The 270890-nt window shown below is 41.1% G+C and overlaps 6 protein-coding genes and 1 long non-coding RNA gene across 23 annotated transcripts; 3 read left to right on the top strand and 4 right to left on the bottom strand.

Moving 5' to 3' along the window:
- The first annotated feature begins 11363 nt into the window (after positions 1-11363).
- Positions 11364-35296, top strand: SLC25A51 (solute carrier family 25 member 51). 9 transcript variants are annotated; one of them, XR_009738077.1, is made up of 5 exons: positions 11364-11453; positions 15220-15344; positions 26636-30108; positions 32070-32202; positions 32381-35296. XR_009738077.1 is itself a non-coding variant. In XM_061425709.1 (3 exons), exon 3 carries the CDS (start codon positions 26677-26679, stop codon positions 27568-27570), a length of 894 nt encoding a protein of 297 aa, XP_061281693.1. In that variant the 5' UTR covers positions 11526-11614; positions 15220-15344; positions 26636-26676; the 3' UTR covers positions 27571-29925. The 9 variants fall into 9 exon arrangements, 7 of the variants coding, with proteins under 7 accessions (XP_061281695.1, XP_061281693.1, XP_061281696.1 ...); XR_009738076.1 differs by having other exon boundaries at positions 32070-35296; XM_061425709.1 differs by lacking the exons at positions 11364-11453; positions 32070-32202; positions 32381-35296 and adding an exon at positions 11526-11614 and having other exon boundaries at positions 26636-29925.
- An 8569-nt stretch (positions 35297-43865) lies between these two features.
- Positions 43866-97972, bottom strand: DCAF10 (DDB1 and CUL4 associated factor 10). Of its 2 annotated transcripts, XM_061425706.1 has the most exons (7): positions 97299-97968; positions 81753-81866; positions 59589-59786; positions 50990-51192; positions 49424-49537; positions 45641-45786; positions 43866-44621 (listed from the first exon to the last, which is right to left on the bottom strand). In XM_061425706.1, exons 1-7 carry the CDS (start codon positions 97847-97849, stop codon positions 44253-44255), a joined length of 1695 nt encoding a protein of 564 aa, XP_061281690.1. In that variant the 5' UTR covers positions 97850-97968; the 3' UTR covers positions 43866-44252. The 2 variants fall into 2 exon arrangements, with proteins under 2 accessions (XP_061281690.1, XP_061281691.1); XM_061425707.1 differs by lacking the exon at positions 59589-59786 and having other exon boundaries at positions 97299-97972.
- On the top strand, positions 70245-80367 carry LOC133252786 (uncharacterized). The gene is made up of 2 exons (XR_009738078.1): positions 70245-75378; positions 76726-80367. It is a non-coding gene; the product is annotated as an uncharacterized LOC133252786 (long non-coding RNA).
- A 1289-nt stretch (positions 97973-99261) lies between the features above and the next one.
- Positions 99262-118988, bottom strand: LOC133252785 (uncharacterized). Its single transcript, XM_061425715.1, has 5 exons — positions 118628-118988; positions 107520-107702; positions 104782-104881; positions 102905-103035; positions 99262-100629 (listed from the first exon to the last, which is right to left on the bottom strand). Exons 1-5 carry the CDS (start codon positions 118664-118666, stop codon positions 100336-100338), a joined length of 747 nt encoding a protein of 248 aa, XP_061281699.1. The 5' UTR covers positions 118667-118988; the 3' UTR covers positions 99262-100335.
- Positions 118989-119953: 965 nt separating this feature from the next.
- Positions 119954-125346, top strand: EXOSC3 (exosome component 3). Of its 2 annotated transcripts, none has more exons than XM_061425705.1 (4): positions 119954-121007; positions 121733-121882; positions 123648-123799; positions 124893-125346. In XM_061425705.1, the coding sequence occupies exons 1-4, from the start codon at positions 120684-120686 to the stop codon at positions 125092-125094; spliced, it is 828 nt and encodes a 275-aa protein (XP_061281689.1). In that variant the 5' UTR covers positions 119954-120683; the 3' UTR covers positions 125095-125346. The 2 variants fall into 2 exon arrangements, with proteins under 2 accessions (XP_061281689.1, XP_061281688.1); XM_061425704.1 differs by having other exon boundaries at positions 119954-121097.
- Positions 125347-127012: 1666 nt separating this feature from the next.
- On the bottom strand, positions 127013-139802 carry TRMT10B (tRNA methyltransferase 10B). 4 transcript variants are annotated; one of them, XM_061425700.1, is made up of 9 exons: positions 139731-139802; positions 137463-137660; positions 136897-137005; positions 136147-136271; positions 133655-133807; positions 132428-132506; positions 131737-131804; positions 127967-128090; positions 127013-127364 (listed from the first exon to the last, which is right to left on the bottom strand). In XM_061425700.1, the coding sequence occupies exons 2-9, from the start codon at positions 137646-137648 to the stop codon at positions 127258-127260; spliced, it is 951 nt and encodes a 316-aa protein (XP_061281684.1). In that variant the 5' UTR covers positions 137649-137660; positions 139731-139802; the 3' UTR covers positions 127013-127257. The 4 variants fall into 4 exon arrangements, with proteins under 4 accessions (XP_061281684.1, XP_061281685.1, XP_061281686.1 ...); XM_061425701.1 differs by having other exon boundaries at positions 137463-137665; positions 139731-139788; XM_061425702.1 differs by having other exon boundaries at positions 137463-137716; positions 139731-139756.
- Positions 139803-143649: 3847 nt separating this feature from the next.
- Positions 143650-252545, bottom strand: FRMPD1 (FERM and PDZ domain containing 1). 4 transcript variants are annotated; one of them, XM_061425696.1, is made up of 16 exons: positions 252319-252545; positions 193361-193465; positions 179378-179535; positions 178419-178521; positions 175086-175131; positions 171510-171617; positions 164566-164661; positions 157869-157994; positions 156650-156769; positions 156102-156238; positions 154956-155082; positions 154710-154805; positions 152795-152977; positions 151817-151964; positions 148878-149684; positions 143650-146165 (listed from the first exon to the last, which is right to left on the bottom strand). In XM_061425696.1, exons 2-16 carry the CDS (start codon positions 193459-193461, stop codon positions 143782-143784), a joined length of 4740 nt encoding a protein of 1579 aa, XP_061281680.1. In that variant the 5' UTR covers positions 193462-193465; positions 252319-252545; the 3' UTR covers positions 143650-143781. The 4 variants fall into 4 exon arrangements, with proteins under 4 accessions (XP_061281680.1, XP_061281682.1, XP_061281681.1 ...); XM_061425698.1 differs by lacking the exon at positions 252319-252545 and adding an exon at positions 231215-231621; XM_061425697.1 differs by lacking the exon at positions 252319-252545 and having other exon boundaries at positions 193361-193923.
- Between the last annotated feature and the right edge of the window lie 18345 nt (positions 252546-270890).

Here is a 270890-nt window from a genome sequence, read left to right as displayed (position 1 = left end):
GCCTGGGAACAACAGGTGGAGCCCTTGGTGGATGCTCTGCTTCTGCAGTCACAGGCCCCGGAGATTGCCTTTTTAAGATTCAGAACACCGAGCTCTGATCAGCTCTCCAATACACGCTCAGGGCAGCAGTTGATGTCACTTGATCAAGGGCCCAGCAGGGACAGACAGCCAGGCTTCCCATGTGCTCTCACAGACCCCAAGGACAGTGCCTGCAGAAACGGGCAGAGAGGGCAGGCTGGCGATTAGAGCGGCCCATCGATGCCCGTGAAGGGTCCTGGCGGGATCAGATGATCATCCGGCAAGCTGCCATGTCTTTTACCTTCCACCAGCGATTACTGACAGAGACAAATGGGGCAAGTTGTCCAATGGAACGAGCACAACCCAGAGCCCAGATGCAGGAGAACCTTCCAGAACCCCACAGAGACACACTCAGGCACCCCCTGGGCATGGACAGCCCCCAGTCTCTCCCCTTCTCCTCGGGGCTGTTGTGTCACTGCCAGGAGCCTTGTGACCACCCCCTCCTGCTGAAAGTGTCCTGTAAAGATCTAATTCTGTGTGATGAACTGTATGATAATGTATATTTAATGTGAAGCTTTTAATATACACGTGTTTTGTTTAAACTGTACCTCACTGAGCCTGCATGTTTTCTTTCTTTCAAATGCAAACGTGTGCCAGGGGTCTAGTTTGATTGCCTTCTTCTTGCCGAAGTTGAAGTTCTGCCATTATTCCCCAAAGATGGATCGTTATGGAAAAAAAGGAAACTTCCTGCTTCGTAATTAGGAGGAAGCTAGAGCCCTAATGAGCTCGTTAAGTGAAAACAAATTAATTTGTTCAGCAAACATTTGTTGAGTCCTTGAGCCTAGTGGCTACAGAGGAGAACAGAGCCCAAGCCCTGCCCTCAGGAAGTTTCCAGTGTGGAGGAAAACAGGCAACTCCACGTGATGCAATAGAGGCGGGCCAGGGGTGGGGGCAGATGAGGGGGGATTGAGTCTGTTTGCAGCGGTCAGGAAAGTTGTGCCTTGGAGGATGAGTCGGGAGCCTGAAAGCCTGGTACTCCCAGCAGAGGTAACAGGTGGGGGGGTCACAGTGTAGCACAGCCTGCATAGTAGGAGATGGCGAGGTCTCTGGGCCTCTGAGGGCTTCATCCTGTGGAGGCAAGGAGAGGGGCGTTCATCGCTTGTGGCAGGAAGCCATTCTTGGTTTTCCTGAAGACTGGGAGGTGCTGGCCCATTGAGGCCTTACCTGGTGACTTGGGCAGTAAAGAATCTGCCTGCAATGCAAGAGACCTGGGTTTGATCCCTGGATTAGGAAGATCACCTGGAGAAGGGAGTAGCAACCCTCTCCAGTATTCTTAGAGAATTTCATGGATAGAGGAGCCTGGCGGGCTACAATCCATGGGGTCACAGAGTCGGACACAACTGAGCAACTAACACTTGCACTTTCTGCGTTCCGGGGAGAGGCAGGTAGGATACGACTGGCATACAGTCTGCCATTGTTTGTTCCCCTGTCATGATCATGATGATGTCCTTACGCAGCCTGAGACACGGAGGCCCAGGAGGGTCTGCAGCCCGAGCTCCTTCCTCCCTCACAGGTCAGCACCTGAGGAGGCACAGGGACCTCCCCACCCCATACCCCCGACCCCAGCTCGCCTGGAAGCCTGCTCTGGAGTGGAGCCCCACCCCGACCTGGCCCCGGGGAACTCCCTGCCTCTCCCTCCCTCCCGAGGGTGTGGCCCTCTGTCCCCCATCAGGCTGCTTCCTCCACCACTGCTCCCCCAGGTCTCAGGCCTTGATTCCACATTCCAATCCTCAGGTCCAACTCCTGAGCCTATCAGAGCACACCCCTCCCCACCACACACACACACACACACACACACACACACACACACGGCTTGCTGTAGGAGGCCCATGTTCAAGGGAGGGCAAAGCCCTGGCATGTTCCCGGGCCCAACACTGGCAAACACCAGTGCTCTGAAACCAGGGATATTTCCAGAAGAGAGGAGAAAATGTCTCTGGTGGTCACTTCTAAATGCCCATTTCATGTTTGGGGGAGTTTTTAAATTTCTGTTTTGGTTCAGTTTAACAAACATTGAGAATAAAACAGGGCCTGGGAAGAGCTGGTGAGCAGGAGCAAGGTGAGTCCAGGTAACATGTTCCTTAACTAGTCGACAGGAAATGGTGGGCGACCTGGCGCCTGCCCCCCTGCATTTCTGCACAGGGACCAGCATCGAGGGCCAGAGACTGAGGTTCAGAGAGGGATAGGAGGCCGCTCAGAGCACACAGTGAGTCCATCGCCCCATGCCATGGGTGTTTGAGGGTGGCCAGCGCAGAGCGTTACCTTGGCTGGTGCAGCAGCTCTGGGAAGACTGGGGTAGGGGTGGGGGTTTTTCTAGGACAGTGTGTGAGCCGGTTCCTTGTCTCTTGGTCCCTCCTGAGTGGGAGCGTCCCAGCCTGCCGTTACTAGTATAATCTCTGGCTTTGGAGGACAATTTTGAAGGGACCATGCTGACTGGGAGGCAGGATGTCACCAGTGTGGTTTTGGCGCCCTCATGTGGTTCTCTTCAACATTGCAGCCAGTCTCGGCGGGAAGGGAAGGCAGCTCCAAGTCAATTGGCCTGTTACACAGACAGAAACAAGCCCAGGCTCTTGTGCTTTCCAGCTGTGCGACCTGAGCAAGGTGTAAGAAGCTTCCATTTTCTCCATGGTAAAGTGGCATGAGAAGTGACCTCACGGGGTTACTGCAAAGATTACACGCAGTGTTGGATAAACACCGTTCACATGTCTTAGCTTTCGTCAACCTACAGACAGCATCAGCTAGGATGAGAACAAGGTGTGCTTTCAGCAAAGGCAGCGTTCAATACAGCCACAGAATTCAAAGGAAAGAGGGTCTGGGGTTCTAGAAAGGCTTCCTGTAGGAGGTGACAGAGGAGCCCACTTTACAAATGAAAAGTGCCCCAGCACCACTGAACATCATGAAGGATCAGTGCTCAAGATCATTTTCCTGTCCGGATTGAAGTCCAAAATTGCTCTCTTCATTCCCTACCTCTGCATCTTCTGCTGTCCCATCTTTATGTATTTGAATTAATGCTAACATACTATATTATTTAAATAATAAGCAGCTGTTGTGTTTACCATTTAACTAATTATCATATCACATTTATTGTCTTTACTGTTTAAGCATCAAATCCATGCAGTGTGTTGACTGTTTATTAAACACATATCATGTTCATTATTTATCTGTCTCCACCCACTAGAATGTGGACTCCACACAAGCAGAGGTCTAGGAGAGCTCCTGACACATAGTAGGTGCTTAATAAGTATTTGTTAAATGACATAACAATGATAACAGTTCCCATATACAGGGGCTTACTGTGTGTGCCCTACACGTTGTGCACACCTGGTCTGTAGGTGTGTAGGTCTAGGACTCAGACCTGGGTCTGCTGATCTTGCAACATGCCACATCTACTTCAGTGGGTCCCACCTTTGCCTCATATAGTTCACTCAGGCCTCTTGTAAATTACAAATTCCTAAGCCCTTCTTTTCTAAGTACTTGGATGCAATCTCAAAAACGACAGAATGATCTCTGTTCGTTTCCAAGGCAAACCATTCAATATCACAGTAATCCAAGTCTATGCCCCAACCAGTAATGCTGAAGAAGCTGAAGTTGAACGGTTCTATGAAGACCTACAAGACCTTTTAGAACTAACACCCAAAAAAGATGTCCTTTTCATTAGAGGGGCTGCTGCTGCTGCTACTAAGTCGCTTCAGTCGTGTCCGACTCTGTGCGACCCCATAGACGGCAGCCCACCAGGCTCCCCCGTCCTTGGGATTCTCCAGGCAAGAACACTGGAGTGGGTTGCCATTTCCTTCTCCAATGCATGAAAGTGAAAAGTGAAAGTGAAGTTGCTCAGTCGTGTCCGACTCTTAGCGACCCCATGGACTGCAGCCTACCAGGCTCTTCCGTCCATGGGATTTTCCAGGCAAGAGTACTGGAGTGGGGTGCCATTCATTAGAGGGGACTGGAATGCAAAAGTAGGAAGTCAAGAAACACCTGGCTGCTGCTGAGTCACGTCAGTCGTGTCCAACTCTGTGCGACCCCACAGACAGCAGCCCACCAGGCTCCCCCATCCCTGGGATTCTCCAGGCAAGAACACTGGAGTGGGTTGCCATTTCCTTCTCCAATGCATGAAAGTGAAAAGTGAAAGTGAAGTCGCTCAGTTGTGTCCGACCCTCAGCGACCCCATGGACTGCAGCCTTCCAGGCTCCTCCATCCATGGGATTTTCCAGGCAAGAGTACTGGAGTGGGGTGCCATTGCCTTCTCCAAAGAAACACCTGGAGTAACAGGCAAATTTGGCCTTGGAATATGGAATGAAGCAGGGCAAAGGCTAATAGAGTTTTGCCAAGAGAACGCACTGGTCATAACAAACACCCTCTTCCAACAACACAAGAGAAGACTCTACACATGGACATCACCAGATGGTCAACACCAAAATCAGATTGATTATATTCTTTGCAGCCAAAGAAGGAGAAGCACTATATAGTCAGCAAAAATAAGACCAGGAGCTGACTGTGGTTCAGACCATGAACTCCTTATTGCCAAATTCAGACTTAAATTGAAGAAAGTAGGGAAAACCACTAGACCATTCAGGTATTACCTAAATCAAAGCCTTTACGATTATACAGTGGAAGTGAGAAATAGATTTAAGGGACTAGATCTGATAGAGTGCCTGATGAACTATGAACTGAGGTTCGTGACATTGTACAGGAGACAGGGATCAAGACCATCCCTATGGAAAAGAAATGCAAAAAAGCAAAATGGCTGTCTAGGGAGGCCTTACAAATAGCTGTGAAAAGAAGAGAAGCGAAAAGCAAAGGAGAAAAGGAAAGATAAGCATCTGAATGCAGAGTTCCAAAGAATAGCAAGGAGAGATAAGAAAGCCTTCCTCAGCGATCAATGCAAAGAAATAGAGGAAAACAACAGAATGGGAAAGACTAGAGATCTCTTCAAGAAAATTAGAGATACCAAAGGAACATTTCATGCAAAGATGGCCTCGATAAAGGACAGAAATGGTATGGACCTAACAGAAGCATTAGATATTAAGAAGAGGTGGCAAGAATACACAGAAGAACTGTACAAAAAAGATCTTCAGGACCAAGATAATCACGATGGTGTGATCACTCACCTAGAGCCAGACATCCTGGAATGTGAAGTCAAGTGGGCCTTAGAAAGCATCACTGCGGACAAAGCTAGTGGAGGTGATGGCATTCCAGTTGAGCTATTTCAAATCCTGAAAGATGATGCTGTGAAAGTGCTGCCCTCAATATGCCAGCAAATCTGGAAAACTCTGCAGTGGCCACAGGACTGGAAAAGGTCAGTTTTCATTCCAATCCCAAAGAGAGGCAATGCCAAAGAATGCTCAAACTACCGCACAATTGCATTCATCTCACACGCTAGTAAAGTAATGCTCAAAATTCTCCAAGCCAGGCTTCAGCAATACGCAAACCGTGAACTTCCAGATGTTCAAGCTGGTTTTAGAAAAGGCAGAGGAACCAGAGATCAAATTGCCAACATCTGCTGGATCATCGAAAAAGCAAGAGAGTTCCAGAAAAACATCTGCTTTATTGACTATGCCAAAGCCTTTGACTGTGTGGATCACAATAAACGGTGGAAAATTCTGAAAGAGATGGGAATACCAGAACACCTGACCTGCCTCTTGAGAAACCTATATGCAGGTCAGGAAGCAACAGTTAGAACTGGACACGGAACAACAGCCTGGTTCCAAATAGGAAAAGGTGTACGTCAAGGCTGTATACTGTCACCCTGCTTATTTAACTTCTATGCAGAGAACATCATGAGAAATGCTGGGCTGGAAGAAGCACAAGCTGGAATCAAGATTGCTGGGAGGAATATCAATAACCTCAGATATGCAGATGACACCACCCTTATGGCAGAAAGTGAAAAGGAACTAAAAAGCCTCTTGATGAAAGTGAAAGTGGAGAGTGAAAAAGTTGGCTTAAAGCTCAACATTCAGAAAACAGAGATCATGGCATCCCATCCCATCACTTCATGGGAAATAGATGGGGAAACAGTGGAAACAGTGGCTGACTTTATTTTGGGGGGCTCCAAAATCAGTGCAGATGGTGAATGCAGCCATGAAATTAAAAGACGCTTACTCCTTGGAAGGAAAGTTATGACCAACCTAGATAGCATATTCAAAAGCAAAGACATTACTTTGCCAACAAAGGTCTGTCTAGTCAAGGCTATGGTTTTTCCAGTGGTCATGTATGGATGTGAGAGTTGGACTGTGAAGAAAGCTGAGCGCCGAAGAATTGATGCTTTTGAACTGTGATGCTGGTGAAGATTCTTGAGAGACCCTTGGACTGCAAGGAGATCCAGCCAGTCCATTCTAAAGGAGATCAGCCCTGGGATTTCTTTGGAAGGAATGATGCTAAAGCTGAAACTCCAGTACTTTGGCCACCTCATGCGAAGAGTTGACTCATTGGAAAAGACTGATGCTGGGAGCGATTGGGGGCAGAAGGAAAAGGGGACGACAGAAGATGAGATGGCTGGATGGCATCACTGACTCGATGGACGTGAGTCTGAGTGAACTCCGGGAGTTGGTGATGAACAGGGAGGCCTGGAGTGCTGCGATTCATGGGGTTGCAAAGAGTTGGACACAACTGAGCAACTGAACTGAACTGAACCGAACTGAACTGAAGCCCTTCTTTTGAGAGAGTTTGAGCCAGTAGGTCTTGACAGGCACCAGGAGCCTGTGTTGGTAACAAGCTACTCAGGTGCCTTATGATTAGAGCATCCTGGGTGAAGGGCCAGTCTGCTCGCTGCTCTGCAGCTCACCATCCATAGATTCTTCCCCAAGTGCCAGGCACCAGCTACTCAACAGTGCTTCTGTTCTCAAAGATAGTGGGAGGTGGTGCTGCCCAGCCTCACCTCTTGATACCTATTAAACTTAAGCAGGTCACGGGACTTCCCTGCGCACACAAATTACATGAAAACCAGAGGGAATAGCTATCGCGTCACTGCTTGGAAAACTCAAAGACTGTTGTGCAAATGTTTGATGTTGTTTTATTGACTCGGCCCTTGCCAGATAGAAATGTGTTTGTATTTCACAAGTATGTGTCACTTGGATACAAAGTAAGGTGTCCCAGGATTCCACCCCAAGGTCAACAATGTTCTGAGCCCTGAGGGCTACCAGGGGCCATAGGCTCTGCTCAGAGATGTGACTGGGAGAAAAGCAAAGCTGGGGGACAGGGATGAGGTCAAGGAAAACGAGAAGCCTGCTGTCTCCTTCCTTACACACTCCTTCCTGTCCTGTGCTTTTTCTGGAGCCCACCTTGTTTTAAGTCCTAGTTATGTTTTATGGGTCACCTCTTCCAGGTAGCCTTCCCTGATTGCAGCTAGGGCATTTTCATTCTTCTATGGGCTTTCACAGTGCTTGGTATATGTCTGTTTCAAGCCCTGCTCATTTCTTGTTAAAACTAAACCCCAATTTCCTCTCTGGGCCACATTCCTAAGCCCTGCCATCGGGGAATTCAAACTTTAGGTTAGTAAAATTTTCAAACTTTAGGTTACTATTATGGATCAGGATATCGGTTTAGAGCTGTTGTTTCCCTAAGGTGTCTAAAAAGAACTACCTGAGGCTTGTGTTTGAGCTAGAGAGGCCAACAAGCCTCTCCCCTGGAAATTCTGATTTCATAGTGCATCTGCTAGGATCTAACTTTTTGATCTGTAAAATGTATACAAGTCACAAAGGACAGCCCTGTGAGGGAGCTCTGTGTCAGGTAGTGAGGTCAGAAAGAGCAGCAAGAAGCCTCTGCCTAAGCTGAGCAGTGAGGGGTGAATACAACTCTGTCATGAAGCAGGCAGAGTCTTTGAGGCACAAAGGACAAAATGTACATGGTTCTAGGACAAGTCAAAGAATGCAGGGAAGTGAAAGCTCAGGGAAGGGACCCAGAAGTGGCTGGCCTGTGGCTGGAGCCTGGGGATGTGTAGGGGAGTGGCCAGAAAGGGAAAGAAAAGTCACCTACCCCTTGCTAGGGACAGAGCCGGTGACCTTATCTGGGCAGAGAGCCTCTCAAGGTAGCCAAGGCTCCACTGACGACAGCTTGCGTAAAGCTGTTTTTGTGGATATAAGGGCCCATAAGTGCACTAGACAAGTTTCTAGAAAGCATTTTAATGGGAGGTTGAAGGGGGAGTAGAGGGTGCTTAAGCAAAGATTGATCGGCAACACTCCCATGGCCCTTTTTCCAAGAACCCAGACCCTCTCCACCAGCATTTCATTTGGGGAAACACCCTTTATGCCAAGCACTGAGTTAGAGGGTCAGAAACGTCAGACAGCTCTGCCCTAGTAGAAAAGGGAGACACCTTCACAAGTGATTGTAACATAAACAGATATTAGAAGTGCCCCAAACTGTGTGTGATGGGCAGGGCAAGGGCAACCATGTCTGCCCAGGTTAATAAGACATGCTTTTCCAGGGAGAAGGCAGAGGGCCTTAAATGGTTAACATGTTTGACTACTGAGAGTCAATGATGAAAGAGGGAGGGAGGAAGGTTTAAGAAACAAGGGTTTGCAACACACTGAGAGACTGCGCAACGCTGAAGCACAGAATGAAGCTAGAGATGGGGTGGACAGATAGTAAAGGGGCAGGACACCGAGAACCCATGAGCCAAGTGAAGGAGTTTGGATTTGTTGCGGAAACAAAACCCTTAGAAGTTTTTAAGCTGAGGAGTGAGATAATAAAACTGAGATAATAAAAACTGGGTTAGACACAGGGGGCCTAGCCTGACACCCTGTGACGACCTAGAGGGGTGGAAGAGGATGGGGGAAGAGGCTCAAGAGGGAGGCTATAAATATATGTGTTTATATACATATTTATAGCTGATTTGCATTGTTATATGGTATCCTCCAATTTAAAAAAAAATTTAAGTGAAAAAAATATGAAAAAGAGATGACTTCTCCATCAGATGGGCAGTATTCTAGGGCTTCCCTTGTGGCTCAGCTGGTAAAGAATCCACCTGCTATGTGGGAGACCTGAATTTGATCCCTGGTTTGGGAAGATCCCCTGGAGAAGGGAAAGGCTACCCACTCCAGTATTCTGGCCTGGAAATTTCCATGGACTGTATTGTCCATGGGGTTGCAAAGAGTTGGACATGACTGAGTGATTTTTACTTTCTCCATCAGACAAAATAACATAAAATACCATCCAAATAAATAAAAGAAAACCATTAAATGCTTAGTATTTGCAACTTGGAAAAAAAAAAAAAACTCGGTTAGAGGATGTTATCTGACAGATGCTGTGGAAGCTGGAGGTATAGAGAATACTTTAAGAGACTAAAGAAAGAATACAACAATGGGTGGATGAGAATAGAGAAATGAAAGGATAACTTTATGATGAATCCTGAATCAGATAATAGAGGTTTTTGACCTTCAACATTCATATGTCCAAGAATAGCCAATTAAGGACCTGGGAGGTTTCTGACAAGGAACTAAGAGCTGGTGGGGGAGAGGCCAGCGCTGTGACCCGCTGCATAAAAGAAACAGCTGGCTTAGCTCCAGACCTGAGTGTTCCTGTCCACACTGCCCTCTTTTGAGGGGATTCCCCCCTCTTTTGAGTCTGTTGTGACCCAGCTGTGTGTTTAGTTTCCATTTTTGCCTCCTCTTCAGGCTCTACCACAGGAGAATAACCTCTCCATTCTAATCAGAAATGAATTATTTATGCTATGAACACGCTGGGTGCCTGCCTAATTTATTTATTTTTCAAATAATACATCTGAATAGGAATTCACAAAAGACAGGGCAAACATAATTCTGGCATAAATGCCAACTGTTGCCTGATTTTAATGATTCGAAGGTACAGAATGGCCTTGTCATTATCCGTGGAGCCCGAAATCTATCTCTGCACACTGGTTAGATGCCAGGTGCCTGCATCTGACGGTCAAGGTTTGCAATATCAGACCCCACCACCTGACCTTTACAATTTTACCTCCTACTCACTAGTCCAAATTCCCACTCATTCATCCCCCAAGGCCTAGGTGACTTCCTCCTCTGTGACGCCATCCCTGGTTCCCTCTTAAGGGGAAAGGCCCCTCATGCTTCTGAATTTTCAGAGTTTTTGCTTTTACAGCCTTCACTGCACTCTAAGCTCCCCCAAGAGAACACAGTGGCACACAGTAGGTACCTCAGCAGAGCATTGGCTGAAATTAGGTAGCACGGCCTCCCACATCACAAGAAGCAGTTAATCAGACCAGCTCAAGCAGTCAGTATCTACAAAGTGCTCTCAGGGGAAGTACACAGGGAGACCCACCCACCTGGTTTCACTCCAGGAAGTTGCTTATTGGACAAACCCCAAGTAAAGAGCATGTTGTTGTTGTTTAGCTGTAAGTTGTGTCTGACTCTTTTTTGCGACCCTATGGACTGTAGCCAGCCAGGCTCCTCTGTCCATGGAATTTTCCAGGCAAGAATACTGCAGTGTGCTTTCATTTCCTACTCCAGGGGATCTTCCTCACCCAGGGATGGAACCAGTGTCTCTTGCACCTCCTACATTGGCAGGCAGATTCTTTAGCAATGAGCCACCTGGTAAGCCATCACATATTTGATGATCCTCAAGAGGACCTCGCTCCCAGGCTGACCTTTCCAATTCCTTCGGTCCCTCACATCTGTGTGCCTTCCAGTTGATAAAAAGAGTCAGATCATTATTCCCAGTGATTCTTACAAAGGCCAAGGGATGCATGCAAGGCAGGTATTACTTTTCAGAGATCTGGGGCTCAAGGATCGCTATGACTTGACCTAGGCCTCCTAACTCCGACTGCAGTAGAGTCCAAGACGTGCAAGTTGTCTGAAATTGAAGGAAACAGGGCTTTTAAATAATCTGTATATCTTAGAGCACACATATTTGTATATTCTAAAGGTGTTCTGTGAACTGCAGTATCAGTACCTGACAAAAGGCAACTCCAAGCGTTTGATGAAATCTAACCAATGATACAAAGGGTAGTGAGGTGGGGACTTGGAAGGCCTAGGCCCACGTGCAAGCTTGCCATCCACAACTGTCGATTCCCAGTGGTCCTCCCACAGGCTGTGCACTAGCAAAAGCGTTGGCTATTTGTGGCACGGCAAGGCCACCATACACCAAGGGTACGCTATTCCAGCAAGCGGAATCCCAAAGCCTGACGACAGGTGTGATGGGTGACCCTACACCTGCCCTGCGGCGGCGAACCGCTGCCAGGAGTTAGCCGGCATCACCTGACCCTCCGCGGGATTACTAAGAAGTGGTGCGGCCGCGTCTCCCTCACGTGACCGGGCTCGGCGGCGTCGACCGCGTCACGCCCCGCCCAGAGTTCTGGGTCGGTCAAGGTCTGCGCCTGCGCCGGCTCGCGGGCTCACCAACCTGCCGGCGGGCCGCTACCGGGCGTGGAAGCCGGGCGCCCGCGGCGATGGGTGAGTCGGGAGGCAGGCGAAAGGAAAACACGGGGTTCCCCCGGCCTTCGCGTGGAGTGAGTGGAAGCACGAAAGAGGCTCTGAGGAGGCCGTCTGCCCGGCCCTCTGGTTCGGTTGCTCGGCGCCCACCCCCGTCCGCGCGCGCGCACTGCCTCCCCTCGGTGCGTCCCGCTGTTCCCGCGCGCGCCATCCCGGGTGGGGTCCGCAGTCGCCGGGGCCAGCTCTACGCTCCCTGCTCTGCCGCCCGCCACCGGGCTTTTCCGGGCTGAGGGCGCCGTCTGGCTGCTGGGAAGAGCCTTTTCGGCAGAGGAGGCTGTGCTTTCATTTGGGCGCGCCCCGGGCGGGGAGGTGCCTCCCGGCGAGCCCTGAGAGCGGGGCGGGGAGGGGCCGGGCTTTGCCTGAGTCCCGGGAGAGCGACGCTGGGACCGCTGAAGGGCCCTTGCTATCTCGGGGCCTGGGATTCCAGGACCTCTGGTTCCGTTGAATGTCAGGGACTGGAGAGGCCTGGACGATCCCGTCCACTCCCCTCCCCTCCCCCTTAACCACAGACCGGGGAAATGGACGCCAGGGAAGCGGTAAGTAAGTTCAGCTACCCGGCCAAACAATGCTTGTTCTGCGACACCATGTTGCTTCGCGTTGCGAGAAACTCCGTTGTACTAGGCTGGTTTTTTTCCGTGATGGTGGGGAAGTGGGGGTGGGCATTGTTGTTAATTGAAAATCTCTGTACCAATTACTAAGCTTAGTAGCTTATCTAGGTGGAGCGTGTCGATGCCTCAGCTGCATTTACGCTTTTCTTTTTTGCCCCTTTCAGCTGTACACATCTGGTCTTAATCCCCACCTGCAAGCAGTGAAACAGAAGCCCTTAAAGTAACTCTGTAGTGCCCTTGTTTTGAAAGAATTCCATAAAATCAAAAGGTGTCAGGACTGGTTGGGCCCGTTAGTGGTTCCAGAGCACAGGTTAGGCACTTTGGATCTGGAGTCACCTCGAGTGCATCCCAGGGAAAGATCACAAGCTGTTACCTTTAAGAGGGAGTGGATTTATCTGGTCTCTCCTTTGGTAGATTAAAGTTAGCCCAGAGAAGTGGAATTTTAAAATTATAGACATTGCTTTGTATTTATAGTAGCAAGATAGTGTCCTAACTAGAACTAGAATCCAGATTAATCTTGTTCTGAATGCTGACTCAGACGTGCTGACTTGTGGGAGTCAACATCCTTTGAGAATAACAGTTGCTTTCTCCCCAGTTTTTGCACAAAGACCTTTGTGCTGGCTCATTTCTCGGTCTTATCCCGTGGACTGTAAATTACAGTGAGCATTTAGACTTTACACTGTTTTCTTCTGCCGCAGAAGTTTAATTGACACTTGGAGTTTAATGAAAGTCAGCTTAATTAACTTTGTTTCCTAATGTTGACATAGGTTGAGTGTTTTAGGTAGCAAACGTAAAATTATGGCAAATAAGTTCTGCAATAAATTGCAAAGAATTATTATCCATGTTAAAGAATTTAAATATATAGATCAGTTTAGCAAAGAAATTTAGTCATGTTCACACTCTAGATAAACACGCAAAATTTTAAATTTTGCTACAGAAGACTATCCTGCACACTAGCCTGCCTTCTGTTGCTAAATTGAGAACCTGTTCACACTATCCTGGTGTATAGGATGAAATGAGGGAGAAAGCTGTAAATCTGTGAAGTCTGGAAAGATTTCATTATGTTCCTTTTTCCTAAGTCCAGGCTTATTTTTTAAAAATCTGAAACCATAAATGTACACATGTTCTTCAGATTTCCTAAAATAATTCAGTATAGTAGTCAAGAAATGACTGGCTTCTATTAGCCACAGATTTCTGTTTGTTTAATAACAGACCCAAAGAGTCATGACAAAACTAATTGAAGTACTTTAATTTGCAAAATTTTGAAAAGTAATGCAAGTACCATTCCAGTCATTAAGGGTGAACGTGAACAAAATTGTGTTGTTCAGGTGTACAAGTATCTTGGTTTGTGTTATCAAGGATGTATATTGTTAAATAGCTTGTAGCTTGTGACTTTATAATTGAGATTGTTATGTGTTTTGTATGTAAAAATGAAATTTTTTTACATTTACAAATTGTCATTGTGTTAATGGCAAATAACATACATGAATCTGGATGTTTTTGTTGATTTTAACATTGGTTATTCCTGAAACTGAAGAAGAGCGAAGCATTACATGGATATAAAGTATTTCTATGCTAAGTTGTTTTTAAAATGTTGGTTAATCTTAGATTGACAAGTGTAGTACTAGTAAGAGTTTGAACTCATGTCTGGCAGCTGAAATGATAAGAAGAAAGGATATAAAAGACTGATCGATTAATAATTATCAAACTCTAGGCCCTGGCAAACTTCTCAAGCATCTATAGGACAAATTTTCTTTAACTAAAAATGCTGTTGACGCCTTTAATTCGTTAAGAGCACAAAAGGTAACCGAAGATCTGTTTTAAACAAATTAAAAAACTGTTGTTGTTTTTTCCAGTTCTCCCAAAGTCAGATTTATGCATACCTGCAAAAGTTGTGTGTGAAGGACAGCTGTCATACATGCAGATCATATCCTGAATTAAGGGAGACAGCTGTTGAAAGGGGAGTTAGCACAGTCAGAAACAGGTTAACAAGTTTAAAAATTGAGTCTTCAAATACTACACGGCACAATGCCAATACTATATAAATTACTTTTGGTATAAAGGAGGAAATCTGTACAGCTTTTATCAAAAGTGCTTTTCCAGAAAAAGAGTCGAAATAGTGCAATCAGCAGGTCAAGGAGGCCCCAGCTAGATACCAGATGGCAGCTTCTCATATCTGTGCTGGAAAATCCTGTTTATCCTGGATGGACTAAAAGTTCAGAACAGACATTTTAACATTTCTGGCTTCATTTTAAGATCTCAGTTTCTTTCCTCCTCACTTTGTATTTCAGCATGATCCGGCAGAAAGATGGTCACTTTGAAAAGTCTGTGTTTTATTTTCTTTCTGTGGCGAGACTATTATGGAGCCTGGCTACTTCAGGCTTGTGTACATCCATGACCAGTGTCCCACTGTGATCAAAAAACTTAGCAGTGGACTTGGTGAACTTGGCTGCTTGCTGCTGCTTTGTTCTCCCACTGATGAAGGTCAGCCTCAAGGTGTTTTTGTCATTGAACCTTTTCAGACTGGAGGGTAGTTGTCAGATATCAAGGTTCATCCCTGTAGGATCTTTCCTACACAAGAAAGATTCTCATCTCCTGAGCATAAATTAAAGATATGCTGTGATGCACAAACCCTAAATAGGCCTGGACTCTGGAAAGGGTGCATGTCATCCCAAATCAAAGCCACTGTGGTGAAGAACAGGAGATGATACAGATGGTAAGGTAACCACCAATTAGACCAAAATTCTCCATGGAATGGCTTAAAAAGTAATAGTAAAGGTTTTGCTTAAAGCAAAATACATAGCCTTGAACACTCAAATTATGAAACAAAGAATACATAAAAGTAAGAAAATTCCCTTTAAGAAATTAGAAGAAAATAAACCCAGAGCAGGAGAAATAAGATGATAAAGAAGAAAAACAAAATTTTTGAAAACTGAAACATAGTAAAATTGGTAAATTTAAGAACTGGTTCTTTGCTGTGATGAGAGAAATGTAAATTAGGTAAACTGGCTACCCTGCTCAAGAAAAAGGGAATGTAGACACACAAGAGTAAAAGTGTTCTTTTAAATAACAAGTGCCTTATAAAACTAAATAAATCAGACTTTCTCTGTTCTGTCTAGGGAAATCCAGTTATCACAGTTGACTCTGGAAAGTGAACCTAACAGGCCAGTAACAATGGAAGAAATCGAGAAGGTCTTTGTAAAGCTGCCCTCCCCCAAAACACCGGGCCCAGATGGCGTTTCAGGTGACTTCTCTTAACTTTCAAGAAAAAGATAATTATGATAAGATTTAAATTGTTCGCCAGCTTAAAGAAGGAAAAATGACAGAATTCTTTTACAAAGGGAATGGAACGTTGACATCTCAACTTTACATGAAGGTAGTACTGAAATCGGAAGCTCAGTATGTTACGAATAATGATGTGAAATTTTAAAATATTAGCAAACTGTAGTGGTACATTAAAGGAATATTTCACTGTGGCCAAGTAGGATTGCAAGGGTGACAAATTGTCAAGCAACGCACTAACGTATACACCAAACAAATACATCAGAAAAGAACAATAGTACTTTATCCTTGTCAAGCCATCTGTTGTGCTGTAGATTACTTTCCTGGGTGCTTCCTATGTATTTATTCAATTAATTGGCTGGCCTGTGAGGTAGATAGCATTCTTATTTTGTAAACAAGGAAACTAAGCCATAGGGACATGAAGTAACTTGCTGAAAGTCACACAGTATATACATAGTTCAACCGGGATTTGAACCCAGGCAATTATCTGTACCTGTTAAATGTTACACTGGCTCTGTCTCCAGGGTCCATAGGATCCTCTCAGTAGCTTCCTGGAAGCAACTGACCAGAGTTCAAGATAGATTCCTAGGGTAGTGGTGGTGGGAAAGGGTGGAGGTGATCATAAAACAGGAATAAATGTGTATTCCCTTCTCATGTTTGAAAAAACTAAGAGGCCCTTATGGATTATTAGTGGCCAAAGCAAAAACAACACCCAGTTGTGGATATAATGGGTAATAGAAGTGAAGTCTGATGCTGTAAAGAGAAATATTACATAGGAACCTGGAATGTAAGGTCCATGAATCAAGGCAGATTGAAAGTGGCAAGAGTGAACAGGAGATGGCAAGAGTGAACATCAACATTTTAGGAATCAGTGAACTAAAATGGACTGGAATGGGTGATCTTAACTCAGATGACCATTATATCTAATACTGTGGAAAAAAATCCCTTAGAAGAAATGGAGTAGCCATCATCGTCAACAAAAAGAGTCCAAAATGCAGTACTTGGATGCAGTCTCAAAAACGACAGAATGATCTCTGTTCGTTTCCAAGGTAAACCATTCAATATCACAGTAATCCAAGTCTATGCCCCAACCAGTAACGCTGAAGAGGCTGAAGCTGAAAGGTTCTATGAAGACCTACAAGACCTTCTAGAACTAACACCCAAAAAAGATGTCCGTTTCTTTATAGGGGACTGGAATGCAAAAGTAGGACGTCAAGAGCTACCTGGAGTAACAGGCAAATTTGCGCTTGGAATACAAAATTAAGCAGGTCAAAGGCAAACAGAGTTTTGCCAAGAGAACACACTGGTCATAGTAAATACCCTCTTCCAACAACACAAGAGAAGACTCTAAGCATTGACATCACCAGATAGTCAATATCGAAATCAGATTGATTATATTCTTTGCAGCCAAAGATGGAGAAGCTCTATACAGTCAGCAAAAACAAGACTAGGGGCTGACTGTGGCTCAGATCATGAATTCCTTATTGCCAAATTCAGACTTAAATCGAAGAAAGTAGGGAAAACTGCCGGGGTCCAGCCCCGGCTGATCCAGAGTATTCGAAGGGGAGACGGTGTCGGCGACTATTTATTTGTTTATTCATCAAAGATATAAAGAGTAATAGAATGAGGATAGCTCAGTAGGAAAATTCAGTGGAGAAAAGAAGCTGAGTAGCTTGTTTTACACGGAAAATCAATATAACCCGTGACACCAGGTTAGCTCTGACCATGGAGGCCGCAGGCGCCCTCTTGAATAGCGGAAGGTGCCCCACCTTAGACACCTTCTCGAGTGGGTCTTAGAAGCCCAGGCAAATAAATGGTCGCAGAGGATATCCGCGCTCCAGATGGAGACTCAGCTGGAAATTGAGGGGAAGAATGACATGGGGAGACCAAGCTTTGGTGAGCAAGGCCCGTAGCTTTATTTTCAACAGGGGCTTTTATACCCTAAGTTACACATAGAGGATAATAGGGGATGCAAAGTCAGCAGTTTTTGATCCTTATCAAAAACCAGGGTTTCTTTCCTGCAAATTTATCATATACAAATGGTTTAGGTGATTTACATCATCTTCTGGCCAGAAGGCTTATTAACATTTTATGACTCTTGACAAAGACTTATCAACAAAGACTTATTTTCTCTAAGAGTAATTATTTTAAGGTTTGGCGTCATCTTCCGAAGATAAAATTGCATTCCTATAGGGCGGATGTGTAATGGGTTTACAACAAAGCAAAGAATTTATTACCTTAAGAATCTAAAGTTACTAACACCAAGGCCACTACTTATTTTTTCTACATACCAACTATATTAATTAATACACATTCAAGGATACAATTCAGGGGATGTGGAAAGTTGGCAGCAAGCATTGGCTCATCAATGAAATCTTTTACTCGTTTTATTCTGACAGTTTCTAACTCTCTGAGAGGCTCTAAGCTATTTGAATATCTTAAGCTTCCCGTGCCTCTCGAGGCTGGGAGACTGTAAACAATCGTATGCATAGCTGTAGGAGTCCAAGTAAACTTGTCAGGCGAGTTAGAGAGCCATCTGAGGGGTTTGGATTTAAACACTCCTAGTTGCCCAGGAACTTTATTAATTGGAGCTGTAAGTTAACTCTTTGACAGAGAGAGCGAGATGGTGGTGGGGGACAGCCCCCAGTAAAGTCAGAGGTGGAGCACAAAGCAATAAAGTAGGCAGACTCTGGTTTTTTTGGGGGGTAGATGCTCGAGAATATCCAGGGGGACTCCTGAGGCTCGATCCCGCCTTTGCGTATGCCAAGCCTCCTTCCTCATGACCTTTGTCATGAGTGGAATGCCTCACCGGCTCCCGGCAGAAAACCACTAGACCATTCAGGTGTGACCTGAATCAGATCCTTTACGATTATACAGTGGAAGTGACAAATACATTGAAGGGATTGATTAGACCTGATAGAGTACCTGAAGAACTATGAACAGAGGGTCGTGACATTGTACAGGAGGCAGTGATCAAGACTGTCCCCAAGAAAAAGAAATGCAAAAGGCAAGATGGTTGTCTGAGGAGGCCTTACAAATAGCTGAGAAAAGGAGAGAAGCAAAAGGCCAAGGAGAAAAGGAAAGATATACCCATTTAAATGCAGAGTTCAAAAGAATAGCAAGGGAGATAAGAAAGCCTTCCTCAGTGATAAGTGCAAAGAAATAGAGGAAAACAATAGAATGGGAAAAACTAGAGATCTCTTCAAGAAAATTAGAGATACCAAGGGAACATTTCATGCAAAGATGAATACAATAAAGGACAGAAATGGTATGGACCTAACAGAAGCAGAAAATATTAAGAAGGGGTGGCCAGAATACACAGAAGAACTATACAAAAAATATCTTCATGATCCAGATAACCACTGTGGTAGAGCCAAACATCCTGGAATGTGAAGTCAAGTGGGCCTTAGGAAGCATCACTACGAACAAAGCCGGTGGAGCGGATGGAATTCTAGTTGAGTTATTTCAAATCCTAAAAGATGATGCTGTGAAAGTATTGCGCTCAATATGCCAGCAAATCTGGAAAACTCAGCAGTGGCCACAGGACTGGAAAAGGTCAATTTTCATTCCAATCCTGAAGAAAGGCAATGCCAAGAATGTTCCGACTACTGCACAAGTGCTCTCATCTCACACACTAGCAAGGTAATGCTCAAAATTCTCCAAGCCAGGCTTCAACAGTACATGAACTGTGAACTTCCAGATGTTCAAGCTGGATTTAGAAAAGGCAGAGGAACCAGAGATCAAATCACCAACATCCGCTGGATCATCAAAACAGAAGAGAGTTCCAGAAAAACATCTCCTTTTGCTTTATTGACTACATCAAAGCCTTTGACTGTGTGGATCACTACAAACTGTGGAAAATTCTTCCAGAAATGTGAATACCAGACCACCTGACCTGCCTCTTGAGAAATCTGTATACAGGTCAAGAAGCAACAGAACTAGATATGGAACAACAGACCTGGTCCAAGTCAGGAAAGGAGTACGTGATGGCTGTATAATGTCACACTCCTTATTTAACCTATATGCATAGTACATCATGCGAAATGCTGGGCCAGATGAAGCATAGGCTGGAATCAAGATTGCTGGGAGAAATATCAGTAACCTCAGATAGGCAGATGACACCATCCTTATGGCAGAAAGCAAAGAAGGACTAAAGAGCCTTTTGATAAAAGTGGAAGAGGAGAGTAGAAAAGTTGGCTTAAAACTCAGCATTCAGAAAACTAAGATCGTAGCATCCAGTCCCATCATTTCATGACAAATAGATGGGGAAACAATAGAAACAGTGACAGATTTTATTTTTTTGGGCTCCAAAATCACTGCAGATGGTGACTGCAGCCATGAAATTAAAAGATGCTTGCTCCTTGAAAGAAAAGCTATGACCAACCTAGACAGCATATTAAAAAGCAGAGATATTACTTTAGCAACAGAGGTCTGTCTAGTTGAAGCTATGGTTTTTCCAGTAGTCATGTATGGATGTGAGAGTTGGACTATAAAGGAAGCTGAGCACCAAAGAATTGATGCTTTTGAACTGTGGTGTTGGAGAAGATTCTTGAGAGTCCTTTGGACTGCAGGGAGATCCAACCAGTCCATCCTAAAGGAAATCAGTCCTGAATATTCATTGGAAGGACTGATGCTGAAGCTGAAACTGCAATACATTGGCCACCTGATGCGAAGAACCGACTGATCAGAAAGGAACCTGATGCTGGGACAGACTGAAGGCTGGAGGAGAAGGGTTCAGCGGAGGATGAGATGGTTGGATGGCATCACTGACATGAGTTTGAGTAGGCTCCGGGAGTTGGTGCTGGACAGGGAGGCCTGGCATGCTGTAGTCCATGGAGTCGCAAGGAGTAACATGACTGAGCGACTGAACAGAGTGCTAGAAAAATGGAATCCATTTTTAATGGAAAACAAATTTCCTAGTAAATGGCAGGGGGCAGGGGCTTAAATTATCATTGTAGATGTACTAATTCTTAGAATGAATGCGGAATGAAGTGTTGGGGGTTACAGTGTAATTTGTCAGATGAAATTGCGTAATAGCTCTGGGAAGACATTCTCCAGTTCATGTTTGCAGCCCAGTCCTGAAGATGGGCAGCGAGAGATGGTAAACAGATTACTTGAGTGGGAACAAATTTTACATGGTCTAGTTGATCAGTGAACATTTTTGTATCATGATGACTTGTTTCCCCACATAAACTTGAAACTGCTAGGACTTGGTTATAAACAGTCAGATGATAAGAACTTCATGTTCCTGAAACCACAAACCAGCGTCATGCTTCACATACTGGAGTCCCCACAAATGTCAGAGTGTAGGGATGTTTACTATTACCATAGTTCAGTTTTGTTCAGCAAGTACATGCCAATCCCATAAGAAAGATGCATACTATAAAGAGAAGGCAAAGTTGTTTGATATTTTATGTAGTGGAAACGAGCAGATCCGCCAAAAAAAACTGAGAAATAGAGGCTGTTGGCCGCCTTTAACCTTAATACACAGGAACTGGTAACTGTTTCATACGCAAAGAGCAGAAAATTAATTGGAAGAAAATAACTCTTTGATAATAGGTACTAAAAAGGTAAGATACCTGGTCATGAGAAATTTCAAGATCTGTGAACAAAATTTTAAATGCTGCTAAGGTTTCTAAAAAGGAAATAGGAAGAAAGCACATCCTTGTACAGTTTTTTGTTGTTTTTTTTTTTAAAGGTTCAATTTAAGAGAAAGTGACAGTTTTTTAAATTTATAAAGTCAACTTCTATGAAATTCCAAGATTTTGAGTGAGGAATATGACAAAAATACATTCTAGTTTACCTGGGAACTTAAATGAAAGTGGTAAATGAAAACCACAGAAGTTGTAGAAGGAAGTGTGGATTACTTATAATCCATGTTTATACTTCAAGAATAGTGAAGGTCTTCTGTGGAGCACACAAAACCTAGAAGCCAGAATCGGTAGATGTCATATCAATATTAGGAACTTCAGTATCACAAAAATGATACAAACTGGAGAAAGTATTTGCCACAACTTGGCTAATGTAACTAGGATTGATTTTCCTTAGATAGGAAGAAATCTTACAAATTAACAAAATGCCTTCAGAAAAATGGATAATGTGAAATTTTACAGTAAAAGAAATTCAGATGGTCAATAAAGCATGACCTTCAGATGAAAAATGCTCAATTTTGATCAAAAAATTTCAGTGACAAGTTTTTTTTCACCCATCAGATGGGCAGAAATTACTGTTTAATACGTGGTATTGGAAATGGTAGGGAAACTGGGAACTCGAATACACTTGGTGGAAATGTAAATCACAGTAAGGTTTCTGGGGGCAATTTGGCATAGCTTTCAAATTAAAATGTACTGCAGTCCATTCTAAAGATTTTACCCTACAGATAAACTTGTGAGAGTTCACCACATGTAGTTACAGAGTTGCCCATTGCAGCATTATTTAAAAGGAAAAAAAATCATAAACAGTGACCATGAATAGGAGATAGAATAAATTACATATATCCATTTGATAAACTACTATATGACCATTCAAAACACTGGGGTGTCTGCTGCTGTTAGCGGATTTTTAAATGATGGAGAGGTTGGTGGGGATGAGATGGAATGTGTGATTAGAGTCAGGCTGACTAGTAAAGAGGGTTTGTCAGTGGTCAGGCAGGAGATGAAGAGGACCTGGGCTAGGGCAGTGAGCCTGGAGGAGAGGACATATGTGTATTTCATTAATTACACTTTTATTTTTCTCTTAAGAAATATCTTTTTTAAATTGTGTTTTTAGTTTATTTTATTGAAGCATGGTTGATTTACAATGTTATTTTCTACAGCAAAGTAATTCCATTATCTATATATGTATATATACATTCTCTTTCGTATTTATTACCATTGTGGCTTATCACAGGATATTGAACATAATTTCCTATGTATATGGTAGGATCTTGTTTATCCATTCTCTATATAATAGCTTGCATCTGCTAATCCTAAACTGCTGCTCCATCCCTCTCCCAGCCCCCTCAGCAACCACAGTTTTTACCGTCCCTTAATTCCCCATCGTGATAGTACTAAGCAGCATTTAGAGATGAGTCCCAGTCCTCCAGCCTCTGCCAGAGGTGACGTTTGTTCAGGTGAACACAGTGTTTGGTGTCCAGGGGTAGTGTGGCTGCTCTGGTGATGGGAGCGAACAGTGAGAAGTTAGGGCCCTGGCGCTGTCTCCTTTTACAGGTGTGACCAGCTGACAGCAGGGAGAAGAGCTGACTCCTTTTATTACCTTCTTAAGGCAGGCTTTCCTTGGAGAAGGAAATGGCAGCCTATGCCAGTATTCTTGCCTGGAGAATTCCATGGACAGAGGGGCCTGGCAGGCTACAGTCCATTGGGCCTTCAGTGGTTTCCAGGCATAATTTTTCTCAACTGAGGGCATGTTTATCTTTTCTAATAGAAATGTGATAGCAAGCCAGCTCCAACTGCAAACAGCCATTGGGCTAGAGCATATAGATGTCACATTTTCTTCTTAATGTAGTCTGTCTTCTGGGAGAAGGGCACACAGATCTTGGTATAACATGCCTAAGGAAAATAGTCTTATTTCTATTGGCTTCACATGAGAAAGGGAAAAACAAACCATAATAGCATCAGAGGGTCTTGGTATCATCATGAGGGTTTCTGGTAACGCAGGGCCTAGCCAGCTTTTGTGTTACTGACTGCCACTCATGCATCTCCCTCCACAGTAAGCTCCAGCCAGACATACTCCTAAGGAATGTGATCCTGCTGCTCCTTTGATACGGGGCTTCCATTTTAGCCTGTGCTGCCTTTGGCCAAAATGTGCTTCACCCTTACGTACAACCAGAGTCCTATTCAGCTTGCAGAGCCCTGCCCAGAAGTCATAGCCCACCCTGTCTTTCCCTCCGGACAGCTAATTAATGGCCCCTTCCTCTATGGGACCATATACCTTGTACACGTCCCTGTGGTTGCATTTATCACACTGTGATCCAGTCATTTTCATGTTGTATCTCCCCTGAGGCCAAGGTCGTTTTTTATCCCTAACCTCTGAACGTTACAGGAGTTGAATAAATTGATTGAATTAAAATAAAATCGCTTAATAGACTGAGGAGACCAGTGTAAAAGCAGGCAAAGAAGAAAGAATTCCTAACAGAAGTAAATGAAAATAACATCTTGATAATGTTATCATGCGAGTCTGAATAAAGCAAACAGAAGAACACAGTTCAGAACTCGCTGTGTCCCCAGCATACTACTGGGACCTGGCTGCTGTACTCTGCAGCTGACTTCTGCCCAGAGCGCGGGTGGGCAGCCATGGCTGGTTACACGTGTGGAAGCAGCCTCAAGGAGGCACAGCAATTTGCCTTTGGTCACTTGAGAACTTATCACGTCCCCCTGTCGGCCTTTTGTCCTCCTTGTTAGACCTTTAGATTTATCACTGTCTCCAGCTAATTCAACCTGAAAAATATAGAATAGGAAAATATAGCATTATTATTAAATCAGAAAATATAAAACTAATTTTGGCTTTCTATTTCTTATCTAAATATATTAATGAAAACGTGATTGTGCCATGTCAATAAAAGTATTCTCCCTTATTTTTTATTTTTTCTGTGATACTTTATTGATCAAAAGAAGGACTCGCTGCTATCCAACACTTAACACCATTAAAAATTCAAATTAATATACTGAGCCTTAAGTGTAAATACTCCTTCATTTTTAGTACCTGTATGACATCCTGTCAGTTGGCTACGTCTTCATCTATGCAGTGCGTGCCTTTCTGTTCCACATTTTAATTTTGACTCTGTATTTCTGTTAAGAGCACTGTCGTACTTGTCCTGTAGATGAGTCTTTGTGTACCTCTTCTATTAACAACTGTTTCCCTAGGCTGTATTTCTAGAAGGAAAATTAGAATCGTGTAGGTGTGTTCTGTATTTTCTGTCACATGTCTGTGGCTTCTGCACGTGTGAACTGAACATACGCTTTCTGATTGTGCGCCTCACTCTGCACTCTGCTCTACCTTCACGTGATGACATTTCTCTTTAACACCTTTTGTCCTGAATGGTTAGCAGTTCACAGCAGCATGTGTGTGGTATGGGGAGGAAAGAACAATAAATTTGTTTGGGAAGGGGGGTGGTTTTATTTTGGTCATATGTCAAAGACCTAGATGGTTTATTATGTGGCCTGTTTTATTCTTGTAATTACTTATAATTGAAACCCTTATATGTATTCTTTTCTAGGTATGTGGTTAAAAAAAGAAAAAATGTATCCTAAGATTTACCATCTTAACCAATTTTAAGTATAAATTCAATTACATTAAGTGTATTTACATTGTTATAAAACAGATCTCCAGAAGTTTTCATCTAGCAGAACTGAAACTGTACACATTACTGAACAGTATAACTCTGTTCCCACCTCCCCCAGCCTCTGGTAACCATCATTCTTTCCACTTTTCGTCTCTATGAATTTGACTACTTTAGGTACTTGTGTAAGTGGAATTACGTGGTTATTTGTCCTTTTATAACTGGCTTATTTCCCCTTATCCTTACAGTTGATTCATGTTGTAGCATATAACAGGATTTCCTTCCTTTTTAAGGCTACATAATATTCTCTTGTGCGAATATACCACGTTTTGTTTATGCATCCAGACACTGGGGTTGCTTTCACCTCTTGGCTCTGTGAATAGTTCTGTGAACTTGAATGTGCAGACATCTCTTGGAAACCTTGTGATGAATTCTTTTGGATGTGTGCCCAGAAGTGGGATTGGTGATGGTATCATATGGTAGTTCTGTTTTTAATTATTTGAAGAACTGCCATACTGTTTTCCATAGTGGTTGCACCATTTTACATCCCCACTAAACAGTTGTTCTTTTCTTTTCTAATAGCAGTTGTCCTAATGAGTATGAGGTCTTCATTTGCATTTCTCTGACAATAAGTGATATTGAGCATCTTCTTGTATGTCTGTTGGTCATTTTGTATATCTTTGGAGAAATGTCTGTTCAAGCCCTTTGCTTGTTTTTAATTAGGTTGTAGATGACGGGCAAGGAGTAATCTGGCTCTTTTTAGAAAGCGTATTTATTCCAGGGGTAGGACCTTGCCTTCATTCCATTCAGTGGGCTAAGCCTATGTATTTAGGCTTCAGATCTTTTTCAGCATGGTCTGGTACAGCCAGTCTGTCCCAGGACAGCCTACCAAAGTCACTGCCATCTGTGGTGTGACAACAGGAACATAAACTCTGGAGGCAGACTTCAAGATGCCAGCTCCACCAGTTACTAACTGTATCTTGGATGAAGGGGATATTGGTTTTTCATTTGTAAAACTGGGAATGTAATGTTTATGGAGTTGTTTTTGAGAATTAAATATGTGAAGAGTGTATAGTATATACCTGCAGGCTGTCTTTGACCCTGTTCTCCCAGCCTCCACTTCACAAAGTATATACTTGCTGTCCCTTACCTGTGTTCCCACAGTAGATGTTTATCATAGAAGGTAGTACACTGAAGTGATTGTCTACCTTGGCAGTCCTCTGTTAGATTGCAAGTTCCTTGTCTTTGAATCTGTAGCACTTAGCAGAGGACCTAGTTTACAGTAGATACTAAGTAAGTGTTAGCAAACAGAATGATTGAATGTGTGTCTTGTTATTTTATTACTTACAAGAGCCCTTTGAATCTGTTTCAGAAGGATAATCGCATGTACCATTATGTAGTTTAGGCATTACATATGATCTAGTCCAGTGGTTCTCAAATTTTTTGGTCCCTTTACAAACTTAAAAAAATTTTGTGGTACCCGCCCCCCCACCCCCAGCCAAAGAGCCTTTATTTGTATGGATTAATATTCATGGTCTTAGAAATAAAAACAAAATTTTAAAATATTTATTAATTCACTTTAGAATAACAGCAATAAACCCATTACATGTTAACATAAGCAACATGTTTTCATGAAAAATAATTATTTTCCCTCCCCCAGAATTAATGAGAAATATGTTTTACAGTTTTGTAAGTCTCTTTAATGTCCGGCTTAAAAGGTCAGTGGCATCTCATATCTACCTCTGCATTTGATCTGTTGTGGTAAATTGATTTAGTTGAAGTATATGCAGAAAATCCAGCTTTACGCAGATATGTAGCTGGAAAAAGGAGGACCCCGTGGACTGCTGAAAGGGCCTCAGGCCGCCCCCCTCCCCAAATGTAATAGAGTCAAAAAATTGGAGGAAGGATTAGGGGAATTTTTCATATGTTTAGTACTGTATATAAAGGTTTACCTATTATCATTTTGTTGTTTGTAGGTTAGAAAAGTCCTTTGTGACGGAGAAAGATCTTAAGCAACATGATGGATTCAGAAGCTCATGAAAAGAGGCCCCCAATCCTAACATCTTCAAAGCAAGATATAGCACCTCATATTGCAACTGTTAGTGAAATGAAGCATTACCTGTGTGGCTGCTGTGCAGCATTCAACAACATAGCAATCACATTTCCCATTCAGAAGGTTCTCTTTCGGCAACAGCTGTATGGAATCAAAACCCGGGATGCGATACTTCAGTTGAGGAGGGACGGATTTCGAAACTTGTATCGCGGAATCCTCCCCCCATTAATGCAGAAGACAACCACACTGGCACTTATGTTTGGTCTATATGAGGATTTATCTTGCCTTCTCCGTAAGCATGTCAGTACCCCAGAGTTTGCAACCCGCAGCATGGCCGCAGTCCTTGCAGGGACAACAGAAGCAATTTTCACTCCACTGGAAAGAGTCCAAACATTGCTTCAGGACCACAGGCATCATGACAAATTTACAAACACTTACCAGGCTTTCAAGGCACTGAAATGCCATGGAATTCGAGAGTATTATCGAGGCTTGGTGCCCGTTCTCTTCCGTAACGGATTCAGCAATGTCCTTTTTTTTGGCCTTCGAGGTCCCATAAAGGAGCACCTGCCTACAGCAACGACTCACAGTGCTCATTTGGTCAATGATTTTATCTGTGGAGGCCTGTTGGGTGCCATGTTGGGAATCTTGTTTTTTCCAGTTAATGTTGTAAAAACTCGCATGCAGTCTCAAATCGGTGGGGAATTTCAGTCTTTCCCCAAGGTTTTCCAAAAAATCTGGCTAGAACGGGACAGGAAACTGACAAACCTTTTCCGAGGTGCCCATCTGAATTACCATCGGTCCCTCATCTCTTGGGGCATAATTAATGCAACTTATGAGTTCTTGTTAAAGATTATATGAAAGAAATTGGTTCAGTGCCATTTGTCGACTGAATAGACCTAAGATGGATGCAATTCGGCCTTGTTTCTAATGGGCCAAATACAAATTGGTGTCCATATCCAGGGCACAGTGAATTCTGGGCAAAGCTATTTTCCTTAAGCCCCAGCAAGTTCAGAATAAATGGTTTCAGTAGGAAAATTTAAAGGTTTTTTTTTTTTTTTGAGCGGGGTGGGATTTTTTAAATCATTATCTGAGACCTTTAGGCTAGTTGCCTTATTACTAGCTGCTCTCATAGCTTTTGACAAGGAAACAAACAGCCAAGGTATGATTCTCTTTTCCAGAAGTCTTCTGTACTGAAACATAAGTGGCCATGACCAGCCAGAGAAAAGGCTCTTAGGGTCCCATGAATTCTCAAACTTACTTCTGTTACTCCATTTCTTGCTTCTCTGCTCTTAGGAGGAATTGCAAAGGGTAGTTTTTGTGAACTTAAGCATGTACATGGTAGAAGAATGGAGCAGAACAGAGAAGAAAAATAGTTTATTATGTGTAGGCTTTTCATGATAAATTGCTTGTATTCATTTTGAAACTAAGCACCTCTTGTGATGTTCATTATCTGAGTTATTTGTCTAGACATGGTAGACTCAAGCATCTAAGGTTTGCTTTCTAGGGTTGAAAGTTTTCTCTGTAGTTCTGAACGTGACTTTAAACCTTTCCAAAATATTTTTATATTTCACTTATTTCATTGCCAAAAGATCTGGAGACTTAAAGTTTGTTAATTTTGTTTCATCCCATTAAGTTTCATATTGCAGGTATCCCCCACTTTTCCAGAGTTTCTTTTATGCCACTTTGCTTTTACATAAGACCTACATTAGTACCTATTTTCACTAACCAAAAGTTGATTTTTGCTTTTACAAAAAGTAATTGCTTCTTCACTTTATACCATTTCGACTTACAAAAGGTTTCATGGGAATGCAGGGGAAACCTATAATTGTATTTCAGATCTAGCTCTGTTAAGCTCAACTTCTTTGAATTGTTTTTGCCAACTTAGTGAAGAACTTCGAAGTTTTTTTTCATTTTTCCTTTGAGTATTAGTTTGTCATTTTCAAGTATCCTATTCTCTTGAAACTCTCTTTAAAAAAACAACAAGAGTGCTTCCATTGTATTTTGGAAGTCTATTAATCGGACCTCAGATTTTTTTTTTTTCTGGTTTCTAAGTGTTCCAGAGAAGGAGGAGAAAAAACTCAGGATAACTTTCACCCACAGTGTTAAGCTGTCTTTTTTATTTTACTCTTGGAAATAGAAACTTCTGTTAGGATCTTTACATTTTGGGAACTCAGTTTTACCATTTTATCATTTAAATAGTAAGACAGTTTAAGAGGATAAGGCTTAAATAAAGATATTTGAAATATTTTAAATTCAAGAAGTTGGTGATCGCTGGGTAGCATAGTTATCCCTTACCTAACAGACAAAAATTTGCTTGTCAGAGGAATCAGATTTTAAAATATTTTCTTCCAGATAAAAAAGCAAAGTGGTTCTTTCAGTTGGTATTGAATAACTAGTAAAACATACCAGATACCCTAGAAAAATGGTTAATCAGTTTTTAAAAAATCCACATCTGTAAGTATTATGTAGTTAAGGTTGCTTTCTAGCATTTGACATGGGCAGAGCACCTAGCTGTTATCACCAGTTTTTCATCTTTCTGGATAATTGCATGTGAATATGTGCACATGCTGACCAAAATAAATCCAGGGCCTCAAATGATAGTTTACTCAGTTTCTGGACAGATAGTCCAATAAAGATGTTTACCTCTCAGTGCAGGATGGCTGGTCAGGTGACAGGACCATCGTCCTTCCGGCTGTGAAGGGTTGGGGGCGGCGTCAGGTGTTTGCCAGGTGGTAATGAAGCTCGCCAGCTTTACAGAGGCTCTTTGGGAATGTTGTGCTGGAAATGGCAGTTTATTCTAGAAACGAGGTGCAGGTGCAAGGATTTGAGAAAATAAGAATTTAACGCCAAATGAGAGTAGCATCTTTTGGCCTATGGAACAGTCAGGATTTAAAACAGATTGAATTTCAGAGATGGGTGGCAAAGGCATTGTGGTGCCTGAACCTCTCGTTCTCTTGTGTGTCCCATGCTCGGGGGCATATCTGGGTGCTCAGCGTGTGGTGGGCGAGTCAGCCTGGGGTCACGCCCTGGCCCTGACTCTCCTGGCGTTCAGTTCTACAGGGCTTCCTTTTGCCTATACACTCCATGTAGGTGATAGAAATCTAAATTCTAAAGCACTTTTGTGAAATAGAAGTGAAGTGAGAATTGGAAGGCTGCTTTGGTTTCTGCTATCTCAAACGTGGCATTTAAAAACAATAAATATTTTTTAATGAATTTAACTCACTTTATTGATTTCTTTGTCACTTTTTACAGCTTTTGAAGACCAAACTGCAAATACATTACCAGGGATGGTTTTGTGTTGTCCTGTAGTTTCTTAAATTTGACAGAAAACTCAACAGAACTTTTGGTAGCCAACAGCTTTGTCTGAAATTTAAAAGAAGTCAAAATGTGTTATTAGTAAGTAAGAGATTCTAACTATTGTTTTTACCTTCAGTGTGAACTAGTATGGTAATAATTTTGAAAAGGCAAATAATGATCGAATGACTTTATCTGAAAAGCTTTAAAAGTGGCCTTTCTGTTACATATGTGGTGCAGACGGCTCAGAGCACAGGGCAGTTCGGGTCTTGCCTCCTATACTTCATTCTGATGCCACCAGAAATATGTTATAGAGTCTATACTAAACACCCTTAGAGTGGTATGAGCCCTCAGGACTGCACTACAGAGTAAACACAACCTCTATATGGTGGCAAGTGTGTCTTCATTTCTTTAGTGGTCAGAGATAGTTGGTGCTTTTGTCTCAACAGTTAATATTACATATAATTACCTGCTATATATTGTGAACTGTGCAATGAAACAGAACTGTGTGTATATAATCAGCTTTGGAGACCTGAAATTCCCTAGCTTGATAACATGGTGAGACTCAGTTATCAGGCAGTACAGACCTTAAGATGACGACGACGGTGGTCCTGGAGGCCTTCACGGTAAGCCAGTCATACTGACCAAGACTATTCAGTGTAGGTGAAGTACTGTCGTGTGAGGGGTATGCAGTCAAAATGAAGGTGCAGTGGCGATCACATTTAAAGACAGGGTAAGCACTCAGACTTGACTCTTTGAAAATAATCTGTTTTCTCATGTGCTTATAAATGAGTATCAAAGACTTGAATAGGCATTCTCCTTAAATTTGAGGATTTTTAGTTTTTAATGCTGCCTTTTTGCCTAATACTGAATATATGCTTGCCTAAATGGCTCCCAAATTGTGGGGGAGTCTCTGTATGTTTCCTTTTTTAAAGTTTCATTATTAAAAGTGGTTAAGCACACAAAGCTGGTTTTGTTTGATATTTTCAGTTTTGTGACTATATCAGTTTAAATGAAATTCTGTTAAATGTTTCAGAGGTAATGTGCTTCTTTTGGTATTTCTGTTTGGAATAAAGTTTTGTTTTTTTTTTTTAAGTCCTTTCTATTTGGTCTTCTCTTGTGGTTGGGTTATGGTTACTAGCACTTTCCTTTCTGTAGTAGGTTAGTCTCTTAGTCTTTTTCTTGGTAGAACATTTAGCATGCTACCTTGACTCTTAGTGACTCCACCTCATAACTTTGTAGGTAAAACAGTTCTTCATTGATCCATTTTGTTTGGTCAAGAAAAGTTAGTTAGTTTTGGTCAAGAAAAATAAGTTTCTTTTCAAAATAGGTTGACTGCAAAGCATTTTTTTTCTTTTTAAGGATTTTTCCAAATAAACTTTTCCCTTACTGAGTATAAACTGTCTTGGTAAATTCAGCTTATTAATACTTTGTATTATAATAATGTATCTTCAGGTCATGCTTATTCCCAAGCTAAATGGTCTGGATATGGGTGCTTTCTGAGCTTTTTATATCTGCTTTTCATTTTGCTTGTTTCTGTTAAGAGACTGTGAAATCATATGAGCTACACTGTTGGTTTACACATTACATTGTAAGGCGCTCCCTGACCCTTACAAAGGGATAGTTGAGCTTCCCTGATGAGGGACCACCAGATGAGGAAGCAGTTGCCATACATTAATAATTACTCTAAAACATTCCAGTTTTAGAATTTTTAAAGACATTTATCATAAAAGTGAATATCCTGAACTCTAGAATTGATGAAAGGGGTGTTCAGCACATCTTCTGATAAAATGTCATTGTAAACTGCCTGCAGAGTAAGGGGAGTAGAGAGCATTTCTCACAGTGTGACGTGGGGTGGGGGGCCTGGGGAGGTCTGTAGCTGCAGCACTTCCCAGTCTCCAAAGGCTGATCCCAGCTTACTTCCTTCAGAATCTAGTTTCCAGTAGGGAGCTTTTTCTGCAGATAACTGTATCTGATTCTGAAGTAGAAATGGATAAAATAGGATTTATCAGGGTTCTCCTCTCCCTTCAGTCCATTCTTTATTATTTCTGTATTTTTTTTAGATCAAGTGATCCAGGCCCTGTCTCCCTTGTTGTCATCTGCAGCTAAAACTGCCCTGCCCAGCCAATGGGGACTTCTGTACTCTCTGGTCTCCCAGCCTTGTTCATGCAGAGTCCCACTGTACTGGTTCACTCAGTAAGTCCTGCTGATTGCCTTCAGATCTCAGTTCAGATTTCACTTTCTCGGGGTTGTCAGCTTACACTTAAGGACCAGTTCGGATCTCCCTCTTACATACTCTTGTGGTACCATATTCCTCTGCTGTTTTCATAGCACTTACCTATTTTATTTATATTGTCATTATTTGATGCCTTAGCCTGGTGGCTCAGACGGTAAAGCATCTGCCTGCAATGCTGGAGAACCCGGGTTTGATCCCTGGGTCGGGAAGATCCCCTGGAAAAGGAAAGGGCAACCCACTCCTACAGTACTCTTGCCTGGAAAATCCTGTGGACAGAGGAGCCTGGTAGGCTACAGTTCATGGGGTCGCAAAGAGTTGGACATAACTGAGCGACTTTACTTACTTAGCTTTTCAAATGTCGGCTCCACAGGGCAGAGACTCTGATCTAATCAGTTTCCACAGTTGCAAGCACCTGGCACAGTGCTTTACACCTAGTAGATACCTGATAAATACTTCTTTTAAGAATCAAGAGAGTGAAGGGACATATGAATATTCAGCATCACAGCAATCTGGAATGTCCTGTCTGACTTTCATTCCTTGATGGGTCATAGAAGTTGTTGGAAACATTTTAACACTACTCGGGCTGCTATAATAACATAGACCGAATGGCTTAAGGGGTTTCCCTGGTGGCTCAGTGGTAAAGAATCCTCTTGCCAATGCAGATGTGCCTTTGATCCCTGGGTTGGGAAGATCCCCTGGAGAATGAAGTCGCAATCTACTCCAGTATTTTTGCATGGAGAATCCCATGGACAGAGGAGCCTGGCAGGCTACAAGTTCATGAGCTCTCAAAAGAGGTGGACACGACTGGGCAACTAAACAACAACAAATAGCTTAAACAACAGACATTTCTCAGTTCTAGACATTGAAAAGTTCAAAATCAAGGTGCTGGCAGATTTGGCTCTTAGTGTACAGACTTCTGTGTCATCACATGGCAGAGAGAGAACCTCTTGACCTCATGTAAATGTAATCCTCCCCGCAGGCTGCCCTCTAAATACCATCACATCGGGGGGTCAAGAGTGCCACATACAAGGTGGGGCACACAAACCTTCAGGCTATAACATACATGTGCTAAACTGAGATTTTTTTCCTCTCCTCCTTTACCTTTAATGCTTAGTTATCTTTTTTTTTTTTTTTTTAATATATGAATATAGTCGATTTACAGCATTGTGTTAGTTTCAGGTGTATAGGAAAATGATTCGGTTATACATTCTGCTATCCTTTATCCAGCCAATGAAACAAGTCTGCTTGAGTCAGGATTCCAATGTACAGGCACTTCATTTTTCTGTTCTTGCAGCTGTTTGTGAATTGTGGAACTCAGCTGAGTCAAGCTGACTGAGAAGGGCAAGAAGAAAGTATTCCTTAAAATTAGTTTGTCATTGATAGCTGCTTTGTTACTATAGAAGTGCCATGACTTGTTTAAAGCAGACCACCTCAGTAGTTGCTCTTCCTTTTACCATCAACGTTCAGTTTAAGTTCTTTTCAGTCATTAGTCAGCAGTGACTTGCTCCTGACAGAGTACACCAAAAAAGGGGAATGCGTTTAGTTAGACTGAGATGCTAGCTAACTTTTTGTTTCAAATGATAGGAAAAAGAAACTAATTTCTTTCAAGGGTCATCATATCTGTAGCAATAGGTGGCTCCTGGTGTATAGCTTTCTCCTTTCTCTTTGGATAAAAGAAGTTTGCAAACTTTGCTTATCCCTGTCATACTTTGCTGGAAGAAGAGTGATTAATCAAATTTCAATACCATCACATTTTCTTGGGCTCCCCTCATATTTCCCCACTAGAAAACAGCCATAGGACAAAGTTGGTATATAAGGGATCCAAGTACCTTTCATTTGTAATTTGTGTGTAAAATTTGAAGGTAATGAGTGAAAATGAGTTAGGAAGTGAGGGCCTAAACTTGGAGATATAATGGGTGTGATAAGCCTTGAGAAAGCTAAGGCAAAGTCCAGGAAGATGTAAAGCTTTGCTGTTGCTGTTTGGAGCCCTTCAAAACTTCTGCCACTTGTGGTCCGGGACCAGAAAAGCATGGTGCTTTTACATTTGGAAGCAATGCTGAATACAGCACCTGAGTTTGTATCAGTTCAAACTAGAGACAACAGTAAGCCCAATTTCAGTTTGTAACTTTTATAGTTTCTTTGGCAGAACGCCTGACATCTCAGTACTGTAAAACTGCCCTTTTAAGGACAAATCATTTTGAGTTACAAGATTCTAGAATTGCAGATAATACAGAGTATTGGCTGCCTGAGACAAGTTCCTAGGTACAACGTTAAATTTCCCTTGATTCCCTTCTGGTTCCCAGACTGTATTAGGTCTCCTTCTGTGGCACGTGATGACTGTTTCAACTCCAGGACTCTGACCAGGATGTATCCCCGCAAGACAGTGTGAACTCCTTGAGGGCAGAGATTGTCTGATCTCTTTATCTACAGAGTAGAGGTTCTCATAATACCTGCTCAGTGAATGCATCAGAATCTGATCCCAGATGTTGTCTTTATCACTATTCTCCCTGTTTCAGAGACACTTTGAATTTCATAGGAATTTGTCTTTTAAAAATTATCATGGGGAATACATAATGTCTGAGTCCATTTATGTGAAGTTGTAGAACAGGGAAATCTGGTAGGGAAAAAAAGTGGTTGTCTCTGGGAAGGGACACGAGGGAACTTTCTGGGGTGATGGTAAATAAGAATATTTTGAATAGGGGTGTGGGTTATATAGGTGTATGCATTTGCCTAAACTTATTTAGCACAAGTACCATTAATATTTGTGCACTTCATTGTATGGACATTTTACAACAAAAGAATACTGAACTTTAGTTAATAATATGTATTGCTGAGGAGTTTTAGAAGGATGGGTGTTAATAACTGCAATTCATTCATGAAAATACATCAAAAATAAAGATGGATTGATAGGTGGATAGACTATTGGATAATTGATATAACAAGCTTAGTAAAGTGTTGACAGTTGAGTCTTGGTAAACATATATTCCCTGTAAAATTCTTCCAACCTTCCTGTATGTTTTGAACATCTCATAATAAAATGTTAAGAAAAATCATTAGGATGTTGTCACAGTATTTGATGTCAGCACATATTGAGAGACTCGATTCAGTTCTTTTAGTATACTACTAATTCTTAGATTGCCATGAAATCAGGACACCACATAGAAACACCTGCTGGAGGGGAACACAAACCTATGGCATATTACTAACTTAACCGTCCCACTAGTCCTACTAATGATGTGGTGGCCACCAGCTCCCTCTCCTCAAGCCCAGAAGACATGCCAGATTGGGATAGGACTGGTAATAAGCTGACGCTAATAAGCTGATGTTTTCCTTAAGACTACCCCAAAAGTGAGTGGTTTACTCACACCTGAAGTGACCAAGGTAGGTGGGCATCATGATTTTCCTGCCAGTACTCTGCAACTTTTAATAAAGGCCAGGAAGTTGTTCTTTTATACAAATGTTTATTGTATACACACACAAAATCTCTAAGGTAATAGCTCCCTAAGAATAATGTGTTCAGAACAGATCAGACACTTTGTATTTAAGAAAGTATTCTTTTTAGAACAAAATTTGGATTCATTTTACCCAAAAACTAATCTTTTATAGGGATGGGCTTTTCCAAGTTAATGTAAACAGAGCAGGCTCATGTACCCATAATTTAAATAGCTTTCAAAAGAGACAGCCATCCATCCCCCACCTGCCAAAAAGGGTTTAAAAGCTGTTCTGAGTGGTCTGTACTCTGGTTAGAGCTGCTACCCCTGTTCTCAACTGTTATCCTGTCCGCAGCTGCTGTAAGCTGTTTGGAGCTCCCTGTGTTTCTGTAGTGCCTCCTCTCATGTAGTTAGAAGATAAGCCACACAGCACCAAGTCTGTTCCTGAGAAGATAAGATGATCTTAGCATAATTAACTGCTCGGTAACGTAAATACCATTTGAAAATAGGGACGTCTTAGCTCTAGCACTTGGTGAGAGGACCAAGTATAGCTGTAGCTGACGGGAAGCATGGTTATCCCTCTCTCAACCTCCAAAGTTAAGATATTCTCCAAACTGGCTTTATCTTCACAGAGATTCATGGAACTGTCATCCATGAAAAAACTAAACCTGAACTACATTTTCTATATCCCTGGTTCTCAAACTGTGGTCCCCAGATCTTCAGCATCAACGGGGAACTGGCTAGAAACACAAAATAGGGGCTCCCACCCCAGAACTGTGAAGTCAACATCCCTGGGTGTCAGCCTAGCAATCTTTTAACAAGCCCTCCTGGTGATACTAATGCCTGCACCACTTTTCATGTTCTCTGCCGGAAGGGAAGGGCCTAGAAGGAAATTTCTTAACCATTAAGTTTTTGGAAATTTGTTATATCAGTAATAGGAAATGAATATAAATAGTTCTTTAGTATTAGTGAATGCCAAATCTCTTCTATTTAAATAAACTATAAGTAATCTATGTCAGTCATATTTCAGGAATAATTGAAATAGTGATCATTAATGCTATGGTTAAATTATCTAAAGAATGATTAATTTCTCCAAATAATCTGAACTGAAAGAGATTCACTCTATTTTCCTTTTCAATGACTTACCAAAAGTTAGCATCCCATGTAGGGGTAAATTAAATTTAGCATGTAAATTTAAAATAGCATGGCAAAATGAACGGTCACTCACACTATTAAATAATACAAGATGTCATTCTAGGGAGCAGTGTGAAAAACATGTTCTAAATTTGTATGAGAACTGATCACTGTATACAGCTTGACAAAAAATTATCAACTATGCTTCCTATTGGTATGAATAATTTTCACTGAATAAATCATTTATGAAATGACACACATTCATATCGGAGAAGGCAATGGCACCCCAACTCCAGTACTCTTGCTTGGAAAATCCCATGGACGGAGGAGCCTGTTAGGCTGCAATCCATGGGGTCGCTAAGAGTCAGACACGACTGAGCGACTTCACTTTCACTTTTCACTTTCATGCATTGGAGAAGGAAATGGCAGCCCACTCCAGTGTTCTTGCCTGGAGAATCCCAGGGACGGGGAGCCTGGTGGGCTGCCGTCTATGGGGTCGCACAGAGTCGGACACGACTGAAGTGACTTAGCATAGCATATACACATTCATATTGAATAAACTTGTAAATGGCCAGAACTTTAGTGAACAGATGTGAATGGTTCAGATCTTAATAAATGTGTTTTCAGTGTAAAATGCCAGTTCTGTGTTTTACAATAGCAGCCTTCACAAAGTGCAGCGTGCACACAGCAGTGGAAAGACAAGGTGAACATAAACGTGCAGGAGGTAATGTAGAACTTTGATTTTTTTGAAGCTGAAACTCCAGTACTTTGGCCACCTCACGCGAAGAGTTGACTCATTGGAAAAGATCCTAATGCTGGGAAGGATTGGGGGCAGGAGGAGAAGGGGACGACAGAGGAGGAGATGGCCAGATGGCATCACCAACTCAATGGACATGGGTTTGGGTGGACTCCAGTAGTTGGTGATGGATAGGGAGGCCTGGCGTGCTGCGGTTCATGGGGTCACAGAGAGTCGGACACGACTGAGCAACTGAACTGAACTGATCCTTCTAAAGTTTCCTTTATACATGTTTTATGATGTATATAATAGATGAGTATAATATGTGTATAATTTATAAATAACCAAAATTTAAAGTGTTTTCTCTCAACTTTTTCTGTTAGGAGTTACATGATCAAAAAAGTTTAGAATACCACTAACAAGAAACACCACTGCCTCTGTCATAGCCTTATGGTTGATTCTGGTCTAAAAATGAACAAAATGTAAACAAAAGTTTTCAAACTAATACTAAATCCATGTTTGCTATCTTTTAAATAGGTTAAAAGACACCCAAAAGGTGTGTCAGATGTTTCAAAGTAGCATTATTTTTTTAAAGCACATTATGAGGTAGACTTAAACTACTCAATGCATATATTAATAAAACATTAAAAACCTTAAAATTGTATGTAGGTATGTAGATAAGTTCACCTGTAATTCTACCATCCATTTGAAAACTCAGAAAAGGTAAAAACCTATTAATAACGTGGGAAGAAGGAAGTTTTGTTTCAATTTTAGATTTGAGAAGTTACTAAATTATTTTATGGCTAGTTTTCAATGAATGTGAATATCTTTACTAGAAGGTAGATAAAAGGTACTCTAATGCTTATTGTTTTCACTAGGTCAAAATGATACTATCCAAGCAGGACCAGCTACATAATTTGTGAGCCCAGTGCAAAATAAAAATGCAGGCCCCGTGTTCAAAAAATTAAGAATGTCAAGATTGCTTCAGCAGAGCAATAAACTAAGCCTGAGGCTTTTCTTAGTAAAGGGCCCTTGTGACTGCATAGGTCACACACCCATGAAGCCAGTCCTGGGTCTAAGTCTGTGTCACCTGCAGCTATGGAATACCAAAACTTGAGTTATCTTTGTCCCTTGAGCTCTAGTACTAGACTAGGCATCTAGTAGGGAGCCACATGTTTGTTGAATGAAAAACTGAATCTTGCAATTTTCGAGAACAATGAGAAATGCTTGGTTTTTCTGTCCTACTGTCAGGAAAAAACCTTACTCCAATGAATAGTCTGTTCATTATAATAAATGATGGACTTCTGTAGTACTGAATAATTTACACATCAAAATTCTGGCCTCATGGGAACTTGAGACCACATACGGTGAATTTGATTCATCCAACATTCAATTTATTTGATTGATCCTGCTGGGCACTGGGAATAAAAGTCCCTGCCCTCAAGGAGCTTACAGTTTGGTGTAAGAATCTAGTGAGAAAACTTTCTGGTGTTTGGCATATTATCTGGGACAATCTAAATTTCCTGAAAGTCAGAAAGCACAGTCAAGAAATAGAAGATGCAGTGAAATTTAAAAGAAAATTCAAATATTCAACCTTTAATGTAAAAACTGAAATCTATGTAAGGGAAAAAACTCAGGAAAGCTGAAAATTCTTTTTTAAGTATTTTGGACCAGATTTAAACTTTAAAAGGTATTTTATTATCTCTGGCATTTTCATCTATAGTGACATTTATATACACATACATAGAGGAGGGTATGTGCATGGGAGATATATTCCTTGGAACTTTGGATAAAATCCATTAATAAAATCCATTTTTCCATCACTAATTTCATTTACAACTAAAGCAGCACACAAGTAAATTTAAGACTTTGCTTTTGATAATAATTTCGTATCATTTGAATGTGAGAAATTCTTCAGAATTGTGTTTAGGTTATAAATTTCATACAATCTCATTTTGCACTGAGATTAAACTATCTGTACAATGTGATAACCATATATTTTAATAGTTATCGACAAAATTTAATGGCATCAAGAATACTCTTAAGTCTACCTGGATTTTTATTTTTTCACTCTGCACTCTTCTTTTTTCTTCAAAGCATGAAAGACCCCTGTGCAAATACAGAGCCTTTGTTTTTCCTTCCCTGTACTTTGGTACATTGCTTTCCTTAATATAGCAGCATCCTTAGCTTTTGTAGTATTTTACTTAGTGGCAACTGAAGAAAATCACTAGCCTGGGCTTTCACTGGGAACTTAGAAGGTTGTTGTGAAACTGTCAGGAAGGTGGTGAGCAACCAAAAAAACTCTCGTAGATTGTGCACCCAGAGCGCATCCAGCTCTTTAAACACTAAGCAGACTTGGTTATCTCACCTCCCAGCTCATAACAGATGAACACAGCATATTAGAAGGAAGTGGGGAGCCTGTTAGAAGCAGGTGTATTGATAAGTGTAGTAAGAAACCACTATATAAGCAAAACAGACTGCTTAGCAGACATAAAATTTTTTAAATTAAGAAAAAAAAACACACCAGCAATCTGAGGCAAATGATTATATATACCTTGGGGCTAAGGGAATCACTTTATAATAATATCAATTTGTTATAGCTCTTTACAATTTATGAAGTATTTTACATACATCAGAGCTCTTTAGATATTTGTAATAACACATGAATATCACTTACTTTTCATCATGAAAATGAATTATACTGAGCATGCTGTTTAAGAAGAAGGCAGGTAAGGTATACTGACATATCTGAAAGACTTGCATCAAAAATAATTACAGGTTTTAAATTTTGGCACTTAAAGAGATATGCATTATTTATCCCCAAATTAATATATATGCTTTCTTCATAACCCACATGGTGTTACTGAGTGAGTTTTCATAGCTCTCAGTGACTGCTGGTCATTAAATGGGGATGATTGTCATCAGTAAGTTATCAAACTATTTATCCTGTTAAACACAAGCTTAACAGATCCTTATGGATGCCAACACCATATATTCTAATATGGGAAACACTAGGCTCCCAAAAGATTCTCTGAGTGTTTTTCCTATATTGCACTTTCTAGAAAACAGCTTTAACAATAATGTGATGTGATCCTGGTTCTAGATATAGAAGTGGGAAACAGATGATTAACCTTTTCCATGCTTGTTTTCCTAAAGTTTTTGGTATAGCCTCTCTTCAGGGATGTAACAAGGAGAAACAACAAAATACACATGCTTTTTGGGCTTCTGAGAAAAAAAGACCACAGACATTTTCAAAAGATTAAAATACAGGTCTCTTCTGCATCAGCCATTTCATTTTCACAATTGAAAATAAAGAACTACTGTGGAGTTGATGTTCTTAAAGTCATTCAACATAGCTTTGCCATAAATATACTACTCTGCAGAAAGCTTTTAAAAACAAGTATAATTTATACTATACTTACCAACAATTATACTTATCAATTATAATACAATTTACCAGTTATGAATAAAAATGACTAAAAATTTTGAGTTAAAAACACCAGATTAGACTTTATACTGTAAGTGAAATGGGACCTCAAAATTTTAAGTGTAATATCCCCCAATATTAATAGTATAGCATTCCTGATGCCTTTTAATTTCTTAATATTACCTGATGACTTTTTGATCATGATCATACCTCAGAGGGGGCTTCCCTGGTGGCTCAGAAGGTAAAGCATCTGCCTGCAATGTGGAAGATCCGGGTTTGATTCCTGGGTCAGGAAGATCCCCTGGAGAAGGAAGTGGCAACCCACTCTAGTACTCTTGCCTGGAAAACCCCATGGATGGAGGAACCTGGTAGGCTATAGTCCATGGGGTTGCAAAGAGTCGGACACGGCTGAGTGACTTCACTTCCTTCTATACCTCAGAGAAGACAAAAATTTTACTGAGTTTGCTGGCTATTAATTTTTCATTCTTATCTGTGTGACTCTGTACAAGGCTATTAATCCTCCATTTTTCTTTATAGTTATTTATCCTACTTGAGGGTTTTTAGTTAGGTATGGACTGTATGTACACCCTGCAGTTTATGGCACTAATTCTAATGGAAACTGTCAATCTTGTAAATGTTCTTTTGCATAGTAAAGAAAATAAGCCAGCTCTGTTAATAAGAGTTCCAGAGGGTGTTAAATAGGTAAATTAACAGGCCAGTTTACCATCCTTTACAAACTAAAGGGTAAAATGGTTGGGTAGTAAGCACAGGCTAGGAACTAAGACACTGGGTTTGAAATTCAGTACATGTCAGCTCTGTGCTCAGGGCACATCACCTAACCTGAGTCTCCCATTTTCTCCACAGTAAATTGGTGCTCACATCACCTACCTTGCAGTTTTTGTGAAGGTTAGCAGTAAAGTATGTACATTATTTGACATATGATAGAGTGGTTTAAGAATCATATACTGAAATTTAGAGTTGGGCAACATTTGGGCCCAGCATCTAACATGGAGTGCTCTCCAAAGGAGATGCAATATATAGAAATTTCTTATAACCATTGTACTTAGTAGCTTATTTTTACTATCAGCATTAGGTATTTTTGTCTTCAAAACTTTCTTTTAAACATGTATTTTTTAAAAAGTTTATGGCAAACTTGTTTTTCAGTGTGTACTTTTTATGATGACTAAAAAAATTTACAATTTTTATTTTAACAACCATGGTAAAAAAAAAGATGTAATTTTTAAAATTTGTCCTAGAGCCAACATTATCTAAGTGAGATGTAACCTCTATGTGTGTAAATGGCTGTCTGGTAGCTTCTACAAAAAATGTTATTTTTATTCATGCATTTGGGTTGCGTAAATATTTCTATAAGATTTAAAACAGTTTCTCCTTATCGCTGGAATTCTCAGCATCAATATTCTCATACCTTTCTTTTTCAATCTATTGGCCAGTTTAAGGGTATCCATAGTAATACAACTTAAAGACAAAAAAAAAAAGTGTTTATAAATCTTTAACAGCCAGCATAATACAGTAGAAATTGCCCTGAGCAAGGAATGGAGAGACCTGAATTCAAGTCCTGGCTCTGCCACTAATTTTGCAGGATGACCTTAGCTAAGTCACTTAACTTCTACATTCATCAAATAATGAGATTGCATCCATTTTAAGACCTCTAAAATTGCTTTCATTTGCTTATTTTTTAAACTATCAAAACACCTTCTGGGAGTTGTGGTAAGCACCGGATGGGTACAGAAATATTTACTGATGTTTAAGGTAGTAATGTTTCAAGCTGTGATCTAGGAACCATCTGAATATAAATTATTTGGGGTTACTGTTAAAAATACAGATTCCTGTCCTCTCCCAGGCTGAATGAGAACCTCCTAAGGTGAGGGTCAGATTTCTCTATTTTTCACAAGCTCCTCAATGATTATTGGAGAAGGGAAAGGCTACCCACTCCAGTATTCTGGCCTGGAGAATTCCATGAAGTAGTCCATTGGGGTCACAAAGAGTTGGACACGACTGAGCGACTTTCACATCAATGATTATAATGCACCCTAAATGTTTGAGAACCACTGGCCTAAGAGAATATGTTCTAAGAGGGAAAAAACTAGCATGTGGCTCAAATTACTCTAACCTCTGGCAAAATCTCCTCTAAAGATAATCCCATTCAAAGCAGAGAAGACTAGAAAAAAGCTGCCTGCATCAGCAGAGTAGTCAGCCTTATGCCTGGCCCCTGCATGATGCTTTTTACTTGCTATGTTCCATAACAAGACACAACAAAAGGTCTTGACAACCAAGTCACTGACTGCCACAGTCATGACAACAGCTTGAAAACAAATGGAAGTTCTCTCTTCATTAACAGTAAGAGTTGAACTCAAGGAAAATGAGAAAAACACAACTCTATTTACTCTCAATTTTCCCTCCACCTGTCACTCTGTGATTCAAATAATGTGGTGGAGGAAACAGAAAATCTAAGCTACATTGTTCTCATCACTCTGTGGCCAGACAGACAGTATACTAATTTAATAAATAAATCCTCTTCATACAATAGAAATGACCCAAGCCCATTCCTTCCTCTCTTTTCCTTTCTAATGCTGTTGACAGGAACAAAATATCAACTAAGGACATATGCTGTAGACTTAAAAATTCATACAAATACAGTAAATTACAAAGAGAGGTGATAATGTTTTTTCTAGAATTTCACAACAAAATTACTCTCACGGTGAAAAACATAATTTTGACAGGAAACCTAAAAGACATTTTGCTGCAAGACTGTAACAGTTGTAAGGATAATGCCATCATCTGTGCTCATTATAGAGAAACTAACAGCAACTTTAAAAGGCCAAGAATACTGATAAGTGAAGATGAAATTTCTTTTCAGCAACCAGTATGCCAACATCAGACTTCTGGGTTTTATTCAATACTAGCATCACGAGTTTCTCCTAATCCAACCAAAACTCCTGCCAAATGTCCACAAAATTCACACCAAAATCAAAAACAGAAAGAGAATTAAAAGAAAGAGACCTGACAAAGCTACCAGCAGAGCTGGAGTGTAGTGGCACGGGTCAGCAGGAGTGGAGGAATGCTGCAAAAGGAGTCTAACTTGGCGATGCCTCGTGATGCTGGATGATCAAGTACTCAGGTCACAGGTATGTTTGTGGACCCATAAGAACCAGGATCTTGACCCAAACTTTTAAGATCTTCTAAAAAGAAAATACTTCACCTAAATTGAAGTATATAGAAGTCGAACACCAGTAGAGTTCCTTATTTGACGTGAAATTGTGCCTAAAACTTTGGCTGATACAAAGAAACCCGTCCACTAAGGCACCCAGAGGCGATCTGACAATGTGTTGGAGAGAACTTTGTCGTCAGTACCACATCATTGTGAGAGTACAGAGAACGGATCACCCGCAGGGGACTGGCTTCTTTGGGCAAACAGTCAATAAGTTCACTGCACTGTTTGTCAAACCCCAACAAGCGAATCCCATATCCATGTGGGGACGAAATCATTCGCCCATCAGGGCTGAAGCAAAGTTCTTTGATATAACCCCTGCCTACATTGGCTTCTTCAATGTAATGAGTCAGGCGTAGAGAACAGCGAGGTGCGACTGGTCTCACGGGTGCTCCTTCTTGGAATTCATAGACACAAGTCCACTAGAGGGAGAGAAGAGAGCGAAGTCAAAGTTACAGAGCCTCATAAATGGTGTATCATCTTTAAAAATTGTGAATAACTGTAGTCAGCTGTAACTTATAAAATGCAGTACAGCAACTACACTTCAACTAAAATTAATTCAAAAACAAAGTTATAGAGCCCCGAACAGTGCTACAGATAATCTTTCTTTCCCCCAAAGGCTCAACAGAATGCCACAGCTACATCCCTGCTGCAAGAAAACATCCAGATGAATGCTACCCCTCTCCCAATTAACAAAATCTGTAGGCCCCACACTGTCTTATCTACATTCATATCAAGGTTATTGCTGTACTGTGACACTTTGAAGCATTTTATTCCCCAAGGTTACTGTGACTTCTAAAGTAATAATTCCCCTGACAGTAACAACAATCTTGATATTTTAGGGTTAAGATATCTAAGCCCTACACTACCTCTCCTACACACTTCGAAGACTCTTCTCTCCTGTTAGCTGTGGCTTCTGAAGCTAGTGAGATTCTTGGAAGACACTAGCTTTCCAGAGTAAGGAGGATCCTAAGGTCATACAACCCCTTTCCCCCTAGTTATCAGTTCAATCCCTTCCTTTCCCAAAGCTTTGTTTTTTTTGTTTGTATTTTGTCTGTGCTGGGTCTCAGTTACAGTATGCAGGATATTAGTTGTGGCATGTAGGGTCTAGTTCCCTGACCAGGGATTAAACCCTGGCCCCCTGCATTGTAAAAAGAGAAACTCGTAATACTCCATTGACTTAGCAAAACCTCCCATTTAGTCAGCTTAGCTCAGTCCTGGGTTTACTATGTAAGAGGTTTTTTACAATGAGATGAAGGAGGCAAGAATTAAACTGGGCTTAATCTGAGCTGATGACTGGTTTAAAGTATCTCCCACTTGCCAAACCCAGGCCAGAGAGGAGGAAGAAGGATTTTGAAGGGATTAAGACACCATGAGCACACATGGCAATGGCAGTTTGTTCAGTCAGCCCCGCTGAAGGTGCAGTGGTGCTGCCCCGTACCTCCTGATCATCAGTGTTGCTTGAGCACCGAAGAAGAGTGGCCCAGCCTTTTGGGTGCAGCTGTAAGGAAGTGATGCAGTTTCCACGGTCTCTCTCACCAGGAACTTCAGGGGTTAAGACTTCAAGACTATTTCGTGGTGAAATTCCTGAGATATAAGAATATTAGGATGTGGAATTCGTATTATTAAAAGACTAAGGCAGCTCATCAAAGCTTTGATTTCTGGCAGCCACCCCATCGGGGCTTCCTTATTTCTTCATCTGCCCTTTATGCTACCACATGTAAATACACTGAGGTGCCCTTCAGTGTATGGGCTATGTTTCTGGAGGTGGGTGTAGGGGAAAGGGTATGACAGTAACTAAAGAATCCAAGTTCCTGCAGCAGGAATCAACAGTAATCTATGGCTAAGGCAGTAATGGAGAAGGAAATGGCAACCCACTCCAGTATTCTTGCCTGAAGAATCCCACGGACAAAGGAGCCTGGTGGGCTACAGTCCATGGGGTTGCAAAGAGTCGGACATGACTGAGAGACTAACACACACACACACACACACACACACACACACACACGGCAGTAAAGCTGACTAGGAGTCCTTTTGATTTAAATCTGCATCTCAGAAAGCTATATAAGAATCAAAAGTTATGTGGTATGAAAGGAGTCTGGAAAAGTAAAAGATAACAATTCTCATCTCAGAAGACCTGGTGCTCTCTAGTCCAGAGAAATACTTGGAAGCCATGACGACTGCCTTAATGTAGATTAAAGATGTATGTAAGGAGCAGGACTTACAGCCCCTAGGATAGTACCATAAACAATAAGTTGACCTATAATTTTGGAGGTAAGAGAGGACAACTCACACAGAGACATGTCAAGACAAGGGGTGGGAGATACTGCCAACTGTACATATTCCTGGTACTCTGCTATGGCCATCATTTCTTTCTACCTAGCCACTGATGAAAGTGACTGCTGTAGTGAGCCATTGTTACAAATGGGAGTATGTCATGTCCCTGAGTATGTGGAAAATCACTTTCATAAACATTGTAAGGAAGCAACTTCAAAATTTAATACCAAGAGAAATATTTCAAAAATTCTGTGCCTATGCTGCTGCTAAGTCGCTTCAGTTGTGTCCAACTCTGTGCAACCCTGTAGACGGCAGCCCACCAGGCTCCCCCATCCCTGGGATTCTCCAGGCAAGAACACTGGAGTGGGTTGCCATTTCCTTCTCCAATGTATGAAAGTGAAAGATAAAAGTGAAGTCGCTCAGTCGTGTCTGACTCTTAGCGACCCCATGGACTGCAGCCTACCAGGTTCCTCCGTCCATGGGATTTTCCAGGCAAGAGTACTGGAGTGGGGTGCCATTGCCTTCTCCGAGGAGTTAATTTAAAAATAATGAACTGCCTCTGTCAGACCCTTTGTGAATTATTTCTCACTTTGATGTGTTCTCTTCTTTTAAAAGCTTCCCTTTAGATTACTGCACTGACAAAAACCTGTTATGTTCTAAACTGCAGTTACAACCAAATTATATATAAGTAATTTCCCATGTGATTAAACTTTAACAACAATTTTAGGGGAAAAAATCCTATTTCAAGAATTAATTTTGAAAATCTATAACCAAAGCAGAAAAGAAACTCATTCTGAATAAGTAAGCAGTGGTTTTTGAGTCTCTGCTCCTTGGAGGTTGCTTAAGAGCTGGCTAAAGGGAGGAACCATACAGGGTCAGAGTGCAGATGGGGCAGCAAGACTGGAGGGTCAAGGGCCTCTCTAATTACACTTGGATCAGTTACTCTACTTTTATTTGTGCTACATCCCTAAAAATCCACAGGAGAAATATTACATATCCAGGCATAAATCTCTAAGAGGAGAATATTTAACCTTAAAATGAGACAGCATAGTCTTTAATATCCAGAGGACCGGATGATGGATAGTCAATAGGTTAGGTTAGGAAAGACTCTCAAACCATTCTTGGAAGTAGCCATAAAAAGTAATCAAGTAATTAAATAGGCATTTACCAGGTAAGGCCACCCAGGAAAAACCTTAATTAGAAGTCTAATGTAAGGTCTCTCCTCTAAATTTCTAGGTACAAGATATCTCCAAAAGGTGACCCAAAACTACCAAAACAAAAACAAAACCTGTATCTAGCCATCAGACTACCAAGAGGAGAACAAATAAAAAGTGTTGAAAGACCTCAAATGTGGGTTAGTATGGAGAGGGATGGTAAGTGAAATTTGCTAGATAGAAAGCATTTCAATTGAGGGGTAGATAGGCTAGATTAACCAGACAGTTCTACCAGACTGGCTGGGAAAAAACTGGCAAAAGCTAAGTGGGGCCACATTGTATCTTACTTTATCCCACAACCCCTGTGAGGCTGCCAGGCATTGTGAGGTAAGGAAACAGCAGAGCAAAAAGCCTACCGGGCTGGAACCAGGCGACTTTCACAAGCACCTGATAAATCATCCCTTTATATTATATATTATATAGCACTATCAGATCCATTGTTGTTACTCAGTTGCTAAGTCGTGTCCAACTCTTTGCAACCCCAGGGACTGCAGTGGACCAGGCTTCCCTGTCCTTTACTCTCTCCCAGAGTTTGTTCAAACTCATGTCCATGGAGTCAATGATGCTGTCCATCCATCTAATCCTCTTTCACCCCCTTGTCCTCCTGCCCTCAATCTTGCCCAGCATCAGGGTATTTTCCAGTGAGTCGGCTTGTCCCATCAGGTGGCCAAAGTACTGGAGCTTCATCTTCAGGCATCAGTCCTTCCAGTGACTATTTGGGCTTGATTTCCTTTAAGATTGACTGGTTTCATCTCCTTGCTGTCCAAGGGACTCGAGTCTTCTCGAGCACCACAGTTCAAAAGCATATTCTTTGGTGCTCAATCTTCTTTATGGTCCTACTCACATCACTGTAGATCTGTACATCACTACTGGAAAAACCATAGCTTTGACTATATGGACCTTTATTGGAAAAGTAATGTCTCTGCTTTTTAATATGCTATCTAGGTTTGTCAGCTTTTATTCTAAGGAGCAAGCGTCTTCCAATTTCGTGGCTGCAGTCACCATCTGCAGTGATTTTGGAGCCCAAGAAAATAAAATCTGCCACTGTTTCCATTTTTTCCCATCTATTTGCTGTAAAGTGATGAGATCAAATGCCATGATCTTCGTTTTCTGAATGTTGAGTTTTAAGCCAGTTTTTTCACTCTCCTCTTTCACCTTCCTCAAGAGGCTCTTTAGTTCCTCTTCAATTTCTGCCATCAGGGTGGTATCATCTGCATTATCTGAAGCTGTTGATATTTCTCCCAGCAATCTTGATTCCAGCTTGTGATTCATCCAGCCCAGCATTTTTCATGATGCACTCTCTCATTTAATTTCTGTTACAATCTTAACTGGAGTCTGTATTTCCCAACTATTCTCTCTCCAAACAGGACCAAACTTAAATCCAGGAAGTAAAACCAAAATTCAAATTCCAACAAAAATTTAAGCCCATGATATTCAACCTAGAGACTCTGGTTAGCTTTGTGGGGTTTTGTTTGTTTTTTGGCCACAATGAGGGACATATGGGATCTTAGTTCCTTGACGAGGGATGAAACCTGTGCCCCCTGCAGTGGAAGTGCAGAGTCTTAACCATTGAACCACCAGGGAATTCCCTGGTTAGCTTTTTGAAAATGATTATTGAGGGGCAAGGAAAAACCTCATCTCTATTGGCTTTTATTTTTAAAGATTAAAATCAAACCAAAGAAAGCTATTTTAGCATCTATATACAAGATTATTAAATCCAACTTCTAACCTACCTTCTCTTTGTGAGGTGCGTGACATGTGTTTCTCAGAAGATGAATTAGAATCACTGTGATGACAAGGTGAACCAGAAACTCTAGGACCAGACGAACTCGACAAAGTGGTAAGATCTTGAAAATACAAAACATTCCAACAGTGAATTCTGGTAGTGTCTCAACTTTTAAATAATCTACTTGAATCATATTTTTAAAGTTCATCTGAAGCATGGCAACTACATACCCACCTAAAAGTGGTCTATAAATAACTAAGATTGAGGTGGGCAAGATGTATCTTTGGAATGTCCTATCCATTCCAAGGCTTAGTCGCTTTCTAAAATTCTTTACACCAATGACTTAAGTGAAATAAAAATGAAAAACCAAATAAACACAGGAACATCTTGAAAAGTGAAAGTGAAGTCGCTCAGTCATGTCTGACTTTTCGCGACCCCATGGACTATAGCCTACCAGGCTCCTCCATCCATGGGATTTTCCAGGCAAGAATACTGGAGTGGGTTGCCATTTCCTTCTCCAACATCTTAGGTTCCCCATTATTTCTGTAGTGAAATGGAATAAGAAAATTCAGCATGAATGAAAACTGAGCTGCTCAGTCTGTTGTTTTATGTTAGAATAGCATCCAAACAACAGGCCCATTACTGAGAACACGAACAGATCTTCCTTAAAGCATAGCAACAACTTCTATCATGCTTATTGAAATTATGTGAATACTATCTTTGAAATGCAATACAAACATAATATTGAAATCTGAGAAAATAAAATGAATATCAGATAGGGGAGTCTGATGTACTACTCCAAACAGCAGTCTCTATGTCACACTTTTCTTGTAGCCCCACACATCTGTGGGGACTTCTTATAAATCTAATTTCTTTTGATGGTATTAAGTATCAGAATTACCTTTAAAAGACAGAAAACCTTCTTGGTTTTTAAGCAAAACATGCCAACTAGATCTCCTAAATCACTACTTCTCACTAAGCTTAAGTTGATTATTAATGTTTAACCTAACAAATTCTGAAATTAAAAGGACTGCACTTACATGTTAATGAATCTCTTGCTTGCAAATAAGCTGGTAAAACTTAAATTTCTACTTTCAGCAATGAAATTAGGCAACTGCAATACAATGAGGCCTATGCATTCCCAAAGATCCTCAAAAGTGGCCACATGCACAGAGAAAGATTCCAACCATTTGAAGCTGATTTTAAATGCCAATTTATCAGAAAGACTTAAAAAGATTGACAGTACTTTGGGCTATCACTAGTATTTGAGATAATGATGATTTACAAACACTGATGAAAATTTTCTGGCTAGCAGAGGGCTAAAATATTTTTTTTTAGAGTTTGAAGTTATTCTTCCTAGATAATTTGTGAGGTACAAACTAATACTACATCAAAGATACATGTAGATCATTATACTTCTTTGGGAAAAAAGCTCTCACTGAACTTTCCAAAGAATGTCTTTTAATTTTCTTCCCTTCTTCCTGTTATCATTCTCAAAATAGAAACATATACCATCTCCACATCTGAGATTATTTAGAAAACTCTTTCTTTTAATCAAAAAAGGAAAGCTTACCTGAACTTGATGTTGTTCTTCTTGCCCTCAAAATGGGATAGCTGCCTACTTCTAAAGACTTGGTTAAGTCAAGATCATGCAAAATCAAGAGATATCCAGAGGACGTTGAGATCAACATTTTGGAACAATCTGGTGTTAATCTCATCCGCATAAGAAAACGTGTGTGAAAGAATTTCTTATGTGGACATCCATCTTCTGTACACCTACAGAAGAAATCAAACCAACAAAACCTAGTTATCATAAACATTCAGTGATAGTCCTATTTTTGCCCTTCCAACTAGAATTTACACTCAATGTATACTCAGACTTATACAGATGAAAAATTTTTGCTCCCCATTTCTTCTTCCATCTCTTTAACTTTTTTAAAAAAGATTATTCTTTCTTTCTCATGTATATTAAGTAAAACTTGGTTGAGGAAAACTCTTTTTATTGCTCTGAAAAATCTTTATTTCACTCTTTTTGATTAAAGGTTCAGCTGAGCCTATAAGGGTTGATAGTTATTTCTTTCTAAACAGGATAATATTTCATTGAGTTCTGGCTTCCATTGTTGTTATTTTAAAGTCTGTTATCAGTTGAATTGTTACTTTGGATATTTTTTTTTTCCTTTGACTAATCTTCCCTTGTCTTTGGAGTACTGCAGTTTCACTCTGACGTTTGGAAATGTTGATTTCTTATTATTGATCTTCACTGAGATTCGTTTGACTTTCTAAATCTTAAGATTCAAATTGTTCATATATTCTGGAGGATTTTCTGTCATTATTCCAATGTTGCCTCTCACCTATTTCTAAATTCTTTTGGAGTTCTAAATAGATACTTGAAACATTCCCATGAGACTCTTGTCTTATAACTGCTCTTTCATGTTTGCTATCTCATCTCCATATATTGCCTTCTGGGTAATTTTTCAGTATCTATATTAATCTGTTGTATAAACTGTTTCTGCTACTTGTTTTTATAAATTTCAACAGTACTTTTTTTTTTTTTTTTTACTTCTTTAAGTTCTATTTGGCTTTATTTCAAATCTGCATGATCTTTTGGATACATTTTTATTCCTTGCCTAATATTTTTTATTCCCCATTTTATTTCCTTTTTATTTTTAAAACTGTGAAATGTATCATCCTTACAGAAAAGTACATAAAGTACTTGTAGAGTTTAGAGAAAAGTGAACATCTGTAACTCACCACCCATGTTAAGAAGTATCAATACCAATACTTTAAGTCTCCTGTTTCTCTCCCCTTGTTGCATCCTTCAGTCAGCATGCAGCACTTCAAGCATGCAATGTCTTTTCTTATCTGAGAGTTTTTCTAAAATTTAAGTCGTCTTCTCCTTATGTAGTCTCTACTTTTTCCAAAATATCTCCCCGTTTGTTTAGGTCTTTCTATTAAGACACGTCTGTCAAATGTCTGATTATCTTTTGACTATCTGCTCATAGTTAAGAGTGGGGAACTAAAAAAGTGACTGGGAACTCTAAGTGCAAGGGCAGGCTTCAAAAAAGGAAGCCATTTTTTGAGGAACTTCTGATGTCAGTATCTTTAGTTCAATAGCTGAAAGAACTCTCAGGATATCTGAATTCAGTATTCAGTGTGCATATGGTCATTTAGTCCCCCTGATTTTGGTCAGGTACTCAAAGCCTTCAACTGTGTCTGGCATCCTTTAATATAGAGAGATTTCTATTTTACCCTCTTTAGAGAATAAGATTTAAGATTTCTGCTGACATAGAGGAGGTAAATCATCCAGCAGTATGGATTAAGGGAAGAGATATAAATCCTTAAATATCTTTCATTTAAATCCTTATTTTAGCTACCCTTTCTACTACACAGTACCCAGAGTTGCCAGTTCTTGTGATTTTTGAGGATTTTGTATAAACTGTCTTAAGTTCTTAATGTTTTCCACTGCTAGTTTAGGATTCAACTTTCTTGTACTTATTATTAAGTAAGTTGCTAAGATGGTTGCCACTCATCCTCCTGCTTTCCAGATTTTAAAATTTTATTGTCATTGCTTTCTTTCCTGTTTCCCCATCTTACGAGTTTATACCCTTCATTTAAAATTTGTTTGTATTTTAGAGGAATCTTCTCATTCACAGACTCTATTCAGGTCTTATAATAACTTAAATAAAATTTTAGTTTTCTCCATAATGGTTATATAAATCTTCTGCGGTAATTTATTCCTGTGTACCAACTAAAATTTTTAAGAGTATTTTATTTATTTAATTTGGCCATACTACATGGCATACAGGATCTTAGTTCCCCGACCAGGGATTGAACCTACTATGCCCCTTACACTGGAAGCACGGAGTCTTAACCACTGGACCATCAGGGAAGTCCCCAGCTAATATTTTTAATTATTAAAATTATGTACTTAAAAATTTTTAATTATTTAAAGTTATGTATAGGAACACTATTGATTTTTATATTTTGACCTTATATCAACTATTGTAGTTAACTCTGATTCTAATAATTTGTCAGTAGAATTTCCAGGGTTTTCTATCTAGTCCACGTGTCTAAAAACTGAGGCCTATGGGCAAAATCTGGATTACTGTTTTTATTAATTTATTATATTTTATTAGGGGTCTTCACTGCTGCACATGGGCTTTCTCTAGCTGCAGTGAGCAGGGGCTTCTCATTGTGGTGGCTTTTATTGTTGCAGAGCACAGGCAGTAGGCGCATGGGCTTCAGTAGTTCTGGCACTTGGGCTCAGTAGTGTGGTGCATAGGCTTAGTTGCTCTGTGGCATGTGGAATCTTCCTGGACCAGGGGTTGAACTCATGTCCCCTACAATGGCAGGCAGATTGTTATCCACTGTACCACCAGGGAAGTTCTCATTGCCTGTTTCTATATACAAAGTTTGTTGGAACATAGCCATACTCATTCATGTATTATCTATGACTGCTCAGAGACAACAGAACGTGTGTGCATGCTAAGTCACTTCACTTGTCTGACTCTTTGTGACCTCATGGGCTGTAGTCCACCAGGCTGCTCTGTCCATGGGATTCTCCAGGCAAGAATACTGCAGTGGGTTGCCATTTCCTCCTCCAGGGGATCTTCCCAACCCAGGGGTCGAACCTGCATCTCTTAAGTCTTCTGCATTGGCAGGCAGGTTCTTTACCACCAGCGCCACCTGGGAAGCCCCAGTAGAACACACAAAATCTAAAATATTTATTCCACAGTCCTTTATAGAAAGTTTGCCAGCCCCTGATATAGACAATCATATCATCTGTGAATGCTGTTTCATTTTTTTCTTTTCCAATCCTTATATATTACAATCCTTATTTATTTTACTGCACCAACTAGGACCCTGCCTCCCTCCACACTAAAACAATAGTGAACAGTAATAGTAATAGCAAGTATGTTTTCCTTCCTGATTTTAGAGAGAAAACTTCTAAAATTTGACCATTTCAAAATGTGCTATAGGTTTTTAGTGCATACTTTTAATGGGTTTCCTTCTATGTCTAGTTAATTAACAGACTGTTTTAAACAGTTTTATCATGGTATAATTTCATACCATAAAACTCATTTTAAGTGTACAATTAAATGATTTATTTTTTAGTAAATTTACCGAATTGTGTAATCAATATAACCCAATTTTAGAACATTTTCATCACTTTAAAAATCCCTCTTCCCCATTAGCAGTTACTCCCTTTCCGACTCCCAGCCACAGGCAACCAGTACTATTTCCTATCTCTACAGATCTGCCTGTTGTTGACACTGTATATAAATAGAATCATACAGTAAATTGTCTTCTGGTTTAGCTTTTTCACTTAACTTTTCTGGGGTTCTTTGACATTGTAGCACCTAACAGTACTTTGTTCATTATCACATAGTATTCTACTGTATAAATATATCATCACATGTTGTTCATCATTTTACCAGTTTATAAGTATTTGAACTGGTTCTATTTTCTTCTGCTATTATGAATAATACTATTATAAGCATTCTTTGTGCAAACATATGTATTCATTTCTCTTGGGTAGATACCTAGAAGTGGAATTGCTAGATCATATGGCAACTCTTGTGTTTAACATTTTAAGAAGCTGCCAAACTGTTTTCTAAAATGGCTGTATCATTTTATTTTCCTACAAGCAATATGTGAGATTCTGGTTTCTTCATATTCTTGCCAGTATTTGTTGCTGTCTTTTTTGTTAAAGCTATCTTATTGAATATGAAGTGGTATCTTATTTCGGTTTTAATTTGCATTTCCTTTAAGACTAATGACGTCATACATCTATTCAGGTGCTTATTAATCATTTGTATATTGCCCTTGGTGAAATGTCTATGTAAATATCTCACCTATTTTTAAAGTGGGTTATTTGTAATATATATAAGTGAGCTGGAAGTGTTCTTTATACATTCTGGATACAAATCCTTTAGTAAATGTGATCTACAAATATGCTATCCCATTCTGTAATATTTCTTTTCACTTTCTTAGTGTCATTTGATGTACAAAGCTTTTTAACTTTAATGAAGTCCATTTTATCAATTTTTAAAATCAGTTTGGTGTTATATGAAAATTCACTCACATGTTTTCTTCTAAGAGTTATATAGTTTCAGCTCTTATGTTCAGGTTGAAATCCATTTTGAATTCATTTCTGTGATGTGAGATAATGGTCTAAATTCATCTCTTTGCATGTGGGTATCTGGTTGCTCATATCATTTGTTGAACAGACTATCTTTTCCTGAACCACTGAATTACCTTAGCACCTTTGCTGAAAATCAGCTGATCATAAATATAAGGATTGATTTCTGGACTCTCAATTTTGTTCCCTTATGTTAGATTTCTATCCTATGCCAGTACCACCTTGCCTTGATTACTATGGCTCCGTAGAAATTTCTGAAATCAGAAAGTGTGAATTTTCCAAATTCATTCTTCCTTTTGAAGATTGTTTTGGTTATTCTGGGTTATTTCTATTTCCATAAAAATTTTAGAATTGGTTTGACAATTTGTCCAAAAAAAAAAAAGGCAGCTAGAGTTGATAGGGATTGCACTGAATCTATATACTAATTTGAGAGAATTGCCATCTTAATGATATTGAGATCCATGAGCATGAAATGGTCTCTCCATTCATTTATATCTTATATTTTATTCTTTTTGATGCTATTATGAGTGAAATTTTTCTTTTTATTCTTTTTTGGACTGTTCATTGCTCATGAACAGAAATATAGTTTTATATATGAATCCTATTTTATGACCTTGCTGAACTTATTAGTTCTAGTAGTTTTGTGAATTCAAGACTTTTTAATATATAAGATCATATCTTATATATAGATAATTTTACTTTTCTTTCCAATCTAAATGCCTGTTATTTTTGTCTGAATGTACTCAGTGCATATCCAGTAAGATGTTGTATAAAAGTGGTGAGAGTAGGCATCCTTGCCTTGTTCCCAGTCTTAGTGGGGGTGTTTTTAGTCTTTCAACACCGAGTATGATTTGAGCTATAGGCTTTTTATAGCTGTCCTTTATCAAGTTGAGAAAGTTCCTTCTTACTCCTAGTTTTATCACAGATGGGTATTGGATTTTGTCTTGTGTTTTTTCTGCCTTTGGATGATCATATATATGGACTTTGACCTTTATTAATACATTACACAAATTGATTTTTAGATGTTTAACCAACCCTATCTATATCCTGGAATAAATTCCACTGGTTGTGACATATAAACCCTTATATATGTTGCTAGGTTAGATTTGCTAATATTTTGTTGAGAATTTTTATCAAACTATCAGGAGAAGGATATTGGTCTGTAGTTTTCTATTCTTACGATGTTTGTCTGGGTTTGTATCAGAGTAATACTAGCCTCATAAAATGAGTTGGTAAGTGCTCTCCCTTCCTCTCTCTTTTCTTTAAGACTGTGAAAGATTGATATCATTTATTCTGTAAATGTCTGGTAAAATTCACCAAACTTCATGAGTGAAGACTTACAAGTCTGGGCTTTTCATTGTGGGAAGATTTTTAAATTGCCAATACAATTTCTTTACTTGCTATACAGGTCAATAGGTCTAGAGATTTTGTTTGCTCTGAGTTAAATAATTTGTGATTCTGCAGGTATTTGTTTATCAAAGTTGTCTAATTTGTTGCCATAAAGTTGTTCATTGTGTTCTTTTGTGGGGCTTCCCTGATGGCTAAGTGGGTGAAGAATCCACCTACAGTGCAGGACACACAGGAGTCATGCGTTCAGTCCCTGGGTTGGGAAGATCCCCTGGAGGAGGAAATGGCAATGCACTCTAGTATTCTTGCTGGGAAAATCCCATGGACAGAAGAGCCTGGTGGGCTACAATCCAAAGGGTCACAAAGAGTAGGATACAACTGAGTGAGTAAGCACATATTCCTTTTTAATCCTTTTAATTTCTGTAAGGTTGGTAATGATGTCTCTTTTAATTATGAATGATTGTTGAATTTTATTCTTCAGCTGATACAGTCATAAGGATTTATCTATTTAATTTGTTAATGGGATAAATTATACTAACAGAATTTCTACTGATAAATCATCTTTTCATTTCTAGAATAAACCCAAAGTGGTCATGATTATTTTGATTAATTTGTTACAGAATCATTTTTTTTTTTAGAATATTCACATCTACATTCATATTACAGACTGAACTTTCATTCTGAATTCAAGTATCAAGGTCATACCAGCTTCATACCTAAGGTAAGGAGAATTCCATTTTTCTGCAATCTGGACAGTTTAATAAAATTGGAATGTTCTGTTTCTTGTAATATTTGGTAGAAGTCACCTGTAAAACTGACATGCTGCTGTTTAATTAGTAGCTATGTTTTAATTGACTTTTTTTCTTTCATTTCTCTAATGGTTAAAGCAGAGGTTATGCTCAGAATATTTAAATAACCAGCCCTACATGAAAACTAGCCAGAGTTGATGCTGGAATTGGATCCTGAGTTTCAGAGTTTCAGTGCTGGAACTGAATCCTGTAATTAGTTTACTATGTAAGAGTGACTTCAGCTACTGGATCATAAAGAGAGATCTTGAGGGAGGTATCTCTAGAGAGGTTTGTGGGTACCCAGAGGTGCTAGGATATGACACCTGAGGATGATTCATGACAGTAACTATCTATTAGTTAGTTTGGAAGAAATTCAATCTTTTAACAACCTTTTCAGCTGAACCAGTGCATAATGGTTAAATATCTGTCCTGGTAATGTCTATTTTTTTCTATTTCTTTCTTGATCACTTTTGCAAAGGTGTATTTTTTGGGGTAATCTGTCAGTTTCATCAAAGTTTTCAAGTATATTGGCATAAAAGTGACCTTATTATTTTACTTTATATTGTATTTTTTATTGTCTCTCATTGTTAAGATTGTGTCATCTCTCTTTTTTCCTTAATGTATCTTACCAGAGAACAAGCTTTTAAAAAAATCTTTATTGTACTTTCATTTTGTTTCATTAATTTCTGCTTTTATCTTAATCATTTCTATATATCTACTTTCATCAGATTTATTATCTTTTTTGAGTAAGATGCTTAGTTCATTAATTTTTAGTCTATCTTTTGACTTCACTATGATTTTTTTCTTTGACCCATCAATTATTTAGGACGTAAGTTTATAAGTCTCCAAACTTTGGAATTTTAATTTACCTGTAGTTATTTAAACTATACTGAGATCAGAGAAAAGATTTGTGTGATAACAATTCTTTGTTACTGGTTGAGACGTACTTTGTAGTCCAGAACACACTCAATTTTTGTACATGTTCAAACTCTGCTTCAGAGGATGTATTCACTATTTGGCAGCAGAATTCTACATCTGCCAACTAAGTCAAGGTTATTAATAACATTAAAATCTTCTAAATTAAAAAATAATTAGTTCTAAGTTTAAATAGGATGCTTGTCTTAAAGATAATCAGTAGCTCTATGCTTGGCTCAAACACTATGCATAACTAGAAATCTTTAAGAATATTCCCCTAGTTTTACATATGAGCTCTAAAAAGAATATTTCAGAAACTTATAATTATTTCCGAAACTTCAACTCTTTCAGTTCTCTATCAGGAGATATTCTATTGAAGTGTTTTAGTGACAACTTAGATGGGATGACTAGCCCACTGTGAAAACTACCCCACGCACCACAGGATGTTTACAAACTCTGATCTCTGCTGACTAAATGTGAATGGAAATCCTCTTCTCTTCTCCTGTAGTGACAACTAAAACTGCACCACACATTATGTCTAAACATTCCCCTAACATCAGTACCACTCTGAGAAACTACTCTTTTAATGCATGAAAACAAACTTCAAAATTTACAAAATAGATTTAGAATTGAAGGATCAAAGGAAAACATTTCAGTTCCACAAAGGAAATAACAAAATATTTTTCCTTAAATTCAGGAAACTCATCTTATAAACCAGTTTTCATCATTAACTTGGTTTTAGTTAAGTATTTGGTACTTGGTTTTTTTTTCCATATAATTTTCTCCAAGTTTTTTAGTCACGATATATGACTAACTGCAAGGAACTAAAGATAGAATCATGTTCTGACTGTTTTTCCCAAAGCCAGTTTCTTTCTTCTAAAGAAACATGAGAGCTAAGACAGAACACCAAGTTTTTTTTTACCATTTTAAAATCATTTTTTTGTTGTTCATAATCCTAACATAGTCTCCTGTTCACAAACCTGTTGGTGTCCCAAATAATGACATTTCCATCAAATCCTGACGTTACTAAGAGTCTTGTATTAGTATCATATTCGATGTTCTTCACCCAGCTAGTGTGACCATGTAAAGTGCATACTTTCGTGTTCAGTTTTCTCAGATCCCATAGGGCTATTGTAGTGTCATCAGAACAGGTGGCAAACAGCCGGTTATCAAGAAATCTACAAAGCAGAAAAGAAAAACTGGTTTATTTAATCTCTTATTAAAGAAAACTGCTGTTACCTAATCAAGAAAACAAACCAAAAAAGGACTACAAACTTACTGTACAAACCCAGTGATTCTAATATATAACAGTAGTAAGTATACTTTATATAACCACAGGATACAAGGAGTTAATGAGGACCATGTTGTAATTTTATCTACTTGTGTTAAATTATTTTATTGAAAACCAGGAATAGAGGTGGGTGTTTAGAGAACAATGCTAGAGAAAATGAATTTTAGAATCTATATAGGAAACACAAATGGTAAGAGACAATAGGAGACAAGGAGATTTTGAATACTTAATTGCAGGTGAAACATGTTAAGCATAAAGTGTTCAAAATTATGACAAATATTTACTTTGTTACAAATAACATCGCTTTCTATTTAGTGTACATTTCTCTTTAAAATATATTTACATATACAAAATCAATTCAAAGTGAAAGTGAAAGTGTTTAGTCACTCAGTTGTGTCCTACTCTTTGTGACCCCATGGACTATAGCCCACAGGGTCCTCTGTCCATGAAATTCTCCAGGCAAGAATACTGGAGAGAGTTGTCATTCCCTTCTCCAGGGGATCTTCCTGACCCAGGGATCTAATCTGGGTCTCCTGCATTGCAGGCAGATTCTTTACCAATTGAGCCACCAGGAAAGCCCAATTAATTCAAAGGCATTCCCCAAATAACTCACTTCTAGGACAACGAAGAAGAAATGGAAAAATTCTTTAAAAGGTACAGTCTTGAACCAAGATTAAACCAGGAAGAAATAGAAAATACCAACAGATCAATTATCAGTAATAAAATTCAATCAGTAATTTAAAAAGTCCTCACAGGGAATTCCCTAATGACCCAGTAGTTAGAACTCTGCTTTCACTGCTGAGGGCCAGGTTCCATCCCTGGATGGGGAACTAAGATCCTGAAAGCCACATGGCACAGCCAAGTAAATAAATTAATAAATATTTTAAAACTTAAAAATAAAAATAAAAACTCCCCACAAACCGAAGTCCAGGACCAAATGGCTTCCCAGGTGAATTCTACCAAACATTTAGGGAAGAGTTAAAATCTATCCTTCTCAAACTATTCTAAAAAATTGCAGAGGAAGGAACACTCTCCAACTCATTCTATGAGTTCCCTGATACCAAAACCAGTCAAAGATATCACATGCACATAGTAATTACAGGCCAGTATCACTGATAAACACAGATGCAAAAAGCCTCAACAAAATATTAGCAAACTAAATCCAACAATATGAAGAGGATCATACAACATGATCAAGTCAGATTTTATCCCAGGGATGCAAAGATTTTTCAATATCCACAAATCAATGAGTATGATAAACCACCTTAAGAAATTGAAGAATAAACACCATATGATCATCTCAACATATGCAAACAAATCTTTTGATAAAGTTCAGCATCCATTTATGATTAAAAACTCTCCAGAAAGCAGGTATAGAGGGAATCTGGCTTAATATAAGGCAATATATGACAAAGCCACAACATCATACTCAATGGTGAAAAGCTGAGGGCATTTCCTTTTACCACATTATTGATCAGAGACGTATCAATATGTCTTCTGTTATCCCAAAATTATTTATCAGAGACATTTCAATATTCATTTACATAACAAATTGCCAGCCACAGGCATTAGTTTCTGCAAAAATCCCCCAGTCAATAATGCGTTAAGACCAGAAACAAAACAAGGATGTCCATTCTGAAGTCCTATCCATGGCAATTAGAGATGAAAAAGAAATAAAAGGACTCCAAATAAGAAAGGAAAAAGTAAAACTCACTGCTTGCAGATGACATGATACTACATAACAGAAAATCCTAAAGATACCACAGAAAACTATTAGAGCACATCAGCAAATTTGGTAAAGTTGCAGGATACAAAATATACAGAAATCTGTTGCAGTTCTATATGCTAACAATGAACTATCAGAAAGAGAAATTAAGGAAACAATTCCATTTACCATCATGTCAAAGAGCATAAAATACGTAGGAATAAACCTACCTAAGGAGATAAAAGACCTATACTTAGAAAACTATAATACACTGATGCAAGAAACCGAAAATGGGAAGACGACATAGAAAGATATGTGTCCTTGGGATAGAAGACCTACTATTATTGTTAAAATGACCATACTGCCCAAGGCAGTCTACAGATTCAATGCAACCCGTATCAAGATACCAATGGCATTTTTCACAGAACTAGAACAAATAATTTTAAAATTTGTATGGAAACACAAAGACTCCAAATAGCAAAGAACAGAGGTGGAAGAATCATGCTTTCTGACTATACTGTGCTGTGCTTAGTCACTCCTCGTGTCTGATTCTTTGTGACCTCATGGACTGTAGCTTGCCAGGCTCCTCTGTCCATGGGGATTCTCAATGCAAGAATACCAGTGGGTTGCTATGCCCTCCTCCAGGGGATCTTCCCAACCCAGGGATTGAACTTAGGTCGCCTGCATTGCAGGCAGATTCTTCACCATCTGAGCCACCAAGGCAGCCCTCAGACTATACTACCAAGCTACGATAATCAGAGCACTATAGTACTGGCACAAAAACACACACAGACCAATGGAACAGGATGGAGAGCCCAGAAATAAACCCACATACCTATGATCAATTAATCTATGAGAAAGAGGCAAGAATACACAATGGAGGAAAGACAGTTTCTTCAATAAGTAGTGCTGGAAAACTAGACATGTAAGAGAATGAAATTTGAACATTTCTCTAACACCATATACAAAAATAAATTCAAAATGGATTAATGACCTAAATCTAAGACCAGATACTATATAACTCCTAGAGGAAAACATAAGGCAGAACACTGTTTGAAATAAAACACAGCATTTTTTTTTCTGATCTGTCTCCTAAAGCAAAGGAAACAAAAATAAATAGGATCTAAGTAAACTTAAAAGCTTTTGCACAACAAAGGCGACCATAAACCAAATGAAAAGACAACCCACAAAATCAGAGAAAATATTTGCCAATGATTTGACCAACAAGGGATTAATCCCCAAAATATACGAACAGCTCACACAGCTCAAAATCAAAACAACAACCCAATCAAAAAAATGAGCAGAAAATCTAGACATTTCTCCAAAGAGGGCATACCAATGGCCAGAAAGCACAAGAAAAGATGCTAATATTTTGAAAAACATGCTGCTGCTGCTGCTGCTAAGTTGCTTCAGTTGTGTCCAACTCTGTGTGACATGCTGGACACTGCTAATTATTAGAGAAATGCAAATCAAAGCTACAATGAGGTACCAATCAGAATGGCCGTCAACAAAAAGTCTACAAACAATAAATGCTAGAGTGGGTGTGGGAAAAAGGGAACCCTCCTACACTATTGCTGTGAATGTAAACTGGTACAGTCACTATGGGGTACATTATGGAGGTTCCTTAAAAGTCTAAAAACATAACTGCTATATGATCCAGCAGTCCCATGCCTAGGCATATATCTAGGAAAAAACCATACTTTGAAAATATTTGGGACATGCACCCCAATGTTCACTGTAGCACTATTTACAACAGCTAAGACATGGAAGCAACCTAAATGTCCAGTGACTGATGAATGGATAAAGAAGATATATATATATATACATATATATATACAGGGTTGGCCAAAAAGTTCATTTGGCCAATCTAATATAATGGAATACTACTCAGCCATAAAAAGAAAAGAAATGATGCCATTAGCAGGCACCATGAAAGCAACCAGACGTTATTTCACTAAGTGAAGTGTCAAAAAGAGAAATAACACATGATATCACTTACATGTGGAATCTAAAATATGGCATAAATGAACCTATCTACAGAATAGAAACAGACTCACAGACACAGAGTGATTGCCAAGACTTGTGATTGCCAAGGGCTGGGGGTGTTGGGCAGAAGAACGATGGACTGGGAGTTTGGGGTTACTGGATGCAAATCAATATATTTAGAATGGATAAACAACAAGGTCCTACCTGTATACCTTGTATATCACAAGGAACTATATCTAATCTGGTGGGATAAAACATAATGGAAAAGAACATAAAAAAAGAATGTATATATGTATATAAGTGAGTCACCTATACAGCAGAAATTAGTACAACATTGTATAAATCAATTATACTTCAAATTAAAAAAAAAGACGTGGTACATATATACAATGGAATCTTACTCAGCTATAAAAAAGAATGAAATACTCTAGAATTCAGTATTAAAAATAGATGCATAGAAATAATACAAATATTAAGAAACATAAATAGAAAAAAAAAGAATGAAATAATACCACTTGGAGCAACATGAATGGTCCTAGACAGTATCGTGCATGTGTGCTCAGTTGTATCCGACTCTTTGCAATCCCATGGATTGTAGCCCACCAGGCTCCTCTATACATGGAATTTTCTAGGCAAGAATACTGGAGTGGGTTGCCATTTCCCACTTCAGGGGATCTTCCTGACCCAAGGATTGAACCTGTGTATCTTGCGTCTCCCGCAATGGCAGGCAGATTCTTTACCACTGTGCCACCTGAGAAGCCCTAGAGATTATCATACTAAGTGAAATAAATCAGTCAGAAAAAGACAAATACCATATAATGTCACTTATATGTGTGGAATTTTAGAAAAATGATATAAAGGAACTTATTTACAAAACAGAAATAGACTCATAGCCTTAGAAAACAAGCTTATGGTTACCAAAGGGGAAAGAGGGTAGGAGTTTGGGATTAACATATACACACTTCTACATATAACAGATAATCAACAAGGACCTATATATACATACATACATATACACACACACACACACACATACATATATATACACACATACATACACTTAACTATGTATATATAAAAACCAAAACTACTCTGCTGTACACCTGAAACTAATACAATATTGTAAATCAACTATAGTCTAATATAAAATAAAAATTGTTTTTTAAATGAAAAAAGGACTTAGGGTTGGAAGATGTTCCTTAGTGATTATATATATTTCAAAATAATTTTATGGCTATGTATAATTTGTGAACCACATTAATAAATTAATAAAAAAAATTTTTTAACTTAAAGACTTTTGTACAGTAAAGGAAATTACTGACAAAATAGTTTGAAAAGACAACCTACTGAATGGGAGAAGTTACTGCAAATGATATGACTGTTAAAGGGTTAATATCCAAAATATATAAACAGCCTACACAACTCAACATCAAAAAAACAAACAACCCAGTTAAAATATGGGCAGAGGAAACAGACGTTTTTCCAAAGCTGAAACGCAGATGGCCAACAGGCACATGAAAAGATGCTCAATATCAATAATAATCAGAGAAACATAAATTTAAAAATCTTAAAAGCTTCTGCACATCAAAGGAAACTATTAGCAAGGTTAAAAGACAGCCTTCAGAATGGGAGAAAATAATAGCAAATGAAGCAACTGACAAACAACTAATCTCAAAAATATACAAGCAACTCCTACAGCTCAACTCCAGAAAAATAAATGACCCAATCAAAAAATGGGCCAAAGAACTAAATAGACATTTCTCCAAAGAAGACATACAGATGGCTAACAAACACATGAAAAGATGCTCAACATCACTCATTATCAGAGAAATGCAAATCAAAACCACTATGAGGTACCATTTCACACCAGTCAGAATGGCTGCGATCCAAAAGTCTACAAATAATAAATGCTGGAGAGGGTGTGGAGAAAAGGGAACCCTCTTACACTGTTGGTGGGAATGCAAACTAGTACAGCCACTATGGAGAACAGTGTGGAGATTCCTTAAAAAACTGGAAATAGAACTGCCTTATGATCCAGCAATCCCATTGCTGGGCATACACACTGAGGAAACCAGAAGGGAAAGAGACACATGTACCCCAATGTTCATCGCAGCACTGTTTATAATAGCCAGGACATGGAAGCAACCTAGATGTCCATCAGCAGATGAATGGATAAGAAAGCTGTGGTACATATACACAATGGAGTATTACTCAGCCATTAAAAAGAATACATTTGAATCAGTTCTAATGAGGTGGATGAAACTGGAGCCTATTATACAGAGTGAAGTAAGCCAGAAGGAAAAACATAAATACAGTATACTAACACATATATATGGAATTTAGAAAGATGGTAACAATAACCTGGTGTACGAGACAGCAAAAGAGACACTGATGTATAGAACAGTCTTATGGACTCTGTGGGAGAGGGAGAGGGTGGGAAGATTTGGGAGAGTGACATTGAAACATGTAGAATATCATGTAAGAAACGAGTTGCCAGTCCAGGTTCGATGCACGATACTGGATGCTTGGGGCTGGTGCACTGGGACGACCCAGAGGGATGGTGTGGGGAGGGAGGAGGGGGGATGGAGGAGGGAGGAGGGTTCAGGATGGGGAACACATGTATGCCTGTGGTGGATTCATTTTGATATTTGGCAAAACTAATACAATTATGTAAAGTTTAAAAATAAAATAAAATTTTTTTAAAAAAATTAAAAGAAAAAAAAAATCACCATGAGGTATCACCTCATACCTGTCAGAATGGCTCTCATCAAAAAGAACAGAGATATCAAATGTTGGTATATATGTGGAGAAAAAGGAACCCTCATACACTGCTCATGGGAATGTATGGATACAGGCACTGTGGAAAACAGAGGTTTCTCAAAAAACTAAATTAGACCCATGTGACCCAGAAATTCTACTCTTGGACATATATCTGAAAAAAAAATTCAAAAATATATATGCACTCCAATGTCCACAGCAGCATTATTTACAACTGCTGTGATATGAAAATAACCCATGTGTCTATCAACAGATGAATGGATAAAGATGTGGTGTATATATATGGAATACTACTCAGACATAAAAAGGAATGAAATTTTGCCTACAGCAAAATGGATGGACTTGGAGGGCATTATGCTAAGGGAAATAAGTCAGACAGAGAAAGACAAATACTATATGATATCATTTGTAAGTGGAATCTAAAAAATACAACAAAGTAGTGAATAAAACAAAGAAGAAGCAGATGAACAGATACAGAGAATAAACTAGTGGTTACCAGCACTGCGAAGAAGGAAGCAAGGAGGGGCAGAAGAGGGATAGGAAGGGGAAAGGGGAGGGTTTATTATGGGATTATATGAAATCATCTATGTGAAACTTTTTAAAATTGTAAAGTAAAAGTGAAAGTTGCTCAGTCGAGTCTGACTCTTTGTGACCCCATGGACTATACAGGCCATGGGATTCTCCAGGCCAGAACACTGGAGTGGGTACCTGTTCCCTTCTCCAGGCATCTTCCCAACCCAGGGACCGAACCCAGGTCTCCCACATTGCAGGCGGATTCTTTACCAGCTGAGCCACCAGGGAAGCCATTAAAATTGTAAAGCACTACAGAATTTTTAAAATCTTTCGTTCACCAAAAAAGAGGGAAAACATGCCATCATTTTTAATCTATTAAACTGGAGTGGGTAGCCATTCCCTTCTCCAGGGTATCTTCCCAACCCAGGGATCAAACCCAGGTCTCCTGCACTGCAAGCAGATTCTTTACCATCTGAGCCATCAGGGAAGCCCATTATTTCAAATGCATTCCCCAAATAATCTCACTTAGCGACATTTTATTAGGATCAGTCAAGATTACAAAATAATTAACAGTTTTCCAAGGCCAAAGAAATGAAAGACAAAATAGATAAATGGCACTTATGCAAACTTATAAGCTTTTGCATAGCAAAGAAAACCATAAACCAAACAAAAAGACAACCTACGGACTGGGAGAAAGTACTTGCAAATGTGACCTCCAAGGGCTTAATTTCCAAAATTTACAAAAGCTTGTACAACTTAATAATAAAAAACCCAATAAAAAAAATGGGCAGAAGACCTACAGACATTTCTCCAAAGAAAACATCTAGATAGCCAATAGGCACATGAAAAGATGTTCAACAATGCTAATTAACAGAGAAATGCAATTCAAAACTACAATGTGGTATCCCCTTACACCAGTCAGAATGGCCATCATTAAAAAGTGTACAAATAATTAATGCTGGAGAATATGTAAAGAAAAGGGAATCCGTCTACATTCTTGGTGGGAATGTAAACTGGTATAAGCACTATGGAAAACAGTATGGAGGTTCCTTAAAAAACTAAAAACAGAATTGCCATATGATCCAGCAATCCCATTCCTGGGCATATACCAGAAAAAATCTAATTCAAAAAATTATATGTACCCCAATGTTCATAGCAGCATTATTACAATAGCCAAGACACAGAAGCAACTTAGATGTCCATGGACAGATGAATGAATAAAGAGGATGTGATAATATATACATATATAGAGGAATACTACTCAGCCATAAAAAAGAATGAAATAACACCATTTGCAAACATGGATGGACTTAGAGATTATCATACTAAATGAAGATAACATATGATATCACTCAAATGGGGAATCTAAAAGATGATATACAAATAAACTTATTCACAAAACAGAAACAGACTCACAGCCCAAGAAAACAAACTTATGGTTACAAAAGGGGAAAGTGGGGTGGATAAATTAGGAGTTTGGGATTAGCAGATACAAACTATTATTTATAACACAGATAAACAACAAGATCCTACTGTATAGCACAGGGAACTATATTAAATATGTTGTAATAAACCATTATGGAGAATATGAAAAGAATATATATAACTGAATCATTTGCTGTACCCCAGAAAATACTGTAAATCAATTATACTTCAGTAAAAACAAAAACACAATTAAAATACTCTATAATTCAGATTTTAATTATTTTACACTAATTTCTCAGTGGGAATATATTTACAAATATTTAAAAATTATAACCTATCACATTTTAATTTCTGCTTAATTCAATATTAGGATGCTTTCTCTAACATATACTATTGTATGTAACTACCTTCTCTCAAAGAAAAGAACTCCTCCAAGATAAAATTATATAGAATTATTTTCTATCAGAAATCAATATCCACAAGCACCATAATGGCCTTCCTGAAACAACAATTTAAAAAATTTCAGGCTTTTGTACAGGCTGTTTCTGCTACCTGAAACCACATTCTACCGATCTCTTGACCTGGATAACACTTATTTCCTTTTTAATACTCAACAATTAGCCCTTCTAGGAAGACTTCTCTCTATATCCAGTCTGGGCCAGATTTACTGATCGTCTAATTTCCCAAAGCACTCTATACTTCTATCACAATACTTAATATTACAGTGTAAGGGAATAACTTTAAAAGGCTATAAACTCCTTGAAGGCAGGCAAAACCTGTGTGCATAACTCACGGTTAGATCTTGTAGTACCCAACACACACAGTCCTACTCACAAATTCACAAATATTTATTAAATGAATGAACACTTCACTGCCTAGTGGAGGAGGTATTATAAATATATAGCTATACAAAATAAATATGTTGAGTAAGCAAAGAAAAGAGGACAGTTAGGAAATGTTTCATGGTGGTGTCATTTGAACTTCTTTTTTTAAAAAATGAGCAGGAACTCCCTAAGGGCAAGGGGTAAGCAAAGGTATAAAGGTATGTACAGGGATGTTGTACTGTGAGGCAACAGCAGTTAGATGTGCTGTGTGTGGAAAACGAGAGACAAGTAGAGCATAAATCATGGAATCATTCTATAGTGATTCCCAATAACTATTTCTTAATTATAAATACATATCCATTGAAAGTATTTTTTAAATGGAAAAAATCCACTACCAAAAATAACCACTGAAATTGATATTTAGCTTAATTCATGTATCTCATGCTTAATATTATTTTATAAATATTTTACATGTCATTATTGACAAAATAATTTTTAATGGCTGAATAGCATTCACTATGAATGAATCATAATCTTTTCTCTTTTTTAAACTAACTTGCAAATTGCTGGATATTTAGATTGCTGCCAATTTACTATTCAAAACACTATGATGAACATCCTAACAGTCAAACATTAACCACATTCCTAGTTGTTTTTCTAAATACATTTGCAGGAAAATGTATTGCTAAGTAAAAAGGGACTTTTTAAATATAAGGCTTTTGAATATAAATAGCCAAATTGTCCTCAAAAAAACATACTAATAATAGCCAGTTCTATGAGCAGTTAGAATAGTGTCTGTTTCTCCAAACCCTTCCCAAACAAGTTATTTATATATTAATTCTATTAAGTGCAAGGAAAAAAATATCATCTTGTTTTAAGCGGATATGTTTATTCTTGGTAAAGTTAAACTTTTTTCATATTAATTGGAATATTATATTTCTTCTGGGAATTTCTATTCCATATTCCTTACTGATTTCCCTCTTGCAAAATGAGTTATAAAATCTGTTTATAATAAGGATAATATACTTCAGTTTTTCAAATACAGCATGCTGAATGTTTTACATATGTTTCTATCTTTAAATGTTATTTATAGTTTTTACTATATGAAAATTTTAATTATATTGTCAAATCCATTTTTCCCCTTATACTTTTAAATTTACTGATGAGGCTTTTAATAGTATTTCAAAGACTTTCACACTTGACAGGAATTATATGATTTTTAAAAATACAAAATGACAAAGGCTAATGAAAAGTCAAACTTTTTAAACTGATTATCATCATAAAAGCATTTTCATACATTTGAAAAGTTTAGGGGAAAAAACCTAAGATATTTTATTTAGTATAGAAAGAACATAATGTACATATGGATTTAAAACCCCAGTGGGATTATATTGCTGTAGACCATACCAGTCCACCCTGAAGGGTTTTAAGCAAGAAAGTAACATGATTGGTTAAGACGTTCAGAAGAATCTCTGAGCTGACCAGGTTCCAAAAGTGTACTCATAAAAAATAAAATAAAGTGAGGGATCAGTTTAAAAATTTTGTCAATAAGGTCACTGAAAAAAATTACCATTGTTGCATAAAAGGATATTTTAATACTGCAGAAAATATAATCTTGGAAAAAAGTTAGTAATTTTGAACTGAATAAGTTTAATGAAAAATTCAATACTTAGACTTTAGTTTTCTCATTTTTTGCCTCAAAATATATGTTCAGTTATTCAGTCATGTCCGACTCTTTGCAACCCTATAGACCTATAGACTGCAGCACGCCAAGCTTCCCTGTCCTTCACAATCTGATGGAGTTGGCTCAAACTCATGTTCACTTAATCAGCGATGCCATCCGACCATCTCATCCTCTGTTGTCCCCTTCTCGTCTTTGCCTTCAGTCTTTCCCAGCATCAGGGTCTTTTCCAGTGAGTCGGCTCTTTGCGTCAGGTGGCCAAAGTACTGGAGCTTCAGCTTCAGCATCAGTCCTTCCAATGAATATTTAGTGTGGATTTCCTTCAGGATTGACTGGTTTGATCTCCTTGTGCTATACAGTGTTGAAAAAAATAAAGACTTGTGTGTCTTACAGGTGTAAGAAAGGAAGGAAGGTGACTGATGATAAGAACTCCTAAAAGTACTGGAGCTTCAGTTTCAACAACAGTCCTTCCAATGAATATTCAGGGCTGATTTCCTTAAGGATTGACTGGTTTGATCTCCATGCAGTCCAAAGGATTCTCAAGTTCTCCAGCACCACAATTTGAAAGTTATCAACTCTTCAGCACTCAGTCTTCTTTATGGACCAACTCCCTCACATCCACACATGACTCCTGGAAAAACCACAGCTTTAATATATTGACCTTTGTCGGCAAAGCACACGAGCTCAGTCAAGTCCAACTCTTGGTAACCCCATGAACTGTAGCCCACTAGGCTCCCATGTCCATGGAATTTTTCAGGCAAGATCACTGGAGTAGGTTGCCATTTCTTCATCAGGGGATCTTTCCGACCCAGGGATTGAACCCATGTCTCCCGTGTCTCCTGCATTGGCAGGCAGATTTGTTATCACTGCACCACCTGGAAAACCCTAAAGTTATGTCCCTGCCTTGGTTTGTCACAGCTTTCCTTCTAAGGAGCAAGTGTCTTAATTTTATGGCTGCAGTCACCATCTACAGTGATTTTGAAGCCCAAGAAAAAAAAATCTGCCACTGTTTCCATTCTTTCCCCATCTATCTGCCATTAAGTGAAGGGACCGGATGCCATGATCACAGCTTTTTGAATGCTGAGTTTTAAGCCAGCTTATTCACTCTCAAGAGGTTCCTTAGTTCCTCTTTAGAGTGGTATCATCTGCATATCTGAGGTTGTTGATATTTCTCCCAGCAATCTTGATTCCAGCTTGTGATTTATCCAGCCCAGCATTTCTGCATATGAGTTAAATAAGCAGGGTGACAATATATAGCCTTGTCATACTCCTTTCCCAATTTTGAACTAGTTAGTTAACTGTTCCCATGTCCAGTTCTAACTGTTGCTTCTTTACCAGCATACAGGTTTCTCAGGAGACAGGTAAGATGGTCTGTACTCCTATCTCTTTAAGAATTTTCCAGTTTGTTGTGTTCCACACAGTCAAAGGCTTTAGCATAGTCAATGAAGCAAAAGTAGATGTTTTTCTGGAATTCCCTTGTCTTCTCCATGATCCAACAAATGTTGGCAATTTGATCTCTGGTTTCTCTGCCTCTTCAAAACCCAGTTTGTACATCTGGAAGTTCTCAGTTCATGCTCTGCTGAAGCCTAGCTTGAACGATTTTGAGCAAAACCTTGCTAGCATGTGAAATGAGTGCAACTGTATGGTAGTTTGAACATTCTTTGGCATTGCCCTTCTTTAAGGATTGGAATGAAAAGTGACCTTTTCCAGTCCTGTGGCCACTGCTGAGTTTTCCAAATTTGCTGGCATAATGACTGCTGCAGTTTAGCTGCATCATCTTTTAGGATTTTAAATAGCTCAGCTTGAATTCCATCACCTCCACTTGCTTTGTTCATAATAATGCTTCCTAAGGCCCACTTGACTTCACACCCCAGGATGTCTGGCTCTAGGACATAATATATGCTCAGGTGACAAGTGTTGCCATATCCCTCTCCAGGGGGATCTCTCTGACTAAGGAATTGAACCTGCGTCCCCTGTACTGACAGGCAGATTCTCTACCTCTGAGCCACCAAGGAAGCCTAGGACATAATAGAACCCCATTTAACTCTAATACATGACTAAGGAGCTCTGGATAAATTGAGGTTTTCATTTTCAGAGGATAACAGCAACTGAAATTGAATTTTCTTAAAACAGGTACCAACATTTCATTGTACAAGGGAAATGTATCTTAAAACCAAAATCATATAATAAGCCTTTTTACATTTAATTATATGTAAATTCTTAGAAAGAGAATAAGTTAAATGTATGGGTTTTTACATAACATTTCCAATGAAATTATGATGCAGAATATGACATCCTTACTTTTGAATTTTGTACTATAATAAAAAGAGGGCCATTTCTGTATAATATTCAAGATCTTCATCAATTTTCCCAAATGCCTTTCCCTTAGTCCTATGAGATATTCACTTAATTCTCTGAAGTTTCTATCACGTCATCAATTCTGTCATTCTCTTTTTTGTAACTGATAACTGGTCTAACTCTATCATATCCTCATTTGCCAATGATTTTGACCAGTTCATTAATATCACTTCCCAGGGTCTTGCAAAATTGTACATCCTTTACAAGATCAGAAATTTCATGTTCCCCATGATAAGGACTGTACCCATATTATATTGTCTGAAATATAACAATCAGAAAAAGACCAACAAAGACAGTAGGAAGGAAAAGAAGATCCTAGAATATTTAAATGGGCACTGATTTTTTTAACTGCCATGTTGCTAAGTAAATATTATGATAACTTCACTTCCTCTTGCAACCTCATAACTAGGGAACCTTGATTATTATATGGACTCAAATCCTCATACAGAGTCCTCATGAATGAGAAAGAAGGCTGTAAAATGGGCTTAAGAATTTAAATTACATATTTTCCCCCTGACTTTCACATGAAGCAACAGAAAATACTCTACAAATATCAGTATTTTAACTTTACAAGATAAGCAAACCTCAAAACTAAGAAACGAACTACAAAACAGCACTAAGTATGTGGAAAATTACTATCTAGAACCAAACTGAGAAATGCACGCCTATATTTCTGAACAGTACACTGAGGTGGTCTAACGGAACTAAGTATGAATTCCAGTTCTATCACTTACTATATATAAGAGCACAGGCAAATCTCTTTATCTGAGTTGCAGTTTCTTCATTCCTTACAAATGGGTACAATATCTGTCTCACATCAGGATACTGTGAGGATTAAACAATATAGTGTATTAAAAGTGCTTCACAAAAGGTTTGGCACATGGTAAGCACTCAAAAAATAGAAGTTAGTATTATTAATAAGTAATGCACACTTAAGCTCATGCCAGAGGATCTTTCTGATGTTTATTCAAAACACTTATGAGATACGTACTTCTAAATGGCTTCATAATCTGTTTTTCTAACAGATAAGAGGCAATTTCAAATTTGTGTCAGGTACTAGAGCAAGCACACTGACAGCAGCAGATGAGAACTGATATTGAAAAACAGCACAGATTCTAACAGCAAATTAGTCAGAGGTCATTTTGCATAGTGGCAAAGAACCTGACATGTCTTTTCTGAGATGAGAAATTTTTAAATTGTAAAAATATTAGAAACATAAAGAAAATAATGAAGAATATAATACACACCTGTGATACCCACCACCCAGCTTTATCACATTTGAACATTTGGTTATCTTTTAGATTTTTTTTTTGAACATTACAAACAATCAAAGAACCCTGTATATCCCTCCCCAATCCCATTCCCCTCCCTCCCTTTCCAGAGGGAACCACTATCCAAAATTTGTTACTCCCCTTGCAAGTTTTTAATACTATGAATTTACAACTGTATATCCATCCATAAGCAATTTAGTTTTGTTTTGCATTCAACTTATTTTGTCAGTATTTAATGAGCCCCCACATGTGGCACAGTTCCAGGTGCTGGGGATAAAGCAGAGAACAAATACATGCCCTCATCAAGTTTATGTTTATTTATTTTTAAACTTTATATAAATGGTATCACACTGTGTACAGCTCATTCTACAATTTGTTTTTCTGGCTCAATCCTGAATTTCTGAGATACATCTCAGATGCTGATGTTTCTACTTCATTTAACCGATGTATAGTATTCCATTGTATGAGTATACAATTTATTTATAGTCCTCTTGATGGAGATTTGTTTCCAACTTCTATTACTGACAATGCTATAATGAAACTTCTTTGCACATTGCTTTATTCATATGTGGTTTCTTTTAAACAACTGATATTCAGTTTTAACCAGATATTGCTAAATTGCTCAAAATAATTTTACCAATTTATACTCCATCAATAATGTCTAAGTGTCTATTTTTCAGCATCTTTGCCAATACTTGTTCTTTACTGCTATTTTATTTGCATTTCCATGATAACTAGTAAGCTTGAAAATCTTTCCATATTTATTGCTCATTTTATTGATATTTTCTCTTAGTGAGTCTCTGCCTATTTTGCTCTAAGGTAATTTATTCATATATTCTGGATACTAATCCTTTTCTTGGCTATGTGCATAGAAAATATCTTCTCCCACCAGCTTATCGCGCATCTTCTCACACTGTTATGTCTTTAGTTACAACGAAGTTTTAAATTTTTTTTAATTTTTTTTTATTCAATTTTAATTAAAAAAAATTATACATGTGTTCCCCATCCTGAACCCTCCTCCCTCCTCCCTCCCCATACCATCCCTCTGGGTCGTCCCAGTGCACCAGCCCCAAGCATCCAGCATCGTGCATTGAACCTGGACTGGCATCTCGTTTCATATATGACATTTCACATGTTTCAATGCCATTCTCCCAAATCTTCCCACCCTCTCCCTCTCCCACAGAGTCCATAAGCCTGTTCTATACATCAGTGTCTCTTTTGTTGTCTCGTATACAGGGTTATCGTTACCATCTTTCTAAATTCCATATGTATGCGTTAGTATACTGTATTGGTGTTTGTCCTTCTGGCTTACTTCACTCTGTATAATAGGCTCCAGATTCATCCACCTCATTAGAACTGATTCAAATGTATTCTTTTTAATGGCTGAGTAATACTCCATTGTGTATATGTACCACAGCTTTCTTATCCATTCATCTGATGATGGACATCTAGGTTGTTTCCATGTCCTGGCTATTATAAACAGTGCTGCGATGAACATTGGGGTACACGTGTCTCTTTCCCTTCTGGTTTCCTCAGTGTGTATGCCCAGCAGTGGGATTGCTGGATCATAAGGCAGTTCTATTTCCAGTTTTTGAAGGAATCTCCACACTGTTCTCCATAGTGGCTGCACTAGTTTGCATTCCCACCAACAGTGTAAGAGGGTTCCCTTTTCTCCACACCCTCTCCAGCATTTATTATTTGTAGACTTTTGGATCGCAGCCATTCTGACTGGTGTGAAATGGTATCTCATAGTGGTTTTGATTTGCATTTCTCTGATAATGAGTGATGTTGAGCATCTTTTCATGTGTTCGTTAGCCATCTGTATGTTTTCTTTGGAGAAATGTCTATTTAGATCTTTGGCCCATTTTTTGATTGGGTCATTTATTTTTCTAGAGTTGAGCTGTAGGAGTTGCTTGTATATTTTTGAGATTAGTTGTTTGTCGGTTGCTTCATTTGCTATTATTTTCTCCCATTCTGAAGGCTGTCTTTTCACCCTGCTAATAGTTTCCTTTGATGTGCAGAAGCTTTTAAGTTTAATTAGGTCCCATTTGTTTATTTTTGCTTTTATTTCCTTAACTCTGGGAGGTGGGTCATAGAGGATCCTGCTGTGATGTATGTCAGAGAGTGTTTTGCCTATGTTCTCCTCTAGGAGTTTTATAGTTTCTGGTCTTACGTTGAGATCTTTAATCCATTTTGAGTTTATTTTTGTATATGGTGTTAGAAAGTGTTCTAGTTTCATTCTTTTACAAGTGGTTGACCAGATTTCCCAGCACCACTTGTTAAAGAGATTAAATTTTAATATAGGTGACTTTATCAATCCTTAATGGTTTATACTTTTTTGGTGTGTCTTAAAAAGAATCCTTTATTGTACTTAGAATATATTCTATATTTCTTCTAAAAACAAAGAAACAGGCAGTTATTTTTAGTTATGATATGAGGTAGAAATCTAATTTCATTTTCATCTTTTATATATATCAGGTCAGATCAGATCAGTCGCTCAGTCGTGTCCGACTCTTTGCAACCCCATGAATCGCAGCACGCCAGGCCTCCCTGTCCATCACCAACTCCAGGAGTTCACCCAGACTCACGTCCATCGAGTCACACACAAAACCAATCTCTTTTCCATTTCCCCCCACTGGTTTGTAAATAACCTGCTGTCATAAATCAAATTTACATGTAGGCATGTGTCTGTTTCTGGAAGTTCTATTTCATTTCATTGGTCACTGAATTTATCCCTGTCCTAAGATAAGGTCTGATATCTAAAGGGGTGGGTACTCTTATCATCTCAGTCTTCCTCAAAGTTTTCTCAGACATTCTTGGTGCTTTATCATTAAGTATGAACTTTTATATCAAGTTTTAAAAAAAAACAACCCTTTAAAAAAAAATAAAAATAAAAAATCCTGTTGGGATTTTTTATTAAAATTGCACTAAATTCATAGACTACTTTAGGGGAAGAACTGACTTCTTTATAATACTGAGTTTTCTCCTCCAGAGAGTTGCATTTCTTCTCACAGCACTACTAAGCTGGAACCAATTTAAAATTGCTGGCTGGAGGGGTTTGGACCATATGGCTGTGTGAAGGCTGCATGAAGGCTAGCTTGTCATTAGTAACTCACAGAGATTTTTGACATGCCTCTACCCAGTGCCACAGTCTAGATGAACAAGGTGGTTTATTTCTAGAAAACCTTTATGCTGAAACTGTAGCCCTTTGCAGAATTTGTAGCCCCAGTCTTATGCATAGTTTTGTACTAGACTCCTCACCTTGAACTGGATGTAGAATTAACTCTCCTGTCCTTTGTACTTCTCATACCTGTCAAAACAGAAACTCAAAGAGTCACAGGCATTTAGCAGATGCCTCCAGGGTAAAAGCCAGCTGAATACATGTTTACTTCTTTGCATTCTTGCTTCCACTTCATATTTGGCCCTAGGAGTCCTTACTTTCTTATCAGCTCAACTCTACATTAAAACAATATTAAAAAAAAAAAATTATCCAACATTTCTGTTTTTAGCAGAAAGGTTATTCAAAGTATTTAAAATCTTTTACAACTTAATTTTTATTTGCTTGATTTACCAGTTTTTGTACAGAACTGTATTAAAACCTCTTACTATGATTATAGACATGTATTAGTAATTCCTTATTATTCTGTTTTTGCTTTCTTAATTTCAAGTTTTATACAAGTTCATGATTATTATATATGCTTGGTGGATTTTTCTTTTAATATGTAGTTACACTTTATCCTTATCAAAGAAAGCCTCTGGTCTTCCATCTGTTCCACAGGGATAACCTACATCAATTTTCTTTTCCCATTTCTGGGTAGTTTTATTTTTGCTATCTTCATAAAGAGTATATGTGTGATCTTATTTTTTATTCAAATTTCTATCTGTCTGTTAATAAAGAAGATCAATTCATTTATATGTAAATGTAGACTATTAATATTTTGGACCTATTTCTACTTCTTGTTTTCTATTTATCTTTCCTTTCCTTTGCTTTTTTATTTTCACTTTTTTAAGTTTCCCTTCTGTTTACTGACCAAGTTTTTAATAGTCTCTGCCACCCCCTACCCCACTCTGCTGGTTTGAAAGCTATAAATGAAATTTTTATTAATTTTTTATCATACACATTTAATCATAAATTGTTCTGAAAGAGTCAGAAATTACTTAGTATTTCTATCCTCTTCCTAAACATGATGTGAATCTTAAATGTTATACCTTCCCACTGAACAAAACTCCTTCACCCATACAACCTATTTGTTGTCACCATCCAGAGCTACAGTGTGCAATTTGGTAGCCATTAGACACATGTTGCTTTTGAGTCCTTAATATGTGGCCAGTCTGACTCAAGATGTGCTCTAAGTTTAAAATATACACTGGATTTTGAAGATTTAGCATGAAAAAAAAAATGGAAGTAAAATATCTCAGTATTTTTAATACTGATAGCATGTTGAAATAATAACATTTTAGGCATACTGGAGCAAATAAATTATTAAAAATTAGTGTCTTTATGTGACTATCAGACAATTTTTAAGATAGTGCTGATCTAGAGCTTTCATTGTAACTTTGTTTTAAATGCACCTTCTTCCCCCTAAAATCCTAACCTACCTTCTAGTAATAATAACATTTATAATTATCATATATAATTGAAATTATTTATCCTAGAATAAGAATTTATCTGGATATGAAATGGTATCAAACATTACTTTGTCTTGCTGCTGCTGCTGCTAAGTCGCTTCAGTCGTGTCCGACTCTGTGCGACCCCATAGATGGCAACCCAGCAGGCTCCCCCGTCCCTGGGATTCTCCAGGCAAGAACACTGGAGTGAGTTGCCATTTCCTTCTCCAATGCATGAAAGTGAAAAGTGGAAGTGAAGTCACTCAGTCGTATCCTACTCCCAGCGACCCCATGGACTGTACTGATATTTAAGATATTACTCCTTTTTCTTCTAGCATCAACTATTAGTGATAAGAAATCAGGTAGTTTAATTATCATAGCTCCATAGATAATCTGGCTTCTAACTTTGGTGGTAAGATTTTCTTTATTTTTGATATCCTAGAGTTTCATCACAACCTGTCCAGATGTGAATTTATCTTTGTTTAACCCACTAAACACTACAGTTTACTTTTAATTCAAGAATTCAGGACTTTTTTCAATGCAAAAAATTCTCAGCCTTTGTGTCTTCAAAATTTAGTTCTCCTCCAATCTCTGCAACTTCTTTTTTTCTGTATTTGATATATTACATATCTCAATTAATCTCTAGGTAAAATTCTTAGTAATATTTTCCAACCCATTAATTCTCTCATCAGTGGTGTATAGGGTAATACTTATCCCATCTATTAAGTTTTTTAATATACCAACTATATTTTTAATTTATAAAAGTTCTAGTTACTTCTTTTCCATATTAACCTATTCTTGTTTCATCTCTTTTGTTTCATAATTTTGAGCTCTCTATTAATGGAAAGTATCTGGGTTTTTTTTTTTTTTCTGTTAACTTATTTGAGCATCCTAAAAATGTTTTAAAGTGTCATCCAATCAATGGAATACTATGCAGCCGTTAAAAAGAATAAAATCATCCCATGGGTACAAATATGGAATGATCTCTAAATATGTCATTAAGTGAAAAAACCAAGGTATGTATTAGTATGTGTAGAATGCTACCATTTATATAAAAGTGTATACATATATATGTGTGTGCGTGTGTGCATGTATGAGTGTATGTGTATATATGTTTGTACATGCATAAACTATTTCAGAAAAGATACCAAGAAACTGGTAATAGTGGTTGCCTCTGGGGAGAGGAACTGGGTGGCTAGGGGACAGAGGTGGGAGACAGACTTACTTTTCACTGTTTACCCTTTTGTACCTTTGAATTTTGTACCACTTGCATGTATTACCTAGTCAAAAAAAATAAATAATTCATTTTTAAAAATAAAGTCTTTGTTGGACTACTCCATTAAAGTAATTTCATCTGGAGAAAATGCCTGTTCCAGTTGCTGATTTTGTTATATTAATATTAGATTACCTTAATGAGTTTTAGAATTTTGGTTGTAGACTCCTTTTGAGTAAGAAAGATGAAAAAACAATTTCTTTCTCTCTTCCTATTTAATGATTTTATAGTTGTCCTATTTGGATTTCTGGACCCAAATCCAATACTCGGTCTCACTGAGATCAAAGCTTCCAGTTTCATGATGATATCGGAACCATCACTTATATACCTTCAATCACCGACTCAGCAATGGCTTCATTCAATTCATGGTCATGAGGCTATACAAATCTTTATCAGCTAAAAGCTATAGCCCCAGGTAATTAACAGCTTTCCCCTTTTTACAGCCTTTCACAAATATAGGACAGACATTCCAACTAAACCCCTGGCTTCATGTAATAATTCTGGTTCTGGTTCCTGCCTCACATGAAATACTTTAGCATTTTTGATTCCTGACAGGAGTTAAACTACTACATGTCAGTGCCAGCCTGAAAACCCAGTGGGCTTGTGTCTTCAGTTCTTTAACAGTTTTTTCTGTATGTTCCAGTCTGGCCATATGGCCACAAAGATGTTTATGTTGTTTCAGAGCCTAGCTGTATCTTTTGTGCTATTTAACCTACTGTTCTATATGTTTGGAGCATTTCTTCTTTTTTGATAATTAAAAGTAATCATTACAAAAGTCATATAATCTCATTATATAGTTTTGAAAACAGAAAACTACTCATAATCCATTCATTCTAATATATCTACTGTAAGCATTTTAAAATACTTCCTCTAATCTTTTTCTTCTGCATGTCCTATTTATACAGTTTTTATGATTTTAACCTGTACTATTTCAAGCATTTGTCCATGTTGATATGCAGCATCTGTAATCATCATTTTAATGACTGTGTATTAGTCCACCAAACTATACAACTGCTATTTCCCACATTATTGAGAATTTAAGGAGCTTCAAACAATAAAGAAGTTCTCTGTGCCTATCTGTTTTTTTCCCCTCAACAGTTTGAATCTGGGGGCTGGTGGTGTGAGAGGCTAAGCAATGGCACTGCCCCAAAGTATTACAGGACTAACAAAATACATGGCTGAGGTTCATAATGATGGCCCTAAAACACAAAGAGAAAAGGTAAAATTATATGGAAGTGAAAAGGCATTTCAGAAAGATTCCAATCCAAATTGGTTAACAGTAACTTTTCTAATTAAAAGGAAAAGTTGCACAATTTACAAATGTGTACCATCTAGTACTGCTGGTCAAGGCATTATAAATTTTCACTAACTTCCAAAACAGAATATTTTGGGTCACATTAATAAAGTTTACTTTCTCACAGTAATACTAACCTTATATTATTTACACAGTCTTCATGAGCTTCAGAAAGTGTTTTTATGTGCTTTGAAGATATAGGATCAAAAAGTAGAACTTCAGTCTGTTCACAAGCAACTGTCAGCACTGACCTGGAAGGAAATGACACATTTCTTTTAGTTTATTTAGCATTCTCATTTTATTGATATTCATCTATTTATGACTATATAAGATATAGATGAATAACTTCTGTCCACATTAGTAGCAAATATTTAAAAGATTGAGACTATTCACTGTTCCAAGTAGTAGTAGGAAATACTACTCTCATACATTATGGTGAAGTATAAGCTGGATGCAGCTTGTATGGAGAGTACCAGTATCTAACAAAATTTTAAACGTGTATATCTTTTATCTCAACATTTTTTTTTCTGAGAATCCAATCTAGAGAAATAATAATTTCCAAATACAAAGAAGCACATATAAAGATATGCTTCATTGTAGGGAGAAACTGGAAGTAACCTAAGTGTACATGAAAGAAAGATCAATTATATAAGCCATAGTATATAATACTTTGAAAAATGGTACAACACTTAAAAAGGGATAACTTTATATGCATATGAAGAGCCTAAAAAACATATTTTTACATGAGAAAAGCTGGCTTCAGAAAAACATGCTTAAATGAGGCAACTTAAGAAAAGATCATATAAATTAGGCAGTTCTTCATCAGCATCTATTAAAATGCACTCAAAGGTCTAGCATACATCTTACCAAACCAGTTTTAGTCAAACTAAACCTTTTCTTTTATGGATTCTAGTACTGTTTCTTGTTTCAGCCCTTTCCTATTACAAAATTACATTTTTATAAACCTTTTACAAACACCATTTTTTAAACTTTTTTATTGAAGGATAATTGCTTTACAGATTTTTGTTGTTTTCTGTCAAACCTCAATATGAATCAGCCATCAGTTCAGTTGCTCAGTTGTGTCCAACTCTTTGCGACCCCATGAATTGCAGCACGCCAGGCCTCCCTGTCCATCACCAACTCCCGCAGTTCATCCAAACCCACGTCCATCAAATCCATGATGCCATCCAGCCATCTCATCCCGTCGTCCCCTTCTCCTCCTGCCCCCAATCCCTCCCAGCATCACAGTCTTTTCCAATGAGTCAACTCTTCGCATGAGGTGGCCAAAGTACTGGAGTTTCAGCTTTAGCATCATTCCTTCCAAAGAACACCCAGAACTGATCTCCTTTAGAATGAACTGGTTGGATCTCCTTGCAATCCAAGGGACTCTCAAGAGTCTTCTTCAACACCACAGTTCAAAAGCATCAATTCTTCAGTGCTCAGCTTTCTTTCCAACTCTCACATCCATACGTGACCACTGGAAAAACCACAGCCTTGATTAGACTGATCTTTGTTGGCAAAGTAATGTCTCTGCTTTTGAACATGCTATCTAGGTTGGTCATAACTTTCCTTCCAAGGAGTACAATCACCATCTGCAGTGATTTTGGATCCCAAAAAAATAAAGCTTGACACTGTTTACACTGTTTCCCCATCTATTTCCCAGGAAGTGATGGAACCAGATGCCATGATCTTCGTTTTCTGAATGTTGAGCTTTAAGCCAACATTTTCACTCTCCACTTTCACTTTCATCAAGAGGCTTTTGAGTTCCTCTTCACTTTCTGCCATAAGGGTGGTGTCATCTGCATATCTGAGGTTATTGATATTTCTCCCAGCAATCTTGCTTCTAACTTGTGCTTCTTCCAGCCCAGCATTTCTCATGATGTATTCTGCATATAAGTTAAATAAGCAGGGTGGAATTAGCCATAAGCATACCTATATCTGCTCCCTTTTGAAACTCCCTCCCATCTCCCTCCCCATCCCACCACTCTAGGTTGATACAGAGCCCATGTTTGAGTTTACTGAGCCATACAGCAAATTCCCGTTGGCTATTTTGTATATGGTAATGTAAGTTTCCATGTTACTCTTCCCATACATCTCACCCTCTCCCCATGTCCATAAGTCTATTCTCTACATCTGTTTCTCCATTGCTGCCCTATAAATAAATTCTTCAGTACCATTTTTCTATATTCCATATATGTGTTAGAATAAGATATTTATCTTTCTCTGACTCACTTTACTCTATACAATAGGTTCTAGGTTAATCCACCTCATCAGAACTGACTCAAATGCATTCCTGCTGAGTAATACTCTATTGTGTATATGTACCACAACTTCTTTATCCATTCATCTGTCGATGGACATCTAGGTTGCTTCCATGTTCTAGATATTGTATAGTGCTGCAATAAACAATGGGATACATGAGTCTTTTTCAACCCTGGTTTCCTCAGTGTATATGCCTAGGAGTGGGATTGCTGGGTCATATGGTGGTTTTATTCCTAGTTTTTTAAGGAATCTCCATACCATCTTCCTTAGTGACTATATCAATTTACACTCCCACCAATAGTACAAGAGTGTTCCCTTTTCTCCACACCTTCTCCAGCATTTATTGTTTGTAGACTTTTTGGTAATGGCCCTTCTGACCGGTATGAGGTGATATCTCATTGTGGTTTTGATTTGCACTTCTCTAATAATGAGTGATGTTGAGCATTATCTTTCTACATGGTTGTTAGCCATGTGTATGTCTTCTTTGGAGAAATGTCTGTTTAGGTCTTTTTCCCACTTTTTGAATTGTTTGTTTTTCCACCACTGAGTTGTATGAGCTGTTTGTATATTTTAGAAATTAATCCTTTGTCAGTTGTTTCATATGCTATTACTTTCTCCCATTCTGAGGGTTGTCTTATCACCTTGCTTATAGTTTCCTCTGCTGTGCAAAAGTTTTTAAGTTTAATCTGGTCCCACTTGCTTACTTTTGTTTTTATTTCCATCACTCTAGGAGGTGGGTCATGAAATTAAAAGACGCTTACTCCTTGGAAGGAAAGTTATGACCAACCTAGACAGCATATTCAAAAGCAGAGACATTACTTTGCCAACAAAGGTCCGCCTAGTCAAGGCTATGGTTTTTCCAGTGGTCATGTATGGATTTGAGAGTTAGACTGAGAAGAAAGCTGTGTGCCAAAGAACTGATGCTTTTGAACTGTGGTGTTGGAGAAGACTCTTGAGAGAGTCCCATGGACTGTAAGGAGATCCAACCAGTCCATTCTGAAAGAGATCAATCCTGGGTGTTCTTTGGAAGGAATGATGTTAAAGCTGAAACTCCAGTACTTTGGCCACCTCATGCAAAGAGCTGACTCACTGGAAAAGACTCATGCTGGGAGGGATTGGGGGCAGGAGGAAAAGGGGACGACAGAGGATGAGATGGCTGGATGGCATCACGGATTTGATGGACGTGGGTTTGGATGAACTGCGGGAGTTGGTGATGGACAAGGAGGCCTGGCGTGCTGCAATTCATGGGGTTGCAAAGAGTCGGACACAACTGAGTGACTGAACTGAACTGAGGAGGTGGGTAATAGAGGATCTTGCTTTGATTTATGTCATCGAGGGTTCTGCCTATGTTTTCCTCTAAGAGTTTTATAGTTTCTAGTCTTACATTTAGGTATTTAATCCATTTTGAGTTTATCTTTGTGTATGCTGTTAGGAAGTGTTCTAAATTCATACTTTTAAATGTAGCTGTCCAGTTTTCCCAGCACCATTTATTGAAGAGGCTGTCTTTGCCCCATTGTATATTCTTGCCTCCTTTGTCAAAATAAGGGCCCCATAGGTGCATGGGTTTATTTCTGGGCTTTCGGTCTTGTTCTACTGGTCTATATTTCTGTTTTTGTGTCACTACCATACTGTTCTGATGACTGTAGCTTTGTTGTATAATCTGAAGTCAGGGAAGTTGATTCCTCCAGCTCCACTCTTCTTTCTCAAGACTGCTTTGGCTATTCAGGGTCTTTTGTGTTTCCATATGAATTGTGAAATTTTTTGTTCTAGTTCTGTGAAAAATGTCATTGGTAATTTGATAGGGATTGCACTGAATCTGTAGATTGCATTTGGTGGTATAATCATTTTCACAATATTGATTCTTCCTACCCAGGAACATGGAATATCTCTCCATCTTTTTATGTCATCTTTGATTTCTTCCATCAGTGTCTTAAAATTTTCTGTGTACAGTTCTTTTGTCTCCTTAAGTTTATTCCAAGGTACTTAATTATTTTTGTTGCAATGGTGAATGAGATTGAATCCTTAATTTCTCTGATTTTTCATTGTTAGTATATAGAAATGCAAGTGATGTTTATGTATTGATTTTGTTTTTTTTTAAGTATACATGTATATTTATTTATGCATATAAGCACACATACATGTATATAAGCTAATATTATATATATACATATACACACACACAATTATCTACTGTTTAATATATATGTACATAAACGTATATATGTCACAACCTTCAGGGAAACATTTAAGTAACAGTCCAAAAATATACTGAATACATGATATAAGAATATTCAAAGCATTATAAATTTAATAAAAGATCAAAACAATAAAATTATGAGAATTAGTTTTGACAACTGAATTACCAGCCTGAAATGAAGTTGTATATAATTTATTCTGGAAAATTCAGTAACAAATAATAACAAAACTATTTTCCCTTACCAAAATTCATACCTAGGCAAGTTTTTTAGCTCTCAAAATACAAAAGATAGGCAGAATATCATCAACTTAAGTATTTTAGAATTAGTTACCAACCGAGTACCTTTGCAATGCATATTTTTTTTTCAAATTCGAAATAAAATTTCTCTATGTGTTTCATAGCAGAACACATATACACACACTTATACATGCACACACAGCTGAATGGTTGTCAAGACTTGGTTTTTGGCTAAAAGAAACAATGCACTGTATTAAATCTTGCCAAATATTTTGTTTTATTCTTACTCTGTTTGATTCATATCCGGCAAGTATTTTACCATCTTTCCAAATACAGACAGACTTTGGAGATGAAGTTTCAGTTCCAGACCACCACAACAAAACCAATATCACAATAAAGCAAGTTACACAAAGTTCTTGCTTCCCTTATGCATACAAAAGTTATGTTCACTATTCTGTAGTCTATTAAGTGTGCAACAGTAGTGTATCTTAAAAAGAAACATATATATCTTAATTTAAAAATTCTTGATTGATAAAAAATGCTAACCAGCATCTGTCTGTGCTGTGTATGCTTAATCGCTCAGTCGTGTCCTGTTCTCTGTGACCCCATGGACTGCAGCCCACCAGGCTCCTCTGTCTACGGGATTTGCCAGGCAAGAATACTGGAGTGGGTTGCCATTTCCTTCTCCATGTGTATTGATTTTGTATCCTACAACCTTGCTAAATTCACTGATTAGCTCTAGTAATTTTCTGATACTATCTTTAGGGTTTTCTATGTACAGTATCATGTCATCTGCAAACAGTGAGAGCTTTACTTCCTCTTTTCCAATCTGGATTCCTTTTATTTCTTTTTCTTCTTTGACTACTGTAGCTAGGACTTTCAGAACTATGTTGAATAGCGGTGAAAGTGGACACCCTTTTCTTGTTCCTGATCTTCGGGGGAATGCTTTCAGTTTTTCACCATTGAGAATAATGTTTGCTGTAGGCTTATCATATATGGCCTTTACTATATTGAGGCAGGTTCCTTCTATGCCTATTTTTTGAAGAGTTTTAATCATAAATGGGTGCTGAATTTTGTCAAAGGTCTTTTCTGCATCTATTGAGATTATCTTATGGCTTTTATCTTTCAATTTGTTAACAGGGTGTATCCCATTGATTGATTTGCATATATTGAAGAATCCTTGCATTCCTGGAATAAACCCAACTTGATCATGGTGTATGAGAGTTTTGATGTGTTGCTGAATTCTGTTTGCTAAAATTTTGTTGAGGATTTTTGCATCTGTGTTCATCAGTGATATTGGCCTATAGTTTTGTGTTGTCTTTGGTTTTGGTATCAGGGTGACGGTGGCCTCAAAGAATGAGTTTGGAAATGTTTCTTCCTCTGCAATTTGTTGAAAGTTTTAGAAGGACAGGCATTAGCTCTTCTCTAAATGTTTGACAGAATTCTATAAAGCCATCTGGTCCTGGGCTTTTGTTTTTTGGGAGATTTTTGATCACAGCTTCAATTTCAGTGCTTGTAATTGGGTTGGTCATAATTTCTATTTCTTCCTGGTTCAGTCTTGGAAGATTGAACTTTTCTAAGAATTTGTCCATTTCTTTTAGGTTATCCATTTTATTGCCATATAGTTGTTCATAGTAGTCTCTTATAATCCTTTTATTTCTGCATTGTTTGTTGTAACCTCTACTTTGTCATTTCTAATTTGGTGATTTGATTCTTTTTTTCTTGATGAGTCTGGCTAAAGGTTTGTCACTTTTATCTTCTCAAAGAACCAGCTTTTAGTTTTATTAATCTTTACTACTGTTTCTTTCATTTCTTTTTATTTCTGCTCAGATCTTTATGATTTCTTTCCCTCTACTAACTTTGGGGGTTTTTTTGTTCTTCTTTTTCCAGTTGTTTTAGGTGTAAAGTCAGGTTGTCTATTTGATGTTTTTCTTGTTTCTTGAGGTATGATTGTATTGCTATTAACTTCCCTCTTAAGACTGCTTTTGCTACATCCCATAGGTTTTGAGTTGTCGTGTTTTCATTGTCACTTGTTTCTAGAAATTTTTTGATTTCCCTTCTGATTTCTTCAGTAACCTATTGGTTATTTAGAAACATGTTGTTTAACCTCCATGTGTTTGTGTTTCTTACATTTTTCTTGTAATTGATATTGAGTCTCATAGCATTGTAGTCAGAGAAGATGCGTGATATGATTTCAATTTTCTTAAATTTACTGAGGTTTGTTTTGTGACCCAAGATGTGGTCTATCCTGGAGAATGTTCCAAGTGCACTTGAGAAGGTGTATTCTTCTGCCTTTGGATGGAATGTCCTGAAGATAACAATGAGATCCATCTCATCTAATGTATCATGTAAGACTTGTGGTTCCTTATTAATTTTCTGTTTTGATGATCTGTCCATCAAAACTGGGGGTGTTTAAAGTCTCCTACTATTATTGTGTTACTGTCAATTTCTTTTATGTCTGATAGTCAAACACCATTTTGATTTCTGAAAATCTATTGTCTTTTATTGATTTTGTCTTAGTTTTCTGTAAATACTGATATTTTAGACTCAGACCTAGCAAACGAAATCTTGATTTCAATTCAAGATTGAAATGCATTGATTTTACTTTCAAATGAAATTCTGAAAGTGCAATCTTTTCAATTTATAATTCCAAAAGCACATGGGATTTTTACACTTTAAGATGAAAGTGCATAAGATAGAATTCTAAATGGCCAAACTTTAAAATTCAGAACAAATGATTAACAAGGTAAGGGGAAACATCTACTAAATTCAAAGTTTTTCCATATTTAGAAATCATGAAATTATCCTTTAAAGGATGTTCGTCTAAATCCTTTTGTGAGGTATCTGAATTTAAAAAATTTAATAATATCTGAAGGATTTTTGTTTTAGTTGACTACCATGAGTAAAAATGTTCAAATATATGTAGTTTTAGAAGATGCATAAATATTTCTTTTTGTTAGAAGAATCATGAAATGAACTTGTCTTCTTTTCATGCATAAAAGTAATGAATCAATGATTTTTGGAAAGTCTTAATATTAAGCATTATAAACAAGAGAGCTATTGAAAGATCAATAAGACTGATGGTTATTTTTTCATTTTAATATAATCTATTTTTGTACATGGCATAATTTGTAACTTTTAAAACTAGATGTCATTTGTCCCAACATCAAACTCTATACCTTTGTAAATTCCATCTCTGTCATATATAGATTTTCTTTTAGGACTCTATATTCTATTTCATGCAATTTCTAAAAGGTCTGGCAAGTAGCAAAGCAAGACCCCCTCACTGCCCCAATAAACATTTTTAGGGGAGGCTAATATCATACTCTCTTTTCCAAATGAATTTTAGATATAGTATGTCAGGTCCTACTAAAAAATTTTGTTGGTATTTTTATTAGGATGCAGTGACTTTACAAATTAATCTGGTACAATTTATATCATACAGCATTGGATCATCTCATCAGTAATATGCACAGTTTTCCATATATTTAAGACATTCTTAGCAAGAGAACTATAACAATTCTTTGTACATCCTTATACATTTAGAACTGACATAGGAAGTTATACATACAGATACATATCCACCTGTGGATTTTGAGGTTGTAATAAATCTATAGAAAAGTTTGCATAGAGTTGATAGTTTTACAATACAGAGACTTCCAATCCTTGAACATGACATATCTCCATTTGCAATGGAGATTTTCTCCATGTAGATCATGCCTATCTTTCATTAGATCTATTCTTGGGTACTTGAGATATTTTTTGATGCTCTTGTAAATGTTCTTTTTAAAATTTTGTTTCATTTGCTGCTGGTGTACAGAAGGCCAACTGATTTTTTAAATGTTATTTATTCATCAATCTTATTTTAATATTTATCACGTTATTTTAGGTTTTCTTTGTCAATTATCATTAATCATCTACAAACAACTGCTTTCTTATTTTTAATACTTTTTTTCCTTGCTGCACCAGCTAGGACCTTCAGTGCAATGTTGAACAGAAATGTTTATATAGCAATCACTCTTGTCTTATTCCTGATCTTTAAGAATACATTCACCATTTCATCATTAAGCACAATGTTTGCTATAGGGTTTGTTTGTTTGTTTTGGTAGATTCCTACTATTGGATTAAGGAAATTCTCTTCTACCTCAAATCTGTTACATTTTTTTTCATTAATATACATTAAAGTATATGAAATATTTTTTAACATTTACTGAAATTATCCTATAGTTTTAAAATGTTAATGTAGTGATTTACAATTAATATATTTTCTAATGTCAAATCAATCTTTCATTTCTACCATATTGCTACATTCAGTTGGCTAAAAAGGTGGATTCACATCTCTGGCTACCCTCCTTTTGCAGAGCTTGGCCCTGAAATTTCCTCACTGCCTCAGTTCTCTACTCCCTTCAAACATAACTGTTTATATCTTATATTAGATATTGATGTTTTTCTGTAGATTTTCTAATTATTCTCAGTTGGAGGGTTGGTCCAAACCACCTATTCTGCTACTTCTGGAAAGCTACAATCTCTGCTTCTTGCATCTAAAATTATATCCCCCTTTTCATTCTAAATATTGTTTATCTGGGTATTCTATTGATCAATTTAATGAGCATGTTTCATTATTCTTTGTCTTTTCAAAGACAAATCTTTCTGTTGCGTATTTCTATTGATTTTTAGAATTTCAATAATTTTTTGCTATATTTCTGTATTTCCTTCCTTTGGCTTTCTTCAGATTTACTTTGTTATAACTTCACTATTCTGTTATTGTTTCTTGAGATAGATACTCTAATTAATTTTCCTTGTCTTCCTTTCTAGTTTATTAAAAACCATAATTTTCATACTAAGTACAGATTTATTTATATCCCACAACTTTTGAGATGTGGTATTTTCATCTAGTTCTAAATATTTCTAATTTCCATTATCATTTCTACTTTGACTTATGAGCTATTTATAAATTTTTACTTATAAATATTTAACTTGAAAATACATGCTATTGATTTCTAGCAATCACATTATCCTGAGAAACTATTTAATGACAATCTTTTGAAATATGTGGCCTTATAAGAGAGGAATTTTTAACTCATCTTTGTGTGTGGGGGGTGGGGGGAAGCCATGAGGCAGCTGTTACATAAGTGTGATATTAAAAAATACTAAATATTCAATAGTAATATAAATTAACATGAATAAAAATTTTAAATTTAAAAAATTAAAAAATAGGCTAACCTATAGGTTATAAAAACGCTTGCCAAGTGATATCAATTCTAACTCAAATTGTTCATCAAATTATTCTAGTAACTCCCAAACATTTATTAATTTTAGAAATTGTAGCCATAATTATCTCTTTGACCCAGATGCCTTTGTTTGGAGCATGAACTGCCATAGGAAACTGCATAAAGACCCTCCAAGAATTTCCACATTAAACAGGTAGTCATCATATAAAACAAACATGGTTACAAAAGAGGAAGGAAGGAATGATAAACTAGGAGTGCTGCTGCTGCTAAGTCACGTCAGTCGTGTCCAACTCTGTGCGACCCCATAGACGGCAGCCCACCAGGCTCCCCCGTCCCTGGGAGTCTCCAGGCAAGAACACTGGAGTGGGTTGCCATTTCCTTCTCCATTGCGTGAAAGTGAAAAGTGAAAGTGAAGTCCCTCAGTCGCGTCCGACTCCTAGCGACCCCATGGACTGCAGCCTACCAGGCTCCTCCATCCGTGGGATTTACCAGGCAAAAGTACTGGAGTGGCTTGCCATTGTAGGAGATTTTTTTTTTTCATTGTAGGAGATTAACAGATACAAACCACTACAGATAAAATAGATAAGCAACAAGGATTTACTATACAGCACAAAGTATAGTCAATATCTTATAACATCTATAATGGAAAAAAATCTGAAAAAATATACATATATCTAAGTCACTTTTCTGTATACCTGAAACTAACACAATATTGTAAAGCAACTATATTTGTTTAAAAATTCCTTATAAATAAGTAGTTATTAAGTAACTTGTGGTCTTGATAAGTAAAAAAAAAAAAAAATCACTCTTAATAGCAATAAAATAGTTCATGGAGCTGAATCCTCTTTTTATCTTTTGCTGCAGTTAACAGTAAGTATACTGGAAAAAATTTAGCCCTTATAATGCTTGTCGTTAATTTTTACATTCAATTATATTAATAACTAAGTCACAAAATAATTGATACATCATATTTGATATCAAACCTAATCCTTCAGCCCAGATGAGACATAATGTAATACAGTAGTTAAGAGCATAAACCAGAGTACAAATCCTTTGTGTTTAACATCCTTTCTGCATCTCAGTTCTCTCAACTAAATGTTTCTGATATAGAGAACACTTACTTTGGCAGTCATGTTCATTAATAAAGTGAGTGTTACTAATGCCTATGCTGGGTATGTATTCAGTGGCTTTTGGGAAAATTATACCACTAAATAAAGGTGAAATTCAGTCAGAATGGTAAGATTAGGGATCTGTATCCATATGGTATTCATCCACAAACCACCCCACTGACCTCATTTACCTGCCACGGGTTCTATCCTGCAGTGGGTGTTCACACTTTGTCAAGAGAGTTAACGTTTGGATGGTGCCTCCAGTAGTGCCATTACTCTCATCTGACTGCTCCTTTTATCTCTGGATCTCCCAAGAGTCTAGTTACCACAAATGGGTTACTCTAGGAGATCCTATGGAAGGTGCTTAAGTACTAGGAGGACACTCAGTGGACTTGGGGCAGTAACTAACTATTCAACCACCATGGATATATATTAATATTTTAACAACTGGTACAGCTGAACCAATGTGTACTAGCTGAACATCAGGCCTGAATGCGGTACTCTATACTCTTTAGAAGTAGTACTGTTTCTATGTCTGCCTGATTTAACTGAGGTATGCTATAATGTACATTAATATCAACTCTATGATAATAAGTTTTCTCTTTTCTCCTTGAAATTATCAATTTTGGATGTATATAAGTTAAAAAACTCAATTTCAGAATTTTTTTATTTTTCAGGTGAATTGATCTGAATATAAAGTAACCTGTCTAGTAATTTTTTTGCCTTAAAGCCCATTTTGTTGATATTGAATATAGCTCACCAGCTTTCTTTTGCTTAGGTGTTTGATATATCCTCTTTATCTTATGTACAAGAAGTACATTTAGTACTTCTATATTATAATTAGTAATATTTGTATTTATTTTCAGTGATTCTTTGTGTTTTATTATACCTTTTCTACTTTTCTTCCCTTTCCCTTTCTTGTCTTCTAGAATATGTTTTCCTCATTCTAAAATTTTTTTCTTCTAGTCCTGAAATAATACACTTGTCTTTTGGTGGTTACCTTGTACATTTCAGTATGTACACATTAAAGCCTAAAGTGAATATATCACAATTCTCCCTCAAAAAAATAAGGAACTTCGAACATCCGTTCATAATTTATATGCTATTGTTGTCTTCTATTTTAGCTACATCTTTGTTAATCCCAAAAAACAAAATCAGATTGTTTTACATACAAATTTCCCACCTTCTTTGATCTTCATTCCTTCTAATATCTCAAGACCTTACAGCTGAAAACACTTTCTTCTCTCTGAACTTAGAATTCCATTACTGAAGGTCTGGTGGCAAATTTACAGAGCTTTGATTGGATGCTTATGTATTTATCTCATCTTTGTTCTCGACAAGAACAAAGAACCCATATTTGCTGGGTATAGACATTCAGGTTGGCAGTTTTTCCCAGCATACTGAATTGTAATCACCACTATCCTCTAATTTACACTATTACTGATGACTGATTGGCTTTCACTTGCATAGTTACTCCTTTGAAGGCCTTTTTCCCTCTGGCTTTTACTATTTTATATCTGTTGTCCTGCAGTTTCCTATATGGCAAGGGAGAATTCCTGCTAGGTGTGTGTCAGGTTTCTTAAATCATTTGATACCTTTCTTCAATTCTGGAAAGTTCTCAGCTATTGCTGCTTCAAGTTTGTTTTATCCTATTATTGCATTTTCGTTAGGAACTAACCAAATACACAGTACGCATTTTTTTCTTTGTGCTTTGTGTCACCAATCCTCCTTCATATTTTCAGTCTCTTTGCCTCTCTTGTCTGCAATCTGGTTAAGTTCTTCACTTCTATTTTCCACTATACTAATTCTCTCTACATCAGTGCCTAATGTATTCTTATAGAGGATAGCGTAAGAAAGTCCATATTATTGCAAATATCAAATTTCCTTTTTCAAAATGCCATTTTAGGAGGTGACACACTTATCTTGACAATGCTGCTATTGCTTAAAACATTTTACAGTTCTTTACAAATTACCTTCTGGTCCACGTAGCCTTCATTTTTCTTTCTTAGTGCCAAATTGTTTCTAGTCTGGTCTCTATCAAATACTTAATTTTAATTCTTACCTTCTGTATCACCTCTTCTTTTTGTACTGAGAAGTCCTTGTCAGTGGTTACAGTATCCAGTAAGCTGATTTAACTTATATGTAACTGAAGGATATGTGAAATCATCTCATTTAACAAGATATGTCAATTTATATAAAACCATTTTAAGTCCTATAAAAATTGGGGCATATTAGATGTAGTCAGAAGACTAAAAAATTAAAACACTGAACTATTTTCACCTATTACCTTGACAGAAATGAAAAAGAATGGCAATGTGCAACACTGGCAAGGGTACAGGAAGACAAGCACTTTCATTGGGACTGATAAGAATAAGGATTGGTACAGTCTTCACAAAGGACAATTTAATAATAGGAATCCAAAATCTTCATAACCTTTTACTCATTCTAAGGACTTACCATAAGGACATAAATTTAAAATATCAGTTTAGAGGTTTTATTTTAACCAATGAAAAATTTTAAACAATGCTGTAGAAGTATATTCATTAACATAGATAATTTATAATGTATGAAAAAAAGCAGGCTATAAAACAGTAGGTTCTATTTTTATGTTAAACATACAAAGGGAGTTCCATGTAGTGCAATGGTTAGGACTCGGCACTCTCACTGCCATGGCCCATGTTCAATCCCTGGTCAGGGAACTAAGACCCACAAGCTGCACATGGTGCAGTGAAGAAGAAAATTTTTTTTTAACAAATAAAAAAGATATATACAAAGAAAAAGATTCCTTAGATATCCATTTACTCTCTGGGATCATAATGGATATTCAGCTTCTTTTAGTTTCATTTACTGTCTAGGTTTTCTACAGTAAGTAATTAGTAATTGTACAGTTGCATGTTATTGCATGAAATATCAGAGTACCTAAATAAAAGTACCACCCTTTACAAAAATGTTACTATAGGAAAACATAGCCCATATTCAAACAAGAACTATCAGTAATATACTCCTCATTCTTACAGTACTGGTAATGAGAATTCCTTCTTCATAACTCATTCTATCCCTCTCACCCTCTACCTAAAATTCCACCTTCAAAGAGTAGAAACAACTATTTCTGAAGGCCTGAGAAAACAGGTAGGAGGCTGGAAGGAAAGGAGCTGAGATATGCTGAAGAGAGGAACTGAAGGGTTATGAAGAACAAACTGCTGATATTTTGGAAGAAACTTTAGGAATAGCACTTGGTTGGAGGAAGGAGTGAGGAGAGGAGGTTCCACAGATAAACTTCAGCAGAATAGTTTCTCCTCTCACCAATCTTCCCTGTATTCCGGTGCACAGTCACTGTTTCAAGTCAACTACTATATTAAGAAAAAGCATTTGCAAGTGAAATGAAATAGGGTGTACCTGCTCCGTGACCCCAGATTCTAATACTTTGCTCCTTCGTTAGCATATTTTATGTCTTTATTCAGCACAATTTTTCCTTTGTTAAGCTATCGTCTTTCAGTTTGAACCATAGGTCGTTTGACATACCAGTTCCTTCATCTGAAATATTTCTATCCCCTCCTCAATACTGTCTTGACTAATTTATCTCCTACTCATCTTTCCATCTTGGTTAAGTGTCACTTTCTCAGGGAAACCTTGAACACCCTAGTCCACAACAGGTTCTTTCCAGCCTTTATCTCAACTTGTAAATATACATTATGAAATTATCTAGTATGCTTATTAATGTCTAGTTGAACCAATAGGCCCCAAGACTAAGGAACGGGATGCCATTTGTTGTTTTGCTCACGACTGCCACCTCTGCCTCTGGAGCGTAACAAGTGCTCAACAAATACATGCTGAATGAGGGACTGAGTGAATGAACAACTAAGCAAATGACTAGGAATCCAGAGGCCCTGATTTGGTAAGAGTTGTATTATTTATGTCCCCTCATGGTGGAACCCTGTATAAAGTTTTTCCTTTGACTGCTGTTGAACTTGTTCCTGTACTCAAATAACAAAGTTTAAAAAATAGATATCACTTTGAAAATTCTCCATAGCTCAAAGTAAACCGAGGCCAAACATGGTATTTTAATTAGCCAAGAAAAAGGCTAGATACCGTTAACAGAACATCTAATCTAGCCTGGAAACTTCACAGATGCCCACATCACAAGATATCTCTCTGCAGGATCTTAGTATCTTACTGGAGAAAAGGAACGAAGGAATCCATATTTGTACCCTCAGCGCAGGTCGGGTACAAGGAACAGGGATTCTGCAGGCTCCATACCCTTGACAAAGCTTAGGTGGGAAAAACATGCCTAGGGTGCCAGGGGGAAATGGGAATTTATTCAAAGTGAACTTATTGAGCATCTACGGTGTACCAGAAAACCTTAACTCTGGACTGGCTCTGACAAACCCGCCGGGATTGCTTTAGTCACTTCGGAGAGCTCTGGTCCAGAAGAGGAGCAAACCAGCCCCGGGTTCGCCTACCTCCAAGTGCCGGACGGGGCCTCCAACAGCGACAGAGCGCTTCACAGAGTCAGGGGCACGAAAGCCGGCCGCCCCACAGGGACTCCCAAACCCCAGGCCTGGCTGGGCGAGCAGGCCCCGGGCAGCCGCCCACCGGCAGCCTCGCCAGGAGGAGGCGGGTCCCCGCCCTCCGAGGGGCCGCGCTTACCCGTCGGGCGAGTACTCGAGGTTGAAGACTGCCCCGTGGGTGCGGGTGCTGAGGTACACCGAATCCGCGGGATGGATGGAACCATAGAGGTTAGTCATGGTGCGGAAATTGTCCCGCGCCGGGTCCACGAACAGCCCGCGGCCCAGGCTGCGCTCTCTCAGCCACCCGAAGAGCCGTGCGCCAGGGCCGCCCAGGCGGGCTTTGAGGCAGGGTTGGCCACGGCTCCCGGCCCTGCAGTCAGGCCCGGGTGGCCGGCGTGGCGGGGAAGGCGGTGAAGGATCTCCTTGAGCGGAAGCGGCTGAGGACTCTGGAGCTCCGGGGAGCCCGAACTCCCGCGCGCGCCCGCCGGGGGGCTCCGAGGGGGCGCAAGGACTGCGAGGGCTCCCTCCGGGCAACGGGGGAGGGGCTGCGTCAGCCCTGGGCTGTAGTGGCGAGGGCGGGGAAGGGAGCGGCCCGGCAGCAGCCGCCTCTCTCCTATAGGATGCCGGCTCCTCAGCCCCAGCTCCAGCCGCCCTGTTCCCTCCGGGGCAACGGAGCCCGAGGGGAAACATGGCCAACGCCCCCGCCCCCGGCTCCCGGCCGCAGCACAGCCGGCCAACACCTCAGTACTCCCGCTCCAGCCGCCACTTCCGGCGTGCCGCCGCCTAACCTCGCCGGCTGGGAAACCCGCGCCGCCTCTCGGTATCATCCGCCGGGGACCAAGAAAGCGGAGACACCATTCGACTGGGGGTGCCACAGTCGAGAGGGTTGGACGTCTAGAGCTACTGTGTGTGTGCGACAGTGAGGCTGCCCAGGGCCTAGGCTGCATGGGGTAGCGCTAGCACCCGGGAACTGCGTGCCTTATTGTCAGTATGTGGTTATCAATGACCAGACTGTGTCTTTGGGGATGACAGGGTCTGATTGGTCAGTCCAAGAGGCTGAGTATGATTGGGTACTGTTTACATAATCATCTCTACTTTACACTGAGACCAACGAAGGTAAGAAATGACCATATTATGTGCTGCTCACACAGTAAGCAGCATGGTGTACTGCCTACTCGGCCTGGGAATCTAGGGACTCAGGTTTAACTTCTGCACTGAAAAGCCCTGGATGGCACAGCGCCTGGGGCTTACTGCTGCCCTGGAGCTCTGCCCAGTTACCAGCAACTTTACCTACTAGGTCAAGCCTTTACCAAAGCCTTCCTCTCTGCAAGGAGCATATACCCAGCCAGGAGTCACTGAGAGGAGCCGAAATCTTAATTCAACCTTACAAGCGACAGAGCCCAGGGTCAATCCTGCTTACATCTGCCAAGCAGGGCATAGAGGGCATAACAGATGCTGTTAGTGCTGCTGAAGCTAAATACATAGAATTCATTTGCAGAAAAAGCTTATCTGGAACTGGGGTGTTTCTTGAGGAGAGAAGGAAAGTCTTCAAGGAAGGGAACCTTGAGGTATAAGAAGAGGTAGGTGTAAGAAATGACAACCCTTCCGGGCCTTGGAGCTTCCCTGGTGGCTCAGCTGGTAAAGAATCTGTCTGCAATGCAGGAGACCTGGGTTCGATCCCTGGGTTGGGAAGATTCCCCTGGAGAAGGAAAAGGCTACCCACTCCAGTATTGTGACCTGGAGAATTCCATGGATTGTATAGTCCATGGGGTCACCAAGAGTCAGACACGACTGAGAGACTTTCACTTTCCAGGCCTTGAGCAAGAACTGAGTTACAGAAAGCTGTGATTTGGTGATGGTTTAGGATAGTCTGAAAGATGCCAGGAGGAAAGGAATGATATTTAGACAGGGCTGAACATTCAGCAGGTCCTCCCACCAGCAAAGTTAGTAGTTACTCAATAAGCTGACTGAAACATGGGCAAGAAGCAAGTGTCTGGTGTTCAGAGAAGATCAAGGGAGGCATTCTTCTGGAGATATTCCTTGTGTAAGGGTTAGAGGTCTGTTTTATGATTAACAAATAATGTCCCTTAGTGACCCACAACTTCTGACTGCAACAAATATTTATTAAAGGTCCTCTGCTTGATTCCAAGTTATGGCCAATGGCTAAAATTTCTTTGGTCTACAAAACTTTGACCATGATATTCACCAACATTATTAACTTTCTCAGTAAGTAAAATAAAACTCAACTTTCTTTCCTTTGTCTGCCTCCTTCCCTCAAAACTCAATGTTAAAAGGTTACATATTACAAAGTATTTAAGATATAATTCCAACAGAGCTCTGCAACAAGAGTTGTGCTGTCTCAAGATAATCAGGTTTCACAGTTCAGGCAATTCAAAATTAACTCACTATTGCTCCCAAACTGATTAAGAACTGTTCACTGGCAACTTCGAGAATCTAAAGAAATCCAATGGAAACAAAAGCATTTTGTAGGTTTGCATGTACGTGTAAAAGTTAGATAGCGAAAATGATTTCTGAAAAGTTAAGATACCCACAAATCTAAAGTAGTGGTTGTGGTAACCATTTAGCAATATTAGGTTTGGGGTTTTTTTCTTACACTTCTACTTAAAATGTTTCACCATTATTTTAAAACCTCTCAGTCAAAAAAATAAAAATCACTAGAGGTTACCAGAGAAGGCATTAAAGACAGAACAACTCTATGCATGCTTCTATTTACCTGCCTTTCAGAGCCCTTAAATACCACTGTGTTAACAAGAAATCTATTTCAAACTGCAGTCTATAGACTAATTTCTATGCAATGCTATTTTTTAAAAAACTAAAATATGTTCAACTTCAACTGCTGAAATTCACAGATATCAATTCAATAGAAATGCCTGAAGCATCTTCTGAAATCCTTTGCCCCAATACTCTTTTCTAATCCCGATGTGCCTTTCCAATCACAACAAAAGTAAAAAAAAAAAAAAAAAAAGCAAGCAAAAGCACATGTGATATCCATCACATGTCCTTTTAGCATCAATCTCATTAAGGAGGCAGAGAACAAATTTGTTTACTTTCTTCCCTATCCGTTGACTAAACATTTTTTTAAAAATTATTTCCCAACTGGTGTCTTATAATGAAATGTGCTAGAAATGTAAACACTGGCCTTTCTGTTCAGGCTTTTATATTTCAGGAGCAGCAGGTTCACTCCTGATGTCTTTGACATCATTGGTTCTGCCCATCAAATAGAATTCTTTGTTGGGAACAAGATTGACAAAATGAGCAAGGCGGTTGGACATGGCATAAAAAGCTGAAATTGCAGCTATATCCCAGGCATCTTCCTGGTTGAAGCCATGCACCTCGAGCTTTTTGAAATGGTCATCTGTTATGTCATCAGCTTGGGAAATAGCAAGTGCAAATTCCAGCATTGCCTTTTCCCGGGCAGGGAGGTCAGACTTTCTCCAGTTGATACAGACCTGTAAGAAAACACACAGAGGCAGAATCTCTGTCCATCACAACATAGCCAATAAAACACATGGCCTAACAAAAGAAGCATTAATGAAAAAAACCTAAGTCAAAGTAAAGAGGTGAAGTGAGGCCAAAATAAACTTTACAGACAGGAAGTATCTTGGTCAAGTTCAATATAATGCAAACCTGGAACTCTAGCTCTGCCAGGAAATCTTTGCTCACTCCAACTGCAAGTACTTTTTTCTCCCCTAAACACCCATAGCATCAAAAACCTCGGAACCAAGATTCAGAGACTCCTAATACATAAGGGCCTGCAAATATCAACCTTTTTGTATGAGAAAAGTGAAGCTCAGATAATTATCCCTTTATCCCCACTTAAGTATCAGCTATTAATTTGCAAAATTAATAGCTGATACTTAAGCAATGACTATGTGCTAAGAATGTGCTCAATGCTTCATATTCATTATCTCATTTAATTCTTATAAAAATCCTAGGAAGTAATGTTTTTTATTAGTCACTCCCAATTTTACTGGCAAAGAAACTGAAGCTCAAAGAGTTCACACACTTTCCCAAGGTCACACAGCTAGAGTGGCAGAGCTGGGATATGAATCCAAGTATATTTGATTCCAGTGACTATACTGATAATCATTACCCTTACTAAAGCAAAATACTGGAAACCATTAATGACCTGGGGTTTCCCTGGTGGCTCAGACAGTAAAGAATCTGCCTGCAATGCAGGAGACCTGAGTTTCAATCCCTGGGTCAGGAGAAGAGAATGGCAGCCCACTCCAGTTTTCTTGCCTGGAAAATTCCATGAACAGAGGAGTCTGGTGAGCTACAGCCCATGGGATCACAAAGAGTCGGACACAACTGAGTGACTAACACACACACACACATACACACACAAACTACCTAAAAATCGGAAGAACAGTTGAGCAAATGGTGTGATAGTACATCCTATGATCATTAGGGAGACTATGTTTGAGACTGGTCCTGGATGAGCACAGTTCTGGTGAATAAGCAGGTGGCTCTGAGAAGGGCAAAGGTGATGATATACCTGTCTTGTTTAGCTTTTGGCTGGCAACAGAGGCCCTTGGAACAATTTTCAAGGTCTCCACTCAGGTGGGGTCAGGAAGGAAGGTTGGAGGATTAGAAAAGACTGATGACTCTCCCTCAGGAATAAATGCATAGAACAGAAACATCTGTTTCTGAAGAAACATCTGGCTCAGAAGATCAGGAATTTCACTGTAGGGATGAGCAGGGTTTTGTAAGCTTGGTGACAAACCCATGTTTACTGTGTCTTTATCCTCGGTTCATTTCTCTGGGAAGAATTAGCACGACCTCTGACATTCAAACAGCCTGACTCTGGATGAAACAAGAGTAAGCTGCTGGCTGGGGGGTTGAGACCCATTTTACAACCAGTCTTGGTGGGAAAGAGCAAGTAGGGGCAGTTCCAGAATGGGACACTGACAAGCCCAAGCTTGGGGCCAGCTGTACGAAGTAAAAGAAATCTTAAATCACCAGTCCAGGTTCAATGCATGAGACAGGGTGTTCAGGGCCAGTGTACCAGGATGATCTTGAAGGATGGGATGGAGAGGGAGATGGGAGGGGGGGTTCAGGATGGGGAACACATGTACACCCATGGCTGATTCATGTCAATGTATGGCAAAAACCACTACAATACTGTAAAGTAATTAGCCTCCAATTAAAATAAATTAATTAAAAAAAAAACTGTTTAGAGCCCATTAGGAATAACTAGTGGATAGACTAAACTCACAAGGGCTTCCCTGGTGGCTCAGACAGTAAATAATCTGCCTGTAATGCAGGAGATGCAGGTTCAATCCCTGGTCGCGAAGATCCCCTGGAGGAGGGCATGGCATCCCATTCCAGTAGTCTTGCCTGGAGAATTCCGTGGACTGAGGAGCGTGCTGGGCTACAGTCCACAGAGTCACAAAAAGTCAGACATGACTGAAGCAACTGGACATGCACGCATAGACTAAATTCATACTGGAAAATGCATACTATACAATGTAGCAGAGAGAGTGTAAACTTTGAAAGTGGACTCTGCCATTCTAGTTGTGCACCCCACATTAATTCCAGGTCTGAACCTCAAAGGTAAAAGGGTTATAATAAGGTTCAACTTAGGGAGTTGTGTGCATTTAAGAGAATGTCAGGTCTGGCACAAGGCTAGAGCTTAGCTATCCCTTCGTCCCAAACATCACGTGCACACAGAAGCAGGTGGGCACAGGAATGGGAAACTGTCATGGGGAGGTGGGCACTCACCTGGTCAGAGAGCACTGGGTTCTTCGAAAAGACCCTGTACAGGGCACTGTGGACAACCACGCTATATGAGCACCTGTTGGCCAGGCTGGTCACCAAAATGATGAGTTCCTTGTCAGCTCTGCTGAGCTGGCCTGGGGAGGGAGAAGACAGAAGAGCTGCCGTAAGCCTGGAGAGCAGCTCAGAGGAACCTAAACAGGCTCAGCCATATTTTAGCAAGTTGCCCACCTATCTGCTCACTTATTCATTCCCAGTCCTGTGCTATGAGCTAACCTTTTTTATTTTCTTCACAATACTTAACACTTTCTGAAGTCAACTTGTTCTTTTAAGTTGTTCACTGTTTTCTCCTCTCTGGAATATACTTGAAAATCTATGCATTTTTCTGATTCGTTCACCACTGTATACCCAGAGGAATGCCTAACAGATAATAGTTGCTCAGAAAATACGTGAATGAATTACTAATTCAAGAAGTATTTTCTTAAAAAAAAAAAAAAGTATTTTCTGAGGCCCATCAGGTACTAGACACTTTTTGAAAAGGAGGTTAAAAAAAAAAAAAAAAGACATTTTCCAACCTCAGGGGCCATGCTACCTCTAGGTAGAGAAAGGCAGAGAAGGGGAGAGTCCACTTTGGTACCTGGTACCATCTGGGAACTTTAGATAATCTTCACAACAGCTCTGTAGAGGAGGTATTAATACCATTTTACTAGTTAGAAAACCAAAGCACTGAGACATTTAAGTACTCTGTTGAAGCTCACATCATGATTTATGGCAGAATCAGATCTGAACACAGGACCTATCTCTTCCCTCTAGGATGGAGAGGCTGAGGCAGTTGTGGAAGATACAGCAGACAGCACTCTGCATGCCACTGGAAAAGGACAAATGAGGGAGGCTGTGGGAGGTCAGAGGAGAAAGAGTCCCTCATAAGTGAAGGCAGATGAGATGGACTTTGATGGAAAGTTCAGATTCACAAAGCATGGATAGGAGACAAGGCAGCCCAGAGGCAGAGTAAAGTGTGATCCAAGTTAAAAAGGAGAGATATCATGAGACTGGAGTGCTTTGGAGAGTAAAGCATAATTCACAGTTCACTTTGACTTGAATGGACAGAACATGAAGAGAGGCTGAAGGAAATGAGGCTGGGAGGCAGGCTGGTGTCAAGCCATAGAGAGTCATGGTGACAGGCTGCCTCCCATCTCTGCTGCTCACTCTTCCTTTAATAATAAAATCCCTTAGTTTTATCTGGGCACATGGCCAGAGAGCCTCCCTTGCAGCTAGATGTGAGGCAAGTCTAGCCAATGGGAGGTAAATGGAACTGATGGGTGTGGCTTCCATGTCATGACCATAAAGGAAGGGATATGTGTCTACACATACCCTTCTTTCTTTTTCTGCAGGTAGTAGTGGTAAATCCACATAAGCATGTAAGCAAGGGCAATTCCAGATAGCAAACAACACTACACTGCCCCTCAGAAGCTCATGTGAGACTACAGGAGAGACAGAGAGAAAAATACCTTGTTTAAATCAATGTGTCTTTGGTCTGAGCAACAGCAGCCTAACCTGAATCCTAAGCAAGAAATCCATGATTACTGGTCTAAAGTCCTTGAACTTTATCCAGGGTGTTGTAGGGAGCCAGAGAGGGCCTTTGAGCACAAAGAAAGTCGAGCCAGAGTTATTATCTAACTTATTTCCGTTCTATACCTATAACCATCTAGTAACATTCAGACCTCAGTGTCAGAATCCAGACAATGTCTCTGCCAGCTCCAGTCCTTCTGAGCTTCTCCCTAGCTCCAGAGTAATCTGGGACTATGTGGGAATGAACTCTAGCAAGCAGGCACCTGGATCTTATCTAAAAATGACTTAGCACTTCCCCCGTGCCCCCCACTTACCTGTTTTCTTGTTACAGATCACATTGTAATAAGCAAAGAAGGCTCTGAATTCCAATGGCCGGTGAGACAACACTTTAAATACATTTGGTAAAAATCCTGTCTGCAGGGAAGGAGAGAAACAGGGAAATGTAAAATGACAACTAAGAACAGGATTGGCAAATAGTAACTGGTAGTTCCCATACTGTCTGCTGAATGCCAGATGCAGTCTTAAGAAGGCCACAGCCTTGTGTCAAAGCACAACCCACACATCCTTTCACGTTTTAGGGGATTATAAGGGTTACTTCTAAAGGCATATGTAATTTCTTTTTAGTAAGGCATTTTATAAAATTTAGAGAGTTGTATGTAAACTAAATGATATTTCTTAGAATTTAGGCTATACTTATTACCTCCCTTTTCACAGAGGGGCTGATGGTGCTCATTTATTTCTAAGAATTAAATCAGTAACAAGCCTTGATATTAGTAAAGTTCTGTAAAGTTCTTTCATACATCCAATCTCATTTTTTCTTCTCTACAACTCTCTAAGGTAGGTAAGGCAAGGATCATTATCCCAGTTTACAGATAAGGAAACTAAGGCCCAGAGAGGTTGACTGACTTGCACAAGCCAAACCAAATCTAAGAGGCATGTTTGCGATTTTGACATTGGGTTTTCTTTTCTTTTTTAAAAAAAGATATTTATTTACTTATTTATTTGGTTGCTCTGGGTCTTTGTGGCACATGAAATCTCTGATCTTGGCTGTGGCTCAATGGCTTAGTTGCAGCACACAGGATCTTTAGTTGTGGCACGTGAACTCTTAGTTGTAGCATGTGGGCTCTAGTTCCCTGACCAGGGATGGAACCCAGGCCCTGTGCGTTGGGAGTACAGTCTTAGCCACTGGACCACCAGGGAAGTCCCTCAGTATGTTTTCCAATGGGGTGCTATGGCAGAAAACTATTGACTGCTTCCCAGTAGCCATTTCTTTCCTCTTCCCTTGACAGTGGATACTGGACATTGTTCAGATATCAGATTGCCATGGGCTCCAGGGAAGGTTAAACCCTTCCCCAACCTCACTGGGTGAATCCTGATTGATCTAAACCAATTATAGTGATTCTATTCTACTTGTCAGTGATTGGCCTAGGAATGGGCATGTGACACCATTATGCCAAATGAGAAATGAAGGGAAATCAGCTGGGAGACTTCTCTCCCCAAAAGGAATATGAGAAAAGGGTGTGACCTCCACATCCATTCTAGGAGCTATGCAAGGACGTAATGTTTGCTGCTGTTATACCCAGGAACCAGGAGGTCACAAGTCTGAGCACACAGTTCTCATATCAAGGAAGTCAGAGCTAAAAGAGGCAAAGAACTTGATCCTTGATATCACTGAGCAACTGGATTAACAATCCAGAAATCACCCTGTGTCTGGACCTACTGTTAATACAAGACACTGAATTGTCCTTGCTGTTATATCAACTGAATTGGATTTTCTGTTATCTATAGCTGAAAGCACTCTAACTGATAATAGAAGCTAAAGTTCATTACTGATCTAGAAGACATGGTAAAAGAACCATTTATGTCTGCTGAGGCAGGAGCTAGGGAACAGGTGATGATGTGAGGAGGTACAGACAGGTACTGAGAGAGAGGCTGGGGGCTCCAAACCTTTCCCGCCAGAGCAGCTGGGTTTCTATATACTTATAAATGGATTTACATACAAGATTCTGTCTGGAAAAAAAATCCACAAAGTTTCAGCACCAAGTTTCAAAAACAAAGTTTAGAGTAAATGTCTGCATTCAGACAAGGGTTTTATAATTTGACAATATAAACCATCAACTTTAAAGAGTACCCTTGGACTTCCCTGGTGGTCCAGTGGTTAAGAATCTGTCTGCCAATGCAGGGGACACAGGTTCGATCCCTGGTCATAAAAGATCCCACAGGCCTCAGGGCAACTAAGCCTGTGTACAACTACTGAAGCCTGCACACCTAGAGCCCCTGTTCCACAACAAGAGAAGCCACTGCAATGAGAAGGCTGCATACTTAGCTCCTGCTCACCCCAACTAGAGAAAGTCCACATGCAGCAACACAAAACCCAGCACAGCCAAAAGCAAATAAATAACAAATTTTAAATAATAAAAAGTATCCTCAAGAAATAATTCTGGGATGTTCAAAAAGATATCTGTATAAACATGTTACAAGTCACAAATATCCAAGATTGGGAGATTGCTGAAATAAATAAAACATCTCTATTATACAGTGCTATATCATGCAGCCATTAAACATGATGTTTTAACCCAGTAAAGTGTTCATGTTAACATGATCTCATTAAAAGAGTTACATGTATATTTATTTTAAAAAAATAGGGAAGAAGTGCTACAAGTGACTGACTTTGGTGGAATTTTTATTTTTGAAATTTTTGCTTATTTTTCTAATTTTTCAATACATAATTGCAGGAAGGATCAAGGTACCTCTCACATTTACTGAAGTATCTGGCACGTATCTCATGGTTCTATCTCCACACGATATTATGGCGCTAAAGGGAGCTACAGGTCACAGTGGGCAGAGAACTGAGTGACAGAGTTCCAGAACTTAAAATGGTGTGCCTAAGACAAGAGGAAAAAGTGCATGTTCTTCTGACTGGGAACCCCAAAGGAAGGGCTCGTGCACAGTGGGAACTTGGGCAGACCTCGGCAACCAGTTCCAGGGATTACACTCCAGCAAACAAAGGTCTGCACTGGCTGTGGCTCTCTGCATGAGGCAAGTGTCTCACCTTCTTTTCTATCTCCTCCATGAGCTCTAAAATGTCAAAAGGCAGGTCCTTTTTGTAGGGAATGGGGTAACGGCTGATGGGTTTGGACTTCTCTTCCTGCTGCTGAGACTCATAAAGGCGCAAGTTCAGGGTCACCAGAGGCAACTTCTTCCAAAATTTATTGGTCACAAGGCGAAGAAGAGACTGAAAGGAAACAAAGACAAGATTGGAATGGGCTACTAAAGGAATGGCTTGGATAGCTTGTTTGTATATCTGGACTTAAAGAAAAAATGGTACCTCCGGGGTCAATTCCCATTAACTACAACCAATTCTTGAGCAATCATGAAATGGATTCTGAGCTCAACAAGAAATAATGCTGTAATCCATTGATAATGTCTGACATGAGAAGAGGATATTGAGGGCATGATAGTCCAAATAACATATCTACAATGCTTGCCTTAAAGCCCAGCTCAGATACCACCTAATAACAATAAAACCTCCTGGGGTTCTTCAACACCATGAAGACTTTCTGAAGCCTTTTAAGGCTACCAAATGATGGCCAGGATTTATATATATCATCTGCTGCCAATAGCAATGACAATAACTGTCATATAATGAGCACCTAGTATGTGTCAGGTTTTCTGCATACACTCCCCCAAACTCCCAGCAATCCTGTACTTTACAGATATGAAATCTAAGGATCAGATGGATTACGTCACACAGAGATAAAATTCAGGTCTATCTGACTCCAAAGTCTTCATTATTCTCACTTTACAATCCTGTCTCTTAAAAAAGAATCTAACTAAAAAATATAGAAAACTAAAAACTTTACATTTATTCTAAATGAAAACTGAGAAAAAGCAACATAAACCTAAAAGGGCAACCTCTTTATTTTTTTTACATTAAAAAAATTATAGTTGATTTACAATGTTGGGATAATTACAGCTGAACAGCAAAGTGATTCAGTAATACACACATACATGTATACATACATATATATATATATGTACACACTTTTTAATATTCTTTTCCATTATGGTATATGATAACATACTGAATATAGTTCCCTGTACTATACAGTAGGACCTTGTTGTTTATCCTTTCTATATATAAAAGTTTGCATCTACTAACTGCAGCTTCCCACTGCATCCCTCCCTCAACCCCCTTCCCCATGGCACCCACCAGTCTGTTCTCATGTCCATGATTCTGTTTCTAGATGGGTTCATTTGTGTCATATTTTAGATTCCCATATAAGTGATATCATACGGTATTTGTCTTCTCTTTCTGACTTTCTTCACTTAGAATGATAATCTCTAGTTGCTGCCAATGGCATTATTCTTTATAACAACTGAGTAGTATTCCATTGTATATATGTACATCTTCTTTATCCATTCACCTCTCAATGGACATTCCCACATCTTGGCTACTGTGAAGAGTGCTACTATAAACATAAGGATGCATGTATTTTTTTGAATTACACTTTTATCTGGATATCCCAGATAATCCCAGGAGTGGGATTGCTCAAACATATGGTAATTCTATATTTAGTTTTCTAAGGATCTCCATACTATTTTCCACAGTGACTGCCCCAACTTACATTCCCACCAACAGTGTAGGAGGGTTCCCTTTTCTCCTCATCCTCTCTAGCATTTGCTATTTGTAGACTTTTTAATGATGGCCAATCTGACTGGTGTGAGATGGTACCTCACTAGAGTTTTGATTTGCATTTCTCTAATAATTAGAGATTTTGAGCATCTTCTCATATGCCTATTGACCATCTGTATGTCTTCTTTGGAGAAATGTCTATTTAGCTCTTCTGTTAATGGGCAGCCTCTTCATGCATTTTACCATACAAGGTTCTAAAATGGGTGCAAGAAAACAAGATTATGCTTTCCTAGAAAACTCAGTCTGGTCAGTAATCCAACTGTGAAAGATAGTATAATATAGGGCTGTCTGAAGCCTAACTGCCTGGGTCCAAATCTTGACTCTGCTACTTATGTGCTATGTAACCAGAGGCACACTACTTCTCTGTCCCTCCATTTCTTCATCTATAAAGTATGAATTATAATAATACCAACTCATAGAGCTGTTATGAGGATTTAATGAGTTAATACACACAAAGCTCTTAAAACAGAGCCTTGCACTTAGTAAATATTGTGTATTAAATAAAGTGTTACAGGTTTAAAATAAAGGTGTGATTAAAGTATATTGGGTACATTATGGATCTATCAATTGACATTTGCCTATATATTCAGTATGAGACCCACAGAAAAGATCTGGACAGCTCCCTTCACAGAACCCACCTGCCAATACAGGAGACTTAAGGTCTGATCCCTAGGTCAGGAAGATTCCCTGGAAAAGAAAATGGCAACCCACTCCAGTATTCTTGCCTGGAGAATCCCATAGACAGAGGAGCCTGGCACGCTACAGTCCATGGTGTTGCACAGAGTCAGACACAACGGAAGCAACTTAGCAACTTCACATCCTCTGGGGACCCCTGATGGGTTCTATCTACTGTATGTAGCAGCCTACCTGCCTGCCTTTCACATCTGACACCTCACCTATGTGCCAGCATATACATCCTACTAAAGGGGAAGGCCTAGGCTGTGAAACTCTGTAGCTTTTCTACCTTAGTTTTCCCTACCCATTAGCTAGGGTGGAGCAAGTATCTGAGTATCCAGGCCACAGACTGGCCACTGCTCCATGAGGCTACTAGGACAAAAAGCTCTGCCCACATAGATTCATACTCTTTGGGATCTGAACTGGGAAATCAGGAGTGAGCTAGCTGGCAATGAGAGCCAGAGCTGAAAAGTCATGAGGTAAAGCCAGGCCACTGAGGTCATGCTGGTCAGTTATGCACCAAAGGAGCAAGAGAAAAATCAGGAGTAAACGGCAGCTATGAGAGGGAGAAAAGACTCAGGATAGAGGGTCAGGAAGAACACTGGTGGTAGGAGGAGATGCAGACAGACAAAAAGAGGTAGGACTGAGAGCAACTGAGACTTGTTCATGACACAGTTCCCAGGGTCTGGCTGCAGAGGTCCTCTGAGGTACCCAATGACCTCTCTGTTTCAGTTCACACGTAACACGATGCCTACTTTTACAATACTTGAGACAGGACTTATGCATTGCCAAGAAAAATCAGAATGACAAGAAAGAGAAAGCAAACATGTCTTCTCAATCGATGAACCTTCTCTAACCCAAAGAAAACAAGGGAATCAGAAGTAAAGAGCTCCTATCACATAAGCTTATTTCAAAAATAAACAAAAAGTAAACACTCATAAAATGCTTAATACATGCCTAATATTCTGGCTGCTTTATCTATATATTATTTCAAGATATGTCGGCACTGTTCTTGTTCTCATTTTAGAAATGAGAAAACATTTCTCATTCTCTGTGCCATCTCAAAATAGGCACAGGAAGGATAAGTCACAAGAGCCTACAAGTCACAGAGCAGGATTCAACCCCAGGCAGCCTACCTCCCATGTCCACGCTTATAATCTTCGTGCTGTGTTGTATATACAAGCTCATTGCCAAGGACAACTACTACTTTTTTTTTTTAGTCCCTAAATCCAAACTAATCTATAAATGTCAGGTCTTGTCCTCCTATTCCCTTGAATGAATGAATGTGAATGTGCAGTCACTCAGTAGTGTTCGACTCTTTGTGACCCCATGGACTGTAAGGGACCTATTCCCTTAAACACTTTCAAAATTTTCATTCTGAACCTTGGATAACCAGAATACTATTTTAAAAGAACAACTTCCATTAGTACTTCACCAGGCTTATTGGCAGGAGCTTTACAGGTATTGTCCTCTGAACTTTAAATGTCACCACTGTATATTCCTCCACTGGGGCACACCAGACCTCAGCTACCATGAATGAGTTCAGGATCAGCACTGTCACAACTTTTTCAAGAGAAGCTGGAAGTTGAAGTTCAAAATAAGACCTGCTGTCTGCTTGATGATGCAGCAAGAAATAGGACACAGGACTATGCACCTAGCATACCTAGCACAGCAAGGAAGCACCTCCTGTGATTGCGGGTAAAATCAGAAAACACAGCCACCTCCATCTTCCAGTTTCTCAGGGCACTAAGCCCCAGATGCTGGACTTTTCACCTGGAACAGTCACCTCTGAACTGTGCACACTTCTCTGTGGAAGTGGGGAGGGGGCAGCTATGTCCTTGATTCTGTGATTCTATGTCCTTGACTCTTTGCCCTGCTTGTTTGCCAGCTTGATACTACACTGAAATAAAAACAACGTAAAGGTGATATTATTCTTTCCAATCTTTGAACTCATACTGGGTGTTCTGGATTGGCTCATCAGAAATTTTCAAGTAAAATTGCCTGATTATTAACTGTTGACTCAATTGTTTTTCCCATGAGTACAGATGTGGCAGGACTGGTGGCCACTGGGGTTCTATTTTGGCTACATGGAAGTTCACTATAGTAGTCTGCCAACTTTTATGTTTGGAATCTTCCATAATAAAACAAATTTAAAACGATAATTATTTTTTAAAAACCTGTAGGACAAACACATATTTTTTAAAAGTCTGTAAAACGTTAGCTTACATTTTCTAATGTAAAAAGCCAACTGATGAAACCATCTGAGGTATGTACACAGGCACAGTACTTGACATTAGATGAGTGTAAAATGACAGCTGTTATTGGTGAACTATAGGTTAAAACTTTAATTCTGTAAAAATATCAGATACTTCATGATTCTAAAATATAGAGACTGGGTTCCATTTTGTTGTTGCTGGTCAGTCGCTAAGTTGTTTCTTGACTTTTTGTGACCCCATGGACTGCAGCACGCCAGGCTCCCCGTCCTTCGCTATCTCCTGGATTTTGCTCAAATTCACATCCATTGAGTTGACGATGCTAACCATTTCATCCTCTGCCACAGCCTTATTCTTCTGCCTTCAACCTTTCCCAGCATCAGGATTCCACTACCAGTGTAGTTCAGTTCAGTTCACTCAGTCGTGTCTGACTCTTTGCAACCCCATGGACAGCAGCATGCCAGGCCTCCCTGTCCATCACCAACTCCCAGAGCCTACTCAAACTCATGTCCATTGCATCAGTGATGCCATCCAGCCATCTCATCCTCTGTTGTCCCCTTCTCCTCCTGCCTTCAATCTTTCCCAGCATCAGGGTCTTTTCCAGTGAGTTGGTTCTTTACATCAGGTGGCCAAAGTATTGGAGTTTCAGCTTCAGCATCAGTCCTTACAATGAATATTCAGGACTGATATCCTTTAGGATGGACTGATTTGATCTCTCTGCAGTCCAAATACTCTCAAGAGTCTTTTCCAAAACACAGTTCAAAACCATCAATTCTTCAGCACTCAGCTTTCTTTACAGTCCAACTCTCACATCCATACATGACTACTGGAAAAACCATAGCTTTGACTAGACAGACCTTTGCTGGTAAAGTAATGTCTCTGCTTTTTAATATGCTATCTAGGTTGGTCATAGCTTTTCTTCCAAGGAGCAAGCATCTTTTCATTTCATGGCTGCAGTCACCATCTGCAGTGATTTTGGAGCCCCCGAAAATTAAGTCTCTCACTGTTTCCATTGTTTCCCCATCTATTTGCCATGAAGTGATGGGACCAGATGCCATGATCTTAGTTTTCTGAATGTTGAGTTTTAAGCCAACTTTTTCACTCTCCTCTTTCACTTTCATCAAGAGGTTCTTTAGTTCTTCTTTGCTTTCTGCCATAAGGGTGGTGTCCTCTGCATATCTGAGGTTATTGATATTTCTCCCGGCAATCTTGATTCCAGCTTGTGCTTCATCCACCCTGGCATTTCACATGATGTACTCTGCATGTAAGTTAAATAAGCAGGGTGACAATATACAGCCTTGACATACTCCTTTCCCGATTTTGAACCAGTACAGCACAATCCAAAAAGAAAAAATCGGTACACTGGATACCATCAAAATTTAAAACATGCTTCAAAAGACACCATTACAAAGATGAAAAGACAATCCACAGACCAGTAAAAAATATTTGCAAATTATATACTTGATAAGGGATCTGTACCCAAAATATATTTTTAAATATTTTATAATTCAATAAGAAAGCAAATAACACATTTTAATAGTGGGTAAAAGATGTGAATAGACATTTCACCAGATTAGTCATACAAATGGTCATTTAGTACATGAAAAGGTGCTCAACATTATTACTTATTTGGAAAATTAAAAATAAAACCACAATGAATTAGTACTTCATACCCACTTTAATAAAAAAGACAATAACAAGTATTAGTGAGGATGTGGAGAAACTAGGACCTTTATATACTGGTGGGAGAAATGTAAAATGCTACAGCATCATTAGAAAAGTTTGGCAGTTTCTTAAAAAGTTAAACATAAGTTTATCACAAGCCCAGCAATTCCTATCATAAGTACTCTATCCTAGAGAAATGAACTTATACATCTACAAAGACTTGTATGCAAATGCTAACAGTATTATTCATTAGAGTCAAAAAGTGAAAACAACCCCAATGGCCTTCAACTTGTAAACAGATAAACAAAATGTAGTGTATCCATGAAATACTGGGTTGGCAAAGAAGTTTATTTGGATTTTTCCATAAGATATTACAGAAAAACCTGAACAATCTTTTTGACAAACCCAGTAGAATACTATTCAGAAATAAAAAGCAATGAACTACTAATACATTCTACAAATACAGATGAACCTAAATAACATCATGCTAAGTGAAAAAAACCCAGACACAAAGAAACTACATGCTGTATGATTCCATCTATGTAAAGTGTCCAGAAAAGGCTAGAGAGACAGAAAGTGGGTTAGTGGCTGTGTGGAACTGGGGTAGGACAGATGTTGATCACAAATGGACATGAGGGATCTTTTTAGGGTGACTGAAGAGAAGGCAATGGCACCCCACTCCAGTACTCTTGCCTGGAAAATCCCATGGATGGAGGAGCCTGGTAGGCTGCAGTCCATGGGGTCGCTGAGAGTCGGACATGACTGAGCGACTTCACTTTCACTTTTCATTTTCATGCATTAGAGAAGGAAATGGCAACCCACTCCAGTGTTCTTGCCTGGAGACTCCCAGGGACGGGGGAGCCTGGTGGGCTGCTGTCTATGGGGTCACACAGAATCGGACACAACTGAAGTGACTTAGCAGCATCAGAGGTGATCTAAACCTGGATTTTGGTGATGGTTGCACTACTAATACATTTACTAAAACTAACTTAATTGTATATTTGAAGTGCATGAAATTTATAGTCTGTATAGCAGTTTTAAAATCCTGCATGTATGGGGGGTATAAAATATCATGTTTAGTTTTAGAGTGAGATTTGGAAAAGGTTTTGCCAGAATGGAAGAAGAGCAAACTTCTGTACCCTGCCATAGTTTTGTTTTTGCCATAGTTGTTTTAAGACTCCGATAACGAAGTAATGCCTGGAGTCTGACCTAAGTGTACAGAAGAAGAGGTGGTTGCCTCTTGGGATAGGGACTAGAGGAACTTTTCTCATCTTCCCATACTGAAACTCTTTAACTCCCCTTCCCCCTACCCCTGGCAACCACCACTGTTTTCTTCCTTTGAAAACCATTTAGACTTTTAAAACTCATCACCTACATTATTTAAAGGAAAATTAGAAGTGAGACACACATTTTCAAGGGTGGGAACCATGTTTTTCCTCAAATATATTGTTTTTAGCCTAGAGCAAAAGTAAACTAAGTAGTTCCTGCAGGCATATGTGACATAAAATATTAATTAAGCTAGAGAATTATCCGACAAGAGTAAGGCAATGGGGCTCTTTCTGGTATAAAACTCCTTCACAGGTATAGAAACTCCTTCATGTGACGACTTTAATATACCAGTTTCTGCATCCCAGGGGTGTGCATAAATTTGGTAGTTTCAGTAGAGACAGATGCAGCATCTTTCTTTTGCCTGTAGATATCCAGTTGTTCCAACACTACTTGGGACAATAGTACTGGAAGATTTTTCTTCCCCCAAAGAATCGTCTTGGCACCCTTGTCAAAAACCAATTGACCACAATTGTGAGGGTTTACTTCTGTATTCTCAATTGTATTCTGCTGATCTACATCTATGCTTATGCCTCTGGCTATCTTAATTACTGTAAGCTTTGTAGTAAATCTTGAAAACAGAAGTATAAATCCTCCAAATTCATTCTTTTTCAGTTTTTTGGGGGGAGGGTGTGGTGCTTCTCTAGGTCCCTTGCATTTCTATCTAAGTTTGAGGATCCATTTATCAAATTTTGCAATGAAGACAGTAGAGATTTTGACAGGGACTGCTTTAAATCTGTTTATCACTAATTCATCTGATCCATGAACATGAGGGTACCTTTCCATTTATTTAGATCTTTAATTTCTTTCAACAGTGTTTTGTAGTTCCCAAGGTTTTAAGGTTATTTCTTTCATTAAATTTATTCCCAAATGTTTAATTCTCTTTCCTATTGTAAAACAGATTCCTTAGAATTTTATATATACCAGATTATAGCACCTGCAAGTTTTACTTCTTTCTTTCCAATCTAGATACCTTTAATTTTTCTTGCCAAACTGCCCAGGATAGAATCTTGAATACAACGTTGAATAGAAGTGAAGAGAGCAGACTTCCTGGTCTTGTTCTTGACCCTTGTTCTTGAAAGAAAGCTTTCATTCTTTCACCATTAATTATGATGTTAGCTGTGGGTTTTTCCATAAATGTTCTTTATTAGGTTTAAATGGTTCCTTTCTAATTCCAGTTTATTGTTTTTTATCATAACAGGATGTTGGACTTTTCCATATGCTTTTCATCCATGTACTGAGATGATAATGTGGATTTTATTTTATTGATATGGTGTATTATATTGATTGATTTCAGATGTTAAAAGAGCAGGTATTCCTGGGATAAATACCATTTAGTCATGGTATGTAACCTTTTTTGTAGGTTACTGTATTCAGTTTGCTAGTATTTTTGTGTTTATATTGATAAGGAATACTGATCTATGATTTTCTTTTCTTGTGATACCTTTCACTTTGATATTAGGGTAATATTGGCTTCATAAAATGAATTAGGCTATGTTTCCTCCTCTTCTACTTTTGGGGTAGAGTTTGTATTAATGGCTATTAATTCTTTAAATATTTGGCAGAACTCATCAGTGAAGCCATCTGGGCCCAGGCAGACTCTATCTTACTGCTATTACTGATGAATTTATTCATCTTAAAACCTCTCATGAGACTCCAGGCCAGTTATCAATGTATTGCCACTCAGCTCTAAAATCACCCTTCACTGCCTGCTCTGAGAAAATGGATCTGGGCCTTTAAAACATTTTTCCTTTGCTATCTATCATGAAGACAACCTTTGTAGGCAGAATACCCTGCAGAAGCACTGCAGAAGGAATGAGATTTGGTTGGTAGTTCCACTGTGCTCTCTGGCATATTCCTGCAGTACCACAGCTTCTGCAGCATCAGCTCCTGTTTGGTTTGGTGGGTGCAATCACCCAGCAGTCAGCAGTTTCCCCTAGCATGCAATTAGGCAGTTTTATAACAGATGCTTCCAAGAAACACCTCCCCAGGAGTAGCTTTCCCTCGCATCCTAGAAATGCCAGCAAGTTCTGAAGGGTTGATTTCCAGCAAGTTCCACTGGCACAGATTTATTTCTTTATTGGCTGTGGTGGGTCTTCATTGCTGCATGTGAGCTTTCTCTAGTCGTGGAGAGTTCAGGCTTCTGATTGTGGTGGCTTCTCTTGTGGAGTATGGGCTCCACATGGCATGTGGGCTCTGTAGTTGCAGCTCATGGGGCTCTAGAGCACTGGCTCAGCAGTTGTGGTGCATGGGCTTAGTTGCTCCGCAGCATGTGGGACATTCCAGGACCAGGGATTTAACTAGGTGTCCCTTGCATTGCAAGGTGGATTCTTAATCACTGAATCACCAGGGAAGTCTGGCACAGATTTCTAATGACTTCCTGCCATTTAACAAGCCATAACAATGTCCTATACAACAAGGTCTCAATCAGGCCAGGCCAGTGAAGAGAGTTTGCTTAGGTGAGCTAAGTACTAGGAGTAATGGCTGTTCCTTATACCTGCTATTCTTAAACCCTTTAAAGCTCTCTTTAGTTTTCACAAGCCATGATCATTTGTGATTAAAAATGTTTATACCAAACAGATTCTCACTTGTGTAGTGATAATTGTGAGCATTTCATTTAAATTCTTCACTTGAATAAAAATATTAACACTTCCATGGATTCTTTTCCTATTAATTTTTGTATATAAATTAGCATGCAGTTCATTCATCATTTTTAGAAACCTGTGAACTAAACTAATTTAAAGATTCATTCAAATTCTACTTCTTTATGTACATCTATTCTGACTCCCACCTTCCTCCGACATAGAGGTAATCATTTCATCTTTTGTACTCTCGGGGCTGACACACAAATCAGGTTGTTATAGTCAGTTTACACTTGGTATTTCCGTGTGGTGACAGTCATCTCCCCCAGGGCAGGGACCAGATTCAGCTGGTTTCCGGGCTCACTGCCCAGCTCAATTCCTGGTCCAGAGCACAAGCTCAACTAGTCTTGACTGAAAGTGCCAAAAACGCCCAACTTCACCAGTCAACAAAGAAAAGCAACCATGAGATAGCACTTTTCCAGCTTCTCAAGTAGCAAAAATTTCTAAACAGGAAGTTCTGGGAAAGAGTTCAGAAGGCCACGGTCTGGACCAACTTTTCCGAAGGGCAATGTGGTTATTTTCTCGAAGGAAACGCTAAGGAATGCGGGGGTATGTCCCAAAGGCAATCGAGGGCGGTACCACTCCTGCTGCACAGGCTCCAGGCCCGCAAGTCCGGCAAACAAGCAGCCGGCCTAATTCACCCTGGTAAATAAGCCCGGAAGACCCCAAGGGCGCGCCATCGACCGCACGGGCCCCCGCCTCCTCTTCATTCCCCAATGGCAGCGGCCACTTTCATACCCAAAAAAGGCCGCATGCGCCATTCTAAAAGCGAACTTCTCAACGAGCCCCCACACCACCCGCGCCCCCTTAGTCCGGGTGCGCAGCTCTGAGCCGGGCTCCGCACACTTGGCTGCGGTCTCGGTTTCCACCCTCTCACGCGGGTGGACCTCAGCACCCCTGGGCCTGCCAGCCGCGCCGGCCACGGCCACGTGCGCTTACTCACCGCCGGCTGCACGACGCCGAGACGGCAGAGAACCGACATGGCGGCACGCGGCGCACGGACCAGGATGCGTCTAGCGTGCTCCGCCCTCTGGGCGTGTCGCGCAGGGCACCGCCCTCCAGGGGCCTTCGACCCGCCCTCCAAACCTGAGCTTCCGGTCTCAGGTGACTGTTCTTTTCCACACCTATGCTTGCCACTGTGGACTTGGCAATGTACCAGACCAACACCCACGTGCGGACACACCTGCCCGAACTGCCCTTGGTAGACCTCCTCAGCCAGATTTGGGCCACGTTTCTGACAGAGGCTCCTCTATTGACGTGAAGGTGCGTGAGAGACAATCCAAGGATCATTTCCTGACCTCTCTGTCTGGCCTCTCTCTCTCTCTGTCAATGACCTGAGGTCATTGAGTACCGTACAGCATGGCCTTACGCCAGCTGCGATAGAGGTAGTCTTGGTCACTGAACACCTGCTCCATGCAGGCCCTCTGGAACTGGGTTGGAGTGGGGAGGAGAGAAAAACTTATTTACGCCATCCCTTCTGCAAAGGTAGCCAAACAAGAACAGCTCTTGAAATAATCTGTCGCAAAACCAGTTACATTTCAGTTGGCCTCTATTATTGTATTTGGGGCTTCCCTTGTGGCTCAGCTGGTAAAGAATTCACCTGCAATGCAGGAGATCTGGGTTCGATCCCTGGGTCGGGAAGATCTGCTGGAGATGGGAAAGATTACCCACTCAAGTATTCTGGCCTGGAGAATTCTATGGACTGTATAGTCCGTGGGGCCCAAAGAGTCTGATACGACTGAGCGACTTTCACTTTCACTTCATTGTATTTAGTTGATTCACCACCGTCTTATAAAATTGTGAAGATGTTAGAGATGGTCTAAAATCCTAAAAATCTAAAGACTCAGGTTGGAAGCAGATACCTCAAAGAGTTGAGCAGTAGAAATAGAAGACAGCTAAAAGCCATTGGTCAGGGCCACGCCCTCCCAAGTCCCCAGGAGTTCCGACTCCTACTGGATAATCTGACCAATGCTAATTGAAGGTACCAGTTGACAGAGAAAACTGATTTCAAGTGAGAGCCTTGGAAGTCAGAAGGGCAGACCCCATGTGCTATTGATTTGCAATTCAGCTGCTCTTCATCTGGACAACTAAAGCGTGCTCCAAGGAAAACAGTAGCAAAGATTTAACTGCAGTTACTGATTTTCCCAGGCCGTGGAGGGGAAACTCAGTTATACGGAAATATGCATGTGATATGTAAATATTTTCAGGGGGAGGGGGAAGGAAACGCACACCAAAATGTCAACATTCATTTTCATTCATTCATTCACCAGGTATTATTTATTTCGTGCCAGGACCTGCGCTAGAAAAAAAAAAGGGAGAACTAGCTGACAGCCTGGCAGAAAGACAAACAGGGAGCAAAACTAATGCTTTTCATTTTCTTTCTATTCTTCTCTGGTCTTCCACAACGTCAATAGATAAAAGTTTCCTATGAAAAAGAAAATACTGACCAGTATTCTTGCCTGGAAAAGTCCATGGACAGAGGAGCCTGGCAGGCTGCAGTCCATGGGGTTACATGACTGAGCATGTGTGCATGAGGGTGGAGGGTCACGGGTTGGTAGCAATAAACTGGTAGAACTAAAAAAAAAAGAAAAGAAAAAATACTGAATACTCTATCTGGTAAAAGATTAGTGGTCCCTCTGAAGGTAGAGTCAGAAGAGAGAGCCAACTCCCGAAGGCCTGCTCAGTTCCCAAGGTTTCCACGAAACGAAAGGTGGCGAGGTCTCATATCCCACTGTGCATCTCAGACGCCGGGATAGGAGGCTCCGCGACTGACTCAAGCTACGCGTTTCTCCTGCGGACCTGCGAACAGACTGCTGGATGCACGGCCAGCTAATGACACAATCATAGCCATCATGAAGGAACCCGCCGACCCAGCGCGATCGGACTTTGGAAAACAGGTTCAAGTCCCACAAGTCTGTGCTGCCGGAAACGTAAAGTCTTGAGAGGGCTGGCGATTGGTCGCGGAGCCGGAAGCCGGAAGCTGTATAGTGACGCCCGTGATGGCCGAAGCAGCGGGTGTTCCAGCGGAGTCCCTGGCTGGCTGCAGGGCGCGGGCAGCGCGGACGGTGCTAGATCAAGTGGTGCTGCCGGGCGAGGAGCTGCTACTGCCAGATCAGGAGGACGGAGACGGCCCAGGAGGTGCAGGGGAGCGACCGCTGCGCCTAAACGCCGCAGCGCGCTCCCGGGGACGCGTGGTGTGCGGCCCAGGCTTGCGGCGCTGCGGCGACCGACTGCTGGTCACCAAGTGCGGCCGGCTCCGTCACAAGGAACCCGGCAGTGGCAGCGGCGGTGGCGTTTACTGGGTGGACTCGCAGCAGAAACGGGTAAGCTGGGACTCCGGAGGGGTTGTCCGGCCGGGAGAAGGCCGAGGATACTCTTCGGAAGCACGGAAGGGGCCCTGGAGCCTTCCTCTGGTAAGGCTAGCCAAGAGCCACTAGAGTCTTGTGCTTACTTCTACAATTCCTTTAGAGGGGCCGTGAACAGCTGGAACGTGGCCCTAGATGGGCGACCAGTAAAGAAACGAGCCTGGGAATATAAGGGCGCATAAGGGGATAAAGACTGTGAGACGTGGTCATTGTCTTCAAAACCCCATAGGTCAGGGAGCAACAGACTTGCCTTTCGGGGTTCCAAAGAATCAAGTTCAATGAGTGGATGTCACAGGGAGTTCAGTTTCTCTTAGAATAAGTAAGAAATTTCACATAGGAAGAAACTAACAACAGAATGGCCTTGCTTGGTTGAGGACCCCTGTATCACTGGACTCTCGCAAACAAAAGCTAGGGAGTTTCTGATAAGAATTCAGAAGAAATAAGATGATACAGACTTAAATGAACACTGTTAGAAGCTGGAAATCTGAGAGTTTTATCATGTGATTGGTTTTCTTTTAGGGAGAGTGACATGATTAGGTTTGTTGTAAGGTTTGTATTGATTTGTAAACATGGGTTTTAAAATATTTTCTAAATATTTAACTGATAAACATAACCGCTGAGGACTTGTTGAAGATGTCTTAAAAATGATTGTCATTTATGGTTGTTCTCTCTTTTTTTTGTAGTATGTCCCGGTGAAAGGAGACCATGTGATTGGCATAGTGACAGCTAAGTCTGGAGACATATTCAAAGTTGATGTTGGAGGGAGTGAGCCAGCTTCCCTGTCTTACTTGGCATTTGAAGGTGCAACTAAAAGAAACAGACCTAATGTGCAGGTAACAACAGGACCTTTGGTTTCAAAAGTAGCAAATATCCATTTCCTAAACAGTCATATATCCAGAAGGCTACCGGAACTGTCTGACTTTCCTAGTGCTATTGGATGATCTTAGAGCATCTTTGTAATCACTCCAGGCTTCAAGAGTTCTTTCAGATGCTCCACCTCTGGGACCAAAGCCACATACTTAGTTTACATTTGCTATGTTGGGGGATGTTTTCATCTCTGCTGAATTGAAAGGTTGTATCTGTTGTTTGTTACATCCATATACACTGGACAAAGAAGTAAGCCAGAGGCTTAGGGAGGAAGGAAGGAACAGTGGTGGAAATTGCCACATCACTCATCCGTCTTTCCTGGATGTGGGTCCTGGGACTTGTATCTCACCGTTTCAGTTACATCACTGTTTCCCAACAATCCCATTTTGCAGCTGACAAGAGAAGCAGTCTTGCTACTTCAAGTTTCAACTTGGGCTTTTCAGGTAGCATGGCCACACTCTTCCTGTCCATCCAAGCCAGAAATTTGGAGGTTTCTTTGCCTTTTCTCACTCATCCCTCGTGTCAAGTCTCTCTGATTTGCCACATGTCCACCCCTTTATGTCCACTTTGCAAGTTCAGGCCTTGGCTGTCTCTTGACTGGACTTAAGTCAGTGACCTCCTTAGTAACATCCTACCTGTACACTTCTGCCCCTTCATCCAGGCTTTTAAGAGCTGACAGCCTCTCATACCCCTTTCTGCAAAAGAAAAAGTTCTTCAAAGCCTACATATTTCCAGAGGTCTTCCCTCATCCATAATTATATCTCCATGTGGCCCTGCCTGAATTACACCGAACTATTTAAGAGCACCACTCAATTCATAATCTCCTGCTCCTGTAATGCTGTTCCCTCTGTCTGGACTGCTTTATCCTCTTCTCAACCTGTGGAACACATTCTGGTCTTTCAAGACCCAGGCTGAGCACCACTACCCCTCTGTAAAAACATCCCTAATTCTCAGTCATTTTTCTTACTTACTGGATTCAGCTGTGAATGAAGTTTGTTTACATATATATCCCCACTGCCCTCTGAAACTAAATGCTTCTAAAAGGCAGAGCATGTTCTCTCTAGTTCCTTGAGTAACCAGCAGTTGTTGGTACTTAATGAAACAAGTACCATAGTTTTTCTTCATTTCCATAGTTTTTGTCATTTTGAAGTTTAACTCTTGAGGCTTTTAAAGTAATTATTGTATGGAGAACAGTCAATGAATTGCCAGTGTTCTGTTTGCTTTGAACAATTTGCATGCCAGGGTTGTTGCTTGTGTAGTTCCCTAAAGCAGTGCTGTGCAATAAAACTCTGTGGTGATGCTAGTGTTTTACATATACACTGAGTATTATGGGAGCCACTAAGTCACACATGGCTATTGAGCATTTGAAATGTGGCTAATGCAACTGAAAAACTGCATTTTAAGTACATCGTTTTAATTAAATGTAAGTTTAAATAATTACATGTGAGTAGTGGCTACTGTAGTTGACAGTGTAACCCCAGTGGGCACTCTGGCTTTGCTGAGGCTCCCAGTCTGGGGATTTTCTGGGAAGGGAAGGGTGAGGGTACATGCTTTAATTTGCCTTCTTTTAGGACACAACTCCAGCAGGACTGTGAGAATCCTGGAGTGTAGTCTGTTATTTAACCACAGAATTGCAGATGACTGGCATTGACGCCTATTGAAAACAGCCAATAGCAGCACCTGTAGCATAGTTTGCTGAGAAGAAATGATGTTTTTTAATTATCATTGTAGGTCGGAGATCTCATCTATGGCCAATTTGTGGTTGCTAATAAAGACATGGAACCAGAGATGGTCTGTATTGACAGCTGTGGACGAGCCAATGGAATGGGTGTGATTGGACAGGATGGTCTGCTTTTTAAAGTCACTTTGGGCTTAATTAGAAAGTAAGTCTGATGCTTTCCAGCTTGCCTGTTGTCTTTTATATTATACCTTCTTAGAAAGCTGACTAATCTTTGGCTATAACAATGGCTGTTATCTCTTCAAAGTTAAAAATCAGTATCCATTTTAGCACAGTTGTAAACTCTTGCATTTGCATTTAGCCCCATCCTCTCAATGTGAATAGATAAAATTCAGACATATTTGTCATTATAGTTTCTGTATTGATATGGAATCTGGACTTCTCTGCTGGTAGGCCAGTTGTTCCTTATATATACTCAGACCAAATGTGAAAACTGGCGTTCCCCCTTCTAAGTTACTTGAATACAGATGCAATTTATTATCTGTATTTTATTAATACAAAATCATATTTCTCTTATAATGGGAGCCAAATTAAGCTAGAGTGATGTGACCCTCAGACTTATGCAGACATTTACAAAAGGCTCCTGCTTTACTGTTCTTTTAATAGTTCCCAGAGGCAGATTCTCTTTGTTAGGTTTAGATCTTCACCTACCCAAAGCTATGCCCTGTTAAAGGGCTTTACTCCTAAAGCTGAGGTTCGCAGCTATCTTCCATATCTCTCTTTGCTATTTATTTTGCAGATTTGCAGAATTAGTTCAGGACATTTAAAGAAGCATGTTATTAACCAAGCAACATTTTGTGGTTTGAAAGAGTCAACACTCTCCTCCAAGTATTGAATTTAATACCTAAGAATAATTTACATGGTCAGGAAAACAAGGTTAAAGTGTTCTTTTAGCACCAGAGACAATAAAAAAGCTACAGTTCTTAAGTCTAGAATTAAGGTGCTCTGACAATGTGAAGGAAGAACTTTATATGTTTTTTTGTGAAGTTGGTGGCATAGGGAGATTGGTTTCTTTAGAGGATAGCCCACCATTGTGACCTCTGGTATACCTGTAAGTTATAAAGCTTCTTGGAAGAAAAAGGGGAGTAGATGTTTTCATGTGCCTTGTTGTTTTGCAGTGATGTTGGTGGAGCTCTGAGTGACTGGGGAGAACTGCCCAGAAAAGGAGTCCCCTGAAGTAAAGTCAAGGCACACCCTGTCACTTAATAAAGTTTTGTTTTCTTTCCCTTCCTCACCAGGCTGTTAGCTCCAGACTGCGAAATCCTACAAGAAGTGGGAAAACTCTACCCCCTGGAGATAGTATTTGGAATGAATGGAAGAATATGGGTTAAGGCAAAAACCATTCAGCAGACTCTGATTTTGGCAAACATTTTAGAAGCTTGTGAACACATGACAGCAGATCAAAGAAAACAAATCTTCTCCAGATTGGCAGAGAGCTGAAGACCTACGTGGGCTTTTTTATGGGTCAGCTGAACCAAGAGACTGGGTTTCCTGGGGAAAAGGTTTCTCAGGTGAATTCCACATTAAATCTTCAGGAGACAAGATGTGAATGTACATATTGTCTATTATAGTGCTAAATAAAATATTTTTATAAAAAAGTTACTGGTTGCCACCCAGATTCTTATGGGTGAGAAAAATCATGAAGCCATGATGTAGTTTTTTGTTTTTTACAATAAAGTTTACTAACAGTTACTGTTACGGTTTATTTGATGTTAACTATTACTTTGCTAGAGTGTAGCTTCTGTAAGTGGAAGTGAGCATTAAGATAAAACTATTTTCTGATAGTAAAATATGTTCACCAAAGAAAATGCAGAATACATAAAAAAATATAAAGCAAACAAAAACCACCTGTAATCCCACTATTTAGTGGGTGAGTATGTAGCAGCTAACAATTATTGGTTCCAAGTATTTTGCATGGATTAATTCACTTAGTAACTGCAAAGACATTTAACTTTCTAGTTGAAGAAACTGAGGCATGGATTAACTTGGCCTACATTCTCAACTACTGTATGTGAATGTATGGTTTTCAAATTGGAACTACAGGATTATACTCTATATACCACTCCATTGTATACTTTGTCCACATTAAACAACATGTAATATATTTTGTGACTGCTATTAAAAATTCAATAGTTGTATAATATTTCATTTTCATGTTATAGGATATTTTAGATATGTGTAGTTTTTTATTGTTCTATAGATAACACTATAATGAAGGTCTCTGATTCCAAGTCTAGCCAGATCTTACTTTGTTAAAATCATTTCTGGGAAGCCAAACAAAAAACTACTTGTGGGTTTTGAAAAAAAAACGAGGTTTGTGAGGGAGTCAGAGAGGAAATTTGCATTTTAAGCAAAGCCTTTAAAGGTGAAAATGAAGCCTGACAGATGATCCAGGTCAGTGGTTCTGTTAAGAGACCTAGTTACAGACCCCTGAAGCCTATCCATAGGTTCTTTCCGATGACAGATTATAGAACACATTCAGTAAGTTGATAAAGACCAAGGATTATAGAACACATTCAGTAAGCTGATAAAGACCAAGGATTATAGAACACATTCAGTAAGCTGATAAAGACCAAGGAGCATTATGTATTCCTAAACATGTTTCCTGAAGACTGGGCCATTTGTAAGTAGTAAAAAGACACTGATAAAATATATCAAGTGATCACAGCTCTTGAGGAACTTAAATTGTGAAGGAGAGGGGACAGAGCAGAAAAGTAACCTTTTGATTCTTCTAAGATATAGAATACATTTTCTGAACTTGCTAGCAGCTAAATTAACAAGTTTACTAACCCAAACTAGCTAGAGTAACTGAAGCAACTCTACCTGACTACGACATGAAAAAAACGGATCACTGAGATTTAGGTTACCTAACATACTTGTGACAGATGCAATGTATTTTCTGTCTCTTCAAGTTAGACTTACAATACTGTGTGCTTTTCAATTTGACCTGTTAATCACAAGTATATATGAAGAATCTAGTTGGTACAAAGCTCATAAGGATACAAAGATACTGCCACAAATTGTTACAAGGCTACTATTAGGAAGAAAGAAACACTGCCCATCCTCAGAATAGGGGAGACAAAGTAGGAGCCACACAGATGGAACAAAATGCTATGGGGGCTTAAAGCAGGGCTGTTAGGACAGGCTGACCCTGCAAAGTCTGTATAGCATATTACTGAGCTGGGGAAAATCAGCATGTTTGAGATGGCTGGACAAAGTCATGCAACTTTATGATGCCTGTGCAATGAAAATTCAACTCATGATAGAATAATTCCTACTTGATTATTTAAGCTACTCTTAGGAGTAGCTATTTCACAAATAGATGTACCGAAGATGAATTAACACATCCAAAGCCATGTAGTCTTAGGGCTAATTCATTGTTATGTAAACTTTCTAGTTAGTCAACATGTATCTGGGCACTTCCTGTGAGACAGGCACTATGGGAGATACAAAAGAGCATAAAATGTGGTCCCTCTTCATCCCAGTGAACAGCCAAGATGTCAAGTAAAGGCCAATGAGTACTACCACCATCTTCTGCTCTGCTCTTTGGTCAAGACAACTCCAGCAACTTCACCTCCTGCAGCTGCCTCCTTAGGCTCTCCATCATTCCACTGAGTTCTGAAGAACATAGCCTTTTCTGGAAGAAACTCCTTTCTTCAACGCTTCAGGCCAGTTTTGAGTCTCAAAGTAAGTAGACAGGATATCAAACACTGTTAGAAGGGTAAACAGAAAACAAAGGGACCACACAGAGGAAAAAAGAGAATTAGTATATGACTAACAAGGAAAAAAGTGTTCTGGAATATTTCAATCAACAGATCTACTCCACCACATATGGTACCACCTATGTCTCCTGGGGAGACAGGCAAAGACAAAGGCCCTGCTTACCTACAAGGATCTCAACCTACATTGAGAGATACAGGCCTGTGAATGGACAATGCTGCAGCAGAGAGGGACACAGTACAATGGAACACAACAGAGGGGCCTGACATGGCCTGAAGGGGAAGGGAGCAGCCAAGATGCCTGTGAATGGAATCATGAAGGACAAACAGGAATTCACTGTTCGGTGACAGGCTGAAGGCATGGCATACTAGGACAAAGAAACAATTTCAACCATCTGTAACACAGTTGGGAATAGGAAGAAAATGCAAAATGCCTCTGAGAGGCCAGGATACCTGTCACAAAGTGCATACAATAAAGTCCAAGCACATTAGTCACATGGGAGGCTGCTTCAAGGACCATTTATACTTAAATACAATGTAAAGAAGCAGTAGCATAACTAACATATATTAAGCATGGGCCATGTGAGCAGTACCTTGATTGATGGTCAGTATCTCTGAATGATAGTTCTTCCCATTCTGGCATTTGACCATATATTCCTGGATTGGTAAGCGGGCAGTCTTAACAGAGTGTTCTTGGGCCTTCTGAAATGTCACCTTCTGTAAATCACAAACATTTTTCTTATAAAAATAATACATGAAGTTATTCTCAATGTAATATGCAGCAGAGCAAATTGTGAGAATTCTCATTTACCATTTACATCTGTAATCATAATTAAATGATGTGTATTAAAAAAATAGAAAGGAAGAAACTGCAGATAATGAGTATTTCTGGCAAGTAAGAAATGGCTTATGCAGCAATAACCCACTTATTTGGAAGCCATTTATCTGCTAGCTTCTACTTGCGGCTACTTATCAATACAACCAAGAAGGAAGGAAGTAAAAAGAGGCATATCTGCAGTCACAATCTGCATCCAAAAATCCAAGCAGTCTAATCAACCAGAGAACATTACTGGCCCGAATTCAGTAAGATCCAATTCTGGATATCTGGAGTTGTCAGCCACCGCCAACTGGTAGCAGCAAATTAGAAATGAGGAGACGGGATTCAAGTTAATTACACCACTAGCAACAAGACAGCATTAAGGTATAAGAACATACAGCCCGATACAGCCCAATGAAAAGGCAAGGTTCTGAAAACTACAAAAAGGAGACAGAACTCAAAAAAATCCAACAATCCGAGGTCATTTAGCTTCAGAGTACTGAGGCCATTAAGCATTACAGTACAGTTATTAATGTCCCTTAAAGATGTCCCTGAGTCATGGACTGAGTTTAAATTATACTCACTACCTTTTAAGAAGATCCAGGAAAGTCATCTACATATTTGGAATCTCAGGATTAAAGTTTTAGATTACTGAGAAAATTAGCATACTCAGGTTTGAAAGGGACCTTGATAGTCAACTATTCCACTTCAACCACCCATTCAATGTTTGTCTATTCTCTATGACCTCGTTCCCAGGTGGCCTCTGGCTTTAAATGGACAACTCTTGTGATAGGGAGTTCATGCGTCCTGGGGTAACCCATTCCAATTCTGATAGTAGCAGTTAATAGGAAATCTTGATATTGAGGCACATTTTCTATTTCCTCTGAGACTTCTGGTCATTTGTTCTAGTTCTTTTCCTCCAGAGCCATACCAGGCAAGTCAAATGGCCCTTCCACAGGACAGCCATTCAGATACTCAAAGGCAGGGATCGTGCCCTATGAATCCTCTCATCTCCAGGCTGACAGTCTCAGTTCTGTCAACTTTTCCTTGACCATGATTTAGTTTTGAGTCCCTTCATTATTCAGGTCAACCTCTTCTGAACTTGTTCTAGCTTGTCAATGTCTTTTCATTTATCATCCCATATTGACTGACCACTGTGGGTGTGGTCTAAAGAACTGGAACAGCATAGAGCAGGCCTAGCACCTTCCTTCTTCTGACACTGGACTACTAGCCTCTCAGATTCACATGAAACACGGTTCCAAGAAAGACCTTCCAAAAATGTTTTAAGTGATGCAATTTGGATGAAATAAAGGTACAGCTACTCAAAGGACTTCTTTGAAAGTTAACAACCTCTTGCATATATGAGCTGTGATTATTAAAGTCTACTCCATTATTTTATAATTACTTTGAACTAGAGTACATAGGAGGAGACTTGGATGCTGCCCTGAAGGAGTTTACAGTCTAGTTTCTGTTCTCTGAACACTTAAAGATAAAATGATTCCCCTTGAGTAAATGCTGTTCTTAGTATATTTCTGTGATGGAGGAAATGGCAACCCACCCCAGTATTCTTGCATAAAGAATCCTGTGGACGGAGGAGCCTGGTGGGCGCTGTCCATAGGGTTGCAGAGTCGGACACGACTGAAGCGACTTAGCATGCATGCATGCATTGGAAAAGTAATGGCAACCCACTCCAGTGTTCTTGCCTGGAGAATCCAAGGGACAGAGGAGCCTGGTGGGCTGCCATCTATGGCGTCACACAGAGTCAGACACAACTGAAGCAACTTAGCAGCAGCAGCAGTGAAGGAGCCAAACTCTTAAGTAGCAACCAGAAAGTTCTATACCTTTGACAAATCTTCGTACCAGTTATTTTTCAGTTTAAATGTTGGTGGAAAATAAAGAGGACAGTGTGTTACATTTGTGCATCTATATATTACACACTGCTCACTGGCCCTCTAGAACTGTATGCTTCAAAAAAGGGGCTGTCACTCTGCTGCAGGAGATGCACTTTGCTGTTCTGTCTTTTTAATCTTTTTAACCTAAAATAGCCCCCATAGCCATATCAGGTTTCATTACACTGACTTCTTTGAAAGTCTGGTCCAGTTGTCTTATAGAATGTCTCACATCCTAGGTCTGTTGATGATTAAATTCAGTTTAAACATTTTCTAGTAAGAATACATCACAGGTGAGATTCCATCATAAGGAGGTACTTGCCACCACTGGGGATTCTGTTTGATCATTTGTTAAGACGGTGAACTCCAGATCACTCCATTTTAAGGGTACACTTTTGCCTTTCTAATCCGTGGGCTGGTACTTTGAGACCACATGAATAGTTAGTTCCCTCACAACCTTTCTTTCAGTCAGGTCCCTGAATCAATGATTACACTGGGAGTGACAAAATGGCGACTTTTCAATTCTATTATTCGTTTCTCATTTATTAGCTGACATTCTTTACAGCGCTCCCCTACCCCTACCTCCTGTCCATATTTTAAGACTATCATTATGGAGTCGTGGAACACTGACTTTTTTTAGAATAAATGCAGTACAGTTAAATATCATTTGTGTTAAATGTGTATGTATCTCACATACATATGAAAAAATACACTCTTATACATGAAAAAATATATTAATTTAACATGCCCATAAACCCATAAATACATACTTGTGTGGTCACAGAATATATCAAGAGATACACAAGAAAACCATGGCTGCCTCACACTGCAGACGCTGGGCGACAAAGATGAGAGATAGACTTATTTTTCGCTGTGCTCCTTTTTATACATTTAAACCATTATATCATTATTTACATCTACAGAATATCCTAATTATTAAGCATAAAAAATTATCTCAACAAATATTTGTATAATAGAAGTGTGTTTCAAAACTCCAATTATTCTCATAAAATTCAAATTCAACAAAAGAAACCTGGACAATTCTACTGCGGTTGAGATTATGGGTAAGACGTCTGTCAACAGGGAAGATGATCCAAGAAGGAACAAACTACTCTTTCAACAAAGAACAAATAATTGGTAAGAATGTTGAAAGCTTCCCTGGTAGGAACTTCCCTGGCAGTCCAGTGGTTAAGCCTCCTGGCTCCCAATGCAGGGGGCCTGGGTGTGAGCCCTGGTCAGGGCACTAGATCTCACGTGCCACAACTAAAGATCTCATGTGCCACAATTAAGATCTGGTACAGCCAACCATTTTTTTTTTTTTAAAACAAATTCCTTGGTCAAGATCAGAGTAATCCCTACAGAACTGAAGACAAGAAAATAAGAAAGGAATTCAATAATGGCTATTTATGTAATTACCAAATACTCCCCACTCTAGTCCCTGACTGGATTCTGTCAGGTATCAGGATTGTTAACATTGGTGATAAGAAGAGAGGGAACTTGGCAAGTAGGAGGGTCAACCTAGATAGAGTAGGCTCTTTATTCCTACTCCTTCTGGATTCTCACGTCTTTTGGGTGAGATTACGACAGGGCAGGTGCCTCTAAAAGAAAGCTTCATTTTTCAAAATGCAGTTTTAAAATGCCTAAAATGTACACTTACCTTCTGAATGCTTTCATCCACAAGTCCACCAAGGATGTAAACTTTGTTTAGATCAACATTTTCAAGAGCTAATGAAAAAATAAAGGCCATTAAGATTAATCTGTTTTATAATTTCTAAATCCAAAGATTGTAAAAGGAAAGAATTTATTAACGATAAAAAGTAGAAATTCAATGAAATAGGAAATGAAAAGAGAGTAGATTTGCTAATCCCCTGGAAAGTTCAATTAAATAGATAAACCACTGGCATATCTAATCAGATAGGCAGACTCAGATCACCATCAGGATTCAGAAAGGAGGTAAAATTTCAGAGAAATATAAAATAATTAGACAACTACTGAGATCAACTTAATACAAGTGAAAATTATGTGAAATAGATAATTTTCAGGGAAAAAAAAATTTATCTGACATTGATCCAAAAAGAGTCAATGCAAGGAGGTGACCAGGAAAACTCAGGAGGATTACCAAGTAGCTCACAAGGTCCAACTGAGGATGGAGACCCTAAATCTGTGCAGCTTTGTACACATGGCAGGACAAATACAATGTATCCAGTGAGGTCTCTATCCATAAGAGGTGTGCAATTAACGTTCATTCCTTTTTTACCTTGGATACACCATGGGTGGCTTTAACAAATTCTGACACCAGGAATAATGAAATAAAGGGCTAAGAAGCAATGAATGCATAAAGAACATACCATGGTCTGAGTCCGGAGTCAGGTACACAAGGGTTTCCAGAGGAAATAAACTAAAGCAGTCTTCTTCTGTTCTGTCTAGCTGAAAAATGTAAACAATCCAATGTAGTGTTAACTAGATTAAGACACAGCCCACACTGCAGCACCCAGTCACTTACAGAGCACGCAGTGGTTTCTATCAGGCCTGGCTCCAGGTGCACCAAGGGGATACATGTCTGACAACCTGTTCTCAGAAAGGGCTCAGTTGGGGAGCAGAAGTAGAAAGGCACAGACATTCAACCTTACAAAATGAGACAGAAAGTGGTAATGAGGCCCTGACACACAGGGAGCACGCCCTGGGACTACAGAGAGAGAATGACAGCACCAGCAACGACCTTGTAGTGAAGGGAATGCTGGAACTGGGTTTCTGAAAAGAGGTGAGACTGACACAGACAAAAGGAAAAGGTATTCAAACTGGAGAGAATCATCTAAGAAAAGCACGAAGACAGGAAAGCAAGAGGGCTGAACTACACGGGCCTTAGAATGGATCTGTTTGGCTCATATGCAGGAATCACAAAACATGTACAGAGAAATAAAGCTGGGAATGGCGCATTACAGGAGGGATATGAAGGTAACAGCACCATGACTAATTGGGCAGCAATGCAAACGGCACTTTTCACACCTGGGGCCTCCGAGGACCTCCCTGGGAAAGGTCACACTACTCAGTCTCAGCTACACGATGCAAACACACAAGGGCACTTTTAGAGTCACTTCTTAGGCACTGATCTAGATTCCTACCTGTATACCAATGTCTACATTTAAGAGATCCTAAGGAAAGTACTGAAAATAACTTAATACTCCCTAAAACTCATCTTAAATCCATATTACTTCCATAAGGATTCTCTCTTCCCCTCAAAACTCATGTTTCCAAATTCTGCACTTTAAGAACAAGGAGTCATGGCATTTCCCTAAAACATTCCTGGAATGCAGTCTAGTATAAAATACACCAGATACAAAATACAGCCCTAGATACTGGTAATACTAGTTTTCCAATGCAGTGGGAAGGATGAAAATTTTTAAATATAAGAACCGATGAGAGGTTCTAAATTTTTTAAGACTGTAATAGTGAAAATATATAAATTATATAAAATTTTTTTACATCAAAATATGAAAAAGTTAAAAAACTTACTATTATCTCCTCCAACCTACTTTTCAAATGACAATTCAAATAATATGCAAAATAAGGCTTACCAGATAACTGGAAAATCCATCATTCATCCTCAAACACTCTTCATACAGGGGGCTGTCTGTGGTGAACCCAGTGAGGTAGATCCAAAATGGCCTGTCAGCTTTCTTATTGGAACCATACAACCTTCGGATCTGTCCAGCCAGTCTACTTAATTCCTTCAAAGTAAGGATAACTTAGGGTAGTAACATGCCCACTCTTTCTAAATTCATTATCAACAAATGGTTACTGAGTAAGTTCACTGAATACAACTCTGGGAAAGCTCATGAAATACAATGGCCCCTTTTACTCCACAAGTGCGTACACGTATGTATGCACTTGTGTTACATCCCATGGCATCATACCTTACAGATGAAAGTCAAGGTAATGATACCAGCCCAGAAATAGTCAGTTAATGAAAAAACTAAGACCTCTCCCTCCTTCTAGACTGGCTAATACATACATATATATACATGTGTATATATATTTATTTTAGCTTTTTAAAAAACTTCTATTGAAGTATAGCTGACGTCCAATATTGTATTAAGTTTCAGGTGTACAGCAAAGTGAATCATTTATACCTAAACCCACTCTTTTCTAGACTCTTTTCCCATATAGGCCATTACAAGATATTGAGTAGAGTTCCCTATGCTATACAGTAGGTCCTTGCTGATGCTACTGCTGCTAAGTCGCTTCAGTAGTGTCCAACTCTGTGCGACCCCATAGATGGCAGCCCAGCAGGCTCCCCCGTCCCTGGGATTCTCCAGGCAAGAACACTGGAGTGGGTTGCCATTTCCTTCTCCAACTCATGAAAGTGAAAAGTGAAAGTGAAGTCACTCAGTCGTGTCTGATTCTTAGCAACCCCATGGACTGTAGCCTACCAGGCTCCTCCATCCATGGGATTTTCCAGGCAAGAGTACTGGAGTGGGGTGCCATTGCCTTCTCTGACAGTAGGTCCTTATTAGTTACCTATTTTATACATAGTAGTGTGTATATGTCAATCCCAAACTCCCAATTTATCCTTGCCCCTCCCTTTACCCCATGGTAACTGTAAGTTTGTTTTCTATATTTGTAACTCTATTTCTCTTTTAGCTTTTATCAAAAAGCTTACCATGTGATATTTACTATTTATTAAAAAGAGGTTAGATTACTGTATAGGCATTTTTATACTCCCTCAGGTAAACTTGGCACATTCTCCCTAACTCCAGGAAATGTCATAGGTTTGGAATTTTTAACTTTCCATCCTGATTCAGAGACATAACCCTTATAGAAAGGTTATTTCACAATCTGGCCTGACTTGGTTCAGTACAGGAAAAAATAAAAACACACACAAGAAACCTTAGGCTTTGATTTAATCTGATATCTCAATGAATACAAACAGTAGAAAATTCTTGGTTGACCTTTTCAGTGGGCTATAGTTAGAGGTTTCCCGGAAGAATCTCAGATACTAATTTCTCTGAAAAACATGGAGACACTAGCACGTACAACAGGGACGATGGGAAACAAAGATGCGTTTTAAGGTATAAGGCCCAAAAGCAAGGTCCAATACTGTGTGCCACTTTGTTATCTGGTGAAAATGAGAGGGCTGTGAAGGGCTGAGCTGCAAGTTCCTCTCCAAATTCTGCTGCCACTGATAAGGTGCACAAGCTAAACAATTCTTTTTTATCAAAGGGATTCCTCTGATAAAGGGTTCCTGTTTATCCCTGAATGCGTGCATGTGTGCTAAGTCCCTTCTGTCATGTCTGACTAGCTGCGACCCCATGGACTGTGTCGCAGGCTCCACTGTCCATGGGATTCTCCAGGCAAGAATACTGGAGTAGGTTGCCATGCCCTCCTCCAGGGCATCTTAATGGGTTTCAATGCTCCTGCCAACCCACAGCATTATTCCAACAAATCAATCAATCTTCCTGCAGAAACCTATAAAGTATGACCCCTGGCTATTTATTCTGTTCCCGAACGCAATCCCATGTGGCCCAAATGTTGTGCAGTATCATGCTCCTTTCCGGATGAGTACATGTGACTGTTATCAATCTTATCTGTCTGGTGTGGAGTGTTGTGTGTTCAGCCACCCACAGAATCCTAGGGTGAAAAGCCATCCTTCACCAACAGGGCTTTACAAAACACCTACAGTGTAGCAAGACCTCCCACCAGGTAATCTCCCCACAACATGCAACCAGGCAAACATTCCTCTCCCTAGCAGAAAGCCAAAGATTTCCCTGGACAATTACACCTGAAAGGCTCCTTCTAGACTTGGGACACCATGAACACAGTGGCAAATGCGTTGGGTTTAAAACAGAATATAAGGCAAAAAATCTTAAACTAAACCAAAGGATGTCTATTCTCTTCCTATTTACAATAGCCCTCTTGGAACTGAGTAGCCATGTGTAGAAAACTAAGCACATTTCCTGGATTTCTAGAGAATCCTAGAGACTTGAGCTGGTCATGCTCTTTGTAAAAGCTGCTCCCACCTGAACCTCTCTCGTGTGAGCAGCCATTCAGAGTTCAGTGGATGCTTTACCTTCTTAGACATGTGGTTAGTCATACTCAAATCGATACAGAGTCTTGGGCCTGAGTGCTTGGCTTCCAAAAGTCTTTCCTTGATTAGGGATCTCAGAAAATGTTTGCTGTGCTGCGGGTAGATGCCTAGGGTAAGAAATACCAGAAAGGAATAAAAGTGGAAAAGCAGAAAAATATTATTCAGTAAGAACTAAATCTCCTCAGCCAGGTGAGTACTTTTTGCATAAGAAGAGAAACTGGAAGCTCATACAAGGTATTCATTCATTAGGCAGTGTAGGTATCGCAGAACAGTGAAATCAGTGCTCTGAACACACTGCTGGATCTAAGGCAGAGTTCAGTTTGTTCATTTATTACCTATATGATCTTGGGCATGTTATTTAACTGCTTTGAGCCTCAATCTCTTTGCTGAGAAAATGAGGATAATAAAAGTCCCCTTATGGTAAACGAGGTAAAATTCTTAGCAATGAACCTAGTACATAGTCCTGAATAAACATTAGCTGTTGTTAGTATCATTCCTTCTACTTCTGAGCTTATAAACACATATATGCACTAGACTGCCTATATGTGAAAGGCAGTCTTAAATTTTGCTTTCTTTGATACTCTGATTCCCGACAAAATAGAACAATAGGTCATATCTCCCAGATGTTTTTACTTAAAAACAATATCCCCACTCTTCCAGGAACAAGCAGATACCAGTTTGCTAACAAATAAATATACTAATAATTACACGAACAATCTAATTTACCGTTACCTGAATTTTCTACACGGTTGGCTTTTCGTCTTTCTTTTTCTTGTTTTCTTTTACTCTTCTTTGCCGCAACTATCTTTTCCCAGTGCCTCTGCTTTCTTTGGACATTTTTCTTATGTTATCCAGAAAACAAAATTGTTTGAGAACTTCATAAGCATCAAAAAGGAAAATGAATATTAGAAATAGTTACTTATTTTTCAAATTTAGATATAGGATTAGGAGAGAAAAGCGGTGTTAGTCTTAAAAACAAAAATGGCCTAGATTGTGTTTAGAGAAAGCAGAACCCCAGAAAAGAGAAGTGGCATGCCCAAGGTCACAGTAAATTTGTTAGGAACAGGGTTGAGATTTCCTGACCTTTCTGAGGTATACAAAGATTCCTCTTGAACTTAATTTACTTTTTCTATGATCCAAATGAAATTAAACCTTAAACCAGGTAACATGAAACTCATCCCTTGGAATACACCTAACTCATTCCCAATCTTCTCGTTACCAGGATCTATCCTTGAAATACGGCCTCTGGGACATTCCATCATCTCAAAGCCTGTGACCTGGCAACTCGTTCCACTCACCGAGCACCACGCTGCACTGCCTGTGGGCAGGGTCTCTTGCTCCCAATGCTCACATCCCACATCAATCTGTAGAAGCTGGAAGCTCTCAGAGACACCATCTTCACCTGGGTCGTCTAGGGTGATTTCGTGCTCCTGCAGCACCCGTGACTCTGTTTTCTGAGCACTCCCTTCCAATTTCCAGTCCATGAGTTTAGTCCTCTGTCCTTGTCACCCAGATTAGAAAAAGGAACTATTATACTTGCAGAAGTATTTCCCTATATCCAAGTGACAAATAGTGTTAAAGTGTGTAAAATACTAACGCAGAGAAAAGCATGTGTGTCTTCTAGAGAAATATGTAAGCGCAGAAACCTTTCAGTAGTAAGGAAGCCAAATTTCCTCTTTAGAAGACAGGCATGACCCCTGACACCTCCAAGCAATAATTATTCACTGCTGCAGTGACATCAGTTCATTTTCTTTGGAATGCGTGTATGAGTTGAGGGTGAGACAGAGATGGTAAAACCTACCTATCCCATTACGTTTCCATTTTTAAAAACCATTCTTTTAGCAAATATTTACTAAGCACCTATGCTATGCAAAGTCCTATACTAGAAACACCCTGGAAGGTTTAGAGCTGGCCAAAAATTATGGTAAAGAGCAGCCCAAATCCCACCAAGGATTCTAAGGTGCTGGTGATGTATCAGAATTCACTTTTCAAATCTACATATTCCCTCCTCTGACTTACATATTACTGCAGCAGAAAGCCATAGTCATAGAGAAAATGGGTAATATCCATCAGAAGAGCTGAGGTAGAAAAATACGAAGAATTATTGTTACAGCACACTTAACTAGTGTAATAATTTCAAAGTGGTGTTCAAAATCCCTGAGGAAGATATGTAAAAGAAGTGCTCTAGTCTAGAGGCAAGTGGCAGATTAAGAATGCTATAACCATTGCTCATGGCTACTCCTCTGAGTCCAGTGTGCTACCAACATAATAGGAAACGTGTATCTTTGAAAAAGTAAATCTCTGTAATGATCCATTGAAATTAAAATGGAGTAAGAGTTCAGGCAGACAAAAATGGAATTGGGTGGCCACTGAAGATCTGGTCTCAGACAAGTCTCTGCACCACTGAGAACTTGAACTTTCTTTGAACTGTACCAGACCCCCAAGGACACTATCAGTCATATTCAGAATAACACCAGCCAGCTGCAACCCTACAGTCTCAAGATCTCCTTTCATAACTATGCAACCATTTCAGACCTTAACCAATCCTTACTAATAAGCACCCTTATTTCTTGCCAGCTCCAATTATAATTCATGACAAGTAACTCATGTAACTAACTGTAACCTTGCAGTTTTTACCTTTATAAGGTTCTCCCATTTTGTTGTCTGGTGGAACACACTTCAGGTGCTTCCTGATTTTATGTCTCCCATGCTACACTCCTCAATTTGGCTAGAATAAAACTCTCTTCTATTCCTATTATAGATTGCTTATTGATTATTTTCCTGAACACTTACAATGGCCTACACTGATTGTTATTGATGATCTATTGTTGTCTGAACTATCTGGTCTACTTGCTGTTGACCAATACTTGCTATATTTATGTTTCTTAAATATACTAAGGATATAGCACCTTAGGGTCTTTGCACTTGCTGTTTTTTCTACCTCAATCCTCTTCCCCTGGATAATTATATGACTACTACCTTTCTCATTACATTCCAATTTTCCCTTTCCAACATGGCACACATCTTACTTATTTTTTGGTCTGAACGTCCCCACTCCTATAAGTGTTATGTTTGTATTGTTCACTATATCCTCTATGCCTGGAAACAGGCTTCGTACATAACAGACGCTCAGTAAAGACTTGCTGAATTAATAAATCCTCCACTCCACCCCCATCTTTGAGTTGACGGAGGCCTCAGAACTTTTCTAACCCATGTTGCACCTGATGAATATATCCCTGGGCGCTAAGTGATGGACCAGCCTCTGAACTCTTCTCTTAGTTTTTCATTCTAGGTTTTAGCTACCAAAGTCGGCTCTCCTCCTCTGGCACCTTCAGCACTAGAACACCCTGACCCCAAGCTCTAAGAGTACCCCGACGTAGGCCCCGTATGGCCCACAGGCTGCGAAAGCGACGGGAAGCAGAAAGGACCATCATCAAGAGTTTGGCGCCACACAACTGCAGGGCGAGCGCCTGCTTCCCAGGCTTCTGCCACACGGTCAAAGGAGGCGGCTATCAGAGGCCCGACCCTCATGCCCGATTCCTCCCACAAACAAATGCCCTACGTACCTGAACCAGTCTCCTCCCGCGGCGGAAGCGGCACTCACCAAGTCCCGCCTCCGACTCCACTTCCGGTTCCGGCCCCACGCCGACTAGCATTCTGGGAGTTGTCGTTTTCAGCCTGGCTGGTCGGTGTGCGGCGAAGGCTCGGGCTTAGGATGCCAAGCGCACGGTGGCACTAAGGAGCTGCGTCCCGCTACAAGGTTCCTGCGCCTCGCTGAGCCTCGATTTCCTTGCCTGTTCGCTGGGGATACAATCCCAGCCGCTTGCCGACCGCACAGCGCTGCTGCAGATGACCAGGCGCTTTGATGGCTGTTAGGGTCTGAACTGTGGTGTTGGAGAAGACTCTTGAGAGTCCCTTGGATTGCAAGGAGATCCAACCAGTGCATTCTAAAGGAGATCGGTCCTGAGTGTTCTTTGGAAGGAATGATGCTAAAGCTGAAACTCCAGTACTTTGGTCACCTCATGTGAAGAGTTGACTCATTGGAGAAGACTCTGATGCTGGGAGGGATTGGGGGCAGGAGGAGAAGGGGACGACAGAGGATGAGATGGCTGGATGGCATCACCGACTCGATGGACGTGAGTCTGAGTGAACTCTGGGAGTTGGTGATGGACAGGGAGGCCTGGCCTGCTGCAATTCATGGGGTCGCAAAGAGTCGGACACGACTGAGCGACTGAACTGAACTGAAGGTCTGAACACAGCGAAACTGGACTGAAACCAGACGTGAACCACCCCTCATCTGGCATCCTGGGGCCTTGCCTTCCCCATAACCAGCAGAGCCCTTGGGATGACACAGTTCCCCTCACCACAATCTGGTCATCCAGGATAACAGATATCCTAGCTTGGGCAGATCACAAATGAATCTAGCCTCTGGCCACTCTCCCTCCTTCATCTCATCTCACAAATCCACAGGGAAACTGACTCTCAGAAACCTAAAGTGTCTTGTCCAAGCCTTGGCCTGATAAAAACTATCAGCCACTCTTTATTTTTGCAGTCTTAGATGTCTCATCCTTTTGAGAGACCCTACCCTGAATGAGCCTGAAATATCTACTGTCCAAGAAACCACAGCCTTGTTGGATCTGTCCTTGGCCCCACAGTTTTCCTCTTTTCTTTCCACAACTTCTCCAGCACCTCCCACTCCCAGTCCAAGCCTTAATCCATCCTTTATCTGCCAGTGGAACAACTTGTAAAATACTGAAACCAAACATGATTTCCTCCCTCAGAAGGCTTTTTTCTGAAACCCAGCTCTAAAGTCTCTTCTTTGCTCAGAAGTTGGCCTTGGCTTTGTACTCAGCAGGACTTGAAAATTGGCTAAAATGGTCTTCAGTGGCTCCCACACCTACCAATCCATGCACCTTGAACTCAGCTGTACTGAACACCTTTCCTGTGAGCTCATGGCCACTTCCCCACAGAAAAGAGCACCTGGCTGGTGTAATTGCCCACCCTGCTCCGCCCCCATCCATTTACCAGATGACTATGTGTGTCCCGTACTCCCTCTCAGTGGTTTCCCTTTGTACTTGAAGGTAAAATTGAATCTTCCTAAGACCTTGCACAGTCTGGTTCCTGGATGTCCCTCCAACTTTATCTTTCACTCTTCTTCCAGCCTGCTGTGTTCCAGTCACATCCATCTTGAAATGATTAAAACACACAAAATGTTTCAATGATTTAAACAGTACTTTGCAAGTACTGTTCCCTTTTCTCTCACTTTTTAAATGCCTGGCTCCTTCTTACCCTTTCGGTTTCAGCTTAATCCTTCCCTCCTCAGAGAGACCTTTACTGATCCCTGCTAGGGAAGATAGGCTCATCCCAGCCGCATCTTGACACTCTTCATTTTGTTTATTTCACCTTCACCTATCATAAATCTTTTTTCTATCTTCCCTGATAATACATCTATCATGTAAATGATTATATTCCCAGTGGCACTGCACAGTGAATATTCGTCAACAGGATAAACAAATGAGTGATTTTTCACCTTTCCTGAGAATAACTTACCTTTCTATCTACTAAACCCAGGACCTGACACAGAGTAGCTGCTCAACAAATACTTCTTGACATACTGGTTCTATAATTAATGCTGCCGCCTACAGGAAGCGTTCCCTGATCACCAGGATTCAAGACCTGATTGCATTGAAGTCCTGAGCTCCTTCCCTAAGCTTGTGAATACATGGATTGTGTTCACATAAATTGGTCATGTAGCTCTTCATAGATGTCTGCTTGTGAAAGTATTCAAGTCCTGTTTAACATTATAACAATTTTTATTATTTCGATGTCCTGTTGTTCCTCCCTTTCATGGTCATGAAACCACTTCAAATCTGTTCTCAAGAGCCTTATTTAAATTTTGTTCAAAGTATTCTGTGAAAAGAAACAGGCCTCTAAGAAAATAAATCTTGTCCTGGCACAAGTACTGATTAACTGGTTACTAGTTAACAAGTAACTGATAACAGGTGATGGGAAGATTCTCCTCCCTTCTCCCCCAATACTGCTTTCCTTCTGATTGGCAAGAGCTTGGGTATGTCACTTAACACCCCCACCTTTGCTCTGCTTTTGCTGTGTGAAGGAGAGGAATTAGGAAGCCTCAGAGGAGAGGGCGCACTGAGCTCAAAACTAATCAGGAGCCCCACAGGGGTTTGAATAAACTCTGATAGCCCAAAGTCAGTGTCTAAATTATCTTTGGCCTGGACAGAGAAGTCGAGGGGAAAGGCATCCTAAGGGTATCTAGAAATCAGTTTTCCTGGAAACAAAATGCAGGAAAGGATTTCAGATGGGGAGAAGCATCCATAAACTTTGGGGATGATTACTAACTTTTATTGACCATTTACTAGTTTTTACCACGCAAAGTAGGCACTATTAATATCTCCGATATTCAGAATAGAAAACCAAAGCGCTGATAAGTTAGGTAGCCATGTCAAATCAAGGTCCCACCAAGATTAACAGGGATTAACTGGCTCAACTGGAATTAGTGAGAAAGGTACGGGATATATTTCTTTTGCTGTAATATTAGTCTTTAAAAGGCAAATCTAGATTCAGGATTTTAATATTTGCCTTTTTAGCTATTTAAAATGAATAGAAGTGACCTAAGTGAAGTGAAAGTCGCTCAGTCGTGTCTGACTCTTTGCAACCCTATGGACCATACAGTCTATGGAATTCTCCAGGCCATAATGGAGTAGACAGCCTTTTCCTTCTCCAGGGGATCTTCCCAACCCAGGGATCAAATCCAGGTCTCCTGCATTGCAGGCAGATTCTTTACCAGCTGCGCCACAAGGGAAACCCAAGAATACTGGAGTGGGTAGCCTGTCCCTTTTCCAGCAGATCTTCCTGATCCAGGCATTGCAGGCTGATTCTTTACCAACTGAGCTATCCGGGAAGCCCTAAATCGGATAGAGGGTACAGTCAATTTCAGGTCAAGCACAGAGCACTCCTGGCTGTGGGGGCCATGTAACCAAGGTGCTTACTGCCACCTAGTGGCAACCTATGCTCATTGCAGTGAGGCCACCAAGAATACCGGCCTCCAGGTAGAGGTGCTGCCAACCCTAACTTGTGAAGGTAGAATCTATCAGATATCACAGGTATTCACTCCTATTTGCAGAGGTTACTGCCAAATAAGTGTGCTGGGAGAGGTTAAAATGATTTTTCAGCGACTCCACCTTCCTCCCCTATCCCTGCCTTCTTGGGACAGAATGTGACTTCTTGCTTCCACACTCACAGAGTATGCTCCTCCTAGGGTACACACATTACTGATGGCAATCTGCTTCTCTGTACCCACCCAGAGGGGCTATGAGCATCCTGGCCAGGGGCAGGGACTTGTCTTACTCATCTTTATGAATAAGATCCTAGTACATGCCCTGACTAGAGGAGGTATCCAGTGAATGTTTGTTGAATGAATAACAGTGAATGCTTTTGACCCAAACTTGTCATCACTTTGTAGAATTCAGGCAAAGATTAAGCAGTAGTTTATTTGAATACTTTAAATAGTAAACATTTGAGAGGGGTGGGTAGAAGAATGGTAGACACCACTCGGGGAAGTCAGGGCAGAGCAGGGGGCCGGGGCGACTGGCCTGCTCACAGGGCAGTGGAGGCCCGGAACTTCTGGGTCAAACAGAACACGGAGGCCGTGAGGGCCGTGCACTGACGGGCCAAGAGTTTCACGCTCAGGTCATGGTAGCCTCTCTCACAGGTCAGCTTAGCAGCCTCCACAAACTGATGGTAGGTGTACACCACATCCCTCAGGTTCCCCGCTGCCTCCCTGTGGCGGGTGGAGCAGCGGCTGCAGTCTGTGAACTGGAAGCACAGGCCGGCCAGCTGGACCAGGTGCTGGAAGGTGTCCCGCACAGCACTCTGCATCTCCTCCGGGGTCTGGTCCATTCTGATCACGTGCTGACAGCTCGACAGGAGCTTTTGGGAGCCCATGCAGAGGCGGCTCCGGCTTTCAGAAAAGTGCCAGGTGCACTTCTCGGGGGGGTGTTTATTCCCATTCCCCCAGGAAGCTTCTAAAATGTCCTGTAATTCCAGCAAGCTCTCCATGAGTTGGATGAAGCCCTCAGGGATGCTGGCAGGGGCAGCTTTCAGCTGTGTTAGAGCCCTGGAGCAGTACTCCGGCCAGATGTGGCTGTTCCTCGATGGGAGCTCAGCACTGCAGCTGTGGGCCCGGGCAGGCCTCCAGGGCAGAGCCAGCCAACTTCCTGAAGAGGGCGGTGAGGTGAGGGGGGCTGTAGGACATGCTTCCAAGTCTCTGTCTTCCTCCTCTGTCTCTGGCTGCAGGCCAGGGAAGCACGTGGCATAGGAGAACTGGCAGCTGCACTGCTCCATGCCCATCCTGGGGGCCACGGTCTCATTCACACCTGCAAACCCCAAAGATGGGGCTGTCCTGAGACTGTCAGAACCTTTAGGATAGCTCTCTGGGGCAAAGCACAGAAGAGACTTCTCAGCAGGAAGGCAGATGCTAGGCCTTTTGCCTTCACTTTCTGGCACCGGAAAATGGTTTGAACCTTCTAAGTGGGGCTCCTCTTGGGGACATGGTAGTGGCTCCGGCAGAGCAGGCCCTGGATTCAAAGAGACGTGCTGGGGAATGTCCCTAGGGGTGGTGTCTTCCCCTGTCACATGATTAGATGGCTCTGCCTTGACCTCCTCTAGAGAGAAGGCTGATGAAATGGTCTGGTCCCTAAGCAAGAAATCTGAATTAAAATCCAACTCTGCCGATAGTTTTTGTTCTTGGGCCTGGCAGGCTTGACCTGGGATTTCTCTGCTTTGTCCTTGGGGTTCTGTAGGGGAACTTGGTGGGGTCTGCTCAGTCCCTGTAACAGGAGTCTCCAAGAAGAGGGAGGCTACCATGCCACCAGCTGGAGCACTGACACCAGTAGTCTGTGGAAGAACATCCAACCCATCAACTTTGGGGTCACCTGGATCCTTCCCAGACTCATCATGAAATAAGCTGGTGTCATTTTTGTTTGTAACTTCTCTACCATGTTCCAGAGATAGTTGTCCTTGTTGCTCCTCCTTTGCAGGGAAAGAAGCCATCGTCTCTTCCGAATTTATTCCACAGTCATCACTTTTAGGTCTGTCTTGAGAAGACAACAAAGGCTCTGTGTCCTGGGGGGCAGTTTCTGGCATAGGATTTATAAACAGAGATCCCAATCCTGTTTCCAACTGAACTCCTCCCAGCTCCAGTGTGTCTCCTTGAGCAATAGTATGTGGCCCTGGGCTGACGGTCAGGCAGACTCTGTCTGGGTTCACATCAGCACTGGAAAGGGACAAGGTGCTGTTCCCAAGCTCCATGGTGAGTTCTTGGGGGGCACTGCCATTCAAGTCTTGAAATGGAGATAAGGTCTGGGGAGGCCCTGCCTGAGCAGTATCTGGGCCAGATGAGCCTGGGTTGAGACCGTGAGGGGTGTTTGCTGGGGAACTGGTGACATTGGAGGTCAGAGGGGCAATCCCAGAATTCTCTTTATGGTTAGGGTCAATCCGGAGGCGAATGGCAGAAATAGATGACACTCGAGAGTCAATGACAGATTTGGTTTCCATGGTCTCTGGCTCCATCTCCATGGCCCGGGAGGCTGGGTTTTTGCTCTTGGTCTCCCTCAGGGGAGTCAGCAGCCCCAGGGCCTTGGTCTCCAGGACGCCAGGCTCACCCTGCACGTCTTGCAGCGAGGACACGGTTGGGGAGGGCGCACCGAGGGCCAGGTAGGGCTCCCGGTTGTAGTAGCACACGTCGTCCACACTCTCCAGGGAAGCTGATGCCACCAGGGGGAAGGAGACCTGACAGGTGTGGTCAGTCTGCAGGAAAGACCTTCTTTTCCTCAGGGTCTTGGCATACTTCTTCACCCCTCCCCTTCTGTTTGGCTCTCTTCCATCTGGCCCAGGATTCAGGCTGACCTCAGGGCTGCAGGGGCTGGCCTCATTCTGTGATCCCATGGCACTGGTTTCTACAGCAGAAGCAGCTCTGAGCCCTGAGAAACAAGAAAGGAAAAAGAAGATGAAAAGCAGAATAACAAAGAGATGTGTATATCTTGGGCTCAGGATGCAGGATGGCCTGGGTTTGAATCCTGCCTGGGCCGTGTAACCTGGGGCATGTTAAACCTTGAGCTCCTCAGTTTCCTCTTCTGAAAGACAGGGATGGGCACTGTGGTAGATGTGTTTTGATTCCGGGTTGCCCAACATCCATTGCCTTGTCTTTTGGTCAACTTCCTTTCAGGAGATGACATCTCTCCAACAATTATAGGCTGCTGAAACTATTAATGAAAGAGCCCTATCCATATCAGCCAAGTGGTCAGAGGTATGAGCTAGAAAGTCAGTCACAAAATTTCCTAAAATTTCAAACTCAAACACATTGATAGAAAAAAAAAAAAAAAAACCAGTACAACCCATTCTTTGCAGCCACGGAATCCTAACAGTACAATGAGGAATCCTGCTGCCTAGCCTCCTGGTCTGGTATCTCTGCCTATGTCAGAATCAGGGCTTCACCTCTGCTGGCAATTCTCTAAGCTATCTGACATCCTTCCAACACTATTTCACTTTCTCTCATTAACCCAAGTCAGGCAGTACCAGTACACTGCCATGCTGGATAGATGACTTAGTACATATCAGGCTCCTAGCACAAGCCTATGCCTAGTGGGTGGTCACTAAAGGAAGCCTGTGCCATTACTGTTACAATCATCACCACAGGGTGAGCGTTCTGAAGGAGCTTTCTTTTGACAAAAAGTGACTGCAACTCTCAGTCGCGGGCAGGAGGGATCTTGTGCATACCGAGAAGGATCATTCTGAAAGGAGAAACACTTCTATGAAGAAGTCCTGGGAATCAGCCAGAAGGAATTAGGATCACAGGCTAATGCCTGAGAATCAGAGGGCTCTTATACTCGGACCGTTTTTTTTCCAACCTGGCTGAACCTTATTAAAAGCCTCATCAAATCCTATGCTGCTCCTCACACCTCCTAAAGCAGAATCTTTGAGTCTGGGTCTAGGAATTTATAGTATTTGACTCAGGCCCCTTGGGTGATTTTGATGCCCAGACACCTTTTGAAGTTGCTGCTCTGCTCTAGGCCCCTTCAGCCACTGGCCAAGGGTGTTTCTGAAGCTTAAAAAAGGGAGAGGCTCTCACAGTGAGTCAGCGGCCCAAGCAGACCCTGGGCCCCTGAGTCCCAGGTCTGGGCTGCCTCCCCAGCACCTCACTGGCTCTCCATGAAAGAGGAAGTGTCCAATGCGGACCTTATCTCCCTGACTGGACTCCCACAAAGGAAGGCCTTGAGTGATGGTCTGTTTCACCTCCATCATGTCTCCAGCACAATGGCTGGCCCAGCGGGACAAGACTGGAGGCATGGATGGCAGCTGACTGTGTTCTCTGGGGAGCAGTGTGCAACCCGGCCATGGGTTTCTACTAATCAGTTCATGAAATCAGGGTAGGTGGTGGAAAGGGCATTCATTCATCCATCTAGCAGCAACTGCCAGGAATTCTGTGGCAGGGCACAGAGGTGAGTGTCAAATGCACCGTTCCCACATCACAGAAGCTTTTGCTTTAGTGAAGGAGAGAAATATCCATACAAAAAATCACACAAATAAATATGCAGCTACAGGCAGGAAGCACCCAAGGTGTGTGATGGGGGTGGGGAGACCTCATCCTGGCAGTCTGGTTAATATTCCCAGAGGAAGCGAATGTCCAGGTGGGGCCTGAGAGATAGAAGGGCAGCAGCAGCCAAAGGTGAGGGTAAGGAGTGTTTCAGGTAGACGGAGCGGCATGTGCAAAGGCTGGAGGCAGGAAAGAACCGGGCACTTTTAAAAATGCCAAGGAGGTCTGTGTGGCAGGAATGCAGGAAGAGGGCTCAGGGGGAAGGAGAGAGACACCGAGGCCATGTCACAGAGGGCCTCGAGAAACCTCACAGGGGCTGCTAAGGAGTTGGCCTTTCTCCCACAAGCAATGGGAACCCACTGGAGGACAGGGAGCAACAGGAAAGGGCTGGGACACAGAAGAGGGCTCACAGCTGCCTCCGCTCTTAGTAGGTCACTCTTAATGTCTGGGTGCCATTTTCCAATTTTTTTTTTCCTTCAGAGTGCAGTGAGAGAGAGGGAGAGAGAGTGTATGTTTGAGTGTGAGTGTGAGTGTGTGTGTGTGTATGTAAATGTTCTGCAAGGACCTCAGGTCAGCTTAGGAAGTCATTCTATGAGTAAAGACACCCCACACTCTTTGTGGAGGAAAGAATGAGGAATCTGATCTTCCCACCTATGTCTGAGTCCCTTAAGGACCACCAGTGGCCTGCCAGTTAGGTTCTTTTTGTTTTAAGGCCTCATTTAAAGCTTCCAGGTCAACAATAGCACAGCTGCTTCCCTCTACTGGGTGCTCATATCAGACCTTTTCTTTCTCTGTGAATTTTGTCCATCTCACAAGGCCTGGCCCATTTGCTGCCTCTTCTGGGAAGCTTTCCCTGATTCCCACTGTAGAATTAATGCCACCCATCTCTGCCTGTCCACAGTTCTCTGAACCTCCCCTGTAGCCCTTACTTGAAGTTGGGATGCCCACAACGTGGTCCACTGAGCCCAGGGAGCCCACCTCAAAAGAGAATGAGCACCCATGCTTCACCCAAATGTTTTCCCCTCAGGCTTGCACACTGCCCTCCCTGGGGACTGAGGAGCTGCCTGCACGATCCACAGACCTGCCAGGGAGGGCTCACCTGAGAGGGCCTCTGGGGGTGTGAGCTTGTCAGCTGCATCATAGTATTCCTCGTCGGAACTGCCATCCTCCAAGGCCAGTGGCAGGCCTGGGGCCAGGGCTTGCAGCACGGAGCTGGACGGGGCCTCAGACCCTCCCCGCTGGCCCAGGGCTGCCGTGCCCCCACCCTGCCGGGTAGCTGTGCTATCAGAGCTGTTGCTCAGGTGGCTGGCGGGGGAGACGTTGGCGCACAAGCTGTAGTAGTCAATCCGGCTGCCCTCATACAGCCTGGGGTCCAGCCTGAGTGCATTCAGTTCCGGCCCCCAACTGAAGGCCTCAGGAGCAGGACTCTCAGAAAACTCTGTCTTCTGGCTCTGAGGGTTGGCTCTCTGGGCCAGGTCCAGGAGACAGAGGAAGCCACCGGTTTCAACCCTGCTTCTCTCCTCCTGGCTGTCTGAATCAAGACTCTCCGGGAAGCCAGGCAAGCCCAGGTGGAAGAAGCCGGACCTGCTGGAAGAGCAGGCATCCAGGTCATCCTCCTCCAGAGCGTCCATGGACTCACTGGAGCCGCTGGTCCTGCAGCCTCGGCTCTCGGTGTTGGCCGAGTCAGATGCCTCAGATTCGGCACTGTCTGTTGTGCTGCTGGCCCCGCAAGTGCTTGGGCCTTTCCCAGCCACTGCAGGCGTGGAGCTGTCCCCAGGAGGCTGCTCTTCTTCTGTAAGTGGTCTGCAGGGGCCCAGCTTCGGCAGGCATCTGTCAGAGAAGGGCTCCGGCACGCAGTCCACTTCGGATGACTCCTCGGAGTCACTGCAGGCCCTGGACTCGTAGCCTGACACAAGAGTTATGTGACAGGATTAGGGGACTGGCAGCTGCTCACATGTCCACCCGCCCCCACTTTGCCTGCCCTCTTACTTTGCAGATGAGAGAACAGAGGTCCAGCAGGATGACAGGCCTGGACCATGCTACACTGACTGACACGGGATCCACAGGACTCCAAATTTCCACGTTCTCCACACAACTGTCAAGTCTCCTTCCCCACATCTATAAGCCACCTAAAGGAGACAGGATTACCTCCACCTCCAAGGAGATCTATCTGTTTATGGAAACAGCCGGGTATTTAGGTGGTTTGCTACAGCTCTCCTAAAAATCTCAGCTCTGTCCTGACTGGGTATCAAAATCAGACAGGGAATCATATTTAAAAAACAACAATAACATATCCTTGGACCTCATCCTGATGTATTGAGTCTAAAAGCTAGGGAGTGGAGCCTGAGAATCTGTATTTTTACTAACTTTATGGGGGTCCTGAGGCTGCTAGGCTGGCATCATTCTGAAGCCTGGCCTAGCGACCCACTGGTGCTACAGAGCTTTTAGAAAAGTGAAAAGTGACCCACTGCTGGTACTTGGAAGGATTCATGGTGAGAGGGTTGGGGGGCATTGAGCCAGGTCTCAAACTGCGCATGCACCATAAACCTCCAGGTGCCATCTGTTTTCAACTTCTCTCTGGGGACTTCCCTGGTGGTCCAGTGGTTAGTGCTCCATGCTTCCACTGCAGGGGGGAAGGGTTTGACCCCTAGTCAGGGAACTAAGATACTGTATGCCATACACCACAGACAAAAAAAAAAAACAACCAAACAAACAAACCCACTTCTCTCTGATCACATCACATTGTATTTAAACCTCTGATGGTTTCTCTTGCCTAAAGGGAAGAACCTAAGCTCTCCTACTGAGGTTGGGGGCTCTCACAGGGTGACCCTCAGCAGCCTGGTCCCCCTCTCACAGTGCAGGTCCCACCCTTCCTCAGCAGCCTGCTCGCTCACTGCAGCCTTCCCCAGGCTCTAGCTACTACAGAGAGCTTTTCAGCCTTCATGCCTCCATTGTGTCCCTCTGCTTCAAAGGATCACTCTTCCCCTCTTTGCCTGGGTAACTTCATCATGTTCGTCATAACCTATTACAAACAGGCTGAAGTAGGCCTCCTGTGACCACCTCACCAGGCCTCCACAACAGCATGGCTCCATGGGGTGCCGTCTCAGAGGCATCATCCCTTGTTAATAAGCTGTGTTAAAGACAGAGGGAACAAGTACAGGAAATGCTTCACTTCTGAATTCTTAGTTTCCTATTAGCCAATCTCTGAGATTACTTATGCTTGTCTTATCCACATGGAGGAAATGCCATACGATGGTGTGCTACTGAGCACCTCTCCCCACCTCCATGTCCAGTGACAGCATGTCAGGGGCTTGAAATTTTATCTTTGACAGTAAAACAAGATGTCACTTATTTGTTTAGAAAGTATAGCTGACACGGTGGGAGTGTTTATGCCACTGCCAATGTTTAGGCAATTGCTTCAAATCAGGGTTCTGTTTCATTTTGTTTCTTCCCCTGCAGAGACAGTTGTTAAACATTTATCAGCAAACCGCTGGGAAGAATGCTGCGTCAATAGTGCGGAGGCAAAAGCCTGGTGGAAACTGGGAAAATGTTCACCTAATGTGGCCTCCCCTACTTCATTCCTTATGTCATATGATTTTTAACTTCTATCTCCATGTACCCTGTTCTTATAAACATGTAAGGCAGAGAATTTTTATTATAATTCAAGAGAAGCAAAAGAGGCATGAGATGAGAAGCTAGGTCAGCTATACTTTCTAAACAAATAAGTGACATCTTGTTTTACTGTCAAAGATAAAATACTGTGGATCTTGGAGATGATTTTAGGTAATACTACAGGGAATCAGAGACCTTCCACAGCCTTGCTTGGCTTTATGGGACTCTCAGGTACAAAGAAATCCTCTCTATTTAGGATTTTGGAAAGATCAGCTGTTTACCCAGAAATGAATGGAGAAACAGCTCTCACCCTCTTGAGTGGAAGCCTCCGCTCCACTCAATGCACCATCCCCTTTTAGGCTACCTTGACCCTACAAGGCAGTGAAGTGGGCCTGTCCTTCCTGGGTCCAAGCCTCAGCACCTCACCTTCTTCAGCAGACACCCGGTGCACCTGCTGTTTGTTTCCAGGCCAGAGGAAAATGGAGGTCACTGGGTCGACAAACAGCCTGTAGTACCCAGCAATCAGGCAGGCTAGGTCTTTCGCACTGTTGGATTCCAGCAGCAAAGTCAGAACCTTTGAAGGTAAAGAGGCTCTTAAGCGTATAAAGGGCTAAGGCTGGCAACAAGGGACACAACGTCTGAAGGCTGGCAGCAAGCAATAGAAAGGGCAATCAGGCCATGTGGGGCCCATGAGAGATTTCAGGTAAATCCAACCACGGTCCATAGACAGGCCCCCTGGTGTCCTGACAATATACCTGTCCTCACCTACAAGATTTGAAATGAGTATGCACACACACAGCCACACAAGCACTCACACATGCGGTGGGTTCCTCCCAACCAGTCTCCACAGTGACTATCCTTCTATCCCAACCACCCCACCCTGCTCATTCATGCTATGGGACCTCTTCAAGACCTGACCTAGAGAAGAAAAAGGAGCAGGATCGAGTAGAGAAGGAAGGAGAGGGGGATAAGAAGAATGAAGCACCAGTCCTGTGCATGTTGGGATTAAGTCAAAGGAAGCAGGATAAATGTAGGACCTTCCAGAGAGGTACAGGAAGTACCCTATACCACTGATCTATTTTAATTGCCATCACCCAAAATCTTGGGCAGCCATTCTGGTCTAATGTATGTGATAATACCCTCTGGTGCTCCCATCTAGGTTGCTGAACCTGTCAGGAAAGTACACGGTCAAGCTCAGTTTACAGAAAAAAAAACCTTTTAGGACTTGCCTGGGAAAATGTACCCTGTTCATTACTTTCCCTTTGATGGGACAGGATGGACAATTCCATCTCTTAAGAAAATGTTGAACATGAGACTCTGTTAATATCCAAACTCACATAAACTACACTCAAGTAATTTAGCCCCAGATTCCAGAAGCTGGATTAAAAATTTCTTCCCCTTTACCTTGACATCCTGAAGATACACTTTGACCATGCTCACTTTCTCAGACTCTTCTGTCAGCTCTACATGGCTGATGTTGGCAAACTCTGCCAACGTGGACATGATGTTGAGTTTGCTATTGATAATTTGGCTAATGCCATACTTGGCTCCAACCAGAAGGGCAATGTAGGATTCTCTGTCCTGTAACTGCAGAGGGCAGGAAGGGGAATTAGTTTCCATTCACAAGCTAGGGAAAATACATTATACACGTAGGACATGATACCTCTTTCTGCAAACCCCTAACCACCACTCCTCTAGATGACCAAGTTAGGTGACAGCCTAACCTGGGCCCCATCTACAGATAAACTCAGTATTAATTTATCTCCCATAATACTCTTCACAGTAGAGGATCAAACCACGGGACTTTTACCTGTTCCATAAACACAACCATATACTTGCACACCTATATGCCTAAATTCACATTGTGCCTTCCACTTGGGATCCCTTGTTATCATTACCTATCGAAAACCCACCCTTTTTTAGAACCTTCCATCAAAACCTACTGCCCATTGAAAACGCCACCTGATTTGCTCCTCAAACCATAACAGTCCTTTTCTATGTTGATTCCACACCACGTCCTCTGTCCTTCTTGGACAGCACGGGACTGTCTAGGACTAGGATTTCTAGGACTTCTAAGCTCAGACTTCTTACTGTTATTATTTGTATTTGAGTTGCATATTCCATTAAGGTCCCTGACAACAGAGTCTGTGTATGCCTACATCTGTACCTCCAGTGACCAGCAAGCACCCTGAGCCAGTTCAGTGTAGTTGGTTTCTTCTCCCACTCCCAGGTCTTTCCTTAGACAAGAAAGGTAAAGCGGAGTTGGAGACAGGAACCGGACAGCTGGCAGAGGGCAGGATTAGCCCTAGAGAAAAGTGGGTAGTTTTTCTTGTACCTTCAAGTTTCCTTTCTGTGATCTAGTGTCTTCTCCACCATTTAGTCCACTACTTGTACAAAGACTCGACCAATTTTTCTCTTCCCCAAACAATCAGATGCTCTTCCTTTCTTTCAAAACATCAATTCTCTTTTTCCATCTACACTGTTAGGTCAGCAGCCTAATTAAATTAACCCATCACTGTAAATGACTAAGAAGCACACTAAATCCACTGAAAGGAGCTTTGCTATTATTATTTTTTTTTAATCTCTAATTGGTAAATTGTCTGGCTTTGTGCTTGAGAGTTCTGGGACTGACTTGTGGGGGCAGAATTCCCTTAAGCCACATCCCACATCACTGACTGCAGCAGAGCACAGAGCTCCAGGCCTAGGCTCCAAAAAGCAGACCAAGGGAGGAATGGATAACACAGCAGAGGACTCTTCTTCTTGTTTTCCCTTCTCAGGTCCACTCCTCACTTCTTCCCTTCTGAATAATCAGGGCCCCAGCCTCCAGTCTAACATTCTTATCTTTTCTTCACGATTTCCCTTTTATCCCTCTTCACCTTCATATATCCAAAGCTCCAGGGTAAACTGATCACAGTATCGTGCCCTCAGAATGCCTTTCCTCTGAAATCTGGCCAAATGCAATCTTCTTGCCTTTCCTAATGCCTTCTCCTTCCCCATTCAACCTGAAGCTGGCAGTGGTGGTCTCTGTCTTTGACTTTCCAGAATGGTCCTGTGCCTCTCATGGCTTTGCTGTGCCCTGTTTGGGGCCTCGTTGCATCATTTGAGGATGGGAACCGTGTCTCATTCAGCTCTGCCTCCCCCAGCATCCGTCAGAGGGCTGGTGTCAAGCAATGGCATGACAGACGCTCCCTGACATCATAATGTTCACTTTCCCAAACAAACTCTAGTCCATAACAGTCCTCAGGAATTTTAGACTAAAAGATACACTGATGTTCAGAGGCTCTCTTGCATCCCTTATAAGAAGTTCTTTAATACATACCATTAAAGTAGCATTAAAGATTTTCCCACCATACGTCTTGAGTTCCCCAAGGATCTGTAGGTAATTTAAACGTAGCTGGGCAGCAGAAATAAGTTGCTTAAATAAGGGTGAAAAAAAAAGAAAACAAAAAAAGACTGTTGAAGTCAGAGCTATTCATTTGTCTAAAATGCAGGCAATGTTGAAAATTCTCCCGCTGAGGTTTCACAACAGTCAGCGTGTGGTTGGCAGGGGCTGTGGCTAAATTACCTTCTGTCTGGGTTCCAGCAAGTTCTGGTTCCTCTTCATGTGGAAGCTGATGGCTTTCTTGATGTCTTTTCCTTTCATGTTTCGTAGTAAAGTTGGAGATATAAAGTTCTCGATTCCCCAATCCTTCCTGCCATGAGACATTGGAGACAAGGAGGCTCATGTCTACAGCAAACTTGACTCTAATGAAGAACGTAATTATATTTGATTCAGTAGTTATTGTTCCAAGAATACTGTAATTATGAGCTTCTTTCTCAGCAGAAGATATCTGGCTGGTCTTGTGGAGTATATGTAAATATATATATATACATGAATACTGTATATGTGTGATATCTATCTACCTATTTATTTATACAAACACATACCCAGTCCACAAAAATGAGCCATTCTGGAATTAAACCCCATGATCATTCAAGGAGCCCATTACTCCTTACACATGTTCAGCACAGTCTCATAGGGCAACACACAGAACACGTGAATCCCTGAGGCCATGCTTGAGGATGATGCCAGCCTAATCCCCCACCATCCCACCCAACAAACTAGTTAAAAATACAGATTCTCAGGTCCCACTCTCTAGAGATTTAACCTAGGATATCCGGGGGAAGGCCAAGGATTTTTAAAAAAATTTTAAATATAATTCATCAGCAGACAAGACAGAGCTGAGATTTGGTGAAGAGATGAGTAAATCTGGGTGATAACACCCAGAGCAAAGTGACATTTTAAGCTAAGAATCTGGAGATGTCAGAGCCTCAGGACTTGAAACTGCTCTAATAGAAATGTAATACAATAGGATTTTGTTCACCACAAATGAATTTCCAGGGAATTCTTGCTCTCAGAAGAGCTTGATGCTGAAGTTGTCAGGATTTCCTGAGATATCCTCCCAGGAACTGGGAATTTACAAAGGGATCCTGTGTCATTCCATCTGGAGCTGGCTTGGGCCCCAGAGGGAGCATCCGGGTTCTGACCTGGGGGAAGCCAGGCTGTGTTGGAGAGGGTGCAGAGGGAAATGAAGGGAAGACAATGGACAGATGTGGGGGGTGGGTGAGTGTCAGCTTCGTGTGGATTCTGGCCATCCTGGCCCAGGGCCAGCCAAGTGATAAATGCAACACAGCTGCTGTTGGCGGGACATCGAAGTCCCCTGCCACTCACTCTATGTACTTCAAAGAGATCTTCTGTGGCTGCGCACATGCGTAGATCCGCTCCTGGATGTGCAGGGCTGCCAGGCGGAGCGCCGAGCTGCACTTCATTTCAACCGCAAAGCGCTCCTGGAGCACATCGCTGCAGCTCTAGGAGAGATGAGATCAGAGACACTGGGAAAGAAGAACACATGGATTGGGTTCCTAGTGCTCTCGGGTGAAAGGCAACTTGGAGATCTAGCTCTGCCAATTCTTGCCTGTGTGACCCTGGTTGCCCCTTTTGGCAATAAAAACTTAACTCTAAAGATCCTAAATGGTGTTAGAAAATGTAAATCTACATGGAGGACTAAGCTCTAAGTTCATTAATATATTGCAAATCGCCTAACATAGCAACTCAGTGACAAAACGGAATTCTAAGGGATAATCAGGCCTACTCTCCCTCAGACCAAGATAATCCCTACCAGTGAGTTGCTTAATTGCCTCGAGCTCATGTTGAAAATAACCCAATGTGCCATCTTTGAGAAAAACCACTGTTATTTTAGGAAGGGCAGACCAGGTCACCTGCAGATAGAGGTATTCAAAGGCCACAGGGTCTTCTTTCAGGAGGTCCAGGGGGTCCCTGGGGACAAAACAAACCCTGAAGAGGCAGCGGTAGTCATGTGACTCCTCCCTTTCCACTACCTGCAATGCATAAGAGAGACACAGTTCATCTTCTGTTTTTGTTCTCAGTTATTCCACAAACAACTTAAATAAAAAAAGACAATGAAAGACAGTCCCTAGAGATTTCAGTTTTAGTTCTTCCCAAGTCAGCACAGACCTGTGCCCTTGACTGACTTTCCCATGGGTATAAGATGTAAAAAGCTCAAAAGAACAGTTTCCCACTCATCCCATCAACCTGTTCCCATTTCCAGAAGAAATCTCTGCATCTGGTTTCTTATATACCCTTCCAGAGACTGTCTATGGGTATTTATGCTCCTATAAATTAACATTCCTTTATTTCCCATAAATAGTAGTATACAATACATTATGTGGGTATATATAATAAATATGCCCTGTACCTTACTTTTTTTTTCACTTCAGCTATTTCAGTGGTTTAATTTGATTTCTTTTTCCAATGCTAATGGAACAGAAGTGATTTTTTTAAAGTTTGTAAGCAGCAATGTTAGGAAATGAGTGACCACGGCAGGAATTCGTCTGCAATGAGGAACACTCAGAGCGGCTTCCATGAGCTCATGCCTTGTTCACGCTGCTCCACTTCTTAAAAAAAGCCCCTTTTCCTTTTCCAATTACTGAAATCCTACTTATCTTTATAGTAGTACACACTCAATAAGAATTTATGGAACTGACCTGTGTTTGGCTCTTGAAAGCTGGTATAACAAATCACTGCATGGCTTAAAGACTGAGAGATACAGATGGACAGTGTTAGCCCTGTCCTGCTCAGGACAAGCCTCACAGAAAGGGCTGAGACCCAGCAACAGATGCTTTCCTGACATCTCAAAGGTGGGAGGTTCAGAGAAAGGTTATCAGAGCTGGGAGCAAAAGATGGGGTCTAGTGGTTGCATTACCTTGCTCACCTATCTAAGCCTCTTTCTCCTTGTCTGCAAAATGGAGGCCTGCCTAACTTTGTTTGCAAACCAGGCTGAGTGAGCTCTGTGTTGTCTGGGCACAAGAAAGCACATCAAACCTGCAGATGCACTGCACCCTGTACCCAAAGACTGTGGCCAAGGCAGGCAGCTCACCCTGCCCAGATCTCCCCACTGGGAGCAGAGGCAGGTGCTACCTGCTGGATGAGCTCCTCCTCATGCAGCAGGTGCAGCCGGGAGACATTGTACTGCTCCTCCAGGACCAGCGCGAAGTACTCTGTGCTTCGGATCGACAGCTTCTCCTTCACCGTGAGGATGATGTCCTGTGGGCACAGAGGCACAAGGGTCACCAAGGAGCGGGCTGGTCCTCACATTCAGGCACAGAGCGGGGAGGACTCCCCTGACTCCCCTCCGCTCCTCCGTGCTGCCAGGGAAAGAAAGGCCCGTGCTGGCTGGGTCCACTGCCAACACAGGAGGCTAATCTTGATGGGCCCCACGTGGGACTTCTCATCACCCCTTCAGGGCCCTGTGCCCGCTGCTCCCTTCCCCTCAGGGCTCCAGTGCCCCCCGCATGGCCGCCCTCTCCGGCTTTACTTGGGAGGCTGAAGCTATCCCTTGGGGCCTTACGCCCCTCTTCAAGGTCTCCAGATCCATCCTATCTCTGGAGTCTGCACTGTCAATTGCTTACCAGACATAATCCCACCACCTGCCCTCTCTGCCACTGACGGAAATCAATCTGATGCCTCTGAACCTGTTTCTTCTTGTGAAATAGAGGATAACGATGCCCACTTAGAGGGGCTGATGGGGTGAGTCTAGCATCTAGCAGGTAAATACTGGGCCACCAGAACTGCCATGCCACACTCCCCTCGTTCACTACAGGGCCCCCTGGGCATCACAAGGTCTTTGCTGCCTCGGGGCATTCAAAGTGCTGTTTCCTCTGCCTGGCACACTCTTCCTGCACGCTTCCCAAGGCTACCTCTGGTCTCTGTATCTAAATGTGACTGTCCCTGTTATTCTGTGCCAGGGTCCTTCATCACTATGAGATCTTCTTCGATGACAGCACCGTTCTTCAGTAATAGACAGTACAGTGAAGTGAATGGGCTCTAGACCTAGACTTCTAATCACTAGCTTTGTTTCCCTGGATAACGTGCTTACTCTCTCCATGCCTCAGTGGTTTCATCTCTAAAATGGTCATAATAGTGACATCTCTCTCGGGGGTTGTTGTGTGCATTAAATGGCTATCCCCATACGTGGCCTTTAGAATAGCACCTGGCAGATGACAGGTGTTCACTGCCTGGTAGCTGCTGACATCTGTTTTTCTGCTTATTGTCATTTACCTGCTAGATGCTAGACTCCCCCAGAATGTGAACCTTGCTTGTCTTGTACTCCATTATATCTGCAAAGCTTGGCATTCAGTGATGCTCAGTAGACTTCCATTCAATGAATAAACAGTCATCATGGACTCATCATACACATCCTGCTAGAATTTTAGATTTAGTAAGTGCCAAACCATCGGGCACTACCTGCTCCTCATGGCTCCCCATTCTGAATCCTCTTCCTGCTTTCTCCATCGCCCCCCATAACTAACTGGTGACTAGGTCCTAAAGTTCACTCACCTCGAAACTCAACAACATTAGTTAATTGCCTACTGTGTGCTGGCCATGATAGAGAGCCCCTCTCATGGCTCTGTCCACTCTCTCCATTCTCCATTTGGCTTCAGCACACACATTTGTCCTGGCTTTGTTGATTCATGTCCTAAGGAACACCCTGCTACCCTATCTGACCTCCACCCTACATCTAGAGCAGAGGTTGGAAACCAAATCCAGCCCATTGCTTGTTTTTGTAATTACAGTCATATGTGAACACAGCTACACCCATTCTCTACACTGGCAGAGGTGAGTAACCATGACAGAAGCCCCCGGCCCATAAAACCTACCGCATTCATTATCTGGCTCTTTACAGAAAGAGTTTGCTGACCCTTGACCTAGAGGAACTTGTCTAAGCCTTGTATTGCTCATGCTCTCCCTGGCTCAAGAATTTTCAGTGCCTCCTCCATCATGGCCCACTAGCCCAAATCCAGATTCCTCAATTAACATTAAAGGTTCTCAAGTATCAGGTGCCAACCCATTTATTCCACTTTATCCTTTGCTGCTGCTTCTGTTGCACTTTGCTTGCAAGCCCCATGTACTTGCTAAACTTTCCCATCACTGGGTTTTTGTTGGTGTCACTCCCCATGACTGGAAATCTGTCTTCACATACCACTCCTGACCCATTCCTGTCCATCTTTCCAAGTTGATCTCATAGGCCACCACATCCTGGGAGCCGTTCCTTGCTACCTAGCTGGAAGCTCTCACTCCTGGGAGCCCACAGCACCCCATTTTCACATCCTACTTTCCTGCTTCTGAACACACTGCATTTGCCATAGTTTCTTCATGAATTAACCTGAGGTCCCATCTCCTCACCCCAGCCCCACCCCAACACTCTGGGCTCCCTAAGAGAGTGACCCTAGGGAGTTTATTTCTGTATCATTAACAGCTTTGCTAGCACTCAAAAGTATCACTAAGTGACATATTATTTTCCTTGACTTAGAGAAAGAGTGGAGAAGGCAATGGCACCCCACTCCAGTACTCTTGCCTGGAAAATCCCATGGACGGAGGAGCCTGGTGGGCTGCAGTCCATGGGGTCGCAAAGAGTTGGACATGACTGAGTGACTTCACTTTCACTTTTCACTTTCATGCATTGGAGAAGGAAATGGCAACCCACCCCTGTGTTCTTGCCTGGAGAATCCCAGGGACGGTGGAGCCTGGTGGGCTTCCGTCTATGGGGTCGCACAGAGTCAGACACGACTGAAGTGACTTAGCAGCAGCAGCAGAGAAAGAGGGTTTTCTAATGTAAGAAAACTCTTGCTTCTCTTGGTAAGGGAGTGAGGAAGAGAAGTCGCTGATGACTTGACAGTGTTTTTTTCTCTTTTTCACCCATACAATTTGCTTATATCCCCCTCTCTTTTTCTGTCACAAAGAGCTAAAAGATTTGCTCTGTAAAAATTGGGCTATTACAGATAAGTGAGATTAACCAGTACTATACTAGCTAAGTCCTTGCCCATTTCCCCAACTCCATGTGTCATCTTGGCTTTAATTCCCCTGTGGTATGTGTTTTATTGTAAATCATCTCAAAGTCTTTTTGGCCACAGAAGGAGGACTCCCTCCCCTTCCAGTGCACCCCACCCCCCATTCCAGTGCACTCTGCTCAAAGGTGACAGAAGTAGAAACCATGTCTAATGCATTTGCATAGCTTCTATGCTGAATGGCAACATGGTCAGCTCCAGTGCAGGGTTCAGAGACAACAGACCAAGTTGGAAGAACTGATTTTGATGAGTTTCGGATATCTCAGTGTTCTCATCTGAAAAGTGAGACATCTGTCACCTTACAAGGTTACTGGGGACACTAAGTGAGATAGCAAATAAGGAAGTGCCCAGGGAATGCCAGACATTGAATGACACTGAACAAATCCATTCCTCTCCTATTCCTCCTCTGGGCTTGAACTTCCCAGGGCCAGACAGGCTTTCTCTAGCTTCTCTTCAGTTATGCTGAAGTAAGAATGAAATAGGGCATTTGGGGCAGCCCTAGGAACTGCCATTAAGGTATGACCTAAATCAAATCCCTTACGATTATACAGTGGAAGTGAAAGATTCAAGGGATTAGATCTGATACAGTGCCTGAAGAACTATAGATGGAGGTTCATGACATTGTACAGAAGGTGGTAACCAAAACCATCCACAAGAAAAAGAAATACAAACAAGACAAAATGGCTCTCTGAGGAGGCCTTCCAAATAGCTGAGAAAAGAAGAGAAGTGAAAGGCAAAGGAGAAAAGGAAAGATATACCCAACTGAAGGCAGAGTTCCAAAGAATAGCAAGGAGAGATAAAAAAAAAGAAAGCCTTCCTAAGTGATCAATGCAAAGAAACAGAGGAAAACAATAAAATGGGAAAGACTAGAGATATTTTCAAGAAAATTAGAGATACCGAGAGAATATTTCATGCAAATATATGCACAATAAAGGACAGAAATGGTATGGATCTAACAGAAGCAGAAGATATTAAGAGGTGGCAACAATACACAGAAGAACTATACAAAAAAGATCTTAATGACCCAGATAACCACGATGGTGTGATCACTCACCTAGAGCCAGACATCCTGGAGTCTGAAGTCAAATGGCCTTAGGAAGCATCAGTACAAACAAAACTAGTGGAGGTGATGGACTTCCAGCTGAGCTACTTCAAATCCTAAAAGATGATTCTGTTAAAGTATGCACTCAAAATGCGAGCAAATATGGAAACCTCAACAGTGGGCATAGGACTGGAAAAGATTAGTTTTCATTCCAATCCCAAAGAAAGGCAATGCCAAAGAATGTTCAAACTACCACACAATTGCACTCATCTCATATACTACAAAAGTAACACTCAAAATTCTCCAAGCCATGTTTCAACAGTACATGAACCGTGAACTTCCAGTTCAAGCTGGATTTAGAAAAAGCAAAGGAACCACAGATCGAATTGCCAACATCCGCTGGATCACCAAAAAAGCAAGAGAATTTCAGAAAAACATTTACTTCTGTTTCATTGACTACACTAAAGCCTTTGACTGTGTGGATCTCGACAAACTGTGGAAAATTCTCCAAGAAATGGAAATATCATACCACCTTACCTGACTCCTGTGAAACCTGTATGCAGGTCAAGAAGCAACAGTTAGAACTGCACATGGAACAATGGACTGGTTCAAAACTGGGAAAGAAATATGACAAGACTGTATGTTGTCACCTTGCTTATTTAACTTATAAGCAGAGTACAGCATGAGAAATGCCGGGCTGGACGAAGCATAAGCTAGAATCAAGATTGCTGGGAGAAATATCAACAACCTCAGATATGCAGATGATACCACCCTTATGGCAGAAATTTGAAGAGGAACTAAAGAGCCTCTTGGTGAAAGTGAAAGAGGAGAGTGAAAAAGCTCACTTAAAACTCACCATTCAAAAAACAAAGATCATGGCATCCAGTCCCATCACTTCATGGCAAATAGATAGGGAAACAATGCAAACAGTGACAGATTTTATTTCCTTGGGTTCCAAAATCACTGCAAATGGTGACTGCAGCCATGAAATTAAAAGACACTTGCTCCTTGGAAGAAAAGCTATCACAAACCTAGACAGCATATTAAAAAGCAGACATTACTTTGCTGACAAAGGCCCATATAATCAAAGCTATGTTATCATGTATGTGTGTGAGAGTTGGACCATAAAGAAAGCTGAGTGCCAAAGAACTGATGCTTTTGAACTGTGGTGTTGGAAAAGACTCTTGAGAGTCCCTTGGACTGCAAGGAGATCCAACCAGTCCATCCTAAAGGAAATCAGTCCTGAATATTCATTGGAAGGACTGATGCTGAAGCTGAAACTCCAATACTTTGGCCACCTGATGCGAAGAGTTGACTCATTTGAAAAGACCCTGATGCTAGGAAAGATTGAAGGCAGGAGGAAAAAGGAACAATAGAGAATGAGATGGTTGGACAGCATCACTGACGCAATGGGAACATGAGTTTGAGCAAGCTCCAGGAGTTGGTGATGGACAGGGAAGCCTGACATACTGCAGTCCATGGGGTCGCAAAGTGTCAGACACAACTGAGCAACTGAACAACAATAGGAATTGCCAAAGGAAGGTGCCAGGGAACACTGGTGGTATGCGTGCATTATGTTGGCATGTGTGCACACAAGTGTGTGTGCAATATGTGTGTGTGTGTATCTTGTCCAGTACCTAGAGGTGTACCTACCCACCTGAACCTGCTCTTCTTCTAATAAGAGGAACTGGGCTCAGTGTTGACTCTTACATGGTTTCTAATGTTTGAGCAAGTCCTTTGTTTCTTCCCTGGAGCCTGCCTCTAACACCATTTGCTCCCTTATTGAAAAACTATAGTGCTATCCCCTATCGTCTATGGATAAAATCCCAATTCCACTGCCTGCCATGCAAGGCCATCCCTGCAGCCAGTGTGCACCCTCTCCCACTCCCCCTACAAGGAAACGGTCTCTGTTCCAGTCCCATGAGATGGTTTACTACCTCCCGGGCGATGCCTGTCTTACTGGCTCTCTGCCTTGTTCATGGGACTTCTTCAGCCTGATGTACATCCTCTGACCCCTCTACAGCTGTGCCCCCACCTACCCTTGATGAATCCTTAGTCACCCTTCAAAGCCTAGCTCAGGTCCAGCTTCTCGGCAAAGCCTTCTCTGACATTCTGATGGGATGAGACAGAGGGCTCCTTCTCTTGTATGCTAAGCACGCCCCTTGGCCCTCTCTTTACAGCCCTTCTTTCATCCTGCCCTGGACTGTTGGGAGCTCCTTGGATGTCCATTTTCCCTCAACTAGACTGCAAGCTAGGGGGACAGAGACCACTTTCTACCTCTCTCTGTATCACCCGCCTCAGAGTGTCTCCTTTGTGGGAACGTAATTAAATCTAATTCAAACTGACTTCCATCCAGAACAGAATTCCCAGGGGCCTGGACCTGCCCTGATACCTTGCTTGGGTTTTTTAGTGACTCTGGCCTTTTGGGAAGCAGGTGGAGTCCCATACAAGAGGCAGGAAATCCCAGTGGTTAATGGGGAAGGCTAATGAGTTGTATTGGGTACTTCATCTCTCTGAACCCTGATTCCCTCCCCTGCAAGAGGGTGACTAATATATCAGCTTGCTGGGTGTTTGTGCAATGAACTGAGATGACACAGTCCTTGGCTAACAGCAGGTGCTCAGACCATGGGATTGTGAGATCGCTGAGGCAGCTGCTAGCAAGATGCCTGGGGGTCCTGGGAGCCAGCAAATTCTCACCAGAAAGAGAGTCAAGTTTACTCCAAATTACCTTCACAGTCGTGTGTGCCTCAAACTTGAAAGCTTTGGTCTGTCCATTCTCCAGGTACAACTTGAGCACGTTGGGCATACACAGCAGAGAATTACCCTGGAAGACACAAGAGCAGTGTCAAAACTGTCCCTCCCTGTTCCTGGATGTGACAGAGCCTGTTTCCCTGGCCCTGCCTTGGTGTGGAGAGCAGGATTCTCCCCAACTTCCTCACCACATTGTAGGCTGACTCTTGACATTAAGAGATTTCTGCAAGGGAGGAGGCCTACGCCACACAGATACAGGCTTTGTTCCAGGGCCAGTCACAAGAACTGTTCGACAGGAGGGAGGAGGGTGAAGAGTGAGCCCTGCCACAGGCATGCTGATGGCATTGCGCAGGCATGTATGATACCATCCACTGACACGTCACTGCTTGTTGCCATCTACAGCAAATCAAGTGACAAGCAAGCCCACTGCCCCAAATGGGCCTGAGATTCTCGCACTGTGCCTTGTAGGCTTGGGTGAAATGGGGGGCAGGAAGCTCCCTGAGAGTCTCCTCAACATTTCACTGCTGCATTCTCTGTAGTAAAGCATCACCAAAGGGCAGAGGGCTGCTTTCCACCTCTTGTTGTTGCTGAGTTGTTCAGCCGTGTCTGACTCTTTGCGACCCCATGGACTGCAGAATACCAGGCTCCCCTGTCCTTCACCATCTCCCAGAATTTGCTCAAACTCATGTCCATTGAATTGGTGATGCCAACCAACATCTCATCCCCTGTCACCTTCTCCTCCTCCTGCCCTCAATCTTTCCCAGCATCAGGGTATTTTCCAGTGAGTCAGCTCTTTACACCAAGTAGCCTCTACTCACCCCAACTATCACTCTGGATTCATGGGACCCCTTGAGGGGTTCTGCCATTCTTGGAGGGCTTTTAGGGAGGGAAGCACAGGACTGGTCTGTGTTTAGTGACCCCAGGCCAGCCAAAATTCCTGAGGCAGAGCAGGGCAAGGGAATCATTCCCTTCGGGTTTGGAGAAACCCTTAGGGCTGGCTCTCTTAAAAAGTGACTTCTGAGTGTTGAGCTGTAGACAAAGAAGTGGCTGGTGCCCTTCAGAACCTATAAGAGATTCTAGAGTCTCCAGGATTTGAGCTACAACTGCCCCCCAGCTCTCATCTCTGGAAGCCCACCTAGGTTAGAAGCTTATCACCTTTTTTCAGAAAACTGACAGTCTTTTTCAGTTAAGAATTTTGTATCTTCTAAATATAAGGGCGTTTGTATCTTTTAAGCAAGACACATTCATCACTCTATATAACTTTCTTTTTTGAAAGCCAGAGTACTTTTATGGAAGAAAAGGCATATGTTCATACCCCAGGGCCCGTTCACACTCAACCAGGGATGAGGGATTTTAAACCCTTCACTCTGCTGTCATCTCCTGACTCTGGTTTTAGGTATTTAGAAATCTTAATCTTTGGATTTTCCAAGTATGACTGCTTTCCTTGATCCTTGTGATTTACAAAAAAATACATTCATAACATCACCACATAACTAACACTATTTACTTTTCTCTAAGGCTTCTTCCAATTTTTATCTATACCTGTAAATAGCTTTCAGAGAACTGCACTAATAGATTATACACAATTCTATGTGTATTTTCACTCAACTCATATATACTTATTCATGTGAGTTTAATGTTTATAATTTTAATGGACTTATAAATATTCTATTGAGTTGAAACATCAGAATTTCTGTAACCATTTCTCTGCCTAAGCATTTAACATTTTCTCAAAAATTTTTGTGAGATATACATATATATATATCTTTAAATACATGGATTTTTGCATTTATTTTATAGAAATAAATTAATAAGAATGTGATCCTTGGGCCATTTTTATGGCATTCATTAACTTTTTTTCTATTCCCAAAGATTAAATCAATTTACAAAGCCGCCAATTAGTACATGAATGCAGCTACTGTCTCAGTATCCGGGCTTATATTTTCCTTTTTTGTGCTAATTTATTAATTATAAAGTGGCAGTTCTTAATATTTTCCTTTGCATTTCTTTAATGGCTAGCAAATTTAAGAATATTTGAAATGTTGGTTTCCTTAAGTCAGGCAGAGAAAAATAATACTGCATGATGCCGGCTGCGACGGGCGCGCCATAGCGCGGCCGAGAGGAGCCACCCCACGTCCGAGGTCAGGGGCAGAAGCCAGGAGGACCCCATGCCCGAAGGGCGGCGGCCAAGAGGAGTTACCCCACGTCCCAGGTCAGGGGCAGCGGCTGAGAGTACCAGACTGCGACGGCGCAGGAACGGCCGAGAGGAGCTACCCGGCGTCCGAGGTCAGGGGGCGCGGCCGAGAAGAGATACCCACGCCGGAGGCCAGGGGCAGCGACGAGAGGAGTTACCCTGCGTCCGAGGTCAGGGGCAGCGGCAGGGAGGAGCTACTCAATGCCCCTAAGCCTGAAGCCAAGGGCGGCAGAGGGGAGGAGCAACCGCGGGACCGAGGCCAGGGGCGGTGGCCGGGAGGACCAACCCCACGTCCAAGGAGCCGTGGCTGCGCGGGCGCAGGAGGGCCTAGAAGAGCTATCCCACATTGAAGGTCAGGAAGGGCGGCGGTGAGGAGGTACCCCTCATCCAAGGTAAGGAGCAATGGCTGCGCTTTGCCGGAGCAGCCGTGAAGAGATACCCCACGCCCAAGGTAAGAGAAACCCAAGTAAGATGGTAAGTGTTGCAAGAGGGCATCAGAGGGCAAACACCCTGAAACCATACTCACAGAAAACTAGTCAATCTAATCACACTAGGACCACAGCCTTGTCTAACTCAAAGAAACTAAGCCATGCCCCTGGGGCAACCCAAGACGGGCGTGTCATGGTGGAGAGATCTGACAGAAGGTGGTCCACTGGAGAAGGGAATGGCAATCCGCTTCAGTATTCTTGCCTTGAGAACCCCATGAACAGTATGAAAAGGCAAAATGATAGGATACTGAAAGAGAAACTCCCCAGGTCAGTAGGTGCCCAATATGCTACTGGAGATCAGTGGAGAAATAACTCCAGAAAGAATGAAGGGATGGAGCCAAAGCAAAAACAATACCCAGTTGCGGATGTGACTGGTGACAGAAGCAAGGTCTGATGCTGTAAAGAGCAATATTGCATAGGAACCTGGAATGTCAGGTCCATGAATCAAGGCAAATTGGAAGTGGTCAAACAAGAGATGGCAAGAGTGAATGTTGACATTCTAGGAATCGGCGAACTAAAATGGACTGGAATGGGTGAATTTAACTCGATTAACCATTATATCTACTACTGAGGGAAGGAATCCCTCAGAAGAAATGGAGTGGCCATCATGGTCAACAAAAGAGTCCGAAATGCAGTACTTGGATGCAATCTCAAAAATGACAGAATGATCTCTGTTCGTTTCCAAGGCAAACCATTCAATATCACAGTAATCCAAGTCTATGCCCCAACCAGTAATGCTGAAGAAGCTGAAGTTGAATGGTTCTATGAAGACCTACAAGACCTTTTAGAACTAACACCCCAAAAAGATGTCCTTTTCATTATAGGGGACTGGAATGCAAAAGTAGGAAGTCAAGAAACACCTGGAGTAACAGGCAAATTTGGCCTTGGAATACGGAATGAAGCAGGGCAAAGACTAATAGAGTTTTGCCAAGAAAATGCACTGGTCATAACAAACACCCTCTTCCAACAACACAAGAGAAGACACTATACATGGACATCACCAGATGGTCAACACCGAAATCAGATTGATTATATTCTTTGCAGCCAAAGATGGAGAAGCTCTATACAGTCAGCAAAAACAAGACCAGGAGCTGACTGTGGCTCAGACCATGAACTCCTTATTGCCAAATTCAGACTTAAATTGAAGAAAGTAGGGAAAACCACTAGACCATTCAGGTATGACCTAAATCAAATCCCTTATGATTATACAGTGGAAGTGAGAAATAGATTTAAGGGCCTAGATCTGATAGATAGAGTGCCTGATGAACTATGGAATGAGGTTCGTGACATTGTACAGGAGACAGGGAGCAAGACCATCCCCATGGAAAAGAAATGCAAAAAAGCAAAATGGCTGTCTGGGGAGGCCTTACAAATAGCTGTGAAAAGAAGAGAAGCGAAAAGCAAAGAAGAAAAGGAAAGATATAAATATCTGAATGCAGAGTTCCAGAGAATAGCAAGAAGAGATAAAGCCTTCTTCAGCGATCAATGCAAAGAAATAGAGGAAAACAACAGAATGGGAAAGACTAGGGATCTCTTCAAGAAAATCAGAGATACCAAGGGAACATTTCAATCAAAGATGGGCTCGATAAAGGACAGAAATGGTATGGACCTAACAGAAGCAGAAGATATTAAGAAGAGATGGCAAGAATACACAGAAGAACTGTACAAAAAAGATCTTCACGACCCAGATAACCACGATGGTGTGATCACTGACCTAGAGCCAGACATCCTGGAATGTGAAGGCAAGTGGGCCTTAGAAAGCATCACTACGAACAAAGCTAGTGGAAGTGATGGAATTCCAGTTGAGCTATTCCAAATCCTGAAAGATGATGCTGTGAAAGTGCTGCACTCAATATGCCAGCAAATTTGGAAAACTCAGCAGTGGCCACAGGACTGGAAAACGTCAGTTTTCATTCCGATCCCAAAGAAAGGCAATGCCAAAGAATGCTCAAACTACTGCACAATTGAACTCATCACACACGCTAGTAAAGTAATGCTCAAAATTCTCCAAGCCAGGCTTCAGCAATGTGTGAACCGTGAACTTCCTGATGTTCAAGCTGGTTTTAGAAAAGGCAGAGGAACCAGAGATCAAATTGCCAACATCCACTGGATCATAGAAAAAGCAAGAGAGTTCCAAAAAAAACATCTATTTCTGCATTATTGACTATGCCAAAGCCTTGGACTGTGTGGATCACAATAAACTGTGGAAAATTCTGAAAGTGATGGGAATACCAGACCACCTGATCTGCCTCTTGAGAAACCTGTATGCAGGTCAGGAAGCAACAGTTAGAACTGGACATGGAACAACAGACTGGTTCCAAATAGGAAAAGGAGTTCGTCAAGGCTGTATATTGTCACCTTGTTTATTTAACTTATATGCAGAGTACATCATGAGAAACGCTGGACTGGAAGAAACACAAACTGGAATCAAGATTGCTGGGAGAAATATCAATAACCTCAGATATGCAGATGACACCAGCCTTATGGCAGAAAGTGAAGAGGAACTCAAAAGCCTCTTGATGAAAGTGAAAGTGGAGAGCGAAAAAGTTGGCTTAAAGCTTAACATTCAGAAAACGAAGATCATGGCATCCGGTCCCATCACTTCATGGCAAATAGATGGGGAAACAGTGGAAACAGTGTCAGACTTTATTTTTCTGGGCTCTAAAATCACTACAGATGGTGACTGCAGCCATGAAATTAAAAGATACTTACTCCTTGGAAGGAAAGTTATGACCAACCTAGATAGCATATTGAAAAGCAGAGACATTACTTTGCCAACAAAGGTTCGTCTAGTCAAGGCTATGGTTTTTCCTGTGGTCATGTATGGATGTGAGAGTTGGACTGTGAAGAAGGCTGAGCGCCGAAGAATTGATGCTTTTGAACTGTGGTGTTGGAGAAGACTCTTGAGAGTCCCTTGGACTGCAAGGAGATCCAACCAGTCCATTCTGAAGGAGATCAGCCCTGGGTGTTCTTTGGAAGGAATGATGCTAAAGCTGAAACTCCAGTACTTTGGCCACCTCATGAGAAGAGTTGACTCATTCGAAAAGACTCTGATGCTGGGAGGGATTGGGGGCGGGAGGAGAAGGGGACGACAGAGGATGAGATGGCTGGATGGCATCACTGACTTGATGGACGTGAGTCTGAGTGAACTCCGGGAGTTGGTAATGGACAGGGAGGCCTGGCGTGCTGCGATTCATGGGGTCGCAAAGAGTCGGACACGACTGAGCTACTGATCTGATCTGATCTGATCACTTATGTGTAGAATCTAAAAAGTAAAACAAACTAGTGAATACAACAAAAAGAGACAGACTCACAGATATAGAGAATAAACTACTGGTTACCAATAGGGTGAAGGAAGAGGGGAGCGGCAAGGTAGGGGTAGGGCATTAAGAGGTACAAACTATTGTATATTAAATAAATAAGCTACAGATATATTGTATAGGACACGGAATATAGCTGATATTTTTAATAACTATAAATGCAGTATATAACCTTTAACAATTGTTAGTCACAATGCTGAAACCTGAAACTTGTATATCAACTATACCTCAATGATTTAAAAAAAAAAAATCCAAACATAGGTTTTTATTTCAGATTCTTCTAGGGTCAGTCTTGTCTCCTGAACCCCCATATTCAATCACATCAATCCTGGGTATTCCATATCAAAAAGGACTAGACAGCATATTATAGTGGAAAACAGAAAAACTAAAGTCACACAGACCTGTTCTCCTGTATTTCCTAGCTGTATGATCTCAGAAGTTAATTCTCTTAACCTCTTTAAGCTTCTGTTTCTTCTTTGTTAAAATATCTTCCCTTACAGGGTATGGTGATGATGAAGGACTATGTACCCAAGATGTTTTGATTCACGTATTAGAGATTCAGTAGATGATAGAGTCTTTTAAAAAAGCAACCCCTGCCACCATCTCTACTATCAATGTATCACTTTCAGAGGGAGTACTAAGTTAGAAGATTCAGAATAAGAAGTGAATAACTGGAACATGTTGAAATTTCAAGCTAGAAAAATGGAGTCTCAGAAAGACACAGTCATACCCAGTGTGTCTCTCCCTGTCCCTGGTTTGTAGGCACCTTACTGAGCGAGCATAGAGCCTCCAGCGAGCCCACTACACTCCCACTTTGTCCCCTCCGTGCTGTGGATTCCAGCGTCTCCAGGAGACAGTGCCAGGAGGCAGCATGCCTGCTTCATGAACAGCCATTTCCACCCCCTGACCAGTGCTGCACCTGGCTGTGTCCACTGACGAGCACTTCCTCCGCAAAGTGCACCTTCACGGGGTTGGTCTTCAGCCTGGCTCGCTTCTCTTCTGTCAGGAAGGAGGACTTGGGGACTCCCTGCAAAACATTAACATGACGCTCTTTAGAACAGGACTTTCAAAAAAGCCATGTGCATCTTCTCATTTCTTAAAAGCAAAAGCTCTGACAGCTACTGAGAGCTCAATTAAAACCACAAAGAAGAATGATATCCAATTAAAGATCTCTTTTCATAAAATTTAGAGATCTCAACCAAATATGTCTTGTGTGTCTGAGAAAAGCTAAAGCTTTAACACATTGGCCCAAGGCTGTAGTATGATGAAGACAAAGAGAACTGGCCTGTGAACAGAGAGACCTGAATTCTAACCCAACTTCAGCTACTCAACAGTTCTGAGAACCACCTTAAACACAAATTATTATGGAAGAAAACCAGTTGTGAGTGTGTGTGTGTGTGTGTGTGTGTGTGTGTGTGTGTGTGTACATTTCCCTCTTTGGCCTCCAGTCTTCTTTTCTGCGCAATAGGGGAGTTGGACCAGGAGGTAAAAATAGCATAATGCTAATGAGCATAGGTTCCAGAGTCTAACTACCTGGAAAAAGCCCAGCTCTACCAATTTCTGAATGTGAGACCATGGGTGTGTGAGGTCATAGTGTCCTCATCTGTAAAAGGGATATTACCAATATATCTACCTTATAGGATTTTCTTTTGACAAAAATTAAATAAGACAAATATTAGCATTCATATTCTAATAAATAATGTAATGCTTATTATATTAATAATTAATAGAAATACAGATATAGACAATTAAACCAAAATATGTTTTGATCATAAAATTCTATGTTCTAGAGAAGCAGTCATTAATATTCCAACTTTGGATATTATAATTCCTAATCAATTTCAAATCATTTGAGGATTCTAAGAATCCACTCAGACAAAAATGAGTATTCTTGTTGAAGTAAAATATATATGACATGTGTCTTGTGATCCTATGACTTCTGGTGAGAGGCCTGAGTGGGCTAGACAATCTTCAGGGCGTTTCTCAGGGCCTCTGGGACCATCAGCTGGGCTGGTATCAACTTTCCCTGCAGGACCTCCAAAGTACAGTATTCACACTCCTCTTTTCTGGGGAACCTCATAAGAATCTCAGGAATGGTACTGGATCATGCTAATTTTCCTCTCTATACTTTTTACTTTTTAAAAGGAGGCAGCTATATGCTGTTTCCCTCTCTCCTTACTTAACAAGTGCTACCTTCTGCTTTCATTTCTTGGAAATAGAGTAGGAAAAGAACTACCTAATTAAAATTCAGATGTTCTCCATTGAGATGATAATCAGCTAGATGAAAAGAATCTCTCAACACCTGCATGACTATTTATAGCAATTAGCTTTCAGCCTGGAGAATCTCAGGGATGGGGGAGCCTGGTGGGCTGCCGTCTATGGGGGTCGCACAGAGTCGGACACGACTGAAGCGACTTAGCGGCAGCAGCAGCAGCAGCAATACTGCTTTTTATGTATTGGTTTCACATTATTCCATAGATAAATTATTCTATTTAAAATAGAAGAATCTCCATTTATGTGTGTGTAAAACACTTGGTCTGTCATATTTATGGCAAACTTCCTAGTTCTATTTAGGTGAGTTTATTTCCTGTTCTATTTCCAGGAAACAAACAAAAAAGATAACACTGGTTAAATAAGGAGAAGAGACAATTTCTTTGCACATAATCAAAGAGCTGTCTGTTCTACTGTACTTCCTCCCACTCCCTATGTGCTTAGGAATTCCTTCTGCAACTTATGACCAAATAGATGCCCTTCCATATTGTTGACATTTCTATGATTTGTTTTTTATATTTAAATTTTTAACACCAAATAGTGTGGGATTAGACTTATTTTTTCCAAATACCTAAAGAAATGTCCCAGTACAATTTCTTGAATGATCATCTTTTCTCCCATTGATTTGGGATGCCATATTTAGCATATACCAAATTCTTATACTAGTATCTATTCTTGGACTTTCTATTTGATTAGATTGATATATCCAACATTTCATCAATATCATACTGTTTTAATTATTGCAGCTTTATTAGTTTTAAAATCTTGTATCTCAAGGCCATCCTCATTATCCTTTTCAAAAAAAAGATTTTCTTGATAAGTCTCACCTTGACATTGTCAAAATCCAAATAAAATTCCTACAGGGAGTTTGAACTTGCTTTAAGCACATACATTAATATGAGAAAATCTGATGTATTAATAGTCTTCCTATCAAAGAATATAATATGTATCTCCTCTTTATTAAAGAAAATATTTTATTTCCTCCAGTATTACTCTAGTTTCCTTCACATAAGGCCCACATAGTTCTTTTCCTTCAAGTTCTTCAATTTTTTTACTTTTTCCTGTAAAGAACTAGCCCTTGGATTTACCAACTTTCTAATTTTTCTGTTTTCCCAAAGCATCATTTAGATTTAAATTTTTATCATTTTCTTTAATGTGCTTTATGCTTATTTTATTAGTCTTTCTTTATGCTTCTGGCACTGAGTATTCTCCTGACCTGTTTTCTTTTTTCTTGTTAAATAATGAAATCACTTTTAAGGTTACAAATTTTACTCTGAGTATAGCTCAACTGTATATAATAAGTTCTAAGAAGTAGAGCTCTAAATTTTAATTATTTTCTAGCTGGTATATAATGATAATTTTTAATTTTCCATTTGATTCCATCTTTACTTAGGAAATTGCATTTTTATTCCAAATGACTGGGTGGTGTTAAGCTTTTGATAGTTATCAATTTGTGCTTTATTGTATTTTAGAGAAGACACTTACACAGTTGCTTTGAGAAATTTAGCTTTTGGGTAGCCTGATATGGGATCAATTAGATTAGATTATTAAATGCATTATTAAAATTCTCTATGCCCCTATTTATATTTTTTTCTCTATTAGTGACCAAGGGCTAAGAAGTATGTACTAAGGTCTCTCAGAATGAGAATTTTCTGTCAACTTTTCCTCCTTGGTAATTTTCTCTTACAGTTTGATTATACACTTTTCCCTCTACCACATACGAAAGGCTCTTGGATGTGCGGTGGTTTAGGATGGCTGTTGCTGCCCTGGGCATCATCTGTTTCTTGTCCTGTGCCTTGCCTTGTGGCTGACAGAACACGTTCACATCCAACACCTCACTGGGTCCTCATAACACCCACTAGATAGATAGGGCAGTTATTGTCCTCATCTCTGTTTTACAGAATTCAAAACTGAAACTAAGGGACCTCTGCACAGTGATGCCACTCAGATTTGTCTTGAAACTCTGAGCTTGGTGCCCTTGTCACCTGCATAATCACAGGCCTGTCTCCTTCGCAAGACCATGAGTTCTCGAAGCCTGGACCCACATACGAGTTCTCCATAATACGAGCACATATGTGGTCGTCAAGCAACACTGACTGCCTGACAGCTTCTCTGATGCCCTTTGCCTTCCCCGTTTATTCTCTGAGGAATATTCTACTGGTGGTACAGGGTCTTGGGGCCAAGAAGGGCGCAACTAACACACAAGACATAGAAAGAGCTTTACCGATGTGCAGCGAACAACCGTGATTGAGAGAGAATCTTCAGCTTCCCTGAAAAAAAAAGAATAAACAAAAAAGGTGTCATCGTCCTGGGTGATACATGAGGGTGCATGTGTGGGGTTGGGGGTGTCAAAGAGACTGGTAGAATTACAAAGCAGCTTCTCTTGCCTCAGCAAAATTGAGAAGGACATTGAGAAAGCAGTGATCTGTGAAAGAACTTAAGTTGTCCCAAATGCCACTGTGACCTTAAGAAAGTCTTCAGATACTTGTCTCTACCATCTTGTCTATACCTACAGCCACTAAATGAAGTTACTTAGCCTTTATTTAGTCTGTATGATGGAAGACTCATCTAGTTGCTATGACCACTAGCTAGGTTTATGTCCAAAATATTTTTGAAGAGAAAACAGCAATAACACAGATAACTTAGGTTGCTATTTCAGAAAACTTGGCTAAATATCCATGAAACAGAATAAAAGAATGTGGATAACACTTATCAGATTAAAGCCAATCAGTTTATGGTGTTTGAGCAAATAAAGTCAGTGTAATGAGCACAATCATGTAATCAAATAGTAGACATTTTTGTTTTGTTATAATCTCTTAGGTTCCAAAGGTGATCAAATCAACTAGATAAGCACCAAACTTCAACTTTTTTGAGGATAGAACTGAACAACTGATTCATGTTTTCCTTTTCCTTTTTCATTGCTACATAGAAAAACAAATACATTTGATTTCTTGCAATATGAAATTGAGGCCTATTTCTGCCCGTGTGTTACTGCCTCAAACAGATAAACTCAACCCAAGGTTTCTAAGGGTCTGGAGACTGCCTCTTACCCATTTTATGTAAGAATAGGTCTTTTCCAAGAGAATTCACAGCAAACCAATGCCCAGGAGCTCTCAAAAGGAGAGTTTGGCCTCATAGATAATTGGAGGAATTAGAGATTTTGCTGGTTTTTTGTTTGCTTCGTTGTTTTCCTTTTGTAAATGGCACTGACACTGGGAACTCTGCTACAAAAGTAAGCAGTCCCGGCATTCCCACACAAGGCATGTAGCCGAGAGTGCAGGGGCAAGCAAACATTAGGTCACATCCCTGCTCAGCAGTCTTCGGTGGCTCCTCCTGCCAGAAGGAGAGCTTCTGTGTCAGCACCAAGACCCTCCATCATCCTCTGGACTCACTTGTCAGAACTTTGTCTAGGCATCCGGTGCCTTAGACAAACTGAACCATTCAGCACCCCCAACTCCCCAGCCAATGGCTCCTCCTGATCACTTTACTTGGTCTGCCCTTCACCTCCATCTTTGAGGCACAAATTCTGCCCAGCATTTAAGGTAGAATTTGGTCAGCTGAAATACTTCTGGACTCTTCTATGTTTTGTCAAACCACAACTTCCTCACAGGGTAGAGGACTCTCCAGCGTTTACGACCCCTTTCCCCTGTTTTGCTCTCTTTCTTTAATTAATTAATTAACTTATTTATTATTTCTAGCTATGCTGGATCTTCATTGCTGCCCATGGGCTTTCTCTAGTTGCGGTGTGAGAGGAATGCTCTCCAGTTGCAGTGCGTAGGCTTCTCATTGCGATGGCTTGTCTTGTTGCTGAGCACAGGCTCTAGGCACACAGGCTTCAGGCTCTAGGCACACAGTAGCTGTGGCACAAAGGATCTAGTGCGCAGGCTCAGAGTGGGCTTAGCCACTCTGTGACACATGGGATCTTCCCTGATCAGGATCAAATTCATGTCCCCTACATTGTAAGGCAGACTTTCAACCAATGGACCACCGGGGAAGTCCTCCCCTACTTCTCCGGATGCACTGTCTGCCCTCCATCTCAGTGGGGTTTATATGACTTATATCTGCACTATAAGCCTAAGTATCGGGGAGTGGAGTCCCTTCCCCTAGAGGGTTCCTTGCCCAGTGAATCGATCTAAGTTCAATGTTACCTAAACATCCAAATTCTAGTCTACTGTTTTAAATTGTGAATACTTTTTCATTTATTAGTCAGACTTCGATCTAACTTGGCAGAGATATTAGTGGCACTGAAAATGTAAAACCCATTTGCTGGACTTGAGAAATTCTTTGAGAAAATCACCCAATAATTGGGAAAGCAAACTTCACGATTTCCATAACCATATTTCATTTTTAAAACTGAAATCATCAAATCCTTTTCCTGGCTGCCCCACCCACTCACCTTAGCCTGGCAGTCCTATTTTCTATACTTTGATGGAATCTCTGTAAATCTTACCCTGTGTGTGTGTGTTTCTCTACAGTGAGACTGTGGGCTTCCTGAGGGTAGAGACTGCATCTGCATTTCCATTTTCTTTCTCTGACTTTGCTATTATTGCCTGTTACTCAGTGTGTGCTGCACACGACAGGCCCTCAGAAAGGAAAACCACCACTCACCAAAAGGCGCAAACTCAAGTACAAACTTGAAGTATCTTCAAGGTGGCTTTGCTCTATTTCTCATTTCCCTTTATTTATATTAAAGTCATTCAAACGAGTTGGGTGGAAGTTTTAAAAGACAAAGCCCGCATCGACCTATAGAACGTCCATCAGGCCTCCTCACTCCTGTCACTGATTTTCTCTGTCTTAAGATGAGGGTTACCAGCTGTCAGTGCCAACCACATTCACTTGTTTCATTGAGCACCTGCTATATGTCTGGTCTCAAGGTGATCACAGTCAAGGCAGAAAGTGAGGCATTCACAAAGATCACCATGACGCCAGGTAGAAGGTGGTGAGTGCTGTATCAATGGAACTACATATATATCAAGCAGGCTATACCAAGAAGATTTAGGAAGAGATATTAAAAGTGTTAAAGAACAACAAGTAGATTTGGTATCGATTTAGTCCAATCTTTGCCATATGCTACAACAGCCCTACACATCCATAGGGATAAAAGTGTTAGTTGCTTAGTCATGTCCAACTTTTTGTGACCCCCACAGACTGTAGCCCACAAGGCTCCTCTGTCCATGGAATTCTCCAGGCAAGAATATTGGAGTGGGGAGTCATTTCCTTCTTCAGGGAATCTTTAACAACACTATATTGTACATCCTTAAGGGGCAGGGCCTATGTATCACTCATAATTACATTCCCCACAGCACCTAGCACAGTATTTTGGGCATTGCAGGGGGCTGATGAATATAGGACCCATTCCTCCTAATCCTATTTATAGGCAGGTGAAAGGGAGCAGAGAGGAACCGAGATGAAATTCGAAAACAAGGCTACTGTTGCTGCTTTAAAGGAGCCTGGTCCTTACTTAAATCACAGAGGATCAGCTATGCCCTTTCTGTCACTCATTCTTGCTCTGTAATAATCTGTGCAACTCTATGGATGATGGAAGCCAATTTAGTACCTCAGAATATTGACTGCTCGTTCACAGGAAAGGTCTTCGGCAGGCTCATCATTCATCTGGAGGATCTGATCACCAGGGAAAAGTTTACCATGAGCAGAGCCCCCTGTTGGAGAGAAAAGAAATACCTGGTGCTCATGCCAGGAGGGCCCAGACCCAGTGTGTCATAGCCACTCAGCTGAATGGCAGCCTGATCCAGTCTCCGGGGCACCAGCTATCCCCACCCCTACCCAGACTTGGGCTCACCTGGATCTCAGTTTCCCTGTTTACAAATCTTGGATAACAAAATTGGATACCTACTATCCATCACCTTCAAGGGATGTTAGGAGACTGTCCAAGGAAAGAGGACTAGCAGAAGAAATCCCCTGAATCAACAGAGCCAGCCAACAAATCTACTACATTCATCTCTAAAGAAATGTGGGGGTGCGGGGTGTGTGTGTGTAAATTCAGATTAATAGATTTTAACTGGTCCCAGATCTCACATCAATATATAACTGAAGAATGAAAACAAACACTAGACATTCCCAGCCTGCTCCTCTTTCCCGATACAGCCTATATTTTACAGAGACTCAAGTGAAAACAAATCAATAATTTCTATTACTGTCTGAGCAGAAATTCTCCCCAGCTCAGAGCATGCAGGGTTCAGAGAAGAGGGCCTGCTGATCCCAAAACTGTCACTGTTCCTGAGACTGGCCAGGGGGCCACGGATGGGCAAAGCCTCAGCTGAGGCCAGTGGACCTGCAATGCAGATCAGCAACTGCACTGGGGCTCCTCTTCCCTGTATCACAGAAAAGTGCAAAGCCCCAGGCAGAATTAGGTCAAAATTAGATGTGCCCTTTCTAACTTCCTGGGCACAAATGCATTTTCTGCATTATGTTACAGCACAGAGATATGGGAAGAGAGCCGGGGATAATCCCCCACAAGAAGCCCAAGTCCTTTCTTGTTTCCCAATCAGCCCCTACCTGCTGTGACGGACACCACTGTGAGGGGAAGGCTCTCGGAGATGTGAAATCCATAGTCCTGGAGGAGGGTGTCTTTGTCTATTTTTACTGTGTATTTCACAGGGATGATGGTCTGGGTTGGGACCCCGGGGGGCCCATCAGCTGTGGCAACTTTAGCCCTGGAAGAGAAGCAGTATGTAAAAGAGACAGCAAGGGGAGTCTAGTGGGTGGCACAAACCAGGTCAGCCCCAAACATCCTGGAGAAGGAAGATGGAGAGCTGAGTGGACACTAACTCTCCTCTCAAAAGAGAGAAGACACAAACACCAGCAAATAAAACAGCAGGACACAGCACCATGCTCTGAAAGACAAGTCACAAAGTGCTGTGAGTGTGCAAAGAAGAGGCGGAGCAGTTTTAACTTTGTGGAGCTAGGGGAGAAGGAATCAGGCAAGTATTTGCTACCTGGAAGAAATGGCATCTGAGAGATTTCAAGGGTATATCTACCCAAACCAAATCCTGGCACGAGGAAGATATTCAGTAACTGCTGCTGAGTGGATGGATGCATGTATGGATAGATCGATGGATCCATGGATGGATGGATGGATGGATGGATGGACAGACAGGCAACCCAGGCAGGGGGCACTGCTTCAGTAGAGGTACAAAAGAGGAAAAACATGGACTGTGAGTAGGAGCAAGCAGTTGTTCAGTTTGGCTGTCTGATGATGACTAATTTTTTATAGGTGAATTGTTTCTTTGGTGATTTTTTCTTTTTTTGCTTTATGATGAATGCTGCTTCCCCTTCAACTTTGTATCTATGAGGATTCCAATATAAAATCCCAGAGAGCACAGACTCCCTCTATATTAATTGTTAAAAATACGTGTGTTTTCAGTATATCTAAAAGCAGATAAGTTGAAAGTTGTATCTTCTATCTCTCAATATCACAAAGGGAATTTACGAGCTACTTTTTATTTGTGACAAATGGCTTTTGTCTTTCTAAGGGTCAGTGGTTCTTTCTGAGGAAGGTCATATAGTGAGAGATAAGGTGTTTATTGTCATTATACACAACAGAAATGTGGAGGAGTAACAGCTTCCTTGGGGCTCTGCAGTTAAGGTTTTTCATTTATTCTCATCCATTTACCAAATACTGTCAGGAACTCTTCCTAATGCAATAGGACCTCACTTATCTGAAAATCACCTCTCTGTCATTTATAATAATCTCAAGTTTCAACAAGGACCAGGAAATATATTTTTTAAAACTGCCTCAAAGAACCAACATGCATGTGACAAGTCCAAGCACAAAGCCATATTATCAGATTACCCATAAAGGAGTTCCCTTAGGAACAAAGAAAGGATTTCTCCCAGGCAAGCACATGGGTAGTACTGAGAAGTATTAGAAGCCAGACCTAACAAGAGAGAAGAGACAGAAAACTCTGATAATTTATGCTGAATAAAACCATAGGTATTCCTGATTAAAAAAAAAAAAAACAAAACTTTAAAGCTTTGAAAGGGCCTCTCTAAATAAAATAAATAATATAGTACACTGAAAAACAAAAATCAACATTTGTGTTCCTTTGAAAAATCAACAGGAAGGACACCCTAGACACTACTCCTATTTAAGTGGCAGGAGAAATGCCTGGAATAGTTATTGGAGAAGGAAAAATGATAAGAGGAGTAATAAGCATACCTTTTTTTTTTTTCTCAAACAAATGACAATGTACACTGAGAAAATGATCCACAAAAAAGAATTGCTAGTACTTAAAAAATAAGTTTAGTGGAGTTGCAGGATAAATACATAAAACACAGCCACAAAAACCATCCTATAATCCATTAAAGACAGAACAGCTGAATGTGTATCAGGAACTAGGTTTTCTTAAAAAGTTGATGTAATAACAGAAGACACAAATAATACTGATGCTGGATTCCTGGTTGGGAAGATTACAGATTCAACAATGAACATAAGTACTGGATGAAAATATAAACTTGATGGAACACTGGTTCAAAAGCCTTCCAGATTAAAAAAAAAAAATCTAATAAATTGATGACAGTAAGAGTAGCAGTAACAACAACAATAATCACTTGCAACATCCATTGAGCACTAACTATGTACCAGGCAGTGAGCTAATTTATTTTTATGCTCCTATAAGAGGCCAGCAATGATCAAAACTGCCTGGTCTTTACCAATGAAAGTGAATAGAAATTCCAGAAAGTCTTTTAAAATATTATGTGGCTAGCCAGAAATACAGAGAAGGCAATGGCACCCCACTCCAGTACTTTTGCCTGGAAAATGCCATGGGCAGAGGAGCCTGGTAGGCTGTGGTCCATGGGGTCGCTGGAGTTGGATACGACTGAGCAACTTCACTTTCGCTTTTCACTTTCATGCATTGGAGAAGGAAATGGCAACCCACTCCAGTGTTCTGGCCTGGAGAATCCCAGGGACGGGGAAGCCTAGTGGGCTGCCGTCTATGGGGTCGCACAGAGTCGGACACGACTGAAGCGACTTAGCAGCAGCAGCAGCAGCCAGAAATAATTCAACATGGTGACAAAATCATCACACTGTGGTACTAAGCATTATACAAAGTATTAAATTTCAAAAAGGTCAAAAGAGAGAATTACAAAAACTGGAAATAAATGCGGACCCTTTGTGCCAGCTCTGGAGAGGAGATACATTTCTAAGGACTGAAGAATTAAAGATAGGCATAAGATATAAGGGGGATGGTTTGAATGTGCAATTTCAATAACCAATACATAAATTCAAATAAATAAAAAATTGGATAACTACATAGAAAAGCACAAAGAGAAATTTAAGTGAAAAAATTTTAACTTCTTCTTATAAACAAAAATTAACTTAAAAGGGATCACAGATCTAAATACGAGAGCTAAAATTATACAACTCTTAGTAGAAAATATAAGAATATTCCTTTGTGACTTCAGTGTCATTTTAGATATGACACTAAAAGCACAAGCAACAAATGAAAACATAAATAAACTGAACTTCACAATTGAAAATTTTGTGCTTCAAAGGACACCACTGAAAAAGTGAAAAGGCAATGCCCAAAATAGGAGAAAATATTTGCAAACCCGGTGGCTCAGACAGTAAAAGAAACTGTCTGTGATGCAGGAGACAGCTTCAATCCCTGGGTTGGGAAGATCGGCTGGAGAAGGCACTGACTACCCACTCCAGTATTCTTGCCTGGAGAATTCCATGGGAAGTCTGGTGGGCTACAGTCCATGGGGTTAAAAAGAGTCAGATAAGGACCTGGTATCTAGAATATATAAATAATTTTTATAATACAGTTAAACAAAAAAGACAAATAACCCAAATAAAAATTGGGTGAAGGATTTGAATAGACATTTCACCAAAGAAAATACACAGTCAATAAGGACATGAAAAGATTATTAGCAGTTATGGAAATACAAATCAAAAGCACAGGGACATACCACTTCACACCCATTAGAATGGCTATCATCAAAAAGATAGATCAAGTGCTGACTAAGATGTGGAGAAAAACGAAACCCTCATATAGTCTTGCAGACTTGCAGTCTTAACAGACTAAACACTGAAGACCCAGCAATTCCACTCCTAGGCATACAGCCAAGAAAACTGAAAAGCATATGTCCACACAAAATTTGCACGCAAGTGTTCATAACAACATTACTTATAATAGCTCCAGAGTGGAACCAATCTAAGTGTACCTCAACTAATGACAAAAACAATATTCTATAGCAGAGGATTATTCAGGAATACAAAGGAATGAAATACTGATATATACTATAGCATGGATAAGCCTTGAACACATCATACTAAATGAAAGAAGTCAGTCACAAAAGACCACATACCGTATGATTCCATTCATGTGCTATGTCCAGATTAAATAAATCTATAGAGACAGAAAGTAGATTAGTGATAGCCTAGGGCTGGGGAAGGAGGGTTTAGAAAGGAAATAGAGAGTGACTGCTAATACATTCAGAGTTTCTTGTTGGGGTGATGAAATTTTCCAAAATTTATTGTGGTGGTGGTCTTACATCCCTGTGAAAACACTAAAAATCAGTGAGTTGTACATATTAAGTGAGTGAATTGCATGGTATGCAACATATAGATAGAGCTGTTGTAAATAAGTAAATCAACTTATAAAATCCTGGAGGGAAAAAGCTTACACTAAAAATATATGCAGAATGGACATAAAAACATGCAGTAAATACCCATACTTCACATCCTCAAAGCAAGTGAGTGGAAAACTCGCACATGAAGAAATAAAGCTGGTAAATAACAGAAAATGTACAACTCTGGTGATTAAAGAAGAACAACTGAATGAACTACAGAGAACTATTACATGTCACTAAAGCACCACGTAGGAATAAAAATAATAAAGTCCAACATGTGTGGGCCTGGGATTTAAGGGGGACCATATAAATTGGCTGCTTACTCTCTTTGGAAAGTCATCAGGGAAATTATAATATGAATTTAAAATTTGATCATTTTCTTTGACCTTCTGTTACCATTTGGAATAACATTCCTCAAAGTAATATGCATCCCCCTAAAATATAAAACACTGTTTGCACTAGACTATGAGTTCCTAGAAGACAAACATTCCCTTGTATCATAAAGCCCTAGAACAGAGTGTGAGCTCAAAACACCCTGGCAATTGTGTATTCAAAAATATTTACCATAGCTTTATTTATAATAGTTGAAAAAATTGAACCATCCAACAGAGAATAGATCAAGCATGGTAAGGAATTGCCCCAAGACTCTACAAAAATGAAGGGCCACAAGCCTGTGAAACTTAGACATACATGGAAATATAGCTTAGAAAATACTCTTCCAAACTGCCCAAACCCCCTTGTGTGGATTATTCTGCCCCTACAACTCCCCATCACCCACAGGATAAAAGTTAAACTCCTCAACCTTACCCTCTTGGTCTTTTGTCTTTAGGTCTCAGGTCCCAGCCAACATTCTCCACCCACTCTCCTTCCCAGGCCTTCTCTCCAGCCTAACCTTTCCTGCTGCACCAGTTTTACATCTGGGCTTCAGTTCATGCAGCTGCCTCACAGGAAACTGTGAGGCCAATCAAAATCCAGCTCAAATGCCACCTCTTCCAAAAATGCTCCTCTGATTTCCTAGCTAGACACAGGTTCACTCATCTCTGAGCCCTTCTGGCCTTGAGCACCTCAACTGTCAGTGACAGCTATTTGATTCCATATATCATCACCCCGCATAGACTGCAAATTCTCAGAATTCAGGAACCATTTTTTACCCACCTCTGTATTTCTCTCTATATCAAGTGAAGAACTTTGCCCACAGAAAGCATCTCTATTTATTAGGTGAATATATGAGCAAAATACTGAATATAGAGAGCATGATACAAAATAGTACACCTAATATGATTAGCAAAGGTGGAAATGTATATATAGCCACTAATAAATAGCAGTAAATTTGAATATGACAGACTTCAATGTTTGTCATTTGTCCTGTAAGTTTGCTTAATTTGATATACAGCGCAGCCTTTTGACTATGAGTCCTAATCAGGACCCATCTTCTCCATATCCCAGAGCTCAATAAATAGTATCCGGAGAACAGTGATCAGTTGCTAAAGACACACTCCTGGAAGTAATCTTTGACTTTACCCTGCTCTCACCCCTAGTATCCTATCAGTCATGACTTCAAAACTCTCTAAAGATGTCCATTTCTCTCTGTCTCCATGACACCATTCTATTTCAGGACCTTGTCACCTGTCCTACAGACAGATTTCTCTAAGTGTCTCCTGGCTGGTCTTCCCACTTTTCGTTCTTTTTTTAAAAAATATATCTATTTATTTGGCTGTGCCAGGTCTTCGTTGTGGCATGCAGAATCGTTTAGATGTGGCATGCGAACTCTTAGTTGCAGCATGTGGGATCTAGTTCCCTGATCGGTGATTGAATCCAGGCCCCCTGAGTTGCAAGCATAAAGTTTTAGCCACTGGACCACCAGGGAAGTCCCTCCCCACTTTTCATTCTTGTCTCACCTAAATGATTCTCCATCCAGCAAGTAGATTGATATTATATTAATAAGTGCAATCCTGCTCATATGTCTGCCCTGACCGAATGACTTAATCCAAAAACCTTAGTATGGCTTAATACAGCCCCTGCTCGCCACTGAAGCCTCTACAACCAAGCCATTCACTCTCTCAGTATTTTTGTTTTAGCCAGACAAGTCCCTTTGGAGTTCCTCAAACACACAAGGTCTTCCTTCTGCCTAGAATATCCCCTAGCCCTTGACACAGCTCTCAAAACACCCCACCATATACTTCACCTGCACAGCTCCTACTCAATCTTCTGTTTTTGGTGGAAATATCCCTCTCCCTCTGCTGAACCTGTACACAAAATCTGTACATCAATTTTTGAAACTTATCATATTTGTAATGACCAGTGTGAAGTCTCTTGTCCTTTCTAGACAATAGCTCATATAGTACAATCATGTCTTTCTTGCCCCCATGTGCTGAATTCAATGCTAGGCATACAGTAAGGCTTAATAAATGTTTACAAGACTAAAGAAAAATACAAACCCTACCACGTGGTTAGAACAGAATTCGTTTGGATGCTTTTCAAGTGAGTAGTATTCATTTATCTGACTTTTCCATTTGAAAGGGTGTGCTCTCCAACAATGGTAGACAAACGAGGCCCCACTGTGATTAATCCGTGGGCAGTGTCAGGAGCTTTGGCCCAAAGTCTGGATTTGACATTTTCCCTGAAGGCCACATCTAGGCTTTTGTTTGGAAAGGGATTGCTTAAAAACAGGACGAAGCTATAGTCTCTCCTCGAAAAGAATGTTCGACAGGGAACTGAAGGAAATGATCTCTGCAGCAAAATTTCCTCCTCTGAAGAATCTTATAAACATCAAACTAAACGCTGACAATCCAAAAGCCTCTGTCTGCTGCCTCTGTAATGGTTTTAAATCATAAATCTGAGATCATTCCTGTGGTTTTACATCGGAACAGCATAAGACCTGGCGACACTAATAGAAATCTTATCAGATAACTGGATCCTAAGGTAGAACTGGAAAACACATGTTAAATTTATCATGAAAATAGCTTCATTCTGTATTTTATGGGTTATAAGTTCACATTGAGTTGATCAATAACCCCGAGAAGAAAAAAAATACCAGATGGAGACAGATTAGGCTTCAAATATTCTCTGGCATTTTATCTGCTCTCTAATAGGCTGTGAAATATATTTGCCCCTATCTTGTAACAACAAAGAATTCACCTCTGACTTCCAGCAGGATGTGGAGAAACTATTTTGAATCTGTGTTTAAACACTGTATTATGTTCAGCTTGAGTGATTTTAAAAGTGAACGTCTGGTATAAACTGGATTTTTAATCTAAAGTTTATTCAGAGAAAGAAGAAATAGAGGGAGTGGCCTGTTCCAGAAAGAAATTTATCTTGTAGTCATAATCCCAGGACTAGGCTTGTGGCTGTGATAGTTTCTAGAGACCACTGAATGTATATATTGTGTGTACAGTGCTATATGGCAAAAGCTTACAGCTGAGAGGAGAAAGTATTCCATTGCTACTTTAAAAAGGAGGTTCAGAAGACAAGGGTGACCCTACAGACACAGCACAGGAACTTTCTAACCTGTTCTCTTAAAATCTTTCCCTTTTGTCCATGGTCAAATAGCAATAAAAAAACTGGTACCTGAAATGGTCTTTCTACACCATTAGGAGTATTAGAAAGGTCAAAAATACCATTCCTATAACTAGTAAACAGACTATGGTTATAATGAACAAGCAAATTTAGAAGGAGGGGAAAATCAATAGCCAAGACTTCTGACACAGAGATGCCATGATGCATGTTTGCACATTTGTGAATACATATGCCTGTGTGTACATGTGTGTGTGCATATGTGTATTCATTAAACATACATGTGTGCACATTAGATTAATATAATACACACTAATATTAAGATTAAATATAAATTGAAAGAAATCTTTTTAAGCTTTGAAGTTTATAAAACCAAGCACCAAGAAGAAGACATGAAATTCATCAAACTCCTTAGATTTTTTTAAGTTTTTACCTATAAAACCAACATTTCTAGATTACACATAAGAGAATTCAGTAAATCTTACACAAAATTGTTTCAATCATACAATAAAATTATTCTAAAGCTCACATGGAAAAGGCAGATAAGAATATAAAATGGCAAATGAAGAGAACAAAAGTCTAATTTAACAGACAATAAATATAAATAGTTTTAATACAGGTGTGTGAAAGAAGGCAGTTAGATCAATTAAACAGAATAGCTAGCCTAGGAAGAGATACAAGTTTTCACCCACTGACACAGCAATTTCATATATGATAAAATGAGACCATAAGTCAGTGAAGAAAGGAAAGGTTATTCACAGTTAATGGTGATGCAAATACTACTTACTTTGGAAAAAACCAAGCTAGATGTTTATTTCACAGCCTGTACTAAAATAAACACCAAAGTAAAAACTTAAATATAAAATACCTTAAACTATCAAATTGAAAATTAATTAATTAATTATTGGGTAAGGATTTTCTAAGCTTTGAACCAATCAAAGAAATCATCAAGAGATTATCATTTAACTATATAAAAATCAAAAATTGTAGGAGACAAAAAATGGTATAATTAAGCAAAAAAGTATTCTATAACATGTCCTTCTCATCTCAGTTTATCACCTCCCTAGTTATAGAAAGTGGTAAAGAAGATGACAATTTAGTACAAAGTAAAATGGTTAAAAATTAGTTTATAATGTAATGTCACTATGTTATAGCTTTTATTAAGTGGTTTCTATTACACTATTTTTACAGAAATTCAAAACATGCCACAGAGACTATTCGAGGGGGTTAGCTATTTCTAAAAGAGCACTGATACTGTAAATGTTATTTTTATATTGGAATGTGAAATTAAGTGGTAAAATAGCAGTCATCTTAATAATATCTGAGTAATTTTGCATTTCTACAATTATTGGTATCACTAAGCTTCCACCCTACCCAAGCACGCACACACAGACATTCAAACTGAGTGCCACTATCTGAATTTGACTAGGGATTGTCCACTCATTTAAAATTGAAGAAATCAAAGTAACTTTGAAAGTTGACACTCTTCCCCAGAAAAAACCATTTTAAGATGCCTTATAAAGCTCTAATATTACCCAAGTTCATAAAAATTATAAATTTGTTTAATAATGTTTGGAAATGGAAATTGTTATTTTTGACTAATTTCTTCCTAGACAGTTCAATTAGTGTTAGAGATAAAATTTAACTTTATGGAAAAAATGGCAATTATAATTAAGTAAGTACAACCAGCTGAAATGAGTAGAAACTTTTAAAGGTCTGAAAAGATAGCAGGATTGTTAAAAGATGCATGTAAACTTATGACTGCAGATTAATTTCTGTTTCCTTTTCTCTGGACTATAAAAAACACTTCAATGTATTTTTTTCATTTCTTGACCTGGCTATCAGGAAATGCAGAGCCAATGTTAGTACTCAAATGCTAAATCCTACATCTAATTGGTTTTCTATTCTATCTGTAGAATTTCCAGCCTTTATTTAAAAGTTTTTATGCATTTTAAAACTGTTAATCATCAAAAATTCCATTTGGAAGAAGAAACAATGCAAAATTTAGATATATTTTAAATAAATAAAAATAAGTAATATAGTCCCTGACTGTGAAAGCCCTTAATCAATAAAAATTTATTGAATATCTACTTCATTCTATGTATGCATTCTTCTAGGGCTAAAGATACTTTTTAGACAAGATAGTTATAGTCTTTGGTCTTATATGTGGCAGGAGGGTTGGGGGAGAAGAGTCATATATTAAGCAGGTAGGGGGTTAGGCAAAGAACAAGCAAACAAATGGATATATTGTTATAAACTGTGGCAAGGAAGTAGGAGGAACAAGATGAAGACATGAAATCAGGACGAGATTGTAAAGGGACTTGTAGGCTATGGCATGGTGGCAGGTGGTCACTGAATGGTTTGGGATGGGGTGGAGCCAGAAGCGAGCATGTGGGACAGGAGCAGTGTGTATTTTGAAAAGCTCACTCTGGCTTCAGGGTGGAGCAGAGAAAGAGTGAGTGACTATGGCAGTGCCCTCTTGGGACAGAGAGGTGGACAGAGTGGAGATACGTTTGAGGATGAACTGACAAAAGTTGCTGATGGGGTAGATACAGAGTATGAGAGAGAGGAAAATTCAGGATGACTCACAGGTCTCTTGGTTAAGCAATTCTGTGGAAGGTGGTACCATTTACTCTACTTCAGGAAAACAAATTATGCTTTTCAATTCTTGACCATTTTCAACTAATCTGAAGACAGAAGAACCCAGCTTGAATCAAGGTTGCAGGATTAGAGATGAGAAACAATTTCAATAAGACTACATGTGATTTATCCTGCTGCTGCTGCTAAGTCGCTTCAGTCGTGTCCGACTCTGTGCGACCCCATAGACGGCAGCCCACCAGGCTCCCCCGTCCCTGGGATTCTCCAGGCAAGAACACTGGAGTGGGTTGCCATTTCCTTCTCCAATGCATGAGAGGGAAAAGTGAAAGTGAAGTCGCTCAGTCGTGTCCGACTCTTCGCGACCCCATGGTCTGCAGCCTACCAGGCTCCTCCGTCCATGGGATTTTCCAGGCAAGAGTACTGGAGTGGGGTGCCATTGCCTTCTCCAGTGATTTATCCTAGAAACACAGAAATAATGCCTTCCATGGACACTTCTAAGAATCACTCCCTCTTTTTCTTCTCTTTCTAAAGCACTTGGAAAACAAACTTCCTACTAAATTCATGGAAAGATGCTCAACATCATTAGCTATCAGGAAAATACAGATCAAAACCATAATGAGATACCACTTCACACCCACTAGGATGTTTATAATAAAAAATAGCAGATAATAACTGTTGCCAAAGGTGTGCAGACACTGGAAGCCTCATATCCTGGTGGTGGAAATGCTTTGGAAAACAGCCTGGCAGTTCCTCCAAAGCTTCAACATCAAGCTGCTATATGACCCAGCTATTCTAATCCAAGTATAAACCCAAGAGAAATGAAAACATATGTTCAAATAAGAAACGTTTATAGTAGCATTATTCACAATAGCTCCCAAGTGGAAACAACTCAAGTGTACATTAACTGATGGACAAAGAATATACACCATAATAGAATATTATTTGGCAATAAAAAGGAATGCAAACACTGTTTACAACAGCCAAGATATGGAAGTAACCTAAATGTTCATTAACAGAGGACTGCATAAAGGAGGGGCAGTACATATTTACAATCGAATATTACTCAGCCATCACAAAGAATGAAATAATATCATTTGCAGCAATATGGATGTGGACCTTAAAATTGTCATTAGAAAAGACCCAGATGATGGGAAAGATTGAAGACAGGAGGAGAAGGGGACGACAGAGGACAAGATGGTTAGATGGCATCACGGACTCAATAGGCATGAGTTTGAGCAGGCTCCAGGAGACAGTGAAGGACAGTAAGGCCTGGAGTGCTGCAGTCCATAGGGTCACAGAATCGGTCACAACTGAGCAACAATAAAAACTGTCATACTGAGTGAAGTAAGTTAGACAGAGAAGTAGAAACATCATATGACATCCCTTATATGAGGAATCTAAAAAAACATGATACAAATGAACTTATTTATAAAACTGAAACACACTGACAGACTTAAGAGAATGAACTTACAGTTGCAGCAGCAGTGGGCGGGGGGCGGAGGATGGGGGAACAGATAGTTAGGGAGTGTGGGATGGACAGGTACACACTGCTATATTTAAGATGGATAACTAACAGGGAACTCTACTCAACGCTATGTGGCAGCCTAGGTGGGAAGGGTTTTGGGGGAGAATGGATACATGTATATGTATGGCTGAGTTGCTTTGCTCTCCATCTGAAACCACTATAACATTGTTAATCCACTATACTCCAACACAAAATAAAAAGGTTTTAAATAAAAGGAATGCACACCGATGCATATTATAACATGGATGAACCTCAAACACATTACACTAAGTGAAAGAAGGCAGTCACAAAGACAATATATTGTATGATTCTATTCACAGGAAATATCCAGAACAGACAAATCTAGAGAAACAGAAAGTAGATGAGTGGTTGTCTAGAGCTGGGGGAGGGGCAAATACGGAATGACTGTTAATGGGTATGGGATTTCTTTTGGGGGCATCGAAAGTATTCTAAAATTAGATTGTGGTAGATTGTTGCAAAATTTTATATATACACTAAATATATACTGTATATACACTAAATAAATCTGTACATTTTTAAATGGGTAAATTTTATGTTATGTGAAACATATCTCAAAATAGATGAGGGAAAAAAAACTTCTTAGATGTTGCCTTTTATTTACACTCTGAGAGAAGCTAGATATTAGAGAGTTACGTGGGAAAATATTCAGGTAAGGCCAAGTCAAAGTTACACAGGTCTTTTTCTGCAGGACTTCTCAGAGCCTTTAATGTGCCAAAACGCACTATGAATTACCAAGAGTGGGTGGGTAGGAATCGGATATAGGTTGCATCACACACACACCACAATTAGGTTTTGCAGAACCCACTTCAGAAAACAATGTACCTAGGACTTTTCCCATTTATTCACCAAGCACTACCTGAGTCCTTGCAGTCTCCTGGAACTCAATCGGGGCTATGAGGTGAGGCTGACTACTTTCCCTGCCTTCCACTGAGCTTGTATAGAAGCTCAGAAGAAAGAAAAGGGATGTGCTCAAATTTAAGCTGAACACATCGGGAGAAGCACAATGCTGATGCTACAAACTAAATACTATGGGACCCCTTGGGAGAGATGAATTCTGGCTGTGGACTGTGGAACACTTCATGGAAGACCCCGCATTTCAGTCAGACCCTGAACTGTGAGTGGGGTCTAGACACATGGAGATGGGAGGAAGGGATGTGGCACAGGAACCCAGGTCTAGGTGGTGGAAGGGGAAGTTGGGTGCTTGGGTCGGGGAACAGCGAGTAGGTCATTTCAGCTGGAGTATGATGTGAATGAAGCAGAAGAGTAAGACAGACAGCTGTAACAGATTGTGGGTTGATCATAGAGAGCCTTGAATATCCAACCAAAAATGTTTGAACTCGTCCTATAGGAGATGACGACCCAGCGAACATTTCAGAGCAGAGCGGGTGCGGATGGCTGTGAACAAGATACTCCCTGAACCTCAGGTTTTCATCTGTGAAATGGGGCTAGTCCTCCCAACCTCATCCTATTGCAGTGTGCGAGGACCCGAGCACTTGGACACAGGGCAGTGCAGCTCTGAGCAAGTTTACTGCTCGGCAACAGGACAGCTGTTCCCAGTTCCTTTGGAAGAGTATGTGTATCAGAAACACCTGACACGTGATATTTCATCTCCATGTCAGGGCCAGACAGGAAATCTGAGATGGAAAATGAGCGCTTTCAAACAGAACATATTTTAAGTTCTCTTGTAGCAGTCAAATCAGATCTGTATTTGATTTCATTTCATTTTGTTTAGAATGAAATAGGGACTGCAAGGAAGGAACAGCTGCTGGAAACAAAGACGGGGAAAGAGTATAAACAGCAGATTGCCTGACATCAAGTACTAAGACAAGGGGTGTGTGTGAGACAGACAGAAACAGTGAGCATGTGTGAGTGTGTATTCAAAACTGTGTGTGTGGGTGTGTGTTTCAGAGCATATAGGCACATGGCTGCAAGTATGTGGGTATGAGTGTGCATATGTCTCTGTGTGTGAATGTGTGTCTCTATAAATGTGGGCATGAGTTTGGGGTGAGTGACTCTATGTCTGTGAGTGCCTGTTGAAGGATGCAGAGGGGAGGAATTGGAAAGGGACAGAGAGAAAGGCACTCCAGCAAAATTGCTGACCCATTTACACTTCTCCCCTCACAGGATGTAAGAACAAAGCAAGCCGGAGACAGTGATCCCCAGGCGCTGCCAAGACTGCAAAACCTCCTCCCACGGGAACACTGAACCCTTACAGACAGAAATCTCTGCCAGCCCAGGAGTCTTACCGGGCCGAGCTGTCCCGGGAGCGCCGGAGCCATCTTGCCACCATTTGTTCTATTCTGTGTGGTTTCCGTGTCTGGAATAAGCTGGTCTCCAGCTCTTCCATTTACCTAAAAAGAAGAAGAGTTTTCTTAAGAAGCTAACCAAAATGCTTGGAAGAGGATTCTAACAGATCACCGTGATGCTTCCTATGTTTGCCAATTTTAAGACACGCTGATCAAATAACCAGGGCTTTCTTTGTATCTGAAATTAACACACACAGGTGCTCAGGGTGCACAGAGTGGACAACTTTAGCAGCCCTCTGCCCTAAAGAGCCCACAGTCTTGTGATACACAGACTGGCTTTATTTCTTCAGTGGTTAAAGATAAGGATTGGGAAATGTAAGTAGGGCTTCTCAAACTGTGACTATGACCCACTGTCAGAGACACACTTTCTGTGACGCTGCCCTCCCACCTCAACTCTGTGTGCATCCCTGGACAGCACAACTTGGTTTTGACTGCATCGGGAACTACATGGAGATGGAAGCATTTTAATCACATTGTGCCCACTCGTCTGAGTGCTGGTTTTTTTTTTTGCTTAGCATTTTATATCTAATTTTTGAACAGGTAATTCTGAATTTGTATAATTCAAACCCAAGATTTAAAAAAAGAAAAAGATATACAGTTACTGTATTGAGCACTTAAAAATTTGTTAAGAGGGTAGATCTCATGTTAAGTGTGTTCTTACCATAAAAATAAAAAAAGATATACAGTGAAAGGTCTCCGCTCTCTTCTTCCCTAACCCCATCCACTCAGTTCCCATACTGATACATAATCAGTTTTCCCACTTGAGATATCTGTCTTTCCAGAGTTTCTGTATGCCTGAACAAGCAAATACAAATATAGATTTTATGTATCCTCTTCTTAACACAAAGGATAGTACACCACACACATTGTTCCACACCAAGCTTTCTTCATCACTATCTTTTCACATTAATACAAAGAATGCCTCCTCATTCCTTTTGACAGCCTCTGAGTATTACACTGTATGAATGTACTCTAATTTAAGAAGTAGTCTTCCCTTGATAGACATTTGGGTTATTGCCAATCTCTCTATTGTAATATTGCAACGAGTTATGTTGTACAAATATCATTTCTGTACATATGCAATTATATATTTGGTTAAGTTTCCAGATATTGAATTGCGAGGTCAAAATTTACATGCATTTGTGCTTTGATAGATATTATCAGGTTACCAAGAAAAACAGTATATATGCTTGAGATTAAAGTTTCCTAAAACAATATATAATTTTATATTTCTTAAAATACTGTCTCAAATGATAAAGTTAATTTCACAATCCAATAAATACCCATAAAAAATAATACATGACACTGGGAAATAACCATGGATACAGAAAAAAAATTTTTTTAATTACAAGAGATTATGTTGCTTAACAATACATAAATACCTTTGAAAAACTTAATAACTAGATGGTTTTCAAGGGAAATATAAATGATATGAGATGACCCTAGAAGAGACAGAATGTCTAAAAGACAATTACCACAGAAGAGAAAGTTGTTAAAGAGCTACACTCAAAAAACATTCTGGGCAAAAGGCTCAAAAGTGAACTCTCACAAATTTATAAGACATAGCTCACCCTTATGCTTTTTATTTGTTTTACTTTAAATATTAAAAAAAAAAAGCTATTCCATGCAAATAGAGACCAAAAGAAAACAGGAGTAGCAATACTCAGATAAAATAGACTTTAAAACAAAGGCTGTGTGAAAAGAGACAAAGAAGGACACTACATAATGATCAAAGGATCAGTCCAAGAAGAAGATATAACAATTATAAATATATATGCACCAAACATAGGAGCACCACAATATGTAAGACAAATGTTAACAAGTATGAAAGGTAAAATTAATAATAACACAATAATAGTGGGAGACTTTAACACCCCACTCACACCTATGGATAGATCAACTACACAGAAAATTAACAATGAAACACAAACTTTAAATGATACAATAGACCGGTTAGACCTAATTGATATCTATAGGACATTTCACCCCAAAACAATGAATTTCACCTTTTTCTCAAGTGCACATGGAACCTTCTCCAGGATAGCCTTGGTAAATTCAAAAAATTGACATAATTCCAAGCATCTTTTCAGACCACAATGCAGTAAGATTAGATGTCAATTACAGGAGAATAACTATTAAAAATTGCAATATATCGAGGCTGAACAACACACTGCTGAATAACCAACAAACCACAGAAGAAATCAAAATATGCATAGAAATGAATGAAAATGAAAACACAACAACCCAAACCTATGGGACACTATAAAAGCAGTGCTAAGGGGAAGGTTCATAGCTATACAGGCTTACCTCAAGAAACAAGAAAAAAGTCAAATAAATAACCTAACTCTATACCTAAAGCAACTAGAAAAGGAAGAAATGAAGAACCCCAAGGTTAGTAGAAGGAAAGAAATCTTAAAAATTAGAGCAGAAATAAATGCAAAAGAAAAGAAACCATAGCAAAAATTAACAAAGCCAAAAGCTGGTTCTTTGAGAAGTTAAATAAAATTGACAAACCATTAGCTAGACTCATCAAGAAACAAAGGGAGAAAAATCAAATCAACAAAATTAGAAATGAAAATGGAGAGATCACAACAGACAACACAGAAATACAAAGGATCATAAGAGACTATTATCAGCAACTATATGCCAATAAAATGGACAACTTGGAAGAAATGGACAAATTCTTAGAAAAGTACAACTTTCCAAAACTGGACCAGGAACAAATGGACAATCTTAACAGACCCAACACAAGCACAGAAATTGAAACTGTAATCAGAAATCTTCCAGCAAACAAAAGCCCAGGGCCAGAAGGCTTCACAGCTGAATTCTACCAAAAATTTAGAGAAGAGCTAACACCTATCCTACTCAAACTCTTCCAGAAAATTGCAGAGGAAGGTAAACTTCCAAACTCATTCTATGAGGCCACCATCACCCTAATACCAAAACCTGACAAAGATGCTACAAAAAAAGAAAACTACAGGCCAATATCACTGATGAACATAGATGCAAAAACCCTTAACAAAATTCTAGCAAACAGAATCCAACAACATATAAAAAGATCATACATCATGACCAAGTGGGCTTTATCCCAGGGATGCAAGGATTCTTCAATATCCTCAAATCAATCAATGTAATACATCACATTAACAAATTGAAAAATAAAAACCATATGATTATCTCAATAGATGCAGAGAAAGCCTTTGACAAAATTCAACATGCATTTATGATAAAAACCCTCCCGAAAGCAGGAATAGAAGGAACATACCTCAACATAATAAAAGCTATATATGACAAACCCATAGCAAACATTATCCTCAATGGTGAAAAACTGAAAGCATTTCCCTTAAAGTCAGGAACAAGATAAGGGTGCTCACTCTCACCACTACTATTCAACATAGTTTTGGAAGTTTTGGCCACAGCAATCAGAGCAGAAAAAGAAATAAAAGGAATCCAGATTGGAAAAGAAGAAGTAAAACTCTCACTGTTTGCAGATGACATGATCCAATACATAGAAAACCCTAAAGACTCCACCAGAAAATTACCACAGCTAATTAATGAATATAGTAAAGTTACAGGATATAAAATCAACACACAGAAATCCCTTGAATTCCTATACACTAACAATGAGAAAACAGAAAGAGAAATTAAGGAAATAATTCCATTCACCATTGCAACGAAAAGAATAAAATACTTATGAATATATCTACCTAAAAAAACAAAAGATCTATATATATAAAACTATAAAACACTGATGAAAGAAATCAAAGAGGACACAATAGATGGAGAAATATACCGTGTTCATGGAGCAGAAAAATCAATATAGTGAAAATGAGTATACTACCCAAAGCAATCTATAGATTCAATGCAATCCCTATCAAGCTACCAATGGTATTTTTCACAGAACTAGAACAAATAATTTCACAATTTGTATGGAAATACAAAAAACCTCAAATAGCCAAAGCAATCTTGAGAAAGAAGAATGGAACTGGAGGAGTCAACCTGCCTGACTTCAGGCTCTACTACAAAACCACAGTCATCAAGACAGTATGGTACTGGCACAAAGACAGAAGTATAGATCAATGGAACAAAACAGAAAGCCCAGAGATAAATTCATGCACCTATGGACACCTTATCTTTGACAAAGGAGGCAAGAATATACAATGGAGAAAAGACAATCTCTTTAACAAGTGGTGCTAGGAAAACTGGTCAATGACTTGTAAGAAAATGAAACTAGAACACTTCTAATGCCATACACAAAAATAAACTCAAAATGGACTAAAGATCTAAAGGTAAGGCCAGAAACTATAAAACTCCTAGAGGAGAACATAGGCAAAACACTCTCCAACATATGACCCACCTCCCAGAATATTGGAAATAAAAGCAAAAATAAGCAAATGGGACCTAATTAAAATTAAAAGCTCTTGCACAACAAAGGAAACTATAAGCAAGGTGAAAAGACAGCCTTCAGAATGGGAGAAAATAATAGAAAATGAAGCAACTGACAAAGAATTAATCTCAAAAATATATAAGCAACTCCTGCAGCTCAATTCCAGAAAAATAAATGACCCAATCAAAAAATGGGCCAAAGAACTAAACAGACATTTCTCCAAAGAAGACATACAGATGGCTAACAAACACATGAAAAGATGCTCAACATCACTCATTATTAGAGAAATGCAAATCAAAACCACTAGGAGGTACCATTTCACGCCAGTCAGAATGGCTGCGATCCAAAAGTCTACAAGCAATAAATGCTGGAGAAGGTGTGGAGAAAAGGGAACCCTCTTACACTGTTGGTGGGAATGCAAACTAGTACAGCCACTATGGAGAACAGTGTGGAGATTCCTTAAAAAACTGGAAATAGAACTGCCATATGACCCAGCAATCCCACTGCTGGGCATACAAACCAAAGAAACCAGAATTGAAACAGACACATGTACCCCCAGTGTTCATCGCAGCACTGTTTATAATAGCCAGGACATGGAAGCAACCTAGATGTCCATCATCAGATGAATGGATAAGAACGCTGTGGTACATATACACAATGGAGTATTACTCAGCCATTAAAAAGAAAACATTTGAATCAGTTCTAATGAGATGGATGAAACTGGAACCTATTATACAGAGTGAAGTAAGCCAGAAAGAAAAACACCAATACAGTATACTAACGCATATATATGGAATTTAGAAAGATGATAACAATAACCCTGTGTGCGAGACAGCAAAAGAGACACCGATGTATAGAACAGTCTTCGGGACTCTGTGGGAGAGGGTGGGATGGTTTGGGAGTATGGCATTGAAACATGTATATTATCATATGTGAAACGGATTGCTAGTCCAGGTTCGATGCATGATACAGGGTGCTCAGGGCTGGTGCACTGGGATGACCCAGAGGGATGGGATGGGGAGGGAGGTGGGGGGTGGTTCAGGATGGGGAACAGATGTACACCCATGGTGGATTCATGTCAATGTATGGCAAAACCAATACAATATTGTAAAGTAATTAGCCTCTAAAAATAAATAAATAGGAAAAAAAAAAAGAAAAGAAAAAAAAAATTCCCAGGTAAATAGGTTCAAAGGTGAACTCTCACAAATTTATAAGACATAGCTCACCCTTACGATCTTTATTTGTTTTACTTTAAATATAAACTTTAAATTTTGGAATAATTTTAGATGAACACAAAGGCTGCAAAGATAATAAAGAGAATTCCATTACACCCTTCATTCAGCTTTCCCTAATGTTAGCATCTTACATAATCATTGTAACTTTGTCAACACTAAGCAATTAACATTGGTACACTAATATTAGCTAGGCTGTAGATTTTATTCAGATTTCATCAGCTTTTCCATTTATGCTTCTTTTCTGTTCTAGGATTCAATCTAGGATATCACATTGCTTTTAGCCAGCTTAGTTTATTTCCCCCAATGCTATGCCAGGTATTGAAGAGCATTAAAAAAAAAGAAAGCTTCCAAAATTTTTTAAACAGTCATTATAACATTGATACCAATTCTGATAAACATACTACGATAAGGCAGAAATACCATCTCCCTTACAATTATCAAAGTAAATATCCCAAATAAAATATTAGCAACTAGAACCTATCAGAATCTACAGAATAATAATGGAATCTCTACTAGGAGTGCACTAACCGTTTTCATATAAAAATGAAAGCAGGACACCCAAACTCATCACTTTGGAAACACGGAGACAACATTTTTCATCAAATGGCAGCTAAATACAAATTAATGGGTATAAAACATAGACTGCAACCAAAAATAAATTCCATTTGGATCAAGGGATGTGTCAGTCTAGCTTTTTTCCTATGGGGACAGCAGACCTGAATACTATCTTCAGTTCTACACAGCTCACTTTTTATAATTATAAAAGTGAGAGATTTCTGGTTAAAGATGGTGAATTGAAACAATGTCTTAATCTTTCTTCTCTTTTCTAAATCTTACAAATTACAATAAAGGAAATAAACCCATAGAATAGAGAAGACCATAGATGAGCAATGTTGACAGTGTCTGGAAGATAAACTGCTGGGAGGAGATGTAACTGAGCAGAGCAAAGGAAACAGAAACCAGTGTGCTTGCAGAAAGAGACTCTGATGGAAAACAGGCTGATTTGCCATTTGATGGCTCAGGAATTAGAGGCAGCAGGTATGGGAGAAAGCAGGGATGAAGAATAGGGCTGAAAACATGAAATGTCTGTATAAAGCAGCAACTATATTCACAGGCCCCATCCTACTACCTGCCTAGACAACCATCCCTTCCCTAGCCTTCTGGGGGAAAAAGACTTGTTCTTTAGCGAATCAAACATGAGAGGCTGCAGATTTGTGGAGACCAGGCACAACACAGGATATGGGAATGAAATAGAAGGATTAAGAAAAATTCTTCTTACTAAATGACAAGAACTCCTTTGCCCAGTTCCCAGAATCCAGGCAGCTAGGAATTTACATCCAAAGAGACAAGAGATCTTTTTCTGGAGAACTAAAGAGCACCAGAGAAAAGACCTTTAGATAGTGATACTTCTGGTAACTTGCTGCCAGATCACCCTGGCTTGAAATCTGTCAGTGTCCTGTCAGTGGGCTCCATCCATCCATCACACAAAGCTTCCAATCATTTTGGTTTTTTTCCCCAAACATCTCAGATCTCTTTTCATTCTTTGATAATCTCAATGCCCTGACCATGCATACATATTGTCGATGACCTGCCCCATCCAATTGCTTTTAATGCTTCACTCTTACACATGAATAGATATTTGAGGAAACCTATACTATTTTAAAAAGATCAAAACAAATGGAACTCTAACAGAGACAATGCAGGAAATAAGAAAAAATGTTAATCTACAATTCAAATCCTCAAAAAGATAAGATGTTACATCTATGAAACAAGAAGAGAATTTTCTTTGAAAAAGAATAATCAGAGAACATAAATCTGGAAACTAAAAATAAAATAGCTGGAATAAAAATTCAGTTAAAAAGTTGAGAAATGTAGTCAATAAAATATAGAAAAAGTAACCAAGAGCCAAAGACAGGGTAAAAAGAAAAAAATAGATATGTATAGTTAACAATCCAGGACGTCCAAAATTCATCCACCATGAGTTCTGTAAGGAGAGAGTAAAGGAAATGGAGATAAGGAAATTGTTAAATAAGTCAATAAAGTTTGCCTTAGAAGCTTATTTCCAGATTAAGAATGTTTACTAATTACCCAGCATAATTAATGAAAAAATACCCACATCAAGAAATAACATTGTAAAATTTCAGAAACTAGAAACAGAACATCTTCAAAGCTTTGGGAGGAAAAAAATGGATCACACACGAAAAACTGAGAACAAAAATGGCATTAGACTTCTCGGGAAAAACAGAGGCCGGAGGACATTGAAGCCACGCCTTCAAATCTCTGCAGGAAAATAATTTTCAATCTCTAGGTTGAATTATAGATTATAGATTCTGTAGATTACAGAATTATACTATCAGTTCAGTTGAGTCGCTCAGTCATGTCCAACTCTTTGTGACCCCATGAACGCCAGCATGCCAGGCCTCCCTGTCTATCAACTCCTGGAGTCCACCCAAACTCATGTCCATTGAGTCAGTGATGGCATCCAACCATCTCATCCTCTGTTGTCCCCTTCTCCTCCTGCCTTCAATCTTTCCCAGCATCAGGGTCTTTTCAATGAATCAGCTCTTCGCTTCAGGTGGCCAATGTATTGGAGTTTCAGCTTCAATATCAGTCCTTCCAATGAACACCCAGGACTGATCTCCTTTAGGATGGACTGGTTGGATCTCCTTGCAGTACAAGGGACTCTCAAGAGTCTTCTCCAACACCACAGTTCAAAAGCATCAGTTCTTTGGTGCTCAGCTTTCTTTATAGTCCAACTCTCACATCCATATATGACTAATGGAAAAACCATAGCCTTGACTAGATGGACTTTTGTTGACCAAGTAATGTCTCTGCTTTTTAATATGCTGTTTAGGTTGGTCATAACTTTCCTTCCAAGGAGTAAGCGTCTTTTAATTTCATGGCTGCAGTCACCATCTGCAGTGATTATGGAGCCCCCCAAAATAAAGTCAGCCACTGTTTCCACTGTTTCCCCATCTATTTGCCATGAAGTGATGGGACCGGATGCCATGATCTTAGTTTTCTAAATCTTGAGCTTTAAGCCAACATTTCACTCTCCTCTTTCACTTTCATCAAGAGTCTCTTTGGTTCTTCTTCACTTTCTGCCATAAGGCTGGTGTCATCTGCATATCTGAGGTTATCAATATTTCTCCCTGCAATCTTGATTCCAGCTTGTGCTTCCTCCAGCCCAGCATTTCTCATGATGTACTCTGCATATAAGTTAAATAAGCAGTGTGACAATATACAGGCTTGATGTACTCCTTTGCCTATTTGGAACCAGTCTGTTGTTCGATGTCAAGTTCTAACTGTTGCTTCCTGACCTGCATACAGGTTTCTCAAGAGGCAGGTCAGGTGGTCTGGTATTCCCATCACTTGAAGAATTTTCTGCAGTTTATTGTTTTCCACACAGTCAAAGGCTTTGGCATAGTCAGTAAAGCAAAAAGAGATGTTTTTCTGGAACTCTCTTGCTTTTTCGATGATCCAGCAGATGTTGGCCATTTGATCTCTGGTTCCTCTGCCTTTTCTAAAACCAGCTTGAACATCAGGAAGTTCACGGTTCACATATTGCTGAAGCCTGGCTTGGAGAATTTTGAGCTTTACTTTACTAGCGTGTGAGATGAATGCAATTATGCGGTAGTTTGAGCATTCCTTGGCATTGTCTTACTTTGGGATTTAAATGAACACTGACGTTTTCCAGTCCTGTGCCCACTGCTGAGTTTTCCAAATTTGCTGACATATTGAGTGCAGCACTTTCACAGCATCATCTTTTAGGATTTGAAATAGCTCGACTGGAATTCCATCACCTCCACTAGCTTTGTTCATACTGATGCTTCCTAAGGCCCACTTGACTTCACATTCCAGGATGTCTTACTCTAGGTGAGTGATCACACCATCGTGATTATCTGGGTCATGAAGATCTTTTTTGTATAGTTCTTCTGTGTATTCGTGCCACCTCTTCTTAATATCTTCTGCTTCTGTTAGGTTCCCTTGGTATCTCTAATTTTCTTGAAGAGATCTCTAGTCTTTCCTGTTCTATTGTTGTCCTCTATTTCCTTGCATTGATCACTGATGAAGGCTTTCTTATCTCTCCTTGCTATTCTTTGGAACTCTGCATTCAAATGGGTATATCTTTCCTTTTCTCCTTTGCTTTTTGCTTCTTTTCTTTTCACAGCTATTTGTAAAGCCTCCTCAAACAGGCATTTTGCTTTTTTGCCTTTCTTTTTCTTGGGGACGGTCTTGATCCCTGTCTCCTGTACAATGTCACGAACCTCTGTCCATAGTTTATCAGGCACTCTGTCTATCAGATCTAGTCCCTTAAATCTATTTCTCACTTCCACTGTATAATCGTAAGGGATTTGATTTAGGTCATACCTGAATGGTCTAGTGGTTCTTCCCAGTTTCTTCAATTTAAGTCTGAATTTGGCAATAAGGAGTTCATGCTGAGCCACAGTCAGCTCCCAGTCTTGTTTTTGCTGACTGTATAGAGCTTCTCCATCATTGGCTGCAAAGAATATAATCAATCTTATTTCCGTGTCAACTGTCTGGTGATGTCCATGTATATAGTCTTCTTTTGTGTGGTTGGAAGAGGGTGCTTGCTATGACCAATGCATTCTCTTGGCAAAACTCTATTAGCCTTTGCCCTGCTTCATGCTGTACTCCAAGGCCAAATTTGCCTGTTACTCCAGGTGTTTCTTGACTTCCTACTTTTGCATTCCAGTCCCCTATAATGTAAAGGATATCGTTTTTGGGTGTTAGTTCTAAAAGGTCTTGTAGGTCTTCATAGAACCGTTCAACTTCAGCTTCTTCAGCATTACTGGTCGGGGCATGGACTTGGATTACCGTGATATTGAATGGTTTGCCTTAGAAATGAACAGAGATCATTTTGTCATTTTTGAGATTGCATCCAAGTACTGCATTTCAGACTCTTTTGTTGACTATGATGGCTACTTCATTTCTTCTAAGGGATTTCTGCCCACACTAGTAGATATAATGGTCATATGAGTTAAATTCACCCATTCTACCTATCAAATAGCAGAGACATTAAAAAATGTTCAGTTCAGTTAAGTCACTCAGTTGTGTCCGACTCTTTGTGACCCCATGGACTGCAGCACGTCAGATTTCCCTGTCCATCACCAACTCTCGGAGTTTACTCAAAATCATATCCAGTGAGTCAGTGATGCCATCCAACCATCTCACCCTCTGCCATCCCTTTCTCCTCCCACCTTCAATCTTTCCCAACATCAATGTCTTTTCAAATGAGTCAGTTCTTTGCACCAGGTGGCCAAAGTATTGGAGTTTCAGCTTCAACATCAGTCCTTCCAATGAACCTTCAGGACTGATCTCCTTTAGGACAGACTGCTTGAATTTCCCTGCAGTCCAAGGGACTCTCCAACACCACAGTTCAAAAGTATCAGTTCTTCGGTGCTCAGCTTTCTTTATAGTCCAACTCTCACATCCATACATGACCACTGGAAAAACCTCAAAAATGTTCAGGTCTATAAAAATTTACTTCTCATATACACTTTCTCAGGATTCTACTAGAGGATGTATTCCAGCAAAACAAGGAAGAAAAGAAGAAATGGAATCCAAGAAGATAGGGATGAAATACAGACAAGAAGCTAAGGGAATACTCAGGATGACCATGAAAGGATGTACTACGGTAATGCCTGTCTATAAGACCTAGAGAGAAACCTATACAGACTGGTACATGAAGACACAGGTCTTAGGGAAAAGAAATATGAGTGGATAGATTATTTAATGTGTTTCTGCAGAAATCTCACTGAGATAGTGTTGGAAAGTGTGAAAAGTATTAGCAATAAGTACATGGAAAACTAAACAAATCAAAAACAGGGAATTATAAAATAAAAAAAAAGTTGTATAAAAAAGGAAACAAAATTAGAGCTCACTACTTGGCTCAGTATTGAATAATATTTACATTTCTATAATAATATAAACACTGAAAAATTACTTCTCAAAATTAGTGACATGATGATATTGGGAGGATATAGTAAAGGAAAGCTAGTACAGTGGTAAAAGAGCTAAATTCTCATCTGCCATAATAATTAGACAATCTATAAAATTAATAAATTAGGGAAGTAATTTAAGCATACAGTCCATGGGGTTGCGAAGTCGGACATGACTGAGCGACTTCACTTTCACTTTTCACTTTCATGCATTGGAGAAGGAAATGGCAACCCACTCCAGTGTTCTTGCCTGGAGAATCCCAGGGAAGGGGGAGCCTGGTGGGCTTCCGTCTATGGGGTCGCACAGAGTTGGACACGACTGAAGTGACTTTGCAGCAGCATCCTAAACATGGAAGAATAAAACAGGAAACAGAAGAGTATAAAGAGGTTGCTTCTAAAAAAAATAAGAAATTAGAGGTTGAGGAGGAGTGGAGTGGAGACTGGTGTTTTCAATTATAAGCCCTTAATATTATTTTTTAGAACTATTTACTTTTAATTATTTAATTTTAAAAGTATATATACTTATAATAAACACACAGAAAAATATAAAAACAAAATCTCTTGTAGTCCTAACTCCTAGAGTTATCACTTGTGTATTTCCATTCTTTTTCTACATTTATACATGCTATATATTTTTATTAAAATGAGATATTATACATTTCCCACTTAATATTTCATGAATATTATTCCATATTAATATTTAAGCATTTAAATAATTTTAAATTGCTACACAATATTGTTTTCTTTGGTCATATCATAATCTATTCAGTAAGTCTAACATCAGATATTTGTGCTATTTCCAATTTTTCACTATTATAAAAGCTTTATAATGATTCTTCTTATTCATGGTAAATGGCTACTTCCCAGGTATTTTCTTGGGATAATTCCTAGAAATAGAATTATTGGATTTAAGCATATGTTCATTTTTAAGAATTTGGATGTATAACGTCAAATTGCTTCCAAGAAGCTACCAATTTGCACACCAGCCAGGACTGACCTTTGTAAATATTGAATACTTTTGAAAAATACTTGCTAACAGGATGGAAAATAGTGATTTAAATATTTCTATTTTGAAAAATACATCAGATATAAGTAAACAAAATCCACATTCTCATATAATATTAAGATACTATGCTTTAAATATTTGCTAATGGGATGGAAAGTAGCATCAAATTATTAATTTAAATATATTTCTTGAGAAATATAGAAAACAAAAGTAAATGTCACATATAATTCAATAACATTAAAAATTATATAAGTTGAGTATCTTTCTTCAAACATCCAATCTAGTTCCTAGAGATTATCACTGTTAACAATTTGGCGTGTATTCATTCTAACTTGGACTTCCCTGGTGGCTCAGATGGTAAAGCAGCTGTCTACAATGTGGGAGGACCTGGGTTGGGTCCCTGGGTCAGGAAAATCCCCTGGAGAAGGAAATGGCAACCCAGTACTATTGCCTGGAAAATCCCATGGACAGAGGAGCCTTGTAGGCTACAGTTCATGGGGTCGCAAAGAGTTGGACACAACTGAGCGACTTCACTTTGACTTTCACTCTAACTTTGCCCTAAACTTATAGAGATCTACATTACATATATTAAAATACATAGGCCACAAAAATAGAATCATGTTATACTCAGTGTCTGCATCTTGCATTTTTTTAATTGGTGAATACATTGTAGATATATTTCCAGATTAGAATGCATTATAGTTTTGATTTGAAGGTACCTGATTACTTGTATATCTGAACATTTTTTATGCACTATGGCCATTTATGTTTCTTTTTTGTTTCTTTCTCATTTTTGTTTTCTCCTTATCTTTCTACTAGAATGTCTGCCTTTCTGTTATTGCAAAAGCACTTTCATACTAAGGATTATTTAATGTCCTTTTGCCAAGGACACTAAACCACATCATATTTCTATGAGACTTACCAGGGAGAGTCAAGAATGTAGGTTCCAGTGTCCTGACAACACAAAGACTAATCACAAAGGTTACAAAAATAAACATTTAGTAAAGTCCACAGGATATTGCTTTCAAGTATCAATTGCCTCAAACATGCCCTTAACAGGAATGAGTTAGCTAGCAATTCTAGGATATGGATGTTAATTCTGTTTGCCTTATGTCGGAACATCACACTTCCAGCACCTCTCCTAGGGGTCTGGGATGCTAAGGAGACTTAAAACCAAGTCATATGAAGATTCAATAAAAAATTGTTGTTGTTCAGTCCCTCAGTCATGTCTGACTCTTTGCGACTGCATGGACTACAGCACACCAGGCTTTCCTGTCCATCACTATGTCCCAGAGCTTGCTCAAACTCATGTCCATTGAGTCAGTGATGCCATCCAACCATCTCATCCTCTGTCGTCCTCGTCTCCTCCTGTCTTCAGTCTTTTCCAGCATCAGGGTCTTTTTTAAAGACTTGGCTGTTTGCATCAGGTGGCCAAAGTATTGGCGCTTCAGTTTCAGCATCAGTCCTTCCAATGAATATTCAGGGTTGATTTCCTTTAGGATGGACTGGTTTGATCTCTTTGCAGTCCAAGGGACTCTCAAGAGTCTTCTCCAACACCACAGTTCAAAAGCATCAATTCTTTGGTGCTCAGCCTTCTTTATGGTCCAACTCTCACATCCATACATGACTACTGGAAAAACCATAGCTTTGACTAGACGGATCTTTGTTGGCAAAGTAATGTCTCTGCTTTTTAATATGCTGTCTAGTTTTGTCATAGCTTTTCTTCCAAGGAGCAAGTGTCTTAATTTCATGGCTGCAGTCACCATCTGCAGTGATTTTGGAGCCCAAGAAAATAAAGTCTGTCACTATTTTGTTTCTTTAAAAAATTAGAGAATGTTTATTCAACAAAGATCTGTAGGTGGCCTGTTATGATCATGGTTCACAAATGCCCAAAAGGCTACCAGGTAGAAGAGACATATGCCATATGTTTCTGGGGTGCAGGGTCAAGATTAATGGGGGAATGCCACAGAGAGGGAGACTCCAGCTCAGACTGAGGCTAGACCTCTCTAGTGTTCCTAGGGATTCAAGGATGGAATGGGTTTTCTCAAGAGTTAGCAAGATCCAGGTCACTGAAGGCAATCAAGCAGAGTCTAAATAAATAACTCTGCTTGGATTATAGAAGGGACCTTACAATAGAGCACAGGGACCAGATGACTTCTTTAGTTGCTTCCACCCATGGAACTTGAGGTCTCTACTAGATCTAAAAAAGCAGACGAGATGATATTGTGTTCTGTCTCAGAATTCAAAGACCCACATCCCTGGGGGAGTAGCTGGAACTCCTGAAGTCACCACAGTTCTGGAAGTTATAAAATCTCTGACCACTATGTTATTTCAATCTCCAAATGACCGCAGAGTTGCTAAGGATCTCAGACTCATCCATAATGATGCTCCATTTCTTTCAAAGGTCATCTGACGGCAATGGTAACTTACAGGAGACTGTTACAAATGCTGCCAAATATAGTCTAGCTAATTGATTTCTATAAACATATATAGCTCTAATTAAAGTAATTAATTTGAAGTATATATCTGGACTGTGGATAGGCACATGCCTTCATCTAGGGATCCCCAAAGACCAAACAAATGACATCAATCAAGCCATTAAAAGTGCTCCCTGACTCAGCAAAGCCTGAGCAGGAAAGTTTAAAGTCAAGAAAATGACCTGCTAATGGTTTTAACATTTGCCTTGGGAATGCTGAGCCAATAGAAGAAAATAAGAGCCCAGATAATTTCCATACACTTGAATCTTCTCTGCAACCCCATTGCTAAGAAGTCATCCAGCCTCTAATTGTTCTGTCATTTATTGTTAGAACTATCTTACTGCCAGAAAATTGCTTTACATAAAGCTGAATTCCACACCCCACACCAGCACACCAACCAGAATAAAGCAGCTCCCTCTTCTATACATCAGTCTCTCTGGACTTGAACAGAGCAATCTTGCCCCCTCTGTCCCAGACCAAGCATCCTCAGTTCATTCAAAAGGTCGTCACACAACAGGATCACTTTAGATCGTCCTCCTAGGGGCACACGCCAGCTTCGCAAAAAGAGCATGCATCTCCAAACGGAACACACTTCTGGTTGTCTGGAACAAAGCACTGTGAAGAGACAAACTCTCTCAAAATATTTTGCAAATGGAAAAGACCAAACACACTAGGGTGATAATCATCTTATAAAGCAAACAGACAAGGATATAAACCCTTCAAAAGGGATATAAGGGGTGATAATAAAGAACTTCAAGAAACCATTAACTGCTAATGAGTAATGAAAAACATCAAAGGAGGCAGCAATGGTAGAAGATAAAGTGAAGAGCTAAAAATCACTTACACTAAATTGAACTTCAGATACCAATTCAAGTGAAACTGTCAGAGCTAGAATCAGGTTGAGGATATTCAGCTTCCAAATAATAGGAGCTAGTAAAGAAAGAAAAGGAATGCACAAAATTGTAATAAAAAAAGTTAAAGGTAAATTTCTTGAGCTGGAAAATACATTTCAAATATAAAGAACACAAGAAGCAGCTCTCAGATATATGCCTCAACGAAGGTTCCTTACATATCAGCTCAAGCTCTTAAGTGCCAAAGATTAAAGAATCACCATTAAAATCTGTTTTAAAGGAGTTAAAAAAAAATATCATTTGAAAAAGAAAAGCTTAAGCTCTTATATTTTGTAGCATATGATTTAGGTATAAACATAGACTCAGTTCATTATTTCTCTTTGGGGAATGTAAAAGCTTTACAAGTGATGTTTGACGCTCTATCCTTGAAAGATATCCCTGGGAGTCGTTCTGTGATTTTTTTTAACCTACTAGTGAAGGTCGTTTGTCCGCTTAGTGGCTTTTTTTTCTTTCACTATTTCTTCTCTTATTACTACTGTCAGAAACTTGAGCATAAAGAACATGCCTTATCCCTTTTAATTCTCTCTCAGGACCTATCACATAGGCTAAATAAATGTTTGTTGAATGACTGAATGAACAAAATTAAAATAAAGCAGAAATAAACCGGAAAATAAGAAAAAAAGAGTCACTTAATAAAGACAAAATTAATGTGGGTTCTTAAAGATTGACAAAAAACAGAAAACTACTGGTACAAGTTATTATGAACAAAATGAGAAATGAGCAAAGACAAACAAACATTAGGGAAAAAAACACTAGAGAGTCCTATACATGTTATACACAATTTAGATAAGCTAAGAATATGAGTGGCTTTGGAAGATCTACTGGGAATGCATCTTTCTAGATGTATTCTTCTCATAAATCCTTCAGTCTTCTTGAGGGACAGACTTCTGCCTAACAAGGTCAGCCCCATAGAACAGTGTCTCCCAAGATTTCCATATCAACACTCGGTATGTAAATGCATTTGGACCTGTGAAGGGATTTTCCTAGACCAGTTCTTTGGGCAGAGGGGAAGAAATACTTTCTACGTTGGGTGTTAAAAGGAGAAGACTCTAAGACCCATAATGAAGATGAAAACAGTGAAACACCCTGGTAGTAGCCTCTGGGGATCTGAGATGTTGATCTTTCTTGGATGTGCTAAGATATATACCATTTGTTTAAATATAAATCCAAGTGACTAAGCACACATTCATTGAAAAAACACTCAGGGCAGGTGACCAAGAATGAGAGATGAGTAAGATGCAGCCCCTACCTCAACACCTTTACCCCTAAAGCAAACAACCAGAATTAAAGTTAAAAATTTGAGTAAATTTATACCTGTGGAAGAAATTTGGAAAGTCAATTTTTCAAAAATCTATTTAAAAGTCTACATAGAACTTGCTGTTGTGTTTATCAGAGAATTATTTCAAACACTCTCTCAAAAACTAATGGACAATATTCTTCAACAGAGAAAAACAATAGCATGTGACCAATTTCTCCTAATAATGTAAAGGTAGCCCTGAACTTAAAATCAGCAAAGCTTATACTAAAAAGGGACATCGAGGCCAATCTTACTCATAAAATATTCACAAAATTTCTAAACAAGATTCTAGCCAGAAATGTTAATAATTCTTGATGCTAGCAGATGGGTATTTAAACTTCATTTTACTATTCTCTTGACTTTTGTGTACATTAAAAATCTTCTCAATAAACTTGTTTTTTTTTTTTTAATTTAAAGAAACCTCCAGTAAAATCCAGAAACAACACATTAACAGGATAATATATCATAATGAAGCTGGATTTATTCTAAGAAAGAAAAGTTCCATTTAAGGAAAACTATTTATATGTTTTAGCTCATAAACAGAAAAAAAAATAATGGATGATCACATCATAAGATTCTGGAAAATCATTTGTTTTATGTAATCTAATCTCCTTGTTTTGATTTTAAAAAACCAGAAATACCAGGCAATTCAAAATTACTTTAGAATAAAAGATAAAAGCATTCCACTCACAAAGGAAAATAAAAATAACAGTGTTCATCACAACATTAGGGTCACCGGCTGGTGTGATATGACATGAAAGAGAAATGAGAAGTAAATAAACCAAAGGGGCCTAAATCACCAGTGCCTACAGGTGGCATGACTGCATATGGGCCTCAATTTCAAAATATCAGAAATAATAAATAACCTGAGCAAAACTGTTCAGTTGTTAAGACTTTATGGACAATAACAAGTACTAGAAAGGACTATACGTGAAAAAGGTGCCTGAACTTGTTCTGAATGAAACCTAAAGTAAACATTTATCTAAGCTCAAGAAAACAATGCAAACAACTTTTCTCTTTAATTTTTCTTAAGGGAAATTTCAAAACATACACAAATCAGACAATAGAATCATGAATCTCCATGTACCCATGGAGGTAGCTTTTATTAATATTTATTGATTTTGTCCACCTTGTTAAACACTTCATAATCAGAGCTATTATACCAAAATGGCATTGGGCTACCCAAGTAGAGAAAGAGCTTTTATATGTGTATCTTTTTATAACATCTAATCTCCAATATACACTAGATCTAAGGATATAAACCAACTGATGTTACAAACAAGAAACAAAATGCATGGCAAACATCCAGCCTTTTGAAGAATGAGAGAAAACAAACTACCAAACTAGCATTTTTTCTTAAGCTAACAAATAATTAAGTGCTAAAATGTCTTGACCTTCGTTTCTTGGTTCTTGTGACATCTGTCTCCCCAGTTTCCTCCAGCATCTCAGACTACACCTACTCACCCACTCTTCTTTCCTCCATCACCTAATTACAGGTTTTGGTTCTCAGCTCCCTTCTTATGTAAATAAATGACACATTATTTCTAAAGCAGTAGTTTCTAAACTTCAGGAACATGAGAATCACCAGGGGAGCTGTTAAAAATCCCTGATCACACCCTTGAACAATTAAAACAGACTCTTTGTGGGTTCAAGCCAGATACTGTTAGTTTTAAAGACCCGCCCAACCCTGGCCTGCGATTCCAATGAACAGCAAAGTTTGAGGCTCCACTGCTCTAAAAACTCTCCATTCAGTTCAGTTCAGTTGCTCAGTCGTGTCCAACTCTTTGTGACCACACGGACTGCAGCACACTAGGCCTCCCTGTCCATCACCAACTCCAGGAGTTTACCCAAACTCATGTCCATTGAGTCAGTGATGCCATCCAACCATCTCATCCTCTGTTGTCCCCTTCTCCTCCTGCCTTCAATCTTTCCCAGCATCAGGGTCTTTTCAATGAGTCAGCTCTTCGCTTCAGGTGGCCAATGTATTGGAGTTTCAGCTTCAATATCAGTCCTTCCAATGAACACCCAGGACTGATCTCCTTTAGGATGGACTGGTTGGATCTCCTTGCAGTACAAGGGACTCTCAAGAGTCTTCTCCAACACCACAGTTCAAAAGCATCAGTTCTTTGGTGCTCAGCTTTCTTTATAGTCCAACTCTCACATCCATATATGACTAATGGAAAAACCATAGCCTTGACTAGATGGACCTTTGTTGACCAAGTAATGTCTCTGCTTTTTAATATGCTGTTTAGGTTGGTCATAACTTTCCTTCCAAGGAGTAAGCGTCTTTTAATTTCATGGCTACAGTCACCATCTGCAGTGATTTTTGGAGCCCTCCCAAAATAAAGTCAGCCACTGTTTCACTGTTTCTCCATATATTTGCCATGAAGTGATGGGACCGGATGCCATGATCTTAGTTTTCTGAATCTTGAGCTTTAAGCCAACTTTTTCACTCTCCTCTTTTACTTTCATCAAGAGGCTCTTTAGTTCTTCACTTTCTGCCATAAGGGTGGTGTCATCTGCATATCTGAGGTTATTAATATTTCTCCTGGCAATCTTGATTCTAGTTTGTGCCTCTTCCAGCCCAGCGTTTCTCATGATGTACCCTGCATATAAGTTAAATAAGCAGGGTGACAATATATAGCCTTGACGTACTCCTTTTCCTATTTGGAACCAGTCTGTTGTTCTATGTCCAGTTCTAACTGTTGCTTCCTGACCTGCATACAGGTTTCTCAAGAGGCAGGTCAGGTGGTCTGGTATTACAGTCAAAGGCTTTGACACAGTCAATAAAGCAGAAAGAGATGTTTTTCTGGAACTCTCTTGCTTTTTCAATGATCCAGTGGATGTTGGCAAATTGATCTCTGGTTCTTCTGCCTTTTCTAAAACCAGCTCAAACATCTGGAAGTTCACAGTTCATGTATTGCTGAAGCCTGGCTTGGAGAATTTTGAGCATTACTTTACTAGCGTGTGAGATGAGTGCAATTGTGCTGTAGTTTGAGGCTAATAGAGTTTTGCCAAGAGAATGCACTGGTCATAGCAAACACCCTCTTCCAACAACACAAGAGAAGACTCTACACATGGACATCACCAGATGGTCAACACCGAAATCAGACTGATTATATTCTTTGCAGCCAAAGATGGAGAAGCTCTAGACAGTCAGCAAAAACAAGACCGGGAGCTGACTGTGGCTCAGGTCATGAACTCCTTATAGCCAAATTCAGACTTAAATTCAAGAAAGTAGGGAAAACCACTAGACCATTCAGGTATGACCTAAATCAAATCCCTTACAATTATACAGTGGAAGTGAGAAATAGATTTAAGGGACTAGATCTGATAGACAGAGTCCCTGATGAACTATGGACGGAGGTTTGTGACATTGTACAGGAGACAGGGATCAAGACCTTCCCCAAGAAAAAGAAAGGCAAAAAAGCAAAATGGCTGTCTGAGGAGGTCTTACAAATAGTTGTGAAAAGAAGAGAAGCGAAAAGCAAAGGAGAAAAGGAAAGATATACCCATTTGAATGCAGAGTTGCAAAGAATAGCAAGGAGAGATAAGAAACCTTCCTCAGCAATCAATGCAAAGAAATAGAGGACAACAATAGAATGGAAAAGACGAGATCTCTTCAAGAAAATTAGAGATACCAAGAGAACATTTCATGCAAAGATGGGCTCGATAAAGGACCGAAATGGTAGGGACCTAACAGAAGCAGAAGATATTAAGAAGAGGTGGCAAGAATACACAGAAGAACTGTACAAAAAAGATCCCCATGACCCAGATAATTACGATAGTGTGATCACTGACCTAGAGCCAGACATCCTGGAATGCGAAATCAAGTGGGCCTTAGGAAGCATCAGTATGAACAAAGCTAGTGGAGGTGATGGAATTCCAGTTAAGCTATTTCAAATCCTAAAAGATGATGCTGTGAAAGTACTGCACTCAATATGTCAGCAAATTTGGAGAACTCTGCAGTGGCCATTGGACTGGAAAAGGTCAGTGTTCATTCCAATCCTAAAGAAAGGCAATGCCAAAGAATGCTAAAACTACCACACAACACTCTCCAAGGGTGATATCACTTACTCTCCCAGTTTCAGCTGCTTAGAGAATCAACTGCTTCTTTAGGATCTCTACCAAGATGTCCCATAAGCACTTGGGCCAGTTATATATAAGATAGAATTCACTGTCTTTCATTGCTCCACTCCTCAAATCGTCTCCTCTAGGGTGGAACATTTTATTGAAGGAGACCACTATTTAATTTTCTAACTGCCCAAGCCAAAAATCATTCTTGACTCTTTCCCCTTGTTACATGCCCCACTTTGAGCAAGTCACAAGTTCTATTGACTTTGCTGCCAATTACCTTTGTGCTCGTGTGTGTGCTTTAGTCATGTCTCACTCTTTGTGACCTTATGGACTGCAGCCAGCCAGACTATTTGTCCATGTGATTCTCCAGGCAAGAATACTGGAGTGGGTTGCCATGCCCTCCTCCAGGGGATCTTCCCAAACCAGGGACTGAACCCACCTCTCTTATGTCTTGTTCATTGGCAGGAGGTTCTTTACCATTAGCACCACCTGGGAAACCCTCCAATTACCTTCATCTCTCACTAACTCTCCTTTCTTAGTGCTATAGCCATTGCTCAAACTTTGATCCTATCTGAAATACTATGATAATCTCCTAGCCAGTATCTATGCTTCTAGACTTACCCTCCATCAATCTATCCTCCATGTGGCTGCCAAAATGATATAATGTAATCCTAATTATGTCACTTTTATTTTTAAAATCCTTTAGTGGTTTCCCTTCATCTTTAGGATAATGTCTGAGCTCAAGAATTACAATAATATTAATAACACAAGTACATTAACATACTACCATTTACTATGTGCTAGACACTGGGCTAAGCAATTTATATGTGTTATCCTATTTAATGCTTATTACAATCCTCACTTACAAAAAGGAAATTGAGGCATGAAGAGGCAATTTGGCCTTTTAGTACATAGCAAGGAAGTGGCAGAAATGAAATTCCAAATCAGATTAGCTTGCTGGTCTCTGGAGCTGGACTCAACTATCCTCTCCCACTGCCTTCCTCCCAGCCTTGGAGTGGCAGTCAAAGCCTTTTGTGAGCGGCCCCCTGCCTACCTGTCTGTCATCTCCCTTACACTGCACACTCCATTAGAACTGAATTACCCACTGTTCCCCAAACACTGTCATGCCTGATTTCTCACACTGTCATGCCTCTGTCGATGCTATTTCCTCTGCCTGGTCCACTTGCCCTGCCTGTCACGCCCCAAATTCCAACTGATACTTCAGTGTGTGGGCATAACAGTACACTGGTCAAGCACAAACTCTTCTCTCTCTTCCAGATGAGAAGACAAGAAGCTTGTCTTCTCATCTGGAAGAACAACTGCGATGATTCCTGCATGGTCATGTTCCAGGGTTGGTTAACGGTTTACATTCCAATGTGCTGTGACAATTCTTTGAAAACTATAAAGTTCTACACAAATGTGTCCAAGGGAAACCTGTTTTTTTGAGGTAGTGTAAAGCTCAGTTATATAACCAAATCTGAAACAAAAGTTTGAACTATGAGAAGTTCATCTCTGGGACTTCCCTGGTAGTCCAATAGCTGAGACTCCATGCTCTCAATGCAGAGAGCCTGAGTTCCATCCCTGGTCAGGGAACTAGATCCCAAATGCTTCAACTGAGAGTTCACAGGCAACAACTAAAGATCCCATATAATGCAACAAATATCGAAGATCCTGCATGCTGCAACTAAGACCCAGCACTGCCAAATAAATAAATAAATATTAAAAAAGAAGTTCATCTCTGCTGTAAAAAAGGAAAGAAGTCCTGGTAGGTGTTGCAACATGGATGAAACTTGAAAACATTACACAAAGTAGAAGCAACCAGACACAAAAAGCCACATATTGGATGATTCTATTTATACAAAATGTGCAGAATGTACAAATCCATAGAGACAGAGCATTGATCAGTGGTTGCCAGGCCTGTGGGAAAGGGGAAATGAGGATTGACTGCTAATGGGGAAGACGTATATTTTGGGAGTGATAAATACTCTGGAATTAGACAGTGGTGATGGTAGCATAACCTTGCAAATATGCTAAAAACCACTGAATTGTACATTTTAAAGGAAGTTTCTCTCTGGCACTGAGCTTAACCCTTCTGCCCCCTTTCCCTTAATGGTAAGTAATATCCAACTCCAATAAGGAACCTGTCTTTCCTCATATCCTCCCCCCGTTCTTTCTTAGTAAAACCCAGAACACTGGTTCCCAAAAAGCATTACAAGCATCTGGAGGGCTGATTAAACCACCAATTGTAGGGCCCCAGAGTTTCTACTTCAGTTGCCCTACAGTAGTACAGTAGGGCCCAAGAATGTGCATTTTAACATCCCTCTAGATAAAAGCTAGGGAATCTGAAAAGAGCACTGAGCTAAAAGTCAGGAAACCTGGATTCTCTTCCTGACTTTGACTCTAATTAGGCCTGAAATTGCACAAGTCACCAAACTTCTGGTTATTTCTTTTATAAGCACTGAACTTCTCTAAGAATCTGCCAGTCCTAAAATTATGTTTTGGACCTCATCAGTTTCCTCCTTAAGGCCTCCAGGGCTTCCCATCCCTAATATCCAATCTCTACCCAGATGTCCAACTCAACTTCCCACCTGACACATTTGGAAAAGGAAGGGAACAAACATAAATATATAACCAATAGCATGTCACTGACTTCTCATGACAGCCCTGTGTGGTGGGAATACATAATTGCATTTTAAGGACAAGGAAGCTGAGTCTTGTAAAGGGTAAAGAACTTCCTCCAAATGACCGAGGGAACCCAAGGCCACATCCTCCTCCAATCATGTAATTCTCTCTTCCAATGCTTAGCTGGCCCTCAGAAGAGCCCTAGGTGGCCACACCTGTGCATTTGTTCATGATCTCCTCATCTCTGGTGGCTCAGATGGTAAAGCATCTGCCTGCAATGCGGGAGACCCAGGTTCGATCCCTGGGTCGGGAAGATCCCCTGGAGAAGGAAATGGCAACCCACTCCAGTACTCTTGTCTGGAAAATTCCATGGATGGAGGAGCCTGGTGGAGTCCATGGGGTCACAGAGAGTCAGACACGACTGAGCAACTTCACTTTCTTTCTTTCCTCACTCTCTGAGACTTAATCCAAATCCTATCTAACCTTCAAAACTCAGCTGGAGCTCCACCACATCCAGGGTGGGTTCCTGCTTACCAGTCTACCACGAACTACCCAGTTTCCCATTGCAGAGCTGTTGTGCTCTGTCTTACCCTTTCTTTCCAGCACCTGACCTCCTTGTCTATGCTCTCATCTTATGTTTCCAAACTTCATATGGATTCAGAGTTGTTGTTGTTGTTGTTGTTGTTGTTTGCCCTCCAGATTGTAAACTCCTTGAGAGGAGCAGAAAGATGTCCTGTTTCTTCATAATCCTTGCAGGGTCCAGCAGAATGCCCCGAGCTCAATCGACATTTGCTGAATTAATAATGGCAGCTTACAGATGTCGGAAATGCTGTGGTGAGCTCAGAACACTAGAACAATAAGCAGCTTTAATTCTTTTTCAAAAACATTGAAAGATTTTTTGAATAATTCTATAGTGCCTTACAATTTTCTAAAGTTTCACACACATGATTTCATATAATCCCCAAATAACCCTTTCCCCCCACCGACTCCTGTATTGCCCCTCCCTCTTCCCCCTCCTTGTAACTACTAGTCTGCAGTTATATCTATAGTTATATCTCTATATCTGTAAGTCTGCTAGACTCACTAGAACAATAAGCAGTTTTATTTCCTGAAGTTCTAAGCCAAAAGGAAAAATTAATTGCAAATATTTTAGGGAAATGCATATTTACGTTTCTGGTCAATTATTTGAGATCATCTTGGTTCATTACAGTGATTATATAGCTCAGTGAGAGATAATGGGCTGTATTCATTTTCTAAAAGAAATTCAGATGAAGATGGTACTTTATCAGAAAAATGACAGTTCTGACAAAGTGAGAAAGGTAGGGGGAGCAAGTCATCCAGAGTATTATGCCTGTGACATGCCATCTGCCTAAAGAAAGATTCTACGGTACAGCACCTCCTACTTTACCTTCAGCCTAAATATTAATGATAATATTCATTAAGTCACATGTCTGATCATACTATTGATAGATATGGGGTTTTTTTCTTGGTACATATTAAAGTAAATATACAACTATTTAAAGAAAAATGGTTGTTCCTGAATCACCTGAAACCACCCTGGGTGCCACATGTACAAAAACAAACCTTTGGGAAACACAGGCTCAAGGCATCACCATGCCACCCAGATTTCACATCTGCCTAACAGGATTAGACATCTCTCAGGAAGGGCATAGCCTCTTATCTAGCTCAGTGCAGATGGCCTCTGCATGGCCCTCTGGGAGCGACAGGGTGGCAGCAGAAGCAGTCAGCACGTGGGGCTGTGCCTTTCCCTTGCTAGTGATCTAAGGGCCCAGCAACACCAGGAGACTGGAAACTGGTCACACAAGCCATCTACTTTATCAGGTGGACAGACAGTCCTGGAAAGAACATGGGAGAAAGCTGCCACTAGCAATAACACTGTCTCCAAGGCCTCATCTCACCATGGCTATGCTTGAAGGGGGCCTATAGGCAGCCCCGAAGGTAGATGGCAAAATGGCACTGCTGAATTGGCTGTGGCTGCCAAGCCTGTCAGTCCAAGAGAGACAGAACACCTGCAATCAGCCATACCCTCAGGACACATAACCCAGGTCACGTACATTCCTTCTCTGAGTTTCAATTCTCCTGCCTGTAAAGAGGCAAGCATGGATGTACCTTGAAACCCTGTGCTCAGTGAAAGGAGCCAGTCGCCAGAGACATACGTGTTATATGATTCCATTCATATGAGAGTCCAGAAGGGGCAAATCTATAGTGATAGAAAGGAATTAGTGCTGGCTTAGGTCGAGGGGCTTGGGGAAAGACGAGTGTAGCAAAACAGACAAAACTGACGGCCCTGATGAAGCTTACTTTCTCATGGAAGCTCTCACTAGACAAGAAATGACAAACATAATAAAGGAAATGAATTAAGAATGTTAAAAACTGATAAGGGCTAGGGAGAGAAAAAAGAATTAGATTAGTTTATCAGTGCTATGGAGCTGGAAGTCAGGGATCAGGCCAAAGTTTTTCCCATTATGGGTTCTCCCATTCACATCTCCAGAAGGCCAGAGAGCTCTTCGCTTTCTTTCCAATTCTCATCAAAGCCTTTGGCTATGACATACCTGGACAGACATCATCTTGGCATCTGTTTCCCTTTACTCCTCTCCAAGCCAAGGCATACACACACACACTCACTCAGGAAATACTCACTGATCAGCAGTGTGCCAGGACACAGGCTGACGGGGACACTGAGACAAGCGAGCACAGTTCTCACCCTCATGGAGTTTGTAATTCACTGGGGGGAGTCGGAGCTATAAACACCCAATTGTAATTCAGAGCAGAATGGTAGCAGTGATCTGCTGGAGACACACGAGCACGGTTTGCGAAGGTTTTGCACTGTCCTCTACAGTTTTCAAAGCAGTCTCCAGGGCATGGAGAGCTCATGTGGTGGGCACATCTTCATTCCCTCCTTCTGTGCTTTGACAGTGCTGCTGGGCTCAAGGCTCTTCCCCAGTAACTTCTCATGTCAAGTGCACAGGCCTGGACGTGACCTGGGTTCCAGTCCCAGCTCTCACTCACTTCTGCATCTTTCAACAAATACCTTAACCTTCCTGAACCTGTATCAGTGAAGTGGGTTGACTTCACCTACCTCACAGTAAATGAGATAATCTAGTTATCTAATTATACTATATATTATAGGGACTCAGGGGAGGAGGGAATAGGGTATGTTTGTTTGATGGTTTCCTTATGAGATGAAAAAATGCAGGAACTAGTTAGCAGTAATGATAGCACAATACTGTGAGTATACTTAATGCCGCTGAATTGTGCATTTGAAAATGATATTTTAAAGGTAAATTCTATGCTCTGTGTATTTTGCCACACATACATTAAAGAATATGTGACCAACCATTTCAAATACAAGACAGCCAAAAGTCCATCTTGAAAAGGGGCCAAAGCCTTGATGGCTGGGGCCTTCATGATAACATATTTTCCCTGGGGCTACCTGCTGCTTCTCAGGTGCACAAAGTATCCAGGTGCTGGACCAGAAGCTAATTAGGGATTTTCTATCTCAGAGACCATAAGATCCTCCAGCTTTTAGTACCCCTTGACATTCAACATGAAGTTCTTTTTGTCTTCATAGACTTGTTGGTTATTATAAATGCTCCAAACCTGTTAAGAAAAATCCTCTTTACCACCATTTGGGTATAATTCAACAAAACTGTAGAATGTAGACTCAAAGGCTAGATTTGTTTTTTTATGATCAAATGAGTCATCAAATGTCATTACCTGCCAACTAATTTCAATAGCTTCTGGCATGTTTGATACCACAGGCACCAAAAGCAAAACCCACAGCAAGTACAGTGCTTGGGAAATTCAGACCGAGCACCGCAGAGTGGATCAAATGAAGCAGCTGGCCACCCGGGTGGACTGGGATTTGCCTCCATGTGTTTGCATCCAGGGAAGGAAAGCAAGATTCCAAATCTACCACACTGAAAGAACAACAACAACCACAACTACAGCACAAGAAACCAAGAATGGCTCCCAAAGCTGGGTGCAAGGCATGCTTTTCAGAGCTCCTGCCTCATGACCTGTGACATCAGGCTCTGTCCTGCCCAGAGAGATCTTGAGGTCTTCTCAAAAAGTCTCCACCCTTCCCATAGACTTGGCACTGGCCATGGGCTTGTAGGCTCCCAGTCCCTGCATTTCTCAAGTCTAGTCCTTGCAACTATCTCAAGTGGAGGGATCTGGTCCAAAAAACCAATGCTTTCCATTCAATTCATACCAAGCACTCTCTTTTTACTGTGCCCTGTGCCGGGTGTGGTAGAGGAGATCAAGGTTAGCCAGACACAGCAGCTGCCCTTTGAGAGTTTGTTGTGTTATCAAGAGGATTTGACACCTACATAATTAACTCCTAACCAACGTGAGGCAGAGTGTGGGGCCCATGAGAAAGGGATGTCTAAAATGCTCCAGGGAGTCTGTGAAAGGGCTCCTACCAACCAGTGTGGCAGCATGTGTCTTGCTCATCTCTGCATGGGGCTTAGGGACGGCTGGTGGCTGTCAGACAGCCAAGAACACCAGGTGTCACCTGCCCATCAGGACCCTGTGCAAGGGTTCAAGCCAATGAGCCACTCTGGCCATCTTAAGCCCTGATTAAGCATTCTGCCCAGAAACCTCCTCTCCATCCTGTAGAATTGCCCAGTTTATAGCCAACGATTCAGAGAATCAGGTCAGCTGTTCAGAGATGGCAGCCATTAGGAGCAGTGCCGACAACTGTGGACAGATGCCAGCTGGAGTCAGAAATCAGTGAAGACAGTAGGGCCCAGAAACACAGAAACTTAGCCCTAATTGAGCATTCTGCCTTCTGTCCCTGACTTCAGTTCAGAAAAGTGTCCAGTTGGGCTATTCCACTTTAAAAGGACAGAGAGAGTCTCCTGGCTGGGAGTTTTGCTCAAGGAAAGAAGGAAAAGGCTGTGCAACAAAGATGCTCAATGAGACAATATCTCCAAGGAAGAAAAACAAAACACCTGACAACAGAGAGTAAGTAAGTTACAGCACATCCTCTTTTTTGAATCCTTAAGAAATGATAACCAGAAGCTGTATAACATTTCAGGAAAAGCAACTGTTTTCATGTAAAGTGTAAACTCTGGGCTATAAAGCCACATCTGTGTTCTGGGTACAGCTGTAAAATTGATGTTGGGCAGTGGCAGGCAGGAGACACAAAACAGCAAGTTTGATCTGATGGATGATGGGTTTAGGCTGTAAATGTCTTCTGTTTTTATTTGTATTCCAATTATTGTTTGTGTACAATGATACCTCATTTTACGATCAGACTGACAACTTCTGAGCAGAGAAACAAAGCTCTGGGGACTGGCAATGTGGCAAGCAAATGCAGCCAGCCTGAGTGTCAGCAGGGGCACACCTTATCTGCCCCTGTGCGATCTGTAGCAAGCCCCTTCTTCTAGGACCTCCATTTCCACCTCTAGACCTAGAAGGATTCTAAGGCCCCTGCCACCACTGATTCCATGATTCTCACCAGCAGAGAGCTCAGAGGTCTGAACTACTCCCACATGACAGACACTAACCAGCCCACACTGCAGCACCTCTGTGGCACGGACATCATGGGCAGCATTAAACCCCCCACTACCTCAGCTTCCCAAGCACAGGACCCTGGCATCCATTTGAGTCTTTCCTCTGTCTCACTGCTCTCGATCTCCCAGGGAATGCAGCCCTACCAAATCTCTCCCATTTTTGCTCTTGCTGCTGAGCCTTTGCACTTGCCATTTCATTGCCCTCTTCCCACTCCTGGCTTGTCTGATTCATTTTTTTAAAAACAGCTTTATTGAGATGTAATTCATATACCATAAACTTCACCTACTTGAAGTATACAAGTCAATAGTTTGGGTAAGTTTATGGAGTTGTGCAACCATCACCACAATGAATTTTACCACATTTTCATCATCCCAGAAAGGAATCCTATACCCACTAGCCATCACGCTCCCATTTTCCCCTCAAGAATGCCTTCTCAGTCTCAGGAAACCACTGGTTTACCCTAGTTGATTTTTAGGTCTTGGTCTATATCCTAACTGCTAACTTTTTTCTGATCTCCAACTCTGGGTTGGGTGCATCCATATATCCCTAGTTTCCCTCTCTCAGAACTACGTGTTTATATACCCCCTGCTAGAGTATAAGCTCCATGTCAGCAGGACTGTGGTTGTCCAAGTCATTGTGTTTCTTCATTGCCTAACTGATAGTCAGTAAACATTGGTTGAATGACTAAAACCAATGGTGCGATTTAAAGGAGAAGGTGAAAGTCACTCAGTCCTGTCCAACTCTTTGAGACCCCACGGACTAATACTGGAGTGGGTAGTCGTTCCCTTCTCCAGGGGATCTTCCCAACCCAGTGATCAAACCCAGGTCTGCAGGCAGATTCTTTACCAGCTGAGCCACCAGGGAAGCCTAGAGCTAACGAGTCAAAGCCAAACCCTATGAAGATAGCCCTACTAAAAAAAAAACTCAACAATGAACCGGGTCTTCTCAATACTACATATAGTTGAAGTAACAACACATTAAAAAATTTATGATATTCAGGTTTCCTACCACTTATTCCCACTAGAGCCACCATTGGAATAAGCCAGATCCTTGTAAAATGAATCTTATTCAGGTGTGTTAACAAAATAAGGCCATGAGTGAGAGGGAAAACTGCCTTGGAGGCTGAGTAAGAAGCAGCAGAAGGGACTTCCCTGGCTGTCCAGTGGCTAAAACGTCACCTTCCCGTGCAGAGGGTGCAGGTTCGACTGCTGGTTGGGGAACTAAGATCCTACATGCTTCACACCAAAAAACCAAAACATAACACAGAAACAATACGGTAACAAATTCAATAAAGACTTTAAAAAATAGTCATATCAAAAAAAAATCTTAAAAAGAAAAGAAAGATTCATGTTTTAGGAATTCAATATTTATAGAGTCTATGTGACCTGGCATTATCAGGTCATTATTGAGTAAAATGAATACAAATACATTTTGCTTAAAAGAAAATGTCAGGAGAGAAAACAAAGAAGGAAGGAGTTCTGAAAGTTGTCTATAAAGCCATTCTGTTAAGCAATTTCTATTTTCTTGCAGATTCCTCATTATAAAATTAGAGCTGTGTTTCCTTGGACAATAACCTAGGTCATGGGAGCTTATTTCAAAATCCAATGACTCTCATAAGAAAAACCAATTACTTCCTAAATGAACATTGAGATGATTTTTCCAATATATCAACATACTGCTGCAAAACAGTTACAGAATAAAAACAGAAGTCTCACCTACTCCCTCTCACACACTTCAATCTACATCGTACACTAACAGCAGATTAGACTTACTAAAAGCACAGCTCTAGTCATGCCTAGCCCTCATTCAAAACCCTTCAATGGCTCCCATTGCCTTAAGGATAAAGAACAAACTGTTTGAAGATCCTCCTCCTTTAGGAACTGACCTACTTGTGTAGCCTCATTTCCTGCTAATCACATTCAAATAGGGCTTCCCTGGTGATTCAGACAGTACAGAGTCTTCCTGCAATGTGGGAGACTTGGGTTTGATCCCTGGGTTGGGAAGATCCCCTGGAGAAGGAAATGGCAACCCACTCCAGTATTCTTGACTAGAGAATTCCATGGACAGAGGAGCCTGGTGGGCTACAGTCCATAGAGTCACAAAGAGTTGGACACAACTGAGCAACTAACACTAACTAACCTTCAAATAACCCCTGATTCAGACAAATGCACTGAGAGCCCCTGCCATGCCGTTATCTTTTTTCCACCTCTGCCTAGAACGTTCTTTTGTTGTTGTTTAGTCACTAATTCGGTCTGACTCTTCAGCAACACCATGGATTGTAGCCCCATCAGTCTCCTCTGTCCATGAGATTTCCCAGGTAAGAATACTGGAATGGGTTGCCATTTCCTTCTCCAGGGGATCTTCCTGACCTAGGAATCAAACCTGTGTCTCCTGCAGTGGTAAGTGGGTTCTTTACCATTGAGCCACCAGCAAAGCCCCAGAATGTTCTTTATGCATCTCCAAACTCACCATGACAAAAGCCTGCCTCCTTTTAAGACTCATTCAAATGCTCCCTCCTCCATGAAGTATTCCATGATGTCCTCTTCTGTAACACATTGTCTCTATCACCTCTAGGCCTCTATAATCCTTTCACTGGAGATGATTCTCATGTGTTTATCAATGGCTGGCTTAAGATGTAAGAGACTCAGGTTCAATCCCTGGGTAGGGAAGATCCATTAGAGGACGGCATAGCAACCCACTCCATTATTCTTGCCTGGAGAATCGCATGGACAGAGGAGCCTGGTGGGCTACAGTCAGAGGGTTGCAAAGAGTCGTGTCTGACTGATATGACTTAGCACACATGCACAGCTTATATTACAGTCATTTCTGAACTTAGTCGCTACTTCCTGAAAAACTATAAACTCAAATACATTTTCCCCTCACACTTAACATATGCCATGCAAATAGAAGATACTAAAATATCTGTTGAATGAACAAATTTTAAAAAATGAAACAAAACAGCACAATACAGTCAGTGGTAGTCTAATTTATCTCTGTCCTTAGAAAGGTAGCAAGTCTTAAAATTTTAAAAAATATACCTCACTGGTTGGAATATTTTGCTGTCTACAAAACTGTTTTCATTGATATCCTCTCTTTACTGTCATTATTTGCCCACAAATATTTCACTCATTGCTAGATTGTGTGTGTGCTTTGTGATGATGGGAGGAAGAGTGAAGAAAGGGAATTATTATTAAAAACTAGCAACAGAGAAGCTCCTTCTTCAGTGAACAAAGTCAAAATCAACAAAAAAGCCAAAGTGTCACTACACTGGCTGTCAAACATGGGAGGGGTGGTAGGAGTGGAATATAGTTTAAGACCTGCCAGGCAATGGTTATCTTACTTTACTGAGTACAGGCACAAACAAAACTTGTGTGCACCAGAACCCACAGACCCCACAGAGACTGACACAGAACTGTGTTTGAGTGTCTCCTGCAGAGGTATGGGTCAGCAGTGGACTGCTGCAGGGGCAGGGCATCTGGGTGCAGTAGACCTGGGTATGGCATAGGCCCTCTTGGAGGAGGTCACCATTAACACCACCATACAGCTACCAGGGCTTACACAGAACTGGGGAAACAGACTCTTAGAGGGCATAAACAAAACCTTGTGTGCACCAGGACCCAGGAGAAAGGAGTAGTGACCTCACAAGAGACTGACCCAGACTTGCCCATGAGTGTCCAGAAGTCTTAGGTGGAGGTGTGGGTTGGCAGTGGCCTGCTGCACAGTTGGGGGCACTGAGTGTAGCAGTGCATGCATGGGACCTTTTGAAGGATGAAACCATTATCTTCATTACCTCCACCATAGTTTGGCCTCAGGTCAAACAACAGGGAGGGAACACAGCCCTGCCCATCAACAGAAAATTGGATTAAAGATTTATTGAGCATGGCCCCACCCATTAGAACAAGACCCAGTTTCCCCCTCAGTCAGTCTCTCCCATCAGGAAGCTTCCATAAGCCTCTTATCCTTCTCCATCAGAGGGCAGAAAGAATGAAAACCACAGTCACAGAAAACTAACCAACCTGATCACATGGACCACAGCCTTGTCTAACTCAATGAAACCTAGAGCCATGCCGTGTAGGGCCACCCAAGACGGACAGGCCATGGTGGAGAGTTCTGACAAAACATCGTGCACTGGAGAAGGGAATGGCAAACCATTTCAGTATTCTTGCCTTGAGAACCCCATGAACAGTATGAAAAGGCAAAAGATAGGACACTGAAAGATGAACTCCCCAGGTCGGTAGGTGCCCAATATGCTACTGGAGATCAGTGGAGAAATAACTCCAGAAAGAATGAAGAGAGGGAGTCAAAGCAAAAACAACACTCAGTTGTGGATGTGACTGGTGATGGAAGTAAAGTCCGATGCTGTAAAGAGCAATAATGCATAGGAATCTGGAATGTTAGGTCTATGAATCAAGGCCAATTGGACGTGGTCAAACAGGAGATGGCAAGAGTGAACATTGACCTTCCAGGAATCAGCGAATTAAAATGCACTGGAGTGGGTGAATTTAACTCAAATGACCATTATATCTACTACTGTGGCCAAGAAAGTCTTAGAAGAAATGGAGTAGCCATTATAGTCACAAAAGAGTCTGAAATGCAGTACTTGGATGCAATCTCAAAAATGACAGAATGATCTTCGTCTGTTTCCAAGGCAAACCATTCAGTATCACAGTAATCCAAGTCCATGCCCCGACCAGTAATGCTGAAGAAGCTGAAGTTGAATGGTTCTATGAAGATCTACAAGACCTTCTAGAACTAACACCCAAAAAAGATGACCTTTTCATTATAGGGGACTGGAATGCAAAAGTAGGAAGTCAAGAGATACCTGGAGTAACAGGCAAATTTGCCCCTTGAGTACAAAACAAAGCAGAGCAAAGGCTAACAGAGTTTTGCCAAGAGAACACACTGGTGATAGCAAACACCCTCTTCCAACAACACAAAAGAAGACTCTAGACATGGACATCACCAGATGGTAAATACTGAAATCAGATTGATTATATTCTTTGCAGCCAAAGATGAAGAAGCTCTATATAGTCAGCAAAAACAAGACCGGGAGCTGACTGTGGCTCAGATCATGAACTCCTTATTGCCAAATTCAGACTTAAATTGAAGAAAGTAGGGAAAACCACTAGACCATTCAGGTATGACCTAATCAAATCCTTCACAATTATACAGTGGAAGTGAGAAATAGATTTAAGGGACTAGATCTGATAGACAGAGTGCCTGGACATCTATGGACAGAGGTTCATGACATTGTACAGGAGGCAGTGATCAAGATCATCCCCAAGGAAAAGAATGGCAAAATGGCTGTCTGGGGAGGCCTTACAAATAGCTGTGAAAAGAAGAGATGTGAAAGGCAGAGGAGAAAAGGAAAGATATACCCATTTGAATGCAGAGTTCCAAAGAATAACAAGGAGAGATAAGAAAGTCTTTTTCAGTGATTAATGCAAAGAAATACAGGAAGACAATAGAATGGGAAAGAGTAGACATCTGTTCAAGAAAATTAGAGATACCAAGGGAACATTTCATGCAAAGATGAGCAAAAGAAAGGACAGAAATGGTATGGACCTAACAGAAGCAGAAGATATTAAGAAGAGGTGGCAAGAAAACATAGAAGAACTATACAAAAAAGATCTTCATGTCCCAGATAACGATGATGGTGTGATCACTCACCTAGAGCCAGACATCATGGCATGCAAATTCAAGTGGGCCTTAGGAAGCATCAGCATGAACAAAGCTAGTGGAGGTGATGGAATTCCAGTTGAGCTACTTCAAATCCTAAAAGATGATGCTGTGAAAGTGCTGCACTCAATATGTCAGCAAATTTGGAAAACTCAGCAGTGGCCACAGGACTGGAAAAGGTCAATTTTCATTCCAATCCCAAAGAAAGGCAATGCCAAAGAGTGCTCAAACTACCACACAATTGCACTCATCTCATGCACTACCAAAGTCATGCTCAAAATTCTCCAAGCCAGGCTTCAAAAGTATGTGAACCATGAACTTGCAGATGTTCGAGCTGGATTTAGAAGAGGCAGGGGAACCAGAGATCAGATTGCCAATATCTGTTGGATCATCAAAAAAGCAAGAGAGTTCCAGAAAAAACATCTACTTCTGCTTTGTTGACGACTCCAAAGCTTTTGACTGTGTGGATCACAACAAACTGTGGAAAATTCTTCAAGAGATGGGAATACCTGACCACCTGACCTGCCTCTTGAGAAATCTGTATGCAGGTCAAGAAGCTACAGTTAGAACTGCACATAGAACAACAGACTGGTTCTGAATTTGAAAGGAGTACATCAAGCCTGTATATTGTCACCCTGCTTATTTAACCTATATGCAGAGTACATCATGAGAAATGCTGGGCTGGATGAAGCATAAGCTGGAATCAAGATTGCAGGGAGAAATATCGATAACCTCAGATATGCAGATGACACCACCCTTATGGCAGAAAGTGAAGAGGAACTAAAGAGCCTCTTGATGAAAGTGAAACAGGAGAGTGAAAAAGTTGGTTTAAAACTCAACATTCAGAAAACTAAGATCATAGCATCTGGTTCTATCACTTCATGGCAAATAGATGGGGAAACAGTGGAATCAGTGACAGACTTTATTTTGGGGGGCTCCAAAAGCACTGCAGATGGTGACTGCAGCCATGAAATTAAGAGGCTTGCTCCTTGGAAGAAAAGTTATGACCAATCTAGATAGTATATTAAAAAGCAGAGACATTACTTTGCCAACAAAGATCCATCTAGTCAAAGCTATGGTTTTTCCAGTAGTCATGTATGGATGTGAGAGTTGGACTACAAAGAAAGCTGAGCACTAAAGAATTGATGCCTTCGAACTGTGGTGTTGGAGAAGACTCTTGAGAGTCCCTTGGACTCCAAGGAGATCCAACCAGTCCATCCTAAAGGAAATCAGTCCTGAATATTCATTGGAAGGACTGATGCTGAAGCTGAAAACTCCAATACTTTGGCCACCTGATGTGAAGAACTGACTCATTGAAAAAGACCCTGATGCTGGGAAAGATTGAAGGCAGGAGGAGAAGGGGACAACAGAGGATGAGATGGTTGGATGGTATCACTAACTCAACGGACATGAGTTTGAGTAAGCTCCAAACACTGGTGATGGACAGGGAAATCTGACGTGCTGCAGTCCATGGGGTCACAAAGAGTCAGACAGGACTGCATGAACTGAGTATGTGATCACCTGGAGGGCTCATTAAAAGACAAATGGGCCCCACCCCCAGAGTTTCTGTGTCTGTAGTCTGGGGTGGGGCTGAGATTTTCCATTTCTAACAAGCTCCTGGTAACACTGATAGGGACCACATTCTAAGGATCATCCATGCAGTCTGGAAAATGAATCCAGGGATTTAACAGAGGAGGATTTGCTGTGGTACATGGCACAGGCATTCCTAAAGCTAGAAAATTAATATTTAATTAGGTTAAAACACACAGAAAAATTAAGTTGGAATGTGATTTTCTTTTTTTCCTTATCATGTGTAGTTCAGAAGCTAAATTCTACAAGGTAGACCAGAGAGTTTTGGAGAAGCGAGTCAGAAGCCCTGGGTTCAAGTCCTGACTCTGTCGCTAGTTAGCTGTGTAACTAAAGACCACTCATTACCATCTCAGGACGTCACTGCACCAAGTGCAACAGATAGTCATCCTCTAAATCTCCAGTGTCAGGTCTTACATTCTATGATCTCACAATCTTGAAAACCTGTTGGCAATTTAGTCCCAAAAGTATTTAATGATTATCCCATCTATATATAAAAAGATTAAGTGTTAGTCACTCAATCGTTTCTGACTCTTGGTGACCCCATGGACTGTAGCCCACCAGGCTCCTCTGTCCATGGAATTCTCCAGGCAAGAATACTGGAATGGGTTGTCCTTCCCTTCTCCAGGTGATCTTCCTGACCCAGGGATCAAACCCAGTTCTCCCACATTGCAGGCAGATTCTTTACCGTCTGAGCCATGTCTGCCCTTCGTATAAAATGATTAAAGACACTGCAGTTTCAAAACACAAAACATGTGAAATAATTACCAAATTTCAGAATGTATAACAAATAAATTGCAATTATGAGAACTGAAAGAACTTTTACTTAAACGGGTTTTGTGTATAATATTAAGTGCTCAAGAACAAATATGCCATAAAAATGGATTAAAAATATACAACAAAGATACTACAATTAAAAAAAAACAAAACACACCACCATTCCCTTTCTGAGAAAAGTCTCAGAAAACAGAGAAAACAGAACAGGTTATAGAATAAGAAAACATCAACTCACCAGTCCAGCAGAGTGAAAGAGAGTCCTCCAAGGAAAGAAATCTGCCCCTCTTCCCAATGCTGGCACCTCCCTCCCATCCCAGGACACCTGCACCTGGGCCTCCCAGCACACAGCTATTTTTAAAGATAAAAGGCCACATTCCAAAGATTGTGGCCACAAGAATGTGACTATCAAATAACCTTCCCGGAGTTCGTCAATGAGCCCGAGAAAAACTTATTGCCAGGCCATGTGGGCAAAGCTGGATGGTCTTTGTGGCTTGGGTCCCACATATCTGCTGATACTGGGCAGCTGCAGCTATGTCCTTAACATGAGTCTGGCCTCTCTCCTTTCAGCTCAGCAAGCCCAGAAGCCCTCCAGATGCCATTCTCAAGACCTCAGCCACTTGAGCTGGCTGAGAGAGGAAATCCTAGAGGTTCTTGAATAGCACACTGGCCTCCTCTGTGCCAAGGGCAACACAGAAGGTGATGTCTGAGGTCTCATGAGGCATCCATCTGACGGCTGGAGAATTTATTCTGTGCCTGGTCTCTCACTGTTTCTGCCCAGCCATCTTCCGTTCAAGTTAATAGCAACAGCAATAAGTCGATAAGCCTCACAGCATCCCAGGGAGGGAGGTCACCCTCAAGCACATTATCCCCCCTTAACAGATGGGGAAATGACGCCATGGGAAGATTAAATAACCTGCCCAGCCTCAACAGCCTGCCACAGGTGGAGCACGAGATGATACCAGCCCCCATGCCAGCTCATGAACAGAGATGCTCTGGATGAAGACCTTTGAAGTTCTAGGGTCCCAGGCAGTGTGAATGATCTGTACAACAGAGGTCAAGAAAGAAATAAGAACAGAGGTAACCTTTTTAAAACCACTCCAACTGTCTCTTTGTGTGTCTTCCTAGAAGGCCGTGAGAAAGGAATGATTTTTAATATATATATATTAGCTGAAAAATGGTGTGAGTGCAATGAGAGGACAGAATAGGTCTGTAGGCAGCGAGGGGCCTCAGTGATTAGGATCAAAGGAGGGCTCAGGCCAAGCAGGGTTCTATCAATGATCTCTGTCTTCTGTACCCTGCAGGACCCTGCACAAACTGGTGAACTCTGGCCTGAAATTACACCCATTTCACTCCATTATACAACAAATACTTGCACATCTAACATGAACAAGTCACAGAGAGAGATAGAAAGATGAAATGGACTCTCCCTGCAGTTAGGAATCTTGAAATATCATCAAGAGTGTGCACAAATCACTAAAATACAAAGTAAAAATTAGTAAGGACCACAACAAAGAGGCTGGTAGAAAGCCTGGGTTTGACGGTGGGAGATGACATACAGCTGTGGAAACAGTAGGCTGATAGTAGGGCAGGTTCAGTGGAGGAGGTGACCAGACTGTGAAAGACAGGAGGGCACTGGGGACAGTGGCTGGAGAAGAAGGGAGATGCTAGGCACAGGGCTATCCTGAAGACCAGCTCAGCAAGAGGGATGTGAAGTTCAAATGGTATGTGAAGTAGGGTGGAGGGCTTTAGGGTACATAGGCAGGTATAAGCCATCTCATCAAAGGCCTTCAGTGTGGGATTAAGGAGGTTAAATTTCACTGCTAGCCATAATACACAGCACTGTACCTTGTTCACGGTAGGCACTCAATAAACTTTGGTGAAACAAAAAGCAGTGAAGGCAACTTAATCCACGGAAGACGCAGGAGGATTGTGAATAAAAACACCAAAAACAAACAAACAAACAAAAGCTTCTATTTTTTTTTAATCAACTGATATCTAGTTAGGACAACACCTAATAAGTGCTTAGGAGTTTGTCTAGTACTGGACATTTTAACTATTTAAAATATATGCTTGGGACTTTCCCAGCAGGGCTTCCACTGCAGGGGGCATGGGTTCGATTCCTGGTCAGGGAATTAAGATCCTGCATGCATGTAGCATGGCCAAAATAAATAAATAAACAAAAATATGCTATATATTCCGCCCCAAATGGAGACCGTAGTACCTACCATCAGCTTCTCACTCAAGAACACCACAAAAATTAATGATGAGGTAATGTCTGTGAAATGCTCAAAGCTCTTTGGAGATGTGTGGCAAAAGGCATCACTCCAATTAATATTTAAAGAGACTCTACCCAGCTCTGATCTCCTTTTCTGCAGACTAATGTTACGTCCACAGGATACAGTGATGCCAGACTGGCCTTTAAATAAACCTTCCTAACAAACAGCACCCAGCACAGGTACCTCCTCCTGAGTCCCTGACCCATGGCTGATGGCACCCATGATCACAGTAAGGCAAAGGTGGTTCCCAACTTGGTTATTGGGAATATCCAGAGTTACCCAAAGATAAGGGGGCAAAATACATGCAAAAGGCAACTTTTCTTGGGACCCCCTCTTTTAAGCATGAGAGAAAGTCTAGTGGAGACTTTAAGGGGATCATTTTAAGCAAAACCCACATCCTAAGCCAGTTAACATTTTTAGATCTCATGCAGTGTCCAGAAAGGAAGAAATAAGAATAGCTGCCTGGGCTCAATTACAAATGGAGTGGAAACAATTTAAAAAGTTCAAGGGGAAAAAAAAATCAATCTATTTCCTTCCCCCAAAGCTCTCACTTCTATAAATACACTCCCACAAATGGACCTAAGACCACTCTCCCTTATGAAAACACTACCTGTCAGGAATTTGCAAGATAAACGATGTGCCCAGCCTGCTTTCAACCCACTGAAGTTCGAACAGTGCTCTCCAAAAGCTTCTCTCTTCTTCTTAAATAACAGTTGTTTTCCCCGCTTCTGATAATTAAAGTGATACCTGTGTCTGGTAGAAAATTTTAAACTTTTTCTTATTTGGAAAGAATAAAAATTATCCACTGTCATCTGTGCTGTGCTTAGTCGCTTAGTTTTGTCTGACTCTGCAACCCCATGGACTTTAGCCTACCAGGCTCCTCTGTCCATGGGATTCTCCAGGCAAGAATACTGGACTGGATTGCCAAAACCTACTCCAGGGGATCTTCCCAACCCAGGCATTGAATCCAGGTCTCCAGTTTTGTCAGCACGTTCTTTACCATCTGAGTCACCATGGAAGCCCAAGAATACTGGAGTTAGTAGCCTATCCTTTCTCTAGGGGAACTTCCCAATCCAGGAATCAAACCAGGCTCTCCTGCATTGCAGGCAGATTCTTTACCAGCTGAGCTACCAAGGAAGCCCCCACTGTAATCTACAAGTTGCGAATTACCCTTCCAGCCTTTTTGTGTGAAAATGTACATTTTCGACATAATTGGGAACTTACTGTACCTACTGGTTTGTACTCTGATTTTCCGCTTAGAACAATATTCTGTATACATGTGTATGTCTATTATTCTACAGTATTATTTTTTATGCCTTATAGGGAGGAGTGCCACTTATAAAGCTAATCCTCTAGTGCTGGACATTTGGTTTATCTTGTCAATGTCTGTATTACAAATAATGTTGAGATAAATATCTTTGCATGATATGTCTCCAGTTATTCTCTTAGGATAAATTTCCAGAAGCGGCACAGCTGGGTGAAACCCTGGGTAAGTTTATAAGGCTTTAGATGCAGGCAGAAGGCCTCCAGAAAGGTTATCCCAGGCTCTCTTCCCGGCAGTACCAGAGCTACTTCCTCCAGTTGCTCACTGATCCTTAATTTAGTAGATTTATAAAGGGGGTGTTGCTGCTTTTATCTGTAGTCCTTTGAATGCTCTGGAGGCAGACTTTTCTCCAAATGTTTTATGTCTACAGTATTTTTGCAGAGAATTTTTTTTAACTGTGTACTTCTATTCATCAGAAAGCCAAAGTCCAATCCCCTCTCCAAATGGTATTTCTGCCACCCCACATCCAAGAGCAGCCCCAGGGTCTCCCTGCTCAGCACCTGCCACCCACATTTTCATCTTGGTGCCCTTCACTCCTTTCTCAACAAACATTTCACAGTTCTTGAAGTACGCCAGACTAAAAACCCCATAATCAGTCATTTATTCACTCAGCCATCTATTCACCTGCCATCTCTTGGGGGTCTGTAATGCTCCAGGTGCTAAAGTATTAATATAAATGAAACACTATAAGAAGCCGGGAGAAGGGAAGTCAATGAGGCCCCAAAAGCAGAAGTACACTTGAACTGAAAGATAACTCATAGTTTCATTGGCAGGTGAAGGGGAAAGAGCAGGCTAGGCAAAGGGAATAGCATGAGCAAAGGTCCTGAGGCATGCTAAAGAGTCAGGTGTTGAAAGAATGTTTTCATTAACAAGGCATGTGAATGAGGGGCTGAGAACGATTTTGAAAAGTTAGCTCCTGCTGAATTCACCTGCTGAACTGCTCTCTTCCCTGCATCTCAACTCTGCTTGTACTCCCTGCCCTGCAGACAGACTCCTCCAAAGTCCTTAAGACCCATCCACACCATCCATCTCTGTATACCTCTCTTTTTGGGGCAGGAATCCTGGCCTCACACCAATCTCCTCAGCAACCCCCAGTGAATAGATGGCTCTGTTCTGCTGATCCCTAACTATAAGTCTTACCAGGCCAGCTAGAGAGAAACCTCTGGATGGTGATATATTCTCTTGTACCCATAGCCTCTCAACATGGGGCTTAACTTATAATTGGTAAATGCTTATAGAATGTAACCGAATTAAATTGGGCAGAATAAATACAAGAAAAGGGATGAGAGTGCACATGTATGCATCTAACTATCATCCAGACAGCTGGGAAAATGGAAACTTTGAAAATTAGCTACTGAACACAATCACAGCAAAAGACGAATTAATTCTCTTTAGGCCTGCATTTCTGCATCGACTTAGACGTTTCTCAGTCACACAAATGGTACTTGTTAAACTATGCCATATATCCTAGAAACTTCTGTGCATAAAGGTCAGTGTAGTTTGGAGGTCTGGATTTTTTTCTTTGCATGGAGGCAAGAAGAAAAGAGAGAAAAGAAGGCCTCTACTACCTGCCCTCTCTGCTGAGATATTCCATACTGATAATTCCAATAAAAAGTTAAAATCCTAAGGCCACCTGGGAGGAACCAGTCTTCATCACTCAAGCAGGCAACATTCCTAGATAATTCTTCCCTAAGGGCAAAGAGCCCATATGTCCCTCAAGTAGCTGGTCTCTTTCTGTTCTGGTTTGGATCCCCCCCCGCCGAGCTCTGGATTCATTTCCTACTACAGCATTCATCACACTGCTTTGCCTGTCTGTCCCCACAGTAGGCTGTGACCTCTAAAGTCAGATGACTGTTTTTCAATCCCTATGTGCCCTGAGGCCTGGAACATCACCCTCCACACAGTAGATGATCCATCAATGTCGTAAAATAAAATGTCATGCTAGGGCTGGAAGTTCAGTTCAGTTCAGTCACTCAGTCAAGTTCGACTCTTTCCAACCCCATGGACTGCAGCACGTCAGACTTCCCTCTCCAACACCAACCTTTGGAGGTTACTCAAACTCATGTCCATAGTGTCAGTGATACCATCCATCCATCTCATCCTCTGTTGTTCCTTCTCCTCCATCTTTCCCAGCATCAGGGTCTTTTTCAATGAGTCAGTTCTTCACATCAGGTAGCCAAAGTATTGGAGTTTTCAGCTTCAGCATCAGTCCTTCCAATGAATACCCAGGACTGATCTCCTTTAGGATGGACTGGTTGGATCTCCTTGCAGTCCAGGGACTCTCAAGAGTCTTCTCCAACACTACAGGTCAAAGTATCAATTCTTTGGCACTCAGCTTTCTTTATAGTCCAACTCTCACATCCATACATGACCACTGGAAAAACCATAGCTTTGTCTAGACAGAACTTTGTTGGCAAAGTAGTGTCTTTGCTTTTTAATACGCTGTCTAGGTTGGTCATTACTTTTCTTCCAAGGAGCAAGCCTCTTAATTTCATGGCTGCAGTCACCATCTGCAGTGATTTTGGAGCCCCCCAAAATAAAGTCAGCCACTGTTTTCATTGTTTCCCCATCTATTTTCCATGAAGTGATGGGACCAGATGCCATGTTCTTAGTTTTCTGAATGTTAAATTATAAGCCAGCTTTTTCACTCTCCTGTTTCACTTTCATCAAGAGGCTCTTTAGTTCTTCTTCACTTTCTGCCATAAGGGTGCTATCATCTGCATATCTGAGGTTATCAATATTTCTCCCTGCAATCTTGATTCCAGCTTGTGCTTCATCCAGCCCAGCATTTCTCATGATGTACTCTGCATATAAGTTAAATAAGCAGGGTGACAATACAGCCTTGACGTACTCCTTTCCCGGTTTAGAACCAGTCTGTTGTTCTATGTGCAGTTCTAACTGTAGCTTCTTGACCTGCATACAGATTTCTCAAGAGGCAGGTCAGGTGGTCAGGTATTCCCATCTCTTGAAGAATTTTCCACAGTTTGTTGTGATCCACATAGTCAAAGGCTTTGGTGTAGTCAACAAAGCAGAAGTAGATGTTTTTCTGGAACTCTCTTGCTTTTTTGATGATCCAACAGATGTTGGCAATCTGATCTCTGGTTCCCCTGCCTCTTCTAAATCCAGTTTGAAATCTGGAAGTTTGTGGTTCATATACTGTTGAAGCCTGGCTTGGAGAATTTTGAGCATGACTTTGCTAGCGCATGAGATGAGTGCAATTGTGTGGTGGTTTAAGCATTCTTTGGCATTGCCTTTCTTTGGGATTGGAATAAAAATGGACCTCTTACAGTCCAGTGGCCACTGATGAGTTTTCCAAATTTGCTGGCATACTGAGTGCAGCACTTTCATAGCATTATCTTTTAGGATTTGAAATAGCTCAACTGGAATTCCATCACCTCCACTAGCTTTGTTGATAGTGATGCTTCCTAAGGCCCACTTGACTTCACATTCTAGGATGTCTGGCTCTAGGTCAGTGATCACACCATTGTGGTTATATGGGTCATGAAGATCTTTTTTGTATAGTTCTTCTGTGTATTCTTGCCACCTCTTCTTAATATCTTCTGCTTCTGTTAGGTCCATACCATTTCTGTCCTTTATCAAGCCCATCTTTGCATGAAATGTTCCCTTGGTATCTCTAATTTTCTTGAAGAAATCTCTAGTCTTTCCTATTCTATTGTTTTCCTCTATTTCTTTGCATTGATCACTGAGGAAGGCTTTCTTATCTCTCTCCTTGCTATTCTTTGGAACTCTGCTTTCAAATGGGTATATCTTTCCTTTTCCCCTTTGCCTTTCACTTCCCTTCTTTTCACAGCTATATGTAAGGCCTCCTCAGACAACCATTTTGCTATTTTGCATTTCTTTTTCTTGGGGAAGGTCTTGATTACTGCCTCCTGTACAATGTCATGAACCTCCATTCATAGTTCTTTAGGTAATCTGTCTATAAGATCTAATCCCTTGAATCTATTTGTCACATCTACCATATAATCGTAAGGGATTTGATTTAGGTCATACCTGAATGGTCTAGTGGTTTTCCCTACTTTCTTCAATTTAAGTCTGAATTTGGCAATAAGGAGTTCATGACTTGAGCCACAGTCAGCTCCCAGTCTTGTTTTTGCTGACTGTATAGAGCTTCTCCATCTTTGGCTGCAAAGAATATAATCAATCTGATTTCAGTATTGATCATCTGGTGATATCCATGTGTAGAGTCTTCTCTTGGGTTGTTGGAAGAGGGTATTTGCTGTGACCAGTGTATTGTCTTGGCAAAACTCTATTAGCCTTTGACCTGCTTCGTTTTGTACTCCAAGGCCAAATTTGCCTGTTACTCCAGGTATCTCTTGACTTCCTACTTTTGCATTCCAGAACCCTAAAATGAAAAGGACATCTTTTTTGGGTGTTAGTTCTAGAAGGTCTTGTAGGTCTTCATAGAATCATTCAACTTCAGCTTCTTCAGCATTACTAGTTGGGGCATGGACTTGGATTACTGTGATACTGAATAGTCTGCCTTGAAAATGAACAGAGATCATTCTGTCATTTTTGAGACTGCATCCAAGTACTGCATTTCTGACTCTTTTGTTGACTATGATGGCTACTCCATTTCTTCTAAGCGTTTCTTGGCCACAGTAGTAGATATAATGGTCATATGAGTTAAATTCACCCATTCCAGTTCATTTTAGTTCTCTCATTCCTAAAATGTTGATGTTCACTCTTGCCATCTCCTGTTTGACCACTTCCAATTGGCCTTGATTCATGGAGCTAACATTCCAGATTCCTATGAAATATCACTCTTTACAGCATCAGACTTTACCTCCAGCACCAGTCACATCACCACAACTGGGTGTTCTCCGTCCCTTCATTCTTTCTGGAGTTATTTCTCCACTGATCTCCAGTAGCATATTGGGCACCTACTGACCTGGGGAGTTCATCTTTCAGTGTCCTATCTTTTTGCCTTTTCATACTGTTCATGGGGTTCTCAAGGCAAGAATACTGAAATGGTTTGCCATTCCCTTCTCCAGTGCATGATGTTTTGTCAGAACTCTCCACCATGGCCTGTCCGTCTTGGGTGGCCCTACACGGCATGGCTCTAGGTTTCATTGAGTTAGACAAGGCTGTGGTCCATGTGATCAGGTTGGTTAGTTTTCTGTGACTGTGGTTTTCATTCTGTCTGCCCTCTGATGGAGAAGGATAAGAGGCTTATGGAAGCTTCCTGATGGGAGAGACTGACTGAGGGGGAAACTGGGTCTTGTTCTGATGGGTGGGACCATGCTCAATAAATCTTTAATCCAATTTTATGTTGATGGGCAGGGCTGTGTTCCCTCCCTGTTGTTTGACCTGAGGCCAAACTATGGTGGAGGCAATGAAGATAATGGTTTCACTCTTCAAAAGGTCCCATGCATGCACTGCTACACTCATTGCCCCCAACCCTGCAGCAGGCCACCACTGACCCACACCTCCACCTGAGACTCCTGGACACTTACAGGCAAGTCTGGGTCAGTCTCTTGTGAGGTCACTGCTCCTTTCTCCTGGGTCCTGGTGCACACAAGGTTTTGTTTGTGCCCTCCAAGAGTCTGTTTCCCCAGTTCTGTGTAAGCCCTGGTAGCTGTATGGTGGGGTTAATGGTGACCTCCTCCAAGAGGGCTTATGCCATACCCAGGTCTACTGCACCCAGATGCCCTGCCCCTGCAGCAGTCCACTGCTGACCTGTACCTCTGCAGGAGACACTCAAACACAGTTTTGTGTCAGTCTCTGTGGGTCCTGGTGTGTACAAGGTTTATTTGCGCCCTCTGAGCAGCTCTGGCAGGTATGGGGTTTGATTCTAAATGCAATTTCATAGCTCCTACCATCTTTCTGGGGCTTCTCTACCCTTGGAAGTGGGATATCTCCTCAAAGTCCATGGCTGTGTGGCACTGGAGGGCTGGAAAGGACCCTAGAAATAATCTAGTCCACATATGGGCTTCCCTTGTGTCTCAGTAAAGAATCCACCTGCAATGCAGGAGACCCAGGTTTGATCCCTGCGTCAGGAAGATTCCCAGTAGAAGGGAATGGCAACCCACTCCAGTATTCCTGCCTGGATAATTCCAAGGACAGAGGAGCCTGGCGGTCTACAGTCCACAGGGTTGCAAAGAGTCGGACATGACTCAGTGACTAACATAGACATATAGGAAACAGAGCCTCAGACATGGGAAGCAGCTTCTCCAAATACACAGAGAGCTGGTGGTAATTAGCAGGTGGAAGAGAGAAAGAAATCAAAGATGTTAGCAATACTTGAGAAATTAGGAGGCTGAGGGGTTTGATGGAACTTAGAAAGGATGACAAACTGGGGGATAACTAACTTTGGTTTTAGACAGCCTCTAACACAGAGAACAAGCTTTATCTTTCTTCTCCATGACAGCCCTTCAGATAATATAAAAAGGAAATTGACTCTTATTGAATATTTAACCACATACAGGTAGAAAACAGCAATCCTGTCCTCTCTGTGTCTTCTATAAGTTTAACACTCACAGATAATCAATTAAATAAACAAGTAAATTATGTGTCTCAGTTTACACAGCTAGTAGACCTGGGTCTGACTGAGGCCAAAGCCCAGGTGCTTGCTACTGCGTGAGGTCACAGGTAGCCCTGGCCATATCTCAGGGTGACAGGCAGCAGCTCCAGATGCTGAATGTTAGGTCTGCAGCCTCCCCACCCTCTGAAAAGGCAGAGAGCAGGCACCACCCTTCACGAGCACTTGGCTGACAGGCTAGACCCACTGCAGAAACAGGTATAAGACAGAGAAACAAGAGGCCCATATTTGCCCTCAACTTAGAGGATAGCACTGATGACTTAAAAGCAATGGGGCAGCTGGGAGCCAGATGCAAGCAAGGCAGTCATCAGAACCATAGCCCTTGGTTTCATCAGTCAACACTGTATGACAAGCCTCTGCCCAGGACCAGGCCTCTTTTTGGCTTTAGATTGAACCAGGCTTGTCCCTAACTGGGAGAAGCTCACAGTCAAGTGGGGCAGGTTACATGGAAACACCCCATGACCACAGATCCCAGGGAGTGTTATCCAGGAGGGATGACAGAGTTGGGGAGGAGGGCTCTCCTAGCTTGGAAGAGACCTCCCAGACAACGCAGGACACTTTGATGTGGGGATATTTCCAAGCGGCTACACCAAACAAGTCTTGTCAAAATGGGAAGTTGATGTTCTTTACATCCAGCAAATAAATTGAGTAGAAATCTCTGACATGCTCCCCCTCTTCTGCCCTTAGGGCTCCAAGCCGTAAAGTGGAATATCTGCTTTACTGGACATTGAAATGGTTGGATGGCATCACCAAGTAAATGGACATGAGTTTGGGTAAACTCCAGGAGTTGGTGATGGACAGGGAGGCCTGGCGTGCTGCAGTCCGTGGGGTCACAAAGAGTCGGACACGGCTGAGCAACTGAACTGAACTGAACTGAAGGTCCCTTTCAGACCTGAGGTTTATCCAGGTCATGTCCAGGGGGATGACCGGGAAGGGGGCAATCTAGGGTCCTGGTGGGGACACAACTGAGGGCACCTTTGGGTGGACTGCTCTATCTGCCTTTCCCCTGAGGGCTCAGTTCAAATGCCAGTCCCTCCTCAAAGCCTTCCCAGCCGTCACCCGAGGCATGGCCAGCCCTCTGCTGGGCTCCTGTTAGTCTCTGTAACATGCAGCACTTTGCCCCACACTGACTTCCTCCAGGCTGGGCAAGAGCCATCTGATTCACCTGTCTCCACTCCCCTCCTGAACCCTCCTGTCCCCTTCCCCACACAGGCCTTTCTTAGCAAAGCATATTGAACTGAGTGGAGCAGCGGTCCAGGAGGCCGCTCTGGGCAGGTGTGAGCCGTAATCCTAGATCAGCAGTGACGGCCACAAGCAGAGAGCCTGGCACTGCTCGGTGCCAGGTCCTCCCAGCCGCTCCCTTCCCTCTGCTTCTTCTCAGCTCCCCCACCTGCCTCAACAGACCCAACACTCCTGCTTGCCCTAGGCCTCTCTGGTACTCTGGAATGTCAAGTGCAAACGAAGTGGTGCACGCACTTTTGGAGGGGCAGGGAAGCATATTTTGCTGTGCATTGCATTTGGAGAGCTCATTAGCCAGCAGCAGATGGAAGACCCCACTTAAAGGACTGTGAACTTCAGCTAGCTGAAGGGCAAGATCACACTGCAATGTGCGTTTAGCGCTGCAAAGCACCATTGCCTCATCACTGATAGAAAGAGACATGAACTTGGGCACTGACAATATAAATAATTTCCCTCGAGTTCAGTGAGTCAAACTTGGACTAAATTAGAGGGGAAATTCAAGGACATTAAGTCTTCCTCTACATGTCCCTTCTCTACCCAGAGCATGTTCATTGTGGGATCTCCCCTAAGTCTAAGACCTGGTAATGAATATTTTAATAGACACAGCTTCTCCTTTACATTGATAAAAACTCCCCCTGATCAGCCAGAGCATGCCTAAAGATGACAGGTGGACTAGAAACACCTGCATTTTCCCTGGCAGCCTAATCCGTGAGCCCCTCCTACATCTATGGTGGAGTGGATTAGAGCAGGCTCAGCACCCTCAGAGTAGCAGCCATGATGCTGAAGGAAGAGACATGAAACATGCAGAATGAAGACTCAAGGCTGACCTGGAGAGCTGGGTCCAAATATAATTGAGAGAACGAACAGTCATGAGAGGTGTCAGGAGAACTGAATTTGACCCCAGCTCCACCTCGTATTAGTGGAGAGGTCTTAGCTTAGGCAATTTCCCTGACACTTAGTTCCTTCATCTATAAAATACAGCTTAAAAATGCAAAAAGAAGAAGAAGAAGGATAGTCACATAAGTAGAAAAAGTAGAGTTAAAAAAAAAGCAAAAAAAGTAGACAAAGGCCCACTAAAAAAAAAAAATGTTCACGCTTTAATCCCAAGAAACTGAAAATGTTAGCTGACTTGGAAACAGGGTCACTGCATTAAGTTAAGGATCTTATCCTGGATTATTCAGGTTGGCCTTTAATCTATCGGGCTTTCCAGGTGGCACTAGTGGTAAAGAACTGCCTGCCAATACAGGAGACATAAGAGAGGTGAGTTCGATCCCTGGGTTGCAAAGATCCCCTGGAGTAGGGCATGGCAACCCACTCCAGTATTCTTGCCTGGAGAATCCCATGGACAGAGGAGACTGGTGGGCCACAGTGTACAGGGTCGCAAAGAATCAGACAAGACTGAAATGACTTAGCACGCACGCATGTCTCTATAAAAGTGAGGCAAAGGGAGATTTGATGGAAGGAAGAGAAGGAGACAATGTGACTAAGGAAGCAGAAACTGGAGTGAAGCAGCCACAACTCAGTAAGTGCCAGCAGCTACCAGGAGTTGGAAGAAGCAGAGACAGAATGGTTCCTTAGAGCCTCCAGAGGGAGTATGGCCCTGCCGACACCCTGATTTCAGACTTCTGGTCTCCACAACTATTGAGAGAATAGATTCCTGTTGTTTTAAGTCAAAGTGGTGGGGGTTTGTCACAGCAGCCAGAGAAAAGTAATGGAGTGATGGGACTGATGAGGGATCTGAGTCCCAGACAGAGAGGGGGCAGACTCACCCAGAGCCGCTCTGTGTCAGCCACTGATCCGGGACACTCCTCCATGGCCCACCTGGTCTCTGTGACACCAACGTGCATGCAGTCCCCAGTGGCCCATGTAAAGCCCAGAAGAAGCAGCTGATAGCAAACTATATGCAGAGCACATCATGCAAAATGCTGGGCTGGATGAAGCACAGCTGAAAGCAAGACTGCAGGAGAAATATCAATAACCTCAGATAAGCAGATGACACTACCCTATGGCAGAAAGGAAAGAGGATAAAGAGCCTCTTGATGAAAGTGAAAGAGGAGAGTGAAAAAGTAGGCTTAAAACTCAACATTCAAGAAACTAAGATCATGGCATCTGGTCCCATCACTTCACAGCAAAGAGATGGGGAAAAAAATGGAAACAGTGACAGACTTTATTTTCTTGGGCTCCAAAATCACTGTGGACTGTGACTGCAGCCATGAAATTAAAGACATTTTCTCCTTGGAAGAAAAGGTATGACAAACCTAGACAGCGTATTAAAAAGCAGGACATCATTTTGGTGACAAAGGTCCATCCAGTCAAAGCTATGGTTTTTCCAGTAGTCATGTACTGATGTGAGAGTTGTACCATAAGGAAGGCTGAGCACTGAAGAATTGATGCTTTCAAACTGTGGTGCTGGAAAAGACTCTTGAGAGTCCCTTGGACAGCAAGGAGATCAAACCAGTCAATCCTAAAGGAAACCAACCCTGAATACTCATTGGAAAGACACATGCTGAAGCTAAAACTCCTGATGCAAACAGCTGACTCATTTGAAAAGACCCTGATGCTGGGTAAGATTGAAGGCAGAAGGATAAGGGGACAGCAGAGGATGAAATGGTTGGATGGTATCATGGAATCAATGGACATGAGTCTGAGCAAACTCCAAGAGACAGTGAAGGACAGGGAAGCCTAGCATGTGGCAGTCCATGAAATCACCAAGAGTCGGACACGACTGAGTGACTGAAAAACAGGGGCTCACAGGGAGCCCAACTGGGCCACAGGTATGTTAATACAAGGACAGACTCTGAAGTGAGGCTCCTGAACCCCACCTGCACAGCTGTGTCCAGTTCTCAGCTCTGTCTTTTCCAGGGGACTGGATAAACTGGGGGCATTCTGACTAAAGAAGTAAAGACTCTGGGAACTTATCCCTGTCTTTGAATGTCCAAATGGCTAAAAAGGCTGTCATGGGAAAAGAAATGGATTTTTGTACAGGGCTTCAAAGAGCAGAATCAAGGCCAATGGGGCAGCTGTTGCCTGGAGGAAGAGCTGGGTTCAGCATAATGAAGAACCTTCTAATAATCAGAGCCAACTGACAAGGGACTAGGAATGCCTCAGGGACAGGCAGGTCCGTGCGCAGAGGCTGGGTGTGCTAGGGAAATTCCTGCGCCAAACAAAGGCTACACTTGATCTTCTTCAGGGTTGGCAACTTTGTTTGAAGGTCTGTGCCTTGTGGCTAAAATATCCTGTGTGAATCTAGGTTTTCGGCATACAGACAGGGAACGCTCTCACTAAAACTTATTACACAGCTTTTGTGAAGCACTGAGTATTGCCACTACCCAGGAATGAGCTCCAAAAAGAATCAATTCTTCCTGTTTCTATATTCAAAATGTCCCTCGTTCCCAAGGAGGAAGGAAGAGGAAAAATATATACTTCTGTACAGACATCACCTGTAAGTTGGCCAGGGGCCAACAGCACGTGCACCAGTCCCAGAGGAGCCCTGAACAGCCTGGGCTTGATGCCCTTCTCCAATGAAAACCAGAGAGAACACAGACTCCGGCTACCAACTGAATTACTTTCGTAAGAACAAATAAACGGCACCCTCATCTTTATTTTGATAACTGCTTTTCCTCTTGCACCCTTCTGAATCATATATATGGAATAAACTGAACTACGAAGCAGTAGCCCAGAAGTTTAACCATGTCGACCCCGGCAGGGACAGCGGATGGCATTGTTACCACTGGATGTTACAAGTTCTAGCCTACACCCTACATTCTGGATACTCAGAGAACAGGAAGTGCAGCCTTTCACGTCTGCCTGCACATCTGTCATCTCTTAAGTCTAAGTCTCAGAGAACTAAGCACTGTTGCATCCGGATGAATTCCTCTGAAGCTCTTTCTGTTCAGGATTTTGACAGTTTGCCATGTTACGCTTTTGCTGAAAAGGCTGAGCTTCTCCAATCATTCTTCAAGAGAGGTCAAAAGAACACACTTTCATACTTTTAGATTTACCACCATACCATTTCTAGCCTGTAATTAGAGTTTTTCCTTCTTTTTTTTATTTTTTCCATAAGAACCAGTGTTAAGCACACACATCATTTAGCAGCCACTTTGTGAAATGACTGGAAGCCTGAACCATTTCTAACCACTGGCAAAAAGGTCTCCAAACATCAAGTGGGTCCCTGAAAATGTTGTTTCACTTTAGTGAACATAACGCTACTGCCCTCACATCGATCAGCCAGGCACTAAATCAGGGTGCCCATGGTCCTTCAAGCAGAGAGTTAACTTTGTAAAAAATCCTTACATTTGCAGAGCTGCATAATATAATCTGTAGTTACCAAAATAAATGTAAGACTGTTTTACCCTGCTTCCATGAATGTGTGGTAAGTTTGGTGTGTATCTTGGACTATCGTAGAAGTACAGCTACAACAGCTTTGCATAAATCAGAACTTTATATACTGATTGGTATTAAGTACACAGGCATGCTTGGTATTTGAAAGTTTCCCACATCAAATCTTTGAGTATAGGGCAGAATCCTTCTACAATATGAACAATTATTACCAAGTCTGTCTAACTTGAAATTTCAAATTTTACATAGCATATTTATTAAAATGGGTTGTTTAGTCACTAAGTTGTGTCTGACACTTATGTGCTTGTGACCGGTAGACTGTAGCCTGCCAGGTTCCTCTGTCCATGGGATTTCCCAGGTAAGAAAACTGGAACAGGTTGCCATTTCCTTCTCCAGGGGATCTTCCCAACTTAGGGATTGAACCTGCATCTCCTGCATTGAAGGTAGATTCTTTACCAATAAGCTACCAGGGAGGCCCATTTAATAATATAGGCCATACTGAATAAGCTAAACTCAGACTCATCTCTGAGGTTACATCAAGTCTTCACCAAATGAAGGGCCTACATTTCGAGGCATCTGAATGTCACAAGGGAATTTAGCTGAGGACCACACCCCCTGTGCATTAGCATCATGTTTCTGGCCTGATTCAAACCATTTCAGAACTCATAAAATCACCAGTTTCTGTTACTCCAGTATGGCAAAGTCATCACTAGGGCTGGGCTCTGTGAGAAGGGCTGTGGGGTAGAGGTAAGAGGGGGGTTATGCCCACCCTCCCAAGGACTTCTCAAGGCCATGGCCAAATACACAAGTGGCCACACACAGAATCCTTCAAGGTTGACAGTGATGCTGCTTCATAAGAGGTACCAACTGCAGAAGGGAGGTCAGGTGAAGATGAAGATCCTGCCTGGGACAAGGGGATAAGGAAGACAATTCCCAGGACAAATCAGATTTGAGCTGGGCCTTCAGGCGAGGGCAAGACCACCAGGGCTGAGGTGAATGCTAGGCAGAGGGGCCATATGGATGGATGAGCAAAGCCTAGCCCTGGGTGCGGGGGGTAGGGATTATGCATGGAGGACAGGGTGAAGGAGAAGAGGGACTGAGGCAGGATGAAGACAGCCCATCGTGTCTGCTAGGCTGAGGTCCCTGGACTTCATTCCCCATATACAAGGGACCCACTGAAGGCCTCTGGACCACATGTTAGAAGAAACAAGTTTGACACTCAGAGAGAGAGTGGAAGGAGGAGGATGTGTTTGAGAGAGACTTTAGAAGTAAAAAAATCACTTGATGAGTGATTAGATTTAAGGACGGAGGGATCAAGGGAACAAGATGATCATTCTCCCCTGCTGTGCGGCTCCCGGCTTGGAGGGGGAGGGGAATGCTGGCCATCGGGGATCCCACAGCAGGCAGGCAAGGCTAGCTTTGATGCCACCACGGGCTCAGCCCCAGTCAAGCTTCCCCTGGGCACATCTATGGGGGTGCCCTAGGTACCTCCATGGGCATTACTCTACAGAGTTGCAGAGAGAGAGAGGAGATAAGGGAAAAGAGAAGTGAAGGAGGGACAGAGAGGAAAAGAGGAGCCTACAGGGAAGGGATGCAGAGACAAGGTTTTTGTTTTTTTTTTTAAGTGAACTGTCAACAGCTTTAATGAACTTGAACTGTGTCCACCAAAGCAGACTGACTCGTGGATGCCTGAGGGCTCCAGCCTCTGTAGTTCATTGTGGCCAGTTCTCTCAGACCAGCTTCCACCTTACCTGCAGAACTGGGTCTACAGTGAGACATCCCAAAGCAGAAACAGCAGCTCACCACACCCCCGGGGCCCAGTCCTGAAGGTGAGAGGGTGGTTAGCTGGATGTGTCTCTTTCCAAAACTCCAAAAACATAGTTTTACATTCAAGGGGCAGACAACCTGCTCCAGAGTCTCCTTAATAACAGTGAAGATGACATCTGTCCAGACAGCCCATCTAGGCCTAGAACCCACCAAGTTCCTTCAGACCTCCAGGCCTCTGCATCTGCTGTTCCCTCTGCCTGGAAGCTTGCTACATCCCTGGCTCTATTCTAATATAACAACACATGTAATCCTCAAAGCAACCCTATCAAGTAGGATTATTACCCCCAGTTTATAGATGAAGAAACCCAGAAGACTATATATAACCTGACCGTGGAATATATTTAGTTGTCGGGGGGCCAGGACTCCAGGCGGTGTGGCCCCAGAGTCTGCACACTTCTTTACAGTTACCCCACCTCTTCCAGAGCTGGGCTGCCTCTCTCAGTTTCAGGCATGACTGGCTCCCTCTCTCGCTGCCTCTCCATGGCTCAGACAGGCCTTGCCTGCCCACCCTCAAATGGAGCACTCCACTACCCACCTTCTCTCACATTACCCTGCTTATTTCCTTCCCAGCCCTTAGCACCACCTGCAATTATCTTATTTATGTATTGTTTGTTTATTATGTTTGTCCAACTAGAATATATACTCCAGGAATGCAGGGATCTTGCCTTTTGTTCCAGTGTATTCCTGGGGCACCTAGAATAATTCTCTGGCACAGAGAATGTTCTATGAATAACTATTGAATAAGCAAATGAAGGATAGTGCTTTGGATGCTACATGGCGCTACCCAGGTATTGCAATGCTGTCCTTTACCCCCCTGTCCTCTTCTTCTTCCTTGGCTACTACAAATGCCCCTCCCTACACTAGGCAGATGAGAGCAGGCACCCAGTTCCCAGTATATATGGACAAGACTGATCTATTTATAACTGTGTCTGGCAGTCAAGTCCCCCAAACCCAGGTCCTTGAGCACTAATGATAAGCTTGTGGGAGGCAGAGATTCCATCTTCCAATTTATCCCTCTGTAGCCTTCCACCACTGAACAGTACTTGCAGGTCACTGGCTGCTGTTGATGTCAGTTATGGTCCAAGCAACCTCCAAAGAACAAAAAGCCCCCACACCTTCAATCAGGAGGCATCTTGAATACAAATCACACTGTCATAGGAACTCCATCCTGGTGGAGGGGTTCTAACACAACGAAAAGTGAAAGTGAAAGTCTCTCAGTCATGTCCAACTCTTTGCAACCCCAGGAATTATACAGTTCGTGGAATTCTCCATGCCGGGATACTGGAGTGGGTAGCTTTTCCCTTCTCCAAGGGATCTTCCCAACCCACAGAACGAACCCAGGTCTCCTGCATTGCAGGCGGATTCTTTACCAACTGAGCTATTAGGGAAGCCCTCTAACACAATACAGATTGCTAAAACAAAAGTACTATTTACATACTCCAACATTTAGGGAACTTGCCTATGAATCTGCTATTAAAAGGAACTAACTTATCAAACACTCATTGTATGCAAACACTCTGTTAGACACTTTTACACACAAGACCTCATTTAACCCTGTGAGTCTGGAATTATTATTATTCCCCTTTGAAAAAGGAGAAAAGTGAGGCTCAGAGGTCCAACATCCCCAGACCATTGTGGATCCCAGCCCAGGGTCAGTGCCTTCTGAATCACTTTCCACTGTCCTCTGCTCTGAGGCATTCTGCCCTCTCTTGTGCTTCCACCAGACTTGCTGTTCTTCGTCTGGGCCCTCTGCTTTCCTACCTGTGTATCTTTGCTCATTCTAGTGCTGTGATCTAAAGTGGTCTTTCCACTTTTCACCACCTGTTGAATCCTCTTCTTCCTTCCACTTTCCATGGTGCGCATGTCCCCAGTCTCCCCAGTTAGAATTCACTCCCCATGGCATTCCCAGAGGTCCCACGGTTTAGCTCCCAGAATGCCCTGTGCTATTTCTCTTTATTTCTCACTAAAATCTGAGCTCCTTGAGGGTAGAGCCCATCAGTATTTTACCTCTTTGTTTCCTCCAGAATGAGTTGAGAAAGTTCTTGCTGAACCACTGAAAAATGAAGAGGGGAAAGACTGGTGGCACTGGAAGGCATCTGAGAGATCGAAGGCTCTGAACAAATTAGCTTCAATTACAGAGTATTGTTCAGGAAAGGCAAATTTATGATTTATGTGCCACAATTCTGCCATTTTCCTGCTCCAGTCCCAAAACACACTCTCATTAGTCCTCTGATTTCATAAAGCTTGAAACTTAAAACCGGGAAGTCTAGGAAGGAAATCAAATAATAAAATCACTTCCATAAGAATCCTTTCATAGTAATGGATTTCACCCACACACTGGGGAGTCACTAATTGCAGCACAAGCAGGAGATGGGGGGTGGGTGGTGTTGGTAAGAGACTGGGCAAAGGACAAAGTTCAACTGCTAGGATGTCACAGTTAGCCACCTTGAGTTTGTTCTGCTGTGGATGCACCAGAACTCACTTGTCCTGGAAAATAGGCACTTGCCTAACTGTTGGCCTCTCCAATCACAGCTATGTTGAACATCCACCAAAGGATATCTGGTCTATAAGTGATTTCAAATTGTCTTGATTGGAAAACATCTCAGTCTGTGGCTTTAGACTAGAAACTAGGAGATGCTGGCCTCTATGTTAGGACCCTTAGATCAGTGAATTATTTTTTCCCCACACAACTCTTTGAGGTTTTTACTAAAATAACCGACTCACAAACAGAAATGCTTCCTGATCTGCAAGCCACTTTGAAAACAAATCATTATGCCCTTAAATATTTTATGATGGTCCAAAGCTCTGAAGGAGGAAAGGTGAGCATTCACCAATCCTTACCATGTCTATTTCAGGACTCGAAACAAACTGCCAATGTCTCCTTTATTTCCTAAACGCCTATTTGCAAGTGCTGTGTGGATTCCTGGTGAAATAGTCCCTCCCCAAATACAGAGACCAGGAGATTTCACTTCATCAGGTTTATAGCCGAAGAATCTCAACGATCAGCTAGTGAACTCAACACCCGCCCCCACCTTTTTATGGGTGGCAAAACTGGTAGGGGGTACTTGCCCAAGGCCACATAGTCAGTGAATGGCAGAGCAGCCACCAGAAGCCAGGGGCCCCCTGGCTCCCCGCCCTGGGAGCATCCGCTATTTCCAAAGGCTGACTCAACACTCCTCCTAAAGCTCAGCCAGAGCTGCTGCAGGTTAGCAACTTGACCCCTGAGATTGACTTCTGTAAGGTCCCAACATTTCTCTACACCCCCAAGGAGCTGTGGAACTGAGACACTCAGGGGTGCCCCGCGACTCACTAGGTGGCAATAAGGCAGGACGCTTCAGGTGATCGCCCCTGGCAAACCCCTCCCGGTCCAGGTGTGGCCGTAGAGACGGGGTAGGGCGAGTTGGTCTGCGGTCACTCAGAAAGTTGGCCGCTGGCCGTGGGCGCACTTGAACTCAGGTCGCCCGGTTTGCCGCTCTTTTGCACTATGCCATGCAGATCTCGAAAACTTAAGCAATACATTGATACTGTGTAAAGATTTAAACACCGCAGGCCCTGAGCGAGACCGGGACGCGCGCCCCTCGCCAGGAGTGGGGGCTCTAGGACTGGAGGCGGGCGCGGGTCACCAGGGGCCGGTGGTGCAAGCGGAGCGCACGGCGGAGGGCGGCGCGGAGGAAGCTGCGGGGGCAGGCAGTCTGTAGCTCCCGGAGGCGCAGGCCCGGGGCGTAGGGACCTGCAGTCCCCCCCAAAACTTTGCGGCGCCGGGACCTCGCCCTTACCTGCAAGGAAGCGCCGCCCGCGCGGACGCGGACCTGGCGGGCTGACGCTCTCGGCTAGGGGCGGCCCCGCCCGGCGGCGGCACGGACGCGGGCAAGGCTCGGCCAGCGGCTCGGCTCGGGATCGGCTCGGGCTCCGCCTCCCGCGCCGCGGCTGCAGCCGGAGGAGGGGGGCGCACGGCCGGGCCGCGCCCGCCCGCGCCGTCTGGCCGCGGCAGGTGCTGAGGCTGCAGCTGCGGGGCTGCCAGCTGCCGGCGCCGCGACCCCCGCCCCGGGGGAGGAGCCCTGCGCGCCGCCTCCGCGGGCCCCGGAGGTCCCGGCCCGCCGCAGTGGGCGGTCCCGCTCCCACCAGGGCCCTGCCTCCGCCGGCCTTGGCCAGCTCCTGCCTGGGCGCGCAGCGTCCGCCGGGTATCCACTGGGAGACTGAGGCCGGGAGAGAAAGGGACTCCCAGGCTCACCCGGACCGGCGGCGGTACAGCCAGAACTAGAACCCAGAAGAGTCACGATTTCCTTCTCACTCCTCCCTTCCCCAGGCTCTCTTACTCCAAGGCCTTTTGAAGAGAGCTCCAGCTACACGGGACTCTAGGGACACAGATGATCCCGACTGTCCCCCACACCACCACCACAGACACGCGAGCGAGCTCGCGCGCGCGCACACACACACACACACACGCCCTCGCGCTGAGGAGAGGTAGAAGGGGTGGGTCCACCTTGGCACTATGGACCACCTCCCCTGCCTCTGCAAACTCCTTGGTCTCTGGGATGCTGGTTCCTCTGATCTCTCTAGCCACTCCTTCCTAGTCTTCTTGCTGCTGCTGCTGCTGCTGCTTCTAAGTCGCTTCAATCGTGTCCGACTCTGTGCGACCCCATAGACGGCAGCCCACTAGGTTCCCCCGTCCCTGGGATTCTCCAGGCGAGCACACTGGAGTGGGTTGCCATTTCCTCCAGTGCATGAAAGGAAAAGTGAAAGTGAAGTTGCTCAGTCGTGTCCGATCCTTCACGACCCCATGGACTGTAGCCTACCAGGCTCATCGTCCATGGGATTTTCCAGGCAAGAGTACTGGAGTGGGGTGCCATCGCCTTCTCCTGAGGGCTCCTCAAAACCCAAAGCCCTAAAATGTTGGGGTGCCCTCAGGACTCTGCATCCAGCCCTCTTCTGACTCCCTGGCCACCCACCCACTCCACTGGCTCCAGTCCTATCGCTTCTCTTTCCATCCTACCCATTTGCAGGATGGATACTCAGAACTCTTTCTTGCGGAAATACCTACTCAACACCTACTAGGTCCCTGTACTGTTGTTAGACACCGGAGATTCAGCCTCGAATAAAACACAGTTCCTACTCTCACAGAATGTACTGCCTGGCAGACTGCTAATACAGTGCAGTTTCTGTAACCATAGTGTGATCCCCCGGGGGCCAAGGAGGCATGGCAGCCTGCACTGGCTGAAGAAAGATCGCCTCCTGGAGAAGATGCCCTCCAAAAAGAAACCTGAAAGGCCAAGGGGGTTGCCAATGAAAGGTACCAGTGTGGAGCAAGCCTTCCAGACATAGACCATAGGAACAAAGACCCCAGGGTTAGAGAAAGCACAGTGGGGAAGGGCAGGAGTCCAGGGCTGAAGCAGCAAAGTCAGCAGGGACCATGCTGGGAGTTTTGAGTAGGGAAGGGGCATGTTAGAAGTGGTGTGTTAGGTTGGCATGTTAGAAGGGACATCAGTTTGGCATGTTAGATTATTTTGGTGGTGGAATGGAGCACAAATATAAATTTGAAAGTGTGTCCTTCACCCCCACCACACACATACCCAAAAACACCCAGCTGCATTGCAGTGGCTGGACCTGGAACCCACCTGGCCTGGATGAAGAAAGGCTTTTCAGCACCTACCCCATCTCATGGTTCATTCCCAAATCCAGGCTTCTATCCAAAAACTCTCTCCTGAGAGGCTCCATCTTTAAAATGTGTCCTAGGTACCTCCACCAAAAACTCCCTTTTCTCTTAGTGCCCCAGGAGTGAAGTTAGCCCTTCACTCCTTGAGGCCTGCTTCCCTGGCCCATCTCCACACTAGTTAGAATGTACAGAGTTCTTCCCCCACCATCAGCACCATTAGGGAAAGTGGACAAAAATGGAAAATTTTGAAGCCATGGTGGAAATAAAGTCAGCTGCTAAAAAGTTAAATTTGTACCTCTCCATATTGTTACTTATAACTGAGTGTGAATCTACAATTATCTCTAAAGTTTAAGCTTTAACATTATGTGTTATAGATAAAAATAACCAAATTACTCTCCCTAATGTAGATTAAAGAAAGAAGAGGTCACTTGTCAAGAAAGAAAATAAAACTCAAACTTCTTGTCCAGTGAGTACAAATTTTGCCCTTGGAATTTTGTCCTGTTCCTCTCAGTGTCCTAGCTGCCCATACCAGAAGTGTCTGCATCTTCAGGTGCTTTATGTATATCTGTATAAACAATTTCACCTTTAAACCCTGGGTTCCCACTGCCATTCTGATCCTTCATACCCCTTCAGCCTTCCTGGTGTGCCTGTTGCTTAAATACCAAGGTTGCTTGTGTCCCCTCTTGGTCCCTAGTCTCTCTTCACCCTCACTGAGAAGTTCCATCCACTGCAATTCTAATCTTCAACTGAGATCTTCTGTGCTCCACACCCAGAGACACCACTGGCTGCTGCAACTCCTGAATGCCCCTCAGGTCCCCAAGTCTCAACAGAGCCAAAACCAAATTCACATCTTTCCCCTACTGCATTGCTTCCATATCTCAACTGGTGGTGGGACTTAAGCCAGAAACCAAAGGAACATTCTAGACTCTTCCACCTTCCTGGCCCTCATATCCTACTGGTCACTAAGTCCAGTTAACTCCGTCTCCATAACATCTCTCATACACATCATCTCTTTATCCTGCTGCCCTTGCCTTAGTTGGAGCCTCATCATTTCTTAGTGAAGCACAGCTTCACCAAGTGCTGCCATATGCTGCCAGTGACCTTTCTAAACCATAACTCTGATGTCACTCTCCTGCTGAAGATACTGCCATTTTTCCTTCTTGGCCTGGTGATAAAGCTCTAACTCCTTAGCATGGCATGAAGTCCCCAGTGATCCAACCCATTACTGCTGCAGTCCCATCCCCACCTCACCCTGTACCTGCACACCAAAGACCTCATGTTCCTAGGGCAATCATATTTTACAATAGTAAAAGCAGCTATAATTTATTAATTTATTACTCTATGTCAGACACTGGGTTGAGTGCTTTACACACAATATCTCATGTAATAAAAGGTATAGAACCCAGTGCTAAAACCGACAGTCTCAAACCCAACCGCCTGAGTTCAAATCCCAAAGAAGTCACGTGTTATCCTGTGTCATGTAGGGGAAATTCCATAAGCTCTCAGTTCTAGATTTCTTCCTCTGCAGGGGGGAACTTAATAAGAATACCTGCAACCTAGGCATGTTCTAAAAGAGCTATTAGAGATGAAACAGTAGCTAGCACTGTTAGTCATGCTTATAATCAGAAAACACAGTAAGGATTACTATGCTGTGCTCCTTTTACAGTGAAGGAAACTGAGGCTCCAAGAAGGAACATCACTTACCTATGATTCCACAGTTTTAAAGTAGCTGCACTGGGATTCACCCAGGATTCTACATCCCATACTGCGAAATACTTTGCATAAGCTACTGCCTCACTGGGGAGGCTTCCCTACTTCCCCGGGTTTACCACAGCCCTCCAAACTTTCTTCCGCCTTTAAATCCTGGTCAAAAACATCTTCTCTTCTCTGAGGTCCCCCCAGTCCCTTGTTTGTGCCTGGGCTGTGCTTGGTTTGCTCCTTGGCAGAAAAGCTATGACAAACCTAGACAGTGTGTTAAAGAGCAAAGACATCACTTTGCCAACAAAGGTCCGTATAGTCAAGGTTATGGTCTTTCCAGTAGTCATGTACAGATGTGAGAGTTGGACCATAAAGAAGGCTGAGTGTCAAAGAATTGAAGCTTTTGAACTATGGTGTTGGAGAAGACTTTTGAGAGTCCCTTGGACTACAAAGAGATCAAACTAGTCAATCCTAAAGGAAGTCAACCCTGAATACTTCTTGGAAGGACTGATGCTGAAGCTGAAGCTCCAATACTTTGGCCACCTGATGCAAACAGCTGACTCTGGAAAAGACCCTGATGCTGGGGAAGATTGAGGGCAAAAGGAGAAGAGGGTGACAGAGGATGAGATGGCTGGATGGCATCACTGATTCAATGGACATGAACTTGGGCAAACCCTGGGAGATGGTAAGGGACAGGGAAAGCTGGCATGCTTCAGTCTATGGGGTTGTGAAGAGTTGGACACACTTGCTGAATGAACATCAAAAAGTGCATGGTTTATTCTTCAAATAAAGTACCAGGCATAGCTCACCACAATGGTTTACTTACATGTCTGTCTTCTTGAGACCTCCTAGAAAAAGACACTATCTTCTTTTTGTCTTCCTGATGGTGGTTGGTGGTGATTTACTTGCTCAGTTGTGTCTGACTCTGTGACCTCATGAACTGTAGCCCCCCGGGCTCCTCTGTCCACACAATTCTCCAGGCAAGGACATTGGAATGGGTTGCCATTCCCTTATCCAGGGGATCTTCCCAACCCAAGGATTGAACCCGGGTCGCCTGCATTGCAGGTGGATTCGTTACCAACTGAGCCACCAGGGAAGCGTTTGTCTTCCTAGAACTCCATAAATATTTGTTGAATGAATGAATAAATCAGTGAATAAAATACATATTAGATTCTCAGAAGAGTTTTACCCTAACAGCTGTCATTTCAACAATGATAGCTCTGTTTAATCTCTATCATTCTGAGGTCATTTTTGGTGAGAGGATAACATTTAATGATCCAATATTATTATAGAGCAAGCTATGGCAAGGCAAGGCTTCCCTGATAGCTCAGTTGGTAAAGAATCTGCCTGCAATGTGGGAGACCTGGGTTTGATCCCTGGGTTGGGAAGATCCCCTGGAGAAGGGAAAGGCTACCCACTCCAGTATTCTGGCCTGGAGTATAGTCCATGGGGTTGCAAAGAGTTGGACACCACTGAGCGACTTTCACTTTCACTTTCATGGCAAGACTGAAATTTCTCAAATTGCTATTTGGTTGTGTCTTGTCCCTCTCAGATGTCTTTTCTTTTTTTAGTGACACTATGTAATAACCCATAATAAGAAGCTATGTAGCATCCTAATGAGACTTCCTGACTAAAGCATCTGAGGTTTGAATTTACTTCCCATAAGTACCATTTCAGCTAAAAGTTTGCTTTCTCTGTGGCATGAATGTGCCGTTTGTCATCTGTTAAGAGCCCATACCTTCCCCTTATCTGTATTAATCTCCTTTTCATTCAAATACTTTGGAGAGCTGACTTAATAGTAAGCTTTCCTATATAATTTCCTTCTTAGAATGCCTAACTCTTCCTGACTTTATATCTCTTGTTCCCAAATAGAATCATTTACTGCTTCAAGTTTCAGCTTTACTGTCTGCAGTAATATAGGATGAGTTTCTGCTCTTCATCAGAATGATCAAATTCCACAGGATTAAGAAAAAAACAACCTGACCCTGTCATTTTGTATGGAGTAGCATTTTAAAATGAGATGTTAGAAACACTACTTTTATATACCAGACAAGTAAACTGGCTATTTTAATGTCTTTGTATCAAATTAATGAAAAGCAGTGCAGGTGGAGAAAAGAAAGCTGGTCTGGGAAATAGAGAAAAGTTGGGGAGTTCTAGCTCTGTTCTGCCACTTGCTCAAATGTCCTCACTCCTCAGGCTGCAGAAGAAAGGAGGAGTAGACATAAGGACCTGCAAGGTCTCTTTTAGATCTAAAATGACGTAGTTCCTTAATGAGCCTCTAAGTGGTCATTCATTCAGCATTGTTGAGTGCCCTCCTAGCAACTCATGCCTTTTGAAGTGTAGTGATTCAAACATAAATCCAGACTGGCTAGGTAATGGAATGGTTTGGTTAAGACAGTATTATTACACTACATAAACTGGTGACATGTTTTTAATATTCAAGCTCTAGTTAACAGTGAACTATAATGAAGATAGTGTCACTGAGATTTTGCTGAGCCAAGACTCATGGACAGTTGGAATACTACAGCAGGACCATTAGGAACATCCATACCAGCATTTGTGGTCAGCTGCTTATAGAAAAGCTGTGCCCTGCAGGTCTAGAACCTAGTTCTGTACTTAAACTTGCCACATGGCTATAGGAAAGTCACACTACCTCTCTGGGCTCTTCTGTAAAAGGAGGGAATGATACCTTCTGACAAACAATGTCTCTTGAGTCCTAAACCAAATGATCCTCTGAGTTTAAGGAAGTTAAATATTATTAAGTTGAAAGAGAGGTCTGCTGTTGTCTGCAGAAGAAACCGGGTGCTTATGTGGATTATATTACCTCTTGAGGACAAGTAAATTCTTGCCCTACAGAGAAAAACAATGGCATAAAAACAACATGTTCTTGCTTCCAAAATTCTAGGACACAGAGGCAGACATTCACTGCTCATGTCTTAAAAATGAATTGTCCAGTTCATTGTAAAATATCTAGAATAGAAAGTTAGGCTAGAACGTCCATTGTGTGTTAGCAAAGAGAGATCAGTCTCCCAGTACTTTCCAAACCTTACAGGATCACCTATCATAGTCATTCTCCCAAAGATGATCTATTTTCCCTTCTTGGGGAAGGGTCAGGGAGTGTGGAAAACCTTAGCTCTCATATAAGGCTTGCCCGCTTAAATTTATTTTCTTGTTCCTAATCCTATTTTCTGATCCTTGATAAAACTGGTGTTCTAATCTGTTGTAATTTGATAGACTTAATGACTTGGTTGGAAACAGAAAAAGGATGGGATATTTGCATAGGGAATGGTTATCACAATTAAAAACTATATATTCAAGATCTTTATATCTCCTGTCAGATATTTTTATCTCATTCTTTAGATGATAAATTTTTCAGTGTTCTGAGGGACAGCTTTGAAAATATATGAGTGGTTTTAGCATCTTTACCCTTTCCTTTTTAATCTTTTAAAAATTCTCTTTTCCTCTGCTGCTTCAGCTTTTGGAAGGTCAGCTCCTAAGAAGAAGGCATGTCCTTGAGGTTGTGGCCAGTGTCTGGGGTGGCCCTACTCTGGTCTTGCCAATCCTGACTGCTGCAATTCCCCCAGGTTTGATCCTGCTCTGATTCTCCTGGGAGACTATGGCTTCACACCACTGCTCTGCTTCCCGCGGCCCCAGGGACGGATGTCACCATCACCCGTTTCTCATCTCCTTTACCTTTTCATTGTACTTTACAGTTTAATAAAGCATTAGACAGAGCAGTCGTCTCATTTTATTCTTTCAATAGCTCCTTGAATTATAGAAGACAAACATTATGACCCTCCTATTACAGACAAAGAAACTAAGACAAACTTAGAGAAGTCAAATGATGTGTATGAAGTCACAGATCTGGTAAATGGGATTTGAGTTCAGGTTTTTCTAGGTAATATATCTCTATCTGGGGTGGGGGTGGGACACGGAGATGACTGCAATAGAATTGCAGTATGGGAAAATTTCCTAAATAATTTTAGGATGACTATCCAAGGGAATTCTCTAAAGATGGGTGCTTGCACCCTACAGCTGACACTGTCTCTCTCAACCAGCTCTCTGCAGAAGTGACTCAAACTGTGAGACATATGTTGAATAGAGGGTAGGATGTTAGGGCCTAGATCTGGGGCCTAAAGCAAACCTCACACATCCCTGGGAGACTGAGCCAGTGCAGGACTGGAGAAGGATGGTGCCTCCGCCACACTTTTTAAAACTGCAGGGAGGACCAAGGCCCAAAAGCCTGGGAAGTGCTTGCTTCACTGGCACATGTGCAGCAAAGGCTTCCAATTTTAAAGCTACCCAGCTGGGCCCAACTGAATGGGACCCCTTAGCAGTGAGAAAGAACTGTCTTTGCCCACTTCCTGCACAGAGTGCTGAGTGAATTCTATTGGGGCTTGCTTCCCTAGAGGCTAATGTCACAAGTAAGTCAAACTACCCCTCCCAGGGCCACTACTAGCTTATACAGCATCTTCATGTGGGTTACAAAAAGGCATCACATTCAGATGCTTTTGTGCAAATGAGGAAGTAATGTTTCCTTCTTTCAGGCAGATGTAGCTCCAAAAACAGCTCAACAAGTGGATTTTAGCTCCTAATATTCTCTCAACTAGGTACCCTGTATGGAAAACAACTTACACATTAACAGAAGCCCCATCCTTCCCTGTTCATCCTGGGAGTGTCTAAAGATTCCAAGAACCTCTCCCACATCACCTCAGCCTGGTGGGCCAGCCGACCAGCCTTGTTCACCACCAGGTCACTGGAGAAATAGCAATCTTTCTTCCTTTTCACAACTGTTCAGCTGTTGATACCCAAGAGGCCACAAGAGCCTGACCTGCCCAGGAGCTGGTATGAGTAGCCAGGGCAGATCAGAGATCAGTTAAGGCAGCAGACCTCGGCCTTTTTGGAACCAGGGATTGATTTGTGGAAGACAGTTTTTCCATGGACCAGGAGTAGGGGAGAAGGTTTGGGGATGATTCAAGAGCATTACATTTATTGTGACTTTATTTCTAATCTAATGTCATTGCTGATCTGACAGGAGGTACCAGTCCACAGACCTGAGTTAGGGAGCTCAATCACTTACAGGAGAAAGACCAAGGTAGATAACTAAAAGAGAGGACTCATATTCAGACAGATTTAAAATAAGACAAAATAAGCTTTGAAAATAAGATTTTTAAGAGGATTTAGAGATTGGGGGGAAAGTAATAAGAATGAGTAAAAATGGTTTTGGGATGTAAAAGAAAATTCAAATTTGAACATTTCAATTGTGGAAGCAAAGAATAGAATGAACACCACTGAAAATTGATTTAATGGTCTGAAAGATTAAAAGAGAGAACAATCCCACAGAACCAATCCCAAAATACAAAGAAATGGAAATGTGAGGGAAATATTAAAAAAAAAAAAGTGGATGAAGTATCTAGGAGTCGTGCAAATAACAGCAGTACCAAATAGAGCAAAAATAAGAAAAGAACAATGCAACAGCCAAAGAAGTAATAGGAGAATTTTATAATTTATAATTCCAGAAAATTGGAATTTTATAATTTGAGAAAATGGAATTTTCAGGTAGAAAAGACTCATTAATGGTACACAGTAGTAATTTAAATTACACACTTAGGAATTCCAGTTCTGGACAAGATGGAGGTGATACATTTCTCCCTATTCCTCCTAAACCCCTAACGTATAAAACAAACATAAGAAAACTCTGAATGACAGAGAAAGCAGACCAGCCAGGGACCTCAGGACTCAATGAACAACATGACAATGAATTCCCTAGATTTTCTTTTTGCCTCCTATACATCCCAGACTGAGTACTAGAGAAGCCCACAGCTAAGAAATGCCAGTAGGGACAGACAAAAAGAGCCTCAAGGAAAGCCTGATCTTCATTGTCAAAGGAGTGGGAAAGAGCAGCCTAACAAGACAGAAGCTTTGGAACTTCCCCAGTGGCCCAGCAGCTAAGGTTCTGTGATCCCAATGCAGGGGTGCCCAGGTTCGATCCCTGGTCAGGAAACTAGATCCCATGTGTCACAGCTAAAGATCCCACATGCTGCTTCGAAGATCCTCCATGCCACAACTAAGACCTGGCACTTCCAAATATATAAATATTAAAAAAAAAAAAGAAGAAGAAGAAGAAGCTCTTGTGATAACACCAACCCACTTCAGACAAACACCCCCCCAAAAAAAAAAAAAGTACACACACACTCCTATTCTCCCACCTCTGGTCAGTAGAGGCTAAGTGGGGAACTTGGACTTCCACCCCTGCCCGTGGGTAATGAGGCAGTGTTCCCTTTCCCCACTAGCACAGTGTCAGCTTGCTAAAACAGAAGATGCAAATAAGATGCTGCATTTAGAACATGATACCTAAAACGTCCAAAGTACAATTTTTAAAAATCATGCATCACACCGCAATCAGAAAAATTTCACCTTGAATGAGAAGAAGACAATCAACAGATGCCAAAAGGGAGAAACTACAGATTTTGGAATTATCTGACAGTGATTTTAAAGCAGCCATCCTAAAAATTCTTAAACAAGCACTTCTGAATTCTATTGAAACAAGTGAAACTTTAGAAACTATCAGCAAAAAAATAGATGTTATTAAAAAATAACTAAATAATATATAACTGGAAAATAAAAGGAGTGAAAAACTCACTGGATAGGCTCAATAGCAAAGCAGGGATAACAGAGGATAAAATTCAGTGGTCTTGGGGCAGATTAATAGAATTTAACCAAGCTGAACAACAGCATGAAACAGCCTTGGGGGAAAATAAAAGAACAAAGTTAAACTAAAATTCATATCATCATAGTCCCAGGAAAGAAGAGAGAGAGAAGGAGAGGGAGGGACTAAAAAAATAAAGAAACAATCTCTGAGAATTCCCCAAATTGGCAAAAGGCTTAAGCTTAGATTAAAGAAGTTGCACAAACTCCAGAAGGGATAAGTTCAAAGAAACTTAAAGAAATCCACAGACAGACTTAAGTCCTAACATTTCAATAATTATCAGGCATTGTAATTATACTTCTAAAAACTGAAGACAAAAAAAAGAGTCTTGATAGTGGAGAGAAATGACTTAGAGAGGAATACCAATTCAAATGATAACAGAATTCTCATTTGAAATCATGAAGACTAGAAGGAAGTGGTGTGATGTTTTTCAAGTGCTGAATGAAAACGGCTGTCAACTCAGAATTCTGTATTCAGTTAAAAAAAAATCCTTTGGGAATGAAGGTGAAAAACTAAGATGAAAAACCAATATAACTCGTGAACAATTAGATCCACCTAAAAGAATGACTATAGGAAATTCTTCAAACAGAAAATAAATGATAAAAGAAGAAAACTAGGAATATCAGCAATGAAGAAAGAATAAAAGAAAAAGTTAAAATATTAGTTAATATAATAGATTATTACTTTCCTCAAGTTTTTAGACTTATATTTGTGGGAGCAAAAAATATAATATTGCCAGATGTCCTCATTATATATAGAGGTAATATTTAAGACAATTATATTGGAAGAGGAGGCTTCCCTGTTGGCTCAGCTAGTAAAGAATCTGCCTGCAGTGCAGGAGACTTGGGATCAATCCCTGGGTTGGGAAGATCCCCTAGAGAAGGGAACTGCCACCCACTCCAGTATTCTGGCCTGGAGTCACACAGAGTCGGACACAAATGAATGACTTTCACTTTCACATATTGGGAGAGAGGCTAAACAAAGGGACCTAAAGGCACATTTTACTTGAAGTGGTAAAATGTCAACACCAATAGACTGTGACAAGTTGGGTATGTATCAGTTCAGTTCAGTTCAGTCGCTCAGTCGTGTCCGACTGTTTGCGACCGCATGAACCACAGCACGCCAGGCTTCCCTGTCCATCACAAACTCCCAGAGTTTACCCAAAATCATGTCCATTGAGTCGGTGATGCCATCCAATCATCTCATCCTCTGTTGTCCCCTTCTCCTCCTGCCCTCAATCTTTCCCAGCATCAGGGTCTTTTCCAATGAGTTAGTTCTTCACATCAGGCGGCCAAAGTATTGGAGTTTCAGCTTCAACATCAGTCCTTCCAATGAACACCCAGGACTGATCTCCTTTAGGATGGATTGGTTGGATCTCCTTGTAGTCCAAGGGACTCTCAAGAGTCTTCTCCAACACCACAGTTCAAAAGCATCAATTCTTCTGCGCTCGGCTTTCTTTATAGTTCAACTCTCACATCCATACATGACCACTGGAAAAACCATAGCCTTGACTAGATGGACCTTTGTTGCCAAAGTAATGTCTCTGCTTTTGAATATGCTGTCTAGGTTGGTCATAACTTTCCTTCCAAGGAGTAAGCGTCTTTTAATTTCATGGCTGCAATCACCATCTGCAGTGATTTTGGAGCCCCCCAAAATAAAGTCAGCCACTGTTTCACTGTTTCCCTATTTATTTGCCATGAAGTGATGGGATGGGATGCCATGATCTTAATTTTCTGAATGTTGAGTTTTAAGCCAACTTTTTCACTCTGCTCTTTCACTTTCATCAAGAGACTCTTTAGTTCTTCTTCACTTTCTGCCGTAAGGGTAGTGTCATCTGCATATCTGAGGTTATTGATATTTCTCCCAGTAATCTTGATTCCAGCTTGTGCCTCTTCCAGCCCAGCGTTTCTCATGATGTACTCTGCATATAAGTTAAATAAGCGGGTAACAATATACAGCCTTGACGTACTCCTTTTCCTATTTGGAACCAGTCTGTTGTTCCATGTCTAGTTCTAACTGTTGCTTTCTGACCTGTATACAGGTTTCTCAAGAGGCAGGTCAGGTGGTCTGGTATTCCCATCTCGAAAAATTTTCCACCGTTTGTTGTGATCCACACAGTCAAAGGCTTTGGCATAGTCAATAATGCAGAAATAGATGGTTTTTTTTAACTCTTGCTTTTTCTATGATCCAGCAGATGTTGGCAATTTGATCTCTGGTTCCTCTGCCTTTTCTAAAACCAGCTTGAACATCTGGAAGTTCACAGTTCACATATTGCTGAAGTCTGGCTTGGAGAATTTTAAGCATTACTTTACTAGCATGTGAGATAAGTGCAATTGTGTGGTAGTTTGAGCATTCTTTGGCATTGCCTTTCTTTGGGATTGGAATGAAAACTGACCTTTTCTAGTACTGTGGCCACTGCTGAGTTTTCCAAATCTGCTGACATATTGGGTATGTATAGTTTAATGTTAATACTTTATCAACAACTGAAATATATACAAAACTGTACTCAAAAAAAATCTGCAGATAAATCAAATTGAAATTCTTAAAAATGCCCAAGTAGGGCCTCCTTGGTGGCGCAGTGGTAAAGAATTTGCCTGCCAATGCAGGAGACACAGGTTCAATCCCTGATCTCGGAGGATCCCACATGCCATGGGGCTACTAGCCCATGCACCACAACTATAGAACCTGTGTTCTAGAGCCCAGAAGCTGCAACTACTGAGCCCATGTGCCACAGCTACTGAAGCCTACAGGCTCTAGAGCCTGTGCTCCACAACAAGAGAAGCCACTGAAATGAGAAGCCAGTGCACTGCAACCAGAGAGTGATCCCCATTTCCCACTACTAGAGAGAAAAAAAAAAAGCCTGCACAGCAACAAAGACCCAGCATAGCCAAAAATAAAGAAATAACTAAATAAAATTATTATTTTCAAATGCCCAATAATTCACAGGGAGGCAGAAAGAAGAAAAGATAAATGAAAATGAGAATAAATAGGAAATAAATAATAGAATGTCAGACTTAAGTCTTTACATTTCAATAATTACATTAGAAGTAAGTTGTCTAAAATACACCAGTTAACAGAGATTGACAGAATGGATTTTGCATGACCTGGTAAATTTGCATGACCTGAACTCCAAGAATAAAGTATAAATGTCATAAGCTTCTAGACAATGTGAATAGCTTATTTATGAAGGAAAGAGAACCCTCCAAAATTATTCTGTGGACCCTACAAAATTGTTAAAATTTATTGAGACCTAATACTTGTTAGTCACAGTTCTAAGCAATTCATGTTATCTCATTTTAACATAATTCTACAGGATTTATATTATTAATTAGTACCTTCATTTTGTAGATGAGAAAATTAAAGCTAACTTTTCCAAAGTCACTTAATTAGTATGTGGCAGAGCTTAGATTCAAACCCAAGGAGTTTAATGAAACAATCTAAAAAATAAGTACAAGTTAGCTACCAGGGGAAGGAGAGGGAAGATAGAGCTCATTGGCAGAGACAACAGCCTATGAGAAGGTTCTGAAGGTCGGAAGGAAAACCTATGATATGCAAGGTGTTTTAAATAGAATATTAATCAATCACAAAGCTCTAATAAGCAGATATTACGGTGTCTGTTTTGTAGACGAAGAGATTCAGCAAGGTTAAGTAACTTGCTCAAAATCCAGCTAGCAGGCAATGAAGACAGAATTTAAATCTGGGTCAGTGACCATTCTCTATTCAGTCAACAAACTAGAAAAGCTCTTGGGACCTATTTCCCATGATGATCATCTTTGTCACCCTAATAGTTTTCCTGCAGGAACTCAGCAATTAAAACCTTAAAGAGAAAGGGATCTGTCCTACCTTTCTGGATAATTTTGGTCACAGCTGCTCTGGGTCTTAGTGCCTTATCTATAAAAGAAAGAATCATGCTACATCAGCTTTTTTCTCTTTGGCTGAGGGGAGACTGTGGAATCCTTTATTCAATGCAAAACCTATTAAACAGCCCAATGTGGAAGACAGGTAAAGGCAGAGCAAACCTGACTGAAGGGGCAGTGCTAGCCTGGACGCTTTTCAGTTAGTTGCTCAGTAGTGTCCAACTCTTTGTGACCCCATGGACTGTAGCCTCCCAGGCTCCTCCGTCCATGGAATTCTTCAGGCAAGAATACTAGAGTGGGTTGCCACGCCCTTCTCCAGAGGATCTTCCTGACCGAGGGATCAAACCAGGGTCTCCTGCACTGCAGGCAGAGTTTTTACCATCTGAGCCACCAGTGAGGCTCTCAGTTAAAACACTCCTTTGCAACCTAAAATCTGGAAAGGGTGCATGCTCCAGGCACAGGGGAGAGTCTTGGAGGCACCCTCTTTAATTTTTAGTTCAGGACAGGGAGAGAGATGGGTGATCTAGATTTTCTTAAAAACAAGGCTTTATTCACGTTCTGTTACTATGTACTGTGGACTGCAACATTGTGCTTCAGTCTGCTTTGAATCTCAGGGATGTTCTGGGAAGGATGTGTGCTGGAGTCAGATGGGCTGAATTCTAGCTTCTGTCCCTTGTGAGTTTTGTGTCCTTGGACAACTAATGTAACCTTTCAGTTTTTCTCATCATAGCAAGGAGATAATGCTGACCTTGAAGGGTGTTGTGAGGACTAAATTAAATAATAAGAACAAAGTACATAGCATATGATCAGGAGTGTTGTAGACATTTGATAAAGGCAGCTATTATTATGCACATTGAAACTCCCGGATCTGAATACTTTGCTGTGGAGCTTGTGTCTGTCTTTTTTCTTTTTTGATGAAGATTTTTTTGATACAAAAAGAGACAATACTTTTTGCAAAGGAACGCTGAAAGTGAAAGTGAAGTCACTCAGTCGTGTCTGATTCTTTGCGACCCCATGGACTGTAGCCTGTCCATGGGATTTTCCAGGCAGGAGTGCTGCAGTGGATTGCCATTTCCTTCTCCACGGGATCTTCCCAACCAGGAATCGAACCAGGGTCTCCCTCATGGCAGGCAGACGCTTTACTGTCTGAGCCACCGGGGAAGCCCAAAGGAATGCTGAAGGTATTTTAAATTTAGGGTGGTGAATTATGAAAAACTGCATACTTGTTAATGACACTGAAGATATGGTATACTTTCCTAATCTGGACTCTGAATAATGACTGCTATACATGCTAATTAGCTTGAAATCCAACAGCAAGAGCATTCACAAAATAATCCACAAAATAATAATAATATTTATTAAAACATTCTTTTTTTTTTTTCAAAAATAAAACATGACTTTATGAGCCTAGAATTGACAGGATAACCTGACTTTACAGATTTTCTGTCTTATGCATCATCATGTAGCTGGGGGCACGGCCTGACACCCCAGAGCTAGGAGATCTAGGAGTGTGTTTTAATAGAGGCTAAAGTCATGGCAGATTTCCTATAATGGACCATGAATTCCTGCTATTTCCCATGGAATTTAATGGGAGAACATTTCAGAAGCATATGGTACTTTGTCAACTGATACTAATGTGACCATTAGTATGGCTCCAGAGGGAATTTGAGTCTATGCTCAGAGAATGAATACTTGGGGAACAGAAATAGCTACTTACAGCCCTGCCTTCCCCACAGCTCTGTTCAGCTTCCCCCTCTTCTTTCAGTCCTACCAGAAAAGGATGCATAATAGGGGCGTGTCGTTAGTGGCATCTGCTCTACTCACGCTTGGACCAGAATCCCTTAAGGCGCACCACCTTGATATCCTTCAGACCCCTTATGCAAAGAGTATCTCATTTGACTCTCACAGTACTCCTCTAAGCTATGTATTGTTATTCCATTTCACAGACAAGGAAAACAGAAGCTCACAACAGTTAAACTATTTGCTTGGAGGTCAGAGATAAGTGGCAGAGCTAAAGTGTAGTCCAATTTAATAGCCCAAAACCATGCTGGATATGCAGAAGTATTGACTTGACGTGACTGGATTCTGTGAATTGCTCACCTGAATCAGATGTGGCCCAAACTTAGTATATGCAAATGCATTCATTTATTCAATTGTCATTGACTGGGAGCCTTTGAGTGTGCTAGGTGAGGGGAAGTAGTGTCCTGGGGAAGTGCAAGGGTCCTGGAGTCATTCAGCACAAGAATGTACAGACATCCTGGCCTGAGTAAGTGCTCATTAAGTCCTAGGCATTATTAGTGAGACATATTATGGAGCATGGAAAGATGCATCAGATGTGGTCTTGACACACAAAAAGCTCTAAAATTTAAATAAAATATATGACTCTCTGAAAAAACTAAAGAACTGAAACTCTATCTTGCTTCCTATATCTTACTCTTTATTCCTAGATAAAATTCAAATGAATCAAATGTTTAAATGATGAAACCATCAAAGCACTAGAAGAAAATATGGGAAAGATTGTGAACATTAAACAGAAGATGAATAGATATTATTACATAAAAATAAAAAATCTTGCATAAGAGGGGAAGGGGAAACCCTATAGGCATACTCAAGAGATAAATGAAAAATTGGGAAAAATATCTGTAATACATGTGCCAAACATGGGGATGATATCCTTATTATATATTTTTTCTAAAAATCAATAATGAAAAGATCAACAACCCAGTAGTAAAATAAGCAAAAGATAGGAATAGATAATTTATGATAAAGCAATTATAAATGACCCTAACAGTGATAGAAATACTCAACCTCACTCATAAGGGAAATTCAAATAAAGGTTAACATCGAAATATCATGCATTACCTATCATAGTGTCAAAGATCAAAATTTTTCATAATATACTGTGTTGTTGAAATGTGGAGAAACAAACTCATGTATTATCGGTGGAAGCATGCTGCTGCCGCTGCTTGGTCGCTTCAGTCGTGTCTGACTCTGTGCGACCCCATAGACGGCAGCCCACCAGGCTCCTCTGTCCATGGGATTCTCCAGGCAAGAATACTGAAGTGGGTTGCCATGCCCTCCTCCAAGGGATCTTTCCAACCCAGGGATCAAACTCGGGTCTCCTGCATTGCAGGCAGATTCTTCATTGCTGAGCTACCAGGGAAGCCCTGATGGAAGTATAAATTCATAAAATTTCTGTGAAGGACAATTTGGCAATATCTATGAAAAATTTTAAAAGTACATCAAAACATTTTAGACAACCTAAGTGTCCATCATTAGAGGATAGGTGAGTTATGGCACATCCATTCAATGGAATAGTGTGTAACAGTAAAAAAAAAAAAAAAAAACTCTTTTGTACCACTGACTGAGAATGGTTTTCATGATATATTAATTTTTTAAAAGCAAGGCACAGAACCATGAAAATAATGTGGTGCCATATGTATATAAAAAAGGAAGGAAATGGTTCTTTAAGAATAGATATGAAACTGATAACACTGGTTAACTCAGGGAATAGAACTAGAAGGCTGAGGACAGAAATGAAAGTTAAACTGTCTACATATACCCTTTGAATCTTATGAATTTTGAACTGTATAATGGTATTAAATATTTTTAAGTTTTAGTATTGAAAAAAATCTTTTAACTCAGGAATTCCAATTCTAGGAACTAATTCTATAGGTATATTTACACATGTGTTCCATATGTACAAAGATATTCATTGCAGTGTATTATTTAATGGCCAAAGATTGGAGACATCCTAAATGCTCGGAGGAGGGCTTAATAAACTATAATACAGTCATACAAAAAGTTGCATGCATTCATTAAAAAAATAAGGAAAAAATAAGTTGGTAGCACTATATGGACTGATAGAGAATAATCTTAGTTTTGAATGAACAAAGACTACGTAGAATAATCTGTATCATCTGCTTATGGTATGCTTATATATACATAGACTATTTATGGAAGAATAATATGAGAAATTCCTGGGAACGGGGACTGAGTGACTGAAATACAGACATGGGAAGACAACTTCCTTTTCATTGTATGTCCCTTTGTAGTTTATGAATGCTTTATGATGGCAACTATGACCTAATCAACAAAAAATGCTCAAACATATGTTTAAAAATAGGGGAGTGTCTCTAATGAGTTGAATCTTGCCTCTTTGTGGGTTCTTGCCTGTTGACTCAGATTCTGTCATTAGAGTCATTACCCCTCTCCTACTAGTCTCTTTTGAGATATCTGGACACTCTGAGTCTTCACTTCCCTGGTCAAGCTCCCCCAGAGCCCCAAACTGTTTATGAGAGGCTCTTCCTCATCCTATTCTCCATCTTTGGACTCTCTCAGGTCCCAGGATTTCTTGAAAAGAACATTATCCCAAATCAGGCTCTGCTCTTCACACAGTGTAGTAGGCGATAATTTTGTAGATTATGAAAT

This window comes from Bos javanicus, chromosome 8 (genome assembly GCF_032452875.1).
Source record: "Bos javanicus breed banteng chromosome 8, ARS-OSU_banteng_1.0, whole genome shotgun sequence".
Classification (NCBI taxonomy): Eukaryota; Metazoa; Chordata; class Mammalia; order Artiodactyla; family Bovidae; genus Bos; species Bos javanicus.
Note: the sequence above shows the minus strand (reverse complement) of the source record. Positions and strands in the feature narration are given on the sequence as shown.

Coding starts and splice junctions, on each gene's coding strand:
- EXOSC3 (XM_061425704.1), top strand. CDS start 120,684: ATGGCCGAAGCAGCGGGTGTTCCAGCGGAGTCCCTGGCTGGCTGCAGG. Junction 121,098..121,732: donor GGCCCTGGAGCCTTCCTCTG/GTAAGGCTAGCC, acceptor TTTTTTTTGTAG/TATGTCCCGGTGAAAGGAGA. Junction 121,883..123,647: donor GAAACAGACCTAATGTGCAG/GTAACAACAGGA, acceptor TTATCATTGTAG/GTCGGAGATCTCATCTATGG.
- SLC25A51 (XM_061425711.1), top strand. CDS start 26,677: ATGATGGATTCAGAAGCTCATGAAAAGAGGCCCCCAATCCTAACATCT.
- LOC133252785 (XM_061425715.1), bottom strand. CDS start 118,666: ATGTCGGTTCTCTGCCGTCTCGGCGTCGTGCAGCCGGCG. Junction 107,703..118,627: donor TCGGCGTCGTGCAGCCGGCG/GTGAGTAAGCGC, acceptor GTTTCCTTTCAG/TCTCTTCTTCGCCTTGTGAC. Junction 104,882..107,519: donor TGGAGGAGATAGAAAAGAAG/GTGAGACACTTG, acceptor CCTTCCCTGCAG/ACAGGATTTTTACCAAATGT.
- DCAF10 (XM_061425706.1), bottom strand. CDS start 97,849: ATGTTTCCCCTCGGGCTCCGTTGCCCCGGAGGGAACAGGGCGGCTGGA. Junction 49,538..50,989: donor AAGAACAACATCAAGTTCAG/GTAAGCTTTCCT, acceptor TGTATTTTCAAG/ATCTTACCACTTTGTCGAGT. Junction 44,622..45,640: donor GCAACACTGATGATCAGGAG/GTACGGGGCAGC, acceptor CTCTCCCTCTAG/TGGACTTGTGTCTATGAATT.
- TRMT10B (XM_061425700.1), bottom strand. CDS start 137,648: ATGGACTGGAAATTGGAAGGGAGTGCTCAGAAAACAGAGTCACGGGTG. Junction 133,808..136,146: donor CTAACCACATGTCTAAGAAG/GTAAAGCATCCA, acceptor CTTACTTTGAAG/GAATTAAGTAGACTGGCTGG. Junction 132,507..133,654: donor ATGGATTTTCCAGTTATCTG/GTAAGCCTTATT, acceptor TACATTTTTCAG/CTAGACAGAACAGAAGAAGA.
- FRMPD1 (XM_061425696.1), bottom strand. CDS start 193,461: ATGGAAGAGCTGGAGACCAGCTTATTCCAGACACGGAAACCACACAGA. Junction 178,522..179,377: donor AGTGGTGTCCGTCACAGCAG/GTAGGGGCTGAT, acceptor TCTCTCCAACAG/GGGGCTCTGCTCATGGTAAA. Junction 154,806..154,955: donor TGCTGGAACCCAGACAGAAG/GTAATTTAGCCA, acceptor CCCTTATTTAAG/CAACTTATTTCTGCTGCCCA.